The sequence below is a fragment of the Equus przewalskii genome, chromosome 12, assembly GCF_037783145.1.
Source record: "Equus przewalskii isolate Varuska chromosome 12, EquPr2, whole genome shotgun sequence".
Classification (NCBI taxonomy): domain Eukaryota; kingdom Metazoa; phylum Chordata; class Mammalia; order Perissodactyla; family Equidae; genus Equus; species Equus przewalskii.
The window spans coordinates 24876086-25119878 of NC_091842.1; the positions used below are offsets into that span (position 1 = coordinate 24876086).

The 243793-nt window shown below is 44.0% G+C and overlaps 3 protein-coding genes and 1 long non-coding RNA gene across 13 annotated transcripts; 1 reads left to right on the forward strand and 3 right to left on the reverse strand.

Moving 5' to 3' along the window:
• Positions 1–118126: 118126 nt before the first annotated feature.
• OTOA (otoancorin) lies at positions 118127–187531 on the reverse strand. 7 transcript variants are annotated; one of them, XM_070566535.1, is made up of 29 exons: positions 187229–187531; positions 179380–179474; positions 179003–179031; positions 178880–178910; positions 178736–178763; positions 177152–177239; positions 174481–174612; positions 171236–171471; positions 161018–161121; positions 158694–158794; positions 156717–156856; positions 154601–154724; positions 152965–153180; positions 150742–150909; positions 149871–150011; positions 146829–146887; positions 146518–146635; positions 143998–144071; positions 141041–141176; positions 139881–140071; positions 138249–138342; positions 135644–135773; positions 132646–132833; positions 130784–130939; positions 125307–125449; positions 124951–125087; positions 124367–124464; positions 121121–121316; positions 118127–118772 (listed from the first exon to the last, which is right to left on the reverse strand). In XM_070566535.1, exons 2-29 carry the CDS (start codon positions 179468–179470, stop codon positions 118702–118704), a joined length of 3420 nt encoding a protein of 1139 aa, XP_070422636.1. In that variant the 5' UTR covers positions 179471–179474; positions 187229–187531; the 3' UTR covers positions 118127–118701. The 7 variants fall into 7 exon arrangements, 6 of the variants coding, with proteins under 6 accessions (XP_070422636.1, XP_070422637.1, XP_070422639.1 ...); XM_070566539.1 differs by lacking the exon at positions 121121–121316 and having other exon boundaries at positions 118577–118772; XM_070566536.1 differs by lacking the exons at positions 143998–144071; positions 146518–146635.
• Positions 187532–192006: 4475 nt separating this feature from the next.
• Positions 192007–235887, reverse strand: METTL9 (methyltransferase 9, His-X-His N1(pi)-histidine). Of its 4 annotated transcripts, none has more exons than XM_008507583.2 (5): positions 235750–235887; positions 222015–222205; positions 217980–218189; positions 212307–212491; positions 192007–194224 (listed from the first exon to the last, which is right to left on the reverse strand). In XM_008507583.2, exons 1-5 carry the CDS (start codon positions 235792–235794, stop codon positions 194022–194024), a joined length of 834 nt encoding a protein of 277 aa, XP_008505805.1. In that variant the 5' UTR covers positions 235795–235887; the 3' UTR covers positions 192007–194021. The 4 variants fall into 4 exon arrangements, with proteins under 4 accessions (XP_008505805.1, XP_008505804.1, XP_070424472.1 ...); XM_008507582.2 differs by having other exon boundaries at positions 192007–194227; positions 235750–235844; XM_070568371.1 differs by lacking the exon at positions 235750–235887 and adding an exon at positions 233240–234015 and having other exon boundaries at positions 192007–194227.
• IGSF6 (immunoglobulin superfamily member 6) lies at positions 196087–204609 on the forward strand. Its single transcript, XM_008507581.2, has 6 exons — positions 196087–196322; positions 199444–199803; positions 201098–201204; positions 201876–201923; positions 202285–202365; positions 203549–204609. Exons 1-6 carry the CDS (start codon positions 196256–196258, stop codon positions 203603–203605), a joined length of 720 nt encoding a protein of 239 aa, XP_008505803.1. The 5' UTR covers positions 196087–196255; the 3' UTR covers positions 203606–204609.
• Positions 235888–239695: 3808 nt separating the features above from the next.
• On the reverse strand, positions 239696–242240 carry LOC139074902 (uncharacterized). The gene is made up of 2 exons (XR_011524835.1): positions 241667–242240; positions 239696–240578 (listed from the first exon to the last, which is right to left on the reverse strand). It is a non-coding gene; the product is annotated as an uncharacterized lncRNA (long non-coding RNA).
• Between the last annotated feature and the right edge of the window lie 1553 nt (positions 242241–243793).

Below are 243793 nucleotides of genomic sequence, written 5' to 3' on the forward strand. Positions count from 1 at the left end.
TCTTCAAGAACCACTCCTGTAGGGGACAGTCACACGGATCCATCAATTAATAGCCATTTTTCCTACTGATAGAATTTAATATTGTTAGAACAAATCGTGGATAAGCACGATCTATTTAACTTAGGGATAAGTAATATATACTGATTAATACTTAAACCCTCATAGCTTTACTCCCCTCCATGAGAAGAAAACCAACAAAAATCCATTCTCCCCTCCCAGCCCCCACGCCATAATAAGCTTCCCGGGAGCTCTCTGCGAGCCAGGTTTTCCTGATGAAGGGACTAGTAATTTACTTTCACTTGATTTCCTACCACAGGTGAAGCAAAATTCTGGGGAAAAACAAAGGCCTCCTCCCGCTAGAATTATTTAAAACTTCCCAGATTGTTCATATCAGTTAACTAAGCCGAAGTTTAGATTAGCCCACCATCTAAAGAGATGGCCGCCGTACTACCTGAAAACAGCGATTCATTATTTTACAGGACACCTTCTCAAAATGTTTGCCAGCTTTATTCTTAATACACTTCAGGCTTGGATCTTCTGTCCAACATCTTACCCCAGAAGCAACCAGGACTGAGTGTACCTTCTCTTCTACTGACCACCTTATGGGTTCTTTTGCCAAAGGAGAAACATCACATCATTGGCAGCTCTCCTTGGTCGTGGCTGCAGAATGATGCAAATGTAACATCTATCCATTCATTCCACGAGCTTTCGTGTGCAGGCCTGCACAGTGCCAGGGTCGTGGGAACAAAGATGGAAAAGCTTGGTCCCTGACTGCAGAAGAGTGATTTCCCAGACCAGGAGCACTTCTTAAAAACGTGGATTCCAGATTCTCACTTCAGCTTCCCAAGTGAGTCTGATTCTCTAGAGGTGGGGCCCCCAAAAGATGGTTTAACAAAGGTCCCAGTGGATTCTGACACAGCCAGGTTTAGTGATCACTACAATGGGAAAATTCATGTTAATCGGGATATAAGGAAAGAATCAGCTCAGGACAGTGGGGCTGATCCCATGGTAGCGCTCTGTGTGAGGTCCCATGAGAGCGCGTTTATCAGTCAGGGTCCAACCAGGAGACAGGAGCCACACCAGCCAATGCGCAGGAGGGATTGAGTATAAGGAATTGTTAACAAGGCATAAAGTTGATAACCAGGTCACTGAAAGAGGAAAAGATATCTCCCACATCTCACAGAGATAACGCCTGCAGGAAGCCCCCTACCACCACTCCAGCTGGGGCAAGAACGGAAAAGGTCGGAATTATTAAAACTCAGCAGCTCAGAGGAGAGGGCTGTGGGTCTGGAACCCAAATCTCTGAGGAGGGGCTGCCAGGCAGCTGGTGCGGGAGTTTTCAATGAAACCAGTCCTCTGAGTCTTGGAAAAACTACAGACTGAATCCAGGGCAGAGAAGTGTTGTTAAAGAGACGGTTACAGGAACAGGAAGCCAACAGGAAGCAGTCTTCTTCTGGGCCATCAGTCTCCCTCTAGCGCCCCCTACAGACAGAGCCTAACAGAGCCGCTGTCACTGCTCCAGAAATATAGTGTCAAGACCCACTCCCGGCATCACAAAGCGGAATAGAGAGGGTTGGGTTTGGAGCCGAGAGACAATAATGTAAGAACTGCACAGTGCATGAAAGAAGAGAGAGGAATTTACTAAGCAGGGGTCATGACACCTTACAAACGGAATTTGATTTAATCCTCACAATCCTATGAGGATGAAGCCCAAAGAGGTCAATTCACCTGTGAAAGATCACACAGCAAGTTAGTGGTGGAGCTGGATGAATCGGTACTTATTCCAAGAGTTGGCTTCACCCTCACAGAGGATTCAAATTAGGATGTTATCCTCCCTTTTCTAATTCTTTTCTCTGGAACTGGCTTCCATGCCACTTAACCCTCGAGAGGGACTGCATCCTAGCTGTAATTTAATTATATAAGAGGCAAATTTTCATTTTCTGATTTTCAGAATCCCATGTAACTGGGGTATCATTAACTGCTGTCCCAACTGGACAGATGAAGGGGCTGACCTAAAGCTGGGGAAGTCAAATAACCCCCGTCCAGAGCATAAGTGACGCAAGGCTTCCCCACCACCACTCTATTAGTATCCCAGTGCTCACCCCCCGGGGGGGCTCATCCTGGGCAGTTGTGAGGGGGTGGGTGGGACAATGTTCTCATGGCCTAATAAGACAGAGACAAAGGGAATTTGCAGTAAGATAGGCCATATTCCTGTTGGGGCATCAGGCAAGCTGCCAAGTGCTGATGCAGGAAAGCGAAAGCCAACAGGAGTAATGAGAATCTCGGGATTCGGCAGAGGGGACCTGCTCCAATGGAGGCTGGGCTAGTTCGTCCTTAGTTCGATCTCTTAGAATTAGATTTTCCACCCTACCAGCTCCTTTCACACGTTTCTCCCCTCTATAAACACGAATTTTAAAAACCCTTCCTTAACCCCATGCCCTCATCCAGGCTTTATATCATTCAGGATTCTTGAAAGAGTTGTCTGCCCTCACAGTCTCCACTTCCTCTCCTTTCATCAGCTCCGATCTGGCTTCTGCCCCTACTTCGCCATAGAAACAGATTCTCACTCAGGTGACAGATAGCCTACTTGCTCATAAATCCAATGGGCCTTTCTCAGTCCTTATGTCACTTCTAGCCACCACATGGCACTGTTGACCATGGCTTCCATTTTGAAACATTCTCTTCCATTGGCTTCCAAGACTCAGATGTAGAGAAAGCCCATTCTACCTTCCAGCTCTGCATCAGTGAGAGTCCTTTAGTCGCAAGCAACAAAAACCAACGTTAGGGAGTAAAATAAATTCATCAGGAGGTTTTGAACTAGCTCATGGCATTTCATTGATTCAATAATATTTCCAATTCTTCACCCCTCACTCTATCCACACTCTGTAATGTGGCTTTGTGACTCCTCCCACCTCTGTAACTTTCTTTGGCCAACGGGATGTTACCGGTTGTGACGGAAGCAGAGGCTTAGAAAAGCATTGGTTCTTCCCATTCTCTCTCTTGCTCCCACTCTCTCTCCTGCTCCTTTATCCTGAGAACATGCCCTGCAAACTTGCTGGAGGCTGAGACGTGTTAAACACAGCTGAGTCACCCCATTTGTCCCAGCCGAGGTCATCCTAGACCAGCCAACTCGCTCCCCAGCTGACCCCCTAGACATGTGAGAGTCCAGCCAAGACTCAGTCTAGCCAAGACTGAGACCAGAAGACCCACTTAGGTGATCCACAGATTTATGAGCTGAATAAATGCTTAATGTTTTAAGTCACTAAATTTTGGAATGGTTTATCTATTCGTTTGCTAGGGTTATAATAATAAAATATCACAGCTTGGGTGGCTTAAGCAACGGAAATCTATTGTCTCACAGTTCTGGAGGCTGGAGTCCAAGATCAAGGTTTTGGCAGGTGTGGTTTCTTCTGAGGCCGCTCTCCTGGGCTTGCAGATGGCTGCCTCGGTGCTGTGTCCTCACATGCTCTTCCCTCTGTGCGTGCGCATGCCTGTTGACTCCTCCTGTGTCCAAATTTCCTCTTCTTATAAGGACACCATTCCGATTGGATTAGAGCCCACTTTAATGACTTCATCTTAACTTAGTCACCTCTTTGAAGGCCCTATCTCCATATACAGTCACATTCTGAGGTCCTGGGGGTTAGAACTTTAATCTATGAATTTGGGGAAGACACAACTCAGCCCTTAGCATTTTGTTACACCATGTTCTTGTGTCAATAAATACCTGATATTTCAAAGCTGAAGAACCAGGTCCCGACAAGACAGGAAAAAGACAGCTCTAAGGATCCATAGATTAGGATCTAGTGACAATCTCTTCAAGCAGCTGCTCTCAGGACGAGCCAGTTCTGATTTTTTTTTCTTTTTCTTGGGTAGGAAGGGTTCCTTGTGTCCTTCTCTCAATAGTTAGGTTCCAGAGAAGGAATCTGATTGGCTCAGCTTGGGACCTGTACCCTCCTCCAGCCCCTTAACGGCCCCACCAAAGCTCCATGCCATGGGAGATGGATGGTTCCTTAAAGGAATATTAACAAGGAGTTGCCAAAAATGGGACATGAATTCTGGGTAGGCAGGACCAACGTAAGTCCACTACAAGCTCTGGCTCTTCCTCCTGGTTTTATAACATCCACTTTGTCCACAAGCCAGGATAATAGGAGCGCTGGCCTATGTTGGATGACAGACTGAGCATCCCAGAGATTCTTGAATAACCGGAATCACAGCACAAAGCTAACAGGATGAAATTAAACAGGGATTAATGTGAAGGCCTATGCTTGAGTCCAAAGGAAGTAACAGCTGGTAGAGGCAAGTTAGGAGTGTTGATGCTTAATGGTAGCTCATGAGGAAAAGACCACAAGCTTAGAATGAGCCAGTAGTGGGAGGAGATGGCCAAGGATGGTGGCCTGGCCATGGGCTAAAGAAAGAGCTAGGGAATAGTGTCCTCTTCCTGAGTACTGCTCCTAGTTCCGTGGGGCTCGCTTAGAATAATAATAACCCAAGACTATTGATTGAGTGCCTGCTACACACCAGGCGCTGTTCTAGGTGCTTTACCTGCATCATCTCAGTTAATCAACACAAGCACACAGTGTTGTTATTCCCATTTTACAGCTGAGGTAAGTGAGGCAAAGAGAGGCTAAGTAACTGGCTCAAGGTCACACAGCTTTGATGGAGCCAATTTTGGACCCAGGCAATCTGTGCCCATAGCCATTAGCTGGGCTGGCTCCTGGGAAGTGGGACAATGACACTCGGCTCTCATGTGGGGGGCAGGAGGGAAGAGCACCTACTGTGTGCTACAAGCGTGCTGGGAGCTTTCACTAACTTATTCCCTCCTAGAAGGTGAGTAGTACAGTCCTCATTCTCAACGTGAGGCTTGATGGGAAAAGAATTAGGATGTCTGGATGAGGAGCCGAAGGAACTGGTGCAGTCTCACCTGAAAGAAACATAGCTTAGGGTACATTCGGGAGTGGGGCGAATATTTGAGGGTTGTCAGGATTAAATTTATTCTGTTTACCTTCAAGAGGATGGAGTTAGGGCAATGGGTAGAATTTACAGCAGTATAATTTTGTCTCAAAGTTATAAAAGTCTTTTGCTATAGCTTATTAATACTTAGAATCATACTAAATATAATAGCATAAAGATTATACCACTCCCTAAGCATTTATTATGTGCTAAGAATTTCATGGTCATTATATATAATGGCATTTTCATAATAAAATCACAGTAATGGTTGTTAGCGGGCACTTACTCTATGTCAGGCACTGTGCCACAACTTTAAAAGGTAGGTGCTGTTATTATCCCCATTTTATAAATGATAAAGTGAGGCGCAGAGAGGTTAAGTAAGTGTACCCAAGGTCACACAGTTGAGAAGAGGTATGTGAATCCAACAGCCTGGCTCCAGGCCAAAGTTCCTAATAATCCTGCTGCACTGTCCTCCTGGAACAGCAGTGAGCAATCCTGGACTCATTGCTAGAAAACATTAGAATTCCAGCACCCAGTGTGGGGTTGTCCTGGCTGAAATCTAAGCCTCCCCTATCCTGGGAATCTGGAGACCAAGGGCATAGAGCTGGGTGAATGAGAGCAGGTAAACCCTACACGGAGGGGCTGTGCGGGGACCCGTCCCCCCGCCCCCCGGGGCCAGGCTGCAAGGGCAGGATGCTCAGTGCTCAACAGCTGCAGCCCCGCTGAGACCTGCGCGCCAGTGTTTTATTAAAAGGAAGTGTTTACCGGGCCTCCTCCTGGCAGGGTTGCGGTGGCAGTTTGTTAGGACTTCATTTGGAGTGTAAATTGTTGCTGGTTGATAAAAACGCTCTGCAGAGCAGCTCCACTGGGATGGCCCCAATCCACAGCGCGGGGCATGTGACGCTGTAACTAAACCATTGATTTCCCTCCGGAAGGAGCGGCCCAGATAGGAGCCACTCGTTTCGCTGCTTAGCTGCTGGCTTCTCGCACCTGGAGGGCAAAGGTGGCGAGACTCCTGCTTCCCTCCTGTCCCCATCCCTGTGCGCGCACACGCACGCACGACGACACGCGTGCAAACCACTCACTTCCCGGAGGGCCTGTACCATCCTGGCACGCTGGCCCAGGGCCAGCAAGGCTGAAGAGCGCCGGACTCTGAGGGCACCTGAGAGCTGCTGCTTTTTGATCCTGTGTTTCCGTGACTGTACGTGGTGGTGTTTGCAAGCTCCGTCTCTAAACGCACAGAATTGGGTCCAAATACCGGTTGGATGACCTTGAGCTTGGGTTGTCAGATCTAGTGAAGAAAAATATGCAGAACACACAGTTAAATTTGATTTCAGATAAACAATGAGTAAGTTTTGGGCATAAGCGTGGGGCATGCTTCTCTGAAATTTCGGTGGAACTGGGCGTCCTACCTTCGTTGTGGCAACGCTCCCTTGGGCAGGGGGCTGACCATCTTTAAGCCTTAGTTTCCTCATCTGTAAAATCTCACAATTCTTATGAGACTCATGCAAGGCCACGTCTGGACGGTGCTTAGCACAATGTCTAACGTCCTGTTAGTGCTCAGTAAATGGAATCTGCTATTTCATGACTGTTACTTTTACATTTTATAGGATCCAGTCTGCAGTCTGTTGTGGTCATTTGTTTACATGGTCACCTCCAGATTCACCAGAGGCCTGGTCCCTCCTAATCTTTGTATCTCCAGTGCCTGGAAAGTTCCTCCAACACAGTAGGTGCTAGTACTATATGCTAAATAATTTAATGGATTATCAGCTTAACAGTTGCAAAAAACCAAAAGCCAGTGAGTGAAAAATCAATGATCCTGGGTATATTTATACCAAAAGCAAGATTCCCAACTTTTAAAAACAAAGAGCACGATTGCCTATCTGTTGACACATTATTTATAGTGTCGCAGTTAAGACATTAAGGACACCTGAGACAGTCTGCCATGGTTCACATTCTGATTCCTCCTCTTCTCTGTGGGTCTCAGTTTTCTCATCTGTAAAATGGAGATAATAATGGTACCAGTTCAAAAAGTTCATGCAAGTTCATACATGTAAGATACTTATTACAGCACCGGAAACTTGGTGCTCAACGAATGGTAGCTATTATTTATGCCAGCCCTTGTCCTAGGTCACGGGGGAAATTGACAGACGGACAGCAGGGAGCACAGGAAGAGGAGGGTCCAGTGGAAGAGAGGGACGAGACGGGAGCTCCTGGCCCACAACCCACAGGCCAGAGCAGGGATGGCCCCACTGTGCCCCAGAGGAAAACAGATTTTTCCTCAAGGAGGCCTGGATAACTAACATGCAGACAGGGGAGGTCCATGACCCTCACCGACATCTGACATATTCGTGTAGTGTCTGTCTCCCCTACTAGAATGTAACTCAAGGAAAGCAGAAATTTTTTAATTTTTTGTTTACTGGAATGTCCTAGAAGAACACCTGGCACAGAGTAGGTGTATCTGCCAGTTGTCTGGGAAGGGCAACAAGGAAGTCAGAATGAGAGAGATTTGCATTTTAGTTTTCCTTCCTTTTCTCCCTTCTCCCCTCCTCCATCCCTCCCTCCCTTCTTTCCTTCCTTCTTTTTTTTTTTAGCTGAGGAAGATTGGCGCTGAGCTAACATCTGTACCAGTGTCCCTCTATTTTGTTTGTGGGTCACAACCACAGCACGGCCACCGATGACTGGTATAGGTGCATGCCTACGAACTGAACCCAGGCCACCAAATTGGAGCATGCTGAACTTAACCACTAGGCCATGGGTCCAGCCCCGCTTCTTTCCTTCTTTTGAGTGTGAAATGAGCATGTGCATAGATGCTAGAGGGAAAGGGTTGAGGAAGAAGTAGAGAGAGAAAATAAGGAGGAGACACGTCCTCCAGATGAGCAGGAGGGAGTGGAATCCTTTCTCACCGCCTAAGCACAAGGACTTTGTGTATGTCTACTGTGACGTTAGGAACGATCCTTCACCTCATCCACGCCCCCGTGGGCGAGTGTCCAACACAGCTTAGGTGCTCAGTGTGAAGTGGAGCTACATGTTGTGATTTAGAAAGTTCTCCAAGACACAATAAGCTGGAGGATGTTGAGGAGTGTCTAGAGAACGCTCTCACTTGTGTGTGTGTTTACGTTACAGAGAACATCCCCACAGGACGTAAAAGAAACTGCTCATAGTGGTTGCCTCTTAGGGAGAGAACTAGGGAAAAAGGAAGCTTCTGGAATGGGAAGGAGGTATGCCTTTCATTGTAGGCCATTTTTTTTCTATTGACTATTTTGCCATATACATTAATTACTGTTATAATTTTTAAAGTAGTGCTAAAAATATTTGGGGACCAACCAAAAATATTTTTAAATGCTTTGTTTTCTAATCATAAAATGATACATTCTTTAAAAAAATTCAGGGGCCGGCCCCGTGGCCTAGTGGTTAGGTTGGTGTGCTCCGCTTCGGCGGCCCAGGGTTTCGCTGGTTCAGATCCTGGGTGCGGACATAGCACTGCTCATCAGGCCACGCTGAGGCGGCGTGCCACACAGCACAACCAGAGGCACTCACAACTAGAATATAGAACTATGTACGGGGGCTCGGGGGAGAAGAAGAAGAAGAAAAAAATTCAAAATGATTTTTAAAAAAAGAGAAAGGAAAGAAAGGCACTTGTGATTCCATCATTCAGATGCAACCTTTGGTCACATTTTGGCAGATTTTCTAGTATTTTTTCCAATTTACATATACTTTTTTTCCCCCACAAATTACTAGTGTTCTGTATTCTGGGTTTTTTCAATATTTAACCATATATTGGGCACATTCTCACATCATTAAAATAGACTTCTGATCGCAGTGGCCAACCATTATAAATAATGCTGCAATAAACATCTCATAGATATATGCTATATTCCGTAGTGAAAATTCTTTGCTAGGGAATTGCTAAGTGACAAAAGGCTAGATATATCTATTTGAATCTATATTAACACAGAATATGCTATATTCAGAAGAAAGCAAGATATAAAATAGTATCGATCCATTCTTGCACATATATATGTGTGTACATGTGGTGTATCTGTATACACACATGCATAATATACACACAAATATCTGTATGATATAAAAGATTGAGAAGATACACATCAAAAAATTAACAGTCTTTTTCTTGGGTTTGTGGGATCTGGGGTAATTTTTATTTTCTTCATTTTGCTTCTGTCTTCTCAAATGTCTGCATAGTGACTACCACGGTGTGCACTCAGACCCCCGCTCCAGGACTGAGCCACTCCTGCCCCAGCTTCTGGGACTGTTGGCCGCCAACCGCTCTCAGCCGGGACGCTTTTCAGGAACTGTCCTCACCAGAGGGGGCGGCCTCACCCGGGGTCACACACATACTCTCTGGGGACGTCTGCCTCCAATGACTGGTGGGTGTTGGCATACAAATCCCTTGCCCTGGTCTCAGCTCCAGAGCTCCCAAGAGATCAGCTGAGGCCTTTGTGGCGACTACATCCCTGCCCGATGCCTCCCTCTGCCCCGTCCTGCTTTCCTCACTCCTGCTCCCTGAGGTAAACCCACCTACCCCATCTAAAACGAGCACTTAGTCATTTGGTGATGAGGAAAACTTTTTTTCTCTTCTTTTTTTTGGGGGGAAGATTAGCCCTGAGCTAACATCCGTGCCCGTCTTCCTCTACTTTATATATGGGACACCTGCCACAGCATGGCTTGCTAAGTGGTGCCATGTCCGCACCCAGGATCCGAACCAGCGAACCCCGGGCTGCCGAAGCGGAATGTGCAAACTTAACCACTGCGCCACTGGGCCAGCCCCTGAGAAAAAGTTTTAGTTAAAAAAAATTCCTTATAAAATGCCCTACTTTTTTTGTTCTGGATAATCTTCCACGATGAAAAATTGTCTGCTCTCCAAAGTGACCAATGAAATTTACTATGATATCTGTTCCCCAGGTCACACTGGGAAAGGCACTGAAGGCAATTAATCAATTAGTCTTTTTGTCTTCCAATAGATCCCCTTCCAGTGGTGCCTGTCCCTGGCCGGCTGATATTTCCATAACCCACTTGCCACCTTACGGGTGTTAAATGGCTTCTTATTGTCCTAAACTTGGAGATTTTAATCTCATCTATTAAGCCAGCAGGCCCAGTAATTCCCTGAATGCATTTGTATTGACTTTGTAAATCAGACTTCCTCACGTCAGGGACTGTGACCAGGAGAGAGGTGTTTGTCTGTGAAATTGGCTGGACACAGACCATTGACTGTGATGATAACCAGTGATTTGTGGGGCCAGATAGACAAGCCACATGCACTAAGCAGATTAAAATATAACAAAACAAAAAGGTTCCATTACCAGGAATACTGGCAAAGGGCAGCAGGATGTTTGTGATAAAAGATAGAAAACAAACTAATTCCAAATCTGGAAGGAAGCCCAAAATGGCGCTTTGCTCCTCTTCAGTGAGCCAAAGAGAAAGTGCGAGGCTGCTAAACACAGCTAAGTAAACCAATTTCTGAAAGCCCTTTAGCAAAAGTCAGAGAAAGCTTGGCTCTTGCCCCACCGGGGCTGTATTCACCATGTTGTACACGCTTCCTTGCCTCCTATGGCAGGAATAGCTGACAAAAGGTGCAGTGACAATTTTAAACGGCTTCAGAGAAGAACACTCTTCTGGTGGCCTCCTTCCCACGGAGGCTGAAATCTAAATGGTTTGGCCCCTGCCTGCTCTTCTGACTTTGTCCTTGTCACTCTCACCCTTGCCCACTCCTCTCCAGCTACATTGTCTTCTTGCTGTGACTCCAAAAACACTAGCACCTTCTGGCCTCAGGACATTTGCACTTGCTGTTCCTTCTGCCTGTGATGCTTTTACACCAGATATCTCCAAGTCTAGCTTATCCACTTCACTCAGGTCTCTGGACAGATGTCAACTTCTCAAAGAAGCTCCCTTGGTCACTCAATGGAAATGCACCCCCGTCACTCTCAATCTCTCCATTCTCTTTTATTTTTATTCATAGGATTTATGGTGAACTGAAATATTATTTACTACAGGCTCCTTTGTTTATTTTAAGCCTTGCTCCTCCAGAGAACAGGAATTTTGGTCTGTTTTGTGTACTGCTGTATCCCCAGTGCCTAGAACAAGAAGTGCTCAAGTATTTGTTGAATGAATGAATTATGTATTCCATCTCCTCATCTTTAATCTTCATGTAAATGGCCTAATTTATTCTTATATTTACTCAACAAATGTTTGTTGAAGACCTACAATAAGCCAGGCATTGTGCCGAGTGCTGGTTCTTAGAAGGATCGTATGACGATGCGTGTGAAATTCTAATGCACTATCAAAATCGAAGGGGCTACTTAGCAACGGTATCTCTACAGTCACTGGAAAGAATCGTCTGCGTGTTTCTCTTTTAGATGTGACTAATTTCTGGCTGTTGGGATGTGACCTTAAGTGATGTGTCCATTTTCCAGGAGTCTAGAGGAGCGCCATCCAATAGAAATATAACGTGAGCCACATATATAATTTTGAATGTTCTAGCAGGCATATTTTTAAAAAGTAAAAAGAAACAAGGTATATTAACTTTAATAATTAATATATTTTATTTAGCCCAATATATCCAAAATGTTATCATTTCAACATGCTATCAATATTAAAAAATTATTAATGAGATAATTTTACCTTCTTTCTTCCATTCTCAGTCTTAAGAATCTAGTGGGTATTTTACACATTTAGTACATCTCAGTAAAGATGCTAAATTTTCATCGGAAATAGTTGATCTGCCTCTGGGTTTCATAAAATTCACAGTTGAAAAAGTGTATTCATATATCCAAGTTGTTCCAAACATACTTATAATTTTTCCAATAACTGACTAGAGAATTGGCTTTTAATTTAAATCTAAACCAAGTAAAATTAAAATAAATACAAAATTCACTTCTTCAGTTTGACTAGCCACAAGTGTCCAATAGCCACGTGTGGCTGGTAGCTGCCATACTGGATCGCGTGAGTGTGGATCCTAAAACGATAGGGAGGCATCCTCCTGTGCTAGAATTCTCTCTTCCCTCGGGCTGGGAGGTGGGATCGACTGAAAGAGCTGGACCCAGAGATGGGAGCCATGTGTTGGGGTTGGCGAAACCACTCTATCCACCTCTAGACTGTCATGTGTCATTCTATTTACGCCTCTGTACTTTAGGTCCCCTTGTTGCAGCAGCTTAGCCTATGCCCTAACTAACATACCTCCCAGCTTAGCCTGTGTCCTAACTAACATACCTCCCAGCTTAGCCTGTGTCCTAACTAACATACCTCCCAGCTTAGCCTGTGTCCTAACTAACATACCTCCCAGCTTAGCCTGTGTCCTAACTAACATACCTCCCAGCTTAGCCTGTGTCCTAACTAATACATCCACTGCAGGCTTCCAGTACCTCCCAGTCCTGGCTTCACTTCTAAAAACATTAATTATTATTAACCATACCATCAGTACCAGTATGTCTCAGCTTACACTTTCCTTGAGGCATTACATCAACCACTCCTCAATACCCCAGCCTGTGATCCGCCGTGTCAGCACATTTTCCACTTTGGAGCCCAGGGGGTAGAGATTGCCTGGGTTTGGACTGGCGCTCCACCACTGCGATGGTTGATTTTGCATGTCAACTTGACCAGACTATAGGGTGCCCAGACATTTAGTCAAGCGTTACTCTAGGCGTGGCTGTGAGAGTGTTTGCTGGGTGAGACTGATGTTTGAATCAGTAGACTGAGTAAGACAGATCGCTCTACCCAGTATGGGTGAGCCGCATCCAATCAGTTGAAGTCCTGAATAGAACGAAAAGTCTGACCCTCCCCTGAATAAGAGGGGACTCCTCTTGCCTGACTGCTGAGCTGGGACATCAGTTCTTTCCCGCCCCTGAACTTGAACTGAAACAGTCTTACAGCTCTTTCTGGGTCTTGAGCCTGCCCGAATTCGAACTGGAACCACACCATCCGCTCTCCTGGGTCTCCTGCCTGCCGACTGCAGAGCTTGGGGCTTGTCACCGTCTATAATCCTGTGGTTCAAGTATTTGTTATAGTAAATCTCTCTCTCTCTGAGAGGCTTCCATTCCCTCCTGCCTCATCGGGAAGACGAGTCTCTTCATTGCTCTCTCTCCACTTCTTCCTCAACCTTTTCCCTCTAGCCGAGAAAGAGAGAGAGAGACAGAGAGAGAGCGAACTCCAGATAGATATCCTATTGGTTCTGTTTCTCAGGAGAACCCTGACTAATATGACCATTAATTGGCTGTGTAACCTCTCTGTGCCTCAGTCTCTTCATCTGTAAAATGGGGGAAATGATAATCCTCTACTAAATGTTAGTTATTATAGTTATTTTATTATTACGACACAAGGACTGTTGAGCATTGCTGGGGGAAAGAATAAACCATGCAAGCGTGTACAGGGGGCCACTTCAGATTCGAGGTCTCCAGCCTTGTCGGCCCCTCAGCACACAGGACGATGCTTTTGCACGCCCCGGGCCGTCTCCCCCTCCTGCTCCCCTGAGCAGCTGATATGCTGCAAACCCACATCTCCACCTCTTCTTGCCCCCAGGTTAGCCCGGTCCCCTTGGATTAGACCCACCTTCTAGTTCAGAGAGAAAACGATGGCTTCCAGGCATGAACCTGTTAATTAATTTTGTTTCATCCACACATGCTTTTGATCTTGTGCCCTGTCTCTCCTCAGGGACATTCTCTCCACATTAACTTTTCTCTCTTTCTTGGTTTCATAGCCTCTCCCTTTCCAACAGCTCCTTCTATTTTAACCAAAAATCATGCCTGGGGCCATCTTATTGTTGAAAGCTTCCCTCCATCCTGCCTCTTCCTAGTACCCTGCCGCCCTCCCTCCCCCGCTGCAGACCTCCTCAAAAAGTGGCCTGCCCCTAGCATTTCGTGCACTTATTACTCCCACTCCCTCTGGAGGAGCTCCGGAAAGGGAGCGAGTCTTGCAGATTGCTGGGGGAAGAATATTCCAGCAGAGGATCGAAGTGCATAGCCCCTGAGGTGGGAGTGTGCTTGGACTGGCTGAGGAACATCAAGGCCAGTGTGGAACAGAGTGAGCAAGGGGGTGAAGGACGGGCTGAAATCAGGGCAGGAGCTGTGGTCCAGGTGTGCTGGGGAGCTGGCTTTGACTCTGAATCACGTGGGGAGCCATCGAAGAGCTTTGAGCAGAGAAGTGCTGTGCTCCTACTTAAATTTGAAAAGGCTCCTTTGGCAGAGAAGCAAGAGCAGAAACAGGGAGCCCCATCAGAAGGCAGTGACAATAATCCAGGACGAGAAGATGGGGCTCGAGCAGCCTGGAGGCACCGGAAGCAGGGGAGACGCCGTCAAACTCCCTCGATGTTTTGAAGCCCGCACCAAGAGAATCTGCCGGTGCTTCGGTTGTGGGCTGTAAAAGAGAGGCTTGAAAGATGCCCCCAGAGCTTTGGCCTTCCTCACCTCCCATTCACTCCTCCCACGGCCGCTGACCAGGTTATCAGAGGCCTCACGTTTATAAAGCCCTCAAATTTAAAATTTTGGCCTAATTTGTTCCTAAAATTGCAAAGGTAAGTGCATGTAATAAGATAATTATAGCAGGAAGATGGGAGAGAGTGGAAGGGATGTAGTGAAAAATGAGTTAAATTGCTGTCCGGCGAGGCTGGCAGTGAATAGATAGCGTCTACAGTTGATAAACTAAGAAATAGCGCTTTTTGCATGTTATTTAGAGATATGGAGGAAAGCATTAGAAAAAATAGTTAAAAAGACTTAAAGTTACTTGCCCCTGAGAAGCAAGATTGAGAGTGGGAAGGGCAGGGCCCGAATATTGTTTTCCATTGAAAACTATTTTGTACTGTCTGTTTTCTTCCTTTCTTTGTTCCTTTCCTTTTTCTTTTTAAAATAATGAGCACGTATTATTTTCACTAAAAAATTTTTAAGAAGCTCTTCTTCCATCCTAGTAAATCTCTAGCACAAGAATTGCTCTATCCTCCTGTCTTCAACTGGTGGTTACGTTTTTTTCTTTCTTTGGGTTTTAAAAAATTCCCTTTATTGTCGTTATAATGTTGATCTTGCTATAAATCTTTTAAACAGCTTCAGCAAAACAGAAAGGCTTTAGCTCCCAAATGACACTGCCTGTAAACACCGTTTATAAGCTTGTTTCCTATAACATATTTTGAATGAAATAGCTGAGTGTTTCAGACCACATGAGCTGTTTGCATGGTTTGGCTTTTGGGTTTTTTTTTTTTTTACATAGATCATGGTACATCTGCGTGTGTTGTTTATAGCTGTTACATGGAGGTGATGACAGAGCTAACTGGCATTGTTTCCAATTATTAAGCCTCTTGTTAAATATCCATGCAAAACAAAACCAATCCTGGCTGACTCCGTGTTGCCTGAGGTCCGAAGTGTGGACTAAATGGCAATCTGGACCTAAAATCCTAAGTCACTTCCTACGACTCCCATTTCCCCAGGGCGCTCTCCCCCTCCGCTCCTGTGCACTCTCCACCGGGCCCTCTGGACAGCACGCATCTCCAACCTGTGGACCTCTGCCTAGGAGGTTCCTCTGCCGGGTGAGCTGTTCATCCAAGGACTGACTAAAACATCACCTGGTCTCCTGCTAAGCCACTGTCCCCAGCCCGGACTAGTTCCCTGAGCTTTTCTTCTATCAGGCTTTAGACTCCTGAAAACCTTCATCGTTGTCACCCACTCGCTCCATCCCTGAAGGCCGCTGGATGCCTGGGAACCTTTCTGCGCTGCTCCCGAAGGTAAGGCTTCACTCACTCACTCATCCTACAGATCTTCACGGAGCACCTCTGGGTTTCCAGCGCTGTGCTATGCATCAGGAACCCCATAGTGAGCAAGACATCAGAGACACGAACTCATGGGGAAGGTGGACAGCTAAACAAGACATGCCAACAGTGTCACGGGTACTTTAATAGAAGATGTACAACGTGCTGAGAGATATATAAATAGGAATGACTAATCGGGAGAGCAGAGAGAGTTGAAAGAAAGTGACATTTTAGCTGGAACCTCAACTGTGTGTAGGAGTTTGTGAGGCAAGAGGGGTGTGGGGAGGAAGAAGTGGGTCCCAGGAGAGAGAGCAGCACGAGCAGGAGTCCAGGATGGCTGGGGAGTGGATGGCTGGAGTGGCGCAGATAACAGCAGAGGACAGAGAGGTAGGCAAAGCCAGCCATCAAAAGCCTCGCAAGTCTGCTTAGGGAGTTTCGACTTTACTGGAAAGCAATAGGGAGCTATGGAAGGATTTTAAGCAGAGGAGTGACATGGTCAAAATGCTGCTTCCTCATTTTTTTTCTTTTAGCATTTTACTGTAATTACCGCATGAAAATAGTCAGGAAACAAGATATCAAATATAAAGATATTAAAGTTGTCAATTTTACAGAATGTTTACAGATGTATTTCCTGATCTATACGCTTTTTCTGACATTCTTGTGGGCAATCACGTTTATTAATAATTTTAATTACAAAGTAATGTAGATATTATAACAGAAGTTTTTATTAATTACAAAAATTTTATTACAACATTGTTATAGTTATTATATCAGAAAGTATAGAAAAGAATAATATAAAAATCATTCCAGGCTCACTGACAAGAGATAACCACCATCATTTCCTGTGCACAGACGCGTGGACCCGCTAACATGCTATCGACATAGACCCGATAACATGCTATTGACACAGACGCGATAACATGCTATTGACACAGACCCAATAACATGCTATCAACGTGGCATCATTCCACAGGGGACAAATTTCACAATCTACTTTTTTCACTTAACAAATATCATCATTTTCCACATTATTAAGCATGTTATTCAAAAACTTCGTATGGGAATGTTTGTATTGAATTATATTTATTGTGTGTTTTTTATTCCTCAAGTGATCATTCTTAATGCAGAAACCCCAGAAAAAAAGAAAAGCACAAAACAGAAGAAAATCAGTTGTAACCAGGTAAACATTTTAGCAAAGGCCTTGCAAGCTTTCATTTTCTATGCATCTGTTTATTTCCAAGAAAAACTCATTTTTTTAATAAATGGAAAGAAAAAGACATTTTTCTTAGAAATAAACATTGTACATATAGTTTCGTAGCCTGCTTTTCATTTAGCAACATGTTTTGAACATTTTTCCACGTTTGACAAATATTTCTGTGTGGAGCTGGAAGCCCCGTTGGACGTCTGCCCTCCCTTTCATTTTATTGAGCTCAGACTTACCAAACCTCTCTCCTTCTTAACTCGAGAGCTCTTACTGCTAAGAAAGGTGCTCTGCCTAGTTCTTAGGCCTCAACTAGGTAGAAAAAAATGCCTCTTTGTTTTAAGTGGCATCTTAAGAAGTCCAAGATGGATACCTTGTTCCCTCAGCCCTGCCCACTGTTAAGGATCTCTGTGAATCTCCTTGTGAAACCTTCATAATGCCCCTCCCAGAATAATCAGCTTCTCCCTCCACTACTCATCCATTTAGGTTCGTGCATTTCTCAATTCTACACTTATTATATTGCATGAAAGTTAGTTTTCTCTATTTCCTTAGTTAACACTAGGAAAAATATTTTTATTAACACCTTACTGTACACCACTGCTAAGACTACTGGGTAGGTTGATGTAAAATTAATCAAGTTATGGTCTCAACTCTCATAGCTTACAGACTCGTGGAGGATAGAGAGAAGCGCAGACAGATGTAATATTGGGTAATAAGCATTGCATTAGGTGCTGAATATGGGCTATTTTGACAGGACAGAGAGGAGCATCAACTCTCTGGGGGGCAGGCGGGATAGAGGTAGTCATGGAAAGCTTCCTGGAAGAAGGGACAGCTAAGGTAATTATTTTTATCCATTAAAGTTTAAAGTCAGATTTCTGCCCCCCTCTCTCTGTTGAGACTGCCGCTGCTCTTCTCAAAGTCACTAACAACTCTGTCATTGCCTCTCTTCAACCCGATGGCCTCTCTTCAGTCTTCATTCTACATGATTTCTCTGCAAGACTTGATACTGTTCACTGCCCACTGCTTCATTCATTCATTTATCCACCAAATATTTATTCCGTGCTGATGATGGGGATGCAGTGCTGGGTCCTTGCCTTTTGTGACAACGTCTCTCCTGACTCCACACGTCTGTCCATTCCTCCTCAGGCTCCCTCATGATTCACTTTCTCTTCCTCCATCAGCCCAGGGCCCTCTCTCCCATGCTCTCCCCAGCAACCTCAGTTACTCCAGTGACTTTGAGAAGTCACTGATGACTCACAGATCTCGACCTCTAGATCTAACTTTTCTTGCAACCTCCAAAATCATACTTCCAGTTGCTTCCTGGACATTTTATACAGAAAAAAACTTATTGTGTGTCTACTGTGTGCCAAGCGCTGCACTAATCTCTGGAACTAGAGGGACGGACAAAGCAAATTCCCTCCTCTCAGGAAGCTCACAGTCAGGTGGAAAAGTTAAATCCGAGTATCTTCAGATATACTAAGCGCACATCCAAACATGTATATCACTGTCCGTTCTGGAATATGTGATATCTGGTCTCTGACAGGGCTTATGTGATAACACTGCACAACCCCAGGAGGTACCATTCACATAGTCTACAAGGTGAATACGACCCTCTGCCATTGAACAGTGCACAACCTACACAACCTTACATGGCAGCTTCTACTGGACTCCATGTGGGGCTGAGAAAGTAACAGGCTGGAACTGACTGTCAGCCCTGATGTCTCCCTTGGTGGTTTCCCTGGTGGTCATTCACTACTGGGTTGATGGGTTGGACATGGATCGTGTTGGCCCACTTTGATCCTGGAGTCCTTTAGGAGCAGAGTTCTGAAAATACCAGTCTTGTCCCAATAAGAAAAGAGGATCAAAGCCCCACGGTTGTGGGACCTAATATTTAATCTTTCTTCTTTCTGTGAGCGTCCCAGGTTGATGTAAATTACTGAGATAAAAGAAGTTGTTCCCTTCACAATCTAGACTCAAGGTTGCAAACGGGGACCTATGTCATTTATGTCTTGTGTGACCTGCAGAGGTATTCTGAATTCAGCATGTAGAAATCCAGATGTTCAGCTTCTTTTGAAACAACTGGAAGACGGGGCACCACTGAGCCCACGTTCCCACTTTGCAACAGGCAGGTGGAGGGGAGTCACTGCGGCCCCTGGAGATGAGCAACTTGCCTCCCGGTTCTCCTCAGCCCCACCCGTGCCTGGTGCCTCCCAGACCTGGCTAGCCTCCGTCAGTCACCTGCCTGACCCCTGTAATCAGTCACATTAACTTCAATTTAAAAAATCATTTTCACCCAGAAATGATCTACTAATTATTTTATTGATTTGCAGAGTCCATTAATTTATTGAACTTCTAGTGATAACAAGTCTTGGCTATAGAATAAAAATTAAAAACCTACAACAGAACAGATTCCAAGAGCTATTTTTCTCATTGCACACAACCAATTAGTCCTGAGGAAGTCCCCTCCCTCGTGTCGCCAGCAAAAGCCACCCAGCGATGAATACATTTTCACAAATCATCTCTGATCTACCTTGAAATGAGCTCAGAGATCTCCCAGAGCCCATATAATTACTTGTATCTCCGAGGCAGGACTCCCCTGCAGGGGATCAGGCCATTTTTGAATTAACCCTTTGTGACCTGAACAGACATTGATGGAAGAGGAAACGCAGCTCACAAGTGAGTGCGCGGACAGACTAGCAATTTCAAGCAACAAAACACAGCATTTTCCTCCAAAAAGGTAGCAGATGTTTTAAAAAAGACCAGGTGAAGGAACAGAGCCAGCTCTGGTTTCTTGTTTTGGGCGGTGTAAACTGGTTTACCTTTGAGGAAAGGCTATTGAGAGGCATGTTTCAGCAGAAATATTTTTTGGTCCTAATTCTCGATGGTGGGAGCACAGCCTTGTAGCACCTCCACTCTCCAGTGGCTAATAGAAGACGCAGATAGGGTGTGATTGACCCATCAGGAGCTTCCAGGAACTTCCACCTGGTGCAGTGTGGACAGGACCCGACGAAAGGAGTTCCTGGAGGTGTAATTCAGGACTACCCTTCTTGGAGAGGTGGAATGCTGGGTAGAACCCCTCTCACTGCCATGTCCCCTAAGTCAGGGGGTGTGGGCTCCAGGCACCAGCAGGTGAAGAGTCTAGGTTCCTGTCCCCTTCCTGGAGGCCTCAGGAGGCCCTAGAAGAGCCCGCAGGACAGGCATCCTTGGCCATGACCAACCGAGTGGACTCAACCCATGGGATTGCGCCACGGGAGGTCATCCTCCCACACCCTATGAAGAAAGGGCAGATGAACAAGCCCAAATAAGGAACTGATTTGCCCCCTCTATCCCCACACATACTTGGGCAAACCCCCTTACATAAGTAGCTAGTTTTCACACAGGAAAAACGACAACAAAAATTAAAAAACACCACTCCCTTCAGCAGCGGGACCACCCTCAACTGAGCAGTGGGACCACCTCTCAGGTCTTGGCGGATCTTCCTGAACCTCCTCCCCCTCCCACCCTGCCTGCCACCCCCTCCCCAGCCCAGAGATTCTCTGTTTACAGAGTTACTTTTCCAAAAGGCAACTCTGATGGTGGCATCACTCCTTCCAACCCCACCCTTCAAAGCAAACTGTCCAGGCTCGTCTTGCTCTTAAGATGAAGCCTGGGCCCTTAACTCTGACGCGGGCAGCCCTTCTGACCTCATCTGGTACCGCTCCCCATGCCCCACCCTCTCCCGCTATCCCCCACCTTCACCTGCCCACACTCCCACCACAGGAGTGGTTTTTATTCAGATTGCTCAAATGGTTTAGGCTTCCTCCTACGGCAAAGCTTTGCACTCCCTCTGCCTGGCATGCTCGTCCGCCCTCACCCACTTTGGGCTGCTTAATCCCTATTCATCCTTCAGGTCACAGCTCAAACGCCACTTCCTCCAGGAAGCATCCCCTGACCTCCGTCCCCACTCCCAGCTACACGCTCTCCGTTTGCTTGCATTTATTAGTATGATTATTGGATTAATGTCTGACGACTATCCCATAGGTTATAAATCCCATGAGAGCAAAGACTTCATTTGTTTTCCTCACCATTGTAGCCCCAGCCCCCAGAGCAGTGTCATTGGACATATTTTCAAAGTATAACTCAAGGGAAGACGAAGCTTAGAACACAGACTCCCCAGTAACTGAGGCCGGGGTGGGATGGCAGATTTAAAAGCCCAAGCTCAGAGCTTCTTAGCCAAACCAACTCAGCTGGTGACTGACAGAATACACCCTCTCCTTGGAGGCCCGTGTTTAGTGACATCTTTTTAGTGGTGGCAACCCTCTGCCCTCCCTTACCCCCGGGTCATGCACATTGAACTTCTGGGTCTCAGGTGTGCCATGGAGAGACCCTGGGTTTTGTTCCAGTGTCTGTGACAAAGCCCCAAGCAGAGGCTCCCAGAGACTCGTCTCCTTCCATTATCCCTAAGTCCCCCCCACCCCACCCCACACACAAACTTCTAGATCCCTAAACTTGGCCACTGACTGGCAGCCTTTCAGTTTTCTTTCCTTTTTCTCTTCGAGTGTGAACCTGGAAGTCCCTCTTGTAAAAATCTGGGCAAATGTGAGAAGCAGCATGAGGCATCCACAAATAGTCTGCAATCAGAGGAGGGGAAGCTGTCTACAGAGTCGGGGAAATTAATTTACTGCCAAACAAAAAAGAAGAAAGAGGAGGAAGAGGAAAAGGAGGGAGGGAAGGAGAAAAACCTCGTTAAAATACGTGATCTGTGATCTCAACAAGATCTAAGAAGTCTTTTTAATCCATGAAACAAGAACGAGCGGTCAAAACAAGAAATTCATTTTGGATCAGGAAGGATTACCTAAACATGAAAAACAATAATCAAGTCAGAAGCCACTTTGGAGGAGGCCGCTCGGAGGACGGAATCGGCAAAGTGGAGATAAACTTAAGAAAACTCTCTCCCGTCTCCCACTAAACTCAGAGGAATTGGTAAAATGATAAAAATGAGAGGTAATGAAAACAAATAGTAGAAATCTCAAAAGGAGCAGAAACACTATCAAATAGTAGAAGAAAAATTTTGGATCTAAATAAAGATACTAGTTTAAAAATGGAGACTGGGGGGCTGGCCCCATGGCCAAGTGGTTAAGTTCACACGCTCCGCTGCAGGCGGCCCAGTGTTTCGTTGGTTCGAATCCTGGGCACGGACATGGCAACACTCATCGAGCCACACTGAGGCGGCGTCCCACATGCCACAACTAGAAGGACCCACAACTAAGATATACAACTATGTACCGGGGGGCTTTGGGGAGGAAAAGGAAAAAAAAATGGAGATTGGACTTTTGTTTAGGCAAATAAAATCCACACATAGAAATATTGGAGCAAGAAAAAAATTGTTTTAATTCCTTTAAATATCCAGGAGGATATATCACGCTGGCTTCAGACTTGCACTCTGTGACAAGAAATGGCAGAAAACACTGGAGCATCATTTACAAAGTGCTTAAGTAAAGAGTTGTAACCAAAGAATTCTGTATCCAGCCAAGTTGTCATTAAGGGGGAAATCACCAGAAAGATTTCCTCAAACATGCAAAGACCCATCCTGAATAAAATATTTGAAAACCTGTACCAGAAAAATGGAAGAGCAACCAGAGCTAAGATAGCAGCTAGCAAGGAGGCATTGTGTCTACTGAAGCCAGTTAAACAGACTAGAGATAAAAACTTTAAAATACTGCTTTAGTGTGGATACAAGGTTGATTGTCCCCCAAAGTTTTTTTTAATAATTAAAAAAGTGATGGAGAGCCAGCCCTGATGGCCTATAGTGGTTAAAGTTTGGCCCACTCCACTTACACAGCCTGGGTTCACTTCCTGTCTATCACACCACCTGTCTGTCAGTAGCCATGCTGTGGCAGCGGCTCACACAGAAGATCTAGAAGTACTTACAACTAGGATAGACAACTATACCCTGGGGCTTTGGGGAGGAAACAAAAATAAAGGGGAAGATTGGCAACAGATGTTAGCTCACGGTGAATCTTTTCCTGCAAAAAAAGTGATGGAGTTAAATTCGCAAAGTCTGGGGCTGGGAAAATTCCAAAATGAAATTTCTCATCTTCCACAAAAAAAGGAGCACCCCAAAACTGCAGTTCTGTAATCGATTTTGATAGCTTAATATAGATTTAAGAATTTTTAAAAAATCTTTAAGGTAACTATGAATCGAATTAAAATCAAGGTGCCTAACTTTCAAGTTTTTGCAAAGGGTGACTCAAATCAAAACAATTTGTAGAGGAGAAAATAAAACGAAAAAGAAAAATAGAAGAGACTTTAACAACAAGATGACAAAACCCAAGCAGGGTCACCAGTTGGAAAACTGCTACTGCAACAGACAGGAAGCGTCTGTGAGGCCTGCATGGGGGTGGTGGCAGGAAGGACGGGGCCAGGGCCATGTTAGGACTATTTAAGCATAGCACCTGATGACTTGATGGCCAGAGGGTGGGGACTGAAAGAGAGGGAAGAAATTAAGGCTTCCAGGTTCATAACCTGGTGACCAGAAGGACGGGTGACATCAGTTGAAAAAGAGGACTCAAAAAAAGTATCAGTCCAGCTTTGCGCATTTTAGTCTGATGTGCCTGAGACGTCTCGGCGGATCTGTTTAGATGTACGGCCTGGGCAACAGAATTTTCAGTGCAGTAGGAAGATGGAGTCCACCCTGCCAAGATTTTCACCGATTACTATACCTGGAGGGATTTTCCAGTTCAAGACTTTATGAAGACCACAAAAAGATTTATTTAGAATTATATAAACCCCACCAAGGAATGGGAACTATATACATTTCACTCCAAATGAAGGAAGAACTAGAAACCACAAAGTATGAATGATTTACACCTGCAGTTCTGATTTTAGTTTCTATAAAGGAATAGTAAGGACTCCGATGGCATACTCAGTCCCCAGGCTCATCTCAATTCTGGCTCTACCACTTATTAGCTACTGTGCCTCGGTTTCCTCATTGATACAATGGGGACATTACTATACCCATGTCACTGGGTTGCTATGAGGATTAATCCATGTTAAATGCTCGTACGGTGCCTCGCACTCAATATTACCTACTGTTGTTATTACTGAGGTCGAATCTAGATTCCAGTTGTTGCATCATCTTCGACTTCGCTGTTTAAGGTGGGTGCCACTTTTGTTTTTAATTCAGACCTTATTGCTGTTTGCAACACATTCTTGTTTATTGCCCATACACTTCTTAAAGGTCTGATTAAGTACCAAGGTTATTAATGGTATTGTAAGGAGGTGTCACCTCTCTCCAACAGGATCCCAGAAAGTTTCAACAAAATACTAAACGGACTTGATTTAAAAATGTGTGGGAGGGGCCGGCCCCGTGGCTGAGTGGTTAAGTTCGTGTGCTCTGCTGCGGAGGCCCAGGGTTTCGCTAGTTCGCATCCTGGGCGCGGACATGGCACCGCTCATCAAGCCACGCTGAAGCCGCATCCCACATGCCACAACTAAAAGGACCCACAACTAAAAATACACAACTATGTATCTGGGGGCTTTGGGAGAAAAAGGGAAAATAAAGTCTTAAAAAAAGAAAATGTGTGGGAGTATACAGACACACACACACACACACACACACACACACACACATATATAAATTTATGTTGTTTTCTATTTACTTCCCCCAAATTACTAGACTATTGAGTTGGAAACCTGACACCAGTAAGGCTACCCTCCAAGATATTCTATGCATTGCTACTGTCTGCTTTATCCCTTAATCTGCAAATGTCTCAACCAGGTAACAGCTTCAAGACCTCACTCCCGAGTCTGTAGATTGTGTTCTGGTAAACTCTTCTGCCACATATAAGCAATGTCCACAGATTTGGGATGGATGAGACACTTCTCAATGCAATCTGGGCTAACAATGAACCTCTCCCACTGGACATGACTGCTGACACCCACCCGGCTTACAGTGATGACGAACAGCAGGACAGAAGTAGAGCTGTGGTTTCATTATCTCTTGGTCCCTATAGGCCACTTTCAGTCACATCTGGAAGAGAGAGGATGGTCTTGTGCTTTGCCCGAGACATTCTCCCAAACACAAACCCAGAACGTCCCTGCAGTTCATGGCTCCAGCCTTTCCATGTACAGCCCCACTCTTGGTTCTCTCTGTAAGACTCTCCCTAGTTTCACTCCACTCCCTCTCTCAAGGCGAGGCAGGCAAGTCCACATTTGCCCCACTCAGTTAACATTGTCTTCATTGCTTACTGCCTGGCTGCCAGGAGTGGTGTCCACACAATTCCACATGACCTGAGCCTTCCACTCCACAGGGATGAACTCCAGCTGTGCTCTTGGTTCTCTTCACTCTTATGATCAGAAAGAAACCCTCCAGAATTACTGCTCTTTATCTGATTTGAGTCTTCAAGTATCTTTCCAATCAAGAGCTGTCCTCTCAAAGACACTAACTTGTTATACAGTCATGCATTGCTTAATGATGGGGATACGTTTGGAGAAATGCATCGTTAGGTGATTTCGTCATTGTGCGAACATCATCGAGTGCACCTACACAAACCTAGATGGTGTAGCCTACTACACACCTAGGCTATATGGTACTAATCTTATGGGGCCACCATTGTACTTGTGGTCCAGCGTTGACAGAAACATTGTTATGCAGTGCGTGACTGTACATTCCACTTCCCATATAATGAGCACAGCATTCCTAAATCGGCATAGCCAAATCAGCTGACCTTTACAAACCCTGCTGAAAGAAAAATGGTTTCTCTACTCACAACGCTTTTTTCATCAAATGTGTGAGTTTTCCATTCCAAGCAATTCTCCAGTTCTCAGTGGACACTAACTGGATGTCCTACAATTTAGTTCAGTTCTGACACTAACCACCTGGAGTTAGTGCACACCCCACAGGTTAAAGGCTCAGTCGCACAAGACCGCCCCGCATCAGATGCCAATCACAAATAGTGTGTCCCCAGGTTACTCACACTTCTCTCCAAGTTGGCTACAAATCGGGGGTTCCCATCATGCCCTCCTCAGGTTCAATAATTTGCTATAATGGCTCACAGACCCAAGGAAACTACTTACTATTTCCAGTTTCTTATAAAGGATATTATAAAGGATACAAAGGAGCAGCCAGATGAAGAGTTACACAGGACAAGGTCCAGGAGGATCCCAAGCACAGGAGTTCCTGTCCCCACAGAGTTTGGGTGTACCACCCTTCCGCCACGTGGGTGCATTCACCAACCTGGAAGCTCATGAAATCTTGCAAGAGTTTTTATAGATCTTAACTCCAGCTCCTCCCCCCACCCAACACGCTCCTCTTCCAGCAAGTGGAACTGAAAGTTCCAACCTTCTAATCACTTGGTCTTTCTGGTGACCAGCCCCATCTTGAGGCCATCCAGGGGCCCCACGCTAAGTCACTTCATTGGCATAAACTCAGGTGTGCTCAAAAAGGCTCCTTATGAATAACAAAAGACACTCCCATCATTCAGGAAATTGCAAGGGTTTCAGGAGCTCTGTGCCAGGAACCGAGGACAAAGACCAAATACATTTATTACACTGCACTTGTATAAATACTTTTTATACACATATTATTTATGCTAATACATTTCCCTCTTCTGATACTATGGATTTTCCTTCTGATGAATACTACACACCCACCGGGGCAGTCACGAGACTTCATGATGCTTCCTGCCAGACACTGTTACCATCCCCTCGGGCTACAGGACCTCTCGGGATTTCCTATTCCATCACCTTCCAGCAGCCTCTGCTTACTCCAATTCTATCTTCCCAGGTTGAAGATAAGATCCTGGATTTCTTTTTATCGGTTTTCTGTTTTAGCTAAAATTCATTGAGCAGTAACACAGAGCCAGACACTTGTACTTCTAGTGATCTAATCTTCGTGACAACCCAAGAGTTAGATACTACTATTAATCTCCATTTTCAAGCTGATGAAACTAAGGCATGGAGACGTTAAGCAACTTGTCCAAGATCACACAGCTGGTAATTAGTGGAGCCAGGATTCGAAGCCAGCTGGTCTGCTCCATCATCAATATCGGTATACTTACCCTCCAGCCGTCCCTGCCATCATATCTATAAATGCACCTCTAGATTTAAAAGGCCCTCCTCCATCTTGCTAAACAGGATCCACATCACACCCCTTACACAAGAAAAGCTGAAGGAACCCAAATGTACAGTCCGAGCTGTACAGGCTTCCGCTGACATCCTGCCTGGCTGCAGTCAGGCTCAGTGTACGTGGGTGTGTCTTACACACGTTTAGAAAGGTAGGCAATTTCTATTTACGGTTCCTCCAATCCTAAACCCCATTCTCTTAATAATTTCCATAATATTGGAGGTGTGGGTGAGTCCCAGACAAGGCTTGGTGTGAAGTTTGGGTTGAAGATTGTCTGGCAGGACACTGAGGATGAGTGGGGCCATGGGCACAGGTGTACACGCACCGGGAATGCATACGGGGGCACCTGGCTATGTGGCATGCCAAGGCTTATAGAGTCATTGAAGCAAAGTCGAGAGGGGCAGTGCAGGCAAGAGAGGATGCATCTTCTCGCCCATGCCACGAGCTCTGTTGGGAACCTCACTGTTTACTGATCACTGAACCAGAGGCCTTTGCTGTAACTCAGCTGACAAGGGGTTACCAAAAGGGCGTTGTTTGCCAAGCAGCAGTGTCGATCCCACAGTCCCCTCACACAGGACAGGGGCCCTTAGGCATTAGAATTAAAGCAAAGTTATTTTTTTTACTGTGCTCTTGGCTCTAACTGGGCATTGCATGACAGGGGCCCAGAGTGGCATCTTTAACAGATGACTCAAGCGCGCTATTTCAATCTGCTCCAAGTTCTGCAGTGACAGGCGATTTTTTAAGCCTTGTCATCCTTCAGAGCCATTAAGTCAGCAGGCGCAGTTGTCTGGCACCGAAACACAGCTACGACTTCACAAGGTTTAGCAGACGATCCATAAAAGGCATTTCTCTCTGCTTTGCACCCACCCACCTCCCACGCCCACTGCTTCACACACACAGAAAGAAAAAACGGTATTGCCACCCCAAAAATAAATAAATAAGAAGTGTGCCTCCGGTGCCCTGAATGTGGTTCTGCACAAGGAATCTGCAAAGACATCCAAGTTAGTCTTAGGGTCTCAATTCAAAGGAGGCAGAAGATGGTGAGGGTTCGGCATGTGCACGCTGGAGTCAAATTGCCTGGTCCGAGCCCCAACCCTGCCTCCTGTAAACACGGTGATCTCAGGAAGTTACCTGGCTCCTGTGAGCCTCAGTTTCCTCGTCCGTGACTTTCACGATGTCGACAGCACAGTCTCCGTAAATCTTCAGTTAAATGAGATGATGCATGGAGAGTGCCTGGCTTAGGGCAAGGACACAGCCGACATTAGCTGTCATTACGAAAAAGCAGAGCGAGAGATGAAGCGTCAGCCAAACTCCAAATTCTCAAAAGGAAGGAAAACAGAGTCAAGGCTAAGGATCCAGGAAAGAGTGCAGGGCGCAGCTTCTCACAGCTGGGTTCCCCAAGGCTGCTGGAAAGCTTTGGTCTAATTTCTGGCATGTTTAAAAAATAAAAATGAGAAAGGTAGTGGGTTTCCTGCCTACTTCACAGCAAGGCGAGAAGATCAAATTCCTTGCTGTTGAGTTGAGCGAGTTCTCTAGAGAAAGGTATTACCTAAACAGAAGTTATTTTTTAATCTTTTTATAGGCAGTGAAGGTAAAAGACTTTCTTTGAAATTAATTACAGAGTCAAAACTGGCCCTGTTTCCAAGTCCCTCTTTGGCCTCATAAAAATGGAAGTCAGATTTCCCAGCAGGGCGGGAGAAAGAAATGTTTTCTTTAGCAGGGGACTGAGAGCCATTTCTCATTCAGCCTCCTTTGGGCAAAAATCTCCGGTCCTCAGACCTCCATTTAGAAAGCCTCGATGGGGAGATCATAATAATATGTTCCTGTTCCTCCAAGATTTTCAAGTGTCACGCAGATATTAACTAATTAATTCTCCTAAGTCAGCAGAGAAAATTGCTTCCAAAGATTTCTGAGCACTCTTGAAATGCAAATGAAGTCTCAGCCCAGACGGTCCCTCCCATGCTTAGAGCATTCCAATGGCTATCTGTGCACCCGGAATGAAAGCAAAATCGACCTCCAAGATCCCGCTGCTGCCCACTCTCTTCTCATCACATTGGCTCCCAGCTCATTCCGCCTTGAGGTTTTGGCACTTGCTGTTCCCTCCGCCTGGAATTCGCTTCCCTGACCTTTACGGCTGCCTCTCCTCCCTCTCCCCGCCTCATCTCCGAGGCCACCTTCCTGGAGAGGCGTCCCTGGCCACTCTCTCAAGCACGCCGGCCCCGCCTCTCTCTCTTACTTTCCACATAACGTTTATGTTCGAGTTAAATTGCCTCGTATGTTTGTTTGTTCGTTTACCTGTTAATTGCCACCCCAGCTAGAAGTGAGCTCCGGGAGGCATTCCATTCGCTTCTGTATTTCCAGCTCCTTTCGCAGTGCATGGCGCATAGTTGTACTCAGTAATGTTTTGATGAACAAATAAATGAAGGTAAGAGCAACTTGATTCATTTACCCGTGCCCAAATTTCAAGGAGTAATGTGACATCTTGTGAGTAGAATGCCCATGTCTAAGACGCTTCAAACACTGACAGACATTGTCCCGGCGCTGATCCTGTCCCCAAGCCTTCTTCCTTTGGCTTGAGTGGACTCAGAATGTCCTCAGGATGTCAAATCCATGTCCTCTCAGGACAAACTGCTGTCCCCAAAGACCATATGTTCTCAACCTGGCTCCCGGGGCTCCGTCTGCTTTGGAGGTTGGCATTACGGCTCCATTGACAGCATGCCAAGTTGGGGACCGAGACGAGGGCTACGGGCTTTCAGAGCTGCTGCCTTTGAGGTCTAGTCTCAGTCCCTTGATGATGAGGAACCAAGGTCAAGAGTGGAAGGGACTCGTGGAAAGACAAGACCATGGTGAGCCAGGATTAGAGCCCAGGTCCCCCTTGTTCCATCGGACCAAGAGATTCCCCAGGAAAGGAGGCCTAACAGCTACTGATGACCTACTACGTGCAATGCAGGTAAGGGATTATTGTGCCCATTTCACAAGTCAATAGGCCAAGGCTCAGCCAGTTTAAGCCCATTTGTTCCGGGTCATCGAGATGGCGAGGGAAGAGACCATATTTGAACCCAAGTCTATCAAACCTCCAATACTCTGTTATTCCAACTCTCACACCTCCTCCCTCTCTGTGATAGGTTAACATTGGCTTAAAGGTGCTGTGGGCCAAAATTCCTGACGAAAGCTAACACATTTCCAACAATAATATTAAAGCAGCATATGATGACTTTGTGTGAGACCCTGTGCTGCTGCCTCAATTCATTCCCACAGCGGCACTCGGAGGCGGAGGCAGGCTGGAGCAAGGCTGCCCAATTTACACCACAGCTCCCACAAGCCGGTGAGCTTAGTCAGGCATTATCTTTCTGTGCCTCGGTTTCCTCGTCAGTAGAATAGGGGTGGCAACATCTACCTCCTAAAGGCATTGTAAGGATTAAATTAGTTATTACACGTAAAGTGCTTCCAGCCATGGCAGGCACAAGTAAGCATTCATAAACACCGTCTATCATTACTCCTCATCCTTCCACAGAGAATGAAACCGAGGCTCTGAGGGAGAACGCGGCATCTCCGTGTGCATGACCCGCAGGAACCTCAAGCTCAGGATGCTGAAATGGAGGCCTTCACCATCACGCCTCTCCCTCCCCGCCTGGATTCCGCACAGCTCCCTGAACTAGAAACCTCCCACCCCCTCTCTTCCTCCTCCCTCTCGCTCCTACATTCAAGTGGTCGCCTAGACTTGGGCATGTCCTTTGACCCCGCCCTGCCTCTCCATCTCCACTGCCTTTGCCTGAGTTCAGATTCTCATGGATCCTTTAGAACCCTGTGGTAGTTCCCTCATTGGCCTCCCTAACGCCAGCTCGCCCTTCCTCGACACAGCTGCTACTGCAGTCTTCCTAGAAAACAGAACTGATCCTGTGGCCAGTCCTGTCCTGTTGGCCCACAGATCCATTCTGGCCCTTCTCCTGCAAGCTGTTTCTCCTCAGGCTTCCTTACCAGCTGACTTCTGATCCGGTTTGGCCAAAGGGAGGCATTGGCGGAAGATCTAGGGTGGAAAAGAGAACAGTCAGCGCATTTCTCTCCAGCATCTCTGCCTCGGGCAGTGACCCCAACAGCTTCTGCATCTCTCCCGTGGCTTGAGCTCAGCTGGACAGCGCCCACCACGGATCTACTTCCTCCTGCACAGCCCCCGCTTCTGGATTCTAGTAACACTACCTTCTCCTCATGTGCCTCCAGCCCAAAGAGTGGTACCGGCTTCCTGTCATTGATAAGCTGTATGCTGCTATGCCATCTCTTCATTGGTTTCTTAGTTCTTCCCCATATTAAACTACTTCTGTTTGAAATGCTTAGAAAGGTTTATGTCTTTCTGGTTGGACCTTGACTGACTGATACTTCCTATCAATCTTTTGCTTAAATAACTGTCCAGAATCTTTTCTCCATGATAAAGTCCAAATACTTTGGTGTGTCCTTCAGGCCTTAAAAATTTGGGATCCAGGGGCTGGCCCCGTGGCCGAGTGGTTAAGTTCACGCGCTCCGCTGCAGGCGGCCCAGTGTTTCGTTGGTTCGAATCCTGGGCGCGGACATGGCACTGCTCATCAAACCACGCTGAGGCAGCGTCCCACATACCACAACTAGAAGGACCCACAACGAAGAATATACAACTATGTACTGGGGGCTTTGGGGAGAAAAAGGAAAAAAATAAAATCTTTAAAAAAAAAATTTTAAAAATAATAAAAAAAAAATCTGGGATCCAGTCACATTTGCAGATACATCCTCCTCCAAGCACACTAGGTTCCTGCCACCCTGAAATATTTCTGTTCCCCGAAATAAACTATGTTCATTCCCAACTCAGGACCTTTGGCTGTGACATTTCCTCCCTCTGAAATGCCCCCTCTGCCTGGTATATTCTGTTCACATTTCCAATCTTGTCCCTACAGCTCGTTTTCCATACAATGGTCTCTTCTGTTTATTTATTTTATTTTTCTTTTTTATTAAGATGTAACTAACAGATAACGCTGTATTTGTTTTAGGTGTACAACATAATGATTCGCTATATGGATATATTGTGAAACGATCACCACGACAAGTTTAGTTAACATCCATCACCGCACATGGCCACAAAAGTGTTTTTCTTGTGATGAGAACTTTTACCATCAACACTGTCAGCAACTTTCAAATACACAGTATTGTTCGCTAGAGTCACCATGCTGTACACGACACCCCCAGCGCTTGTTTGTCTTATAACTGGAAGTTTACACCTCTTGACCACCTTTACCAATTCCACCTTCCTTCCCCCACCCCCACCTCTGGCCACCACCAATCTGTTCTCTGTATCTGTGAGTTCAGGTTTTTGTTTGTGTTTTTGTTTTAGATTCTACATATAAGTAAGATCATACAGCATTTGTCTTTCTCTGTCTGATGTTTCAGTCGCATAATGCCCTTAAGCTCCATCCATCTTGTCACAAATGGCAGGATTTCCTTCTTTTTGAAGGCTGAATAACATTCCACAGTATACAGATAAACCATATTTTCCTTACACAGTCATCCGTCGATGGGCACTTCGGTTGTTTCCATGTCTTGCCTATTGTAAATAATGCTGCAGTGAACATGCAGGTGCAGGTATCTTTTTGAGACCCTGACTTCAGTCTCTTTGGATAAATACCCAGAAGTGGAATAGCTGGATCATATGATAGTTCTATTTTCAACTTTTTGAGGCAGCTCCATACTGTTTTCCATAGCCTGACTCTTTTAAAATCCATCATGTCATGCCCCTTCTTAAAACCCTCTAACACCTCCAAATAAGATCCAAACTCCTGGGGCCGGCTCTGTGGCCGAGTGGTTAAGTTCGTGCACTCTACTTTGGTGTCCCGCAGTTTGCTGGTTTGGATCCTGAGCACATACCTACACACCGTTCATCAAGCCAAGCTGTGGTGGCGTCCCACATAGAAGAGCTAGAATCACCTACAACTAGGATACACAACTATGTACTGGGGCTTTGGGGAGGAAAGAAAAAAAGAGGAAGATTGGCAACAGATGTTAGCTCAGGGCCAATCTTCCTCAACAAAAAGAAAAAAGAAAAAAAATTACTTAAAAAACGATCCAGACTCCTTGTCATGACTTAAAGGACCCTGTATGCTCTGACCTCCTCCCCTACTACTGCCCCCTCGCTCACTCTGCTCCAGCCACACTGGCCGCCCTGCTGTTCCCTGAGCAAACCAAGCTGCCATCCTCCTAAGGCCATTGCACCTGCAGTTCTCTCTGCTTGAGAGGCTCTTTCCCCAGATGCTCCCGGGGCTTCTTCCTTCGTGCCTTTCAGGTTTCAGCCCCCACGTCCCCTCCTCACAGTGGCCTTCTTCTGACCATACAGTCCAGTGTCGCCCCTCCAACATCACTTATTTGTTGATGAATCCTTCCAGATCTAGTTCAACGTCGACCCAGTGGTCTCCTCCTCAAAGTTGCCACAGAACACTGTATTTGTCATCATCCTTGCTAAGATTTATGGAGCATTGCACTTACTATGCATGAGACACTTTCTAGGAAATTTACATGTATTATCTCATTAAATTCTAACAACAACTCTATGACCAGTACTGTTATTATCTCCATTTCACAGAGTGGGAAACTGAGGCACAGAGAGGCAGGGGAAGAATCCATGGCCACTCAGCTGGTGATTAGCAAACCCACAGGATTGTGAACACCCCAAAGGTAGGAAATATGACCTCATTCTTTCCCTGCCAAGTATTTATTGAGCACCAATAGTGTACTCTGTGCTAAGCACTGGGGATACAGTGGCAAAAAAGACAGAATAGCCTCTGTTCACAAGGAACTTAGGCTCTCGGAGGGGATCAGACGGTAAGCCATGTCTACCTACATTACTTAATTACATTTGAGCTGCTTGCTGGGAAGGAGAAGGATAGGTTGCCAAGGGCGGGATGGGCATGGGTCCTGGAGACTCAGGAAGACTTTCCTGAGGAAGAGGCCTGGGTAGGGCGAGAGAAAGGATAGGTCTTTCAAGCAAAGGGAACCTCTCCATGCAAAGGCCTTGGGAGAAAGGATCCAGGTGCTTAGGAACTCGAAGGAGGCCAGTGTAGCCCCCGGGGGAAGGGGTGGGAGAGAGAAGGCTGGAGGGGAAAGTCATACAGGATTCTAGGCGTATCCAGAGCCCTGGGCTCAGACGTCTCTGTAACTCCAGCGTGGAGAACACAGTGGGCACTCCAGAGTGGTTCGTGTTGCTGTTTTTACCATTTTAAATGGACAAATGAACAATTGAAAGAATGAAGAAATGCTTCTGTGTGTTCTGGCTGCCATCAGCTACGCTCCCTACCAGTTTTCCAATTCAGAAATATTTCAAAGAGAAAAGACGGTTATCTTTAGACTTGGTGAAGAAAAGTTCCACCAGAGAGAAATTGGATTTTGAAACAAAAGGGACTAGTCTCTTTGCACTAGCAAGGGCTTATCCTTTCATGACTGGTGTTTGGGCAATGGTTATTAAAAGCAGAGGAAAGGCTCGCATGAATCCATAGCTATGAATTTTTTTCCTTTATTTTTACCTTTGACTGAACCTGAGCTCAAGAGACTGATGTTCATTACAAGCAGGAGACTATGGTTTGGGAAATCTTTTATTTATAGTTATCTGGTATTCGAAATAGGTTGTGTGATTTATGAGATATTGTTTAAGGAAATAACTGCATGGGTCCCATAGAACAGACCAAGTTAGTATAGTGTGGGACCCCAGAAACTGATGGGGATTAAATGTGACAGCATGATTCCCTGTATATGAAGCCCTATTTCTGGGCTGGAGAGGTAGGGCAGAGGCCCAGGTAGCCAGTGGACCCCGTCCCTGCTCCCCCCTGCCAGGAGGAACAGGGAAGGAACCTCCACACCAGCTACCAGCCAATTCCACTTGGCCACACATCTTGCTCGTTCCTACCATCTTCAGTGAAGCTACTGTAATCAGTACTCTCATCTACAGAAAGGAGAAGGAGCATAGATCCAAACATAATGTTAATAAAATAATAATAATAGCTAACATTTAGTGAATGTTTATCAGGGCCCTAAACTAGCCTAAGTTATCATCTTCACAACCATCCGTAGGCAAGTGCTCGTTATTACCCCCGTTGCATGTAGATGGGGAAATTGAGGCACCAGGAGGATAAGTATGTTGTCGAGAACACACAAGTGATACGTGGAAGATCTGAGATTCTGAAGCCAGGCAGTCTGGCTCCAGAACCCTGTTCTTAACCAGAGTCACCAAGTGAAAAGGAAACTTACATGAAATGGAGGACACATCCAGAAGTTGCAAAATCCATCTGGGAGGAGTTCCAGAGGGCAGAACAGAGAGAAGTGAAGGGAGGCAATAATGAAACATTAGAGAAGAAAATTCCCCAGACCTGAATTCAAACTGTGTCTTCAGATGGAAAGGGCCCACTGAGCAATCAACAGCATAAACTGTAAAAGTGAATTTCCAGAATATCTGAATACCACGGATAACCAGAAAAGGTAAAAGGACCGGGGAGTACAGTAGACAGAATAATGCCACCCCCTTACAAAGATGTCCACGTCCTGAGGCCCAGAGCCTGTGAATCTGTGTTACATGGCAAAGGGGAATTAAGGTTGCAGGTGCAAGTAAGGCCGCTAATCAGCTGACCTTACAATAAAGACATCATTCTGGATTATCCAAGTGGACCCAAAGTAATCACAAGCATCACTTTAAAGAAGCAGAAGCAGGTTTGACCAGAGAAGCAGAGGTTGGTACGATGCAGTGTAAGGAGGATTGACAGTGCTGGCTTTGAAGGAAGAGGATCATGAGCCAAGGAAGGTGGGCAGCCTCTAGAAGTTGTTGTGAAGATTAAATGAATTGATACATATAAAGTGCTTAGAGCAATGACGGGTACGGAACAGGCCCACATGCATACATGTTTGATATTATTACTTTTATGAGATGAGAATCATCTTATTATTTAAGTCTGGTAAAGAAAACAGAAGAAATGAAAGCAATGCACAAATTCACTTATAAATACAGCTACGTAATTTTAAATGAATTAGAAAATTAAATTCATCAGCTCATCGGAAGAATAATACACATATATTAGGAATGCAAGCATGACTTAATATCACCTATTACTACACTCCAGGAGACCCACCAATTCAAAGGGAAATTTCATGTTGCATGGTTACAGGATAAATCTACAAAAATCAAAAGGTTTTTTTTACTATACTAGTAATTATCAAGTATTACTTTTAATAATAATTAAATAAACCTAGCAAAGTGGGTTTGAGCAACATGATGGAATGCTAGTCCAATAAATCTGGTATTTATTAAATATACGGCAGCAAAAATTCAAACTGGAAAATAGCATAAATGGGTCTATTTTTGTGGAAATGTGTAGCAATGGAGATATTGTAGGCAGAGAGACACTTAGGAAATCATTGCAATAATCCAGTCAACCGGTAATGAGAAACTGAGCGTGAACAGGGGTCTTTCCAGAGGAATAACTGTTGGTAATATTTTGGAGAAATCAACAGAATTTAGTAACTAAAGTCCAGACTGGGTAGACAGTTATACGGCTAGGCTATGTAGTGAAGGATGACAGAAGTATTCCAGGAAAGACGGCACTGAGTTTAGTCATGCTGATTTTGAAACACCTCTGGAATACTCAAGTGGTAGGAAATACAGATCAGAAGCTTCAAATAAAAAGCAGGACCTAAAACATTAATAGAGAAATCATTCATGGAGAGAAGACAGTTGGAACTAAGCAAGTAAATGAGATCACCTAGGCAGAGTGTGTAGCCTGCAAGGAGGGCCAAGATGGAACTCTAGAAAATGCTGACATCCCTAAAGATGGGATGAGGACAAGAAGTCAGTAAGACGCTTGAGTAGCTGTTGGAGAGCCGGGAGTGGGCAGAGCCCCGTAAGCCAGGGAAGAGTTCCAAAAAGGATTAGGGCAGCCAGCATCTGGAACGCCAAAGAAGGGTCAAGAAGGAGGAGCATTCAGCAAGGCGGGCTCCAGGTCTTCGGGAAAAGAAAGGTCAGTGAAGAGTGGGGCTGAGTGGAAGCACCTTGCGGTCTACCAGTTAAGCAGAGATAAGGCGTTAAGGTGTTAAGTGGACTAAAGAATCTAAACTACTTTTCTTTTTTTTTTTTTTTTGAGGAAGATTAGCCCTGAGCTGACATCTGCTGCCAATCCTCCTCTTTTTGCTGAGGAAGACTGGCCCTGAGCTAACATCCGTGCCCATCTTCCTCTACTTTATACGTGGAACGCCTACCACAGCGTGACTTGCCAAGCGGTACCATGTCCACACCCGGGATCCCAACAGGCAAACCCCAGGTCGCCCAAGTGGAACGTGGGCACTTACACGCTGCGCCACCAGACCAGCCCCTAAACTCCCTTTCAATAACAGTGAGTAAGAGCTCAAACTGGGGGATCTGACTAACATGGATTCAAACTCCAGCTCTCTGAGTTTAACTTTCCTTACATGTAAAATAGGGGTGATACTCATACTGACTTTGTAGGAGTTGTGATAATTGAGATAATTGATTTCAGGGGCTTAAATGGTACCTAACCCATAGGTGGTCGATAAATGTTGGGTATTATTTCAATAAAATAGATGACGAGACCATCTGCCGAGAAAAGGCAGGAAGCAGGAGGAAAAAGCAGAAACAGCTGCTATGTGTATTTAAATAGATAACTTCCCAAAGCTTTGGAAAAAAAGAAAAGAAAAGAAAAAGATGACCAGGAGGCAGTAAGCAATCAGTTGAAGCAGGCTGAGATGAACTTGCAATGGACCCAACCAACGCTCAACCACTGAGCAGTGGGGTGGGGGTAGAATGAGTGAATAAGGAGAATTCTGGCTTGAGGAATGGCAAAGGTTAAAATAATCTGGTGTGACTGCCACCTCCAGAGAGACCTTGAGCGGGAGGCACTCAGCTAAGCCCCGGTCGGATTCCTGACCCACAGAAACTGAGAGATAATGTATGTTCATTGTTTTAAGCTGCTAAGTTTGGGGGTGATTTATTATGCTGCTGGATGCCTGACACTTCCTGGATGCTGGGAATACGGAACTACGTAAGACTCAGTCTCTGACATCTGGGCACTTCTGGGGGAAACAAGGATATGAACAAGTGATTCCAACAGATCATGGGCCAGCTATGGGGGTGGGTGGACCAGTGGTCAACTCAAATTGAGGGGAACCAGAAAACCTTTGCAGAGGAGGCGAAGCTTGATTTGAGTCTTGAAGGATGAATCAAAGTTAGCCAGTTGGACAGGGAGGGAATGGATGGTTTTATTCAGAGAAAACAGACATGTGCCAAAGTGCAGAAGATGAAATAGCATTTAAATCCCCACGGTTGAGTGTGGCTGGCGTTAGAGACAACCAAATAATGGAAAGTCTTGTGTGCTTTGCAAAAGCTTCCAAACATTCAAAAAACTGTCCTGGACAATACATATTTGACTTATTCAAGAACCTGGACTATTTTGAAGTCATTTTTAGGTCAGAGGTCACAAGTTGGCGTCCCATGGGGAATATGGCCTGCACACCTGCTTGTTTGACCCTCAAAGTTATTTTACTAGTTTGAATTAGTCGTTAACATTAACAAATAAGAGGTTTCAGATAAATATCCAGGTGCCCAGCTTTGATCAAAATATCAGCAGATCTGAAAACTGAGCTTACATTCCCATTTCACAACAACTGGCTGGAGTGAGGTGGCAGGCGCCCCCTTAGAGAATACACACTCCAGTTTACCACGGTTCCTAGCTCGCCCACTGAAGCATTCGAGTTTGCATCTCCTCTCTGGGAAGATAAACGTGTACTCAGTATGAACATCACAGCAGTCGCGGGATGTGTTGGTGAACTCCCATCACCGCATCAACTGGGCAACCGCTTGCAAGGATCAAGCAAAAAAGTATTGATTGAATGCAGTGATTCTTACACTTTAATGTGCATGCGAATAACCTGGGGTCTCGTTAAAATACAACTTCTGATTCAGTAGGTCTGTGGGAGGAGCCTGAGAATGTGCATGTCGAACAAGCTCCCAGGTGGTACTGATGCTGCTGGGCTGAAGACCACACTTTGAGTAGCGAGGGGCTGGGGGCCGTTGGCATTGCCCTCTAGCTTTGAGAGTCAGAGTTCTTCTGGGATTGGAACTTGTCCTTTCTGTTGAAACAGAGCCTCTTCTAACGGGAGTCAGCCCTGGATGTGGGCTGGGCTGGGGATGGAAACGGACTGAAAACAAGGTAATCAGTATGTTGAAAAGATTATTACTTCCAGAGTTTTGCAGAACTTGTGGAAAGTAAAGTGGCACTAATTGACATCTTCCATGTGCCCCAGGTTATCTCATTTAATCCTCTCCCAAAAAATCCCACAACAACAAATTATAAGTATAGGGCATAGGATAAAACGTGGGCTCCGGAACCAGTCTGCCTAGGTTCACATCCCACTTCCGCCACTTAGTAGCTGTGCTACTTTGGGCAAGTTACTTACCTCTCTGTACTTCAGTTTCCCATCAGTAAAACTGGGGATCCTAATAGTGCCCATCTCAGGAGATGCTGCGATGATTAAATAGGTGAATACATGGATTATGCTCAGGACAGTGCCTGGCATATAGTAAGTGGCCAACAAATATCTGCTATTATTAATATCCCTTCTTTATGGATGAGGAAAACAAGGCTAGGAGAAGTTATTGGCCCAGTTTTCTTTTCAATGACCTTAGGGAGTAAGGGAGGAGAAAAAGGCCTGGGTGAGTGAGACCTCGTCTGGAAAAAAAACAATCCATGCCCTCCCTCTAAGCCCTTTTCAATTTTATTTTGCAGCTCAGTCTTATCCAGGAGACACTGGCGCACGGCAATAATAGTAAGTAAAATTTATTGAATATGTACATCATCTCATTTAATCCTCACAATAATCTTACGATGTAGGTACCATGACATTGTTATTCCTCCACTTTGCAGATGGGTATGTTTGAAGACTTGCCCAAGCTCACACCCTTGGTAAGTTCTAGAACTAGGTAGGACTCAAACCAAGGGAGTCTGACTCTAGAACCTGGAGATCTATAGTGCCTGGAAGAAACTGGATACATAGATGGCTTCACTGATGAAGTCTATCAAATGTCTAAGGAATAAATAATGCCAATTCTGTATAAACTCTTCTAGAAAGTAGAAAAGGGAGGAATACTTCCCAAGTGATTCCGTAAAACCAACATTACCCCACTACTGAGATCAGACAAAGATATTATAAGAAAACTGCAGACCAATACCCCTCAGGATTAGACATGCAAAACTGCTAAATAAAATATTAGCCTATGGAATCTAACAATACATGAAAGGGATAACACACTATGACCAGCAGGGCTTATCCCAGGAATGTAAAGTTGGGTTAACATTCAAAACTAAATCAAATAATTCACCATATGAGCAAACTGAAAAAGAAAAAAACACATATACTCATCTCAATAGGTGCAAAAAAACTCATTTGTTAAAATCCAACAACATTTATTCCTAATAACAAATCTCAGCAATGTAGGACTAGGAGGGAACTTCTCCGACCTGATAAAGAGCATCTGCAAAAAACCTACAGCAAACATCTTGGGGAGAGAACAGATGCTTTTCCCTTAGGATAAGGAACAAGACAAGGACGTCCTCTCTTGCCACTTCTATTCAACACTGTACCAAAAGTACTAACTACTGCAGTAAGGCAAAAAAGGAAGGAAGGAAGAGAGAGAAAGGAAGAAAGCCAAGCATCCAGATAGGAAAGGAACAAGTAAAACCATCTTTATTTGCAGGTGGCATGATCATCTATGAAGAAAAGCCAATGGAATCAACAAGAAAGCTACTAGAACCAATGAGTGAGTTGCAGGATACAATCTCAATATAGAAAAATCAATTAGATGTCTATATAATAGTAACATGCAATCAGAAATTGAAATTAATAACATAATACATGCACAATAACATCTAAAATATGTAGTGCTTATGGATCAATCTGACAAAAGATGTGAAAGATTTATACACTGAAAATTACAAAACATTGCTAAGAGAAGTTTTAAAAAGACCTAAATAAATGGAGAGATATACTATGTTCAAGGGTTCATGGTGATTCAATATTGTTAAAATGATGTAAATTCTCCCAACTTGGTCTATAGATTTGGACCCACGCAATCTAAATAAAAATCCACAGCAGGCTTTGCTGTAGAAATTGACAAACTGATTCTAAGAGTATATGGAAACTCAAAGGACCCAAAAGAACCCAAATACCTTTGAAAAGAAAGAAGAGAGTACTAACACTGTCTGATTTCAAAACTTATTATAAAGCTATAGTAATTAAGACAGTGTGCTACCAGCATAAAGATAGAAAAATAGATCAATGAAACAGAACAGAGAGTCCACAAATAGACCTACATACATAAGAACAAGTGATTTTTAATGAAGGCACAGAGACAATTCAGTGGAGAAAGGACAGTCTTTTCAACAAATGGTACTGGAACAATTAGATATTCATATCCAAAAATAAAAGTGAACTTCTACCCGTATATCACATCATCTATAAAAATTAACTCAAAATGTATCATAGATCCAAATATAAAACTTAAAACTATAAAACATTGAGAACATATGAGGATACCTTTGTAACCTTGATCTCAGCAAAGATTTTTCAGATTCATCATCAAAAGTATGATTCATAAAAGAACAAACTGATAAACTGGACTTCATCAAATTTTAAAACCTCTGCTCTTCAAAAGACACTGTTGAAAGAATGAAAGACACGCTACAGACTGAGAGAATCATATATCTGATAAATCATATAGCTGAGAAAGGACTTGTACCTGAATATATTAAGAACTCTCAAAACTCAATAATAAGAAAACCAAACAAGGCAATAAAAAATGGTCAAAACATCTGAACAGTACTCCACGGAAGCAGAAATACAGATGGCAAATAAGCACATGACAAAAAGACTCAGTCATTAATCTTTAGAGAAATGTAAATTTAAATCACATGCTACTACTATACTTATTAGAAGGGTTAAAACTTAAAAGACTGACCATACCAAGTGTTGATGAGCATGTGGAGAAAAAAGAACTCTCATATACTGCTGGTGGGAATGTAAAATAGCACAATCACTTTGGAAAACAGTTTGTCAGTTTCTTAAAAGTTAAAAATGTACCTACTATATGAACCAGCCACGCTACTCCTGGGGATTGACCCAAGAACACATGAAACTATATGTCCATACAAAAATATGTACGTGAATGTTCGTAATAGCTTTACTTTTAATAGCCCAAAATTGTAAACAACCCAAATATCCATCAACAGTGAATTAAACATTGTATGCGTCCATACAATGGAAACTCAGCAACAAGAAAGAGTGAAATATTGATACACGCTACAACACAGATAAATCTCAAAATAATTACGCTCAGTGAAGGAAATTGGACCAAAAAGATGCATACTGTATTATTCCATTTTTATAAGTTGTAGGAAATGCAAACTAATGTATACTGACAGAAGACAGATCAGCGGTTATCTGGGAAGGTGGGTGGGCAGACCTAGAAAGGGGCACAGGAAACTTTTGAGAGTGAGGGACATGTTCACTATCTCGATTGTGGTGATGGTTTCATTGGTTTATACCTAGGTCAAAACTTATCAAATTGCACACTTTAAATACATGCAGTTGATTCTGTGTCGCTATACCTCAAAAAGGCTGTTTAAGCATAATAAAATTTTTTAACTTAATGGATAGATGAGTGGGTGGGTGGGTGGATGGGTGGATGGGTAGATGGATGAGTAGATGGATGAGTAGAGGAGGGCTAGACGGATGGATGGGTGGGCAGATGGATGGGTGGGTAGATGGATGGGTGGTGGGCAGATGGATGGGTGGGTAGATGGATGGATGGGTGGGTGGGCGGCTGGATGGAAGGATGGATGAGTAGATGGATAGGTGGGCAGATGGATGGAGGGATGGATGAACGGAGTAAGGGAGGGAAAAAGGGAGAGAGGGAGGGAGTCATCTTTCCTTCACTTGTGGCCTAAGAAACGGGACATTACCCCACTGGATTTTTTTCAACAAGCCTTTCCTGTCACCTTGGGGCTCATTTGTCTCCCTGTTCATACTGTTTTTTGTCTGTCCCAACTCCTGCCACCCCTAAGGACCAAACTCTTGATCACTAATTGCATTGTCATTAGGTTGGTCTCCCTCTGGGACTGTACAACCATTATTAGTTCAGAACTTATCATTTTCTTATCTCACCACATGCCCAACACCCACCTTAGCACACACAAAAAGGCACTCCGTAAAGATTTTTCTGGTTAATTGACTTACTGATTAATTAATTGGAAAAGCTATAAATTCTATAAAGTGTTGTTTTCAAAATCCAATAGGATTTAGGGAATTGGGTTTTTAATGAATTGTTTATCTTAAAAAAAGAAATATGGGATCTTTGATTTTCCAAATTTTCCATAATCGCCACATAATGCTTTTATAATCAGAAAACTGGCTCTAAAAATAACTAAATAAGTACACATACCACTTAAATTTTAAAAACAACAGCCCCATCAGAATCATTTGAGACTCTGGTCAGATTAGACTGAGTCTTTTCACTGTCTTGCTATGTCAGAGGTTGGCATCCCACCCTCCTCTCCCCTTTATGCTTAAAGTGGTTCTAGAAGATTCCAGTAGAAACCACAGAGTGAACTGAAACAATGGATTCATGGACCAGGGCAATCAGGAGAGGGAGCCCAGGCGCGCCCGAGTAGTCTGCTTAGACAAAAGCCCTGATCCAGCAAACTTCTCAGAAAGTTCCATCTATATTTACAGCTTTGGAAAGCGTTAGAGAACATGGAACACTCAGTTCAGTAGAATCCTGGCTCTGAGAGGTACTGGGAACAAAATGTTCCCTCCTGGCTTAGACAGCAAGAGAGCCGAGCCTGGGGTTTCTGAGTCTTTCAGCCCTCAGAGCAGACATTGGGCCTCTCTGTGCCTCTGTTTCTCCATTTGTTTAGTGGAATTTATTTTGTTCTCCTTGACTCACAGAGCATGCGATAATATCAGCCACCATTTACCTACTTACTACTTATTATGCTTGAGGCACTGGGCTGAGTCATTTCATGTTCACAAACAGCATTATTTTTTAATGCCCATTCTATAGATGGTGTTGATGTGGGCTTGGTGAGCCAAGGAGTCGAAAGAAAGATTTCTTGGACTCTCAAGCTCTGGTAGTAGTGCTCCTTTATTCAGAGAATAGCATGCAGTAGCATGGGGACAGGACCCATGGGCAGTGAAGAGCTGCAGTGGGTTGCAGGTAGGGCTAAATTTATAAGGCATAGGTATGTGAGTTATTTCTTTACAAGACAAAGGAAAGATCAGTGAAGGTGGGGTTGGTTACTGGGTGGTCGAATCTGGTCAGGACATCCTATGCTTCCCCAGGGATGACAGAGACACCTTGGGCTTCTCCCCCTGGGGCAGCCTTGATCCACATCAGTGTGACTGAGGTGCATGGAGATTAAGTAATTGCCCAAGGTTCACACTGCCAAGTAAGTGGTGGATCAAGGATTTGAACTTGTCTCCCTGGCTCTAGAGCTCTAGGTCTCAACCTCTAAACTGCTGTGGGGCTGATTCAATGTGACAAAGTATGAACAGAAGAGCAGAGGGAACAACCATTTATTAAGCTTCTATTGTGAGCCAAGAACCTTATAGGAGTCACGAATATGAATTGCTCTCACGTTAAAGGTGAAAGTAATATTGTGTTTCTTTATTTGTTTAACCAAATATAATCCAATTCAAACCCGACCCACTGCCAAGAAAACAGAGTTATCAAAAAGTTGAGTTAGCAGTCATTGACTCGGCCCTCCCCTCCATCATTTTTCAAGCCCCTCTTCCTGTTTCTGGGGTCCTGGGAAGACCAAGTCATATCAGTGGTTGGCCTCCCACCAAGCCTCCGGTGGCGCTATCTGCTCAGCTTCCCAGGTTGGTGTGGGGAAACCCTTGTCCCCTCCGCCCTCCCAGCCCCCGCCCACCCGAGCCTGGCCTCAGGTATCCTCCACGTGACTCCCCAGGCCCCCGCCCATCGTGCCTGGTCTTCAGAGACCCCCTCCCACGCACTGCTTTCGAGCAAGGCTCTCTGAGAAACCACACCGTCTCCCTTCCCAGACTCCTGAGATCTGACGGCCTAAGGCAGTCTGTTAACTCTTCCGTTGCAGCCAGTACGAACTCGAACTTCAATGACACAAAGATAGGCTTCTCCTGAGCAAGAGAAGACAAAGAACATCGCCTCCTTTTCTAATGAACCTCCAGCTGAGAAAATAAGATACAATTCATTCTTCAACAGGCTATTCTGCCATAGTGAACTCCTTAGGAAGGCTCTGCCCGCCCACATTATCTCATTTAACCCTCCCACCCACTCTGGGAGGGTTACTTGGCGGTTTGAGCCGGAGTGCGCGGCTTTCCCGCGCTCTATCCAAGAGGGCTCCTCCTCAGTGTGGGAAGGAAGGGCATCAGCTGGCGGCAGACACAGTTTTAAGAGGAAGATACATGCAAGAGAGAAGGAAGGAGAGTCTTCTCCAGCCAGCCATCCTGATCACCCTAACCCCCCAGGCTCTCGGGGGTGGTGAGAGGCATCATTTCCAGGTGGCAGCTATGGTCACTGTTAATATTTATCAAGTACCTAGTACACCCAGGTAATGTGTAAAACCCCTCGAGTACGTTGTTTTATTTCATCCCACAACCCCCAAGGAACGGAAGTGTTATTACCCCAGTTTTATAGGTGAGAAAACTAAAGCTTATAGAAATTCAGGGTTTTTCCCCAGGTCTCAGGGCCAGCATAGAGACAGGATCTGAACTGAGGCAGTCCCACTCCAGAGATTATACTGGCTCTCATTGCACCTTGACAGCCAAACCTATGGGGCCGCTGTTAGCGCCCTCTTTTCACAGCTGAGCTAGCGAGGGGTTCAAGAGGTGAAATAACTTGCTCAAATTACAGAGTAACAGAACCAGAATCCCCCCTCACCAAAACCAGCCTACTAGAAGATTTGCCCAAACTGAAGGAAAGCACTTTGAAAAGCTAAGGAGACCAAGCAAACCTAAACCTAATTTTTCTAAGGATTTTGAGTTTGTCCGCACTCTTAGAGGAAGATCAGTGCGTCTTTCCTTAGGCTGTTGGATCCTGGGGATCTGGGAAGGAAGAAAGGCTCATGGTTCCTCAGAGGGCTCCCCACAAACATACCGACCGTTTGATCTGTGCTAGAAAAATTTGTAAAAATCTAGAAAAAATAACAGCAAAGTTTTATATTGTGCTTACTATGTGCCCAGGCTCTGTTCAAAGCAAGTATAAACATGTTAACTATTTAATCCTCCAAACACCTTTATGAGGTCACTCCTAGTGGTGTCCTCTTACAAGTTTAGCTCTCGGCGGAACCTCTGCCCACGTCCCGGGGGTAAATACTCCCGCCACAGCCAATTTCAAGCTACGCGTGTGATGTCATGGACCTCAGAGCCAGTAACATTCGTCATATTATTGCCCCCATGCAGATACAATAGACATAAATAGCCTCAAGAGCTTAAATAATAGCAAAATGGAGCAAAATAATTAGGAATTGATGAGTTTTGACTACTTATTACGTTTGGTTTTAATATAATCTAAGTTCAAGTTAATAAAATTTAATATTTAATAATGGCTGTTTTTAACAACCAGCTCACCACATTGCTGATAATTTAACAGTTGACTTTCATGAGCTTACTCTGGCTTCAGCATGTAACTGGTCAATACTATTTTACAGAGGAGGAAACTGAGGCACAGAAAGGCTGGGTAATTTGCAGAAGGTCACACAGCTTGGGGATGACAAAGCCAGAATTCAAACCAGAACAGTCTGGCTCCAGGATCTGGGCTCTTAACCACCTCACCTATTGCTTTTCTTGCAATCCTGCTGTGTCTTTCTGTCCAGATTCACATAAGGGCTTTGGGTTTTAGTGAGGCCGCTTCTTCCCAGGACCTTGGGGAAGAGCTGAGGCCTCCAGCTGCCTCCGTGGCCAAGGGTCTCGCGCCCTACGATTGGCTGCGGACGACCACACCTGGCTGTGCTCCGCGTCTGGCCGGGCTGGGCCTGGCCCTCAAGGTCCGACTGCGCCTGCGTTCAACCGCACATCCATTATGGAAAGGAGGGTCCCTTAATGTAGCGCAAATTATAGCTGGAACACAAGCAAATTGCCGGCTTTTACTAGCACATAAACTGAGCGGAACCTTTGAGATAGATCCGCATTACCCTAAACGGCATCCATAATTCATACCTGCAGCAGAAATGCTTCCCTCTCCGAGGCTGGAGCCGATCTATTATTGATGGGCCCCTTAGAAGGCCACGGCAGAGTGTTTCTCATGCTCCAGCCATCTGCCGGCGTGGTCAATTCCTCAGGCGGCGGCAGCACATTTATTCATCAGAATCAACTCCCAATTAGTTTCCTAGCAGGACCCGGGGGGGATTTATTTGAGGAATCAAAGTGAGTGTTTCTAGAACAGTACCCCCATTCCGACCCCAGTGACGCTAATCAATACATACAGAACCAGCGAGCAGCAGGCAAGCGTTCGTTTTCACTCACAAATGCTGCTGCCTTTGGAAATCACGGGGAGCAAAGCTCAAAAGCAATACCCCTCCCCCCCCGCAGAGGGGTTGGCTGGCCGGGGGCTTCCATGGACAAGCCACTGCACTGTCAGAGCATAGACATCTGCGTGATTTTTCCATCACCCGGACTCATGAAGTGCCAATTATATCCTAGGCTCTTTCTAAAAGACCGTGTAAGAATTCTGTGAGATGGGTATTTATTATTCTCCCCCATTTTATAGATGGAGAAACTGAGGTTAAGGAGCTCCCCCAAAGTCACACAGCTAGTAAGGGGCAGCGCCAGGATTTGAGCCCAGAAAATCTGATTCCAAAATGCGTGGGCTTAACAGCGACTCCGTGCTGCCACCTGCAGGAAGAGGGAGGGGAATCCACAAGCTATTTCCAGTGGATCTCAAACCGTTAACAACACAACAGGTTGACAAAACGCAAACAAAAACCCCAACCCAATAGACAAGGAAGGAGGCAAACGCTGCTTTTTTAATGTTATTGCTGTTTCAAATTGTGATTTATTGTTTTATTGAATGCCTGACTAATTTTTAAATGACTAAATGAATTAATGGCTATTAATAAACACATATGATTTTAAATGACTAGCTCTTTTTAAGTGAGGATTTGGGAAACATGGAGGATGAATCATGAAAGGGACACCCAGAGGTTAAAAGGTCGAGATACACTGGACAAAGATAAAACCATTAGGGTTTAGAGCTGAAAGGAAACATTCATCAAACATTCATGTGCGCTAAACACCTTCCCGGGTACCAGGCTGTGTGCCTGGCTCTGGGGATACAAGAATCAATTAGATGTGGTTTCTGGTGTCCCCAAGAGACTAGTCAGGTAAAGAGACAGGTAAATATCTAACTCACCATGTGGCAGAGTAACTCAGGGCTGGATGTTAACAAGGCTTCCTGCAACTGTGCCTTCTCCTTCCCACCCCAGGGGAGGCTGAGCCCCGGTGGAAGAAATCGCACTGCGGTGTGGACCGGCGAGACTCTGCATGCAAGCCCTCCAAACTCTGCAGGGCTCTCACCCTCCTAGGCCACCCTCTTTAAGTGTCTCTGGTCAGCTTCCTCTTCCATGTTTTCAAGACCAGTTCCTTAGACCTCATGGCCTCCTCCTCCTAGAAACCTGTGGCCAACAGCAGGAAGAGCTTCAAGCTTTCACTATAGCACCAGCAAACTTCTCTGCACCTGTACCTCCCAACCTTTGTGTTTCATCTTCATCCTTCTTTACTGTGGGCAAAACCACAGAGATGGTCCAGTTGGTGTGAGGTCCATGATGGGCCCAAGACCATAGACCTACCATTGAACAGAAACGAAGATGGCGCGCAGAGCTGAGAGTGGAACAGGAAAGGGGAGAGTGTGAAGCCAAGGGGAAGGTTTGCATAACTAAGGGCAATCAACTGCAGGGTCCAAGTGAGTTGCCCAAATGATGAGGCAATCCAGCATATGGATCCAGGGATGGAAAACCCAAAGACAGGCGAGCAGGATAGTGGGTCCAGCAGGCAAGTGACTATTGAAGATACTTCAATGCCCCTATCCCCAATGACCCACAGGAGAAAGTCCAAAATGTGAAAGAGTATTATGAGAGTAAGAAGTTAGAGAATGTCATAAATATCCTAAGACCCCAAAAATATTTCCCCACTGCTTTTTTACTGCCAGACAGCTTATAAATAGCTGCAACTGCCAATGGGTGGGAGGCAGTGGGATGCTGCCATGTTGATGGTGTCTGGCCCGGCCTGCCCAAGAGGCCAACACCCCATCATTCCCCAATAAATCAGCAGGTCATTTTTCACTGAACCGAAGCTCAATATTCTCATCGTTTTCTCCCATAACCAGCCCCGAGATTGCTCTGTGCTCTTTATTACCTTTCAATGACTTAAGCCCCTGAACTGAATAACTTCATCAAGGTGTCAACCTAAACAGATTTTCCCCATAATGGCCCAACTCTCACAGGTTCTTAATGAAAAATATTGATTCCCAAGGATTAGTTGCAGATTTATGTGTTGGGATGCTGATCTCTCTGTCACCTGGCACCTCATCAGTGGATGAAAGGACCTAGTTTCCCTTCATAGTTTTCAAAAAGCAATCACTGGCTATGTCAAGGGGCAGCTTAGGTCCGGAAAAACAAATAAAATTCTGCGTCTGGATCCCATGGAATACTTAACAGATAGCAGTGGGAGGGTGTGGCGCCAAGACTCCTGTCTGTCTTTCCTCTTTAGCATCTCCCCTGGTTGGGTTCTTGGTGAGACCAGTCACAGAGATGCTGGGAGCAAATGTGACAAGCAGCCCTCCTGGCATGAGTGATCTCTGGGACACAGTCTGGAGAAAAGCATGCTGTGTACACCCTGTCTGGGGCAAGAGACACTGACTGGAAGGAATTCAACAGCTGCTGTCTCAAAGTGGCATTTAATCAACACCAGCCTAGGTTGGCTCTGCCAACTCGTTCTGTTAAATGTGATTCTCCAGGGATAATGTTGAGATTCTGGCGCCTAAAACCTTAACAAACTGCACAGCAGAATCTCTCCCATCAACCAGAGGCAGCTGGAATAGAATAAGATTCATTCTTTACCTATTTGATAAATATTTATTGAGGGCCTACTATGTGCCAGGCACTGGGGACACCATGGCACCATGGTGAGCAAAGTCAGATATGGGTCCCTCCTCTCATGGAAAAGGCGGACAAAAAAAAAAATACCACAAATAAATGTAGAATTGCAGCTATGACAAGACAAGATGCTGGGGTGGGGACAGGGCTGCGGGAGCCTGTGACCAGATTTCCCTAGTGAGGGAGGTCAAGAGAGATTTCTCTGGGGAAGTGGATGCTCAAGGTAACACCTGAAGATGCGAAGGAGTTCACTGGAAAAGCAGGAAGGGTGTGGGGAGCATTCAAGCAGAGTAGTGTGTGCAAAAGCCTGTTCTGGAGGGAGGGCGGCACCGCCTGTGTGGCCGGAGGGCAGAGAGAGGTGGGGAGCATGGTCGGAGAGGGCTCCTGAGAGGCAGGCAGAGGCTAGGCTGGATTTGGGTCGCTGCTCTAAGAACAATAGGAAGCCAGTGAAGGATTTTCAGCAGGAGGGTGAACTGATCATCTTCCCTTTGCAAAGATCACTTTAGCTGTTCTGTGGAGAACAGACGGAAAGAGCTTCGGAGTGAAGGCAGGAAGAAGGGGAGGCTTAGGAGGGGACTGCCGTGGTCCAGGCGAGAGAGGAAGCGATGATGCTGCTGGAGAGGGAGACATGGACAGAAGCAAGGAATGTTTTGGAGGAAAAATCAACAAGCATTGGTGTTGAATTGAATGTGGGGTGCAGCTTGGAGGAGGGAGAGGAGGGGACAGGGATGATTCTCAGACTTCTTGGCTCAGCTGCTCCTTCCCTGAAGTGATGGCCTCCTCACTCTGGGCCATGGAACCTTCCAGAGCAGAGGCTGAGAAGGTCTGCCCCAAAGGGCCAGATAGAAAGCCATCCCGTCTCTGTCTGGTACTCAGCTCTGCTGTTGTAAAGCAAAAGTAGCCACAGACAATAGGAAACAAATGCGTGTGGCTGTGTTTCAATAAAACTTTATTTACAAATACAAGTGGCCAACAGGACTGGCCCTGTTGGCTGTAGTTTGCAGACCCCTGCCCTAGAGAACTGGGAGGAACTGGAAAACTAGGCTGAACTCCCAGATTCCCCAGTCCTAACGAGTGGGCCTATTCCATTGAAATCTTGTGCTCATTCTCAGGCCTGGAAGCCAGAGACCTGCGCAGGGAAATGAAGTAGAGCACTGGTGGGGGGGGGGGGGGGGCGCGTAGAGGGGGGGCGGGGCAAAAAAGACCTAAGGTCAGCGGGAGACTCCCAGAGCTGGAGCCAGGCTGATAAAATAGATCTTCAGCTTCCCCATGCCTCCTTGGGGTCCCCAACACAATCTAGAGAGGATCCAGGACAAGTCCATCCTGTACATATTCCTCAGTACTTGTAACAGAACAAAATTTTTAGAAAAACAAACAGCAGAAAAGTTGCATGAGAAACAAATAAGTGCTTACCTACAGGCCCGGGAGTGGAAATGGGTAGGAATGAGACTTTCACATGTGTACATTTTTATATCATTTTGGTTTTTTTTTTTTTTCTTTTTCTCCCCAAAGCCCCCCGGTACATAGTTGTGTATTCTTCGTTGTGGCATGTGGGACGCTGCCTCAGCGTGGTCTGACGAGCAGTGCCATGTCCGCGCCCAGGATTCGAACCGACGAAACACTGGGCCGCCTGCAGCGGAGCGCGCGAACATAACCACTCGGCCACGGGGCCAGCCCCTATCATTTTGGTTTTTGAACCATAGGAATTATTACTCAAGTATTACCTACTTGAAAAAATTAGTAAATAAATTTCTTCACAAAACACACTGTTTCTGTATGAACAGAAATGTATCTAGTTGCCTACTATTCGATTTTTTTTTTTTAACTATTCAAAAAGACCTATATTTATCCTAAAATCACAACCTAAAATTAGGCATGGGGCAGATTTTAAGCGCAGCTGCATTGCATGAAGACCTGCAGATTGGGGGACGCAAAAGTAACAAAAGCACCCTTTTCTGGTTTGACTTGCCGGTCTGCTCTCTGTTACTCGAAGTCCGCTCTGGGCTTCTCCTGTTTTAGACAACTCCCTTTCTTCAGGTCACAGCACCCACTTTCTTTCTGCGGAACCTCCCCCGAGTAGGAGACAGTGCGGTGGAACTGCCAATCAAGAGGTTCCGCCCGCCTGGGTGTTGGTCATGTGACCCAGACTAAGCCAATCAGATTCTCTGTCCCTGGAAAGCGTCTGGCGGGAAACAAAAATAGTAGAGGTGCCTTGAAGAATCTTCTATTAGTTCCTGTTGCCTAGATCTTTGGGGCAGCTGTTTCACAGGTATGATTATTTGACCTTTGTTTCAATTTTAATTTTTTTTTTTGTTTTTTTTTGCCTAAGTTGGCCAGAATCCATTTTTGTGGCTTGATACTGATGAAGAGGTCCTGCTGAGAAATCTCCAACGTCTCTCTGAGGCCTGTAACACAAAGGGCAGGCAGCATCCACGAGTCCCGACAAGCTCTGGTTTGTGCTTCCCCACTCCGGGCACCCCCTGCTTCGATCCCAGGCAAACTTCTGCTCTTCCTCCTAATGTGCCAGTGTATTCCTCTGTGCTCTACTCCCGCTTTGTCACCTGAAAAAATCGCTACTGATCATGTGAGAGTGGATTGTGGCACATCGGAGTGCCAGTCCCCGTGGAGACAGGCCTGGCAGCCAGTGACTGCTTTTTTTTTTTCTTATTGAGGTCAGAATGGTTTATAACGTTGTGTAATCGATGATTGCTTTTTGATAAGCCCTGCTCTCCAAAGATGAGATTGCTCAGGCTCCTTTCCCTTGGGAAACACACCAGAGTCTCCCACAACTGTAGGACCAGTTCCAAGATGCAAGGTGCTAGTGTTGTGGATGTGACAGCGCTGAACTCAGGGTTTCCGCCGGTTGACCATGGGCAAGGTGTTTACTCCTTCTAGGCTGTGGTTTTCTCATCTGTAAAATGAGGATATGAATTGTACCTACGTCACAGGGAGGGTTTATTTATATTTTTAATACTATATTATCTGCATCTCGCAGATGAGGAAACTGAGGCACAGAGAGGTTAAGTTAGTTGTCCAAGGTTACAAAGCTAGTATGGAGATGAAATGAAAGATTGCATGGGAATTACTTAGCACAGGGCGCAGGAGATAATAAATGTTAAATAAAGTGGTAGGTATTTGTTATGGACTGACTCGTGTCCCCCTAAAATTAATATGTTGGAGCCTTAACCCCCAATGTCACTGTATTTAGAGATAGGGCCTTTAAAGGGGTAACAAAGGTTAAATGAGGTCATAAGGGCAGGGCCCTGATCCAATAGGACTGGTGTCCTTATAAGGAGAGAGAGACACCAGGGGTGCGCACACACAGAGGAAAGGCCATGGGAGGGCACAGCAAGAAGACAGCCATCTGCAAGCCAAGGAGAGAGGCCTCAGGAGAAACCAGACCTGCCAGCACCTTGATCTTGGACTTCAGCCTCCAGAACTGTGAGAAGTAAGTGTCTGCTCTTTGAGCCCCCAGGTGTGGCATTTCCTTATGGCAGCCCTATGGACTAATACACTATTGGAGGGGCCTCACTCTGCGGTGGAAATCACAGCTGCTTTTTAAATGTTCATCCGACAGCATCACCCCAGGATGTAATTTCCTTCAGCAATTCCCTGTCCCATTCAGGATAAAGTCAGACATCCTTTGCAAGATGTACGGCCCCCTCCAAAACACCTGTCCAAGTTTGTCTCCTGTCACCGCATCCACTCTCACCCTCAGTGCAACTGTAACAAACTTCACACATCCCTAAACTTGCCAGGCGTTTGTATGTACTGTTGCCACCTCTCATGTCCTCCTCTTGTGCCTTCACCCAAACCACTTCCCTGGTAAACTCCTATGCATCCTGCAAGAGCCAGCTGCAGTATTTCCTCTGAAGCTTTTGTTGAACTTCCCAGGCAGCATTGAATATTTTCTTCTCTGTGCCACTACCATACCTTGCACATAGTTCTGTTAAATTGCACTGCAATTATTTGACCTCATGTCTCTCTCTCTCTTATTAGAATTTTGAACTCCTTGAGGTCAGACTATGTGTCTAATTTACTTTGGCATCTCCAGCATAGTGCTAGAGTAGATTTTCAATAGATCTTTAATGATGTAATAAATGAAAGAACACCTGAATCCAGGTTAGTTTATTCTCCCTCCCATGAAAAACTCTGAAGTCTATCTTAATCTATCTCAAAGAAGTTAACTTCTGGGAAGGCTCTAAGAAATTCCGCCGGATTACAGAGTAGACATCTCGCTAAGGCGTTTAACTCACACTCGCTCTCAAGCTCTTTCTTCTCCTGGCTATCTTGGGTGCTATATCCTCTCCTAACTCTGGTTCCCACCCACAAGACTATCACTGTGGTATATACAACCCGGAAGAGAGCCCCCAGTGCCACTTGCCAGTATTCATGCCCTCATGACCTTCCCTTTGAGTGAGGGCTGGACTTACTGATTCACTTCTAACAAACAGAATGGTAGAAGTGGTGTGACATTACTCCTGAGATTAAGTTATTAAAAGTCTGAGGCTTCCATCTTGAGCAGTCCCTTTTGCTTCCCCTTGGATCACTCACCCTGGAAAAAGTCAGATGCCATGTCATGTAGCATTCTCTGGAAAAGTCCATGTGCCAAGGGACTGAGGCTTGCCAACAACCACGTAAGTGAGTTTGGAAGCAGATCCACATTCCCTCCCAATCTGGCATTCAGATGAGACCAAAGCCCCAGCCAACAGCTTGACTGCAGCCTCACAAGAGACCCTAGGCCAGAGGCAACAACCTGAGCTGCACACAGATTCCTGACCCACGGATGCTGTGAGATAAATTTTTGTTGTGTTAAGCTGATAAATTTTGGGATAATTTGTTGTATACCCATAGATAACTAATACGGCCACCAAATGGACCCTCCCACAAGGGCAGGTGCAAGTCAGACATCCTCTCTCTTCCTTTTCATCACTGGATTTGGATTTGTAGGCTTAGGGCTTGATAAGTCACAGATTTTTATATGTCACCATTATCCTCCTCATCATCACTATCTTCATTGTCGTCATCTCTAACATCTATTGATGTGCTGTGTGTTAGGCACTACTTTTAGTGTTTGACATGCATCATCTTAACTCCTTACAATGACCTTATAAATTGGGCTTATGAGACTATTTTGGTTTCAAGAAACAGAAACTGACTCCAGGTAACTTAAGCCCCAGGAAGTTTTCCTGGAAGGAAGTGGGGACCAGACCGTCTAAAGTGGGCCCTGGGCTACAGCCAGGCCTGAGAGCAGGCAGGGACCAAGGCACCTCTAAAGGCTAGGAAGGGATAAACACAACCAAGATAGGCTAGCCTAATGTTTAAATGCAGGGGCTCTGGAACCAGACTCCCTGGGTTCAAATCCTTGCCCTGCTACTTACTAGCTTTGAAGTTGGTTTTCCCATCTGTGAAATGAGGATAATAGTAGTATGTGTCTGAAGGCTTTGTTGTAAGTGTAACGTGTTTACATAATTAAAGTGTTTAGCACAGTGCTGGGCACTTAGTATGTACTATACAAGTGTTAACTATTATTTGAGAATCTTGCAAATAAGTCTGGGTAGGAAACCACCATTAGAACTAAATCTAACTCCACCCATTATCAGTCAGTTTGTCTCACTGCTCAGGGTTCAAATCCTAGGTAGAAAGCATCAGAGCACCCTAGCTTGGTTCCTGTGCCCACTCCTTGTCTAGGAGAAGATAAGGTCTTCAATTGCTGTTCCATGAACCTGCATCAAGTGGGAGAAAGGTTGTTCTCCAAAAGAAAACTAAGAGAGTCTAGAAATAAACCCACATATAAAGGGTCAAATGATTTTCAACAAGGGGCCAAGGTAATTCAATGAGGAAAGGATACTCTTTCAACAAATGGTACAAGAATAATTAAATATACTTACATTAAAAAATGAACTTAGACCCTTACCTCACACCACACACACAAAATGACTCAAAATGGATCATAACCTAAATACAAGAGCTAAACCTCATCGAGGAAAATGTAAGAGAAAACTTTTGTGACCTTGGGCTAGGGAAACATTTCTTAGATATGACATTAAAAGTACAATCCACAAAAGAAAAAATTGACAAATTGGACTTCATCAAAATTTAAAACTTTTGCTCTTTAAAAGAAGTATAAAAAGACAAGTCACAGACTGGAGGAAAATATTTGCAAAACACGAGTCCTGATAAAAGACCTGTATCTAAAATAATGAATGCTTACAACTCAATAATAAGAAGACAAACAACCCAATTTTTTTAATGGGCAAGAGATTTGAATAAACTCTTCACCAAAGAGGATATAGCAATGGTTAATAAGAATATCGAGCAATTGGAATCCTCATATTGATGGTGGGAATGTAAAATGGCACGGCCACTTTGGAAAATGATTTGGCAGTTTCTTAAAAAGTTACTTAGGGTGCTGGCCTAGTGGCGTAGTGGTTGAGTTCACCAACTCCACTTTGGTGGCCTGGGGTTCATGGGTTCAGATCCTTGGTGTGGACCTACATGCCGCTCGTCAAGCCATGCTATGGCAGCATCCCACATACAAAATAGAGGAAGATTGGCACAGATGTTAGCTCAGTGACAATCTTCCTCAAGAAAAAGAGGAAAGTTGGCAACAGATGTTAGCTTCGGGCTGATTTTTCTCACCAAAAAAACCACAACAGTTATTTAGCATACAACCCAGCAATTCCACTCCTACGTATCTACTCAATAGAAATGAAAATATGTGTCCACACAAAAACGTCTATGCAACTTCACATAGCAGTTCATAACAGCCCAAAACTGGGCAATTCAGAATTCCCTCAACTGGTGAGTGGGTGACGTGTGATATATCCATACAAGCAATAAAAGGAAACAAACTACCAATACGTGCAGCAACATAGATAGAGCTCAAAAACATTGTGCTAAGTGACTGCATGTACGATTCTATTTACATGAAATCTCTAGAAGAGGCAAATTGTAGAGATGGAGAACACACGAGTAGGTGCCTAGAGCTGGAGGCCAGAGCAGGGGTCGACTATAAATGGGAATGAGGAAACTTTAGGGAGTGATGGAAGTATTCTAAAACTGGATTGTGGAGATAATTGTGCAATTATATAAATTTGCTAAAAACTCATCGTGCTGTACATTTAAAATGGGTGAATTTTAATGTATGTAAATTGTACCTCTATAGGGCTTTTAAAAATAAATGATAAACTATGGGGGAAAGAAAGAAAAAAGAGAAAACCAATGCTATTAGGTGGAGGGGAAAGGACACTAGGCTGGGAAAGAGGAACACAGACGCGTTATCCCATTTTACCCATCAGGAAAATGAGAAACAATGACTTGCCCAGTGTCACACAGCTAGTAAGTGGCAGAACTCAGATGTGAATCTCAACTCTTTGACCCCAACCCCGTGCTCCTGACCCCTCCATTTATGGAGCTTTCTTCCTTACAGCACAGCCTGTCTCCAGTCAGCTCTGCTGTGTACGGGGCGATCATGAGGGACTCTGCTCACATCGCTCCGTGACCGGAATGCTCATCTGAATGACATGTAAGCAAGAGACACGTGAGGCCTGATGTCCTTGGACAGTTCATTTAAGTCGCGGTTGTTACTTTTCTTGAGCTTGGTGCGCTCGGGTTGATTTGGTGCTTTTTGTATATTGCTCATCTGGCAGAGAATTACTACTCTGCTCTACAAGTTGCCACAGATGGCTTTATTTTCCATTGCTATTAAATTGGTTTTGAACAAGACATAATTCTTCAAGTGCCTGGTGAGCTCTCTGGGTTTGCTCAGGCAAGATTCCATAAAAATGTAAATAATCGGAACACTTCTGGGATTATTTATCACAACTGACTTGCGGCTGTAAATTTATGTATTAATTTCAGCTATAAGCTTCAGAGGGGAAAAGATGAACAGTTGAAAATAGACTCTCTTACCTAACATCCTCTCTATGTCCCCATTTCCCCTTGGCTTGCACAGAACACACTGTAGGATGGCCCACACATCTGGGTTTGAAAGACATTGGACAGGATCGAAAAGAAATTGAGTGGCAAGCAGGAAAGATTCCTCCCTCCACAAGCCAGAGGCTCAGCTCTTCCCACACTCCCCCTTGCTCCTGGAGCTCTAGCCATGCCAGCCTTCTTTCAGTTCCTCCTGCTGATTCCTCCCTCAGGACTCTTGCACATACTCCTTTGGCTTATAATGTACTTTCCTCCTTTTCTTCCCGGTTCACTCTTACTCATCCTTCAGCTCTTGGCTCAGCGTCGCTTGTTCAGAGAAGCCTTCCGTGCCCACTCAGTCACCAGAACAAGGTTCACTCGGGTGATAGCGTGTCCTTCTCATCCACAGCACTAAACACAATGACAATTCCTTATTGTTGTAGGCTTGTTTAAACTTAATGTCTGTCTCCCCTACTCACCTGTAAACTTCATGAGAGCTGGGACCATGTCTTTGTCACCTGCATCGCCAGAGCCTGGCACGGAGTTGAAGAAGGATAAATGTGTCTTGAACGAACTGTTGAGCCCACCTGCAGCGGGAGAACACGGCTGGGCTCTTGGTGCTCTGTCCGCTCGCACTCAGATCCCCTCACCGTTGTCCGCACACCAGCACAGGTGTGCAGCTCCAGGTGTACTGTCACCCAGCCGCACCTGCATCTCACCGTCAGAGGACTGCTCTCACTTTGCCCATGTGCGCCAAGAGCTTGTAGTGCCCAGGAATTTATGTTCCCTTTAGAAGAAGCCCTTAACCAATTAGTGATGGGTACGGGCTTATAAACTCACCAGCTCTCTTGTCTTGATGGGACATCCGTGAGGGGTCACCTGTACTGTCCTCAAGCTCCCCTGTGGCGCTGAGCCACACTGACCCTCCATGGGATGGGTGGTGATACTGCACTCCTCTCGGCCTCTTGTGGTTCCCAGCCCCTCCCACACTCCTTGACGGTGTTCCCGGAGATCTCCTCCTAACAAGTCACTTTACACAAATCCTCATCTCGGGGTCTGCTTCTGGGGAACCCAACCTAAAACAGAGAGCCTTCTGCTGGAAAGGTCCTCGCTGAGCTGTGATTAATATTGTAAATTTTAGTGCTGAAAGCACTCAAACCAGGGAGACCATTTGCTGGTTCAGACAAGGATGGGTCCTGCCAATATCTCTCTAACCAGCAAGGGAGAGTCATGTCTATAAAGGAGGGAGAACTAAACTCTCCACGTTCGAACCTTCACCCCATGACCCTGTGCACCACGGGAAAGAGGTCAGGAGGCTGTGCTCTAGCATCCCAACCAAACTGGCCGTGGGAGCCTGTTGGCAAGATTGCCTTGAGGGTAAGCCAAGATCCTCTCTACCTGCTCCTTCTCCAAGATTTCCCCTGAGGCCAGGGTGGGGCAGGACTGGTTTATGGGTGGGGAGGGGGGCCCCTCTGGCTAGAGGATCTTAGGAGGATGAGGTGTAGGCTGGTAAGGTCAGTGTAGTAAGGATGCCTTCAGCTTTAGGGAGCAGAATTCCCAATTGAAAGAGGGTTAAATAATAGGGGCATATTTATTGAGGAATTTTCCATAAAGAAAAGTAACAGTGTTATAAGACAGAAAAATCAGGGGAAACTTACATAGATGGGGTTGGCAGAAAGGGCTCTCTGAGGGAGTACATTAAAGTCAAGGCCAGAGACGGAAAGTAATCAACTATATCAGGATGAGCCCTGCAATTGGCAGGTTACTGCCCCCCCCCCCACCCCCGGGAGATATCCACATCCTAATTCCCAGAACCTACAAATCTGTTAGCCTCTATGGCAGAAGGCACTTTTCAGATATGGTTAATTCAGGATTGTGAGGTGGGGAGATTGTCCCGTATTATTCAGCTGGGCCCACTGTAATCACAAGGGTCCTCATGAAGGAAAGAGGGAGGCAGGAGAATCAGAGGAGACATGACGGTGGAAGCAGAGGTCGGAGTGATGTGGCCATGAGCCAAGGAATACAGGCAGCCTCTACTTCTGGAAAAGACAGGGAACCAGATTCTCCCCCTTTGGCCTCCAGAAGGAACACACCTTGATTTTAGCCCAGTGAGACCCATGTTGGACTTGTGACCTCCAGAACTGTTAGATAAGAAGTATGGATTGTTTTAAGTCACTAAGTTTGTGGTAAGTTGTTGCAGCAGCAAGAGGAAACTAAAACAGGCGTTGTCACAGAGGGAACGCCTGTGCAAACTCCTGAGGCAGGAAGGCTTTTGGTGTATGTATTTGCGAAATATGAAGGTGACCAGTGTCTCTGGCACCTAGTGGGCCAGCCCTGTGACTAGGCGAGAGAGGTGGGCAGGGCCAGATCATGTGGGGCCTCGCAGACCACTGTCAGAAGCATAGATTTTATTCTAAGATTAGTGAGAAGCCATTAAAAAGTTTTGATATCATCTAATCTGCATTTCTCCAAGATCACTGTGGCTGCTACACTGAGAATTGGGTGGGGAGGCTGGGGACTGGCAAGAGCAGAGGCGAAGAGACCAGTCAGGAAGCTGGTCCAGGAATCCCGGAGTGAGTTGGTGATGGTCCCCATCAAAGCAGTGGGGAGGCAGGCAGGAGATGGCTGCAAGATGTATTTTGGACACTAATTTATTGGCTCTGAAAAAAATCAAATAAAATAATTTGGGCTTCTTAATGCCAGAGACCCTTTGATCAAGTAAGAGCCAGCCTTTCAGAGACTACATGTTGGCTCCTGACAGTGACAAAACAGTGTTGCCACAGAAGTAGTCCCCAGAGCACGGAATTGGGGATGTTCTGGCAGAGCAGAGAGAAATAGGAGGAAAATGTATGCCCTTTCCTAAATGTCCAGCAAGAAATGACAGCCTAGAGAGAGAGGAACTTAGCCAAAGTGCAGAAGAATGGTCTGACCACGCTGTGGACACTTGAGTATTCAGAATGTTATTTACAGGAACAATGACGTATTCTCCTAAACAACCATAAAGTCCTGACCTGTCTGCGTTCCGTGAAAACCTCTCTTTCAGCCTCTAATTTGAAGTTACAAAAATGAGCATGGATCCTCCAGGAATTCAGATGTGATGAGAAGTATATCTAAAGACCTGCCAACAGGTGTTACAGAGCTTTGAAAATGCTAAAGACTCATGCCTACAACAGAAGTGTTAGGTAGAATCGGTCATCTGATTTTGTTCTGATTTTATTTTTAAGCCAGGAGGCTGTTTGTCCTGGGGTGACCTTCCTGAGTGCCTTCTGTTCCTGACAAGAAACAATAATCGTCATGATGACATTAAGGACAAAGCTTACATTTCTTGAGCACTTACTATGTACAGCAATCCTATAGGCCTATTATTACCCCATGTTAGACGTGAGGGAACTGAATCTCAAGAAGCAAACGTCATACACGGGAGCTGTGGAGATGGGTCTAACTGCAAAATCAAGTTCTAAACCAGGGATCTGCAAACGATAGCCTGAAGGCAAAACCTCACCTGCCACTTGTTTTTGTAAATAAAGTTTTATTGGAAGACACCCACACCCATTTGTTTCCCTACCACACGTGGCTGCTTTTGCACTCTCAGGGCAGAGCTGTGTAGTTGAAACAGAGACCATATGGCTCACAGAGCTACAAATGTTTACTCTCTGGACCTTTACAGAAAAAGTTTGCCAATTCCTGTTCTAGATCATGCGTTACACTGGGAACATTTCCTCATAACTCATCCTCTTACCGTTTAATGCCACTTCCATACCATCCATCCCGCTCACGAGTTAGCATCTATTCCGGATCATTGAATGAGACATCCAGGATCTTTCCACTTCCCAGATGCCTTCCACTCCTGTAGTGAGTCTGGCAAGACCCCTGCCAACTTTCCTCCTTGGCCTGCTCTGTGGTTGAGAGGACGGGTCGGGTGAGGGTTGGACACAGAACGTAGGACCCCTGGGTGCCCTGTGCCTTTACAGCCAGTTCTACACCTGAGAGAATGAGCCAGAGACTCACTTCGGGAACCCCTACCCCAGGCATGATTTCTTGAGAAGCATCAATGTTATTTATGAGATGATTTACTTTTTTAGCCAACCATAATGTCCTCACCTCGGTGAGTTCTGTGAAACCCTCATCCCAAACATGGTTTCTATTACATGAAGCCCTTCCATTGGGGTGCCTCCTAGAAACTCTGCACAACTAGAGGGAGGGGAAATGAGGATGGGGTTATTCTGACCGTCTTGCAGCCCTGCCCCAAAGCCAACAAGAATGGATGCAACAAGAAGGTGGGGGTCAGAGTCAGGCACTGTAGATGCTCTAACCGGCTGGCAGCTGGACCCACAACCTGTTCTGGCTGGACCTGCTCTTCGTTGTTCCCTTCCTCCAGCTTCCACTCCTCTTTCATTTTTAAAAGATTACCTTTGCATCATTTGTTTTCCATTTACCACCTCTGCTGAGTGTTGAAGTAATATATGGTTAAGTTTCTGTTCCATTTATTTGGCTCTGAATTCTTGAGCCATGCCATCTTGGTTTTCTGTTTGTTCGTTTATTGCAGTACAGTTAACATACAATATTATGTTAGTTTCAGGTTAACAACATGGTGATCAGCATTTTTATACATTACAAAATGATCACCACAATAAGGCTAGTAACCATCCTGCCATCCTGTTTTAATTGTTAGAGCTTTGTAGTAAGTTATTATATCTGCTGTTTCAAGTCTCCCATTATGACTCCTAATGAACCATGGAATTATTTTATCAAGCTAGTAAAAAATGTAAATTCCATGTGTTAAGTCTGTAAGCTACTTTTGGAAGAATTTAACCTCTAAACTCTTTAGGTTCCCATTCAGGCAATTGATACATCCCTTTATTTATTTCAGCCATGTGTATTGCTCAGTAAATTTTTATGGTTTTCTTCTGGTACATCTCCTGTTACAGACAGTCTGGTTATTTTAATTTTTGTTGCTATTGAAAATAAGATGTTTAATAATAGTTTTCTTTTGGTTATGGATTTTTAGATGTTTATCTGCTGTTCAGCCGTGTTCCTGAACTTCCTATTGATGTTGTTATAGTTATGATACATCACTTACAAATGATAAATGAGTCTCTTTCTCATTGTTGTATGTCTTTTGTCTCTATTATGTCATATGGTCATTGTTCAAAAACGTCACAACACACTTATATGCTGTCAGTGTAGGTGAGTGTACTAGTTTGCCGGGACTGCCATAACACTACAGCCTGAGTAGCTTAAACAATATAAATTTATTTTCTCACAGTTGTGGAGGCTAGAAGTCCAAGATCAAGGTGTCAGTAGGGTTGGTTTCCTCCAAGGAATGAGAGGGAAGGATCTGTTCCAGACCTTTTTCCTTGGCTTGTGGGCAGATGTCTTCTCCTTGCGTCTTTACATAGTTGTCCCTCTGCACATGTCTGTGTCTTCATTTCCTCTTCTTATAAGGACATCAGTCATATTGGATTAGGGCCCATCCTAGTGAGCTCATTTTAACTTATTTACCTCTTTAAAGGCTGTGTCTCCAAATACAGTCACATGCTGAGGTACTGGGGGTTAGGACTTCAATGTTCGAATTTGGGGGAACACAATTCAGGCCATAACAGTGAGCGTTCTTATCTCCAATGGGAATGCATCTGATGTTTCATCAGGAAATCTGATGTGCACCTTGTTTCGAAGAGAGACGTTTATCAGGCTTCTCTTCCTAAATTTTCAACGAGCTTTTTCTCAGGAATGAATCTCAAATTCTATTGAGTGCATTTTTGGTATCTATTGACATATCATATGAGGTATTTTTTTGACCTATTTCTGCAATGTAATGTGTTAATAGGTTTCCTGTTATTAAATAGTTCTGGATCAGCATTTAGAATATATAAAGAAATCCTACAAATCAATAGGAAAAGGAGTTTTCAAATCTAGTCTAAATTAGACGAAGGATATAAACAAACAGTTCAGAGAAAAGGATACACTCCTGATCAATGAACATTGGAAAAATCTCCACCTCGCTAGTAATCAGGGAGATGCAAATTAAAACAGGATTAAAATCGCATCCCATACGAGAGTTAGCAAGGATGTGGAAGACAGAATTCTCACCCTACTGACAGGAGGGTAGACTGCACCAGCCGCATTCACACATGCGAGTAGGGAAACGTACACAATGTCTGTAGTAGCATTGCTTATAATAGCCGCCAAAAAAGGGGAAACGACCTAAATGTCCACGTATAAACAATAATAGATAAATAAAATATGGTGCATTTGTACAATGAATGACCTAGCTCTACTTATTTCAATATGGATAAATTTCAAGAACATAACACTGAGAGAACAGAGCAAGTTCCTGAGGGACACATTTACAATACAACTGGTTGTGAAATTCTAAGGACATCCAAAATAACATGCAGCTAAATATTTATGGACACTTATAAAAGTTGTAAAGATACGAAACGTAGATTAGGAGGATAAACTCCAACTTCAGAATAGTTGTCACTCTGGTTTTTGCAAGGGGTGAGGGATGGAAGGCGGGCGGGAGGGAATAGAATGCAGGAGGGTACAAAAAGGTGTCTCAATTAATCTATTATCTTTTATTTCTTTTTCAGGAAAATGATCTGAAAAACAAAAGTCTTTGCATTCCAGGGCTAAATTCTTCTTGGTCATGGTGAATGATTCTATTAATGTATTATTGAATTGTTTGCTATTATTTTATTTATAGTTTTTCATCTAGTGCCTTGATCTTCTGTTCTCTCTTTTTTTCCCCACTATATTCTTCAAGATTGGATTTCAGGGTTCTTCTATCCTCATAAAATGAATTAGAGAATTTTCCATGCTTTTCTAGAATCTGGAACTGTTAGCCAAGTATAGGAATAATCTGTTACTGGAAAATTTGGGGAAAAAAACACATTAGAAAAATCTCTCTTCCGGGAGGCTATTTTAGAGCTACCATTTAATGACACTTTAACTTTTTAATTTTCATGTGATTATTTTTCTCTTCAGACTTATTACTTTTTCATGAGTCAGTTTTTGTAATTCATACTTCACAAAAGCATCTGCATCACTTTTTCATTTCTTTACAGAGTCGTACATAGGAATATCTTAGCTTTTTAACCTACGTGCCTTTTAGAGTTCCTCATAATCTATAATTTTATTTGTTTTGTTTTTCCCCTCTTCAGTCAATTTGCCAGAGGTTTATTTATATTATCGGTTTTCTTCCAAGCCACCTCTCAGTTGCATTTATTACATCTCGAGCTTTTCTGTTTTCGAATCTATGGATTTCTCCTTTGTTCTTTAAAAGATTTATTTTTCTTGACTGCCTTAAAATTTTTTGCTAATTTTCATACTTCTTGATTTTAAAGCTAACTTCATTCATTTTTATTTTCAACAATAAAAAGCAATCTAAGGGCTTTGGCTATATTCCTATAAGTTTTCCTATGTATTATTCACATTCTCATTATTCTCTAAATGGTCTTTGTATATTTTATTTCTCGTTCGACTCAATAATTAGTTAGGAGATTGTTTCTTTTTTTCCCATTTCCATATAGTAATAGCTGTTCAGTATTAATGTGAAAAACACAGAGCAAGGCCAGTGATGTACCTCGCACAGTGCCCAACACTCCGTAAACATTTGCTAGATGGATGTCTTGACTGATCATGACGCAAACATAAAGCCTGGTAATCCTGAAGAACAATGTCACTCCCTCGTGGTCTCAGAAGTTGAAATAGTAATAACAACGAAAAGTGAAAATAAGCAGAGTTGAAAGTCGCCTGCCCTTTAGTCCATTGCACAGTTTCAATGTTAGGCCTCCACATATGATCCATAGATAACATGACCAACAATAGGAGCCTTCACACAATAAAACGAAACCATAAGACTCAGACCTAGTGAACAGCAAAGACTTTTTGGCAACCAGGACCCCACTTCATCCTCTCTCCATATGCGAGAGAACCTACCAAGGGCTGGCACAGCATAGGTCATATTTGCTGAAATGTAAGATGTATACCCCCCATCCATCCAACGTGTCCATTCTGCAGATGGAAGGTCCAGCACAACCAAGGTCAATGGATGACACCATCCCCTCATGGCAGCACAAACATCACAGCCAAGATGAGCCAATAGGAACTCTTATCAACTGTCCATGAACTAGACCTTTGACGGGACATGCAGATCCCTGTATGCTTACCCTAAGATTTAGGATGTCACCCCATACCTGCCCATTGTTGTAATTTGTTTCAGAGACACAGGTACACTTTGTCCTTTTTTATACATGCTCTCCTGAATTTTCCTTTCAAACTACAATACTCACATGGTCCCTTCCTTTCAAAGTAACTAAAGTCAACTATTTGGTATGAGTCTTTCCATGTTTTTCCTTGCCTCACTCAAACATTCATACATAAAAAGTCACAGGAATAGATTTCCTTTTTTTTTAATGAGATCATGTTATACAGATTTGGGGTTTATTTACTTAATAAGACATTATAAAAATATATATATAAACTGTTTTTTTCAATAGCTGCATAAAATTCCAGAATATGAAATAATATAATTTATTAAATAATTCCCAATTTTTGGACATTTGGACAGTTTCCAGATTTTTGAAAGTATCAGATATCTTGTAATAAATATTTTTATTTTGATCTGGTATTTTTATTTCTGTCTGCCCAAAGTGAAATGGCTGGGTCAAAGAGTATGCATATTTTAAATTTCAGTAGCTACTTCTAGATTCCTTTGTTTAATGGTTAAAGCAATTCTTACTTATTCCAGCAAAGTATGAGTCCTTATTTTTCCCACACAATCACAAGCCATGGATTATGAATCATTTCAATTTTGGCCAAACTGATGAATTTCTAACATGATCTTATTGTCCTTTTTATTTACATTTTCCTTCATCCATAAGCATGAGCATAATTTAATTTGCTTCTTGGCCATTTGCATTTCCTCTTCTGAAAATTGCTTACTCCTGTCTTTTGCCTCTTTCTTTATTGCACTTTTAAAATCTTTTCAATTTGCAGAAGTTTTTTGTAGATTAGGAAAATTAACCCTGGAGCCCTCCCAAGTACTTATCCTGAAACTGTTAAAAAAGAGGTACAGTCTTATTTCTGGAGTCATTGATATAAAAGCAATGGAAGCCTAGAGGTGCTGATGCTGTCTTGCCACTGTCTGAAAGAATGATGAAAAGAAAATCAACACAGACAAAACAAGTCAGAGTGGGGTGAGAGAAAAAGCTAATGACATCATTTGAATACCTTGATACAGCCATACTTGAAGCTGGAAGGGTTTAGCCATTGAATTTCTCAGTTAAGAGAGCCAATAGATTTCCCTTTTTGGTAGTGCTGAGTTTCTGTCACTTGCACCCAAAACATTCCTGACTGTAATGAGTGTGCACACACTAGGACCAAACCTTGATTCTGGAACAAGACCTTACCATCCAAAAGAACTGGGCATTCTAAATTCCGGATCCAGGTACTATTTAAACTGGTCTCATCATTGTTCCTGAATGTCGCTCAGGTTTCCTAGTATATGGCAACCTCTAAAAGTTTTCTGGCACAATAGAACAACAAGTCCATGGGAAGAGTTCACAGTGTGCACCTGTTTATTGATCACCAAAAGAATTCAAGTCTCTACAAATCATGTGGTTTACACCTCTACGTTGGCTGAACACACTTAAATGAAACCCAAGCTGGAAAATATGCAGAGGCTTAAGTTACAAATCACAAGTTACTCTTACAGCTGCTGGATACTTGTGAAAAAGGAGTCCTTGAGTCCACAGTTATGCCAGAAAACTATGCAAGCTGGGTCTCCAACTGCTCTTGAACAACACAATGCCTCCCTAAATGGGCTGCTGTCATCAGGTTGATCTTTGTGTTTCCTTAAACTCTGTGACTAGTATGGTATTATTAGACAGTGCTGGAAGGAGGAAGTACTGTGCCTTAGAAGACTTTGTCAACTCTGGAACCTCTTGAACCGAGGGGACTCGAGAGTGCCTGATGTGGGACTTCTAATTAGGTGGGATCACGTGATATTGAAATGCTAAGAGTTTAAATAAACTTTGAACATACTATCATGATATCACACATGGCGTCATTTAGCATAATATATAGGCACCCCCAACTACAAGAACAGTAATAGCAAGCACTAACACTTATTAAGTACTTGCTGCGTGCCAGACGTTGAGTGAAACACTTTTTGTGAATGACTTTATTTTTTTTCCTCATATAGCAATCCCTTGAGGTAGGTACCAAAGCATAGAAGAAATCAAAGCTTAGAGAAGTTCCATCAGGCAGGATAAGCTCTGTGATGCTGAAATAACAAAGACTTCAACATCTCCGTGACTTAACACAACAAAAGTTTACTTCTTGCTCATGCTCCATGACCAGTCTGGTCAGCAGGAAGGCCCCTGCCCATCTTACGCTAACGGGGGCCCTGTCTGAACCGTGTTTCCATGACTGTGTTTCCATGATTGCTGCAGCAGGAGGGCAAATTGCAGGCTACCTCTTAAAGCTTCCACAGGGAACTGATACCATCACTTTTTCTTGCATTTTATTGACCAAACCAATCTCACTCCCTTCTCCAGTGTCAAGGTGGGAAGGTGGGCAGTGCAACCTACTTGTGACCGAAAAGACAGAACTGGAAATACCTGAACGGGCCTGTATTGGTCTCACTGAGCACAACAACTGAGCACAGCTGGTCTGGCCTCAGCGTTCTCAGGTTCTGTCTCTGCATTTGCTCCAGCTTAACACTTTGATGTTAAAAGTCTCTTTGCCTCGACTACCCACAGCATGACCGTATCTCTATTGTTATGCTGTTCTCATAGCTAATGGCACTTAGATAATCTACACCCGGCCAGAATTTCAGAAGGAAAACTTTGGATGTGTTCCCACCAAGTATAATCATTCTGCCTCTGCAGGTCCTTTGCACCGCCACGGTGGGGGGGGCGGGGGGGGGGCCGAACTCCACAGATAGAGGTGGGAAAATGAATCATCTTTTACATTACCTGCTATCTGAGGGACTTCGGGAGCTGCAGCAAAATGTCTGTCTGTAACACAATGTTGCAACACGTGGCTATGTGTCCACATATCTTCAAAAGTGTGAAAATAGAAAATTCAAGTTTCTTGAAACTCCTCCCAGATGTCTGCTTTATTCACAGTTTGGGCTACTTCTCCCTGCCCTGACTACCACCATTTTCTGTCTATAACACCTTTCTAGAGGAACTCTCATCTTCTCACTTTATTTTAATGGAACTTTCAGCTCCTAGGCATAAAACTCTTTAAAGTGCGCATTTGGTTCAGAGGGGTGGTGTTTTTTTTCCAAAGGAAGTTTAGAAACCTTCATTTTGTATTCAGGAATAAATGAGAAGTGGTGTTATTTATAATTGGCTCCCGCTAATTCAGACTAAATGTAGATTAATCCTAATTGATAACACATAAAATTTAATTAAACCTTAATAAAGAACCTGAGAAAGAGTTCTCAATAGATGATATCAATGGTAATGTTGGATGCTGCATGCTGCAGTCCTTGAGATAAAACACAATTCATAGAAGTATTTTCAGGGCTTTGTGCGAGTCCAGATACAGGTCATTATCTCAGACACAACATTCATTAAAATTGTGGATAAATCTGAGAGATGGCGTTCTCCATACAGCTCACTGATAAGAAGTTTGGACCCAAAGAGCTTCCAATGACCACTTCAACTCTCCCTCTCCCCAGCCTGTTGGTCAGATGGTCACTCAGTTCCCTGACCATGAAGCCACCGTGGGTCATTGCCAAGAGCCACTGTCACAGCCCACATTTCATCAGATAAACCCCAACCCACTAAACATCTCCTTGTGGAATCCAATTAACAATGCAGCATAAACATTAGCCTTCTGATCGTTGTTCCCAGCACAGTAACATTTTCATTTCATGTATTCATGAATTTTCGTGTGTTCAGGAGTGATTGAGAACTGATCTTCTGTGGTCAATCACCCCAGTATCTAATTACTTAAAACATGAATAGAGAGCCCAGGCAGAGGGGAGACCCAGTCCACGGGAAAGGAACACCTGCCTTAGAAATGGGAGCACAGACACTCCAGCTATTAGCAAAGTTAATCAAAGAAGCAAACCCAGATGCCCCAGGGGCCAGGAAGTTAACCTAAGTGAGGAAAGCGGGTTGGGTTGGTACCACAGCTAACTGGAGAGGGTCACCCAGCTGAAAGGGGGTAGCCATCTCCACTCTGCCCATAGTTCCCATTAGGGAATGTGGTCCAATCTTACCAAACCATTTTATTCTTCATTAGAATCTTTAAATTTGGACTGTAATCTAAAAAACAAAACCAGATTTTTAAGTTGGTAGCAAATATTTTTAAATGTTTAAATGCTTTGCAGGCCTTGTGATTTCTCATTTATAAGTTGTCTCTAGATCTTTAAAGTTCCTTTGGTTCCTTCTTTGGTTTATTCCTTCCTTTGGTTTATTCTTTCCTTTAACAAACATTTAATGAATGCCTATTGTATGCCAGGCACTGTTCTAGGCACCGGAGCTAGAACAATGAACAAAACAAAGACCCCTGTCATTTTGGAGTTTATGTTTTGGGAAGAGGAGACTGACAATAAGCAATAGATATAATACTAAGTAAAGTATATCATATGTTAGCTGGGATAAGTGTTAAGAAAAGACAGAAAAAGCATAGCAGGGTAAGTGGAATTAGAAATTGCTGAGGGGCTGTCCTTAGATATTTAGACAGGTGATCGAGAAAGGCCTCATAGAGAAGGTGACATTTGACCAGAGACTTGAAGGAGGGGACAGAATGAGCAAATATGTAGGAGAAGAGCATTCCAGGAAGAAGGAACAGCCCATGCAAAGTACCCAAAATAGAAATATGCCCGGTGTGTTCAAGAAACAGCAAATAAACTAGTGTGGCTGGAATGGAATGGGTGAGGGGGAGAGTGATAGGGATGAGGAGAGAGAGGAACAGGGAAGGAGCAGATCACACAGGGAAAGACCTATGGGGCCTCAGGGATCATCGCAATGACTTGTGTTGACTCCAGGGAAGATGAGGACCCGCTGGAGGGGTTTGAGCGGAGAAGAGACGTGGACTGACTTGTGTTTTTCCAGGATCCCTCTGGCCGCTGTGTTGAGAAAAGACTGTGGGGACAAGAGCAGAAGCAGGGCCACCAGCTAGGGAGCTGTAGCCGTATCCAGGAGCGAGATGATGGTGGCTCAGAAAAAAGTGGGAGCTATGGAGGCATTAAGAAGTAGCTAGAAAAAAAAAACTTAAAGTAGCTAGATTCTAGCTATATTTTAAAGGTAGAGCCAACAGGAATACCTGATGGACTGGTTGTGGGGAATGAGAAAAACAGAAGATAGAAGGACAATTCCAAGCTTTCTAGCTTGAACAACTGGAAGGATACGTGTATATATATACCCCCCAATCCCAAATTTTCTCAGATAATTTCAAACAGCCAGGATATCCTGTTTATCATCCCCTGTTCAATAATCATAATGGTGTTAACAAGCATTATCTTTTTACTGAGCACTTACTATATGGCCACGCACTTGATATGCGTGAACGCATTTAATCCTACATCAAGTCTGTGAGTTAGACACTGCTATTTAGTGCCATTTTCCCCATGAGGACACTGAGGTTCAGGGAAGTTAAGTAAGTTGTCAAGTTCACAAAGCTAGTAAGTGACAGAGCCAAGATTGAAGCCCAGGGTTCATGACTGTCAGGCGCAGGACCATAACCACCATGACATACTGCCTCTTCAAATCTCTAATTTTATGACTACCTCCTATGTGTCAGGCATGGGCTGGGGCATTTTACATCTGTGATTTTACTTAATATTTACAACAATCCTTGAAGTTGGTATTCATGCTCCCATTTTCAAATGGAAGCTACCCAAGCCCTACTTTTCTTGTTCAGAAATCTTCGTTCTCCAGGAAAATATGATAGGGCAGGGGGCAACTACTCACCTGCCCCAATATTGGCTTGGATAGAACAAAAAATTGAGTAAATTAGGAGGATATAAAGAGGCATAAGTCACAGTCTCTGCATTTGGGGGTGTGACTCTCCCTGGGAAGATGACCAGTTACCCATGGCGAGCCAAATGCCATTATGTCTCAGTATGTGCATTCCTGAGGCCACCCACCAATGCATGGAGGGCTGTCTCCACGCCACATTCTGTACTAGGCATTGAGGATAGAAAGATGGACAAGAGGAAGCTCCTACGAAATCCATAAGCAATTAAGAATTTTGGAGGCATATGCATTTCTGTAAATGATTTTCAGGGCTTATTTAAATGCATCATAACTGCCACCGAGCCGAGTGTCTATTCCCACTTCTTTTCTTTAAATGTTAAAGACTAAAGACAGCACTTACCATCTGCTATAGCTTGAGATCTGCTCCTTCCCTCAAGGTCTCCTGACATGGCAGGCCCTGGCTGGCAGCCCCATCCAGCACAACTTACCAGCAACATGTAGGAGCGGTCAGAACATCTGCTGGCATTTCCTCTGCAATGTGCAGCTGTGTTGATTTGTAACCCTTGCCTCTCAGGTCACTGCAGCCTGTGGACAATCAGGAACTTGGGTCCTAGGGTATTCAGCTCAATTCTCATCTAGTCTGCGTCCTTGGACTCCTGGTTATTTATTCACAAATGTTTACTAAGCACCTGCTATGTGCCAGGCGTGGTCATGGATGACAGCATGATGGACAAGAAAGATGCAGGTTCTTCCCTCCTGAAACACAATCTAGAAGAGAAACAAACTTTGAGTAAGTTCACTGGATATCGGGGAGATGTGCAGAGTACTCCAGAAACACATAATAGGTAGGTCTAATCCAGCATGGAGTCTCCTGGAATAAGTGATATTGGAGCTAAGAAATGGAGCATGTGTTAGCTGGGTGAAGATGGGGATTGGTGAACCATTCCAGGCAGGGGGAACAGCGTGAGAAAAGGTCGTGAGTTAGGACAGAGATCCTTAGGATCTTAGATCCATAAGGCCGGATCATCTTAAGGAGTTCCTTTTCTCCCTGAAGGCCATTAAAGGGTTTAAGCAAATGAGTGGCCTTTTTAAAAAAAAAAAAAAAAATCATTCTGATGGCTATGTGGAAATTGATGGAAGGCAACAGGAGAAGAAGGAGGGCTGAGTTCCAGGCCATTGCAGTGGTCCAGGTGAGAGAGGGGGGCGCATGAGGCCATGATGGTGGCAGTGGAAATGAGGAGGAGGGTGTCTAGATACATTTTTGGAAGATGCAACAAAACGTGATGAGACGGCACGAGGCAGGCCAGAGAGAAGGTAGAGTCGAGGCTGATTCCACCATTTAGGGATGATGGTGTCATTTGTGAGATGGGGAAAGTGGAAGAGGGGCTAGTTTGACAAGTAAGGGGGATGAGTTCATTTCTAGACATTCTGAATTTGAGATGACTACATGACATTCAAGAGGGTTTAAAGGTCCATGGGGCCGGCCTGGTGGTGCAGCAGTTAAGTTCACACGTTCCACTTCGGCAGCCTGGGATTCACTGGTTCAGATCCTGGGTGCGGACATGGCACCACTCAGCAAGCCATGCTGTGGCAGGCATCCCACGTATAAAGTAGAGGAAGATGGGCACGGATGTTAGCTCAGGGCCAGTCTTTCTCAGCAAAAAGAGGAGGATTGGCGGCAGATGTTAGCTCAGGGCTAATCTTCCTCAAAAAAAAGAAAAAAGAAAGGTCAGAAAGAAAACTCAACCAGCCTCCTACACTGGTCAGTTATTTGTTCTGACTCTCTGTATTTAAAGATGACACAGCTAAAAAAGAAAGACTTCCATCCTGTGAGTCTGGCTTGGTTCATGCTGCTGCTGTTGCAGACGAAAACATACAAACTGGTACGTTACACAGCCCGTGATGTTTCAGCACCTATTGTGTAGCAACTTGGGTAGCACTCTGGCTGTCCTCTGCCCAAATCTAGGCTTAAACCATTCTCCTGGGCATCTTGCCTCCTATCCTGCCCAGTACTGCCCCACTGACCTCCTCTAACACGGCTTTGTGCATGTCATTGATCTTCTCCCCTTGCTTACAATTTGGAACCTAAACAACGCAATCTGGAATTTAAAGTCTTCCACCATCTGACTCTTGGGTGAGATGTCACAAGACTGACCTAAGGAAAAGTAGGAGTGGGGAGACCCATAAAGGCCTTTCTACATCTGACAGGGTGCAAAGGAAACAACACTAAGCCGGGGAAAGCATGAAGGGAGAGAGAGGTACAAGAGAACTGAGCAGTTATTGATACCCAGCGGATCCTTCCAAAGGCCGAAGTTCATGTAGGAGGTCAAGCCCAGAGTGAGCCCTGCAGGATGTGGAAGGAGAGAGGCTGGAAAAATGGCCAGGGGAGGTAATGGAAGAAGAGTAGCTGCAGGAGAGAAGTCTTGCTATGACTTCCAGCAACCCCAGAGAACAACGTACACTTAAAATGCTGCGGGAGTGGAAGGATGCAATTCGGTAGTGCGTAGAAACACTTCAATAATGGGATTGATTTACGTCTGCAACTTCTAATTAGGAGATAAAAGAAAAGGCAAGAGCATAGGTTATTCTTTGTGAGCGCACATAGCATAATGTTCACAAGGTACTCTTTTTTTGAGAGGGGAGAAAGGACAGCTTGTGGTACAGAATGCACTGTAGGATCTTGTTTATGTTTGCACAGAAAACTTATAAAAGTCTAGAAGGATATAAACTGTTAGCAGTAGCCATCTCTGAGAGGGGGGACCATAACGAGGTTCTACTTTGTCAGGAGTGTTTTCATTTTTTATGATGATTCTATACTGGGTCGATGTTTGGCCAGTATGCACAGGTGCGGCTATGTGGATTGTTAAAATAATGAAATACTTCTTTATTGGCTGGAAAAGCCACTCTCCCAAGCCCCCCAGGAACCCTCCCCATCTACCCATGGTCCAGCAGGTGAAGAGTTAACACCAAGTACAGCTGGGACCTTCCGTTCCCCTCTAAGGCCAGTGCCCATTCTGATTCGTCAGTTCGCAGGCTGCGCAAACTGTTAATTTTTAAAATATCTATTGTTTGCAAAAACAATGTATGCTCACTTTTTTTTCCAAAAAAGCATGATGTTGGCTCCAATCAGAACTGCATAATGACTGTCCTGCTGGAAGAATTTTAGAACACAGGTCTGCAGTTATTGTGGTCACTACTCACATGTCAATGACATCTTTATAAAAGACTCACTCTCATAGACTTACCCAAATTCCAAAACTCATTTTTAAATGTTTAAAGCAAGTGGTGCGTCAGAGACCTTGTTTATTCTTATTTGCGTTGTACCCAGATGTAAGCTACCGAGACGGGATTCCTACCCAGGACTCTGCCTGATGTCGTGCACACGCCCCAGTGTGGCCGCTCCTTCCTGAAGGCCTGTGTCAGCTCTCTTCTCACCACTCATTTTATACTGCTTGGCCTCTGTTCCTTAATATTTCTTATCATTACGTTCTGTCACCCTGACTGCTTTGTAAGCACTCTGAAGACATATAATTTGGCAGATCTTTTGTGTCCTTACTCTACGTAGCCTACTGCCTGGTTTGTGGAGCCTTTCAAGGATATTTATTGCTTTTGGTACTGAAACGTGTTATTTGCAAAGTGATCCTCTTGCCTGGTTACTGCCAGAACTGCCTCTGCAGGGTCAGTGCAGTGGAGGTTACAAAGCCTGTTATAGGAGGCTTAAACAGGACCAGGGTGGGAACAATTCTTCTCCCTTAGGGGCAGAAATCGTTTGTCTGCCTGGCTGTCCCAATGCATGTCGCTTTTACAGTCCTCTCTCATTCTTAGTATCTTTTTTCTACTCATATTATTATCTGGTAACAAATATCATTCTCTTTTCTCTTAGAATGGTTGTCACAGGACAAAAATTCTTTACCTACCCCAGATGTTCCCTGCTGGACATGAGGAGGGGTCATTGCTCTTAGCATCTCTGTGTCAGGAGGTCCAAGTGCCGTAAGCCAGGTGAAAATCTTCAGCACCCTGCTGCTCAGCCAGAGTATGGTTAATGAGGGTACTCCACACAGGTAAAATAAGCCAACACCCAAATTCCAGTGGTTTAGCATAACAAGAGCTTATCTCTCACTCACGTCAAAGCCCAGGGAAGGTGTTTCTGGTCAGCAGGCAACTTTCTTCCAGGCGGTGGTTCAGGTCCTCAGGCTCTTTCAATCTTATGATTCCAGTTCCCCCTAGGGCTTTAAAGTTATCTGCACTCGGATGGCAGAGAAGGAAAGAAAAATGGAAAAGGCATCCACTTCTTAAGAAACCCTGACCCAGAAGTGACACACATCACTTCTGCTCATGTTCCATTGGTAAGGACAAATCAGATGGCCACACAATGATGCAACGGGAGCTGGGTCATGTGGTCCCTGGCTGGGAAGTTGCCTCCCAGTGGAACTCCTTGCTATGGAAAGGGGATCGTGCGGTTTGAGTGGATAGTTAGCCATCTGCCATAGCAAATGAATTTCAAAGGCTTAGATCATCTAATGAGACTCTTAAGGAAAACCATCTCCAAATGGAGGCAAAGGAAGCATTTTCAGGTTTTCTCTTCCCAAGGCTCTTAATAACATTGCTGTTACTTATCACAGGATGTGGGGTTTTATGGTAAAAGAGGAAGGGTTTGAATTGGGAGGAGATTACACCATGTGACAAGGGTTCAACCCTATAAACCTTCCAGCTAGGCTTGTAGCATCGTATGGCCTTCTTCCATAAAGCTTGTGGGCATCAGGAAGCCAGTAAAACATCCTGTAATTCCTTGAGCTAAATTGGTCTCCATTCTCTACATTACCACTGCCCGCCAGAGCATCCTGGCACTGTATCCATCATACTTCCTATCTTCGAGGCAAGAATCAAGCCTGTGAGGAAGGCCCGAAGTCAACTCGCAGAACATGTGTCTGATAAAGCTGTTTCCTTTAAAAATATAAGCCACCGCTACTGGTCCATAATGAACATTTTTAGTTTTAAGCTATTTTCTTTCATCGGGAAGAAATGTAATTCATTCTTTTCCCCAAAATAATAAAGAAAATTGCTACTGGGAACAGTTTGGCATTTGAAACCTAGTGGGAGATTTCTCCAGCAGATGGTTTAGTGGCAAAAAGCTTTTAAGAATTTCTGACTGCTAGAGAAAAATATATGAGAGAGAGAGAAAGATTTGATGTGATAGAGAAAAGATGTATCCAAAGAAAGCAATCCTTATTCAAGATTTGATGACTCAAATGATCCATAGACTAGATCGTAGATTCCAGAATCTGGCTGTGCATCAGAATAGCATGGTAAGCTTGTTTAAAATACCCCTGGAATCAGAATATCTGTGGGTGGTGACCAGACATGCATATTTTTTAAAGCTCCATAGATGATTCTGTTGAAACCGTGGCCGAGTTGTTTTTTACTTCTGATGGTAGTTATGGAGCTAGGCAGCATTATTAGCTTAGCAAATACTCTGCATTCTTGCCCACTTGGCTATCATTTGCTATATGCTCAAGTCCACCAGCAACAGGCTTTTCCCGGTCCCTCATCTTGCCAAACACAAAGCATTTGGATGATGTTCTTAAGGACCCCATGGGTAAAGATGCCCACGCATCTGACTATTTTATTTGGAAGCAAGGAAGGCAGAGTTCACAGCCGATCCACCCAGCACTATCTGCAGAGAATCAGAGCATGTCACAGCCCATGGCTCTGCTGAATACCACTGGCCACATCCTCTGGGAAGGCAGGGTGGCATCCTGGCAGGAGCACAGGCTTCGGGAGATTCAGCTTTGACTCCCAGGGAAGCCACCTGCTAGTGGGGAGTCTGGGACAAGTCCCTCCAACCCAGTTTGTTTATTTGTAAAATAGGAATTGATAATACTAACCTCATTGTGTTATGAGTTGCAAATGGGAAAAATGTAAGAAAAGCATCTGGAAGAGAACCTGCCATAGAAAATGAACTTGATCAATGGTACTCTCCTTACCACATCTCTTTCAACCTCCTTGTCCCTGGAAAAAGGAGAACCAATTACCAAAGGCCCACAGAAGACATTCATGTTTTCCCAATCCTCCATGAATTGTCTACAGAAGGGTTATCCAGGATAGCATTGGGAGACAGGTGTCCCTGTCTATTATGTTTATGGAAGGTAGCTTCCATTGAATAATCTCTTACCCGTAGTCCCAGGTGTCACTCCAACCAGAAAGTATCTCCCATTACCTGAGGCCAGTGTTAGGAAATGCCAGATATGGTTTTTACAGCTGTAACTTGGGTTATAGGCATGATCTCTGTGAGTGCCACATGGTCAAATACTAAATGATATGGGATTCAAATTAATCACATAGACAGTCATAAAACACCAGGCTCTAAATATTATTTACCCAGCGCCAAGCAGATGTTTGTTTCCAAAGCTACAATCTCCTCTAATTGGCTGATGCTGTGCTGCATAAACTCCAATGCAAGCTTATGTTCTATAATGAATGACAAATACCGAGAAGAATCCTCTGTGAATTGGCAGCCACCCCCTCCAGCATGCAAAGTACGTCGACATTCTATCAGCCCACGCAGATAAGCTCATCTGCATGATTGGCAGACTAGTGGATAAATACACCCATGGATTCACTGTCCAAATTCAATTTGGTCTGTTCATCTTCATTTTTAGCGATCATTTACTTGTTAATTTATTCATTCAGCCATTTACTGAGCAGCTATTTCACCACTGGCACTGTCTTAGGCTTTAGGAATAAAAGATGAATGAAGATATGGTCTCTTCCTTCAAGAAGTCCACAATGAAGGAAGGGAGACAAGACTGGTAAAGAAATAAAATGAACAATGCTAGACGTGCAAAAATAGAGCTGTGGGCAAGCATCTGTGGTAACATAGAGAGGGAATCAACTCTACCTATGGCGGTTGAGGATGCTTCATGAGTTTTCGAGGCAAAACTTAGAGGGAGATTTTAGAGTCAGCTAGACAAACAAGATGTAGAAAGGGAGGTTCCAGTAAAGAGAACAGAAAGGACACATGACAAAACATGTCGTGCTCTAGAAAACACGAGCAGTTTGAACTTGCTGGGGCATAAAGTGCAAGCGTCTGCTCCATTTTGCTCCTTAAAAATGCACCCAGGTGGGAGTGCAAACTGCATGACCCCTTTGCAGGGTAACGTGGCTATAGGTATTGAAATTTAAAATTCACGTGTCTTGTTTGCAGTAGCAAAAGGTAGGGACAAAAGAGATCCTCCATAAGAGATTAGTCAAATAGACTATGGTACATCAACGTTAAGAAATACTATACAAACTGAATGCTATGTAAAAAGGCACGGGTATACACTCTAGATCCTTATATTTACTGTTGTGGGGAGCTAGCTGGAATATATTGTCAAGTTAAAAGAATAGTGAGACAAAGAAGAATACATATAATATATATATAGTATGCTACCTTTGTGTAAGAAAGAAGAGAAAATAGGAATACATATTCTTTTTTGCTTTATTTTCATGAACAAACCCTGGAAGGATATACAAGAGATGTATAAACAGGGCAGGTGGAGGGCAAAGTAGATTCAGAATGAGGTGGGGGTGAGACTTTCACAGTACACTTTGAATATCATTTTTGACTTTTGAATTATGAAATGCGTGGTCTATTCAAAAAGTGGGACTCTACAGTGTTCCGCCTCATGGCCCAGCCATTGCAGTCTTGGGATCAATCACAGAGAATCACTCACACATGGGCATAAGGAGGTGTATTTAAGGAAACTTGTAGCGTTGCGTATTGTAGCAAAAAAACAAAAAAGACTGGAAACGCTGAAAATGTCCTTTAATAGAATAGTGGGATAAACAGCAGTGTGTTCATACTTTGGGATATCACACAGCAGTTAACACAGTGAGGCAGATCTATGTCTACTAACATGGACAAATCTCCAAGACTCGTTGTTGCCTAAAACAAAGGTACAGAAGGATATGATACTAGTACTGTAACATAAACACACATCCCAAATAATACAGTGTACATAAGCTGAAAGAATTCACACCAAACAGGTAACAGCACTTACTTCCAGCGATATTCTAGAACAGTGTTCAGCACACCTCTTCTGTAAAGGGCCAGATAGTTAATATTTTAGGCTTTTCAGGCCTTGTGGTCTCTGTTGTGACATGTTACTTCTTCCATTGGAGTTCAAATGCAGCCAGAGACAATATATAAATGAGTGAACTGTGTTCTAACAAAACTTTATTTCAAAAACATCGTGAGCTGAATCAGGCCTCAGGGCTAGTGTTTGCCAACCTCTGGTCTAGCAAAACAAGATGGGAGGTGTTGGTTAAAGACTCTTTAATTTTTTGTTTTTTTTACAATGAGAGTGAAAGCATCTCTTACTTATATAATTAAAATTAATTAAAAACAATGTGGGTCCATTAGTCTGGTGGGGATCCATAGCAAAATACCACAGATCGGGGGGCTTAAACAACAAACATTTATTTTCTCATAGTTCTGGAGGCTAGAAGTCCAAGATCAAAGTGCCAGGGAAAGAATCCTTGGTTTCTGGTGAGGACTCCTCCTAGCTGGCAGACAGCTGCCTTCTTGCTGTGTGCTCACGTGGCCTTTCCTCTGTGCTCACACGGAGAGAGGGAGAGCTCTCTGGTGTCTCTTCCTCTTCTTATAAGGACATCAGTCCTACTGGATTAGGGCTCCACCCTTATGATCTCCTGTAACCTTAACTAGCTTCCTAAAGGCCCTACCTCCACATACAGTCTCATTGGGGCTTAGGCTTTCAACATACAAATTTTAAGGGGACAGAATTCAGTCTATAACAGTAGGTCAACACTTAAACCCTATCATAACAATACACGCAAGCTCCTCTTCCCAGAATCCAGGAGAATCAGTCAAGATATGACGGTTCTCAACATGAGGAGGTCCAGCCAGAGGTTATACCTTCCTCCCCTAGCACACTCCTCCTCCTCCCTGGCAGGAAGGTTTCTCCCTAAGAGAGTGCTGTTGTCCTGCTTGGGCAGGAAGTCTTCATCTCACCACTAACTCTCTCTCTCTCTCTGGATTCCTCTTCACCTGTCAGAAGTGCTAGAAAGGCATGTGTTGAGAGAAAACCACGGTAACAGATCCAGATCCCCTTTGGGACTCCATGGCGGTTCAGCTGGACCAGCACAAAGCAGCTCCCTATCTCCCTGCCTCAGAAGAAGGAAGGAGACACAGAGTCAGACTAAGACATGAAAGTCCCTTAGGCAGGATAATAATGTGAAGCCCTTCAAACTTTTATAGGTTAAGTATTTTTTCCACATTTATTTAGGGAGAGGCTGGGCCCACCACTATGGGAAGGCTACAGAGAAAGAGTGCCTGGTGACAGCACACAGGCTCTCCTACATATTCCAGCCAATTCCGTCCCCCAGTCAGCAAAGCAAAGCCCTGAAGTCAATAAGAGCCTTACGAGACCAATTAGCAGCCACCTTCTATTATAATAAGATCACGCCCCCTTTTGTGAAGGAAGGAATGTTTTTTGACCCCTGACCCAAACATCTGAGAGTTGGATTCTTTCCAACTGCATCTAGAAATCTCCCAGAAAGAAGTTCTGATGAATAAATGTTTTCCATCTCAATACAATCTGGGAATTTTTTAGCATCCTGGTCATATTTTAGTGTCTTTTATGAATCAGCATGGCAGGCAGCTGCCTGGGTGGCCCATTCCATAATCCAGCATTGAGAAGCACGTGGACTTGAAGGTGGAAGACGCAAAAGCTTTCTTGAAGTCTCTGAACTTGGCTAAGCTTCTGTACCTGGGGCTAACTGTGTCTGTTTGGGGCTCATCTTGTTGGTGAAAGACTGGATGGTATTCTTCAGAATGCCATCCATTCCCCACTTTAAGATGAGTCGCTTCTTTGGAGTAGTAATTCCCAAGTCTCATGGGCTTCTTGTTCTATGATTCAGCACATATTTTGTCTTCACTGTCACCCCTTATCTATAGCTACAAAATAGACTGACCTCCAGGTTCAGCTCTTCCAGTCAAGGAGCTGGGTCAGGCGTCATTATAGTGCTGCTTGGCCAAATGAGAAAGAGAGGAATCTAGAATAGCTTTGAGATTTCTGGGCTGAGTCTCATTACGCAGGATAGACAAACACCAGAGACCCTGTTTGGGGCAGGAGAAACCATGATGAGTTGTCTCACTGTAAATTTGAGGCACGTGTAGGATATCCAAGTAGAGTGTTGGACATTAAAATCTGGAGCTCAGTCCTAGAAAAAAGCTCAGATCGAAAAATCGGCAAAGGCTGTGATCAGTCAGTTGACAGAAAAGGATAAATAACAGTTGTTAAATACACAAAAACATGTTCAATTCAACCTCATGTGAGGAATGCAAACTGACTACCTGACTACCATTTCTCACCTATCAGATTGGAAAAAAAACAAAAGTCTGATAACACACTTCATTGATAAGGGCTATGGGGAAAGAGAAACTCTCCACTGCTGATGGTGAGGATGCCATTTTATATAATCACTATAGAGAGAAATTTGGCACTCTAACAAAATTACAACATACATACCCTTTGTCCCCAAAATTCCACTTTGGGGAATTTATTCTAAGGATATATATGCAATGTGTGAAGTTATATTTGCACACAGTTAATCCAACATTGTTTGTAATGCAAACGTATTAGTCGGGGTTCTCCAGAGAAACAGAACCAATTGGACATATATAGATATATAGATGTAGATATAGATATGCATATAGATACATAGATATGCATATAGATATATAGATCTATATAGTTATATAGTATATACAGAGAGGGAGATCTCTCTATCCAAATAGATATAGATCTCTCTCACTCTCTCTCTATATATTTGTCTATCTGTAGACATCTATCTCTGTATCTATCCATATTTATCTCTCTCTATATATAATAGAGTTATATAGATTCTTATAATCTTATAATAGATTATAAAGAATTGGCTTACATAATTATGGAGGCTGAGAAGTCCAGACCCAGGAGAGCCGATGGTCTCTAAGTTCCAGCCTAAGTCGGAGTCCAGAGGCAGGAGAAGACTCATGTTCCAGCTCGAAGGCAGTCAGGTAGAGAGAGAGAGAATTCTTTCGTAGCCTTTTATTCTCTTCAGGCCTTCAGTGGACTGGATGAGGCCCACCGCATTGGGGAGGGCGGTGCACTTTACTCAGTCTGCTGACTCGAATGTTCATCTCATCCAGAAACACCCTCACAGACTCACCCCGAAATAATGTTTCGCCAAATATCTGGCACCTCATGGCCCAGTTAAACTGACAGATAACATTAACCGTCACAGCAGGTGACTGGAAAGAACTCAAACGTCCATCAGCAGGGGACAGCCAGACAATGGAAGACTGCCCCATTGTGAATTTTAGAAAGAAAAAGAAAAGAGAATGAAGAAGTTCTCTACGTAGTGTCACGGGAAAGATCTATACCAAAAGCAAAGTGCAGAATATGAGTATAATATGGTACATTTGAGGAGAAAATGAGGAAAAATGAACACTTATACCTGTATTTTCTTACATATATGTAAAGAACCTCTGGAAGGAGTCATAAGAAATGAGCAATGATCTCCTATGAAGACAGGAACCAGACGGATGCAAGACAAAGAAGGGACGGAGAATTTTTACTGACTCTGTTTATACAGACTGGATTTTAAGTAAGAAACTGTAGCACCGATTCAAAAAGGTTTTAGGGGCCGGCTCCACAGTCCAGTGGTTAAGTTCACATGCTCCGCTGCAGCAGCCCAGGGTTCAGATCCTGGGCGCAAACATCGCACCACTCATCGGGTCAGTTGAGGCGGCATCCCACATCCCACAACTAGAAGGACCTGCAACTAGGATATACAACTATGTACGGCGAGGGGGTGGGGGGGCGGTGTTTGGGGAGATAAAGCAGAAAAAAAAAAGATTGGCAACAGTTGTTAGCTCAGGTGCCAATCTTTAAAAAAAAAAGGGGGGGTGGTTTAAATAACGGAGAAGGGAAAACAAGTGTCAGGCACCTAGGAAGGTACAATTTGGAAGCCATGGGTACACAGCCAGCCAGTAGTTACAGCCATGAAGAAGATGAGGTTGTCCAGGCAGATGTGGGGAGAGAAGGAAATAACGTGGAAGACAGACCCTGGGAACACCGACGTTCCGGGGTGGGTGAGGAAGAGGTGACGCAGGAGCAGTCAGAAAGGTAGAGAACAGGAGAGGCAGGTGGTCTCAGAGGGTATGTGATGGTCTCAGGCAAGAAATATAAAGTGCAGACTTAAGCATTCGGCAGCTGCATCGTTTCTGGGATGATATATTTAACCAGATAGTCTGTATTGTGTTTGTACTTGCCGTAGGAAATAGATCACATAGTTACATTTCTTCCCTGGAATTCCTTTTACTCCTGTCAGTGCAACCTGATTTGAGATGTAAATAAACTGCAGAGATAATGCCGGGATCTCGGCAGACTCTGAGTTCTGGACGAGAGCGATGATGGATGGTGCAAGGGGATGCTGCATAATCTCTTCTGTTTTAATACTCGATTATCATGTCCCTCATCTTCCCCGGAACCGAGACTCAACACATTAAAATCTCTTTGTTCCTTCCACAATGCCTGTATCTCCGTTGCATCTCCAGCCTCCTTTAATATTGTTCATTATTGAAATGAACACAGAAAACCAATTACCCAGGTGGCAGCAGGAGTTGGTCATGTGCCCACTGAGTCACACTGAGAGCCTGATTCCCTGTTGAGATAGACAAGAACTCCCAGCCCCTCGCCCATCCTTGGGCTCCTGGGAGACCCTGACGCAGCCTCGGGGCTTTAGCCATTCAAGTTCAGCGAATTCAGTGCGTGCTTATTGCCACCAGGTGCTGTGGGACGACCCGGCAGGTCTGAAGTGCCAGGCCAGGCAGTTCTGCAGGCACAGCAGTGGTTGACACAGTGGTGAAGAGCATAGATTCCCAGAACACCTGAGTTCAAATCCTGGCTCCACTAACAAAGCTGTGTGATGTTAGACAGATTCTTCCCCTCTCAGTACCCTGCATCCTTATCTGTGAAATAGAAATAATAATAGGACCTACCTGTTGTGGGTTGAATTGCGTCCTCCAAAGAGTTGAAGTTCTAACCCTGTGAATACCTGTGACTGCTGTGTGAATAACCCTGTAGTACCTGTGAACGCGCCTTATTTGGATATTAGGTCTTTGCAGATGTAATTAAGAGGAGGTCCTACTGAATGAGGGTGGCCTCTCAATGCAATGACTGGTGTCATTTGAGGAGAAGAGACTTGGAGGCACAGAGACAGACACAGGGAAGAATGCCATGTGATGACAGAGGCAGAAACTGGAGAGGTGCAGCTACAAGCCAAGGAACACTGGCAACCACCAGAAGTTAAGAAGCAAGGAAGGTTCTCCCCCAAAGCCTCAGAGGGAGCATGGCCCAGGCGACACCTTAATCTCAGGCTTCTGGCCTCCAGAGCTATGAGAGAAGAAATTTCTGTTGTTTTAAGCCAGCTGGCTTATGGCAATTTATTATGGGAAACTAGTCCGCTCCCTCAAAGGGTTGTTATGAGGATTAATTGATTATGCATGCAATTCATGCAAAGTGCTTAGGAGAGTATGTAACGCCCAGGGAATCATGTAAAAGTATAGCATAATTGTTGTTACTAGTTATTGTTATTATTATTCCTGTGGTTGCTTTGTCCCATAAGCAGGCAAGTGTCCATCATCACGCTGAGTAATAGCTGACAACTGGACAGATTGGGTGCCTCCCATCTTCACAGAACCCTGGAGCTTCTAGTTGGTAAGTCGGTCCTCAGTCCCCTTCTGGTGCTGGTGAAGAGACCAGGTTCTCCCAGCCACACCGCCTCCGTCGCTTTTGCAGGGTACGGAGGGAGGAAGGACATCAACGGCACTTGCATAGGTTGACAACTTTCTGAAGACTGTGCTGGTTACTGTTGCACTGAATCATCCTGAGGGGAAGAACCAATTCCTTAGTCAAGGTCCTTAAGGCCTGGGTAGCATGTGCTTAAGCACGTGGGTCTTGGAGTCAGTCTGGCTGGTTCAAATCCCACTCCCCCACCTTACAAGCTCTGTGACCTTCAGCAATTCTTTAACCTCTCTGAGCCTCATCTGTAAAATGGGCAAAGGCTAACATAATGTGTATAATAATGGATAGGCAAATAATCCAGAGAAGCTGGGAAGGGCAGTTTCTTCAGGACCAGCAGAGCCCCTCTCCCTCCTACACACACAGGTGCACACACACACACACAAGTCTGGTGGCACTTCTGAGGTCACTCTCGCAGCCTCCTGTAATTATCTGTTCTTTTGTCTGTCTCTCTGTGTAGACTAAGCTCCTTCAAGAGAGGGGAGGTGTGTTCCCCACTTTCTGGATGCACAGAGTAGCTGTGAAAAGGAACCCATATTGAACAAATGGCCAGCTTAAACCGAAGTTTCTCAATCTCTAGGCATTTACATTCCAGCTTTAGGATTTCAGCTATACCCACTTATTCCCTGAACTCTTGTTTTAATCATAATTTCCTTTAAATCAGGAGCTGGCCAACTACAGCCTACGAACCAAATCTGGCAGCGCCCATTCATGTACATAATGTCTGTGGCTGCTTTCGAGCTCCAAGAGCAGCACTGAGTTGGTGCAACAGAGACCATTTGGCCTGCAGAGCTGAAAATGTTTACTATTTGGTCTTTTACAGAAAAAGTTTGTCAACCCCTGCTTTCAAGCAACTCACTTTTAATTTAAATGCATTTTTCAATAGGAAACTTCACATAAGTAACGTAACGTAATAGGAAGCCAGTATTCCTTGCCATAGATAGACAGTAACAATCAAATATTTAACTATTAAAATAAACCACATACCAGCTAAAAGCACCTACCACGCCTCAGGAAGCCGGGTTGTAGTGGAGAAAGCAGAAGGTTAGGACAGGACGGAGGTGACGGATGGTGGAATCTTGCTAGCCAACTTCTCCACAGGAACAAATGTAGAGAGAGAAAAGGAGAGAGTTAGTACTGAATCTTGAAGGAGGTTCATGTATTAGCGTGGAAGGAGGAAGAACACCCCAGTAAACGAGTCAAAGAAGAAACACTCGGGGCAGTAGAAGAACCAGGATTTACAGGAGGAGGGCGTCAGAGGGAACACAAGCAAAGGAGCCCTGGGGAAAGATAGTGACAGCTCCTCAGGAATGAACAGAGTAAATAAAGTCGTAAAGGAAAAAGGACACGAGGAACAACTTTTCAGCAGCTGAAAGTAATAAGCATAATTTATAAACTAGATTAGAAAAGAACATCGCAGCACATTTATAATGAAAACAGCTGATGCTAATGAAAGCAATAACATTTAAATAGAAATCTGTTTACCTTTGGGAAATTCATGCATAACTTCAACGATGTACTGATTGATTTAAGGACCAGGGACTGGACTGATTAACCTTCTCGGGTTTTTTGTTTTTAAGGGGTACCTGGCTGGGGTACAAAGGCATGCTGGGAACTCAACAGCCCAACCCATGATTGGGAGTAATTGGAACCAGGTGGAACAGAGGTCGGAGCACCCAACCTGGCCATATGCTACAGTTCTTTTCTTTGTGAGCATCACAGACTTCTTCTAAAACCTAAAGAGAGCTATGCCCCTCCTTCCCAGAAGAATGCACAGAAATATATACACCAAAATGTTCACATTTAAATTTTTTCTACATTGGAAATGTATTCCAGCACATGAAGAGAAGTTAAAAGCAATCTTTTTAAAAAAAATCTTGGTCTCTCTTTTATAACTTATTTTAAGATTTGAGGTCTATTTGAGTGGTGTGGAATAGATCTAAAATTGCCCAGAAAGCAAAAATTTTCAATTTTTCTCAAAATCATATGTTAACGAGATTGCTGGGATTTCTTGGCTCAAATGGAAAGTTGGACTTGTGGAGGGGTCTTTGATATCAATACCAAGTCAATTTCAAATGTTTCCACTTAAATGGCACCAAGGGCCAAAAATTCTGAACCCCCCAAATGCATAGGAAAATAAAAAATTAACATTCCTATTATTCACTTTGCCAACTTAGAATGAGTTGTATCAGTAAAGACCAAATCCTCCAAAATTTTTTCAATTTTTGAATTCATGTCACTTGTTTTCTTTTGTCTGTAGGTTAATGAGGCTGGGTCAATGATGGAAGAACTTAGGGACCGTGTTTAAATTTGAAGATGGTCTGAGGAGGAGTAACCCTCAAGAGAATTCCTGTGATATTATGATTTATAGTAAATAGATATTTGGTCTTTGTCTCTTTCTGGCACAGAGTTCCTAAAATTCTCGGAATTTCCTAAGTGATGCCTTCTGTTATGTTAAAGAGGCCAGTCTTGGGAGGCAGGTAAGGATGGGACTTGTTGCCAGGGGAGCCAACTCTGTGATTAGAGAGTTGGAATTTTCAGTCCCACCCCCTGACCTCGGGGAAGGGAGAGGGACTGGAGGTTGAATCAGTCACCAGTGGCCAATGAGTTAACCAATCTTGCTTACGTAATGAAGCCTCCATAAAAACTCAAAAGGATGGGGTTCAGAGAGCTTCCAGGTTGGTGAACGTATGGAGGTGCTGAGAGAGTGGCGCTCTTGGAGAGGGCATGGAAGCTCGGCACCCTTTCCCCATACCCTGCCCTATGCATTTCTCCTGTCTGGCTTTTCTGAGTCCTCTCCTTTTATAATAGACCAATAATTTAGTAAGTAAAATGTTTCTCTGAGTTCTGTGAGCAGCTCTAGGAAATAAATTGAACCCAAGGAGGGAATCATGGGAACCTGTGATTTATAACCAGTTGGCTGGAAGCACAGGTAACAACCTGGGCTTGCAACTGGTGTCTGAAGTGGAGGCAGTCTTACAGGATTGAACCCTTAACCTGTGGAATCTGATGCCATCTCCGGGTAGATAGGGTCAGGATCAAGTTGAATCGTAGGACATCCAGCTGATGTCCTGAGAATTGCTTGTTGGTGTGGGGAATCCTTGCCCCACACTGGAATTGGTACCAGAACTTATTTAGATTCTCAGTGTTCCTAGTGATTTCAGATTTTGGCACACCAAGAAATGAATAAGGCTCTCTCATTCTCAACTCCAGTCTGCAGAAGTGTTTTCTTTCAGCCTCGTGAAGTTTGGAGAGTTGTCCACCTGCAGGGTAACTGTTTGGCCAGATGAGCTTATGGTTTTCCTGCAACATCCGTAATGGTAACCGAAGGACCTTGAATGGAAATATTTGCTACATTCAGATGACCGATAAAGCACTCCAAAGTAAGTCCGGTGGTGAAAAATTCACTGCCAAATTGTTCCGCAAGGGGACTTTTTCATTCCCTCATAAAGGTGAAAGTTCAGTCCAGTGTGTTTAATCAAGAGCTTGGGAATTCACTTTCTGGAAAGGCAACACACTTGTGTTTAAATGAGAAGAACATAATATTGTGCATCCATTTCATGACAAAAACCCTCCAGAAGTCCAGCTTTTATGGCACTAGACAAGACTCTTTTCAAGATTTTGGCTGAATCTTTGATGCCAGTGTAGACAGAGATGAAAATGTGCAACGTCGCCACCAAAGCAAGGAAGCCATATGTGTTGTCAAGCATGCCAGGCACTCCCTTCCATGCCCACACGTTTTTCCTAGTTAAAGTTGTACCTGAAAGAAATAAGCTTTTCAGCATGAATGTTTCCAAAGTGACCCACCAAAAGAAAACATTTCTCCTGATGGCACCAGAGTGCACATAACGGGTGAAGAGCTGTGGCTCCAGACTGAAAGGTGTAGGCAGTTTCATGCAGTGGCCGGCTGAAGGAAGGAGGAAGAGCTGTAATTCTTGCTTTAAAATATCAGGAGAAATATTCGTCTCTTCGAGTAGGTGAGGTGCCACTTTATTGGCGTCTCTGCTCTAAGTCATAAACGAGCTTGATCAAGGCTGGGGCATAGGTCTTCTGTAAGACATCCCTTATTGCACAAATGCTCTGTTGCTTGGCAGCGTGAGAGAGGAAGTTGTAGAATATTCCATGATATGGCTTTTGGGCGGGGACGAAGGCAAATTCAGGTGTTCCATCGTTTCCAATTCCAGTCCTCTTCTCAGGAAGCACACTTATACTGCAAGATGCTACATGGGGATGCTGAGAAGGGAGGAGCTCCTTCAGCTTTGTTTTATGCAACCACTGACAAGTAATTTGCATTCCAAGAACCACTGTGGCTTTAGTGACCCATTATGTTTAGTAATGGAAGTGAAACCACGGAGTACATAATTTGCTTTGTGCTTTTATTTCTTGATACTTCTCAAATTAGCTAAGCTTCAGATTTCCTTAAGCATATGTCAAGGTATACCTTTAATTTCTATCAATGAGAAATTAATCTAGGCATTGACACATGATAACCACAGACTTTGTATATTATCTCACTGAGCAAGCGCCCCATTCCACAGCACAATTGTTTGGAACGAAACACCTTAAATATATAATTTGATAATTTTTTTTTTCAGAGTTGATTTCTGTTACTTCAAAGCAACAGAAAGAAAACTGGAAGAAAAGCATTGTGTGTGTACGTGTCTGTTTGACTCCCAGAACACTTGACACTCATCCATAGGCCCCATATCTGCCCCTCCCCCTCCCCCCTGCCCCAGGTTAAGAAATTCTGCACTTGACATTGACTAGTCCACTAATCCTTGTACAGTCTATTGGAACAGGCTCTTCACGCGGGGAGAATCACATGGAATTGTAGTGAGCTGTTCTGGGCAACCAGACCAAGGGACAGAGATCTATAGTCAACATATATTTCAAGCCCCAATTGGCCTATATTTCCCACCCTTCCTCCCATTTTTACACTCTAATATTGTCCAACTCCCTATATGGATGGGGGCCTCCACTGATAGCTGATATTCCCTTTGTGCTATTTGAGGAGCCTGGATTATGAGAGCACGGACCCTTCACTTTCTTCTTGATACTCCAGGTCACCCAGTGGTCGAGTGGACAGGTTTGGAAGTCAGATGGGCCTGAGTTTGACTCCCAGATCCACTATTTATTTTCCTTCTTTAATAGCTATGTGTCCAATTTAATCCTTCTAAGGCTGTCACCTCATCTGTAAAATGGGATTAAAGGACATAATGTCTCTGTGATAATCTAACTCCATTTTTGATTTTTGACTGCCGAGAGCTTTCAAGCCCTACCCTTTCTCTTCCCCGTCCTCCCCACATCTGAACAAGCTGATAGGAAAGCCCAGGTCTTCCTTCCTTTGGTGATGGCAAGATGTTCAAACCACACAAGCCTTCGCATGTGGGCAAAACCCCTCACCCAACTCCTACCCCTAACTGCTATAAAAGCCAAGCCAGTGTTCTTTCCTTGCTCTCTCAAGACATTTTGGACCTGCTTGGGAAACCTGCCCTGGTCTCCCCAGAAAGCCTCATTGTGTGAGTAATAAACCTTGTCAAACCCTCTTGGTGTATGTGTGGCATATGAGCCAAATTTTGCTTGATGGGGTCCATCCCACTTCTTCACGGTGACCACAACAATTGGCGCTGTGAGCAGGATGTCTAGGCGATGACCACCATCACTGAGGGCCTATCTCCTCTTGCTTTGGCTTGTTAACTGGCTCTGCTGTCTGCTGGAGAGCATTCACCATGAGCTGCTGCTGGCTAGCATGCTCTGGGGTTGTGCTGCTGCCTGCTGGCTAGCTTTCACTTTGAGCTGAGCTGCTTTGCGCTGCATTTGCTGAATTCTTTCAAGCCTCTGTTATATTTAACCAACCTAAGTCAGAAGTTTCAATAATTGGCATTTAGGCACAGGAGTATAGAATTGGGGTTCTCCTTAAAGTAGCCCTGGGTCATGTGTCTCGGTCTGGACACATCTGCGTGTCTCAGATTGAATTGTGTATCTCAGTTCCAGCATAAGCCACAAATGCCACTAGGCTCAGAAGAATGACTGTTACCCTATGACCACTGTGTGCGTCTTGACCAGGCTTTAGCCCCTGGAGGGCTCAGGGAAAACACTGATACCCCATACAACATGCATGCCCTTTGGGGGGTCACTCGTATGGAAGAACATGCCGAGGGCATACGCCTAAAAGAAGATGACTCACTAAGACCCTCAAAATGCTTTTGCTGCTGCCCGTGCCTCTGTCACAACAAAATTTTTATCCTTGGGGCTATAGGAAAAAACACTCACAGCACCGGGATGGCACAGCCAAAGGGTTAATTCAAATACGACTTAAGTCATGGGTCCTAAAACCCAATAAAGCACCCATTCCATGGGGGAGGCCCCAATTCCTGACAATATTAATTTGAAGGTCTCCGGAGAAGGAAATTTCTAAATATGAGCTGGGTCGAAAGGATCCACTCCTCAGAGTGTATCTAATAACCACCACCAAACGATAATAATAATACTAATACCACCTAGATAGAGGAGGAAACAAAAACACTGAGGGACCACAATTTGGCCCAATTGGAAATCCAAAAGGTACCAAAAGAATTTATACAATAAACAGATAAATAAGCGCAGACTGCCTTTTACAGCCCCACAGCATAGGTTCTGAATTAACTTTAAAATCTACTGAGATGCACTAGTTGGCAAACCTTCACGGCTTTAATCAATACTGAGACTCAAATTATAGTTATACCTGGGGATCCCATTAAACTTAAACAAGGTATGCCATATAATCTTAGGGGAGTTACTGAACATTAAATAGAAGAGCAAAAAGGTGTGCCTCTCCTTACCTATCAGAAATTTTGCCTTGCTAAATTTCCCATCGTCAGATTGCCCATTGCCCTAAAATATCCCATAGTGGGCACAAGACGCTCTGATTCAAAGTGTGATAAATTAAAGTTCAATTAACTCTTTGGCACTTACAATCCGCTTAATAAATATGGGGCCTCATGGACCTCCCTGCCCCTGGTTAAAATATTTAATAAAATCCAATATAAATCAAAACTGGGCATTCAAGATAGAAACCCATTATGCAAGACCTATTTAGAGAAGGGGATGATTATCCCCACTACTGCTCCATTTAACAGCCCAATTTGGCCTGTTCTTAACCTTGGAAGGGATGAATCATGCCTCACCACGGATTCTGCAATCTGAATGTCATGGTCCCACCCATTGAGGCCCCCATACCCAGTATTATTTAGATGACTGACTTCATCCAATCGGCAACTGGTAGATACTTTGCAGTCATAGATTTGGCTAAATCTCTTCTATTCGGTGCCTCTTTTCACAGCCTCTCAGTCGCAGTTTGTCTTCATCATCAAAGCAACACAACAGAGCTTTACCTGGCTCCCCTGGGGAACCTCAACAGCCCTGCCGTTGCACACAATCTTTGCAGGCAAAATCGTAACCACATCCAACGTGACGGAACATGCTAAAAAACTGCTGCTTTCCATCCTTAACCAGAGCATCCCTGAAAAGGGATGGGACCTAAGGGTCGGCACAATTGGCTGAACTTCAGGAAGTTATCTTAGCACCGAATGCCCTGGCTAACAGTCACCCCATCTGCACACTTTTATAGACTCGTGGACCATTGCCAGTGTTCTGGCCATCTGATCTTGCTGATGACAGAAATAATTCCTTATCCAAGGTTGCCCCCTTTGGGGTAAAGAACTCTGTGAATCTCTGGCCTCACAGATCCCCAAAATAGAAATCAGGGCCACACATGTCTCTGTACATACTAAAGCCACAGAACAAGGCCTCGCCAAGACACTTCTTGTCTCCTTCAGAGTTTTGACCGAAGCATTCGTTTCACTTTTCAACCCACACAATGCTGGGCTCTCCATGTGTCATTCAAGGGAATTTTCTTCTCTCTTACTGATCTCAAGATACGGGCTCACAGAGAACCATAACAGCTTAACTCGACAAGTTCAAACTCAATTAAATGAAACGGCACATTTCAGTTATTAGCCAAACGTCAAGGGTGAATTGTAATAAAGAGTCTGCCTCAATTTTTGATGTTTGATTGCTGACATCTTCCAAATCCAGCCCTCCCTCTTCCCCTTCCGCCCCACACCTGAGCAAGCTGATAAGAAAGCCTGGGTGCCAGCAGGAAGCTCACAGCCTTAACCCTCGCACAAGATTCCTCACTGCAGGCCCACCACCATGAATGCTCAGCCAGTCTCCTTTCTCGGCTCTCTCAACCCATGTTTGGACTTGGGAGTCTACCCTGCTCTGCCTAGAGAGCCTCATTATGTGAGAAATAAACCTTTTTCTTACTCTCTTTGTATGTGTGTGGCATCAATAATCTTGACAATCTGAACTAAATTTGGGGGGTGGGGAGAGTCCATGTCGTCTTTGCAGTGTGTCCACACGTCATGAGTTTAATAAACACAAATGAGTGTTATTTTTTATTTCCCTGTTTAAATTGATGGATATGTGTGAACCTGATAGTTATCACATATGTGTTTGGTTATAAGAGAGGCAGTATTAATCTAAGGGATATCCTTGATGCCAAGGATGTCAGAGACTTCTTGTGCCAATGGCAGATCTCTCATGTCACAGGATGCTAATAACCCATAATAAAAAGGACTGATTGGGGCCAGCCCAGTGGCGTGGTGGTTAAGTTTGCATGCTCCACTTCAGCAGCCCAGGGTTTGTGAGTTTGGATCCCAGGCGCAGACCTACACACTGCTCATCAGCCATGCTGTGACAGCATCCCACTCACAAAAAATAGAAGAAGATTGGCACAGATGTTAGCTCAGGGCCAATCTTCCTCACCAAAAAAAAGAGCACTGAATCAAAACTTAGAAGATAAATATCTCCAGATTAAGAGAGAAGGATGCACATATTGGGTGTTCAATAAACATTTGTTAAATGAATGAATGGCCCCAGCACGTGGGATTTGAGAACTGACTAGATATAAGGCAGGGAAAAGTCAAAAGTCAAAAATAACTCGGAAATCAAGAAGGAGAAAGTTGCCCTGATGTGCTTCATCCTTGCACCTGGCAAACGTTAGTGATTAAGAAAATGATGCTTTTAAAAAACATTTCAGTGGTGAAACATTCAGGAAAACTAACAATAAAAGCAAGTCTGGTCCTTTTTAAGACCCTGTGTAGAAATAATTCCAAAAAGATTAAAATCCGTGCAGAAACCAAGGAACCATTTTTTCTATATTATATTGATCATCCCAAATGGAACGTTAGCTACGTCAGAACAATTGTTCGGAATTGCTTTTGCCTCTAACTCTGGACCTCTGTTCTTAAAGGATGGTTTCCTAAAGGGAAACATTCAACCAGAAAATTTTAGCACATCAGGCTCTCTCTAAAGATTAAGAAGTCTCTGTGAAGGACTGAGTGTCTAAATTGAAAACTTTTTGCCGTCACACTCAGGAATAAATGAACAGTTCTTCACATCCCCTTCCTTTCTGCCTGTGGTTCACCTATGTCAACTTTTCTCTCAGAAGTGAAATAAAATTAAAGCCCAGTGTCAGTCATGGACGGACACACCCTCAAGTTTGCCTTTGCTCAAGCATTGCCAGAGACACCGGTCTCACGCCAAGTCTCCACTCCACTTCTTTTCTACTCATTTTCACATAATCCAAGAGTCACATTTCAGGTGCACGGTTTCCACTGGGGCCTGGCCACCTCTTTAACTGTGTGAGAAATCTCCTATTTGAAAGATTTGTCCCCCTCCCCAGACTCTGTGGGTTGACTTTCTCCCCATCTGGGGTTGCTTGGAACAAAACAACTACCTCAACTCCTTGTCACTAAAGCCGAGGAGATGGCATTAGAGTCCTCAGAACAGGCTGGCATTAAGGATTTTCTTTGTTAGCCACATTTAAGACATTTGGGTGGCCCTCCCTCTGCTGACCTTGCTACAGTCTTCCCCGCTCTGGCATTTGACCTCCAGAGTGTACCAGAAGAGGGACTCAGAGACAGGCAACCTAATGATGATAGAACACAAGGCCGTGGGCCCCCAACTTTAGTGACTCCACAGGTTCTTTGTGCAGCTCTGCTTCTACATAACCAAGGGAAGGGCTTTCAAAATGGCGGCCAACGCACTCAATGGTTGGCGGATCTGCTATGTAAATCACATCCTCCAAGTCCAACAAAAAGTCAGCTGTTGGCTGGAACTCAGGTGCCGGAGAATGGCCAGGTTTGGCTGCTGCCTTGGGAAGCCTGGTAACATCACATGCGGACTTGGGAATATAAAGAGATACAGGAAGTTAGACTTCATGGCTTTTCTAATCTTCCCTCTATCTTGATTCTTCTTTGGAAACAAGGCAGTTTTCCTGCTTAAAGGGCTGTTTTTTTTTACGGTAGTGGGCAAGGTGGATATGCCTTAATTCAGTGCTTTCAAACTTTCATTACACACTACCTTCAGTATTTTAGCTCTGTACCATTTGTTCTGTTATTTGCTTAACATTGTTCTTTAAGTCAGCTCATGCATAATTTATTTTTTTAATCTTAAGTAATAACATCTAAGAACTAATGCATTTGGTATGTTAGTTATATATTTTCATATATAAATTCATATATAATTCTTTCATATATAAATTCTTTTCATAACACACACTATACTAAACAAATACCCATTTGCATATTTCTTAAATATTCAACTTGGTACCATTAGAATAATCTTGTACGCCATATGCAACAGTCAAGATTCAGCAGGACAGCAGAAACTGGGCAAGTTCATTTGATCAGCATTTTTTAAACAGTATGAGAAAAGTAAAAATGCAAGAAAAGAACTCAGAAAGGGTTAACACAGAAATAGTGATTGTATGAAGCAGTTACTATCCTGAAGGGACGGAGGGAAGGGTGTGGGGTTACTAGAACCTAGAAGCTTGGAAGAAGAACCCCTCAGAGCTGGGACTCAGACTTCCAAGGAGAAGATGATGCCAGGACGGTGCTGGTCCCCCTGAGGGGGCTCCTGAGGCTGGATCTGGGGGCTAGAATTCCTGCTGGTCTAATCATCTGCTCCTGCCACGGTATAGAATCATTGCTGGGGTGACGCTCACCAGAAGAGCAAGCGAAGAAGAAACAAGGTGTCCCTTTTCCTTCCTCCTTCCCTCCAGTCTCCCTGTTGACAGAACATCCAGCTGGTAAAGGAGAAAGGCGGTTCCTGGATCCCCGGCCCCAGCATCCCAGAGTAGAGTCTAGAAGGATGGGCTAATTGAGAGATAATTGCTTAACAACCAGCACAGCACACTTGGCAAAAGACTGTCCTAAAAGATGCTCAGAAGAGAAATGTCAGTTTGGGCAAATATGCTTGTGTGTTGTGAGAGAGAGAAGTTGGAACAGGCTTTCCAGACCCCCTCAAGGCCCAACAAACAAATTATAATTTAGACAAGTCTGGGATTCTTCGCAGCCCAGCTTGTGGTGAGGGTATTAGCTTCACAAATCCAAACAAGCTAAGCTGTCTGTACAAAACCCCCTCAACAGCACCTCACTGGGAAGCCTGCAAGAGCGGAGAATATAAAGCTTTCGATTCTTGTTTCCAGCCAAGGGGGTTGAGCTGGCAGATGGGCACTATGTCCAGTCCTGGCAAAGGATACCACAGACCTTGCATCCAAAGAGCTCACAACCAAGATGGCAAGGTAAGACTAGACTCTCAAAAGTTTCCACCACAGTGTAGCGCAAATCACCTTGGCCATGTGCCCTGTTACTGCTAGTTCCTGCTTAAAAATCTCCTTTGCCTTTCAATCACACAAATTCCTTGTGTGGTTGCAAAAATACCCTCAATTGTTCACCCCTCCCTGTATCCCACCTGTCGCAATGTGACTTTGCAGACCCTCCCATCAAGAGTTGGAGTCTGTATCCTCACCCCTTGACTGAGCTGGCTATGCAATGTGCTTTGGCCAATAGAATGTGGCAGAAATGATGGAGTGCCAGTTCTACGCATAAGTCTCAAGAGGCCTTGCCTGCTTTCACTTTCTCCTAGAACCCTCCCACAGGTGAACAAGCCTGCCTGAGCTAGCCTAGTGGAGGATGAGAGACCACACGTAGGAGAGCCGAGGTGCCCCAGCCAACAGCCAACCTACCCCCGGAAGCAGAGGCACCTGCTGATCCATAGCTGACTGCAGAGGCTAAAGGGAGCTCAGCCTAGGTCACAAAAGCCACCTAGCTGAATCCAGCCTAAAGTATCTGACTCAGCCTAAACTGATGAATCAAGAACTAATAAATTACTGCCATTTTAAGGCACTTCATTTTGGAGTAGTTGTTATGCAGCAATGGCTAACGGATACAAATGGCCTACAAAGCTGTGGGAGAATTTTCCCTGCAGAATTTTTCTCTCCAGCCACATATTTCCCTTCTCTCCCCATACTTCACTATTCTAATTCCTCCGCCTAAACCACCCTTTCCCCTCCCACATCCACCAGCTAAATCCAACACATTTATTTTTGAGGTCCCTGCTTACGTACTACTTTCTCCAAGACCTTGTCAATCTCAAATTAAAACTAGATCCATATCTCATACTCTTCCACAGAATACTCTCCTTTTTTCCTTCAAGGAATGCATCATAATTTGTGATTATATATCTAACTGTGGGGTTCCTTGTTTAATGTCTACATCCTTTCATCTCCTGGAAGCTCCATGAGGATGTCTGTGTACCCAGCACCCCAGCAATGTCTGGCATGTAGCAGGTGCACCCCAGCAATGTCTGGCATGTAGCAGGTGCTCCATTAATTATCTGTTGAATGACTGAATGGCTTCCAAGTTAGATAACTGGGCATCCTTGATATCAGATTCTTAAAGAAAGGAAAGAGGCCTATTTGAAAGATTAAAGAAGAAAGTGGCTCCACCTCCTCTTCCTCACTATTTTACCCGCTCCTGGCACCAGTTCAGGATGCTTGGAATAGATGTGACTGATGACAGAGGCAGAATTATTGTCTTTCCTGGGTCACGATTCTGCTGGGCTCTAAACCTGTGTGGCAGAGTGTAAGGCCGCAAGCCCAGCTGGGCTAGGGCAGTGGGGATTGTGCTAAGAGACCGAAGAAATGACCCAGAAACTGCAAACGAGACATATAGGTTTATCGGGACTGACTTACAGGGAGAATGTCCAGTGGCAGCCGGCTGGACATAGATTTGTGCACCACTCCCACCCCCTGAGAGAGGCTTGCTTAAGTAGGCAGAGGAAGGAAGCCTACATGCTTGCCAAGGGGCTGTCGTTGGTATGACCAGCATTCCCAGGAACAGTAGCTCACATGGAGGGGCTCTGTGTCCCTGTAAGACACAATATTCTTCACATGAGATAAGGGAGGATCCAGGCTGGGCAGGCTCAAACTGTTACAAATCCCAGAGCTGGGCAGCGTGCCCAGAAGGGAGCCAGAAGGACACACAGTTGCGATGGGCCTGGGGGTTTCTGCTGAGCAAGCAAGGCCCAGGCCCTACACAGAGATAGCTAATTGTACTCCCACATCGATCCACTCTTCTTCCCTTTAGAGTCCCAGATTGGGTTTTGGCAGGACACATGGCCACTCCACTGGAATCTCACTTGTCAGCTTCCCTTGCAACTAGGTATGGCCATATGACTAAATTCTCACCAGTGAAATGTGAGAGCAAGTATTGGCACCTTCATCACTTTCCTTAAAAGGGAATTGCTGGCCCTCAACTTCCTCTCTTTCACCCTTCCTGTGAGCTGGAACAAAGATGTGGTGCTGATGAGTCAGCTTCAATCATGAGAAGAAAAGCAAAACCCCAAGGATGCAAAAGCAATAAGACAGAAGGAACCCGAGACTCTGGATGAGTTCGTGGAACCAAGCTTCCTACCCTACCCTGGACCAACCTGGCCTGGAACATGAAAAAGAAATAGGCTCTAATCATGTTTTTGAGGCATTCTATCTTAGGGCTTATTTGTTACAGCAGCTCAGCCTGTAGTCTAATCCATATACCTCATCAAATCTTCTGTTCCTGGGGGAGTCGGGAAAGGAAACAAGTCCCAGAACATCATCCAAACTGAACAGATATAGAACATCAACTCTACCAGCCTTGGTCTGTGACCAGAGCTCAGACTCTTTCAATGTTCCTTCTCCACATCCCCCAACCTTGCTCCTGTCATCAGACAGTTCAAATTCCCCCTGGTCCTTTTCCCTCCCAGATGTTATTTTAGAAATGAGGGCGTGGTCTTCACTGCTTTGGGTCCTGCTAAGACTCACTCAGGAAAGTAGGACATGTGATCATTTCTGGCATAATGCTTTATCTTGCTGAGGCTGGCCAAGTTACACTATTGATAGGAATGAAAACATTCTAATCACCAACTCATGACAACTCACCAAAAAATTTATTTTAATTCACATACATTTTTTTTTTTTACTGAGGAAGATTCTCCTGAGCTAACATCCATTGGCCATCTTCCTCTTTTTGTATGTGAGCCGCTGCCATAGCACGGCCACTGACAGACAAGTGGTGTAGGTCTGTGCCTGGGAAGCAAACCCGGGCCATTGAAGTGGAGCATGCTGAACTTAACCATCAGGGCACCATGGCTGGCCCCGTTATACATTTTAAATTAAAACAAATTTAATGTCTTCACCCAAACAGATTCATTACTCAGGAAATTCCTTATACAGGTGGACACCTGCTCTCCTGAACTTCAAGAAAATCTCCCTTACATCAATGTGCAGGACTTCTCAAACTTTTCTCTCAGTTTCCTTAACAGCACAGGAAAGAGAATCTGCACTCAAAGATGTCTGGGGATTTAGCACAAAACAGCCCTCCACAAGCAGGGAATTTCTTTACGGTATTATATTTTACCTTTAAAATTCCAATGCAAATTGTTTACACACTCTGCTTGTTTTACTGTGAAATAGTGTTTTCATTTGCCATCATTTTTAAGCAGTTGAAAATATGTTCCACCTCACTCAATAAAAATAAACACAAATTAAAACTGCAATGACATCATATTTTTCACCTATAAAATTGGGAACATTTTTAAATGTGATCATACACCCTGTTGACAAGGGTGTGAGAAAACAGTTCTCTCCTCCCGCCCTGACTATAAATTGGTACAGCCTTGTGGGAGGAGAAGGTGGTTAGATAACGTGTATCAAAAGTTTAAATACAAAATTGAAACTGACCCACAATTTGACCTCCGGGAATTTATTCTCCAGATATTCTTGCACATGCATGCAAAGACGTATGCACAAGAATCTGCATCAGCGCCACCTGTAAGAGCAAAAGTAATCTCAGTGTCAAGCAATAGAAGGTTGGATAGACGAGATGGGGTATGTGCGTATGTGTTGGGTGGGTTCTCTAAGATGCAGAGGCCAAGAGAGAGTGCAAAAGGTTTTTTTAAGAAGTAATGCTACAGAGGCCGGGCCCATGGCCTAGTGATTAAGTTTGGCACACTCCCTTTCGGTAGCCGAAGTTCGCGGGTTCAGATCCCAGGCACGGGACCTACACCACTCATCAGGTATGCTCATCAGGTGGCAACCCACATATAAAGTAGAGGAAGATTGGCACGGATGTTAGGTCAGGGCTAATCTCCCCCAGCAAAAAAATAAAAAGAGAGAGAGAAGTAATGCTATGAAGGAAAAGGAGAGGAAATAGGGTTGGGTTGGGGGGATGTTAGAGAAATGACCAGGCCCTTGTACCACCACCTTGCCCAGTCATGGGCTTGGGGCCGCCCCGAGAAGAGCACAACCTCAACTCGACAGCTGAGGGGGACTGTAAAAGAGCTGCCAGCTTAAGGCTGTCAGCTCTCCATGCCTGGGCAGGGAGCTCTTTCTTAAAGGTAGGTCTGAGCAGCTCATCCTGGCTCTGGCACAAAGGTTACCCACAGGATAAAGAAGAAAGAGAGGAATGTGTAATTCCTAGTATGGAACATCTACAAGATACATTGTTAAGTGAAAAATAAATAAAGAGCAACAGAGAACACAATGTTTTGGAACTAGATCGAGGAAGAGGTTGCACAACAATGTGAATATACTAATTACCACCGAAATGTACACATTGAATGGTTAATTTCGTCGTGCGAAGTTCAGCTCAACTTTTTTTAAAAAACAGAGAGAACACAGTGTAGTACCATTGTGTTAATAAAAAAGAAAACACATTTATGAGCATGCATGCCCAGATAGGCGTGGAAAATCTCCAGAAGCAGCCACAAAACACTGATGCTGCGGTCATCACTGCGGCGAGAGACTTAATTTTCACTGAACACCCTTGGTCCTGCTTAAATTTTTACCATGTGCATGTAATTACACCACCTCTAAAAAGAACATCATTAAGGTTGTTTAATTGTTCTGATGAATGAATAAATTACTTGCCATCAGGAAAAACAAATGAAAAATTCCCTGCCGGATTATTGCACGTCACCGTTATATTGATCTTTCCATTTCTGGAAATTCAGCCTCTGCCAAGGCACACAGACATCTCATATCAGGTTCAGCTCTGTCCTTTCTCTCAGGGTCAGAGTACTTCCTGAGCACAGATGCAGTAAACTTCTAGAACCACATGACAAATACTGATAACTTGCTAGAAAAGGAGAAAAACTGTATCTTACTGAAAAGTCCTTCAGCAGCTGCTAGACCATTTGGCATTGAGCAAATTAGCATGCCTTCCTGGACTTCGTTATTTTAAAGATGGTAAAGTGGGCCAGTCACCGACGTTTCCCCTTCCATTGACAGGTAAAGGACCGGCTGCCCCTGGGTCTTTCCTCCAATTGCTCAAGTATGTCTCGTGACCCCATTTGATGGTGTCAGTCAATAAGGGCACCTTTTTCAACTTGGCTGCCTCTTTTTGACCCAAAATAATTTCAACCATCTCTACAGCTCCAGGCTCCACCAGGTTTTCCATTATTCCATGGACCTTTCACCGTGATCCTGAACTGACCTTGAAAAAAGAGACAAACAATTTCTTACCTATCTGTTTGATTGTACTTCTCATTGTTCTACTCCAAGCCAAGACTTTTCTTTTGAGTTGCAAAAAACACTAGCTCTTGGCCTCCAAAGTCACGCTAGTGGTTTCTTGACATCTCAGCAAGTGTTTTGTTTCATGCAATCAGCGCTCAGACTTTTCTCGATGGAGAGACATATGGTTTGGGCCCATTTTAGCAACTCCATAATAAAACCAATTATAAAAATAAGCATCTAAGAATATCTTATGCTTTTAGGATTGACACCACCGCTCACTCCTCAATTGCTAGTTGTGGCTGGCACTGCAGTCAGCGTCTTTGTGGTCGAGTTAACCGTGGCAAAGTCGGCAGCAAAGCCACATCACAGCTCGGGGCCTTTGGGTTGTATGGCATCCATTCATTGGGTGGCACCTGTCACTGACTTCAAGTTTTTGCTTCAAATTCTTCTGCCTTCTAGGCGGAAGTGTAACTTTAAACTTACTGCTCTTTAAGAAAGTGAATGAAAAATGATACTAAAATCCCAACAGCCAGAATTGTCAGCAATCTTATATGTATTCATTTATTCAACAAATATTTATCGGATGCCTATTTACATGCCAGGCACTGCGTGGGGGCCCTGGAAACGCGGTGGTGAGGAAAAGAACCAGTCCCTCCCACATGCTGCTTGAGCAAACAGGGAGCTAGAGATGTTAAATAAATCATCCAACAAACATATGACTCTACAATGTGAAGACTATTCTAAAGATACGCTACTCTCAATGAGTATAGGAGGCTTACTTTAATGCGGTCAGGTAGACAAGTTATATTTAAGGTGAGACTTGTCTTAGTCTGTTCAGGCTTCTGTAACAGAATGCAAGACTGGGTGGCTTATAAACAATGGGTATTTGTTTCTCATAGTTCTGGAGGCCTTGTGACTCTTAGAAGGCCACTAATCCAATTCATGAGGGCTCCACCCTCACGACCTCATCTAATTTTAATTGTCTCCCAAAGGCTCCACCTCCTACTACCAGCACTCTGGAGAGTAGGGATTTCACATGGGAATTTGGGGGAGACACAGACGTTCAGTCCACCACAGACCTGAAAGATAAGTGACCTCACTGGAGCAAAGTGGAAGGAAAAGTGTTTTAAGTAGAGGGAGCAACACAAGTGAAGACCACGGGGAAGGAAAGAGAGGATTTAGTCAAGGAAATGAAGGAAGGTCAGTGTGGCTGCGGCAAAATGATTGAGGACGGTGAAGAAGAGATGACCGGAGAAGTCGGCAGGGCCCAGACCATCCTGGGCTTTGTAGGCCACAAGGAGAGTTTTAAGGAGCCTTTGAAGGTTGTAATGAAGGGAATAGCTTTAGCAGACATGCATTTGTTTGAGGTTCTTCTGGCTTTTGTTGAAGGAGCAGACTAAGCAGGAGGCAAAAGAGGAAGTGGGGGGATCAGCTGTTCCCATAGACAGTTGAGACATCATGGTAGCCTGGAATGAGACAGAGGAGACGGAAACAAGGGGATGAATTAGAAGTGTGTTCTGAAGGTAAAATAGACGACACCTGGAAAGAGAATGGCTGTTTAGAGCAGAGGATTGAGAGAGGGAGAATGTCAAGAGTGTCCCCTCTGTGAAACCCAGTCCTCTCTGACCATCTCCAACGTCATACCAAGCCTCAGTTTCCTCCTCTGTGAAGTAAAACCATTACTTACTTTTTCAGGTCGTGCTGATTAAAGGGGATAATGCATGGAAAGCACCAATGGGCAATGCTCGAAAATAGCCCTTTTACGATTATCTTCTTTTTGCCCCATCTCTTTAACTCTGCCCTTTGTAATAATGCTATTCTTCAAGTGGGCTAGATTTTGTCCTCTCTTTACCTTCCACTCACCTCCACCCAAATTTCCTCTCTCTTCCTTGTGTGCAAGACTGAGGTTACCCCTTCTCAGTCCGTAAGTCTCCCAGTCACCAACTTTCTTGTCCAAGTCAATTCCTTCAGCAAACAGAGCAAAGAGCTGGGTCCTCTTCTCACATCAGTGGACCCTTTAGGCACGAGGGTCTATTTCACAGTCCTTCGTCTTTTGTTATTTTTGATGGCAAAGGGGTCCGATACAGGTTTTCCTGTTCCCCATCCTGTTTGCTAGGGCATTTGCTCAAACAGATGAAGAATAAAGTACCCTCCAACAAGGTATTCTGGATATGCTCATTGCCCACACACGCGGTTCTCAGGAAGAGTCACCACGATGAGGAAAATCACACTGGCCCCCTGACAACAAGGGGATGTCATCATGGGAATTTCTAAAGTGTGAGCTGTTGGCTGTTCTCACAGAGCCTAGCTGCAACTTCATGGGCCAGGAATTCCAAGGTTTTTGGTAGCTGGCTGCTTCTGAATAACTCCCCAATTAAATAAATTAAGGAATTAATAAATAAATAAAGCTTAAAAATCGATTGGGGGAGTATTATGCCAACATCAATTTCCTGGTTTTGACAATGTCAGAGGGTTATATAAGGATCATTGGAGAAGTTGGCTGATGGGAGACAGAAAAATCTGTGCTATTTTTGTAACTCATTTGTGTCAAACTATCTCAGAATAAGAGGTTATAATTTTTTAAATCAAAAGCACCTTAAAAAATTAATTCCGGCAATCCGGTTCAGAAACACTCTGTGATTGTACTGCTACACGCTCTGAGGACGGACAAAATGCTTCACAGTCCTCAAAGCTGCAAAAGCAGAATGTGAGTCGCATGAAAAGCCAGGTTGACACGACACTGTGAAAATACCTACAGTGACGGAGTCCGAGTTTCAGGCTGATTACCCCAGAAGCTTGAGTGGCAGCGGTAGTCCCCAGGACTTGTGACGAAGGTTATCTGCTATCCTGGGGCCTCAGGACCCCAATGCAAGAGTCTTCCACTAAGCCAGCCATCCCCAGAGCCCTCCCCGCCTTCCTCAGCCTAAATCCTGAAGAGTTCACCCGGCCAAAAGGTCAACCACACATTTATGCTCCCAGATGCCTTGGCACAAAGGTCTTCAAATACCCCCAGCAACTCACATACACTACTGAGAATGACGACAGCGGCTCACATTGACTGGACACGGCTAAGCCCTTTGCATCCATTCTCTCACTTAATTCTCACAACAAGACCAGGAGTTTGATACAGGAATCACTGTTAAACCAGCAATCCTAAACCAGTGACTCTCCACGCGGTCTCTGCTCCCCGGCAATCAGGGCCTGTCTCCTCCCCCACCTTAGTTTCTAACCCTTCTGGGCTCCTCTGCCCCCCGCTTCTCTGAGGTTGAAGGATTTACAAGTGAAAAACACCCCATTTTCTGAGGTGTGGAAGGAAGGGAGCAGCCACTCCTGCCTTCAACTGAGAGTGTGAAAAATAAGCTTAACTAAACCTGAGACAAATTTTTAAATGCCTTTGAAAAGACTTATAAATCAAACAGTATTTGTGTGTCTCTCTGCTCTTCAAAATTATCATGCGTGCACCTGAAGTTTAAGCAAAGAAATCCATTAAACAAAACTAACATCACAAAACCCAGATTTAGAGATTTATGCCCTCACTCTAATGAATGTCCAATTCAGAATACCATTTTGTCTTCAAAGAGCCCCGAAGGTTCTTATCTTTGTTATCTTTCTGTACTGTTAGCAGAAATATTACATCTTTGAAAAGAAGAAAAACATTATTCCCAGAGCTAAAACAGAGAAGGCTTTGAACTATTTAGGGATAAATCAACTCACAGTTACTATACACCAACACGAATAAAAGAGACTATTTCAAACTAAGTACAGTAGTCCCCCCTTATCCACAGATTCGGTTTCTAAGGTTTCAGTTAGCCGCGGTCAACTGTGGTCTGAAAATATTAAATGGAAAGTTCCAGAAATAAACAACTCATAAGTTTTAAATCGTGTGCCATTCTGGGTAGTGTGATGAAATCTCATGCTGTCCCTCTCTGAACTGCCCAGACGTGAATCATCCTTTGGTCCTGCGTATCTATGCTGTATATACTTCCCCCCTCCATTAGTCACTTAGTGGCCGTCTCAGTTATCAGATCCACTGTGTGGCATCACAGTGCTTGTGTTCAAGCAACCCTTACGTTACTTAATAACGGCCCCAAAGTGCAAGAGTAGTGATGCTGGCAGTTTATCACAGTACATTGTTATAATTGTTCTACTTTTTATTAGTTATTGTTGTTAATCTCTTACTGTGCCTAATTTATAAATTAAACTTTATCATAGGTATGTTTATATAGGAAAAAACAGAGTAGCTAGAGGGTTCGGTACTATCCGTGGTTTCAGCATCCACTGGGGGTCCTGGAACGTATCTCCCATGGATAAGGGGACACTACTGTAGGTAGGCCCCTCTTACATATATTCAAGTGTTCATTTCCACATCAGTCTTAGAATATACACCTAAATTTTCATATTATGCAGAAATGTCACACAAGCCCCCACTGAATCAGTTAAACCATTTAATTCTTTCTCTAAGGATGAATCAGGTTGTCAGATAAGCAAACCTCAAGTAAAACTTCTAGACCCTGATTCAGGTAGATTTTAATAGTTCCATATAACCTCTTTCATCAGGATGGCATTCCTTATAATTTATATACAAATTTATCTTAACTCCATTTAAATTTTAAAATGCTTCTCTTGGCTGTCTGAGTTGCTGAGCTTTGTAATAAGGAAGAATAGCAGGTACCCTCTGGTCCTTCAAGTACAGTTGGGCTGTGTGCGCACTGCACAAGGGCACCTGGCCAAGGTGATGAGTGGGGATGGAAATCCAGTCCATGTTCTGATCACTAATTAAGCCATCTGACCTGGTCCAAAGGGCTTCAGCCTAGAGGAAGGGATGCTTTTTGGTCAGTCGCCTGCCCTACCCAAAGCAGGCACTTTCTAAAATTCACCTGTGCAGGTGTGGTACCTCTTTGGACTTCACCTGAGGAACTGTAGGTGCCAGCTGTGGCTCTGAGCATCACCGCCCGTAGCCTGCCTCCCTAAAGTGATCCACACACCACTAGTAGGTAGAACGGGGCTCTTGTCTGCAGCCCTCCTAGGATCCAGGCCTTCCCTCCTGTTGTCTCTCAGGCTTCTTCCTTATTGTAAACTTTGGATTTCCAATCCCACATATTGCAAGTACAAGATCCATTCTCTCTGATTCTTATTTTACCTAGAATTAAAGTACTGACGTTTCCCAGAATACTCAACCCTTGACATACACAGATTGTTTTGTAAAATGCATAATACAATTTCAGAGCTGAAGAAAATGTTGCATTACAGACAAACACTCGAGACAGTCTGGTGCCCACATGAACACCAGGGAACCTCGGTATCAGTGAACTTAAAATTAAGTTTCTGTCTTACAGGACCACAAGAAAATGGCTGGGCGGATTGTCACCAAAGTTGAAGGGTACCTTTGCGCTGGGTTTGATTTTAAAATATAGGACACGTGGCACATGGGGGGCTGCTGGAGAATCTCAAAGAGGTGGATTGTCTCACTCTGGAGTTTTATGAGAGGCCTCTGTGATCAGGAGACACATGCCATATGCACCAAGATGCTGTCAACAGGGAAGTGTAGCAGTGCTGCAAATAGAAGCCCCCGTGTATCGGCTGAGCAGTCACTCTTTTTTGGGTTTTTTTCTTCTTTTTTCATAAAAATTTTCCAGCTTTATCGGGGTGTAAGTGACAAATTAACATTGTATATTTGTAAGGTGTGCCACAGGATGTTTTGATATACACATACCTTATGAAATGGTCACCACAATCAAGCTAATCAACACATCCATCTTCTCATATAGTTTACCTTTTTTTTGTTGAGGACACTTCAGATCTACTCTCCGAGCAAGTTTCAAATAACCTATACAATATTGTTAACTATCGTCATCATGCTGTGCCTGAGCTCTTGCAGACTTATTTATCTCGCATAACGGAAAGTTTATACCATTTGACCAACATCTCCCCATTTCCCTCAGCCCCCGCCCCTGACAAGCACTATTCTGCTCTCTGGTTCTATAGGTTCGACTTTTTCACATTCCTCATATGAGTGATCATACAACATTTGTCTTTCTGTGTCTGGTTGATTTCACTAAGCATAATGTGCTCCAGTTTCATCCACATCATCCCAATTGATAGGTTTTCCTTCTTTTTAAAGTTGAATAGCACCCCATTGTTTGTATATACCACATTTTCTTTATCCATTATTCATCAACAGACACTCAGGTTGTTTCCATGTCTTGGTAACTGTAAATAATGCTGCAACAGACATGGGGTGCAGATACCTCTGTAAGATAGTGACTTCATTTCCTTTGGCGATACACCCAGAAGTGGGATTGCCGATCATATGGTAGTTCTATTTTTACTTTCTTGAGAAACCTCCATGCTGTTTTCCATTGTGGCTGCACCAATTTGCATTCCCACCAGCAGTACACAAGGGTTCCCTTTCCTTCACATTCTTGCCAACGCTTGTTATCTTCGTCTTTTGAATAATAGCCATTCCAACAGTTGTGAAGTGATAGCTCATAGGGGTTTTGATTTGCATTTCTCTGATGATTAGCACCTTTTTGTGTACCTAGTGGTCATTTGTGTCTTCTCTGGAGAAATGTCTGTTGAGGTCCTTAGGACGGCCACTCTTACTTACAGGTGCTGACTTGGAATTGAGCTGCTTCCCACATGGGCAACTCTGTTTATCCTATTCCTGAGAAAAGCAGTGAAGATTCACTTAGTAAATGATGTTTAATGATTCTGCAGGCAATCGTCTGAGAGGTAGAGTGAAAAATAAGAGGAAAAATGTACAAATAAGGGGATGTTTTGCCCTTATTTGTATAAATTACCCTCAAGAGTCTGGATTTTAAAAAGAACACTTTAATCAATTTGGCAGCTTGCGTGGCATTTTTCTACACTATTTGTAGGATGTTGGTATCTCCTTAGTAGTTACTATTCTCCCATGATCATACAATGAGTTCTTGAACACGTGGTAGCTTTTCATTCATTCACTCACTTAACAAATGCTTATTGAGCACTTGCCATGTGCCAGACTCTGTTCTAGGCACTGAGGATACAGCAGTAAACAGACAGACAAAGATCCCTGCCTCACAGAGCTTACATTCCGGGATAGGGATGGGAGACAGGCAATAAACCAAAACAGAAGTAAACCATGTAACACGTCAGATGTGCCACAGAGGAAAATGAAGCAGGGAAGAAACACTGAAATGTCAGGAATGTGCTTTTATATGGGGTGGTCTGGGAGGTGACCAAGAGGTGACATTTGAGCAAAACCCTAAATGGGGCAAGGGAGTAAGCCTCAAGGGAATGTGGTGTAAGCGCCTTGCAGGCAGGAAGAGGGCAGCAGCAGGTCTGGGGTCCTGGGGACACTGGGAGGAAGCTGATGTGGCAGGAGGAAGGAGGGGGAAGCCCCGACAAGTAGGCGTGGAGACAGTGCTGAGCCTTGCAGGCAATTTGAAGAACATTAGTTTTGACTCTAACATGGAACACCGTTGGAAGGTTTTGAGCAGAGCTATGTCATGATCTGACTTTTTTTTTCCTTCGTCCTTGAAACAACACACTTCTTTGATCTCTCACCATTTCTATCTTTGGAAAGGCTATGATGTATTAGTGGGTGTTGAGAATTGTTTGCTTTTCAATGTGCAGTCCCCAAACTGAATTTATTCTTACTCTAGACTGCATAGGGACTGCAAACCCAGCGACTCTCCAGAATTTAAGTTTTTCCTATTTTTTTTTATAGGTGTAATTGCGATATAATTCGTACACCATACAATTTACCCATTTAAAGTACACAAGTCAATGGTTTTTTAGTATATTCACAGACTTCTGCAACCATCTGTACACTCAACTTTGGAACATTTCCACCACTCCAAAAAGAAACCCTGTGCCCATTAGCAGTCCCATTCTGCCCAGATCCTAGCGGTCACTAATCTGCTTTCCATCTCTGTGGATTGTAGACTTCCCGATAAATGGAATCATGCAACAGGTGAACTTCTGCGACTGACTTCTTTCACTTAAAATTTTCAAGGTGTCTCCATGTTATAGCACGTATCTGGGCCTCATTCCGTCATCTGGATAGACCACATTTTGTTTATCCCATTCATCAGTTGATGGACATTTGGGTTGTTTCCACCTTTTGACTGTTATGAATAGAGCTCTTACTTTATTTGAGGATCATTCGGGTTCTTGCATTGAAAATAGACGCTAAAGGGGTAAGTCGAAGACAGGGAGAACAGCTAGAAAGTTCTTGCAGGGATCCAGCGAGAGCTGTCGGTGGCTCACACTTTGGTGGAGAAGTCAGAAATGGCCACATTCTGGTGTACTTTTATATCACCTGCTCCTGAAGTGTGCCCTGCCTTTCCTTTTTTAACCATTACTATAATTACTTCACTGCGTTTTTGCCGACTTTGTGGATCCCTTGTTTAAAACCCTGATGTAAACACTTACATTGACATTTTTTGCTGGGTATGTGTGAGGTATTTAACAAAGTCTTAGCTCTCCCAGAGTTTGCCTGCACAGACCAAATCGAAATCAGCAAAACAGGAATCTTATAGTGTCTCTCCAGTTTCCCTGTAAAGATTTCTCAGCTTCAGCCTCTAGAATTATTTCATCAAGTTCAATGGATATGTACTCTTCAATTCTTTTCTAGCCCATATTTTTCCAACAATGTTGCTAACTACATCTCTGTAGCAGACTTCTTGTCTAAAATACTAGCTGAAATGTCAAAAAGTATAGGGTTTAAAAAGCTTTTCTCCAGTGGAATGTACTTCCCCCTCACATGTGACATGATAACTTGATCTCAAACAATGTCATAAGGACACTTTCTTTGTTAGATTAGAATTTTGTTTGCACGCATTTTCGAATAGCTTTAAGAGTTGAATAGCAATCTATGTAAGAAGAAGCTGAGAGACTTATGTAAGAGATATTCATATATCTATAACCTGCAATGCTCCCTAAGAAAGGTGGGCTGTGTGAGCAGAGAGGACTTTGTTACGCTGGACACCTGGAGAAGTTTGTCGGCAATTTTGGGAGTAGAAGTCAGAAAGAGCAAAACTTCTCTGCAAAGTGGACAGAGAAAGAATTGAAAACCCAGAGGAAGATAATAGACAATGAAGCTGGGCATTGCAAAACTGAAGAGTGCTGTCAAAAGAGAGCAAGAGCAAGAGAGAGGATCCCTCAGCGTTGAGAGCTGAGGACGCACAGAAACGCCTGCTGGGTTGCTGCTTAGTTCATTATTCGTTGTGAGATGTGCAATGCAAATCCCATTTTGGTCCCCCCATTGGACTCATCAGCAACGTCTAGACTGCTGCATTAGCTATCTAGGGCTACATAACAAATTACCCTGAAACTTAGGGGCTTAAAACAACATACATTTCTTATCTCACAGTTTCTGTGGGTTAGGAATTTGAGCATGAATTGCCATGACCTCTGCGTGAGGGTCTCTCACAGCTTGCCATCAAGGTGTCAGCCAGGTTGTGTCTCAAGGCTAGACTGGGGAAGGATCCGCTTCCAAACTCACTCGCGTGGTTGCCGGCAGGATTCAGTTCCTCATGAGCTGTTGACAGAGGCTGCCCTCAGATCCCGGCTATGTGGCTCTCTCCATAAGGCAGTTTGCAACACGGCAGCTTGATTTATCAGAGCGAGCAGGAGAGAGGGCAAGAGAGAGTGTCTGCCAGCAAGAAGGAAGTCCCAGTCTTTTGTAACTTTATCTCAGGGTGACATCCCACCACTTCCTCTGTCTTCTACTGATTAAAAACAAGTCAGAGGTCCCAGCCCACACTCAGGAGAAAGGGTTACACAGGGGTGTGAAGACCAGGAGGCAGGGATCATTGGAAGCCATCTGGGAAGCTGCCCTCCACAATCACCCACTACTGCTGTGGTGGGAATGAATTATTTGAGAAGAGTCACACCCTGGGGCAATGAGTTGCATAAACAGCATATAGTTAGGAGGACCCCAGAGGCAGCCATTCGCCAGGAACTCACAGAATCAAGGCGAGGCTCGGTTTCCCCTGGCTGTGGAATTGGGGGTTCCTCACAGGCTGGACAGACTCAGCTGACACCCAGATGAATTTCAGAGTTGTATCCATGGTCTTTAACTCCAGGTGCAGCGCCCAGCGAGCTATTCCTGAGCCAGAAGTAAAAAGTATGCATTCTCCTGACATCAATAACAAACTTGATCAGGGAAAATAGGGCAGCATTGATTGACATGAGTCAGGCCACACTGGAAGTGGACAACCACCTCGAATCAGAGAGACTTGGAGAAACTTCTCTGGGATTCTTCCTGTCAACTTTGGAGGGTGTGTTCTTGATATTGCATGGTCCACTGATGAATGGACCCATCAGGAAATGGATGGCATCCTCAAATGGGGTAATTGAGGACTGTTTAAGGAAGAGATTATCACAGAGGTGTGGGCAGGCCTAAGAGAAAACAAGCGGGTGAAGTACCCTGGAACTGTCAACAGTGGGGAGCCCTTGCCACCCAGGTCTCAAAGGGAAGGGGAGAGAGGCTTCTGGAACCCAGAGAGAGCTGTAACTGTAAGAAAGAGCCACCCAACAGGAAATGTGGCCTTCAAGGAGGAACACAGCCTCTGCCCCACCTCAGGCTGCCAGGAAGGGAGCCGGGGCCCGCCAATCTCCTGGGGGCCCCTTCGGCCAATCACAGCTGGAAATCAGAGGCCAAGGAGCCTCATCGGGCTGCAGGGCACTGTGGAGCGGAGAGAAGCGGAGAGTGGATCTGCAGGCACAAGCGGAAAGCACCCAAACATAAACCAAAAGCCAGGCAGCTTGATCTGAGCCTTTAAAAAGTTCAGAAGCCACTGACATTCTCCTGGGAATGAGAGGACAGCGCAGGCCTCAGAAGCCGGTATTCCACCCAGCATGGAGAACACGAAATCATTTTTAAAATACAGGTCTCCTCTGGAAGGGAAAAGGTATGCACGTCTGGCAGTCCGCTTGGGAGGATTAAAGAGCCCACCCTCAGCTCGACCCGGCTGCGGCCCCCAGAGAGGATCCCAGAGCCTGAACTAAGCCCACCTGGAGCCACTGGAAGACGCTATGATGACCCAAAACTAGAGGCGTTATTTGGAAGTGCAGTGCCCGGCCCTGGAGGGAAGGTTTTGGTTTCTTTGTTTGTTTTTTTCTTTTCCTTTTTTTTTTCTTTTGAGGAAGATTAGCCCTGAGCGAACTGCTGCCAATTCGCCTCTTTTTGCTGAGGAAGACTGGCCCTGAGCTCACACCTGTGCCCATCCTCCTCCACTTTCTATGTGGGACGCCTATCACAGCATGGTGTGCCAAGCGGTGCCATGTCCACACCCGGGATCCGGGCTGGCGAGCCCCTGGCCGCCGAGAAGCGGAACGTGCGCACTTGACCGCTGCACCACCGGGCTGGCCCCTGGAGGTAAGGTTTTTGAGCAGGCCACCAGGATGCTGCAAGAGTGCCAGGCCTTGGGAGGTGGTAGGGAGTGAAGAACCTTACAGCATGTTCACAGGCATCAGTACTGGGGGGCGGCTATTGCTGCATTATCATCTCCAAGCTTCCGTTCTTTCATTTCTGTAGCCAAGTACTTGATAAGACCAATGTGGCTGTCTGATAATGGGGACAGACACAGACTATACACCAACAGGGAGAAAAGCCCCCTGCATCTGTATGAAGACCAGGGAGGTCTTTACAAGAAGCTGTATGACAAGGCGCTGCTGGATGCTGCTTAGAATGTCAGACTTGATGACAACAGGTTGCTGTGCAAGCAAACCCAGATTCTACAGGAGAACTAAAGGGCCCTCCCCTGCACCCCAGAATTCTTGCCCTGTATGATGCTAAATCAGGAGGAAGAAAAGCAAGAGATGATATTGGCTGCCCTTGGGGACAGGAAGCATCAACCCAGTTGGACAAGCAGATCAGCATCCATACTTGGCTATCTGGAGTAAGTCAGGTATGATTCAGCCCCCTGAGGCCAAATTCCCAACAAGGAAGGCCCCTGGAGGGTGGGAGGAGCAAATCTCCTACCTGTGATGAAAGTCATCTCCAGAACAAGTCTAGGGGTCAAGGCAAAACCCTTGAACACTATTTTGCTATTTCATCATCTGTGTATAAAGACAGTTTTCAAAAACAGGGTCCCTGTAACCCAGCAAACACTGAGATGCATCTGGGCAAAATTCAGGGTAAAGCTTGCACTGTTGGGAGCCCTGTGAAGCCGAGATGCCCCTCCCCTGTTTGTTCTGGTTATGGAGAAAATGGCACTTTGTGATCAGTTACACCCACAATAAAAAACAATCTAGACACCCCGAAATTAAAAATAAGCAGGTAAGTGAAGTCATCCAAAACAGGTGTATCAGAAAATTCAACCCAAATTTGTTCATGTAACCGAATGGTCCAGGGCCAGATCTGCAGGTATGGTTTGATTCAGGCTCCAAAAGCTTTTACCAGAACCCAGTTTTTCCTCACACTATTTCTTAACTCCATTCTTCATTCACTTCTTAATTCCACTCCTTGGAACAGCTTCTCTTCTCATGATTTCAAGATGGCTGCCAGTTCCCATCCAGAAGGAAAGAGGGAGGCCTCTCGTTCTCTATGCCAACAGTTGAATAAAAATCCAGGGCCTGGCTCTCATTGGCCCATGCCTGAATCAATCACCATGGCCTGGGGAGCGGGATACACTGATTGGTTTAAGTGACTGAGAGCCCAGGCTGGAGCTGAAGGTGGGATTAATCCTGCCTAATCCACATGAGTGAGAGCCCCAGAGGGCTATATCCCCAAAGGAAATTCACAGTATTGCTGGGAAGGAGGAACCGATGCTAAGTCACTACAAATAACAAACGTACCACAAAGGCACATAGTGAAAGGCTTAGAAGTGTAATCCTAATAAAGGGGCTAATCTAAGGGTTCGGGAACAATTGTCTAGCCTACTCCACACAGGAACGTTCCAGAAGGTTTCAGAGACTGGAGGAAGTTCCTCAGGGCCAGAGTGCTCCTGTGAAATGACAGCCCCTCCCTCCAGATTTCATGAGCGTGTATCTAGTCTGGCTCATAAAAGGCCAAGATTGAGAGGAAGGCAAACAAGGCCTCCACCTGCCCGAGCGTGAGCTGCAGATCTCTCCAAGGATCTGACAAGCCCGGGTCCCTTTCTGAAACGGTCAGTCACTGGGGCAGTGAAGGCAGAGAGGGTAAAATGATGCTCCCGTGGTGGCTGAGTCCGAGGACTCAGTGGACGTCTGGATGGATTTACAGAGGGATTTATATACTCACTTCAAAACACATATTTTGTAGAAGTCCCACTTAGCCACTGTGTGGCCTGGCCATTCTGCAGTGCTTAGCTTGTTACTACATATATGTGTTATAGGGGGGCAATATAGATGTTTTTAAAGGTCCCCAGGAGGCAAGGATGGGCAAGAACTTTTAAGGACTAAGAAACACGTAATATTGAATATTAAGTTGTCTACTGCGTTGTCACTCTCTTCCATGACAGCATTTCTTCAGTAAAGCTAGGTAAACACACACACCTCCTCAAGACACAGCCACCTCTCCTCAGCACCACAGCCCATCCCCGCAGCTGTGGCTGCACCCCTGGGTACCAGGGCCAGAGAGAACAACTTAATTCTAAGTCCCACTGATGGTAGACAGAAGTTGCAGGAAGACTTCCGGCCCCCATCAAGCCCCGTGTCTGGAGTGGGCCTGGAGGTGGGGCTTCTGCAGAAGGATCTAGCTGGGGCGATATTCAAAATATTTAGTAAGTAGTATGGCACAGGTCCTGACCGATCAGAACCACGGCCAGCACGCTGTGACCCACATGCAAGTGACTGTGATTCCTGATCCAGCTGGGGGAGTTGTAGGAGGTGGAGGCGGGCAATCCAATGGCAAGGTTGACATTGAAAGGTGAATGGAAACAGCACCTACCAGTGTGACCTGCTGCTTTCCTGCGTGCAGAGGACGGCGCATTCAACCCGAGACTCCAGGGGTCCTGCAGGGCATAAGCTAGATTTGTCTTCCTGCCTGAGGCAATCACCAATTATATGTGCTGGGAGGCAAGCTGGCCTCCCGCCAGAGGGGGAGGTGCAGGGATTTACAGAATCTCTCTCTGATCTAACTTATCGGAGAAGTCAAAGGATACCCATCCAGGAGGCAGCCCAGTGTGGGATAAAAGGTCAGGATGCAAATCCTTTCTACCTGATTGGCCTCACACAAGAGTTCCTTAACTAACCTCTCTTGGGCTCAGTGCCCTCACCTGGAACATGGGAGTCATAACGGCATCCATCTGGCAGGGTTGTGATGACAATGACGTGAGCTAATGACACAGGTAGAGCCCTGAGAGCAGTGCCTGATGCAGAGCTGGCTTCCGGAACAGGAGCCATTATTGTCATCCCAGAAAGGAGGAATGATCCAGGAATTAAATCAAAAATAAAGGATCAGAAGGCAAGGCGAGACCCCAAGCCTCATGATGTTGGCAGCGTGAAGTCTGACTCAAAGAAAAGTGGTTGTTGTTGTTGCTCAGGATAATCCAAGGCTGGAAGAAAGCGGGAACCCTGAGTGAGTCCAAAGCCTTTCTGATGGGCTTCTGTGCAGACCCCTTCTCATCCAGCATCCGTCTCCAAGCCGTGGGGCCGGCCCCCCTGAACTGGGGGCTGGTGTTTTGTAATAAGATAAATGGTCCACACTTGAGAAGCAACATTAGCTGCCACCTCCCCTCCCTGCCAGGATGAAAGAAAACCAAATCAGACCCTAAATAACACCTGCAGGGCCACACCTTCCACGGAGCGGTCTTGTAATTTTCTATGATAACTGCAGGTGACATCTGAAAATACTCTAGTCTCTACCACACCTACCCACGCTGCTGTTGTAGACCCGTCACCTCTTAGGAAGCACCAGAGATGTCTGGAAACTCAAGCAGGCCTTTCCTCTCATCTCCAGATGAGAGGTCCACTGTGGAGGTGTGACCAGGAAGAAAACATGGGACGTGCTGGTGGCAGAACAGAAGTGTCCAAGATACCTCACTTGCCACTTAAGGGATGCCACGCAAAACAACTTTGCTGTCTTTGAGGAGGTATAACACCCACAAGGTGGCAAAGCACCGCTGCTGTCCCCTTCCTGAGCCAAAGGGCAAGGGCATCCTGTGAATCTCCAGAAGTCACTCCTTCCCAGCCTGTGGGCTGAGTTGGCTCCGCTGTGCCATAATCACATGGGTGACTAACCTGTACCATGCAGTTTCTTTTACTGCAACCCATCCCCAAAGCCCAGAGCAACTTAAAACAAGAAGAGCCACCACCGCCACCAAAAAAGGAATATTCTGCAAGCTTAACTGATGACTCCGCGGCCATCCATTCAGCCGACTCCCAAGGAAATGGAAGCATCTGGAAAATGTATTTAAAAATTGATTTAACGTTGAGCCATGTTAAATGTTTTAATTTCCAAGCAATGCGATGCCCACCGAAACATCAATTAGCCCCAGCAATCAGGCAGGAATATTGGCTTCTGATGAGGGAGCCATTTATTTCAGCCCTGCTAAGTACCTAAGAAGGAGAAATCCAATGTGGCCTACAGCTCCGAGGAAGGGAAATGAAGTCAGAGTGGAAAGCAGACCAGGCCCGGCTGCAACGTGCCTCCGCCTGCACCCACGGCTCCCTCTCCAGAAGGAGGGCAGTTCCTTGTACCTAAGGTCCTCATGCTGATGACAGAAACACCCTCCCCTCCCCACAGCTTCTCTGTCTCCCAGCTGGAAGACAAAAGGCTGAAATGGGGCAGAGAATGGCTGCCTGCTGAGGACGCAAGGCAGCTTAAGAATTTGCAAGGTCATTTTTAATAATTATTCCTTTTGGTGCTTTTTCAATCTCAAGGTCCCAGGATCTCTCTGTCCTCGTTGAGGTTCCAGGTCTGGGCAGGGGTCCCCCACAGACTGAAGCGCCTCTGTCTCCACGCACCTTGGCCAGCTGCTTGGGCGCTGAAGGGCCATGTGTGCCCGTGCTCACCACAGGACGTTGGGCGTCAGAAGCAGCAGGGGGCAGCCAAGCCAAAGCCCCCGGGCCACAGGAGCTCCTGCAAGGAAACAAGGTAAGAGCGTGGGTGAGGGGAGCAGCCCATGGAGGGAGCCGCATCGCACCCAGTGCCCCAGGCTCCCCATGGAACCACTCACTTGATCTCACTGTACCTTGGTTTGCTCATCTCTTAAATAGGAATAATGACCCCAAAGGAGGAGTGAGAATTAAATGAGATTGTGTGAATCAGCCACTTCCAGAGTTGACTTCAGCATAAGAGTCACCTGGAGAGATTGTTAAAAATGCGAACTCTAGTGGCCGGCCGGTGGCGCAGCTGCTAAGTGCGCACATTCTGCTTTGGCAGCCTAGGGTTAGCTGGTTAGGCTCCCGGGTGCCGACATGGTGCCGCTTGGCAAGCCGTGCTGTGGTAAGCATCCCAAATATAAAGTAGAGGAAAATGGCATGGATGTTAGCTCAGGGCCAGTCTTCCTCAGCAAAAAGAGGAAGAGTGGCAGCAGTTAGCTCAGGGCTAATGATCCTCAAAAAAATAATAATAATAATGCAAACTCTGGGATCATCCCCAGGAGTTTCTGCTTCAGCAAGTCCGGGACAAGGCCCAGGAGTCTGTATTTTGTGTGTGTGTGAGGAAGATTAGCCCTGAGCTAACATCCACCACCAATCCTTCTCCTTTTGCTGAGGAAGATTGGCCCTGAGCCAGAATCTGTACCTATCTTCCTCTACTTTATATGTGAGACACCACATATAAAGCCGTGCATAGGTCTGCACCTGGGATCCAAACCTGCAAACCCTGGGCCACGGAAGCAGGGCACGCGAACTTAACTGCTGTGCCACCGGGATGGCCCCAGGAATCTTTATTTTAAGCATCAGTCCCGGGGGGATTCGGACAATGAAGAAAGGTTAGGAAACAAGAGATTAAGAAACTGGCCCACAGGAAGGGTCCAGCCAAGGTCAGCCCCCACTCAGGCCTGGGGGGTGAGTGGAAGGAGAAGGCATCTAGGATCCTGCGTGGCTGAGGACACACAGGGACATCTTCTTAAAGTGCCCTCCTCACTTTCTGATGCTGCTGTTTCAAAGGAAAACTGATACTGCCCCTCTGCGGGGGATTTGGCAATTTCCATCAAAACTACAAACTCACACACCCCCTGCCCCAGTAATCCCATTTTGAAGACTTTATCCTGCAGACATACTTGCACAGAAGCAAAGTATGCAATGTTATTCACTACAGCATTGTTTGTAACGGTAGAAAAATAGGAACAACTAAATTGTCTGTCTGTAGAGATCTGGTTAAATATGGTTATGGCGTAGCCAGAAAACCACCAATTACACGGCTCCTGTGTGCAGATATGGAAGTGTCTCCAAGGGAAATTACCACAAGAGAAAGGCAGCACATTTCTCTCACAGCAGCCACCGTGCTGCCTCGTGGTCGCCTGGGTACTTGTGTCTTCCCTCACTCCCATGCTCCACTGAGGTAGGACAGAGGACACAACTGGCTTGTTCACAGCTGTCTCCCCAGAGCCTAGCACCATGCTTAGTCCTAAGATGGTGCTCACTAAATATGGAAGGAGTCACGCAAAAGTGGGAGCTGGGGGAAGGAGGGGAGGAGGAAGAAAGGCAAGAAGGAAGAAAGGGAGGGAAAGTCAGCTTAGCTCAGGCACCATCACCCCCCTCTGCTTCCTTCCTTCCCTGGTCTTATCAGATATGAAATCCTCTTGTTCGTTGACAAGAGAGCCTTACCTGCCTTGCTCGCCTCCATATTCCCACAACATAGGTGCCCGCTATATATAGGTTGGATTTATTAATTAATACTGGACAGTGAGAAGGAGGGAGCATGGAAAGGAACAACTGAAAGGATTTCAGTCCTGAGATTCTGATTCAATGGCTTCTGGGTGGGGTCCACGGAACCGGGGCTTTTAAAAGCTTGGGGCAGGGGGCTGGGGGATGGGCCCTGTAGTATAGTGGTTAATTTCAGGGGCCCAGGTTCGCAGGTTCAGATCCTGGGCGCAGTCCTACACCACTTGTCAGCCATACTGTGGTGGGAACCCACATACAAAACAGAGCAAGAGTGGCACAGATGTTAGCTCAGGGCAAATCTTCCTTAAGCAAAAAAGGAGGAAGATTGGCAACAGATGTTAGCTCAGGGCAAGTCTTCCTCAGAGGGAAAAAAAGCTCCCCCGGGTGACCGGGTGACTTCAAAGTGCAGCTGGAGTTGAGAATCATTTACACATAGCTTGCAGAGACTGGCTTTTTCTCTGAGTGCAGAATCTCCAATGACTGTCAGCGACCCCATCCTGAATCTTAGGAGGCTTCCCGCCCCAGCCCCAGCAAGGCAGACCAAGGGACAGAGAAGGGGACAGGGGTGGAGGATTGGCTGGGGGCTGTCCTGCTCACCTTGGGGAGAACGGGAGGCGAGGATGCGGGTGGGGCTGGCGCTCAGGGGCTCGTCCAGCCAGGAGCGAGTCTTGGCGCCATCTAGCGCCCGCTGGAGGCTCTGCAGCTGCGGCGCGCTGAGCTGCCCTCGCTGAGCCGGGGTCACGGCCGCGGCGTTCTCGGGGCCCAAGGAGGCGATCTGCTCCGCGGACAGCGCCTGCAGGGCGAGGGGGCAGCGCCCTCAGGGCCGCCCTCCGCGGGTTCCCCAGACCTCAGTCATCCGCCCAGGGACCGCACAACTTTGCTATAGCCGTGTACCATTCCTGCTCTTTAGGATTTCTCCTTAAAATCAGATCACTCTTTCACACTAAAATAATTTATTTTTAAAATGGAAAATTTTTAATGGAAATTTCCAAAAATGGAAAACTGAAATGACTTGCCATCAGTAATCATGAAAAATAAGCCAAAAGAAATAAAGCAACATTATTGAATTCTAGCTAGATTTGTTGGCCAACATCTGAATTTGAGGCCTTTTTTTTTTTTAAAAAAAAAGGGCATTTTAAAAGCGTTATAGAAATGCTAAAGACATTTTAGCTCCAAATTGAGACTTCCTCCTTGAAGTAATCAGTATTAAAGGAGAGTTGAAAGAGAGTCATGATTTTCTCACTGTGTGACTTAATGTTTAATGCAATACAAGCTACCTCCCCAATCCCTCAAGGCCCCCCCCTGAGAAACACCCGTGTGGAGGAGAAAACACAGGCCTAAAGGCCAGAGGCCTGAATCTGAGCCCCAGCTATGCCACATACTAGCTGTGTGACCTTGGGCAAGTTACCTAGCCTCTCTGGGCTTTTGGTCTAGATGTGGGTTAGCACAGAGAATTTATCTCCCATGCAGATTCTGATCGTTTAGTACGACTGCCTGAACACCATAGGGGTGAGTCCTGTTAGGGCTCAGAGGGGCAAAGGTGTAGTGATCTACTAGTGATGTCTGCCACGGACACCGGAAGCGGGAAATTTGCCGTGCACACTGTCTTTGAGGAGCCTGAGTAAGCTGTTTTCTGACGTTGCTTCCACCTTAGAGGACTTGGTGACTAGCTCCAGTGGGTCTGGAATGAGATGGGGGGGCAGGGGTCTCAGAGTCACCCTGCTTATTTTGTAAGAGCCCCAAAAATTCGGAGACAGAGGGTTATGCTCCCTCACCCCTTCCTCTTCTCTCCTTCACCCTCCCCTTCCTTCCTGTCTAGGCAGACACTTCCCTGGAATCATGTCATTCCCCGGCTTAGAAGCCTTCCCTGAGCCCCCTCCAGGACACAGTTCCAGCTCCTGAACTCGGCAGTGAGGCCTTCAAGCTTTGGGTCCTGCCCACCTCTCCAGCAGCCCCTCTCGGGCGCTCTTCACTCCAGGAGAATGAGCAACCATATTTGCAGCCCCCAGGGGGCAGCACCTTTGCCATGCTCTTCCTTCTGCTGGAATGCTCTTCCTCCCTCTGCACTAGCTAAGCTGCCCTGCAAGATTCAGCATCACCTCCTCCCTCCACCACACACACACACACGTGCACACACACGCACACACACAGCATAGGTGCTCTTCTGGCTTACATCTTACATCTACCGTTAACACAGAGTCTGTATTATAAAAATTATTTTTCCAATGCTGTTGACTTGTGACCCTCAAGCCAGGTTAAATCTCTAGGCCTACCGCACTGTGTTTCAACGGATCATTTCAAAATGGTTGCCAACATTTAATTATCAGGAGATTTCACATGAAAATGGAGACTTCTGGATTCTTCCCCAGCCCCCATCCCCCAAAAAAGATCCAGCAATACTGGCCCACATTGTCACACTGCAATAACGTGCCAGAGATGAGAAGCAGCCTCCACATTTAGACAGGGCTCTCCAGTTCACCTCGGTTCCTCTCCAGGCCGCTGCACTCCTTTCTGTCACCTTCCACGCTCCTGAAGGCACTGTGTTGTACCCCGTCACCAGGGCATCCCCAGGGGCACCTACGCTGGAGCCTAGAGCCCACCACCCAGGCTGGAGCCTACTGCAATGTAGGCGGGCAATAGGAATTTCTGGAATAAACAAATACTTGAACAAAGAAGCAGCCACAAAGTACACTCAAAAGAAGACCAGGAGAAAGCGTTCAGCATCCAGGACCAAGCTGCCTATCCCATGCAGAGCCCCCAGAGGGGAAGCCTGAGAGCCTTAAGGACTATTTATTTCCCCAAAACAGCCCTTGCTCCCGCTCTGTGCTGGGAACTGTCCTGGGTGCTGAAGGGGTCAAGGTTGGCCATCTGTCTTGAAAGCAAACAATGACATGGCATCACGGGAGTTTGTCTAGCCTCGTTTGTGTATCTTACCCAGTTGTGGTGGACAGAAGGTGTTCCCAAGTTACCCAGAAAGCAAGGTCACTCCTCATCAGAGCAGACTGTCCCCACCAAACACTCTCCTAATCTTGCACGTGGACGGGAAGCCAGGACCTCTCGCTGCACACCCTGCTTCCCTAACTTCAGTTGATCCAATTCCACCCTCTCGACTTTTTCCCTGGCAGTTTATCAGCTGTCCTGTTGTGGTTTTCTTCATGCTTTTTTAAAAAATCAACTAAACTATTTTTGCTTAAATTTGTTTTAAAAGGAAATGTTATCCAGGTCCACAATCCCTCACCAGCAATTCTGAAATCCAAAGAAGTCTGAAAACTGAAAGCTTTTTCCAAAGTTTTAGACAAACTTATTTGCCAGCAAAACCTGACCTGAACTGATGTGGGGCCATTTATAGTCTCTATTTATTCCAGTTTGTTTGACTTCTCACAGATTTCTTCACAGAAATATTAATGTGTTTGCTTAGAAGCTGCTTCCCCCAGACGCTGCTGGGGGTGTTAAGTTACATAATGTAGATGCACAGACTGATCTTTCTAAAACCTGGAAAATTCTGAATGCTGAAACATATCTGTCCCCAAAGGTTTTAGATAAGGAAATATGAACCCATCATAACATCATAAATAGAAAATCAGTACCACTTGCTATGAAGAGACAGCAACCATAAAAAAAAATGATTAAAATAGAAATTAAAATTTTCAGAAAAAAACTTTAAAGAAAAAAACCACCTAAAATTATCTCGTGCCCCATCCACTGTTGGTGTCTAGTTCTCCTCAGGCCCTCTCGGCAGAGGCCTGGCTGCAAGCCGCTGGACTCCAAGACCTGTCATCTGCTTCCCTGTGCGATTGGAAACGGGGTCAAGCCCCCACTCTCCTTGAGGAACTGAGTACCTACTCTGAATATCTCATCAGGAAGGCACTGGATTGCTGACGGCTGGAAATATGGCATCAAGTCCTCATCAAGCATTCGGAGCTCTTCCTTAGTTACTCCAGCTGGGGAGAAAAAGGAATCACAGGGTTTAGCTCAAGCCCTAGGAACTCCGCTTGTTTTATTAATGCTCTGCATAATGCACAGATCTGCGTGTCTAGGCAAGCGCCATTCCTTACAAAAGGCCCCCGAAATCACACTGGGGAAGCAAGTCCTTTAATCAACCCAGGAAAAAAAATGTGGGTCACATTAGCCCGGATTGGTCTCCTAGAAGGAAATGTGTGCCCAGAAGGAGCTTCACTTTACACAATTTCAGATTGTGTATAAATCTATTTAGGAGCCAATTAAACCACATTTTAAGCCACTTTCGTGTGTACAGGAATCACCAAGAGAGCTTGTCTAAAAAGCAAATTTGCAGACCCCACGCTCTGCAACTTCAAGTCATGAAATCTAGGTTCTACACATGGCCTAGGCTTCTTTTATTTTTTGGCTTTTGTCCCCAGTTTTAAGGTTGGAAAGGGAGAGAAAGGCATGCTCAAGGTGCCTCTTACCTGCAATGGTCCCGAGCTCCTGCAAGACAGAGCTGGACCACTCTGCGGGATTCCCAAACACAGCTTCTGCCTTCCTCTTAAACTCAGCCAAGACATGGATGCTGCAGAGCAGGGTTCCGATTCTGGCCGCCACCACTCTGGTTAAGAGGGAGGGATACAGTGCGAGCCTGGGAGACTCTCCGGCCAAAAAGATGTGCAGAAGGTAGGTAGGCTCAGCACTGAGAATGGATCCGGCTAAGCCACATGTCAGCCCAGAGAGGTGGCAAAGCATCAGGAAGCAGGGAACATTGTGCTGAATGAACTCATGGATCAATTAACCGATCAATTACCACTTCGCACGCTAGTATTTTGGTTACCTGAATTCTGAGATCCTTATAAGCGAGATTTCAGTGACGTTCATAGCACACAGGGTTGCACCAAGTCCTACTAAGTGGAAGCTCTTCAGATCCTGGATGCTGTAGCCTGAGTCCTCTAGGAACCCTTGCAGAATGGCCTTAGCCTATAAAAATGAGGAGGGATAGATGACATACCCAGGGATGATCAAGACCCCAAGGCCCGAGGGGATGACTGAGCTGTTGCAGTTGCCTGTTGGCTGCTCCTGCACCCTAGTCCTCTGGATGCACCCCGCATTCTAGCCATCACAGCCACTGCATCCAGGATAACGTCCCTAGGGTGCTACTTCTACTGAGAATGTCCCTGATCTGTGGAGGTGACTTTAGGCAGTGAAACTCTCATCTCCTTCACTAACATCCAAGGAACTGGATCCTGTGTCTGCTGGCTTGTTTCTTTCAGTCACTCATGGCCTTCAGTTTGTTTGGTCACTTAAGTTCTCCTGTATCAGGATCCAAGCTTTTCCAGCTGTTTCAACAACTTTCTGATAAAAACCTTGTCATTTTCTGCCCTTTCGCCTTTGTTTTAATCAGTCCCTCCATCTGAAATGCCCTTCCTGCATTCCCAACTGTTAAAATCCAACGAGCCTTTTATTTGGCGGGTTCAAGTCAAATGTCACCTTCTTCATGAAGTCTTTCCTATCTTAGCCAGAATGAATTTTTCTTTCCCTAAGGTCCTACTGAAATAGGTTTGTCCCTCACTCATCAAATACTTGGTGTTAAAAACCATAGAGGGATCTCTTGAACGAGCTTTGATCTAGGGGGCTGATGTGTAGGTCCCTGTAATTCTAGCATAGTGGCCATTCAGTAGGCATGACTGTCCCTGGACAGCCACCCCTCCCACACTCTTACTTCACAGGGTCCAGCTGGAGCTAACTACACTCTGAGTTCCACAGGAGACGCTATAGCCCAGTCCTGGCCAATCAGGTCATCTCTTAGCCTGGCTGCAGTGACTGGTTCTAGAGTTGGTATGTGATCTAGTGAAAACCAACCAGGACTTTGGTTGGAACAACCAGGAGGGAAGAGCTTTCTTTTCTCTGGACTGGACCTTGGAAGGATAAACGCTCAAATATGCAAGAACTCACCACGTGGAAAGAGCCTGCCTCTGAGTGAAGCCAACACAAAGGAAAGCAGGGTCAAAAGACCGTGAGAGACAGATTCTTGACAATAGTGTTGAAGCCCCTGGATCCAGCCATACCTGAACTCTACACCTGAACTTTTCAATAAATTCCTTTTCTTGCTTAAGCCACTGTGAGTTGGTTTTTCTGTCAACTGTAACCAAATGAACCCTGATTTGTTTGATCTACCTATGTTGGACCTGAGGAAGGATCCAAGTCAATCCCGTGGAGGTGAGTTGTATAATAAAGTCTGGATCCCTCAGTGCCCACAGGGGCATGGGCAAAAGATTACAAGAGGACAAGAGCTCACAAGGCAAAGTTGGGGAGGAGACATCCAAGGACAAACATCTCCTGACTAGGAGTGAGGGTCACAGGAATACAGACAATCTTCCCTTCTCCCTTTAATGTCAGTCCATCCGCGTCACACAATACAGATCATCCCAGGGTTGAGAGAAAGTGTTGGCAAAGAACATGAAATGCTGTAATGGGATTCTACTTTTCATGTGGCTGTTGCCTTCTCCTCCCTCGGGTCTGTTTAAATGCTACCTCCTCAGAAAAGACGCGTGGATTCCCCCATCTCACGTAACCTCCTTCCTCATGATTTCCATGAGCATCTTGTCCATTTTCAGCTTATCACTTATTACAATTTTTCAAATTTTTCACTTTTTAAATTTTCAACTTTTCACTCACTCACTTTTTTGTCTGCATCACCAAGTAGAATCCCCAAAGACAAGGACCACATCCAGTGAGTTCACTAGTCATCCCCAGCACCTGGCACAACGCCTGGCACACAGTGGGGTTCAGTAAGCACTTTCTGAGTGAATGAATGAATGAATGAAGGAAGGAAGGAACATCTCAGAGAATGACATATAGAAGTTGTAGGCAATATGTACTCCTTTGAAATGGCATCAGATTGCCACCTTCACGTGATGGATTGGCTCCCGGGAGATTTTCCATGTTTCTGGAAATCGGACTGGTCAGTGTCTCATGAAGTTGCCCTCAGTGATTACAAACCTCAAAGGTTCTATAAGGGAATTTCAGTAACACCATGCTCAGCCTTCAATGTCTTCGGCTGAATAGGAATGTGCATCAAAAATAATAACAGCTGATATTTATTGAATGCTTACTGTGTGCCAGCACTTTACATATGCCATCTCATACAATCCTCACAACAACTCTATAAAAAGAAGGGTTAATATTATCCCTATTTCACAGATGAGGAAACTGAGGCACAGAGAGGTTAACTAACTATGCCCAGGTTACACAGCTAGTAAATAATGGTCCTGGAATTAAAACCCAGGCAGTCGGACTCCAGAACCTGTGCCTCCTAGCCAGTGAAGACGTTTGGGTAAGGAGAAAAGATGGAGATTCAAGTTAGCTTTTGAACTTTTCTTATTAATTCTTCACAACCAGGTTCCGCTGGTTGATTCCTAGCAATTTTTGCTCCTCAACTCTCAGGCATGCCCATTTTCAAATGAAAGTGCGAAAATACAATTCAAATAAAATTACTCTGAAGATGTGATATTAAATTGTCCTTGCCACTGGAACCTGGAAAATGCAAGCTCAGCCTGCAAGGTGATAAGCCAAAATACATTTACTTGAATGACTAGACCACCGTATCTGTAATGATTCCAAGACAATTAATACCAACACTTTTCGGCAATATTAACTGCGGAAAAATGAAGAGCTGTAAGATTTCAATCTCTCTGTTCATCCCTCTGGCTTCTATAATAGTTTTTTTTTCCTTATATTGGTTTTTAAGCTGAACTATCTGTTAATGTAGTTCCGCCAGGTCTGACTATTAATCTAGAAACATGCATTTAAGGGTCTGATGGGGGCTAAAGTGGAGGAACCGACTGCAAATGATATATGCAAATGTTGGGTTTTCATATCCTCTTCAAACATATTGATAAGTCTCGCCACCATCCACAGGAATTAAAATTGGTATAAAGGGAAAGAGAGACTCTAGTTTCTAAGTTGGATGTATTTTTCTGTTTTCTCCCAGACTGTGAGTAGAATAATTTTAATATCAGAATGTGATGTGGCTCTTCTCAAACGTCAAGGCCAGTCTTAGAGTCGTGCAACCCCAGGATTACAGAATGTCAGACTGGAAGGAACCTCAGAGTGCTGGCTCTAACCCCTTCATCTTACAAATGAGGAAACTCTTAAACCAGCAGAGACAGGGAATGTGACAATGATGATGACAACGATGACGATGACGATGAAAACACACTAATTTTTATTGAATACTATGTCCCAAGCACTGTTCAAAATGTTTTACATCTATTAACTCATTTAATTCTCATGGCCAGAACCTCCATGGTGCCCAACTCCAGAGGGCACAATTCAGACTGTGTTCTATTTGAATGGTGCCACTCAGAGTTATGTGGCATGGCAATCCTGGTTCGAAAAACCTCACAAGAGTAGGGCACATGCATTAGTTCTGCCTGCCCAGCACCCATTCTCCCTTTGTTTGATAACCCCATGCTTTTCCTTTGGCAAGCCACGGTGTATTAGTTTTCTCTTGCTGCTCTAACAAATTACCATAGATTTACCGGCTTAAAACGGCATAAATTTATTCTCTTACAATTCTGGAAGTTCTAAGTCCTAAAATGGATCCGCAGGGTGTGTTCCTTTGGGAGGCTCTAGAGAGAATTCATTTCCTTGCCTTTTCTAGCTTCTGGAGGCTGCCTGCATTCCTTGACTCGTAGCTCCACCCTCCATCTGCAAAACCAGCAGCACAAGACCTTCAAATCTCTCTCTGTGTCCTTCTGCGTCCATTGCCACATCGCCTTCTGTGTCTGTGACCCTCTTGCCTCCTCCTTTTGAGATCTTTCATGATTACATTGGGCCATCCAGGATAGTCTCCTCATCTCAAGGTCCTTAACTTAATCCCATCTGCAGAGTCCCTTTGGCCACATAAGGTAACATATCCAGAGTTTCCAGGGGTTAGGACATGGACATCTTTGGGGACCTTTATGCAGCCTATACACACCCATCCCCGACTCTCAGTTCATATGGACATGGTGAGATGGACTCTACTCCCTGATGCATACCTGGCCAGCCAACATATTCTACCCATGACCAGATTGTTTATGGGTGAGCCATTACATGATTAGAGTCTATGCCAGAACTTTTTCAAACGTTAATGAGAAAGGGGCACTTTTCAATGGGGTTGCTAATTAGATAAAATGTAAGCCTAGTGCGGAAAATGAGAAAGAGCTGCCTAAGAATGAGGACAACACAGAGCAGCTAAGACTCCTCTCTCTAGAAATACAGTAGATTAACTTCCCTCCCAACTAAACAACTAAATTCTGGAGGGAACTTCTTCTTCAGTCCATGAAGGCTTCACTGACACAGAAATCACCCTCCCAGCGTAAACAATGAGAAAACCGAACAAATTCCATGAAACCACCGTATTCAGACATTGGCAAGAGTGAGCACAGAACTATAATCCTGAGAGAAGGGAAACAAATAAAGCGAATCCTAAAATCGCCCTCGCTTACTGTCCAGAAGCAGTCTCCAGGCCACTGAGCGGGAAAGGGAACCCAAACAAGCCCCATGGTCCAAGCGAGTGGAGGACACAGAGATCCTCCATCAGAGAGGACAGGGCACCTCTGATTTGTGGGGCAAAGTACTGAAGAGAGAGAAACTGCATAGAGAGAGCTCCAGAAACCTGCAGAGAAGCCTTCTCAAGCCTTTGGCTGAGTACTGATCTACACATGCAAGGAGTGAAACTAAATAAATATAAACATAAATATCAAAAGACCCAGAGGAAAGTGGTACATAAGCCAAACAATTTCCAGAGCTCACATGGAGTTGAAAAGAGTTCACTCCCACCAGCCAGAGTGGAGAGGTCTTGAAATACATGGAGCATCAGATAGAGTGCTCAGAAGACCCATGTCTCGGTAATGAGGACAAATTAACCACAGAATAACGGTCACTCTGGACCCGCCCTAACAAAGCTCAAAAGGAAGCGTCAACAAGATCAGACTGACTTTAAAGCAACTTAAACATACCCCAGAACAAAGCCCAATACTCTTCAAAGGACAACAACGAAATCAAACACTCAACAATGTAAAATTGACAATGCCCATCATCCAGTCAAAATTATTAGGCTTGCAAATAAGAAAATGTGACCCAAAAGTAGGAGAAAAATTAGACAATAGAAAGAGACTCAGAAATGACAGTGATGATGGAATTAGCAGCAAAACTTTTAAAGCAGCTATTATAAATACTATATGTATGTTCAAGGATATAAAGGAAAATATACGCACGTTTAAAACGGAAGTAGAATATTTTAAAGGTCCAGCAACATCTACCTACCTGTCCTGGGGTCCATTCTGTCTGCTGGCTTAGGGAAGCCACAGTGTCGATGGAGCTGAGATCCAGCTGCTCCAGCTCACTTTCATTAAGAGCCAGGGCAATGCGCCCGAGGGAAACAATATGATGTTCTCTCCAGTAAGAAGGCGTGTCCCAAACCTTCAGGTGAGAAAAGAAAAAGCCAGTTAAGACCAAACGTTAGTGACAGCATTTAAAACAGACATAGGTAAATCTCCTTAATATATAAAGTTCTCTTATAAATCAATAAGAAAAAATGACTACATTTGTTTAAAAAATAGACAAAAGATATAAACAAGAAATTCACAAAAGAAGAAATAAACATATGGAAAACGTTCAATCTCAGTCATAATTAAAGAAATGTACGTTAACAACAATCAAAGAATACCATGTTGGCTGATCTTAACAAGGAGTAAAAAGAATGATCATTTCTGTCGGTGGAAAGCTATGGGGTAAAGGATACCCTCATTTGTCGATGTTGAGAATATAAATTGGCACACTTTTTTTTTTTTTAAAGATTGGCACCTGAACTAACAACTGTTGCCAATCTTTTTTTTTTTCTGCTTTTTCTCCCCAAATCCCCCCAATACATAGTTGCGTATCTTAGTTGTGGGTCCTTCTAGTCGTGGCATGTGCGACACCACCTCAGCATGGCCTGAGGGTGGCACCATGTCCACACCCAGGATCCGAACTGGCGAAACGCTGGACCGCCCGAAGCAGAGCGTGCGAACTTAACCATTCGGCCACCAGACCAGCCCCAACACACATTTTAAGACGGCAATTTGGCTATATGTATCAAAAGCCTTTAAAATACCTATACCCTATGACCCAGAAATTCCAACTCCAGAAATTTAGCCTAAGTAAATAATCAGACAAGTGCCCAAAGAAATATGTACAAATATACAACTTGAGGCATTAAAAAATTTAATCTAAAAATCAAATAATTAGCTAAAATAATAAGAACCAGCCATACAATGAAATATTATATAGCTATTTAAATACTAATATAGATTTATACTTCTGATATGGAAAAACATGCATTGTACGCTGTTGGATGTGGACAGTAAGTTATTAAACAGTAGGTGCGTGTGATACTGTTTTCTGTAACATACATATGTGAGTATACATGAAATAAATGTATGAAATACACAAATATATTCTACACACATATACAGAAGTCTGGGAAGCTCTATATTTTGGTAAATATACCAAAATATTAACAGTGCTTATTTCTGGCTAAAAGATTATGACTGGGTTTCTTCTATTTTCTGAATTTTCTACAATAAACTTGGATTACTTATCTAAAAAAGAGTTATAAATATAATTTTAAGAAATTTAATGTCTTGACCTCACAAGGGCAACTAGATATTCCACACCATCCTAGCAGCTGAAACAAGCCACTCAAAGGGACCTTTATAAACACGGCAAACTACTTCTAGTCCTCTTTTCACTCCTTTCTGCTATGTTTTCTGATGAATTTGCAACAGATTCTGAGAAAACCTGCTGTGAGCAGCAGCTGGGGTTCTCCAAATGGAGAAAGAAAAGGCACAATTCCTGGAAACCGTCTCGGTCAGAGGCACCAGAACATCCACAGAATTTGATCTACTAAGCGTCCATTAGATGCCAAGACAGATCTCTTCTGTTCTCTGCTACAGCCCTAAGAGGGGGACACTAGAAATTTCTCAGATGCTGGAATCACAGCTCAGGCGCTCAGCTGGTGTAGTGAAATTTCTACAAGATACGGCACGTGAAAACTCCTGGAGGAGGCTTCCATGCACAGAAGCGCCGGGACCGTTAGGTTGGGTTTTTCCCTCCGTTGAATGCTTCCTTCCTGAGGCGCGCTTTACCTGGACTGCCTTCTCCTTCAGGGTCATCAGCTGAGGCCGGCTGAGGCCCCTGAGGGCCCCCAGAAGCTCCACGTTCCTGATGAACGTGTCTTCCTCCATGCAGAGCAGGTCCTCGGGGGCCCAGCAGGCATTGGCTTCGGCCAACTTAAAGATGTCCTCGGAAGAGGGAGCCGCGACTCCATGGCAACCTGAAGAATGGGGAGACACAGGAAAGAGAATTTTGGGAAATGTTAGTCTGTTTCTTTATTGAAATGGGTAATATCCTTCTCTGGTCGGATTTATTCATGGGATGCGGTGTAGCACAGAAATTGAGAGAAGGGACTCAGGGACCAGTTTGAATCCCACTTCTGCCATTTCTTGCTAATTACCTGGTAACCAAATTGCGGAAATGCCAACGTTTTGCACAGCCACATGCACACAGTAGGAGCTCTGTAACATTAAAACTGGACTACAAATGACCACGAGGGAGTCGGAGCTGATGGGGAACAGTTCTGGCTTTAGATTCAAATCTAAAGTTATTTAACCCCTCTGTGACTCAGTTTCTTCATCTATAAAATGACGATAAAATTACCTCATAGAATTTTTGTGAGGACTAAATGTGTTATTACATATAAAGCACTTAGAACATGCCAGGTATACAGTAAGCACTCAATACTCAATGTTAGCCATTTTTATTATTTATGTTCCCTGCCACCACCACCCCATGCATTTGAGTTTGCAACACAGAGTTAAGGCTTCCAGAATTATGAGGAAGGAGCACTCCTATCTAAGCATGGAAAGGCGGATAATATGCCCTCCATAAAAGTCTCAGTGGGGACTGTGGCCTCCCGCCCCAGGGGAGAGGAGAAATGGGCCTGCTGCATTGGCCTTGGCAGCAGGGGAAACCCATCCATTTCAGTCTTCGAATAAGTTGAACCTTACCTGGTCAAACCGGTTTCCCGTCACCAACACATAAATGAGATACTGTCTTTGCTGTGCCCAACCTGGGAGAAAACCCAGGCTCTTTGTCTTAAGAACAATCCTGGATTTCTTGTCTTAGCAGCTGACGAGCCTGATGCCACAGACCCACCAGCACTATTGGGCCCCAGCATTTCCCAAGCCCCGTGGCCACGCCTTTCTCACTGTATCTTCAGTGGCAATTCACCGGACTCCGGTCAAGAGGTGAAAGTGGACCAGGTCAAGGGCTCTATGTGTGGTCCTCAAACATCTTTATCACAACCCACTTGGAGGAGACAAAAGACCCCTCCCCGCTGGACCCCCCTCCACCCGATTTCCCAGTGAAATGAGGGTCCAGCGATCGCACAGAGTCAGAGAGGAGCAGAACGGTTAAACAGGGCAGCAGAGACCCGGTCTTATCACTGCTGTGTTCCCAGGCCCGGCATAGCAGGTGTTCAGCAAATATTTTTTGACTCAATCAACACACACATAAAAATTAGGTAAAATAAAACCAAGTAGTAATTCAGCTAATTCATTAACTACCGAAAGCACGGCAGCAATGAATACTCAGAACCAACTAAAGAAAACTACGCGCTGTAACCATGCAGCCTCCCCCGAGTGTGGAAAGTCCTACTGTCGCATATCCACATGCACAGCATCGGAGCTCTGCAGTGTGCCAAGTGGCCTGCTAGGCGGGGAGGGCGGGAGGAACTAAGGGCGAATGCCACCAGCTTTGGGGACAAGTCCAGGAGCTGCCTTTTACTACCCCTCTGACTTTGGCGAAGTCTGTTACTCTCTCTGAATCTCAGCTTCTTTTGTCAAGAAAATGGAAGAATCATGGTGCCACCTCATGGGACAGAGGTGAGGACGAGACAAGGCATGAAGAGATGATCACCCGAAGTAAACATAAGTCAGGTCGTGACCCTTTTTCGCTCCATGGTCCCCATGAAACCCCTACCCAGAGTAAAAGCCAAAGTCCTTAAGGTTTCCTTCATAAGGCCCGACATGACTGGCCTTGTCTCTCGCTCCACTCCAGCCACGCTGGCCTCTCATTTCCCCTTCCTCTCTCACTCCCGCCGCACTTCTTTCTGCCTGCGAGACTCTGACTCTCATTTTCCACGTGGCCCACTGTCCTGGGTCTTTACTCAAACGTCACCCTCCCAGTTTGCTGAGTAAATTGACCTTTACTCGACAGCACCTTCCTTGACCATTTTCTTTTCAAATTACAACCCCCACCCGACACTCCCTGACCCCTTCCCTTGCTTTATTTTCCTTCTCGCACTCACTGCACACAATGTACTTCACCAGCACGTGTATTACTGGCGTGTGTAATTATTGTCCGGCTGCCCCTGTTTGAAAGTCAGCTCTGTGAGCACGAGGATTTTTGTCTGTTTTGGTCACATAGTCGGTGCTCAAAAATTACTCGTTGCAGGAAAGAAAGCGATCACTGACTGTCAGTTATTACTCTTACAATTATTATTGGCTCTGATTAACTTTGTCTCCTCCTGCCTGGCACAAGTCTGTGCTTAGTAGGTGCACAACAATAATAAAAATGTCTAACACTCACTGAGTACTTCCTACACGCCAGGCGCTGTTGTGAGCATGTTTACTGGTGTAAATTCATTGATCCGCACAATCACCTAGTGAGGTAGGGACTTGCATTGTCCCCACTGTGCAGAGGACAAACACCGAGGCACAGAGAGGTTAAGGAGCTTATCCAAAGTGCCACAGCCAGTAAGCGGCAGACCCAGGGTTCAAACCCTGCCAGCCCGGCCCCAGCACTGCAATACATAGCCACTTAGCCATTTTGGCCTTTAAGTCGATCGTTTTGAAATGTTTGTCGCACATATTGACCCACTAAACCTACTAGCCTGGGCAAGGAGTGCAGGATGTGACTCTAAACCATGTTACAAAGACATAACTCTTTGGCCTGTGGATTTTGGCATTCTATGGCTTTGCAAACATTTCATCCAGTCCCCTGACAAGGAGGCCTCTTGACGCTAGGGACTCAGCCAGCACACGGCCGCCATAGCACGGTCTGGGATACCCCAGAAACACTCACCGGGGCTGGGGTCGGAGCTGGGCCTCCTCTCACTGCTGTTCCGAACAGACTCAAAGACAGCCCAGAGGAATTCTTTGGGAGGTGGAGTCCTGGCCATCTTGGAAGCTGCTTGTTGAAGGATGTCAGGAAACTGTGCGGGGTAGAGAAGACGAAAGAGGAGGAACACATAGTAATTAAAGCACATTAAACAGATTTAGATCCGAGTTTAAACGGTAACACCACCTCCCTGCCTCCGTTTTCTTTTTCTTTATAGCAGCATCTCACACAAATTTAAACCCTGGCCCGTTAACGTGGTCTCTACAAAGAATCCAATAAAATGTACCCAACCTCAATGACAATCCAATAAATGTTCAGTAACCTAAGCAAACATTGTTTTTCAGATTGTCAAAAACAGAATAGCGATAATACAAAATGCTGGCCAACATGCAGGAAACAGGCACACTTATTTTTCTGTGGGACTGTTAGATGGTGCAATCTGATAATTTCTATAAGAAATGCAGGTGTGCCTATCCTTTTTTGGTTTGGTGCTGTGTTAAACTTTGATTAAACTTCATCATAAAAAGCAGGAGGAGAGGGTTGTCTCTGGTGCTGGGGGAAGACTAGCATGAGGGGCTCCCGGGCGCCCTGGGGGAGTGCCATTTCTCACCTAGGACTGAAGCACTTTGTCAAGACTCAGGATATTTATTGGTAGACCTGTCAAGAGCCCAGGGAATTCATCAAACTGTTCCGCACAGCCGGGCGCCACTGTGTCCCGTTCTCCCACAGAGGACGCGCCTCGGCTTACACAATGCCCCTCTCTAGCCTGATCTTCAGAATCAGAGCCACAGCCTAAGTGAGTAGTTCCCAGCCCTGGCTGGAGGTGAGAATCACCTGGGAAACTAACCGACACCGGGCCCCACTCCAGAGATTCTGAGACCACTGGTCTGGGGCGGGGGCCGTGTATCTGCCCATTTTAGAATCTCCCCAGTGACTCTAAGGTCGCCAGCAACTGCCGTGAGATAAATCATTGACTTTTCAAAAGCAAGGTGCACAGCAGAGTGGATGGTACTTTTCATTTTGTATTTTTAAAAAGGAGAACAAGTATAGGCAGGAGGAGGAGTCTTCCGGAAAGGATGCAAAGGAAAGCGGGAGCAGCGATCGCCTCTGAGGATACAGGCTGGGGACCTAGAAATGCGGGCTGGGAGGAAGAGGCGTTTACATCCTACGGCCTCTGGAACAGATGCGCTTTTTTTAACGCGCAGCACGTATTACTTATTTTAGTAAACGTTTCAGGCACTGAAACAAAAAGTATAGAGAATAATACAACAAAACAGCCACATATTGACAACCCAACTTAAGAAAGAAAACATCACAAATATAATAGATAGGTCACACCCCAGCCTTTGGCCTCCCTCCTTCCCCAGAAGGAACTGTCACCCTGAATTTGATAACATTTGATAATTAACCATTCTCGCGTACTTTTATACTTCTCGTACATACAGAATTGTTTTGCATGTGCTTAAAATTAATTTAACTCGTATTTATTTATTTACATTCTTCTACTGTATGTCTTCTTCTGCAACTCACTTTTTTTTTAACTCTACATTGTGTCTCTGAGGTTTACCTGGGTTGATACAAGACTTTTTCAACTTCTAAAGTTGATTTTTTTAAAGATTAGATAAGTATATAAAATTTACGTCTCCACTGCTTAGGACTGCATGTTTGGACAGCCCGGAAGCTGACTTTACCACGACTGAACACTGGAACGCACGTGTGAGCCTGGCTGACGTGCTGTGCTTGGGCTCTGCTGAGCGAGGACCACGGCATCCATCTTGCGCGTGCAACTACAGGGATGGGCTTTGAGGTTGATCTGATTCTTGTTCAGCAAACATTTACCCCTCTTCACCCTCCACTCACGTGGAGGAGATGACTTCCTGCCCCGCTGAGGTTGGGCTTGGTCATGTGACTTGCTTTGGCCCATGGAAAGTGACAGTGTGCCATTTCCCATCTTGGGCCCTAAGGAGAATTGCACTTTGCACTCCCTCTTCTGGAATTTCAGACCTTCATGATGAGAAGAACACGCTCCAGGTAGCCTGGGCCCCAGAGGCAGACTCATGGGGCAGAGGTGTCCCTGTGACCCACAGAAATAAATGCTGTGGTTGCAAGCCAGTGAGACCGTGTAGCTGTGCGATGCAGCAAAAGATGATGGATTCGTGCTTGTCTGGCACGCCTCTTGGCCTAAACTCTCTAACTTTTGGATAGTTACTCCAGGTGGGGCACTATACCCAAACACACTGCTCAGTAAAGATTTGTGTCAGGATTAAATGTGTTTGCACATGTGATTGCACACACTGGACATACATGTACGTGTGTATGTGGCACTGGTGGGTGTAATACCTCAAATGAGCACGCGTGGGAAAGGCTGGAGTTTGTTCAGCCGCTGCCTCACTTCCTTTTCCTGAACCTTGGGCATCCTGGAGTGGAGCTGGAAACATCTGAGCCCTTTGAGGCAGGGAGGAAGTTTCCAGAAAAACAAACTGACAGCAAACCCAGTGGAGAATAATTGACCACACTTTCTCTCCCTTTAAAACTCCTTCAGACTTCTAAAGACAGAACACAGAAGTACCTTTGTGGCAATAGAGCTTAATTCTTCTCCTGAGAAAAGTACTAGAAAGGGTCCCAAGTCCTTTGTAGTCTCGGCTGTCCAGTTCTGGGGGAGGCTAAGAAGAGATAATAAGAAGGAAATTGAAAAATCATGCTGTTGTCCTTGTCCGCCGGCATTCTTTTCTTTCTGGAACAGACTCTCTTCATACCTGGAGAGGCTGTCAATCACATGGGCCCACTTCCCTGACCAAGAAAATGGGCATGTGATGCAGGCTGACCAATTAGAGTCATTCCTGGGAATTTTGATGGAACTGCTAGAGGAGCTTTCTCTCTTTCTTCTGGGTTCTCTAGCAGTAAAAGGAATATTGGAGGCCACTCCTATCACCAATTGGAGAAAATAAAGGCCACACCCAAGAACACAGAGCTGAGGGATGGGAGGAATACATTCCTGTTGACATCACTTGAGCCCCTGGATCCAGCCATGACTGAAGTCCACCCCTAGAGTTTTCCACTACATTTAATTTCTGAACTTAATAAATTCTCATTTTTTTGAGTTTAATTGAATTATTGAATTTCTGTCATTTGCATCACAGTAATTCCTTCCTCCCCTTCTTCAGTAGAACAATAATGATATATTTGTTTCTTTTAAATTACCATTTAAATAGTCTTCTCTTATAGCAAGATGAAATTTCCTCTTGAATTTGGCAGGATAATAACAGCACTGACCCAGAATCCACTGTTGTTCTCAAGTGTCCACAGTGAGTGCCTCACACTGTACTTGGTGGCATCTCTGAAGGAGGTCTGCCCAATGAGTAGTGATAATCCTCCTCTTAGGGCCAAGTCAAACCACTCCCCTTTATCTCTTGGATTAAAACATTATCCCACTAACTGTAAGCTCCATGAGGGCAGGAGCCACAGCTATCTTCCTAACCACTGTATCTTCAGTCCTAGGCGTACAGCAGGTGTCCCACACTCGGCACTGTGTGCCGGACTCTATTGGAAGCCCTTTGAGTGCATGAACTCATAATCATCACAACCACCCTGTGGGGACTGTTACTGTCCCCATTCTACAGACCTGGAAACAAAGTACAAGAACATTAAGTAGCTTTCCCCAGGTCACATAGACAGCAGATGATAGAAACAAAATTCGAACCGAAGGAGTCTGGCTCCTGAGTCCACAATCTCAAACCCTATATAACAGTACAACGCCTGAGTCATAGGAATGACACCAAAAAACATTTTTGTTGTCTGACCACTGGCTGATGGCTAGGCCCTACTCAAATATCGGGGCTAACTTCCGGAAACTCTTCATGGGGAATAAGAGTTTTTTTTTCCCCCAGGGAGTTCTCACTCATGCCCTGATTATTCACATTATTGTTGCTGTTGTTGTTTCATAACAAAAATAATAATACCAACTCCTTGTGTTTGCAAAGTGCTGTCTTTTCACAACTCTTTCCCTTTCCATTTGCTGAGATGTATTTTTACTTCACAGGGAGTCTGAGGCCAAAGAAGAAAGGTCACATTTCCAGAACAATCACAAGCACCTAACCTTGTCCTAAGCAAGAGACTCTCTGTTTGGAAGGCAGGAGAGCGAGGGTTGGGGACCCCTCCGCCAGCGCCCCCCCACCCCAGCGCTGAGCCCGGCCCTCCTTACCCGTGCTGCTCCAGGAGCCTGAGCCTCACCGCGGCCTTCTGCTCGGGGCTGAGGTCTGGGCAGTCTCTGAGGCCGTGCAGGGCGGTGGCCCAGGCCCTGGGGGACACCCCGCGGTGGAGGATGGCCGCCGGCAAGTGGCAGAGCAGGTTCCCCACGATGTCCACAGCGTACTCGTCAGCTATGGAGTTGTTCTGAAACCGACAAGTGGAGCTGATGGGAAGATCCAGCAGGGCTCAAGATCATGACCCCTTACAAACACTTCCCGACCCCAAACCCCGTAAAGCTTCTGGAATCTGATCACCTACCTGCCCTGGACTACCCGCACAGGGCCTGATTTTACCCCAGGGACGCAGACCTCGGAAGTGTGGGAGACCCCACCAGGGAGCGGGTTTGGACAGACTTGGCACACGATGAGCACTCGTAAATGAGGGCTGGGCCGCGTTGTCACAGCTCTGAGGCTACCCCCAAGGCAACAAGCATTATAATAATAGAACAACAATAAAAACAGCACCTCAGTTTGTACAGCACTTGAAAGCCTTCAAAATTCTTTCTCAAAATGACAAAAACAGCTAACATTTATTGAGTGCTCACCACAGGCCGGACACCATTCTAAGGATGTATGGGTCTTAATCCTTTCATCTTCAAAGTAACTATAAGAGGTAAGTACTGCTACCCTTGACCTTCAAAGTTGCAGACACTGCCAACTAGTGGCCAGGCGGGGATTCACACTCAGACCGTCTGCCCTTTGGGCTTTCCCGTTAAACAATAGATTACCTATTTCCTGCCCTCAGTAACTCTGTGAAGGAAGCGCTATTGCACCCATCTTACAGATGAGGAGGCTGAGGCTCAGGGAGTGGAAGTGACTTGCCCAAAGCCACATAACCAACCACTGGCAGAGATGTGTCTAGAACCCAGACTCTGTGTACTGTGTTCTTTCCAGTCCCCCAGAGCGGCCTCTCCTCATTCAGGCCCCAGAATGGCAGTTTCCAGAACCAATGGCCAAGACTGTCCCACCCAGTGGCTTCAGAGCCAGCTTTGAGACACACATGTCAGACTTCTAGTCATCAGAGCAGGCTTAAGATTCCAGCCAGATCCCCTGAGCCACAGACACCCGGTGGGGAAGGGAGACAGTAAAAGTGTCACCCAGGAAGTTTCCTCACCAGGCACTGCTGCACTTTCCTGAGGATGGAATTCTTTTTGTGGGAATCTAAAACCAAGGAGTCCAGCTGACTCTTGCCCAGGCTGATGAGAAAGGGCACACACCGGGAGGCGGGGACAGCAGCCAGGTAGCGAGCCCTGGAGAGAAATGGGAAGAACAAGGGAAGGTGAACAGTGGCTGCTCTGTATTTGCCCCTGACATCAGGGTCTGCGCACCCGAGAGCTTACTACACGGGTATCCTTTAAATGTTTGCCCTCCCCGATGATGGGGTGGCTCCCATGGGCAGGCAGCCAGCCTGCCAACCATCATGCTCCTCTTCTATGGGCAGGAAACTAACTTCCCATCATGCTCCTCTTCCATGGGCAGGAAACTAACTTCCCATCATGCTCCTCTTCCATGGGCAGGAAACTAACTTCCCATCATGCTCCTCTTCCATGGGCAGGAAACTAACTTCCCATCATGCTCCTCTTCCATGGGCAGGAAACTAACTTCCCATCATGCTCCTCTTCTATGGGCAGGAAACAAACTTCCCATCATGCTCCTCTTCTATAGGTGGGAAACAAACTTCCCATCATGCTCCTCCTCTATGCCCCAGCAGCATTGATCAGAGAATAGATCTCCATAAATATATGCTGACTGATGGACTGGTTGAGGGGAGATGAACAGAAAGGAAAAGAAAGAGCAGAAGAAAGAGACAAAGAGGAGAGCGAATAAAATAGAAAGTGAGGAAGAAAGACGAGAAGGAGTGGAGAGAATAAGAGAAATGATTCCCAGCTCAGTCATCTCCAACCCAGAACTCTTCCCTAAACCCTTGATCGTGTGTTCTCAGTCGGGGCAACAGCACCCTCAAGGGGCAGAAACTGGTTCAGGGGAAGGAGGGAGCAAAAAAAATCTTAGTTATGACAATGACTTGTGACCCACCAAAGCTCAACAAAATCTTATTCCTTGTAATCTCTCTCATTAGGGAGAAATAAATTTTTCTCCTTAGGGAGGCAACAATGAAATAAGGTTGAGAAAGACTAGTCACCACGTGGCCTAGTCATTAACGTCACCTGACTGCTCCAAAACCACATTCCACACGTTCTTCTTCTCTACACCATCCTAGACTCCTTTTTCCCTTTATCCTCAAATCTATCATTGCTATGTCCTTAATATTACCCCAATCTGTTCTTGCCTCTCCATTCCTAGTACCACTGTCTTATTCATTCATTCTTTCATTCATTCAGCAAATATCCAAGAGCATCTACTGCACGCCAGGCACTGTGCTGGGCACCAGTTACAACCATGAACAAGACATGAAGGGCAGGTCACTGCTCTCGGGATGCTTCTTTTGAGGAGGGGAAGAAACACAGAGACCAGTGAATAAATCAGGCCATTTCAGCTGGTGATCAATGTAAGGAGGAAACCAGAATGGCTCTGTCGAGGACAATGATGGTGGGATGGCCAGGAGAGCCCCTTCTAAGGCAGTACTATTTGAGCTGAGACGTGGATGAGTGGAAGGAGACAGCCATGCCAAGGTCAAGGTTACGGAAATAATCTTCCAGTGTGTCCCTCCTCCAGCCGGGTCCCCTGCATTCCATCCTCTATGTGGGTAGTGGTGATGATCTCCCTGAAACATTAATCTGAGGGCTGTGCCAGAATACAGGTGAAACACGAGCCCTCCTGATCTGACCATCCCTGTGTCCCTCCCAACTACCTTGCAGTGCACACCATGTGTCCCCCAGAGCGCTTCACTCCCCTCACCCACTGCTGGACCGAACAGCCCTTGTGCCCCAGCCTGGAGTGTCCATCTTGAACTCTCTAACCCGCTCATTCTTCAAGCTTTAGTTCACTCTCCTCCGACTCTCCAGTCTGAAGGAGATCTTCCTTCCTCCGCGTCTGGTGCCCCTTACCCCTTCCCATGGTAACAGCACATGGCTTTCTTGGAGAAGCACCCTGGCACTGTAAATCCTTGTGGTTAGGGGTGGAGCCCATTTCACCCCCAGCTCCAGGGGTGCAATACAGACCTAAGCCAGTCAAAGTAACCCATCCTCCCGACCCCAGTGACTGGTTCGTGGAGAGCAAATTGGCCCAATTTAAGTCAATGAGCGTCAAACTCAAGACTTTTACTGAGAAGGATGGGAAGAGAGTCTCTTTCTTTTCCCTGAATGTGAAACTAGAAGACATAATCTTGGATCTGCCCAGGGGCCACCACAGAGAAAGAACTTGTCTGACAGAGAAGCCTACAGAGGAAAGGTGCACCAGGAGATAGTTAGATGACATCATTTGAGCCCCTGGATCTAGCCATGCCCAAACTCCATCCCTGGACTTCCCAGTTATCTGAACTGAAAATTGCCTTTTATTGCCTAAGCCAGTCTGCATTGTTTCCGTCACTTTCAACGAAACCAACTTGACATAATTGGCTTCAGGCTTGTCTATTTTCCTCCCATGAAATTGTAAGCTCTTATAAGGGGAAAATTGAGTTATCTCTGAGAATTAGTACATAGTAAGCACTCAATAAATATTTTTTGAATGAATGAAGACAGGAAGTGTAAGAGAAGGGAGAGAGAAAGAGAGAAAAAGAGAAATAGTGTCCAGAGCACATTTAAAACTCAGGGCTGCCTCCCAGGCCTGAATGCCCAGACATCCCAAGAGAAGTCCTCAGAGCAGCCGGGGTTGGCCTGGAGCCTGGGTCCAGCCGTGCAGCCAGCGCAGATGGGACCTGCTTCCCTGGCACTCATTCAGGCTTGGGTTACTTTGGCATTGGTTTTTAAATAACAAAAAAAAGCAAGAGAGTCTGTCTGAAATACTGATGTGGGGCTCAGAGTCTAATCCTGGTTCTCAAGGGCTTAGCTGTCGAAGGCACTCTCCACGCCACCTCTGGTTCCTCACAAAACCCAGGCGGAGGGGAGCACTTTGGCTCAAGTGATTCCCACTGTCTTACTGCTGAGCCAGAAAGGGGGGCCAGTGCTCACTCACGGGAGCGCAGCCAAGAGGAAGGGCGGCATAGTGGACCTGGCGACGTCCCAGTATTTCCACGCCAAACAATTAACCTGAAAGATCAAAGCGGTTCGAGGAACGTAGTCCGACAATAAGAACAAACACAGATTGTGCTTTCGGTGTGTCGGGCGCTGTTCTGAGTGCTTTCTATATGTCTACTTATTTAATAGGACACCCTATGCCGTAGGTACCACTCCTGTGCCCAGTTTATGGATGAGAAAACTCAGGCAATAACATGACAAACACAAAAACTTGTCTCAGAATGCTCACCACAGGTTTGTTTATACCTGCAAGAAAGTCAGAGCTAAACTTAAGGTCCCTCAGTAGGAGATGGTTAAGCAAATTATGGTACATCCATACAATGGAATACAATGCAACTATTTTGTTTCCATATGGTAGATTTACATAGATTAACATGGAATGATGTCCATGCCCTATTTTACATATATACATATAAAGTTAAACAGAACAGTGTGCATAGTATGAGTTCATTTGTGTTTTGTAAATTACATGTAAATATGTTTTCTATATCCCAAAAAACTCTCAAAGTCAATAGCAAACTTTCCCCTGCAGTTACCTTCTGGAATAGGGATTCTCAGCCCCAGCGCTGTTGACATTGGGGCTGGATAACTCTGTGTCATGGGCTGCCCTGTGCATTGTGGGACATTAAGCAGCATCCCTGGCCTTGGCCCACTAGATGCCAGTAGCATCTCCTCCAGGTGTGACAACCAAAGTGTCTCCAGATATGGCCAAATGGTCCCCTGTTGAGAACCACTGCTGCCGGGGACATTTTACTTTCTTTCTATTGGGTTTTTTTAAAAATAATAATTGTGTGTTTTCAGCAAAGATATAAACAATAAAGGTAAATTTTCTAATGAACTGGTAGTTGAGGGTTCTGAGAACTGGGAGAGTCTAGGTAAGGAGCTTCGGGGGTCAACTCTTCCTGCTCGAACATGTAGGTCTTCCTCAAAGCGGGTCTGGCCTCCATCCATTGGATCAGTTATTGACTTCCCTCCCTATTTGGGCAAGGCTTTTAACATGGTTCAACGGTTCTCACCAGGGAACTGGTTAGAAAGGTAAATGACCAGGCTTCATCCCAGACCTACTAGAAGGGAAATTCTGCAAGTGGGGCTCTGCAATCTGTCTTTTTTAACAGTCTTAATAAGGTATAATTGATATGCAAAGAACCACACATATTTAATGTGTACAATTTGATAAGTCTGGACATACACAAAATCCGTGATACCATCACCACAATCAAGGCAAGAGACATATTTGACACTTCCCAAAGCTTCCTGTGTCCCTTTGTTTTTGCAGTAAGAGCATTTAATATGAAATCTACCCCCTTAACAAATTCTAAAGTGCACAGTACCATATTGTTTTGGGGTTTTTTTTGAGGAAGATTAGCCCCGAGCTAACTACTGCCAGTCCTCCTCTTTTTGCTGAGGAAGCCTGGCCCTGAGCTAACATCCATGCCTATCTTCCTCTGCTTTATACGTGGGACGCCTGCCATGGCATGGCGTGCCAAGTGGTGCCATGTCCGCACCCGGGATCCGAACCGGTGAACCCCGGGCCGCCGAGAAGCGGAACGTGCACACTTCACCACTGTACCACAGGCCGGCCCCCCATATTGTTAACTACAGGCACTGAGTTGTACAGCAGATCTCTAGAATTTACTCATGTAGCAAAACTGAAACTTTAACCCCACTGAACAACTCCAGCCTTCCAGGTACTGCTGAAGCAAGCTCATATTTGAGAACCACTGATAGAGTGGACCATCTGAGGGATGACAGAGCTTCGTTAAAATTGCACGTATTCCTCTAATGATCTCAAAGGATTATCTGCCAAGCTTTACGCTTCCCTGCTGTCAGGGAGAGAATTCACTGTTTGGAAACTTTTCATTCAGATCGGAAATGCACCGAGGCCAGCGGGGGGAAGCTGTCCTGTGTATGTACCTGCTCCCCCTCTCAGCACTCTGCACAGCTGGCAGTTTACATTCAAAGTCCAAATGCTGTTCCCAAGGCCCATTTTTAGTTGCGTAGATACTGTGAAGTCAGTTACTGCCTCTGGTCTCCCCAAAGGGTTAGAGTCTCCATAACCATTAGGAAATGGAAGTTTCAAAAAAACAGTGCAATGTTCTTAGAGGATTGTTCCCATTGCAGGCTACCCCCGGGAAGGACAGGCATGACGGATGAAGGAATGACCTTCTGTCTCAGGAGAGCATAATTATGGACGTGCAAAACGCTCCACCTTCCAGCTGTATTTACTGTTCCAATCTGAGCACAGGCTAACCTTTCGTTGAAACTCTGGCTGTGGAGACGTGGGTATTTGGAGCTTTTAAAAAAGAAATTGGAGAAGCCCTGGCTCAATATCTGACCCCACGTCATCACTTCCATCTGAATAATCCTGATATAAATATCTCAAGACGCCAGAGTCAATCCAGGCCCGGCAACCAGGGTCGGGAGAGAGAACGAGAAGCAGAAACTGCTTGCATGGTACCTGATACGGTGAAAGCAGGGAGAGGCTGTTCTCAAAATACTGGAAGTGGGCCAGAAAGGAGTCCGCACTCATGGCATCAATGTGAGAGCACATCACGCCTTTGACCAGCTGCCCTGCGCTAGAAAACAAAACAAGGGACCCAGGAGAAGAAAGGGGTGAGGAAGAGAGAGGAGAGAGGACATGAGAGAAAGCAGATCTGATGTGACACGGGCTACAGACGGGACAAGCCAACTCTCCTCCTGGGAAGTCAGGCTCCTTGGGAGAAGGCTCCAAAGGCCTCCTCAGCCCCCGGCCGGGTTATACTCTCCTACCTCAGGAGCTCCGCGGGCCTTCTGGTCGTCTGTGACAGAAGCTCATACAGGAACAAGGCCTGAGGGGAGAGAATGATGCCAGTGTCTATGGAGCACTCGCTCACCATGATGAGCCTGGGGGCCCTCTGGGGAAGGCACGCCTTGATCCCATTTTACAGGTGGAAGAGTGGAGGCTTAAGAGGCTATGTTACCTGGGACCACACAATTGCTAAGCGGCAGAGCTGGGATTTGAATGGTGACCAAGTAATTGCAGAGCCTGTGCCCTCCCACCTCAGGGACTCCCTATGCTCCAGGAGGCCAACAAGGAACAAAGCCATTGCGCAGCAAGGCTGGAGTTTCCTTCCTGGGCTTTATGAAGCCGCTGCCAGTCGAGGACCCTCTGTAGCCGCTATGTCCATGCCCACCTGCTAGTTCCTGAACACACAGCATCCCAGGAAGCAACTGCCAAAGAGACGGGTGAATAGACCAAGACGGGCTGGAAAGGATCCTCAGCGAAGTAACTCCTGCTGGCAGCACGCACTCCCCTCAAACCCTCCCAGATGGGCACTCCAGGAGAACAATAGCCAGGAGCCAGGGGAGTCGTTTGTTTTAAGGAATGTAATTTTACAGAACACCTAACTTGCAGACGCGATCAAGCATGACATTCGTCTATTTTATAGACTCTGAAACTTTGAACGTAATTCCCCAAACAGAATAAATTGTGAGCTGGCATTAGGCAGAGGCATCTGAGACGTGCAGCTAGGCCCAGGAGAAAGGAGCAGCAGGGAAGGTTGGTTCCCAACGCTCTGTGTGTGGCCCCAGAGATCTCCTTGGGCACAGGGTCGAGTTCTGGGACCCTCCCACAGTCTTCCCCAACTCAGGAACGGCAACTCCATTAACTCAGTTGCTGGGACAAAAATGTCTTGAAGGCATCGATGGCAGGGTGTGTTTTCCAAAGTGGCCACATATTTTCCATCTGATATGCGCTTCTAGAACCTTCCAGAACCACCACCCCATGATAAGGTGGAATCTGTGTCCCCTTCACTGGAAGCTGGGGGGCCTTCGTGACTGCCTCAACAGATAGAGTGCAGCAGAAGTGACACTATGTGACTTCCAAGGTGAGCTCATCAAAGGTGACAGAGCTTCTCCTGGCTCGCTCTGCCTCAGGACATAGGCCTTGGGAGCCCTCAACTGCCCACATAAGGCCAGCCACCCCAAAGCCACCATTCCAGACAGTGTTCAATTCCTAGGCCGCAGCAACAAATTACCACAAATCTGGTGGGTTAAAACAGTAGAATTTATTCTCCCACAGTTCTGGAGGCCAGAGGTCCACAATCAAGGTGTCGGCAGGGCAGGCTGCCCCTGAAAGCTGTAAGGGAGGAGGCTTCCCCATCTTTTTCCAGCTTCTGGTGGCTCCAGGCATTCCTTGGCTTGTGGCTGCATCACTCCAGTCTCTGCCTCTGTCTTCACGTGGCTTCTCCTCTGTGTGTTTCCAATCTCTTTTGTCTGTGTCTGCTGCCTGGGTCCTCTCCTCTTATTAGGACACTCGTCATTGGACTTAGGGCCCACTCAGATAACCGAGGATGATCTCATCTCGAGATCCTTAACTGAATTGAATCTGCAAAGACTCTTTTTTCCAAATAAGGTCACATTCCCACTCACAGGTTTTGGGTGGCATATCTTTTGGGGGGGCACCATTCAGCCCACTACATGGAAAGACCATATGCAGCTTAGAGAGAGACCCCCCCTTGCCCCAGGTGTTTGCATCTCCCCAGCGCAGGTGTCAGACACATGAGTGTCTCCAGGTGACTCCAGTCTCCACCTGAATCCAATTCATGAAAGACCCTGAGCACAAAGCCCCGAAACCATGCAAGTCAATAATAAAACGATTGCTACTGCGCTGAATTTGGAGGTGGTTTATTAGCCAGCAATAGATCATTGGACCATCAGCCTTGACGCCTCACTCTCTTTCATACCCACATCCAATCTGACAGCCAATCCGGTTGCCATTACCTTCAAAATGGATCCAGAATCTGACCATTGGTCTCCACCTGCATTGCCAGCACCTGGCCTGAGCCCCTGTTGTCTCTCATCTGAATCAGTCAATAGTCCCTAACTGATCCCTTCAGTCAATAGTCCCTAACTGATCCCTTTGCTTCCTCCCTGCTCTTCTCAATTCAGTGTCCATGCAGCAGCCAAGAGAGTCTTTGAAAACAAAAGTCAGATCACGTCTCTTCTCAGATGCTCCTCCAGCTCCTCTTCTCACCCAGAGTGGAGGCAGTCCTCACAGTACCCATGAGGTCCCACAGAGTGGCTCCCCCGTAACCTCTCTGAGCTCGGCGAGGTCGTCTCTGGCTACCTCCCCACCCTCCAAACCGCATTCCCCATTCCCTGATTTATTTCCTCCTTCGCGCTCATCATCACCTAACACACACTTGACTTACTAATCTTACGAACTGTCTGTCGCCCTCACGAGGATGGAAGCTCCCTGAGGGCAGCGACTCCTCTCTGTTTGGTTCACTTCTGCGTCCCCAGCACCAGCACCGTGAACAGCATCTGGCCCGTGGGGGGCAGGGGCTCCACCAACATTTGATGAGTGAATGAAACAAAGAGTGGGCTGAATGAAAAGGAAGGCAGGAAAGGTCCTGAGAAAGCGCACTGGCCTCCACACCACAATCATCCCCAAACCCCCGAGCAAGCAGCGTTTCACTTCACACATCATAACCGCTAATATTTATAGCACACTGCCCACGTGCCAGGTGGTATTTATACAGATGTCTCATCTCATTGATTCTTGTGAGAAATTATCCCCAGTTTTCGTGTGAAACTGAGGCCGAGTGAGGGGAAGTAGAGACCCCAAAGTTAATAAACGGCAACCCCCGAATTCATGCTCAGGTCTTGTCTAACTTCTTAACACTATGCTATTCTGCCTCCTGAGTTTAATCACACAGAAATAAGGATTTTTTTTTTTTTTTTTTTTACAAAATTAACGTGAAAACAGACTTTTCCCACAAGGCAGAGAGACAGAAGCCCAGGTGCCATCTGGGGGCCTCGTGTTCACACCTGACTCCTGCGAAGCTCCTTTTCCTTTAGGTCTGTAGCGTTGAATCTGGGTTCCCTCCGTAAATCGAAGAGAGACACTTCCTTAAAGAAAGCCCCTTGTATTTCCACAACACCGGAGGTGGCATCTCCTGCTTCGATCATCTGCCAAAGTGAGAAGAGACACAGTAAGAACGTTGTAGAAGGTGCACTGAGTTTGGGTAAGCTGGGCACTGTGGCAAGGGCTTCGCGGGCAACAAAACCCATCGGACCTGCTCAGCAGCCCAGTGATGTGAGGGCTATCCTTATCCCCATTTTATGGGTAAGAAAACTGAGGCTCAGTGAGCAATCCAGAAAGTCGGTAAGTCAGATTCGAGCTCGGGTCTGTCTTATCGGAAACCCACGCTCTTTAGTTTCGCCATCCATGCTGCTGCCCTCTGGAGGCAGATGCTGGCGTTGGTGTTTCAGGCCAAACCTCTTGTGTTTGGTTCCTTAGCAGATTTTGCAACTGCATACAGCAGGTCTGATAGAATAGGCTGCCCCAAAGACACCCCTGCCCAGTGAGAAAGAGGATACACACATGACTTTGCAACATGGAAGAGGCTTCCAGAAGCACTCTGGGAACTTCAGGGTTCATTTGTAAGCATTTCCAGATTAGACTGGCTAGAGAGAACAGGGTCTGGGAAGTAATGCAGCATGACCCAAGGGGCTCTTTCTGGAAAGGAGGGAAGCTGGGCATTGGGAGAAGACATTCTTCTGATCTGGACAAACCCATGCCAAAGGCAGAGCTAACCCCAGCCCAGAGCCGATGGCCCAAAGTCACAGCCTACTCCCCAGACCCAAAACCGCATGCTCTGCAAGCCCCGTGGCTGAGGACCACACGTCTTCCTCTCACCTTGCTGAGGACACCTTGCTGCTGGGCAGGCGACAAGTCAGACAGGTGCAGGGAGATGCTGCTTCTCAGGACCTGCAAGAGGTCCCTGCGGTCCATGCCATAGAAGGCCTGGGTGCCAACCCCAGCCAGAAGCACGCCCATCTGGCTGACACCGTAGAAGGACAGCACCTGTGTGAGGACCGGCCACAGGGAGGGTGAGGCTCTGCTCTGGCCTGTTACCTCTCAGACGCTTACCAGTCCCACACATGCTGGGTATCAGGATGGGCACTAGGGGCACCAAGGTGGGCAAGACACATGCCGCCCTCCCAGACCTTCCTTCCTTCCATCAGGAAAGAGAGGTAAATATCAAAACACGAGACTCGTGGTAACTACTCTGCTGGGGGAATTACTCTGCTATCCGAGGCCACATTACAAATACCAAAAAGCATGACCCATGTGCCACAGGGGCCAGGAAACGGGCTTTTGTGGTTTAATTTGAACTAGCTGACAGATTTAAAAACTGGAGGAATTGCCATAAAAATCCAGATTTGAGTTTCTGTTCTATAAAAAAAAAATCTGAACATGAGGCAATACTGGGGCTACACTGGCAACAATGGGCAAGAACTGGCTAGCAGCCACCCCTGCAGGTAGGTCACAGGGCTCTCAGTTTATCCAGCCGCACCCCTCTTACAGCGCCTTGAGACAGCCTGCTTCTCCCACTCTGTCAGCCCACGCTCGTCTATCTACCTGTAGAAGCTTTGAGTTGAAATAAACATTTAAAGATATAAGTCTGATATTTGATGACAAATATGATTGTAGCTGGCCACCCTATGAGAAATTCTACTTGTTTTTTTCCCTCCCTCTTTGGGAGTGAAGGTGCTAGATGGTTTTCCTTATAATCAGGGACATTCCTTGGTTCTACAAGAAGACAGTTGAGTGGTTTCCTTTAGTTATTCTCTTGGAAGGGATAGTCTCTTCCTGTCCCCAAAGAAGGCAAGACCTTTCGAGCTCTTGGCTTCTTAATAAAAGTCGCCTCACCCCTCTGTAGGGAGAGTTGGATACTAGGAAGAGACAAGCCACTTTGTCCCAGGCTGGGAGGGGACCAGAGAGTCTCCCTCAGCTCCCTAAAGTCAAATTCACAGAGAACAGTCCCGGTGGCCCATGAGGCCCCAGTCCAAACAGAAGGGCTGCAAAGCCTTAAGCTAAAGTCATCATGAGGCTAGAAGGGATGCGAAGAATGGCCTAGCCTTGGTCTTGAGTCAGAAAGTGAGAATGAGTGTGCAATGGTCATGGCGCCATGACGGAGGTAGTTTGCATGGAAGTTACTCAAGTAGGCTCTGGAGCCAGATGCCCTGGGTTCAATGCCAGCTGTGTCCCCTTTACGTGGCCCTGGCAATTCCCTTATGTGCTCTGTGCTGCCCATGAATGACCTGGAAAATGAAGGTTCTAACACTACTGGCCTCACAGAGTTGTTGGGAAGATTAAATGGTTAACTCACTTAGAATAGAAGAGGCACACAGTAAGTGCTTAATAAATGTTTGCTATTATTTCATATTGGTATTGGTTCCAATCCAATCCTCACGAGCCATTTGGCATCCTGGGAAGTGGATAGGAGTGTAAACTGAAAGAGCGGGACATCAAAACGCTTAGGGGTGAAGTCTCTGGAGCTCCTTCTACTGGGCCTGGCACAGGGACACTAATTCCCGAGAACAGTTCATTTCCCACCCCAAGAGCAGCCAGAGCAAGGACTAAGGCTCCTGTCCCCTCCAAACAGGACCTTCCGTGGGGATGATTCTCTCCCTCAGGCCAAGACTGGAAGAAAAGAGCATTATCTCTCATCCCAGGATGAGGGACACGTTCACAGCCTCAACAACAAGCAAGGAAATCCTGGGGTGGACACCACACATTGCTCAGCATCTCAAAGACAGCTACCCCTCCCTGAGTTCATACTCTAGGGCATGTGTTGTTCGAACCTCTTCCTGGGTACTGACTCACACAATCCTTGCAGCAATCCTGTGGAGTAGGTGCTACTGTTATCCTCATCTTACAAATAGGGAAACTGAGGCAAAGAGAAGTTAAGCCAGTTGTCCGCTGTCACACAGCTAGTAAGTGGCAGAGCAAGGATCTGAACCCCGGTAGTCCTCCTCGGCACTATCTTCTTACTGATTGGCTGCGTCCGCCATGTGCGGATAACTGGGCCTTGAGTCTCAGGGCACTAACAAAGAGTTCAAAGCTCCAACTGACCTTCTCATGGGCCAAGTACTTGGCAGACAAGATGATGACCTGGCTCTTGGCCCAGCTCGAGACCTGGGTGAGGGTAGAGATGGCGCCGTGCACAGCCTCAGGGGAGAGCGATTCCAGCTGATCGTGCGTCAAGCCCACAACCGCATCTGACAAAGAGCCCAGAGTCTCACTGAGGGTCTGGTTCTCTGTGGCAATGTCCAGGAGGTCGGCTTTGAGCTAAAAGGGACACAAGCTGGAATGAGCGTGGACAGCAAGCAGGACAGTGGTTCCCTCTGACTACACGCTGGGATGCAAGGACTCCACGACACCCTCGCCCCACCCTGCCCCATCCAACGGAGGGGGTCTCCTCCAAGCCCAGACAATGAAAACCCCTCTGAGAGTTCCACCTCCCCTGGCCTTGGCCTTGATATGCTGCAAGTTCACTGTGTGCTTCATTTAAATATTAATTCGCTATGAAATCAACCTTAAAGCATGGCAGAAAGAAACTTTGCTCACTTCACCCATAACTCCACCACAATCCCACAGCCTCTAGTTTCCTTTTGTGACCTTGAACTCTGTATCCATACATATGGCTGTTTTTCTTTCATAAAATATCCAGGGGGAGTTTCATGATAATATATAATCTGTGTAAATGTAACTCTCAACAGTAACAAGAAAGTAAAAGTCTCCTGAAAATCCTACCTCATAAAAATAACTAGGATTAGTAGCTGGGTGTGCATGTTTCCAAGATTTCTTATGCCTTTATAAACCCTATGGACTTTAGAAACCACAGTATGTAGTTTTTTCTTAGTTGTAATATGAATGGAAGTGCAAGTTTCTGCTCTATATTTTTCACTTAAAATTATATCTTACACGTTTTCACATTTCTGTGATCACCTGAATTATTTTATTATAATATGCCTGTCTAGTTAGAGTCATGTTTCCCAACTGGTTCCAGTAGAGAACATGATAAACTCACTTACTGTAACATGAACTCTGTACAAACAGTTGAGAAGAGTTCATGTTTTAACACCTGAATTTGTAGGAAGAATACATTCATTTTAGACGTGTGCACGCAGGCGTTCCTGGCAATACTGAAATGGCCACTGGGGGGCAGCAGAGAAAAGTGAAAGAAACGGCCGTCCCAACTCCCGGTTCTCCAAATTCAGGAACGGCCTCTCCCTTGCGCTCAGTTTCCGCTTCTGTAAATTGAAGGGGTGCCCTGGAGCAGTGCTTCTCACAGTGTGGTCCTTGACCAGCAGCAGCAGCATCTCTCCCGGAGCTTGTTAGAAATTCGGAGGCCCCGCCGCAGACCTCCTGAATCAAAGACTCTGGGCCAGGGGCTCTGTGAACTGTATTTAACAAGCCCTCTGGATGCTTCCGATGTACCCTCAGGTTTGAGAACTACCCACCTAGATGATCCCTAAGGGTTCTCTCACGTCTAATCGGATCTGACCTTCGTGGTCAGGGCTGCCACGGCTACTACCCCCGTGGCCGGAAAATACTCATCTAGTATTAGAAATACCATCTGCTGCAGCTGGACCTAGATTCAGGTTAACCCCACGCGTGGCCTCTCAAAGGCCAGGTGAGACTGTCATCCCCATTTCTCTGGAGTGAAACTGAGGCAGAACCCCGGGGCCTTGGGTCCCGTCTGCACCTTCTGAACGCCGGCCTGGAAGCCCCTCAGGCGGCTGCACTTGATCATCTGGTGAAGGCGGACTTGGGCCACGGCGGCGTCCAGCAACTCCAGGTCTTTGTAGAAACAAACCAGCAGCCCCAGCCTGTGTGAGAAGATAAGGGAGCTGGCGGAGGCCCCAGGGCTGGGGGCCGCGACCGCAGCCCCACCCTAGTGGGAACCAAGTGCCGTACCAGGTATCGTGCTGAGCCCTTTACCCAGATTCTCTCATCACAACAACCCTGGGAGGTAGGTGGACTGTTAGCCCCATTTCACAGAAGGGCAAACTGAGACTCAGTGATCTTGCCCAAGGCAAGCAGTGGAGCTGGGACTATGCCATCTCTCCCCCTGGGGCGGTAAAGAGCACAAGGAGACAATGGTGGTTAGCCACGCAAAACTCCCCATTTCCACATGGAGATAAGGGGTTTGTCCAGCCTGAGGGATTCGCTGAGGCAGAGATTTAGTTCCAGGATGCTTTATAACCTATACCCCCAAATGATGACTTCAAAGGAAAGAGGAAGACAGGAGGCAGAACAATGTAGGGACAGAGGTGGGATTTGAACCCTGGTCTAGCAGGGAGCACTATACCTAGTGGTTAAGAGCATAGCTTCAGGCCAACTGGAGTTTGAAGCCCAGCTCTGCTAGGTGTTTGACTTCCAGCAAGCTACTTAACTTCTCTGCAAAGTTGCTGCACACAGCTGTGCAGTGCACACTCTGTACTACTGTACAGGGTGGCCTTGCCTTTCTGAGCCTTTAATAAAGGGGGGGGGGTTGCTTTGTTCATCATAGCACATCATAATAAATATGATGACGGTAGGAATGTACAAGAGTTAAATGAGAAGAGGCACACCAACTGATTAACACACGTCCTGGCGGCCACTAAGCAAGCATTCATGAATGGATGCTCTTAGAGTTAGTATAAAATCTACTTGACTTAGTATGGCTGGACCACCTAGTTGACCATGCTCAACCTGGTTCCACCCTCTCAGAAAGACACTGACACGCCCAGGCGCATCCACAGGAGAGGAAACAGGTCAGGAAAAGCCTTTGAAAATGTGTCTGATGAGAAAAGAAGATGCAGGGGAAGTGAAGACTGAATATCAATAACTGCATTAAGAATCACGTCTCTTGAGCACTCACAGAATGTCAGGTGTGTGTAATCCTTACAAGGACCTTCATGAGGCAGAAGATTATCATCTCCCATTGTACGGACGGGGAAACGGAGGCAGAGAGAGGTGCACTCACACGGCCAAGATCACACAACTTGCAAGTGGCAGAGGCAGGATTAAACCCAGGAAGTCTGGCTCCAGGCCCATGTTCTTAACCACTAAGCTACTTTTTGTGTAATATAGAAAGATGGGACCCATGCTGATGGCTGAAAGTTACTAGAGATGGGGAAGAAGGTGTAATCGTTTTATATAAGAACATTCCCTACCAGTGACTCTATGAAAAAATGTAAGGTCATACGGTGATGTCAGAGGAAGCCCTGTGACAGCAAGTTCCCGGGAGATGGAGAGAAGATGGCCGAACAGTGCTCACCACCCCTCCCCATTCCATGCTCCCTCCCCCTGACATTCAAACCCTGTCTGGGATCACCCCTGCACAGCTCCTGGCCCTCCCCTGCTGGAAATGGGTCCAGGGGATCACGTTACAATCACTACATTCTAGAGCAGATCACATCCTGGGCTGCTCACCTGAAAGTCTGGATAACAAGGGGTTTGCAAATATAGGGACCCATCAGCTATTTCCAATACTCAACCCAACCTAATGGAAGTTACACATTTATCTTGGAATGGATGGAGTACTGAGTATTTAAAATGTTCCATTTCCACGCTCAGAGCTGGAATCTTAGCACCAAATGCCTGGCACAGAGGAGATGCTCTGAAAGCATTTGTCCCTCTCTGCCCACTTCATAAGTCCTTCGAAGGGTGTTTCTTTGGGGAAACACCTCCCCTCACATGCACAGAGACATGAGAATTCAAAGAGATGGATCAGCCACCTCCCTTCCCTCCCGGGGACTTTTGCTGCTCACAGGAAGCTGACGCTTAGATTGCATCTTGGGAAACAGCTCCGAGGGCCCAGAGCCCATGCCATTTACCTGTGGATGGTTGAGGTATTCCTCATGTCAAAGCTGGAGGAGCTGATCCTCTCCAGAAATGCCTGGGCCAGTTCAGGTGTGATGTCATAAATTGTGTCCAACTGCTTGGTAGCATTGTCATAGCTGATAAACAGCCCAATCTGGTGGACAAGGACAGAAAGATCAATGAGGAGAGCTGAGGTGGCCCCGTGCAGCCCCACCCTGGTGGTCTGTGCAGTGCCCCCTCCCAGAGTCCCACTTCTCATTGTCAGTGATTTCCTAATGGTCGGTAACTGATGCTTTGGTCTCCTCTTCAACCCAACTGTTACTTAGGAAGGTATTATTTTTTTAATATCCGACCAGGTGAATTTTTTTAAAGCTCATATTTGCACATTAATTTCTAGGTTTGTTATACTGCGGTCAGAGAATGTGCTCCACAAATTTTCTGCTCAGGGGAATCAGAGGTTTTTGTAATAGATGAGTCGGGTTGTAAATGGCCCCCGAGTGATGAAAAAGAGTGCGTTCTCTCTGTAAGATACAAGTATATTTATAGTCAGCTTTACTAACTACGCTAGTCAGAGTCTTTCCATTCTTGTTCACTTTTTGCCCATATGTCCAAGGGTGTCACATTGAAGTCTCCTGTATTTCAACCCACTACTATTCTGTGCCTACAGAACTCACAGTTGTCTCTCCCTCACGGATGTACTCTTTGTCCATATAAAATTTCCCCTTAGTCTTGGTGCTCTGTAGCTTCTCCTCCTTTCTCTACATTTTTAGGTGGTGAAGAAAAGTTGCAAGTGGGCTCTTGATCTTAGAAATTTCCCCTAGGGGCCCAGCTTCCTAAGAATTTAACCTCTGTCTACTTCCGGAAATTCACTAATGTTGGGAAAGTAAAATGGAGGTTTAATCCATTTTATAACTGAAGGTTATAACATTGAAAGACGTTTGAAATATTTCCAGCCACCTTAAGAGGAACCTAGTTCTGCCTCTGGTTTCATAATAACCACACAGAGTTGGGTCAACTGGTCCTTGAACAAGCCAGTCATTTGATGCAAACACTTCTCTTACTGGCCAGAAGAAAGCCAGGGCACACATGATAAAAACTGGAGGCAGGAGGGCCAGCTCCATGGTGTAGTGGTTAAGTTTGGCACGGTCCACTTTGGTAGCCTGAATTCGCGGGTTCAGATCCTAGGCACAGACCTACATCATTCTCAACCATGTTGTGGCAGTGACCCACATATAACATGGAGGAAGACTGGCACGGATGTTAGCTCAGCGCTAACCTTCCTCAAGCAAAAAACGAGGAAGATTGGCAATGGATGTTAGCTCAGGGCAAATCTTCCTCAGCAAAAAAAAAAAAAAAAAAAAAAAAATATTGAAGGCAAGTCCCAGACTTTATGAATGCTTCCCTTTTGGCAGCATTCTTTGGAGGCTGCATTCCAAAATCATGATGTCCAAGGGATTTTAGTGTCATTGTGTCCACATCAGGAGAAGGAGAGAGACAGGCTGCCCAGTGAGTTAAGTAAGCTTAAAACATGTGCATTTCTCCCTGTAAACTCGAGAGTTAGAATCCAATCATTGCTCATGCTCAAGTAGCTATCAATAGAAGAGGCTAATAATCCACGTTGCTTTTGATCTGGGTTCATGCTTCCAGAGACTGGAAACTTTACAGCTATTGTCCTTGGCCTTTCTTGAGTACAAAAATATGCTTAAATGATTTTTGGTTCAGAGCCAACACCCTTTATATCACATCTGCTCACATCAGAGCTATCTTAGTTGTCCACAGTTCTTTTTCTTTTCTTAGCTCTTCTATACTAGAACACAATCTGATGGGTGACATTCCAAAGTTTTCTTTAGAGGCTCAAGATATATTGGGCTGAGGCGGGTGTCCAATTTCCAGAGCACCGTGACTGACTGGCTGAACACGAAAGGTTTAGAATACGCCTGACTCCAGATGTATCAGTAATGGGGACATGCAAAGGTACTTCCCCAACTTACTTCTATAGGACTAATTTTCATAATTTCTTCAAATGATAGGTGCACCATATATCTGCCCAAAATCCATAAGTTTTCTGCACTGACCCATGAAACAGAGTTATCTGCAAAAAATAAATAAATAGATAAATAAGTAAATAAATAAATAAAAGCCTTTGTATGTGATAGTCAAAAGCATCTTTGATGTTGGGAGCTTCTTCTTGCACTCATTAGTTCATTAACTCGTTCGACAACCATTTTTGGGGAGCCTCCTACCTGTGAGATGCTATGCTACACACAGGTGACCACAGACACCCGCCACCTGAGGCAGGTTTGTTACTCAATAGTGTGGTCCCTGGACCAGCCCCATCAGCATCACTTGGAACTTGTTAGAAACACAGATTATGTTTTAAGACTTAAGACCACAAAATATAGTTCTATTTTTAGTTCACTTAGTTACTAACTTGAAATATGTTTGACTCTTTGATTACTACCAGTAACAACTATGATCATTCTTATCAATGATCATTGTCTTACTATACTTGAGCCAAACCAAACTACCTGTCCTTCCTCATAGGCACCTCAAATGTTCTCGAAATCCTCGCTTGCTTGGGCCCTTCACATCAGCTATCATGCCTTTCCCCTAACTCTTCTGCTTCCAAATTGTGTCTTCAAAATTAAGCTCATACGTTTCCTCTTCCTTAAAGCCTTCTCTTGTCTCCTTATCCGGCAGCAATTTCTACCTCCTCTGAATTCCCAGAGGACTCTCTCTGTCACTCTGTTCAAGCATTTGAAATTCCCCATCAGTGCGATGTCAGTGGGACTTTAAGAACAGTCGTGTCCAGGATCTAACTTCAGGTTTCACTGAGCTAGAATTGGCCACCCTGCCCCCAATCCTTCAATAAAGGACTTTTACATACAACAGCATTGCGTTGGTAGCATTTTCGGGAAATGAAAGCAGCAGGGGAGTGTTTACAGGGTGCAGGGAATCAGTCACCCAGAGCTGTTGCAGGAAGCTGTGGGCAATGGCTGACTGCCAGACGGGATGGAGAAGTCAGCTGCTGCATGCATGAGTCACAAGAACAAGGCGCCACCCCAACCCAGCAATCGGAGCTGTTGGGCTGAGCACAGGTAGATGGCCTATGATTCCCTAGATGGGGACTCTGGACATTTGACTGGCTTATTAGAAGAAAGGGTAGCCCCAGAAGGCCAGAGAATTTGTGGGGGAAAACCACTGAATTCACCAAGAACCAAGTTGAAATATTTACTCCGGCCCTTTACAGAAAACAGTTGCCACAGGCTGTTGTAGTCTAAGTGGCAACCCTCTCCATGGCGTTTATCCATTCGATTTTCTTCATAGCAGTACAAATATCTGAGTTCTCTCTCTCGCTCTCTTTTTTTTCATTTACTTTAAAATGTTTCTCCACCTACCTTCCCACAATAAAACAATAGCTCCCTGAGAGCCAAGACTTTGTCTTCTTTTCCTCTGTGTCCCCAGTGGCTGACATATACTCGGCTTTTTGGACAGGTTAAAAAAGTTTCTTCTGTTTACTTGACTGACATTAAACATTCAGTAAGTTGAAGCTGTCTGAGAAATTGTTTGCATTACTCATCTACATAGCCATCCTTTTCTATATTTCTCCTTTTTTCCCAATTGTAAAATACATGTAACATAAAATTTACCATTTTAGCCATTTCTAGGTGTGCAGTCAGCGGTATTAAGTACACTCACTTTATTGTGCAACTATCACACCATCCATTTCCAGAACATTTCTCATGTTGCAAAACTGAAACTCTGTGCTCATTAAACACTAACTCGCCATTCCACCCTCCTCCCAGACCTCGAAACCACCAGTCTACCTTCTGTCTCTAAGAGTCTGACTCCTCTAGGACATAGCAGGTTTTTAATAAACATCTATCAAATAAACAAATCCTTTGGTTGTCAGGAAGCTTAGCACTAAAATTCTGTGCTTTATTGCTTAGATTTTCTTTTAAAAAATGATTTTTTGCACTTTAATACAGATGTTTTAATACAGATTTTGAACTTGCAACCTCGTTCTAAAGGTTCTCATCGAATCTACGAAGGCATCATTATTTACGTTCCACTAAGAAACCAGGACGTGCCATCAACAATGAGATACAGATGCATCCTTATTTCGGAGAAGTAGGGCACTGATGAAATGGGATATGTGTTTTATTCCATAAGCCACATCAAACCCTTTTGGGAAGTTGGGGGGCAGGGAAAATGATAAGTGACATGAAATCAAATCCCTGTTTTCAGATATGAAGCACCTCTTTCGAGGATGAACTCCTCCTAGAACGTGGTCGCACTCAGAGTGCGGGCTCACCAGTGGCATTGGAGGATATCTGCAAAATCCCAGCCATCCAGGAGTAGAGAGCTCTCTGGGAGTGCGCCGAGGTCTGGTCATAGAGCTCTTTGAATACAGCAGATCTAAATGACACAAACGTGGGCATCAATTCAGGAACAAACAGGTCGGGGCTGCCTTGAGGCCGCGTCAGAAGGGTGAGCGTACCCGAAGCTGTCTTGTGTTAAAAACCTCCCCACTCCCTTGCTGTATGTACTTATTTTTCCATTTCTCCTCTTCCCCTCACAGCTAAATACTTTCCAGAGAGTGGTCTCCACTTCCTCACTTCTTGGTCATTTATTTTTTTTGCTAATAGCTTTATTCAGATATAATTCATATACCATACAATTCATCCCTCTAAAGTGTACCATTCCATGGTTTTCAGTATATCCACAGACTTGTGCAACCATCACCACAATCATCTTAGAACATTTTAAGCACCTCAAAAAGAAACCGTGTACCCTTTAGACATCACCCCTGAACCTCTAGTCACCCCAACTCCTAGAAACCACTAATCTACTTTCTGTCTCTATAGATTTGCCTCTTCTGGACATTTCAGATAAATGGAATCATACAATATGTCATCTTTGTGTCTGGCTTCTTTCTCTTGGCTTGATGTTTTCAAGGCTCCTCCAGGTTGTAGCACGTATCAGTCCTTCATTCCTTGTTATGGCCAAATTCTATTCCATTGTATGAATACACCACATTTTGTTTATCTGCTCAGCAGTTGATGGACATCTCAGTTGTTTTCATCTTTTGTCTAGTATGAATAATGCTGCTGTAAACATTCACATACAAACGTTTGTGTGGACATAGGTTTTCATTCCTTTGGGGTACATACCCAGGAGTGGGACTGCTGGGTCATATGGTAACTCTGTGTTTAGCCTTTTGAGGAACTTCCAGGCTATTTTCCAAAGTAGCTGCACCATTTTCCATTCTCACCAACAGTGTATGAGGCCTCCAGTTTCTCCACATCCTCACTGGCGCTTGTTATTATTATATATATATTATGTTATATGTTATATGTTATATAACATAATATGTATTGTGCTATATATTATATATTATATATGTCGCTTTGATTATAGACACCTGCTGGGTATGAAGTGTCATGGTCACCTTTTAAGCCACTGCAATCTGGTTTCCCCACCACTGTACCACTCCCTGTGGCCCAAGTCACCAATGACCTCCTTGTTGCCATATCCAGCAGTCCCATTTGGTCCAAACACAACTTGACCTTTCACAGCATTTGACCCTGGTCACCCTTCGTCCTGGAAGCCTTCCCTTACCCCCACCCACCACCGCTGAAAATCAATTCACCAAATGAACAATTCACCAACCTTCTCTAAGCTTAAAGTTTCTCTGCCACTCTCCCAGTCATTTCATACGTGAATAGGCAAACTTTCCCTTAAGTCCATTTTTTAATATCTTCTCTCTGTATTTTTCTTCTTCTTCCTTCTTTTCATTTTGTTTTTTCATGAGAGCAAAGTACATGAAAGGGACAAGAGATAGACAGAGTTCTGGAAAAAAGTAAACATCATTTAAGGGAAAGCTTGCCCATCTGCAAAAATGCTGGCTCTGTCATTCCCTAGGAGTCTGACCTGGGCAAGTTATTTAATCTCTCTGTGCCACAATTTCCTCATCTGAAGAATGGGGGTGGGATTACTGACATTATCCTCACGGAGAGCAGAGGGATGGTAGAGTACAGTAGGAAGAAGACAAAGCTAGGGTTCCGGAGACTTGCGTTGAGTTCAGATTAAGTTAAGCCCCATGGGGTCACCTGAGGGCCTCAGTTTCTTCATCTGTGAAAGAACGGGTTGGATTAGAAGATGCCCATTAGGAAGACTTCAGTAAAAGTGGGGACCATATTCTGGACTCCTCACTCAAGGACTGAGAACCTGGAGTCACATAATGTGATATCTGTATTATTCTGCTGTCTTTCTGTCTACAAGGCTCATAACCTTTCCCCCGGCTCTTATTCAAGGTCTGTATAAACTTTTCGTAGTGGATGTCTGCGGGCTTTGACTGCCCAGCATCAATTCCCTATTTTCTCATAACAACACCTCAATTTTTCTTGGAGAAATGACATTTCTCCCACTCTTGGTTCATGTCGTTTGGGTGGGACTGTGACCCACATCTAAGCCATTCACAATAGTAGATCCCATTGGCCACAGTGATGGGCTCAAGGATGGGCACATGACCCAGTGTGGACCAAGGACAGTAAAGTCTAGGACCATGGTTGGAACTTCTGGAAAGAGAGACTCTGCCTCCTCTGCATGGGGCACCCTGAGGAGGTTAGCCTGGAACTGCCAGTGCTCCCTCATGAAGAGAGCCTGCCTGAGAGCAAGGCCAACTCAGAGGACAGCAGAGCTGAGAGGTGAAGAGCCAAAGATGTTCCTGATAGCATAATTTCAGCTTCTGGATCCAACTGTGCCTGAACCAGCCATATACCTAAAACTATTCACTTACATGATCCAATAATTTCCTTTTTAAAATTGAGGTTATAATAGTTTACAACATTGTGAAATTTCAGTTGTACATCATTATTTGTCAGTCATCTTATAGATGTGCCCTTCACCCTTTGTGCCCCCCTACACCCCTTCCCCATGGTAACCACTAAATAGTTCTCTTTTTCCATGTGTTTGTTTATCTTCCACATATGAGTGGAATCATACAGTCTTTGCCTTTCTCTATCTGGCTTATTTCACTTAACGTAATACCCTCAAGGTCCATCAATGTGCTTGTGAATGGGACAATTTTGTCATTTTGTTATGGCTGAGTAGTATTCAATTGTATATATATACTGCATCTTCTTTATCCATTCACCAGTCGATGGGCACTTGGGTTGCTTCCACATCTTGGCTATTGTGAATAATGCTGCAATGAGCATAGGGGTGCATAAGTCTCTTTGAATTGCTGATTTCAAGTTCTTTGGATAGATACCCAGTAGTGGGATGGCTGGGTCATATAGTATTTCTATTTTTAGTTTTTTGAGAAATCTCCATAGTGTTTTCCATAGTGGCTGCACCAGTTTGCATTCCCACCAGCAGTGTATGAAGGTTCCCTTTTCTGCACAACCTCTCCAACATTTGTTTTGTTTTTTTTTTTTCTGTCTTGGTTATTATACCCATTCTAACAGGTGTAAAGTGATATCTCAGTCTAGTTTTGATTTGCATTTTCCTGATGATCAGTGATGTTGAGCATCTTTTCATGTGCCTGTTGGCCATCTATATATCTTCTTTGGAGAAATGTCTGTTCATATCCTCTGCCCATTTTTTGATAGGGTTGTTTGATTTTTGGTTGTTGAGTTGTGTGAGTTCTTTATATATTATGGAGATTAACTCTTTGTTGGATATATGATTTGCAAATATTTTTGCCCAGATGGTGAGTTGTCTTTTCATTTCAATCCTGTTTTTCCTTTGCCTTGTAGCAGCTGTCTAGTCTGATGAAGTCCCACTTGTTTATTCTTTCTTTTCTTTCCCTTGTCCAAGAAGACATGGTGTCCAAAAAGATCCTTTTAAGACCAGTGTCAAAGAGTATACTGCCTATATTTTCTTCTAGAAGTTTTATGGTTTCAGGTCTTACCTTCAAGTCTTTGATCCATTTTGAGTTTATTTTTGTGAATGGCATAAGAGAAGGGTCTACTTTCATTCTTTTACATTTGGCTGTCCAGTTTTCCCAACAGCATTTGTTGAAGAGACTTTCCTTTAATGTATGTTCTCAGTTCCTTTGTCAAAGATTAGTTGTCCGTAGATGTGCAGTTTTATTTCTGGGCTTTCAATTCTGTTCCATTGACCTGTGTGTCTGTTTTTGTACCAGTACCATGCTGTTTTGATGACTGTAGCTCTGTAGTATATTTTGAAGTCAGGGATTGTGATGCCTCCAGCTTTGTTCTTTTTTCTCAGGATTGCTTTAGCAATTCTGGGGTTTTTGTTGCCCTGTATGAATTTTAGGATTTTTTGTTCTATTTCTGTGAAGAATGTCATTGGGATTCTGATTGGGATTGCACTGAATCTGTAGATTGCTTTAGGTAATATGGATATTTTAACTATGTTTATTCTTCCAATCCATGTGCATGGAAAATGTTTCCATTTCTTTATGTCATCATCAATTTCTTTCAGAACAGTCTTGTAGTTTTCATGTATAGGTCTTTCACTTCCTTGGTTAAGTTTATTCCAAGATATTTTATTCTTTTTGTTGCGATTGTGAATGGGATTGTGTTCTTGAGTTCTCTTTCTGTTAGTTCATTATTAGTGTATAAAAATGCTACTGATTTATGTAAGTTGATTTTGTACCCTGCAACTTTGCTGTAATTGTTGATTATTTCTAGTCACTCCCCAATGGATTTTTTAGGGTTTTCTATATATAAAATCATGTCGTCTGCAAACATCAAGAGTTTCACTTCTTCATTGCCTATTTGAAATCCTTTTATTTATTTTTCTTGCCTAACTGCTCTGGCCAAAACCTGCAGTACTATGTTGGATAAGAGAGGTGAGAAGTGGGCACCCTTGTCTTGTTTCTGTTCTCAGAGGGATGGCTTTCAGTCCTTCCCCTTGAGTAGGATGTTGGCTGTGAGTTTGTCATACATGGCCTTTATTATGTTGAGGTACTTTCCTTCTATACCCATTTTATTGAGAGTTTTTATTGTAAATGGCTGTTGGATCTTGTCAAATGCTTTCTCTGTGTCTTTTGAGATGATCAGGTGGTTTTTGTTCCTCATTTTGTTAATGTGGTGTATCACATTGATTGATTTGCGAACGTTGAACCATCCCTGCATCCCTGCTGTAAATCCCACTTGATCAGGGTGCATGATCTTTTTAGTGTATTGCTGTATTGTTTGCCAATATTTTGTTGAGGATTTTTGTGTCTACGTTCATCAGCAATATTGGTCTGTAATTTTCCTTCTTTGTGTTATCCTTGTCTGGCTTTGGTATCAGGGTGATGTCGGCCTCATAGAGTGTGTTAGGAAGTGTTCCATCTTCCTCAATTTTCTGGAATAGTTTGAGAAGGATAGGTATTAAATCTGTGAATGTTTGGTAGAATTCTCCAGAGAAGCTGCCTGGTCCTGGACTTTTATTTATGGGGAGGTTTTTGATTACTGTTTCAATCTCTTTACTTGTTATTGGTCTATTCAGATTCTCTATTTCTTCTTGATTCAGTTTTGGGAGGTTGTAAGAGTCTAAAAAATTATCCATTTCTTCTAGGCTGTCCAATTTGTTGGCATATAGCTTTTCATTGTAGTCTCTTATAATCTCTTGTATTTCTCTTGTATCCATTGTAATTTCTCCTCTTTCATTTCTAATTTTATTGGAGTCTTCTCTCTTTTTTTCTTAGTGAGCCTGGCTAAGAGTTTGTCAACTTTGTTTATTTTCTCAAAGAACCAGCTCTTTGTTTCATTGATCCTTTCTACTGTCTTTTTTGTTTTGATTTCATTTATTTCTGCTCTAATTTTTATTATTTCCCTCCTTCTACTGACTTTGGGCTTTGTTTGTTCTCCTTTTTCTAATTCTGTTAGGTGTAGTTTGATAGCACTTATTTGAGATTTTTCTTGTTTGTTGAGGTGAGCCTGTATTGCAATGAATTTCCCTCTCACAACTACTTTTGCTGCATCCCAAATGAGTTGGTATGGTGTGTTTTCATTTTCACTTGTCTCCAGATAATATTTGATTTCTCCTTTGATTTTTCCAATGATCCATTGGTCGTTCAGTAATATGTTGTTTAATCTCCACATCTTTGCCCCTTTCCCAGCTTTTTTCTTGTAATTGATTTCTAGTTTCATAGCATTATGGTCAGAAAAGATGCTTGATATTATTTCAGTCCTCTTAAATTTATTGAGGCTTGCTTTGTTTCCCAACATATGGTCTATCCTTGAGAATGTTCTGTGCACACTTGAGGAGAGCGTGCAACCTGCTGTTTTTGGAGGGAGTGTTCTATATATATCTATTAAGTCCATCTGGTCTAGTTTTTCATTTAATTCTACAATTTTCTTGTTGACTTTCTGTCTGGATGATCTATCCATTGATGTAAGTGGGGTGTTGAGGTCCCCTACTAGTATTGTATTGTTGTTGATGTCTCCTTTTAGGTTTGTTAATAGTTGCTTTATGTACTTTGGTGCTCCTGCGTTGGGTACATATATATGTATTATGTCTTCTTGGAGGAGTGTCCCTTTTATCATTATATACTGCTCCTCTTTGTCTCTATCCGTTTTTACTTGAAGTCTACTTTGTCTGATAGAAGTATGGCAACACCTACTTTCTTTTGTTCACTATTAGCTTGGAGTATCATCTTCCATCCCTTCACTCTGTGTTTGTCTTTGGGGCTGAGATGTGTTTCCTGGAGGCAGCATATTGTTGGGTCTTGTTTTTTAATCCATCCTGCCACTCTGTGTCTTTTGATTGGAGAATTCAATCCATTTACACTTAGAGTGATTATTGACATGTGAGGGCCTAATGCTGCCATTTTATCGCTAGTTTTCTGGTTCTCCTGTGTTTCCTTTGTTTCTCATCCCAGATATTTCAGACTACCAATTCAGTTAGGTTATTTTCTATGCTGGTTTTCTTAATTATCTCTTTATTTATAATTTGTGTCTCTGTTCTAATTATTTGTTTAGTGGTTACCATGTGGCTCGTATAAAACATCCCATAGATGAGACAGTCACATCTTATTTCTTCTTGTGTTGTGAGTTTGTGGTTAAAATCACAAGATTATATTTATTCTTCATGTTTTCCTTCCCTTTATCTTTAATGTTATAATTAAGCATTTGCTAATCTGTTCTGATGGAGAGCTGCAATTTTCTGATTTTGTCTATCTACTCATCTTCTTGCTGAGAGTTTTGTAACCCCTTTTCTTTTGTGTTTTTTTTTCCAGGTTTGGGGGCCTTCCTGAGAATTTCTTATCGGGGGGGTGGTCTTGCGGCGATGAACTTCTTTAACTTTTGTTTATTTGGTAAAGTTTTTATTTCTCCATCATATTTGAAGGATATTTTTGCTGAGTAGAGTATTCTTGGCTGAAAGATTTTGTCTTTTAGAATTTTGAATATATCATTCACTCTCTCCTAGCCTGTAAGCTTCCTGATGAGAAGTCTGCTGACAGCCTGATAGGGGTTCCCTTGCAGGTTATTTTCTTCTGCCTTACTGCACTTAACATTTTTTCTTTGTCATTGACTTTTACCAGCTTTACTACTATATGCCTTGGAGTTGGTCTTTTTACAATGATAAAGTTTGGAGATCTACTGGCTTCTGTCACATGGATTTCCAGCTCCCTCCACAGGTTTGGGAAGTTCTCAGCTATTATTTCTTTCAACAAGCTTTCTGCTCCATTCTCTTTCTCTTCTCCCTCTGGGATACCTATAATCCTTATGTTGCATTTCCTAATTGAGTCAGATATTTCTTGGAGAGTTTCTTCATTTCTTTTTAGTTCTCTTTCCTCCTCTCTCTGAAGCATTTCTATAATTCCTGTCCTCCAGACTGCTAATTCTGTCCTCCATAATATCAGCCCTACTGTTTTGGAGTCCAGATTTTTCTTTATCTCAGCCATTGTGTTTTTCATCTCCAAGAGTTTTGACTGGTTTTTCTTTATAGTTTCAAGCTATTTTGTGATGTAGCTCCTAAACTCATTGAGTTTTTTAATGATAGCTATTTTGAATTCTTCATCATTTAGGCTATAGATTTCTGTGTCTTCAGGATTGTTTTCTGGGTACTTGTCATTTTCCTTCTGTTCTAGAGATTTCATATATTTTTTCATACTGCTTGATGGCGTGGATTTGTGCCTCTGCACAGAGATAGAATTTGGTTACCACTTCCACTTGCTGCCACTGAGGGGAGGGGGCAGGAGCTGTGTAATCTGTGCCCACCAGGATCCCCATCAGCTGTTCCTGACTGACCCTGGGCCACTCCTTGGGATCACCATGGCCCTGTGGGGTTTCCCACCAACTGTGGGAACAATCACATGGGGACTTCAGGTTGCTGCCGCCTGCTTCCTCAGGCCCACCTAGACACGCTCCCTGCTTAGGGACTGCAGCGTTGTTATGGGCTCTTGAGGCAGCCGGGAGCTTGTTCGCCCAGACTCACAACTCCACTGCCATCTGGTCCTAGGTTGTACCAGCTGTTGTGCTTGGGTTGGGGCCTTCCCACTGGGTCTGAGCCTGTGCTGCTCCCTGGTTCTGTGGTGGGATTGTGGACTCTCCCACTGGTTGAGAGAGTGATCACACAGGGGCTCAGGGCTGCTGACACCTGCTTCCACAATCCTGCCCATCGTACTGTCCCTTCAGGGCTGCTGTGCTACTGTGGACACCTGTAGTAGCTGGAGGCACTTTCGCCCAAGCTGCAGATATGGCACCATCTGTTCCTAGGTCACCACAGTCTTTGTGCTTGGTGGGCAGGGCCTCCCCACCAGGACAGAGCCTGAGTCCCTCCCTGGAGCCGCACTGGGACTGTGGATTTTCCCACTGGACCAAAGAGCAATCACAGGGGCTCAGGGCTGCGGTCACCTGTTTCCACAGTCTCACCAAGGTGCATGCCCACCCTCAGGGCCATGGCAGTGCTGTGAGTGCTTCATCCAGGAGAGCAGTCGCTCTCAGTTACTGGGCTGTCTGGAGGCCGAAGAGTTCTCACCTATCTCCACCTCCTCCCCACGGGTAGTCCATCCACCTTCCGATGTATAGCAGTGTGGGTCTCTCAGGCGTCCTGAGGTGCTGTATGAGTATCCTCCATTGATCAATGAATGTCCATTTAGTTGTAGTTCGAAGGGGGAGAGACAAAGGGAACTGCTCACTCTGCCATGTTGCTGATGTCATCCCCTCAGTAATTCCCTTTTTGAAACAGGAATTTCGAAAATGTTTGAATGGGTTTTCTGGCACTTGCAATCAGGTGAGCAGTAGCCAAATAAACTCCCTCTCCTAATTCTGTTCTCTCCACTTCCACTCCCACCCATATACAACCTGAGTGAATCAGAGGGAGGGGAGATGCTGAGTTAAGAGGGACTGTGTAACAGCATGCAAAACAAAGGGGTTTCACATGATATATGTCTTGGCCAAAAAATAGACATCCTGGAGACAGAATGAGGTCAGTATATTGTCTGTTTCCCCTACAGTCCTTTGGAGGAAAACACACAAAAAATAGGATCTTCCAAGTTGCCATCATCATATGGGTCTTTCCCTTCTTCTAAATCATTTTTAGACTTAGAAAGGGCCTTTTGGGACCATAAAGTGACATAATTAATAAAAGGGGGAGCTGGCAGTGGTCACAATGCCTAGGCTCTGTCAAGTCCTAGACACAATCCTCTAATTTGGTGTTCCCCACAGTGTAATTTCATATAGGGTAGCTGCTTACAGACATTAACTGGTGCAATATCTCAAAAGGAGAAAAGTGCTCCCTTTCCAGTGCTCAGTCAATCCTGCTGGCCCTCACGGAGAAAGTCTGTTCAGTGCTAATCAGTTCCAACACACACTCAGCTCCTTTGTTAACCAAGAGAACAGGCCCCAGTCCCCGAGCCTTGGAAAAGCAACATACCTAGGCAGGATGTACTGACACTGTTTGGTTTTTTCTTCATTGATTTTATTTTTATGATTACCTTTACTTAAGACAAATGATATTGGTTCCCTATTTACAGTAATTATGTCATATTTACTTTAAAAATAGATATTTTTAAGCAAAAGGAATGATTCATTATAAAGAAAAATGTGAAGTAAATAACAGTACAGGTGGTGTATAGATGTCTCAAAAAATTGTGAGGATGATACAAGAATGATTGAAATTTGAGAGACACTGTTTTAATCAAACGATCTCTAAACTCCACAGATTTTTTTTCTTTTTGAGGAAGATTAGCTCTGAGCTAACATCTGCTGCCAATCCTCCTCTTTTTGCTGAGGAAGATTGGCCCTGAGCTAACATCTGTGCCCATTTTCCTCTATTTTACATGTGGGATGCCTGCCACAGCATGGCTTGATAAGTGGTGTGTAGGTCTGTGCCTGGGATCCAAACCAGTGAATCCCAGGCCCCTGAAGCGGAGTGCATGAACTTAACCGCTGCACCACCAGGCCGAGAAGATTTTAAGCTTCTCTTCCAGACTTTGCACACCAGCCTGTCCTCCCACCCCCACCGTCCACCACCTTTCTCTCCTTTCTCATGTATTACCTCCTTGAATTCTCACAACAGCCTCTGTGGGGCAGGGAGGGAGTTAGCGGGTGGGGGGAGCACTCACAGGTTCTTGAAGGCATCCTCGCGCAGGTCCTGGGGGAGCCTCCCTGTGACGTCCGGCTGGAGAAAGCTGCCTGAGGATCCCCTCAGCAGCCTGCCCAGGATCTCTACACACTCGAGGGAGTTCAGCACCTGGAAACACCTCTCGAGCGTGATGAGAAACAGGCTGCGGTTCACACCCGGGCTCTGCAAGGCTTGTTCCCGAATCTCTCCCAAGTCAATAATGATGTCTTCCAGCTCCTAAAGGAATGACAGAAGCTGGGGCTGTCCTGAGAGCTGCCTCTTGATTTAGAAGCCCTAGGAGGGACCACACTTAGCAGCAGTGGGGAAATTCAGGACCACTGTTAAACACCATGCAGCTATGTCAAAACTTCTAGAAGTTTCCATCGGCTATGGAACAAAGTCAAGGCCTTCACCTGCTTCACCCATACTAGGCAACTTCTTGCTCTCCAGATACACCATGACTGTCACACCTCAGGGCCTTGCTTTACCTGGAATTCCCTCTCCACCTCCTTCTCCTAGCAAAATGCAGCTCATCCTTTAAGGCCAAGCTCAGTCATCACCTAACTGGCGAAGTCTTCTCTGAGGTCCTCTTACTTTGGTCAACCAAGTCTCCATCCACTACGTGCTCCCAAGAGCATCTCGAACCAAACTCTATGATGCATCAGAGATGCTTATGGGCCTGTCTTTCCTCCAGGCCAATGGTTCTCAATCCTGGTTGCACATCAAAATCACCTGGAAGGCGATCCCCTAGCACTGCCAAATAGAGTCTGATTTAGTTGGTCTGGGGTAGAGCCCTGGCATCTGATTTTATTGTGCAGCTGGGGTTGAACCAGGAAAGTCCTCGAGGCCCAAGCCAAGTGCCTAGTGGAATGCCTGGTACGCAGAAGGCAATGAGAAATGACCGGTTAGAAGGAATGAATCCTTTGCACCACAGAACCCAGGAATGCCGACACGGTTTAGTCACAATCCGACTAGTCCCTCTGTCCTTCACCCGACATACCCTCAAGAATAACAGCTGCCATTTACTGAGCAGTGACTACACACCAGGCACTGTGCCAAGCCGAGAGAATTATCATGTAATTACCTCATGTAATTCTCACAAGAGTCCTATGGTTAAGCCCCATAGGTCCGAGGGTCAGACATTCCTAGGTTCAGATCCCAGGCCTTATCCCAGGGATAATCTACTTATTATCTACTTATTATCTGCATGTCCTTGAGCAAATCACTTATCTTCTTTAAGCCTCAGTTTCCTCCTCTGTAAAATGAAGACACAATCCGTGCCTACCTCTCAGATTTGTATAGCAATTGAATGAGAGAAGGAATGAGGGTGCCTGGTTCCCACTCAACAAATGTTCGTGACCGAGTGGTCAAGTTCACGCGCTCTGCGGCAGCGGCCCAGGGTTTTGCCGGTTCGGATCCTGGGGGCAGACATGGCACCGCTCATCAGGCCACGTTGAGGCGGTGTCCCACATGCCACACCACAACTAGAAGGACCCACAACTAAAATATACAACTATGTACTGGGGGCTTTGAGAAGAAAAAGGAAAAAAAAAAAAGATTAAAAAATCTTTAAAAAAAGAATGCAACTTAGGAGTCCTTAGGCAGGGCTCTTTGGTAGAATTTAGGGCATCTGTGAACATTGGGGGAAACTGCATCCTCATTTTGACTGCCATAAAACTGACACCTGGCACCTCCTTCAGGGATGAACGTCTGCGACAAGCCACTGCGGCAGTAGCAAGACCTTTGATTTGTCATCAGCAGAAATCACGGACACTTCCATGGCACGTTATGGTTGTCACAGATGTCTTGAAATCCTGTTTACATGCAACACTTCCTCAAAGTTCCAGAAGCTATTAGACCCGCTGTTAAATCTTGTTATTGGATGTGTTCAAGCAGCACACAAATCACTCCAAATTTGTTTGTTTTACATATTTTGATAAATGTCTTTCAATAGCATCGGTTTCCTTCACAGCCCTTTGTACTTTATGTTATGGACTAACACGTTAGTCTGAGAAGGGCTCCACCAGACACCAGAAGAGCTCACAGCTGGAGTCGAGAGCCCAGGTTCCAACCTCAGATTTCCCACCTTCGAGCTGTGTAACCAGAGGTTTACTCAAGCTCTCCAAGCCTGTGTCCTCATCCACATACTGGAATGCTGAGATTCTAATTCTTCTCATGTCAGCAGGTTCTGGAGAGCATTCAACGGGCCCATGTACGTTAAACCCCTAGAATACTGTCGGCAAACAGGGCCCACTGGGCTAAATCTGGCCCACTGTCTGTTTTAGTGAGTAAAGTTCTATAGAACACACCCGCATTCCTTCCTTCACCCGCCACCTGTGCCTACTTTCACGCTACAACAGCAGGATCAAGTAGTTGTGACAAAGATCGTATGGCCTGCAGAGCCTAAAATATTTACTCTCGGGCCCTTTACAGAAACAGCTTGCTTGGCTATTCCCTTAGAATAGGACCTGACACGTAGCAAACCCTCAATAAACATTCATCGAGATCACTTTCATGGACCCCCCACCCTCATTTTCACCATACCTTTGCATTGTATTTACTATTCTTTACTTCATAGTTTTCCTTAAACTGACTCTTGTTTAAACTTATATCCATTTCAAAAGGAGACATTACAAAAGGAAAACTACATCACAGGTTCGATGTGTCCATCCTATTTTAACAACAGATATTAAAATAAATCTATGCATATTAAAATGTTTAAAGGGTTCAACTCCTTTTGGGAAACCCTGCTCCACGCTAAAGTTTCTCTGAAAAAGAAAACTCTAAATCTCACCTTTCTGGGTCCCGAGGATTTTCTGCGTCTCAGAGGCTTGCTTTGCTCTTATATCACCAACCCCCTTTTGTGGAAATTATCTGTTTCTGGTTTTTGTCTCCCCTCCGGACCGTAAGCTCCTTGAGGACAGGCTTTCATCTCTGGAGCCAGTGTCCACTGATGCACGGTAACTATCCATGGATGTTTACCAAGCCAAACTATTGGAAGCTCCTCGGTACCCCTCGTTTCTTAGTCCCCGTAGGAGATGAATTATAAAGCTCTCCATTTGAACTTTGGAGAAAGCGAGTGAGAAAACCTGGATCCCAAAGCTCCCAGGAAAGTTGCGGAGGGAGAAAAGGAGAGGAAGAGATAAAGAAGGGCCCAGGCCTGAATCAGGCTCAATTCACTTCAGCTCAACAAATACCAACTGGCCCTGGACTTCTCGTATTCCCAGGATGCCAAGAACGCCTCACCAGGGGGTCCTTCTTGTCTTCTAAGAGGCACTTCATGGCGGTGCGGAATTGCTGAGCATCTGTCTCCCTCAGGTCCTCCAGCAGCTTCTGGGGCCGGTACAAACGCTGCTCCAGGTGGTTTCCCATGACTGCCTAGAGATGGGGCGTTGGGAGAGTCAGTGAGGACAGGACAGGAGCATGTGATCAGCACCGTGGCCTGCAGCCCAGCAGGGCTACCCACTTCCCTGCAGAGACCAGAGCTGGCAGCCTGCACACACTTTTGGATTGGCTGGCTCCAAAATTTTTCATTAGCTGCCAACATTTAAAAGTCAGGGGATGCCTCACAAAAATTTAGATTTCCAATTTCTCTTGGAAAACACAAAGATTTGGCAATGCCAGGCATGCATCTCCTTCCTGGTGATAATCAGCAGGCTGAGGGGCAGCTGCTCGCTATAATTACTCTCCTGCTCACCACCCACCCAGCCAGCCAATTTCTCCATGGCCTGCCTGGTCCTTGTGGGTGACTGAGGTTTCAAGTTCAGAGCAGCTGGCTTCTGCCCAGAAAATTTACTACCCCCAACTGGGCACTGCTCAAACCCCATCCCATGACCCCAGCTACCAGTGCAGGACAAAAATTCAGGCAGCATGAACAAATTCCCCATGGCATCCCCCCCAGGGCGAGGAGCACAGGCCAGCAGTCTCCCCTAAAAGAGATTTCCTCTGCTATCTTGGGAATTATTTTCTCAATCTCCCTTAAACAGAGGTGCTCTAGAAAGGCAGCATAGCATTATGTCATGGGCAAAAGGTGGGCTCTAGAATCAGACAACCCATGTGCAAATCGCCACATTGCCACTTACTAGCTGCATGGCCTTGGGCACATTACTTAACTAGGGTTGCCAGGTAAAATACAGGATGCCCACTTAAATTTGACTCGCAGATAAACAACGAATAACTTTTTTAGCATAAGTATATCCCAAATTTTGCATGGGACATACTTATACTAAAAAAAATTATTCGTTGTTTATCTGCAAGTCAAATGGAACTGGGAATCCTCTCTTTCTATTTTCTAACCGAGCATAACCTGTGGGCCTCAGTTCTCTCAGCTGAAAAATAGAGACAATAGTAGGACTTACTATGTAGGGTTGTTATGAGGATTGAATCAGTGTGTGAAGTATTTTCAATAGTGCCTGACACACAGTAAGTGGTCAATATGTATCAGCCATTATTTTCTATTCTGAATGAGCTGAATAATTATTTACTCACTGTCTCTCCCCCTAGAATGAAAGGCCCACATGGGTAGTAACATGACTGCCTATTCTCTGAGTCTCCAGTGTCTAAAACTGTGCCTGTCAGAGAGTAGATGCTACATAAGTACATACTGAGTGAATAGATGTATATCTACATAGGAAGAGACATAGTGAGTATATCTACTAATCAGGTTAAAATATACACATCTCATGAGAAAGCTACTGCTAGAGAGAAAAGGAGCAGCATTACTTCTCTTTAGGATGCCACAGACTGATGAACAGGAGAAAGAAAGCAGAAGCCATGGGGTCAACAGCCACCTCCAGTTAGAGGGTGACCTGGTAAATGGTTAACAACCAGCTCTCTGAGTGTAGTTCTCATGTGAATGCTGTTTGATATTTTTGTTTTTATTAAGAAAGAAGTAAAAATTGAAACAAGAAGGATGTATGCCGTAACTTGATTTATCAATGATATGAATTCTTTGCCAAATCAGATAATAGTTCTTGAATGCTGAAAGAATATTTCCTCAATGTTCTTGGCTAGTCACAGTGTAATAGTAAAGACAGAATACACCACACTGGGCTAATGGTCATGTTAATGAGGCATGTGCTGTCCAGGTTGCCACAGTCCCCACCATGCCCTATCGCTTCCTAAGGCAATATCCATCGCCATCTGTTAACATGCTTGTGCTACTGGTTTTCTTATAGTAGAGTTAGAAGGGACGAAAAATATTTCTTGGACTTGTGATTGAGAGACTGATTATTATACCCAAAGATCCACTCCCCTGCTGTTCCTTTTATCAATAGAATCCCACAGGTCTTTGCTGGGTGCATGGCCTCTCAGAAAGGCCTCTCATCTTACTCCTCTGCAGGAAGACGTGACTATGGACTATGAGCCAATGGAGGGAAGCAGAAGGAAGTGTACAACTTGCAGGTCACATCCTTAAAAGAGAAGATGCTCACCCTTCACTTCCTCTTTCCTCCCCCCCCCCCCCCGCTTGGGTTGGAGAATGAATGTGCTCTTTCAACCATGCATGCAATAACTTCCTAGAGGATGAGAAAACAAGAAGAGAGAAGGAACCTGGGCCCCTGGGCCACCTTTTGAAATAGAGCTCCCTCTCCTCTCTGGATCTCCCATCCAGTTCTGGACGATTACATGAGATAGAAACAACTAAACTGTTTGAACTGCTGTCATTTTGGGTCTCTTTGTTACAGCAGCTCAACCTATACCCTAATACACCATGTCTCCATCAAAGGTGGAAAAATGAAAGGTAGAAGAGCTTGTATCACGTTTCAGGAAAAACTGGACAGAACACATTGTGTGTGTATGTGTGTGGAAGTGAAGACTAGCGCTATACCTAGCCCAGTCCCCCAACTTACCTGGCTCCTGAGTTTGCAATCCCTGAGCACTGAGAGAGGAACATATATGGATGATCTCAGGTACACACCTGCAAGCTGCGGATGGTGAAGGCAACATTCCGTGAATTCAGATAGGCCAGGACTCTGCGGGACAGGTCTGCCGTCCACACGTGGGAGCTTCAGTCCAAGACAGATGGGAGAAGGTCACGAAGACAGTTCCTCTATCATGAGTAGTTCCCCTACTAGCTGAGTGACGAGGGGACCGGCGTTCAGAGAGGATGGTGGGATTGGGCTGGGGATGCTAGAAACTTGGTGCTTGGAGGTAGGACATGTGTTAACCTGGCACAGTGGTGTGGAGTTTCCAATTCTAGGAATCTGCCTGGATCCCACTGTCTCAAAGACAATGATCAACCTCTGAGCTGCATGCAATGCAATATTCTCATTCTCATAAGAATCCACTACAATTAACTGCAATCCAAACAGATTGCCTTAGGACGATGTCCTAACTATATTAAGTTTTAAAAAAGATGCTGTGTATACCCTGAGAGGCTGGAACAGCATTGTTAAGAGTCTGGGCTTAAAATCTGGATTTCAATCTTGGCTCTACCACTTAACTGTGTGGCCTTAGGCAATTTACTAAATTTTCCTGTGCCTCAGTTTCCCTTTCTATGTAATATAGCTAACAGTTGTGAGGATTCAATTCGTTCACACGTGTAAAGTGTTTAAAACAGTGCCCAACACATAGAAAATGCACAGTTCAATTCATAACAGCCAAAAACTGGAAACAACTCAACTGTCCAACAATGGGTGAAAAGTTAAACAAATACAGCATAGCCATTCAATGGAACACCACTCATCAATAACAAAGGAACAAGCCGGACTTTTGCTTCCAGATATGATGGAATAATTGGCACTAGATTAACCCTCCTGCTGGAAGCAATTAGAAAATGTTTTATAATCCCATTTTTGTTATAAATAAATAGATGAATGAATAAATAAATAAATACGTTTTAACCGGAAAGAATATATCCAAAACTATCAACTGGAGTTACCTCAGGGAGAGGAGTGTCTGTGGGATCTTTCACTCTGGCATAATTGGGAGGCCCTGTCATGAGGCTCCAAGGCTCCCATTTTTCTCCTTCATGGTACTTATCATATTAGAATTATCTGCTAATATTTGTCTTTCCACAACACCGTCTAGCACCCTGCCCCATATCCCTGGTATCTAACACCAGCCCGTATACAGTAGGTAACATGACAGTGAGCGCAGTGGGCCCTGGAGCCAGGCTGCTGGACACATACCCCAGCTTCACCACTTCCCAGCTGCGTGACCTTGATTCCCCCTCCCTGTGCCTCAGTTCCATTATTCTGTTCAATAGCATAACCATCGCCCTGTCCCCAGAAATGCTTGTGAGGATTACACGTGCTTCTGTGCATCGAGCACTTAAAATAGTACCTGCCACACAGTAAGCACTCAATAAATGCTAGCTCCTGTGCTAGTGCAGAGAGAAACACAAGTTTGTGAAGCAAATGTGTCTACTTTAAAACACTTGTGCCTTGGTTGACAGTTTTTGCAATGAGTACATATTACTTTTTACAATTAAGAGACTTCCATTAAGAATTTTTTATAAGAATCTATTCCATCCCTTCCCCTCCCCTCTAGGGAGAGTTACCTTTGAAACTGTATGAGATCCAGTAATGCTACAATGGGAACAAAATGAAAAGACAACTTAAAAAGGAATCATTCCAGAAAGATCACAGTGCATTCTGTTTGAAATTCTTAGAAGCAGCAAGTGGGGACAGGGTGAGTACATTACCATTCAGATAGCTTCCATCTATTATTTCTTCCTAAAAGGCAAAGAGAGAACGTCGAGCATAACATCCAAAAATTGGCAGTTCCAGTAGAGGGGATTTTGATTAAAAGAAAATGGAATACTCACCGCCATTTTTTGCAACAATGGATGCAAATCTGCAAGAAAGCCATTGAATGTATAACTAGAATTGAATTGTGTGACTTTCAAAAATACAAACATAGGTTAGGAAAAGAGCCCCCAAAAAGGTCACTTGCGAAGGAAAATTTTAGTGAGTTTTAATTATACCTGTGCTTATATGTACCCAGCATGAAAAAACCTGTTTTGAAACACCTTTTTAGAATAATCCTGAAAATCCTACACATGTGTACACATATACGAATACACACATGCACACACACATCCCAAATCACTTTCCAGCATCATGAACCTAAATTGATCTGTCCCCACTCCGTTCCCTAAGATGTCTGGAAGCCATGACAGATGGTTCTTCCCTTGGGACTTACCCTGCCTGGAATCTGGAACGGCATGACTTGCCACTCCATGGCTGAGGAAAAGGAACAGGAAAAGGGAATATGTCCTGGTTTCCTGAGACATTCTCCTGTAGTTAATTCAAGCATAGAAGCGATTCAGGTTTGTAGTTTTTAATCCATTTAAGAACATTCAGAAGACAAAAGGGCAAGACAGACAGACACAGAATTCCTTGAAGTTTTTAAAAAATAATTTTAAAATTCCACCTACTTTGCTCCATCTAAACCCCTATCCTAGTCTAAGACACAATCATCTCTTTCCTGTTTAAATTCATACCCCTCCCCCCCAACACCGCCCCACTCCCCACCCCCACCCAGCAGAGGAGCAGTGGACTCCTCTGTTATAAGCATGGACTCTGTTATATCTACAAGGGATTTATATCCAGAATATAAAAAGAATTCTTACAATTCAGTAAGAAGAAGATAAATAAGCCAATGGGAAAGAATGGAGAAAAGATATGAACTTAAACTTCAATAAAAAATACAAATGGCCAAAAGCACATAAAAGATTATCAATATCACTAATTATCAGGAACATGGAAATTGAGTCCACAATGAGATACCACTACATACACACTAGAATGGCTAAAATGACCGCCAATACCAAGTGTTGGCAATGGTGTGGAGCGCCATAAGGTTAAATATACAATACTCTATCATCCAGGAATTCACCCCTAGGCATTTACCCAAGAGAAATTAAAACATATGTCCATACAAAGACTAGTACAGTTTAAATGATAATAGCCAAAAATTAGAAACAACTTAAATGTCCAACAATAGGTGAAAGGTTAAACAAATAAGATATAAATTCAATGGAACACCACTTATCAGTAATAAAGGAATGAGATGGACTTCTGCTTCCAGATATAATGGAGTAATTGGCAGGGGATAAAGCCTCCTGCCTTAAACAATTAGAAAACCAACCAAAATATATAAAACAAATAGAAAAAATATTTGAAGAAATAACGGCCAAAAATTTTTCAAGCTTGATAAAACTATAAACCCAGAGATCCAGGAAGCTCAACAAGCAGAAGAAACGTGAAGAAACCACACCAAGGCACATCGTAATCAAACTGCTAAAAACCAATGACAAAAAAAAATCCAACAAAGGAGTTGCATCTAGAATAAAGAATTCTCAAAACCGATCAGTAAAAAAAATAAATAAACGATTCAGTTAGAAAATAGGCAAAAGGTATGAGCAGACATCTCACCATACAGATGGCAAATAAGTACAGGAAAAGATATGAACATCATTAGCCATTAGGGAAATGAACATTAAAACCACAACACCACTATAGACCTATCAGATGGCAAAAATTTTTTTACAGTGATAAATGCTAAATGCTGGAAAGGACGCAAAGAAACTGAATCACTCATACATTGCTGGTAAGAAAATAAAATGGTAAAGCTACTCTGGAAAATAGTCGTTTCTTATAAAACTAAACGTGATTTAACATACAGCCTAGCAACTGCGCTCTTGGGCATTTGTCCCAGAGAAATGAAGACTTATCTTCACAGAAAAGCCTGCACATGAATGTTCATAGCAGCTTTATGCATAATAGCCAAAAACTGGGATCAATCCAAATGTCCTTCACCGGGTGAATGATTAAACAAACTAGTACATCCATGCCATGGAATACTACTCAGCAATAAAAGGAGCAAGCTATGGATATGCAGAAATTTTGACAGACCTCAACAGAATTATGCTGAGTGAAAACAGCCAACCGCAAAGGTTACATACTATGTGATTCCACTTACACAACATTCTTGAAATAAAATTATAGCGATGGAGAAGAGAATAGTGCTTGCAATGGGGAAAGGTGTGGGTACCAAGGGTAGCAGGAAGGAGCCTTTTGGTCATGGGACAGTTCTGCATCTTGAATGGGGTAGCTGTTACATAAATCTACACATGTGACAAAATTGAAAACTATATGCAAACACACACACAAAGTGCATGTAAAACTAGTGAAATCTGATTAAGCTCTACGGGTGGTACCTACGTTAATTTCCTGGTTTTGGTATTGTGCTATAGTGATGCGAGATGTAATCACTGGGGGAAGCAGGATGAAGACTGCATGGGAACTTGTCCTTTTTTCCTTTTTGCAACTTGCTGTGGATCTCTAATTATTTAGAAATAATAAAATTTTTAAAGCATCCAAAGGAAAAAAGGTACATTATGTGCACAGGAAAAGAAAGAAACTCATTTATGCAGCAACGTGGATGAACCTCAAAAACACTATGCCAAGCAAAAGAAGAAAATCACAAAGAGTATATATTGCATGATTCCATTTACATGAAACTATAGGATAGGCAAAATAATCTACAGTGACACAAAGCAAATCAGGAGTTGCCTGGGGCCCTACTGGGGTGCAGTGGTAGGAGTTTACTGCAAAAGGGCACAAAGGAGCTTTTTGGGGTGATGGAAATATATTTTGATTGTGGTAGTTGTTACACAGATACATACATTTATAAAATATCATTGAACTGTACACTTAAAACAGACACATTTTATTGCTATGTAAATTACACCCCACTAACATTGATTTAAAATAGAAAGGAAAAGCATGAACTATGGAGCTAGACGGCCTGGTTTGAATCTCACCTCTACCACTTATTAGCTGTGTGATGTTGTACAAATTACTTAATCTTTCTGTACTTCCATTTTCTCATCTGTAAGGTGGGGTCAATAATGGCATCCACATCATAGTGTCATATGAAGAGAAAATGAGGTAATAATAGAAAATCACTTAGAACAATGCTTGGCACAAAGAAAGCTCTATATATGGGTTTATTAAATAGGCAAATAAGCCAGACTGATGTTTTCAAAATTCAAATCAGGGGAAAGAATGTTCCAGAAAAAGGGAACCACAAGTGCAAAGGCCTTTGGTTATGAGGTTAGGAATGCAATTTGCATGTTCAGTAAGTCGCATGAGGATGAGAGTAATACGAGATGAGGTTAGGCCATTGTAAGCCCCAAGACTTTTGCTTGGATGGAGATGGGAACCACTGAAGGGGATATTAGCACTAGAGCAGGCTCTGAATTTTTAAAACTGGATCAATAACACTGATTGCCGTGTTAAGAATAGCCTGGAGGGGGGCAATGGCTGAAGCAGGGAGACTAGTCTAGGTTAGAGATGATAACAATGACTTAGTCACAGATCGCAGAGACGGTGGTGAAAAGTAATTGGATTCTGGAGGTATTCTGAAGCGGGAGCCAACACAGTGGATGTGGGGAATAAAAAAAAGAGAAAACTCATACATGACTCCAAAGATTTCAGCCTGAGCATCTAGAAAGATGGGAAATGGGGAAAACCATAGGAATAGCAGGTTCGAGTGAGAAGCCCTGGAACTCAGGTGTGGACATGCTAAGCTTGAGATGCCTGATCCATATCCGAGCGGAGATGGTAAGTAGGCAGTTTGGTATCTGAGTCTGCAGGTGAGGGAGAGTTCCAGAATGGAGCTGTCTATACAGAGCACTCGGCATACATGTGAACCCATAACACTGGATGAGATCACCCAGAAAGTAAGCATAGGGAGAAACTGGGTGAGGTTTAAGGGCTGAGACCCAGGGCGTCCTTTTGTTAAGATGTTGGGTAGACCAGGTGTAACCAGCAAAATCCAGACTCTGGGAAACTCCCCAGAACAAACAACTAGTTTCTTCAGCAAATGTATTGCTAAGAGAGAGACAGGAGAGGAAGGAACTAGGGATTAAAAAAAAAAAACCGAGATAAATCAATCACTTGTAGCACATGGACTTTATTTGGATCCTGATTCCAGCAAACCATAAAAAACAAAACTATGAGACAACTGGGGAAATCTAAGCCTGGACTGGATATTGGAAGATTTCAAAGAATTATTGTTCATATTTTTAAGTTTGATAATGGAATTGTGGTTTTATTTTTAAAGGAGTGCTTACTTTTTTAAAGGAGCCGTGTTGGTTCGCAAACTGGCCCCACTGCACGGAGGCCAAGGAGAGATGCAGGAAGGAGGCAGAGCCCTCCAGAGCTGCAGGCGGCAGCTCTAGTAAGGAACGCAGCTTACACAGGAGGCTTCTCTTGAGTGACCACAGAACACTAGATCTCTGTGTCTCCACCAGAATCTTAAGAGTTCATATAGCGGCCTTAACTGGGTTCAGTTACGTACACTGTCCAGATAGTTTTGACAACACCTTACTCTCTTAAGGCTACATCCTTGAAAACAGCTCCCACCTTGTGCAGAACATACATTCCAAGGACAGGGGAAGGGTGAGGAGCCTCCAATTGCCTGGGTCCAGCTCATGGGTCAACGGGCAGTCACATTCTCTCAATGACCTTCTGCAACAGGGGGTCAGCAAGCTACAACCCAAGGGCTGAATTCAAACGGATGCCTGGTTTTGTGTGGCTCACACGCTACAAACGGTTTTTACATTTTTAAATGGTTAAAAAAAATGAAAAGAACAAATATTTCTTGACATATGAAAATGTCATGTATGAAATGTAAATGTTAGTGTCCATAAATAAAGTTTTACTGGAATACAGCTACGCTCATTCATTCAAGTACTGTCTGTGGCTGCTTCATGCTATGACGGCAGAATTGAGAAGTTGCAACTGTGTGGTCTACAAAGCTGAAAATACTTGAGAAGTTTCAACTGCGTGGTCTACAAAGCCAAAAATATTTACTCTCCGTTCCTTTACTGAAAAGGTTTGCCAGCCCCCCTTCTAGAGCTATATCCTTACATATTTACAGGAGAAATGTCATGTTTGAGATGGCTTCAAAATGATACGGGATGGAGGAAATAGGTGGGAGGTAGGTATAGCTGAAACAAGGTTGGCTATGAGTTGACAGTTGAAGCTGGGAGATGGGTACATGAGGTTCATTATATTCTTGTGTGTACTTGTATATGTGTTAGAAATTTTCCACATAAATGACTTTTAAAAAGAAAAAGCAAAACAAAAGCGACTGCATGTTTTTAATAAAAGAGGGTAGACTGAAGAGAACAAACTAGGAAAGGAGGCTGCAAGGAGTGGTGCCAGGGCTAGAAGGAAAACAGGTGAGGATGGCGTCCTGGAGGTCAAGTGCAGAGAGGGGAGGAGGACCACTCGGGAGCTGCTCCTGGGTCCGGTCGGATGAGGACTGGGAATTGCACTTCGCTCCACCTGACTCTCGGGCAGCCCACACCCCAATTGCGGGATGCCGCCCTCTTACAGGAACTCGACAGGAACACTGTAAAGCACACCCACGGATCCTCGAGATATTTGATAGGTGCCCCAGAACTCTTTAATACAGATTTCCCTGGTATTGTCTGGCTTGTAATCCAAATGGATTCTTTTTTTTGCAAATGGATTCTTTATCCCCCAAAGGGACTTCCACAACCAGCTTTGGAAACAGTTATGCTCATTTTACTGCCCTGGGCAGAAACAAATGGAAACTTTTGAAACCTCCAGACGCGAAAAGCCAAGCCTTCTAACAGGTTTTGAGTCCCTGATCCCAAAGGACTTTGCAGATGCGTTCTGCCCCACCAGTCCCACCCTCAGGTGTGTGTTCAACTCTCATAATAACTCTCACTGGGTTTGGGGGGTTGGGGTTTGGGGAACCTTTGGCGGTTTTTCTCCCTGCCCTTTGGTCAGCTGCCCTGGGGCACTGGCCTCATTCACAATTCTCCAGTTTCCCAGACAATGAGGCTTCTTGTGCTCACGGCTCCAGCGTCCTGCTAACCCTGTGGAGAGGTTTACGTTACTGAAACAGATGCCGCGCTTTCTGCTGCACATAATGTCTGCGTTCCAACGAAACCCCAGCCCATCGCCAGCGCGGGATTTGATTTTAATTAAAAGCCCTCTAGGACACTCTCTTTCAGGAGGCTGGCCAAAAGGATTGAAAGGACTGTCCAGGGCAGTGGCGACTTGGGAGCTGCTAGCTTTCCCCGACGGGCCCCACCCCAGCCCCCAGAAAAGGCTCCCCCCAGTGCAGACCAGTGGAAATCAGGCAGGCAAGGACTGCAAGGACCAAAATGAAAACAGCAACAATAACCACAAACCTGAAATGAACACAGTGTCCTGAGAAACTGCCCGAGTTTGGATGAGCATGGAGACCAACCATCACGGTTTCCTGGGACTGAAGGGTTGAGTTTAAAAACTGGGAAAGTCCCAGGCAAACCAGGATGAGTTGGTCACCGTATGGATGAGAGACATTTCATCGTCTAGGAAACTTGCAAAGATGCCGGAAACTTGCAAAGACGTCGGCAGGTTCCCCCAGTGCTGGGACATCCCACCCCAAACACAAACCAACAGGTCACAATTACATGGAGTTTTACTGTCTGCAAAGCAGCTCCATTTAAGGTATGTATTCAGGATACATACATATGGACCTACAGATACTAACTTGGAGATTTTCCACAAAAAAAGAAACGTGAGACCATTTTCATTCCTATTAATGCACAATGGGCTAGGTCTTCTGGCTTGTAGAATACCAGGCTAATTAAGCTGGATTTGCATTTTATTTCAAACTTTGGTGTGGGAACGGCCCAGCTCGCAGGGGTTGCAGAAGTCAATGGAATGGGCACTTTCTGGACTGGAGGCATGGAGGCCTGAGCACTCGTCCTAGCTCTGCCCCAAGGATGAGACTACCCTTCCTCTCTTTTAGTCTCAGAGGAGCAACACGGAACACTTGGGATTCCGTGATGAAAAGAGGAGAGGGGAAGAAACTGGTCTCACTGAGCATCTTCCAGGCACCGGCATCGTGCCTGGCGCCCCCTTTCACTTCTTTCCATCGGCCCTGAAGGCTTACTTTATTTGGTTGCACAGATGAGTTCAGTGGACACACGGAGGTCACACAGCAAGCAAATGACAGAGAGGGGTCTTGATGCAGGGCTGCCTGACTCCCTAGTAATCACAATCCTAGCAACCATTGAAGGAGAGAGAACAAAATATATGCCTCTCTTTATACATTGTCTCACTTAATCCTTGCAGTCTTTGAGGCAAATATTATCATTATCTCTATTTTTCACACATGAGGAAACTAATTCTAAGAGTCAAGTGATCTGCTTAAGGTCACACAGTGCCAGGGCCGGGTCCCAAACCCAGAACTAAATGATTTCAAGCACTTACCAGCTTTGCTCTGCAGCCTCTCTGCTCAGCAGCCCTGACCCTAAAACTCCAGGTGGCTGGTGCCACCTCAAGGATAGGAGCCCCAGCTTTAATTTGGACCACCCGTCACTAGCTGTGCACTCTTGGGAAAATTCCTTAACCTTTCTGGGTTTGCATTTCCTCCGCTGTACAGTGGGGATGGCAATAGTACCTCCCTCCCAAAGACTGTGTAAATGTTTTTAAAGTTCACAAGCTTATCCAATGCGTAGTCGGTGCTATTTGCCTTACCTGCATTTTCCCATTTTTTTGCTCACAACAGCTATACGGTAATATGGGTAAAGAACTTTCCTTATATGTAAACTATGTAAAGAACTGAGCCCAGCATTGGTACACATGAGCACTCAACGAACAGTAGCTATTATTATTATTGATGCTTTTGTTTTGGCTGCTATTATTGCACAGTTTTTGTCATCATTGCTGTTCTTATTACTATTATTAAGTGAGTTCGGACCCCTTTCCTGGACGTTTCATCACCCACCCCCTATGAACCGGCCCCATGAGCGAGCCCTTAAAGCCGCTGCACCCGCACTTTGCCCCCTCTCCTCTCTCTCGGGCTCTCCGCGCCATGCACAGCTTGTGCCGCTTCCCTGGGGAGGCCCCACGGCGAGCCCCCAGCCCGCGCCCCAGCGCCCTGAGCTGCGCCCGCCCGCGTCCCCTGCGCCTGGCCCCGCGGGGCCTCCTCCCGGGCCCGCCGCGCGCCTCACCTGCGGAGCCCGGCTCGGCTGCTCTGCGTCCTGCGGGCGGGCGGCGCGGGGCGGGCCGCGGGACTCCTAGGGCGCGCCCACCGCCCGGCGGGGATGGGGCGCAGGCGGCGGGCAGCGCCAGCCTGCACAGCGCGACCTGCTCGCCGCTGTGGCCAAAGTGGAAACCGAGACACCGAGAGCCGCGGGGGTCACGGTCCCCTCCTGGGGCTTCCTCTCCAGACCCGAATCGCACAAGACGGAGACGAAACGCACTCCCTCTCGCCCCTCTCTGAGATTGCGGCTAGGGAGGAAGCGGAGGAGCGCGAAGGCCAGATCCACCAATTGCTGTGTAGAGACTTTACTGGGATCGGGATTCAAACAATTAAAAATTTATGAACCAAGTGGAGCAAAGTGGTCGCTGGATAGTTAATGGTTAGGTTTTTAAGGTGTGATAATGATACTGTGGCTCTCTCTCTCTCTCTCTCTCTTTTATTTTTTAGGAAGCTTAGCCCTGATCTAACATGTGCCGCCAATCCTCCTCTTTTTGCTGAGGAAGACTGGCCCTGAGCTAAACGGTGCCATGTCCGCACCCGGGATCCAAACCGGGCCAAATCGGAGCGTGCGCCCTTAACTGCTGCGCCACCGGGCCGGCCCCTGTGGCTCTCTTTTAAGAGTCATTCTTTGCAGATGTAGATTTACAAAACTGAAATATGATGTATGGGATTTGCGAGGAAATAATGGGGACCAAGGAGTACGGATGAAACAAGATTGGCCATGCGTCAATTGCTGCAGCCACGTGAGCAGGGGTCATTATTACCTCATTTTCTTCCTTATGTGCTTGGAATTTTCCATAATAGAAAGTTGTTTTAAATAAAAGAACTATAAAGGTGTTCGGACCCCTTGGTCAGTAAATGTGACTAAATTTATCTAAAGGGAAAAAAAACTCCTCAGAAATAAAAAAGGTTTGTGCACCAAAATATTTACTGCAGCAGCATTACATATATGTACAGAACAAGGGGGAAAGGGGGAAGAGATCCAACTTGTGTCCACCGATAAAGAAATGGTTACATAAACCACGATACCTCCACTCTATGGGTTATCCAGCCATTAATATGGGCATTAACAAAGACCATGTAATAGTAACACAAAGAAATGATTTTATATGCCCCAAAGCCAAATATTAAGTAATATGCATGTACACACTTTTATTAAACAGAAAATGCATGGAAGCATTAGGTTTGCCTGGTGGGATTATGCATAACTTTTCCCTTTAATGAAAATACAATTGTAAACTATAGAGATTCCTTTGCAATCCTTCACAAAATTCAATGAAACACATCTCAATACCTGAAAATGTTTAAAGTAATAACTGAAATGCCTAATGTTGACATTATTTTGTCAGTGGCACAATTAGACACTGTCTTCAGAAATGGCACATTGCGCTGGTCTACTGCTCAGCTGGTAGTTATTTTTATAATACTAGTGCTCAGCATCCTCAAAAACATTTTATCCCCAGCTCTTGGTTTCATCCCTTGACCAAGCAGTTTACTCTCAAGGCGTAAATGACAGAAAGTGTCTTCTAGCCTTTGTCAATTTTTTTTTTTAAAGATTGGCGCCTGAGCTAACATCTGTTGCCAACCTTCTTTTTCTCTTCCTTCTTCTTCTCCCCAAAGTCCCCCAGTACATAGTTGTATATTCTAATTGTAGGTCCTTCTGGCTCTGCTATGCTGGATGCCACCTCAGCATGGCCTGACAAGTGGTGCTAGGTCCACGCCCAGGATCCGAACCAGCGAAACCTTGGGCCACCGAAGCAGAGCACTCGAACTTAACCACTCAGCCATGGGGCCATCCCCTGTCAATTTTTGATTTAGAAAATGGCTGTCTATGAGTTTCACATGATTCATCTTGGAAAGATCAAAGTACCTGTTCATTTTTACTTTTTTTAATGTTAAATGCTTGTAAACGTGTATGTGTGGCTACATACATGCATAGAAGAAAGTCTGGAAGGCCATATACCCAAACATCAATAGTGCTGCTCTCAAGGTTATGGGATAGGTCAAGTTTATTTGTATTTTATTCTTTTCTCCTGTCTGTATTTTCTACTTTTCCTACAACAAACATGTGCTTATAATGCAAAAATCAGTAGGGCTTTATGATCGGTCATAGCCACCTTAAAAACAATAAGTAATAAAAACAAGGTGGCAAAATCAAGTGCAGGAAAGACTGTTTTGTTCTGCTGAGGATAAAAAGGACTGCCGATGTATTCCACGAACTCAACTCTACCATTTGAAAAGTGTTGACGTTTCAAAGGCATTTAAAACCAATGTCCTGTGCCTACTCCTGAACATGATATAAGAAAACAGCATCTGGGCATTCTATCTGTTCGTAATTATTTTCAAGAACTTAAGAAGTGTGAGTGTATAAGGCATTCCAATTTTACATAGTCATTTATTTTGGGGGAAAAATCTTTACTTGTATCATTTAAGAAGTATTCAAAGTTTTTAAATGGCCTTGTAACAAAAATATAGTATTTAATTCATGTGGATACAGCATATTGACTCTAAAATCCAGAGGGAAATCTTAAGCTCTCGTAATGTAATAATATCCTAATTCTCCCAAAGTATAAAATTTCATAGCTAAAAAGACATACTTTGGTATCAGTGAACACTGACTCCAATTCACCCCTATCGATATAGATAGCGAGCTAAAAAGCATAAATTACTAGTAAAGGAAACCCAATGCCATACAAGTTGTACTATGAGGATGTGGAGAAACTGGAACTCGTGTGCACTGTTGGTGGGACTGTGAAATGGTGCAGCTGCTGAGGAAAACAATCTGACAATTCCTCAAAAAATTAAACAGAGAATTACCATATGGTCCAGCAATTCCACTTCTGGGTATACACCCAAAAAAGTGAAAACAGAGACTCAGATATCTGTACAGCCATGTTCATTGAGGCATTATTCACAATAACTAAGAGATGGAAGTAACTCAAATGTTCATTGACGGACGAATGAATAAGCACAATGTGGTATATACATGCAATGGAATATTACACAGCTTAAAAAGGAAATTCTGACGCATGCTACAACATGAATGAACCTTGAGAAAATTATGTTAAGTGAGATAAGCCAGTCACAAAAAGACAAATATTGTATGATTCCACTTTTCTCATACAAAGTAGAATGGTGGTTGCCGGGGGCTGGGAGAAGAGAACAGGGAGTTAGTGTTTACTGGGTATAGAATTTCAGTTTTGCAAGATGAAAACAGTTCTAAAGACGCATGGTGATGATGGTTGCACAATATGAATATACCAAATACCACTGAACTGTACAGCTAAAAATGGTTGAGATGGTAAATTTTTTTAAGATGGTAAACTTTATGTGTATTTTACAATTAAAAAAAACTAAGATAAACGAATAACGGTACTGTCAGGAACACTAATAATTTTGAAAGTGAGCAACTAAATGTGCCGGTATCCTGAATTGGCTCCTAGAACAGAAAAAGGTCATTAATGGAAAAATGGGCAAAATCCCAATAGTTTGTAGTTTACCTAATAGTAATGTACTAGTGTTAATTTCTTAGTTTTGACACACCACGGCTACATAAGATAACATTAGGGAAACCAGGTAAAGGGCATATAGGAATTCTCTGTCCTATCTTTGCAAGATTTCTCTAAATCTAACATTATTTCAAAATAAAAGTTTATTTAAAGATAAAGTTTTAAAAAGCTAGTGATAACTAAAAAGTTAAAATCAATTCCTGCATAGAAGACAACACAATGCAAATATATTAGAATTGATAAAGCAAGCAGCGAAATATGAATGCCTATACAGATAGCTACAATAGATGTGAAATTCTTTTATTTTTATTGGGCTGTTCATGTTGCCTAGCTATTGTCTCATTACCTAATTGCAAAAAGGCAGGCTGTTGAATTTTACATTGTAGCAATATTTCCTTAATGATCCTGGGTGCATTTTTTCACTTAATCACAAACAAATGTTTCTCAGCATGGAAACAGTGTGAAATTCCCTCTGCTAATTCATGATTTTGTATTGTGATAAGTTGGGTGTAACTTTGAAAGCACCCTATTTCAAGTTCATATGAGCTCGTTTTTGTTCTGTGGACTACCAGCCAGTGCAACTCTGCAGGACAGCACTGACAGTGCACTGTCTTCAGACGGAATATGGGTGCGTTGGATACAAGCTTATTTGGGGGTACTCAGGCATCTATGCAAACACGGTAGTTCAGTTTAGTCACTGGAAGTCCATGCCGAAGGTGCTGTAGTTAGAGAAAAAGGATCATGAAACACTTCTATCAGTAACCAAGTGGTGGGAAGCAACTGATGAGAACATCTTGCTTCATCACGAGTCCGTTTAAATACTATGCTCAGAATTAACTGAAAACAAAGCTTTATAGTCAGAAAGACGACCTGAAACGACTAAGTTTTACTTTACTTCCCAGCCCAGCTTCTTTTCTGTTACATAAAGGTCAACTATGTAAGTTCTGATGACATAGAGAAGGGCAGAAAATACACTATCGCTTTTAACAACCCTGCACAAGGGAAAAATGACTGAGGCTATTGTAGCTCCTTGCCTTGCCTTCTCCGAAATCAGCAGTCTAGACACTCAGCGGGCTTACAGCTGCAGGTGCAGGGAGCTAGGACTCCCAGGTGCAGCTGGCATTTCCTTTCTCCACGACCTTTAAGGTCAACTGGTTAGTTGCTTTGACCACAAATAGAGCTCGTCTTAATTTCTCTAAAACGACCTTAACTTGGTATGAAGCACTTACACGAGGAATGGTGCAGACAAGAAGGCAGCTTTATTAGACTTTGGGGGGAAAAAACATGATTCCATTCAGGAAAAAAAAGCCATTGACACTCGGTAGGCAACACTGCCATCTAGCGGAACGGTAACACACCACCAAGGCTTTCAAGACCAGATAGGAAATGTGAGCGGATTTGCTGGTTTAAATTTTCACCATAAAATGAAGCTGTTAATATGCTGGTCTTCAGAGAACTTCAGATTTTGAGAAACTGTTTATCTGTGAAATGCACAAATGTCTGTGCTTTTCTCTTTTTTTGGGTAAAGAATGAGTTCTTTAAAAAAATAGACCATCAAATTCATTCTCAATTTCAAAATTGTGAAACACTTTTGGGCAACCTGCCTCTTTGAACATCCACCACTCTTACACTCTTTTTCGACAGTCTAAACAGCAACCCCTGATTACAACAGACAGTTTATAAAGAAGCAAAACACAACTGTACAAGAACTACATTAAGTTTACTCATTTCTTCTATTTTTACAATCTAGGGTGCTAAGTATTTGCACTTATTTGAATTCCTCGAAAAAAGCATTAGAACGCACCAATTACAATTTTGCATAAATCACATAACCCAACTCTTATTATGTCTACACAATAACAGTGGAAGATACTGGTTTGAGGATGTGGGAACGCTGCTCTTAATGAATAAAGTAATTCTTCTCAAGGCTTTAATTCTCCTTTATACCCTGGTGTTGCAGTAAATGTGTTGATTTGATGACTTTTATGAGCGTATAAATGAGAATATCTAATGCAACACCTGGGTGAAAAAAGAAAAAGTTGTGAGAATAACATATTATTAATAACCACAATCTCAAATCAGGATCTGTTATTACTGAGATTTTAGATTCTGTTAAGTGCTCTGCTCTTTGGAATATCCACAATGGTTACTAATCTTGCTAATGAGTTCCTCTACTGCAATGTTTCTGGGAATATGGTTGGAGGCACCCACAGATTCTAGAATGCATGAGTCTGACAGGGTCTTCAAACCATATTCTCTGCAAATAACTCAGTTAAGGACTTCAGGAAGAGCCAAGTTCTGGGAAAGAGGTATACAAGTGTAGAGTAAGAAGTAAAATTAAAACATTTTTTAGGTTGCGTTTGTCAGTAGACACAACTGAATGTTTCAATTCTGAGAACCTGAGACTGCCCAGAAAAACAAAATTCTGAGTGCAGGATGTAAGCTGTTACAAAGTCAGAACCCAGCATGTTGTGTTTCCCAAAGCAACGTGACCTGGGGAGTGGCGGGGAGTGGCAGGTGGTCTCTGAAGCATACCTGGATGAGGTTCTTTGGAGGGTTACTCTAGACTGCCTCAGTGTGTGCTGAAATCTGCAATAACCTCCCCCACCCCCACCCAGTCTGAAGCCTTCCTTTACTACATATTCAAGTTGACTGCATCTTTCACTTAATGCTATATTTGGGCACCCCTGAAGCCAAAGCAATAAAAGACAGTGGGGGAGCCTTTCATTAACTCAAACATGATGCCAAAGTCATCTCCAAAAAAGTTTATTAGCATGATTAAAAACATTTTCTTGAATAATGACAAAAAGAATTTCTAAACATGAAAGAGTATCAGTGGCTAATACTTTATAACCAATATTTGCAAGCGAATGGACAACTTTATTGCCAGTCTTCATTTTATTAAAAACAATCCATATCTATCGGTTCCACGTGAAGTCACGACTATTGCTTTGACTGGGAATGAGTTCCTACTGCAATGAAGTATAAAAAATATCTTCCTTAATTGGAGTGTGACCTGCATTACTGAGTCAAGAGTTGATAAAAATCCTCAAAGAGTTGGGTTTTTCTTTTTTAAAAACACTCCTTTTACAAACTACAAAGAAATAATTAGTATTTTGGCTTTTTAAATTCCTACATGATATTTAGAACGGCAGTCCCCAAAGGTCCTCCCTTCACATAATCACAAATGCAGCCCCTCCTCTGGAGTGTACATTCTTGGGGTGGACTCTGAAGACTTCGGCCTCCACGTGTTTATACTGGTTTGAGAACAAAGACAGCGTCGTCCAGAACGTAGTAGTCGTTATACATGTCGCCTTCGCACAGGTATGGCAGTCTGGTGAAAGCTTCGATAACAAACCCAGCTTTTCTGAAAACTTCAGGCAGACTATTCACTTGTTCTTCCCAATTCTGTCCCTTGATTTCCAAAATTTCTGATGGTTTCTCCCACTTGCCACCTACTAAAACGAATAAAAACATTCAGTTAAATCCTTGAACCAACAAGCTATTTAAAGAGACAAGCGGGAAGAGCAGTATCTGTCAAGGACTTGGTGTGTGCCAAGCACTGGGGGCCTTGATGAATCATCTCCTAGGGAGCCCCCGAGGCAGGAGGACAAACAGGTAAGTGCGGACTCAGAAGCGCTGAAGAACCTGCCCAAGCTTGCAAGGTTAACGAGCGTCAGGCAGAAACGTAATCCCAGGTTTATCTGGATCCAGAGCCCATCCTACAACCTTCTCGGAGAGTTTCGGATACCACCCTCCCTTAGACTGCCTGGGGTGTAATGGTTAATGGTTTGGGAAGACTGCTCATTAAATACTGTAATATTGAAGCAGACAGTAACATATAAAATTTGAAAGAGGGTTCTGGATAAATGCAAGAAAATATAGCACTTACAGTGTGAGCTTATACAATGTATTAACTAGAGAGGTTTATCAGGCGGAAAACAGGCTAATGAAGGATTTTAATTTATAAAAACAGATCATCAGTGTGTTTTTCAAAGGAAGTTGATCTACTCCCTAACTTTTCAGAACAATTTCATAAAAGTTAAGCTCCAGGACCAGAGAGAGGTAGAACCCTAGAACAGATGAATCAACCTAGCATTTCTTGGAAGAGCGACTGAAGTCACGTCAGTCATTTCTAAACCTATGAGCACCAAAGGCCTGAGGCGCTCAGGGGTTAGATAAGGTCTTTAAGTTCACATACACACGAAGCACTGACTGTAGACACATACACAGGGATAATGCTATATATTAACTTCAGGATGCTTCTAGGTACTATGATGATGTAAAAAATATATACGTATATTAAAAGTGTTACTAAATTCAGATTGAGGATAACTTTATATAAATGAGAAAATACATAATGAACAGGTACCCAGGGTACAAACAGAAAGAGGGTTCAGCACCTGCACCCTCTTCTCTGAGTCTTAGTGGGAGGCGAAGCCTGGGGAAGCAGCTTTCCAGCCCGAACGGCTAAGGCACAGGCTTGTGACCTAAACTCAGACACACTCACCTGGAAGGAAGAGCTCGTACCCAGAGAAGTGGGGACGTGGACTCTCTCTGGGGAGCGGAGCACTGGCTTGAGACCAAGCGGGTAGGGCAGCGCTGAGTGGTACTATCAACAGTGTGGCCCATACCACGGCATGTAGTGCTTGGCAGCAGCAGTATGCTTTTCAGACCAGTTTTATAGCACGATTTGGGGCATTTTTCTTGGCTGTGGACCCTAAACATGGTTCTCCAATTCTCCCACCGACTGTGTGAGCTACTCCCAAACCCTTCTGCTTAAGTCAGCCCCAGTCAGTTTCTCCTGCTTACAAAGAAGAACCTGACGACATCTCCCAGCGTGTTGGCGACGGGGCTGGGGGTCATGGGGGGATGACAGACACACAACTGAGGGCCCACACAGTTGTTTCACAGCACATTAAAAATGGGTTACACAAAACTGGGGTACAACTAGTTAAAGCCATACAACTTATTTCTTCATTGTACCATGATGTATTGGTTCACTAATTTCTCTTGTCTCTATGTGAAGACACCTCCTGCTGCTGCTTCTCGATTTCCAACAGCTACCGGTCCAGCACTGGGCACACAGGAGCTGCCCCAGGACCGGTGACAGAACCCCTCTGGAAACTTAAAGGACGAATTATTTGTCAAACAGTACTCCTTTGCATGAGCTACATGTAAATCAAAATCTCACTCAAAACATCGAAGACCTATGAGGATCTGTAAAATCCAAGAATTTATCATGGGAACATTTAGAAACATGCTCCAGGCTAAAATTGCAACTTTAAATCGTGACATTTGGTTACAAACAATCTTTACACAATTTCAGAAAGTTCCTGATGACAGTTCCTTAATAAGAGTTCCTCTCCTCAGTTCTTCCTGTCTAAAAAGAGAAAGAAAAAAAAAGCCAGCTCTCTTCAAATACACACTCTCCCACCACACACACCCACACCCACACCCACACCCACACACACACACACACGGACATGGAGACTGTGAACGGAGGCAAGATCATTCTCGGTCTGGAAATCAATCTGATTCTATTCTATGCGGGTAAGGTTCTTTTTCTTTTTTCTCCTCCATTCTATTTAAACCAATCGCTATTTTTCACCTAATGCATTTATATTTTAAGCACCTAGAGATTAATTTTTAAATGTATAAAATTATGGAACTTGTCTAACATGTTTCCTTTTTCCCCAGAGAAACAGGTAATAAAATAGCTGAGAAGTTTTATATTAACTTTGAAAATTCCTTCTGCTTTAGATAAGAGCCCCTCACCAAACGGTTGAAAATATCCTGAAAATCCCATGTGCTAGTCATCGACAATTTAGCTCCCACGCACTAAACAATACTTGAATATTTTCAAAGAACAGTATTTCTGAAAAGCTGAATTTCTATAAAGTACTTATCATTAAAAAAAAACAAAATGCAATGGCTCCTTACACAGAGAATGACCATCTCATAATATATCTTATTTTTTAAATTCTGCCTATATCTGTTTTTTCCTTATGGAAGATAGTGTTTCCTACATCACAGTTCTAATAATCTCAACATAGTTCTGATAAATCTAAGACTCTCCAATTTGCCCACAAAGTTTGAATCAGAGGGCAGGGAAGGGGGTAAAAGCTGTCAAAATTAATTTTTTTTCATCTGTACAGAAATATATCAAAATGTTAACAGTGGTTTTTTTTGGTGAAAGGCCTATGGGTGATTCCTTGCTTCTTTCAGTAATATTCTATTTTTTCCTAATAAGTATATATTACTCATAAACTATTTTAATTGGTGTTATTTTAAAGAAGAATCTGTAGGTTTTAAAAGTATATTCTGAAAGATGTGCAGACAAATATCTGGAATTCGTAACAGGTGAGAGTGAAGGAGCAGGTGGGAGAGAGAACGCAACAAGAGGGCGCCGAAGTCAGGAGGCGGCAGGGAGCTCGTGCGGCCAGCCAGCGACTTCCGCCAATGTTTGAATTTTCCATAATAAGCCTTTTTTTTAAGTATCAAAAATTACTTTTCTATTTATTTTCTAGGTTGCTTTTAAAAACAGGACAGTGATCTTTTTTATTCCTTCCACCAAGGAGACAAACTTTCAACCTTTTCAGAGAGTACTGTGTTTAAAAAAAAAAAAACCCTACAGAGAGTCCTACAAGAGAAACTGCTCACAGGAGTGGGCGGTGGTGTGACCCCTTCTCCCAACTTCCCCTTTTCGCTAATATGTTGCCTAACAGCTGAGGGGAGGGAGCAGCGGTTTCCTCATAAGTCTGCGCTCTCATAGGAAACTGCTGCAGCTGGTTTTCTCCCAACTCAGACTAACGGCAGAGAAAGCGAAAAATAAGCGGAGATAGGAAACTCCAAAGTTGCAAATAGTTATTTTATCCTGGGACATTAGTTCTCCAAGAAAAGTGTTAAAAGTCAGCTTCCCTTGTAAAAACCTATCTGACAGAGGACTTGAGATCGAGACACTGTTGGTTACCGTTGTTGCGGCTTGGCAGGCCCCATTCCATTTCAGATTTCCGACATACAATGATCATTATACATTGCAAAGTGTCTCTCTGTACTTCTAGGGAGGAGATGTGAGGTTCAGTCAGCTAAAGACTGTGAGAAACCGGCTGGTCTTCTCCAGGTGACTTGACCCTCTTGTCTAGCTTGCACTTATTAGGTCACTAAAAAGCTCCCAGCTCATCTCCCAAGTTTTACAAACACTAAAATTAAAACATGGTGAATAGATCTGCCTCACAAGACGACCTATAAGAAAAATGTTAAGTGAAAAAAGCCCGTCTGAACCTTAAGTGTCAGACCACGTGGATTACTTTTAAATTTCAATTTTCAATTACAGTAGCAAAAAGGACAAACTCAGACAAGTAAAATTATTTGGAAACATATAATAACCAGGCAGAAGTCAGTCTAAAAACTCGCAAAAAATTCCCATTTGTCTGAACCAATACTATTTTACATAGGGCCTTCCTTGCCCCAAAAAGAGTTTAGGGCAGGTCTCCCCATTTTAAAACACCTAAGTGGCTTTCCAGCTTCACATGCCTGGGATCTGAAGGCCAAGGTGGGGACCCAACCTGCGTAACCTGGGAAGCCGCACGACAGGGTGGAGAGAGCACTGGACTGGGTGTCTAGTCCCGGCCCTGCTAGCATCTTGCTGAGACCTCCACAATTGTCGCTAAAATGGGTGACTGAAACTGTGCGAACAGGAGTAGCGGCAGCAGCAGAAATAGCCACCTTTTATTAAATACTTATTATGGTTTAGGCAAGTAAATACTTCTTATGTGTTGATGGTCTCATTTAAACTTCGCACGAACCCCACGAGGTACCTAACACTATCCCCATTTTGCTAATGAGGAAACCGAGATGCACAGACCATAGAGCTAAGAACTGGCAGAGCTGGGATCCAAACTCCAGCCTATGCCCTTTATCCCAATAGTGTTCATCGAATAAGGTAAAAACTACAAAGCAGCGTACAAGCGCCAGGAAGAACTCAACTTCGCTTGGCCGTGGCATGGCAGCTCGACAGGCCTCTGCTCAGTAACAAAGACGGCACAGGTTAAGCCAGGGCTGCATTTCCCCAGGCGTCCGCCTGGCCTTTTATAACATTTCCCATAGGGACAACCGGGCTCACAAAGGAACAACTGGGACTGCCATGAATTCCTAGTGACCCCAACCCACAAGACAAAAACAATCCCTACTGCTCATGTCTCCATCATGGACAACAGTATTTGCACCCAGGGCTTTGATATCCGTTACCACGTTGAATACAACACTCCCGCGAGGCCAGGGTCCAGATGAGGAAACAAGCTCTGAGAGATTAAGTGATCTGCATGAGATCAAAGGAACGCTGGTAAGTGACAAGAGTGTACACGTGGACCCCAAACTTCTGACTCCAGATCTGCTGCCATCTCTGCTCACAACACGAATTCCACGGAACCTCTCTGGGACAATCTCCAAGGAACAAGACATCATGGCAAACCAGCAGGTTAAGATCAGGGAACATGGGGAGCAGAAGGGAGGACCACTGGTGTCTATTTTTACAGTTTTGTTCGTGTGGGAGTAAGATAAGAAAAAGAAAAGAATTTTGGGTCTTCTAGCCCCAAAATGCCAATAAAATAGAAACAGAGGCAAAGGGGGGTGAGAAACCCGCTCCACAGAGCCTGTCTGCTTCGTCCCACAGGTGCTGCGAGCGACTGTAAAGTCTCTGTGTCTCAACCGGGTCACCTCACAGTGGACTACACTCAAAAGGCCGTTACCTTGAAGTGTTCCTTCTCCACAGCGGGGTGCCCTGCAGAGCCCCCAATGAGCCTGTGGTTTCGCTATGGTGCTTACCAGCCTGAGAGCCTCTGCTTGGACGGATGCAGAAGTGAGGCGGACAAATTCGTAGTGAGGGAAGCCCTGGCAGAAAAGCAAGTTTCTCTCACTGTAAACAGACTGGCTTTCAATGACAGTGCAATCTACATCTGCGGAATAGCCTTTCCCAGTTCAAGGGACTCGAGAGCGAAGCGAACCGGAGAAGGGACCACGTTGGTGGTTAGAGGTCAGTCACTTGAGGCTTTATTCCAGAATGTTACATTTTGCTCAGCCCTTTAAATGCTTTACATTACTCATATACAGAAATTATGAGATAAATCTGTAAGGCATGACCTGAGCACAAACCAACAGAAAGTTTGGTTAAAGAACTACTCTGACTCCAGCTCCCAGCTTCCGAAGACACAAAGTCAGGGTTGTGTTGGGTGCTGTATTCTCTCTCAATGTCCAGATTTTACTAGTGAAGGTGGACCACCTATGTCCTCCTTTCTGTATATTACAGTGCTTGTGTAATGTACCAAGTCCAAAGGGAAACCTGCAAGGACTCACTATCAGGTTTCTTAGGAACCGGTCTGGTATTGCACCATCCAGAACAAAGCACTGAAGAAGCATAAACAATCAATAAACTGGACCTCCCAAAATATGCATTATGGAAAATAAACACAAATCTGGGGAGAATCCACTGGGGGATCCCTGACCCTCTCATTCTGCATGTATGTTGTCTAAATTGAGTTCACAGGATAAGCATCTATGGGATATTTAGTTGAAATGTACAGGTTATTCAGATAATAATTACAAATCGAATTGTATTTTATCCTTCAAATAATCAGGTACTTTAAGACATGGCACGTTACTCCATCCCTACCTAGAGCACAGGATACCTCCTGCAAGGAGGGAGAAATTCAGAATGTGAAAACGGATTCAACAATTCTACTTCCCAAACCTTGTTAGGAAGAAGGGGCAGATGTAACAATGCCTGTCTCTGAGTATGAGTGAGCACTAAGGTTCTCAGTGTACGGCCTTCTCAGTTCTTTACAGACCGCAGTATTCCGTTATGGATATGAAACAGCTCAAAGCTATAAATAGCAGCATTAACAAACACTTGGGAAAATATCTTAACTCCATAAACAGACTCTTGGTGACACTTCTACATCATTTCTACCAAAAGAAATGTTAAATGCCCTTGAACAAACTGTCTTAAAACGTTCATCTAACTTTAAAATGCTTTATATAAAAAGTGATTCCTAGCATCATGAGCAGTAATTAATTGAATTTAAAAAAATTTTTGGTTTTAAAAATGAGTAACATTTTTGGTATAATATATTTAAAAACTGATGAACTGGCTTTAATTATATCAAGCACTTGAGTGTCTTTTGAATCAAGAGACGCTGAATCAATGTTCAGGTGAAGAGCCAGCAGAGGCAGTTCATGTCCCCTCTGACAGGCAGCTGCAGTCAGACTTCAAACGTGTGTTTGCGATAACGTTTCAATCGTGACTGAGACTCTCTGTTTTTGTGACAAAGAAATTAAGGTTCTCAGTAAGGAAATGCAGAGTGTCCTGATAGCTCTCTTATCACTGCTCTCTATCTACGTCACTGGTGTCCTCGTGATCTTCATAGTTCTCTCCAAGGTAAGTCAAATTTCTTTGTCTCAGCTGTCCCAATAGCCTTGAATACTATCATAAGAAAATAACTCTCATCTCTCTACACGTGAGCCTCACAAATAGCTCACCTAATTAACATCTTCCTGTGCACCTGCAGGAGAGATCACCTGCAGGAGAGGTCTGCAGAAGAAAGCAGACATTTTCCTCACTGAAATTATTATTAACCAGAGTACACTATTTATAGTGTTTTCTCCTTAAAACCCAGTAATATGGGAATAGGAGACTCTCCTTTATAACCATCTGATATGCTATCTTTCTGCTGGGGGGAAGGCGGGTTAATGCTATCTATGAAAGGCCTAAGAATAGCTTTTAAGAGCAAAAAGGGGTTAACAAAGAGATCAGAAGCTGCCTTAAATTATTTTTTAAAGGCCTGAAGTTTTTAAGAAAGAATATCTTCTGGTTGTTTATAGGCTATAAGAGGGGGAACATATGTGTTATATTAGGATTACTATAAATCCTACAATCGACATCAGTTTGAGTTATTAGTAAAATCTCAGAAATGACATGAAAATTATTAAATCTTACTGCATATCATCTAAATATTATGTTAGTTGAATCTTATTATGGTATGAGATAGCTGCCATCATTGTTCTGAGTGCACAAAGTGTCTTATAAGACTTTCCTTTTCTTCTTGACAGTCGAAATCTAACACTCTAAGAAACAAAGAAACAGAGGACTCACAAAAGGTACAGACCAACGCTTGTAAAATATCTTCTAAATTGTGGCTGGTTCTAGTTATTTCAAATCTGAAATAATTTAAGAAACACAGAGAACACCAGGGTGACTTTCAACCTTGGATGCTGTGTCCTATTGCTGAGAAACTCAGTGAGAATCTCCAGTGGTAAACTGTCATTTAAATTTGATAGTTCGCAACCATAAATTCTACTTAATGTACTTAAAATACAAGAGTGAATGGCAGGTAGATGTGCTGGTTGGGGTGGTTTTGGAGACTGACGGCAGAAAAGAAGACAAAGCTCTGATGATGTACACCAAGCATCGCTTCTAGCCCTAAGGGAGAGAGACATTTTTTCTCTTTTGTATTTATAGAAGAAGAGCGCTCGGCGTATTTTTCGGGAAATTGCTCAAGAACTATATAGTAAGAGACACGTGGAGACAAGCCAAGAACCTGTAAGTGTGAAACAGCAAAAAGCTTTAATGCAGATATAAAGCAGGTTTGACTAAAAACACTAAGCTGCCAACAAGCCATCAATAATCATTAGAAAAGTCTGAAAGAGGACTTTCACATATAATGCATTTTCATATAGAACCTGTTTTGATAAATACATAACAAAGGACATCTGATATAATATTAACTAGAGACCAGGCTGGCATCTTAGTGACGTGGAATCTTTCAGAAACACACCAGATACAGGCAATGTTTTCAATATAGACAAGGCTGCTTTTGTGGATTAAAAGCTACTTTGTACAGTATCTAGCAGTGTAGTAGTAGGCATTAAGTAGATGTTGCAAACATTTGTCAAATTATATAGAAAACATTACTTGTTGCTAATAAAGCAGAAATAAACACATTAGAAAAGACTCAGCTAATGAAATAAAAATTCAGTATTTCTTCAGTCTTTGGCGTTGGAATGGTAGAAAGAATACATTATCTAGAATACATTCTGACAGTGTCTGGTTAAAGTCCTATATAAACAGGTTTTTCAAACAAGACGCTGTTTTAGAGCTGGTAGAGTAGATACTCGGCTTCCATGATGCATGATCAGACCACTCAAATTTAAATTAAAATGAATACAAAATAATGAACTTAAATACGACTAAGGATATTTTCCTCTTAAACAGCAGCCAGGAGGGCAAATGCAACAGGTTTCTGATATGAGGTGTGTTTTTTTAAATCCAACTTTTAAAAAGGATTTTCACCCAGGAAAGAATATTGTCTAAACAGTCATTTCATCCTTCAATTGAATATAGACAAATATGTAAAGAAATGGTCTAATTACCTAAGACACCACCCTGAATAATTAAAAATGCCTATTCATACTCTTTTCTTCTTGAGGCTGGGGCACCCTTTTCAGCAAAGAGGCAAAGTTAAGTGGCCTGAAGACGTGCCTGGAAGGAAGAACTGTCACACGTTCTAAGCCAGGGCTTTGACAATGGCATCTGAATAAGAAAATAAATTTTCAGTTCCCACATCTTACTCTAAATATAGGGAAAATGGTAGCTTGACCTTTAAGATTACTGGAAGAGTACTTATGTCCCAGAGTGAGAGATGGCACTGTGGTTTACATGTTGCTCGCAGTGTGGCATCGTTGGTTATCTAACCTTAAATATGGCTTGTTATTTACTATTGCAGGAGAAAGACAACACTTATGAAAACAGAAGAGTACTCTCCAACTATGAAAGACCATAGAAATATTTTAATTTTCATTTAAGTCACTGAAAATCCAACTCTACAAGTTATGCAGTATTAATGGACATACACCCAACAGGGTTTTAAAGAAACAACCAAAGGTCAATGGAAAAGACAATTGGCTACAAGGAAGGAAGCCAGAGTATAAGGAAACTGCAGCTCACAGTAATTACCAAAATACTAAAACCCACCGAAATGTAACTGAAAAATGCTGCCCTAATTTGCTAGGAGAATTCTAAGCAGTCTAACATTTTCACAAACTTCCATTTTTACAACATATATCCTCTATTTATTTCACTCAACCTACGAGGTGCGTGATGACTGCTACCCTGAAGGTCTGGAGCCACACCACGTGCCCTGAGCAGAAGAACCGCACCCGGGGGTGGGCGTGATGGGCCAGTCAGACTAAGCTGGGAGGGAAGGGGAAAGAGGCGAGGAGGAAAGAAGGTGCCCACATTTGAGTCAGCGAAAATCATCTTGAAAACTACCTTGGAGCAAACGATTCCTCTGGTATTGCCATGGGGCAATGGTATAGTGCACATTTTCCTGCCAGGGCATACAAAATCACTTACATCATGCCGCCAACGAAAAGCAAGACTGGAAGAGAAGAGAGTAAGAAAGCGATAGCTACAATATAGAAAATCCAAAGCAGAAGGTTAAACAAAGAAAACCTCAGAACAAATAAGCCACAACCGACTCTAGATGTCAGTGTTGTGCCAAATAGCACCAGGGTAGGAGTGGGCAAGGCACCGTCCTTGAGGGCGCCTCTGCAATACTGATTTTTAACCAGTTTAGGAGGGAAACATCAGATACCAGGCTGAGCACAGCAAAGATGTTTATGGAATTCATTACCATCTTACTAAGAAAACATGTTATGGATTGTTCTTTGAAAGCTACTTTGGCGTAAAAGAATCTATTTAAACTACCCACAAGTATGTGTTCGTTATTAAACATGAATTACAACTTATTATGTTTATTTCATTAAAGTGTTTCTTTTAAACTGATATTAAGTGAGGTGTACTCTTATTTTCAAAACCCAGACAGAATTTTAAGATATTTTAAGATCCATGGTTTAAATTAGTGATCTCTAACCTTTCTAATCACATGTGCCAAGAAAAATGGGGGAGCATATAACTCCATTTTATTTGTGTGTATGTATGTATATCTATGTGTGTGTGACTGCATATGTTGTGTATTTGTAAAGTGGATGCATATTTATGTATGTATGTCTGTATATTTGTGTATCTTATACACAAATATAGAAATTAAACAATTAGCATAAAAAGTGATATAAATAAAAATGCTAATATTTTCTTCCTATAGCCCCAAATAAATTGCCTTGCGTACTCCCTGGGGTACATAACCGCCACTTTGAGACCACTGGCTTGGATGAAATAAATGAACTTCTAAACCAGGTGGCAAAAAGGGTCAATGCTGACACCATGTAGGTGAATAGAAGAAGTGTTGGAATAGATCATTTACTTTTCATTTCATTACCTTTTAGTACTTCCGGGGCTGAAAATATACTGTTCTTTGTGTAACTAACAAGGAGACAAAATCCCTAAGATAAACTAGTACCTGACTCAGAATAAGCCTTTCCCAATGCAAACAAGGACTGTGTTTCAAAGAGTGATTTTTGAGCTGAAATTTGGAATACACTTTCCCAAGGAAAGCAGTTCCAGTCCCTCAGGTCAGATGTAAGAGTGCCTGATGTATATACAACATTCATTCTTTTATTCATCCATCGAGCCAACCACACTTACTGAGCGCTCTACTACTGCAGTCAAAGGCCTCTTTGCAGGCCATCCTTGGGTCACGCTGAACTTGTCCTTCCACAACCTCACTCTGTTCACACTTCATGCTTTTCACATGCTGTTCCCTCCACCTGGGAAAACACTTCACAGACACAAACACAGCTCATATGTCACCTCTTACATGAAACCTCCTGTAACTGACCCAGCAGTCAATATTGGGTCTTTCCTTCTCTAAATACATAGTGCTTTGTCATTTTTCTTATCTGACTATCCTGCCACGCCTGTTTACATCTGTCTTCTGGACTAGTCTGTAAGGATTTTAAGACTAGAAGAACGTTTTCATTTATCCCTGTATTTGCACTGCCTAGCACTACCTGGTACACAGTAGGCTCTCAAATGCCTTTATATGAATACAACTGAACAATCTTTCTATAGAAAAATATTTTTTCAGCATTTCAACTGAGATATGAAGCATACTTCACACTCTAGCCATCAACCTTCACTCTTCTCCATAAGGACTGTCTGTTGAATCCCTAACGGTATTAATTTTCCTACTATGTGAGCATCCCGAATTTTCGCTGAAAATGACTAAGCTATAGCTGTCTGTTTAGATTTGAATTTCCCATGACAATAAAAATATTGACAACAACTCAAAGATGGAAATGGACAGAGACGTAGTTCTAGTGTCTACGCACCGACCTTCCAGACAAGGGCATTTAAACCACATACCAACAGGATTTTCACAATGAGTAATTTCTTTTTCTCTACTATGGAAGACTGGAGAGAATCTGAACCCCTGGCTAACACATACAGTTAAGTCTCCGTGGGGTCAAGTCACACAGACCGACGGAGAAGGCACAGACTTCGAGGGAAGTTAAAACGCAGACATCAAATTATGATGCTTATTGTTAAAAGGGTTTCACAGGCAGATCTAAACCACATTGACAAACATTTCAAACTGTGAACAAATATGATAAATAAACTACAAATAACAAAGTAACAGAATAGAATGGAATGAAATAAATCTAACATGTATCAAATACCAACACTGAGACAGACATGGTTGGGCACTATCCTCTAAATTACATTATTTAATCCATACAACAAACTTCAAGATAGGTGTTAGCCCCATTTTTACAGATGAAATACTTAGCTTAATGAGAGGCCCAGGGAGAAGGGCTGACCCATGTTTCAAACACAGGTCAGCCCTCAAAGCCCAAGTTCCTCCACAAACAGTCCTGCCAGTCTTGCTTATTTCTATTTAGACCAACAGGAGCTTTAAGACTAGACATGTCTAATTTAACCAGAACAATGACCCTGGAAGAAAGTGACAAAGGTACCAAGGGCTACCTCTCAAAAAGCACAGGGCTAGCTGGTTTCACAGGAGAATTCTACCAAACTTTCAAAGACCAGATAACCACAATGGGATTTAAACTGTCCCAGAGCACAGAAGAAACAATTTCCAAATTCTTTTTTACAAAACCAGCAGAACATTGATACCAAAACATGACAAACATAATATCCTCCAAATAAATAAAAGATCAGATACAGACCAACTATCATTTAACAATATTAATGCTAATATTTTTATTTAGAATTTCTGTAAATCCACTCTAGTGATGCATTACAAGAAGACGACCCCATCGAAGCCTGGAGGTGCAAGGGTGGATGTGTATTAGAAAAGTATATATTGACTTAATAGGTCAAAGGAGAAAAAACAGGATGACTATCTCACAGATGTTGAAAACATAGGTGATAAAATTCAACATTGATTCCTGATTTTTTAAGCTCTTAATAAAACAGGATTTAAAAAAATATGTATCTCAAGTCAAACAGCAAGCTCAAGGCAAAAGACAGCACCATATTTAAAGTAGAAGTATTTCTTCATTAAAGTCAAAACCAAGACAAAAATGTCTACCATTTTGTTAACATTTTCTGGAATTAACTACCAATTCACTTTGAAAAAAAAAAAGTCTAAAAATAACAAGGAAGTAGCAAAACCATTTGCAGATGCCATAACTGTGTATCAAGAAAATCTAAGAGGATCAATGGTAGAAACAATTTGAAACACTAAGATAATCCAATAAGGCAAATGGTTAAAAAAATTGGTACACACACAAAAATAACTGCTTGTGTAAGTATGTGTAATATCCATTCTAAGATATGATAGAAAAGCCATCTGCTACAACATGGCTGAAGCTGGAAGATTTTATGCTCAGTGAAACAAGCCACACACAGAAAGACAAATACGGTATGATCTCACTCACATGTGGAACCTCAACAAGCCAAACTCGCAGAACCAGAGCAGACAACAGTGGCTGCCCAGGGGCTGGGAGTGGGGGAAACGGGAGGATGTGGGTCAAAGGATACACACTTTCAGTTGTAAGATGAGTAAGTTCTGGGGATCTAATGTACAGCATGGTGACTACAGTTAATAAAACTGAACTGTATACCTGAAATTTGCTAAAAGAATAAATCTTAAGTGTTCTCATCACACATACACAGAAAAAGGTAACTATGTGAGGTATTGGATATGTTATTAACTTGACTGTGGTAATCACTGCACAGTGTATACCTATACTAAATCATCACGTTATATACCTTGAATACACACAATTTTTATTTGTCAATTATATCTCAATAAAGCAGGAAATTTCTTTTAATTTTTGCAAAGTGTGATGGAAGAAAAATTCCTATTCACAATATCACACATACACACACACATCCCATTAGAATAAATCTAACAAAAATTGTGCAAGACCTTTAAGAAGAAAATTTTATGATACTAAAGAACAAGCAATAGAATAAATTGAAAGACACATCCTATTATTAGCTAGGAAGACTCAATACTCCCTAAACTAACTTATAAATTTAATATGGGGCAGTTAGACAAGCTAGTGCTAAAGCTGATCTGCTAAGTCAGTCAAGAAAAATCTAAAAGGAACTGATTGAGGGGGGACTAGTCCTGGGATATTAAAGTGTGTGATAAAGGTACAGTAATTAAAATAGTTTGGTGTTGGCACACACACAGATGGATTAAATCTTAACAGGACAGAACCAAACACATACAGGACTTTAGTCTCTGATAAAGGTGGCATTTCAAAGCATCGAGAAAGAGACGATTTATTCAGTAACTGGTGTTAGGATCACAGGCCAGCTATGGGGAAAACTTCACTCTTTAGGAAGCAGTTCCACTCCTGGAGATGCATCATACAGGTAACCTTAGATCTACTTCCTTCAGATCTTTTCTCTATGCCACCAGCTCAGTGAGGCCCTTCCCTGAGCGCTCTCTTTAAAATTACAGCCCCCAACCCAACTCCCAATTCCAGAGCCCCTTTCTTGCTTTTAGTGTTTACTTCTCTTCATAACACTTATGACCAACAACATGCCATTTGTTTACCGTCTGTCTCCCTCACTAGAACATAAGCTGCACGAGGGCAGGGATATTCATCTGTTTGCTGCTTACTTATCTCCAGCACCTAGGCACTCAGTAAACACTTTTTAAATGAATGAAGATACTCTGTGGCATGAGTATTCAGCAGCCAATTCCCTCCCACTTTCACTTCGAGCTCAGCTCCACAGTGTAAACAAATGTGCTCAGGGCAGATGACTCCCTCCACAGACCTGGAGAGTGCATCATGATGGTCCTGAATCCCTTGCCAGTTGCTGCCTGGGCAGGGACACATGCCCCCATCCTTGCCAACAGGACCTGCAACGCAGTGTGCTAGGGAGGTTTCTGGGAAACATTTCTCTCACTAAAAAAAACAGAGAGATGTACAGGAGAAAATGCCTCTTTCTTTTCAAGATTTTGTCATGCCTACACATGATGCTTGGTACGACATCAGCCATTTTGCAATTTTTTTTTTTTAAAAGATTTTCTTTTTTCTTTTTTCTCCCCAAATCCCCCCCTGGTACACAGTTGTATATTCTTCGTTGTGGGTCCTTCTAGTTGTGGCATGTGGGACGCTGCCTCAGCGTGGTCTGATGAGCAGTGCCATGTCCGCGCCCAGGATTCGAACCAACGAAACAGTGGGCCGCCTGCAGCGGAGCGCGCAAACTTAACCACTCGACCACGGGGCCAGCCCCAGCCATTTTGCAATTTTGAGGGGAATGTTGGCATACTGAAGATAAAGAAAAGCAAGCAAGCTCTGAACTTCAATGGAATAGTTTTATCACTGAATTAACCGACCTTGGAATCACTTTTCCAAAATAAAATCAATTTTTACAAGCTACTTTTAGTTGCTCCTTCTGTTTCCTAAAGCAGAAAGCATCCTGATACATAGTTACACATGTGTGCAAAGACTTGCCCAAGAGTGTTCGTTTCACTATTACTTATAAAGCAAACTGCTGGCATCTAAAATTACGTCAGCAGAGGTGTCCTTAGGTAAAAGCATCATATATCCAGTGGTGTGCTGGTAAATGTTTACCAACCAGCTTGGAGGAGGCTATTTGTAGCGTCTGCCAATTTCCATGCTGTAAGTATTCCCACCACAGTCAGTTTCAATAATGGCCATGTTTAACAACCAGCTCACTAAATTCCTGCCAATGTAACAATCAGCTCTCAAGAGCCAGTAAAACCAGCTCCAACATACCACTTGCTTACATCCAGACAGTGCAGATACATGTGCTGGCAGGAATCATTTCCTTGATAAACTTGGGTGGAAAAAGGCAATGAAAGTATTTACAGAGGGCTTTAATTATATAATCAATTTTTTCAGGTACAGACATACTTACATTTTGAAGAATATTCAAGAAACCTGAACAAGCTTGTGGAACTGGAGTGGATGAGAAACTTTTCATTATACACCCTCATGCAAGCTGCTTAAACTTTTTTTTACTATGAATTATCTTTTTATAAAAATTATAATTTTGAAAAATTAAACCTCCTTAAATTTTCATTTTTGCAATGTAATTCTCCTTTTCTCCATCACATACTTTTCCCCTTTTTGATGATTAAAACAATGCTCACTAGATTTAATAACCCCTAAACAAAACTGGGTCAGTAAACCAAACAAACTGAAATTAGATACCTTTGCACTTTTTTCCTCAAATTAACCTAAGTAACAAAATCACTGTGATTCAACTTCAATAAATCTCAAAAAAATTATGCAAGTAATCATTTCATCTACAATGCCTTTCTGTTAAAACATAAATTGAGCCAAGTATGCAAAGCACATTCAGATATCCTCAAAACAGCCCAAAATTCATGCACTCACAGAGCAAGCTCACTTTGCACCTCAGTCGTCACATAGTGTCACATGGAAATCATCGGGATCTAATTAGCGACTTAGAGAAAGGAAGCAATAACAGAGTGCTGCGGAACAGTCTGCAAAATTTATAGGTCACTAAAGGTCACCCACAGTAACAAGGCTTCTTGTCTCTGGTTTGCTACGTGTCACATGCCAGACTCCCTGGACCCAACAGGCAACTCTGTGAGTCCACAATCAAGGAGCTTGTTTTCAGCTCTTACTGGAGACTGCCCTCTTGTCCAGTTTGACTTCCTCTCAATTTTTAGCGTCAGAAACACAAGGAAATAAAATTCATGGCTAGACTGATGTTTCCTCCCCAGCTCTCCCACCTCCTGCTATGCCAGGAAGTAGCATTAAAGTTCTATCACGTGGTTGCCCAACAGGACACAGGAAGCCAGGACCTATAACCTGATGACTCAGGACTGTGATGCAAGGATGGAGCTGATACTTAACTACACTGGGAACAGCACTGAGACAAGGTCAGGTCGCTGTACTAACAAGAAGGACGTTTCTTAGGCTTTTCACTTACAACATATATATACGCTATCCGGGCACTCACACTTACAGCAGTTTTCTCTTTACCATGACAAACGATTTAACAAGAGGAATGGAATGATGGAGACGTTCGATGGGGGAGGGATATCTGTTCCATCTGTTCTCCTTCCCGCCCTCCTATGTCTAAACAGTTCTCCATTTTCCCCACCATCAACACAAATCTAAAACCACTGGATAAATGTTAAGACAAGCATTAAATCTGAAGGGACTAAGACCTGAGGGGGAAAAAATAAGGACGAGAAGAAATGAAGGAGCAAGTGAGTGGCAACGCAATCCATGGATATAAGCAAACATGAACATTATTCCTTAAGACAGATTTTCACAGATATTCGAATAACTACGACGCTTGCAAAATATTAACGGATCTCTTTGAAGAGTTTTTAAACCCAAGGCTGAACTAGGCTGTAAAATAGAAAAATTAAAGATTTTAAAACATTAACATGTATTACTTATACAATAATTTTTATTCGCTATACATTAACTTATGAAAATGAAAAAGAGAGGCTTAAAGTCATACCTTTCAGCATGACCTAAAATGCAAACCACATAAGCTAAAACTATGAATTAAACTAACAGCCAGAAGTCACAGTAAATATGAACGTAAAATCAAACCATTTCTTCTAAGATATTGTTCATTCAATATTGCTGAAGAGCAAAGACCAATCAATCAAAAAACCAAATGTTACACAAAGAAATGATATGTGCTGAAACACAAATGGTCTTTAAAAGGAAAAACCAGGTAAGAGCACTGATCATTTCTAGAGTCTGGGACAAGAGACGTAAAATATAAAATAGATATGACATTTGGCCAAGTATACACGGGTAGATTAAAAGGCATCATTTTTGGCTTGACTCAGCTTAGAAGCTAATAAATAAACAGTTCAAGCTCCATTTAAGAGCAGAAAATGCAAACACATTTTAAGCTTTCCATCTCAAGCATGCAGACCCAGCCAAGTATTAATTATTACCACTGCAAAGGGAGTATTAGAGTTCTATAAAATCCACATTAAGAAGAACATTAACCAAAGTGATATTTTACATGAGTTAACTGTATTCTTTTCAATTCCAGGCTATTCTAAGAAACAGAATCACAAATACCAATAAATATCTACGATAGCTAAGAGGCAGCCTGACCACACTCACCGTTTTCCACATAGGGATGAAAGGGTAAGACGAGGGCCAGGATGACCCGGCCTCTGGTTGGCTCCAAGACACTTCTGATATCTTTTAACAAAGTCAAGGGCTGATCACAGCGGTCCAGTAAATTCAGGCAGCTGATGACATCATATTGGAACCCTGTATTCTGCCATTCATTTATACCAAGCACTCTGGAAAAATCAGAAAGAACTAGATTGATACAAACCCCCTTAAAGACATCGTTAAAAATAATTGAGATGCCAGTAAAGGCTCTAACTTGTCTTCCAGATCAAAGTAAATTCAAAATCATCATTTATAATTCATGTTCGCAGTTATGGCCAGGCAAGAGGAAAACAGCAACCACATTTCTTTAAATTTAGCATTTCACCGATTTCCAAATCCCAAAACACACCATACATCTTCATATTAAACATATGATTAGTTCTCGTAAAAGGACATGTATGGTGATAAAAATGGTTATAAAACTAGGGCATCAAATTCTTCAACATCAGTGAATGAACAAAGGGTCCTACTTTCCACATTCAATGAAATTTAATCATAAAATATATCATACATTCCTGTTTTCTATTCCTAGGGTCCCTCCAATTTAAGAATGACTAGGGTTGGTATAAGATAATTCCCATTTACAAGCTATGACCTTTTGAGCACATCTCTGTTCCCAGGAGAGAGCTACTATTTCATACTCTAGAATCTTCATATCTGAATAACTACATAGGAAAAAATAAAGCACAGGACATTCTACTAAAACTGTAAGTGAAGAGTATAGTTAACACGTCACCCTCAGCCCTCAATATCACACACACTGACACACGCACACTCACTCTCTCTCTCAAAGATCATTTCTAGTCCTTCACAATGTTTTATCCACGGAAAGGGGGAGTTCTTGTATCAAATCTTTGTTAGCCACACCATTAAGGAAACCACTATAAAGTACTCACTCCTGCTGGCTTATACCAGTCAGAATGTGGTAGGTGAGATACATTAAGACAGACAGTGGGAAAAGAAAACAGGAAAAAGGAACTTTGGTAAACAGTCTTTGATAATGCCGAGCAAATACAGCAGAGATATGTTAGAAAATTCTAAAAGTGTAATGAAAAAGTATAACTCATTAGCATAATGATATTTTACAGCATTTTTGAATAGAATAAAAAGGAACACAAACCTCTCAGGTGCATCTTCTTTTCAATCTAGGTTTTTTTAAAACTAAAGCCTCCTGCAAAACCACACTCTAACGAACTTCAAGGGACTGGGTGTCACACTCCTTTGCTGCCTGAAGTAAGTGGAGCGTGAGGGCTTCACAAGCACTCTGTGGCACTGAAACTGGGACTGCAGTGATGACTTCAGAAACTGGGTTCAGCTCATTCAAACCTCAGGGAAGACTCTACTTTCAAGACAAAAAGTTCATCAATTCCCACCTCAAAAACCAAAACGAGCAATTAAAGAGAAAGGCTATTTGTAATTTAATAGTTTAGCCACAGAGCCAATTTAAATTCATAAATTGCAAAAAACAAATTACGTGCTTGATTTTAAAAAACAAAACAACAAATTTAGGCCTGTCTACAACGAAGCGGAAGCCAAATATCATCAGTATGTTTTAATCTAAAATAATCTTCCTAAATCCCTCTCAGAATGAGTCGCAGATAGTGAGTTTCCATGTCGATAATTTTGAAAGACAGAAATACACTCTCACAACAGAAAATTATGGCTTTAATGCTGGGACAGGTAAAAACTTTACCTACAGAAGTCCAACTTCATCTTTATTTCTGTTTTGTGATTTCTATGTGTAAACTTAGTTCAACTGACAAAGACAACTTTACTAGCCCAGGAATCCTAACAAGTTGTTAGAACTTTCCTCTTATGAGAAAAATGAAAGAAGTGCCTTGTCCAACGTCACACTGCAAATCACTGGCAGGGCAGAAATGACAACTTGGAGATTCTCCTAGTCTGTTATTCAGGTCAATGAACCTGCCTCTCCACGTAAAGTGAGAAAGAACCTGACCAACATCCTTTGAATAAATGCTGCTAGGGCAGTGGCTGAGTGGACGGCCATCTGCACTTCAGTCTCCAGTATCTTTTTGTTAAAAAAAGAAAATACAGAGGACATTAACATAAGAAATAGAATTCTCAACTATTTTCTTTTCAAGAAAGATCCCAAACTTACAGATAATGCATTAAAGTCAAGTCATTAAAGTCTTTCCAATTGACACTAAAATCTTTGTTCTCTGGTGTCAACAATGTATACACAATTCCTCTCTGATTACCTGGTGTGACGTGTCTGTGAAGTGGGGGCTTAAACCCAGCCCCACCCCCAACCCCACTCAGGGTCTCGCCGCGCGCTTCTTTCCTCCATCAGCCGCTAACCACCATTTGGATCACGGAAACTAATTTTAACATTAACTTTTGCTAAAGCAAACTGAGGAAGGTAAACATGCTGCCAAAATCTTTTCCTGCCAGAGAACGTTTCTATTTATTGCCATTTGAATTGTGGAACTGTAAGTTAGCACACACAACCAGAAATCAGTTGTCTAATCCTTTCCTATGTTTATGGCTTCTCTAAGACACCAGTGCTACCCCAAGAAGCAAGGCATCTGTTTAGGGATTATCTTCAAGAACATGAGATAAATAATAGTTTACCTTCTAGGAGAATTTAAAATAAATTTTTCTTAGAGAAGTGACAAAGAAGAGAATTTATTTTGATAAATTCTAAATAAAAAACAAAACTCCCCAACAGTATAAAGAAAAGTTATTGTTTTGTTTTAAAGAATCAAAGACACATCCTTGGGCTGGCCTGGTGGCACAGCGGTTAAGTGCGCACGTTCCACTTTGGCAGCCCAGGATTCACCAGTTTGGATCCCGGGTGTGGACATGGCACCACTTGTCAAGCCATGCTGTGGCAGGCACCCCACATAAAATAAAAGAAAGACAGGCGCAGATGTTAGCTCAGGGCCAGTCCTCCTCAGCAAAAAGAGGAGGATTGGTGGCACACATTAGCTCAGGGCTAATCTTCCTCAAAAAAAAGAAAAAATCAAAGGCACATCCTTAAATTTTACAACAGGGTTTTCTGGTATAAACAACGATATACTGGCAATACAGAGGAAAAATCTGGCCATTTTCTGTTCATTGATTTATTTCAAAAATGACATCTAGAACTGTCATTAAAAAGCCAGTTGTTCATGGGCCCAGATATTGAAGAGAAACAAAAAATAGCCACCTCCCCAAAAGAAGCCAAAAAAACAAGGAATTAAGCTAAAAATTGCCCCGCCATCATGGGTTGGGCAATCCCTCAACTTACTAAGGCATCATCACATCCTCATCAAAATCTGAAACTGCATCAAAAGCTGCCACTTTTGTGAATATGTTTTTATTTCATACTGATATTATGGAGAGAGTGTCAATCAGTATGAATTTCCTATTTAGGTCAAATTGCAAGCAGATTTTGGCATATGTGCTATATATAAGGAAAAAAATTAAACTAAGTATTTTTTATACGGTGGATAAGTTGATGAAGTTATGTGTAAACTCCAGATATACTGAATTACTAATTCAAACATCTGAAGCATCACTGAAAATCCCATTTAGGCATTTAGTCTCAAGAAGGGCTTTACTGGCAAACAAGCAAGGAAAGGGGCCGGGCAGGTGGGAGGGGAACGAAGACATGTTCCAATACCTTCCTCCCCAAATCCACTTTCAAAACACAGATTTTTTCTTTTAAATGGGGGCAGAGAATCAGATTAGGAATTCAGCATGATTTAAGCCATTGTCCTAACAAAGGTCAAAGCATTCCAAGTTTTGAAATGGTGAATTAACTTCTAATTGAAGGAATATGTTTCAATTTTCACCACACAGACCCACCAGGATCTAATCTGAGACAGATTGCTGGAGCTAAGGGAGACCTTATGAATCACTCAGTTCAACCTCACACAGATAGAATTCTCCTATAAGACAGCCCTAACAGCTATTGATCTGCCTGACATACCAGGGACTACACTTATTCCCTCCTTCCATATAACATCCCATTAAATATTTGTGCACAGTAATCTTCCCTTCCACCCCTTTCCTACTTGGTCTTCTCTTCCCCAGGCTAAAAGTTTCCAGGATTTGTCAATGTTCAACCCAGTCCTGGTCCAAAGAGCTATGCTGATGCTCTGTCTCTAGGGTTAGTGTGTCTAAGTACAAACTTAGGTGGATAGGAGAGTGAGTGCATAATTCTTTCTCCTTTCTTTCTAAGGCTAAGCCCACCTTCCAAAATATCAGAGAAGGAGGCAGGCTCTACCTCGACCTGCCCACTCTATACTCAGCATGTTCTCCCATCAAGAGAATCCATACTGAATAAGGAGCCTTCTTCCTAAGTCTCCCAAGCAGCAAAACCTCAAGCTTAAAACCAACATTTGACACTTCACACCCATTAGGATAGTTATTATCAAAAAAAACCAGAAAATAAGGGGCAGGCCTGGTGGCACAGTGGTTATGTTCCCACGCTCTGCTTCTGTGGCCCGGGGTTTGCGGGTTCAGATCCCAGGCATAGACCTAAACAGCACTCATCAAGCCATACTCTGGTGGCATCCCACACATGAATAGAGGAAGACTGGCACAGATATTAGCTCAGGGCCAATCTTCCTGACACACACAAAAAAAACCCCAGAAAATAAGTACTGATGAAGATGTGGAGAAACTAGAATCCTTGTGTATTGTTGATGGGATATAAAATGGTGCCACTGCTGTGGAAAACAGTACGGCAATTCCTCAAAAACTTAAACATAGACTTACCATCTGATCCAGCCATTCCACTTCTGGGCATATACCCAAAAAGAAGTGAAAGCAGCAACTCAAATAGATATTTGTACACTCGTGTTCACAGCAGCATTATTCACAATAGCTAAAAGGTGGAAGCAAGTCAAGTATCCGCTGACAGATGAATGGATAAACAAAAAATATGGTATATACATATAATGGAATATTATTCAGCCTTAAAAAGGAAGAAGATTTGACATACGCTGCAACATGGATGAACCTTGAGGACATTACATTAAGTAAAATAAGCCAGTGACAAAAGGACAAGTATTGTATGATTCCTTGTATTTGAGGTTCCTGGAGTAGTCAAATTCACAGAGACAAAAAGTAGAACAGTGGTTGCCAGGGACTGGTGGAGAGGGAAAATGGGGAGTTAGTGTCTAATGGGTAGAGTTTCAGAGGGGAAAATGAAAAAATTCTAGACACGGATGGTGTGATGGTTACACAACAATGTGAATGTACTTAATACCACTGAACTGTACAGGTAAAATGGTTAAACAGTAAATTCTATGTTATATCTTTTTACCACAATAAAATTTTCTTTTTAATTAAAAAAACAAAAACAAGACTTGAGAATGCCAGGTTGCAATTAGGGAACAAGTCCATACATTCGATCTCCTGCTTCCAAGCTGTCCCTCATCTGCCCTTTTCCCCCCTACCGTGCCAACTCCTCTAGTTCAAAAACACACTGCCAAGGGAGATGACTTCTCTCTCAACCTCCATTTAACTGTAGTATGGCAAGTTTTTAAAAAAAATTCCTAATCATGGAAAATTGTTTCTGATTCACATCCTTTAAATAAAATACTCTCAAGAAGAAATACATCTAAACCCAAGAAATATACCCGAAAACATGTCAAGAAACTATACCTGTATTTCTTCTTCTGAAGCTGCCATATCATAGTTTCAGACAGCTCAGTAGCATAAATTTCTTCAAAATGAGGGCTCATGATTTTTGTGACTTCTCCATCTCCAGCACCTAAATCAAGAAGTCTATGGGTTTTCCAGTCTGGATTAATCTTAAGCAGTCTCTGAAATTGATCTGGTGAAAACACAAACATTGAGCCTCTTCCTAGCAACCTGGAAGGAAAAGAACAAAAATGGAAGCGTCTGTACAGATCAAGCACCCTCCATACACACAGAAGGACACAGGGAGCCTTTGAACTTACAAAATGTTTATTTTATACGATTATATGATTAAAATGTGTATTATTTTATATGACTGAAAAACAAAGTTAGTAAAGTAAGAAAATACTTTCAGGTACCATTATCTGTCTCATTTGCAAATAACATCCCCCAAAAGAGTGGACAATGAGAGGAAGAAAATGTAGAAAAGAAAAAGTCGAGAGGGGAAGGGAAAAATAAATGAGTAAGAAATTAAAAGATGAATGTGAAGAACTTATGTCAAAATAGGAAGGAGAGATGGAAGGAATAACAGAAAATGTTCGTCAGTTAAACAGATGACAGACCAACAGAATCAGACCACAGCACTAGCCAGTAACACTAAGCCAAGACATCAACTAGGAAAATAACGCCATTAGGAAACTAAACAATGGGCGAGAAAAATAGCTTTAGGATAATAGATTTTTAACAGACACTTAATTTGCATGAGAAAAGCAGACAGTACTTGTGTCAGTTATATGTTATACAATTGGCTGGGTCTTATTATTTCCACAGATTCTAAAAAACACTCAAAAACCACAGTAATACTTTTGAAAAAAGAAAATTGAAAGAAGCGAAAATGGAGATCAAAGCGAACCCTCAGAATAGCAGCTACAGATCAAACTAAGTCTCCCTATTTCATTTCCATCTGGGGAAATAAAACACACTCCTATTTAGAACTTGCTTTCTAGCCCTCAAATCCCCGTTTGCCCAGGGCAGGGATTCTCAGACTCCTCCTCAGCAGCGGAACCCTCTCTCTAGACGAAGCTGAACTCAAAGACAATATAAAGCGGCAGAAGGAGAGCTGACGCTGAAATGAGGCTGACAGCCCTGGGCTTCGGCCAGCCCACTTCTAGGCCTTTCCCTGCCGCCTGAAGCAGCTCCAGAGGCACCTCCTCTCCAGACCCTGGAAAACAGTTTGAAAAAACCACTGTCTAGGAAGTGGCAAGAAAATCTGTACTGTACTGCTACTTTCTGGAAATAATCACAAGGCACACTATATTTGTTAGAGTGAGTGGAAAGATGCATGCAACTTGGTGCTCCTGGTGAGACCGGGTTCAGGAAAAAGTTCAAATTATGGAGGTCACATAACAAACGTCCCCTTCCCTCTTTCCATTAAGGCCTTAAGAGAGTTTAATCAAATCTAATAACGCATTTACAGTAAATCTTCTGCACCACAGAAATGCTTAGAAAAGGGCAGGAGGAGACCTCAGAGACTAACTGAGGCTATCCACTACAACTGTCTACCAGAGAAAACCGTATCTCCTAAAAGAAAAGTTGTTTTTAATCCTCAATTGTTCATAAATTCTAGCAGAAAAACAGGCTGCAGAAAGCAAATCTGAGAAAAGGAACTAAACTTACTAAAAGAGCTATACAAAATTTCCCACAGGAGCCAGAGGCCGAGCAAGAAGAGGGAGGTGATAGGCAGCACAGCTTGGGGGATGCATGTTTCAAATGTCGGCGCTGACTTGCCATAGGACCAAAAGTAAGCTGCAAAATAGTTATCTGGCTTAAACTTTCCCAGTTATAAAATAACATGCTTCTCTAGTCATCTCTTTGGCATGTAAGGAACCTTGACATGATAATCATAAAATTCTAGAGCTAGAGGTCATCTGACTCTGACTGGTCTACATCTAAAGGCACCAGAGAGAAGAACTGTCCTATTTCCAAAGATCATGAGCAACAGAGGCTCCACAAAAAGATTAAAACTGTCAAAAAATATAGCAAAATTCATCGAGCCCAGCGTTTCCCAACCAAGACCAACTTTGCCCTCTAGGGGGCACTGGGAGTAGGTGGGAGAGTTTCAGGTAGTCACAATGACTTGGGGGTGCTACTGTCATTTAGTGGGCAAGGTCAGAAAAGTTAGACTTTCTGCAAGGTGTGGGGCACTCCCACACAATGAAGAATTACCCCACGTAAAACGCCAAGACACTGATCTAGCTCAATACAAGGTTTCCAGCAAACACATACCATGGAGAGATACGGCTCTCTAATTTGTCCTTAACCTCCAAAGTTAGTGATGTCCATGTGTGGGGTTTTGTTTTGTTTTGTTTCAGTGTTTAGTAACCATCCTAGGTTCTCTAGCCTCCATCTAAATTCTCTCCAGAGTCTACAGAGGAGGCACACCTTCTTATAAACATCTTCCCACAAACTCTGAAAGCAGTTATTACGCCTCTCCTTACTTGGTCTTCCTCTTCCCAACACAGAGGAAGTCTGATAAGTATCTTATCTTCCTAATTCAAGAAGCTACCACAGTAATTACTTCTGTCTCTAAGAGATGGCCACTCATGGTAATAACGTACCCCTGCCATGACTCGAAAGTACCAAAGGGCTCAAAATTAAACTTTCAGCTGAGAATAGGACACAGGCCAAGAGATGTTTTGGAATTTGCAGGGTGGAGGTAGTGGAGATTAGGGTTAGGAAAAAAAAGCAGAAGAGCTGTACATAAGCGAAGCCAAAAGGGATTTACTAATTATGCTGCCTCTTTTTGACCGAACTGTGAAATTCCAAAGCAAAGATTTTAACCTGGGTCCAGTGAGGTAGAGGTAAGGGGAATTGGTTTAGGGTTTGAAATCTCTCAAAATCATACGTAAGGTGTTGAATGGAAATGCTATTTGAAGAGAGGATTTCAACTTCTTATTGCTTTCACAGAGGTCCTGTACCTCTTATCCATGAAGGATAAGAATCACTCTACAGTAACTTGCTTGCTTTCCGACGTAAAACAGAAATTCAGGGCAGCCAATTTAGAAACAAAATGTCAGACCAAGTTGTATAAAATCAACCACCAACACAAAAATAACAACTGTTTGCTGAAGCGAACTTTAGGAAATTTCATATAAACAATGACGAAAATCAAGTAAGAAAGCTTGAGAAATGACTTGTGGTGCCTGAAAACATCTTTAAAGGCCAGATGACAGACTGGGGATGCAGACATTTGGTCCAAGCTGGTTCCAAACCTCAAGGGAAAAAAAGTGGACCCAGCCAGCAGCTTCAAGTGGTCTCATAAGGCTTTTCAAGCACTGAGCCCCGCTGCTCTGCTCTTTGGCATTTCGGATTCTTGGGCCCTGGGGATGTTTAAAAATCCGGCCAAGAAAGGATGAAAATGCTCCAAAGCTTTTTCTGTGGATTTACACGAGAGAACCACTCTAGGGATAGACAACTCTGCAATAGGTTCACAAGATCCTGGTGAGCCTAGACATGAGGTAAGAAGAGGTGTAGGACCCTTCACTCAGAGCAAGCCTCCACCCACTGCTGGGCTGAACTAAACTCCCCAAAGAAACTTGCCCTGGGAAGTACACTTAAAGCAGAGATCTTACTCTTCAGCCTATCTACGTTAATGGCTTGGTTTCAAGTAGCTTGCTACGCTCTATGGTAGGGTACTAGCAACATCATGGGCATCACCTTGGAGCTTGTTAAAAATGCAGAATCTCGGGCCCCAGACCTACTGACTGAAAATCTGCACTGTAACCAGATGCCCAGGTGATTCCTGTGCACATCCAAGCTGAGAAGCACTGCTCTACGTAACTCCCACCACAGACATACAGACCAATGAGGCGATTTACCAAGCTACGGTGAATTTAAAAAGCATAACTGCAGAAGGCTGGGCCACTGGACCTACTGCCAAGGATACCGACTAGAAAAGTGTTGTAGCTGTAGAGGCGGCAATATCTTGAACACGGTAACATTCCTTTTTCATTTTTTTTTAAACCTAAAGATAAAGAAAAATATCCAAGATTCACTTACCCATTGATAGATGTTCTAGACATAAACAGGCTAAAAACAGATGACACAAAAGAGTGATATAATTGGATAAATAGCCAGCCCGATTTCTCAATGCTGTTGTTTAAGAAGATCTGTGTTCCTTGATCAAGATAACTCTGAACAAAGACAGCCTGGAGTGATTCGCATAATTTCTCTCTGTTGCACACATACCACTAAAAGAAAAAAAAAAAGAAGAATGAAAACACACAACTGAAGTGTCATCTAAGAAGTCCAAAGACAAAAACCAGAAGACTAAATCAAATCTAAGATTTCCAAACATTATAATCTCACGGCACTTTGAGGATAATCATCATCTCTTATATTCATATGACCTAGAAAGTACAAAATACTCTTCATACATAATTTCTCATTTAATTCTCATAAGCCTCCGAGTAGGCACAAAGAGCAGGGGAAGGCTGAAGAGGCTTGTGAGTCATGCAGCTCAGTAGATGGCGGAGCCAGGCCATAGTCCAGGCATTCTATCCTGGCCTAACAGTTCCCTCACTATACACCCGGGACCCCGAGATCTAGGAAAGCTCTGCTGGCCTCTCCTTCACTGAAATTCAACATCAGAAGACAATAACTAGCATTATTAGCCTTGTTTTTAGATTAAACAATAGTCATAATCCAATGATTTAACTCAAAACCACCAAACAAATTAATGGTAAAGTGAGCAGCAGAATTTAACACTCTAAGGACCAGAGTAAGCTGCCCTCCTTCTTGTAGGCTATATAGAGACCTTCAGAAATACTGAGGTATGCTTTATGAAGTCATATGACATTCTCACAGACAGGAGCAAAATGTGCTCGAGAGAGACTAAGAAGTCACTTAAGGTCACAGTGCAATCAATGAGAAGACAGAGTAATAACATGCTAAGAGCCAGACTTCCGGGACCAGGCTCTAACCAGAACGCACTTTTTAGAAAAAAATTCAAGAGCTTCAACTGTGGGTGAAATTTAATCTTCCATAATCAATGTTTTCCATTTTCATGTGGAGTTAGCGTTCCAGAGAAGGAGGGAAGCAGACTGTAGGGTGCCTAAGCTTTAGAGGCAGCCCGAGGACCAAGTCCTGGCTCTGCCATTCCTCTGTGAGCTTGGAGAAGTCACTGAATGGCTGAGCCTCTGTTCATTCATCTGTAGACTAGAGATGTCACTGGTATCTATCTATCCCAGTAGGAAACTGAGAGGATTAAACGAGATAATGCAGGCAAGTCCTCAATACAGTACCAGGCACACAGGAGAGTCCTGTAATAATAATAGCAAAGAGATTCCTCCAACGTGGCCTGACAAGCAAGAGTTAGCCCATCAAGTACAATGATGAAACTGCAGAGTAGACCATTATTATTAATCCATTATCTGCTAAGAAACAACCAATTTTTCCCAATAAGAAGTCCACTGGCCAAAAGCAACTTGCTTCCCCTTGACAAATATGACCATTTATCAGCAGTAGGTGTCCCGTAACTGCTTGCACAATTGTGGACCAATTTTACAGTCCCCTAAGCTTGCTAAATGTTGAATGAAATCTTGGGTAACATTCTCAACACTAACATCGAAAGGAACCAGTTAGAAACCAATACAAACAAGCAAACAGGCACAATAAAATTTTAAAGTTTGATTAATCTTCACAAATCCTGCACCCCAAACTGGATAAACCAAATCTTTCCAACTGTTGACTGATGTGTGTTAACTTACCATTTAAACATTGTTACCAAAACTGCTTGGACTCGAAAAATATTTTTATTTTTCCCACCCTATATGATAAGCTATGAAGCTTCTTACATTCACTGCCTACATTTAACTTGGTCTGAAAATGTTCTCGCTTAATCATTAACCAATTCTTAATACTCATTGTGCCTCAAGTTATGCCCCAGTGCAGGTCATAAACCATTTTTTATTACACTTGTGAACTCCTAGTGCACATTCTGAACTCTCTAATACTGAGGCCACTCTGACTTTTATTTATTTTTTTATTCTTTGAAATAACTAATCAAGATGAAAGCCATCACCTTGGTAATAGGCAATCAGGTGCATTCTATTAATGTGGACAAGAAATCATTCAAGTGAAACAGAGGAGCTAAGAATTCCTCGGCATCCACTTGTAAATGGACAATCAGAACAACAATGGACTCTGACTTCCAGAACTAAGCAAGAATTGGTACCATTAACTGCAAATATTGCTTTCAAGTGCCAAAAGGAAAACTCAAGTTTTTAACAGCATTTCTCTCAATTCAACATTAACACATGTGGTTGAACCTTTCCTATCACATAAGTCTTTCAGAAAAGAAACTGCTTACTGAACGGAATGTGCTACAGAATAAAAAGGAGTAAAGCCCTTCTTTTTAAAGATAAAGGTTGAAATCCATGTTCCTCCTCACCATATAGGATACAAATGTCAACTCCATAGCATCATTATTCATAATCACCAAAAAGTGGAAACAACCCATCAAGTGATGAATGGATAAACAAGATATGCTTCATCCATACAATATGGATAAACTTTGAAAACATTATGTTAAGTGGAGTAAGTCACAAAGGGCCACAAATTATATGATTTTATTTACATGAATTGTGTAGAGTAGGAAGATCCAGAGACAAAGTAGATTGTGGTTGCCAAGGACTCGGGGAGTGTCTGCTAACAGATATTGGGGCTTCTTTTTGGAGTGATGAAAATGTTCTCAAATTAGAGAATGGCGATGGTTGTACAATTCTGCGAACAAACTAAAAACCACTGAATTGTACACTTTAAAAGGATGAATCTACGGTACGTGAATTGTATCTCAATAAAGCCGTCATCTGTTAAAAAGACAGACACACACATCTAAGTGTAGGTGGCATTTTGATCTTCTAGAAGTTAAAAAGTAGGTTGAAAATTTAAGAGACCAAGCAAACCTCTTTAAAAATGTAAATCTTTAAATGCAAATCAGATCATGTCACTGCCCTGCTTCACAGAAGCCTTAGGATAATATCCAAAATGCTTAATATGGCTCACAAAGCCCTAAACGATTTGTCCATTCTCTGTCCCCAGCTTCACCTCATGACACTCCCTAACTAACAATACCTGGCCACTCCCTCTGTCAAACACTGTACCCTTTTTTCTTTTTCTGGAAGGCTCCTTTCCCATGGCTGTCTCACATGGTATTTGCTCTGTCCCCTACATTTCCTACCACCCCAACCCGCCTCCCCGTCGCCTAGTTAATTCGACCAAAGCCTAAACATTTCTTCAAATATGTTTCCCTTGAACGTCCAGACTGGGTCAGATCCCTCTCTTCTAATTCCCTCTCTTACATCCCATAAATCTCCCCGGTCACATTTATGACCACTGAAGTGAATAACTATACATAGTCGCATGTTCAGTGTCTATCTTCCCAGGTAGACGGAAAGCTTCCTAAAGGTAGGAACAATGACTGACTTCAGTGCCTGGACTGACACAGATGAACAATAAGTGTTCATCAAATGAATTACTGTTTAAAGTCACAAGCAGTATAAGAGGCAGAATTTGGAGTTTCTAGCAAAATCCTGGAGGGAACATAAGGATAACCACAGAGACAGCAGTCACTGGGTTTCTGTCAATTCCTTCAACTCTGAGGTTTATGCAAGGCCCTTTAGGCAAGGCCTTGCTTAAACCTAATTCTGCAAACAGTGGTTAAAGCTACCCACCCACCACAAAATTGCTTTAGCAAAAGCAAGCAAAGAAGGAAGACACTGCCTGGGCACCTGCCCTCACCAGGCACCTGGCCAAGAGCTTCCCATCTCACTTAGCACCTACTAACTTCTGAATCCCGGGAAGCCTAGGGGTTCTCAGCACTTCCAGCTGATTCAAGTTCCTGCTGTAGATGCATGTTGTTGTATAAAAGTTTCTTTCAAAGAAGCCTCTCTCACTTCACTCTACCCAGTGTGTCTGTCTGAGATTCACTGTTCTAAAAGAAGGCAGGACTATTCGGCCCAATTAACTGGACTGGTTGTGTTCAGAGAAAAGATCATCTGATCCAGAAGTAACTAAATTTCGATAGGCCAGGGTTTCTCAACTCAGCACTATCGACATTTCGGGCCAGATAATCCTTTTCAGACTAGGAAGAAGGACCTGGCCACCCACTTCCACAAAACTGTCCACGAAAACCCTGTGAACAGCAGTGGAGCACTGTCTCACACGGAGCAGGAAGGCGAGAGGACGGCGCAGAAAGACTGGGCAGGGGGCTCTAGAAGTTGGAATCCAAAAGAAGGCACTAACATCAAATCCTTCGCAGGGGGGCCGTCTTGTGCATTGTAGAATGTTTAACAACCCATCAGATGCCAGTAGCACTGCCCCCTAGTCATGACCAGCCAAAATGTCCCAGACATTGCCAAATGTCCCCCAGGGGACAAAACTGGCACGCTTGCGAAGCACTACATGGACTTACCCAGAAAACTTCACTGCTCTGACTGCAGTAGTGTTTCCTAACTACCCTAGCTTAACAGTGGTCTAGGGAAAATTAAAAGATGGACTCACTGGCCTCCGGGAACTCATACTCCAGAGGGGAGAAAAAAATCAGAAACCAAGACAAATAAGTAACGGGATTATGATCTTGGTCAGGACCTTCAGCTCCTTAAATGAGCAGTCGCCCTGCCCTTAAAGGCAAGACACTGACTACAGAGAATAATCAAGGCAGGACCTTCTGCAACCATTTGGCAGTCCCCCCGGAGTTACCTCTCTCCAGACACCCCAGCTTACATGAAAAGCTGTAATGAGCTCACAGCACTGGTGGCCCGTCTGCAGGCACCGGGCACTTTCAAGCAGGTGAGTTCTTTGAATATGTGCTCCTCAAAAGACTACAGAGACAAAGGTGCCCAGGCAAGAACAAAGGATTGTGCCTGTGAAGTGTTCCCACTGGAAGGACTATGTGCCAGCTCTGCTGTAGGGCTGGACGCAGTGTCTGAAAAACCGTCCTCTTAGCATCTTCCTTTAAGGTTCACTCAAATTTCATTCAATCTAACTAAGTAAGGAAATCTTTTAAATATTTTAAATAACAAACTCTAATCAAACAAAAGTTGTGCCATCCAGTCACCTGCTGATGCAAAGTATAAAGATGTGATAACTAAACATAACATCTTCTAAAAACAACAGTAAATGGCAATGTTCTCCCTATTTGTAACAAGACTATAAAGATACGAATAGTTAGCCAAATAAACAGCCAAATCAGGTAGACATGAGTTCAAAATGTGTATTTGACAGTATTAGCTAAACAAAATAAGGAAGTATTAGGTCATGTCTTAAAGATTTCATTAAGCCCACAAACATCTCCTGATCTTTACATAACGTTAGTAGATGAATTGTTCCTTCACAGTAGAAATGCAATTTCCATGTAAAATTACATTTGCTTATCAGACTGAGGGATAGAGTGAAAAGTTTTTCTGAAATTATTTTTTAGAGTTCCCCAACTAGTCAAACATGTGCCATTTTTCCAAAATACAAAGAATTTGAGCACATCAGTAGAATGAGAAAGTTATTTTGAAAAACCCACTTCCTGCTTTTAGGTAATGTGGTAAAATAAAAAATAAACATTTGGTTTTTATTCCAGGTTCCTGGCACAGAGCTCCTACAACCCTTGGGGAATCTCTACAGTGCTAATTTTTGTATGCTAATAAATGAGGGAAGTGGGGTGGGGAGGGTGTTGGAACTTTCGGCCCCACCCCTCCAACCTCCAGGGAGGAGAGAGGGGCTGGAGATTGAATTCAGTCACCAATGGCCAGCGAGTTCATCAATCGTGCCTACCTAACAAAGCTTCCATAAAACCCCGACTCCACAGGGTTGTGGGAGCCCGCAGGTTACTGAACACACTGATGTGGGGGGAGGGTGGCTCACCTGAGAGGGCATGGAAGCTCTGTGCAAACCCTCACCCTGCATACCTTGCCCTATGCATCTCTTCCATTTGGCTGTTCCTGAGTTGTACCCTTTATAATTAACCAGTAACCCTAAAGTGTCTTCCTGAGTTCTGTGAGTCATTCTACCAAATTATCTAACCCGGGGTGGGGGGGGGGGAGTTTGGGAACCCCAGAATTTGCCACTAGGTCCAACAGAAGCATGCGTAGTCTGTGGACCCCAACTTGTGGCTGGCACGTGAAGTGAGGGCAGTCTTGAGGACTGAGCCCTTAAACCTGTGGACTGATGCAAACTGCAGGCAGTTAATGTCAGAACAGACAGAACCGAACTGTAGGACACTCGGTGTCAGAAGAAAATGTCACAGGTAAGAAATGGGTTCTCTCTTTCAATGTTAAACTTGATAAAACTGGATAAAGGCCAGCACTTCAAGAAGCTGTCCCATCCTTGTCTAACTGACAAACTGTCAGAACTTCAACTACTATTTTGCACACAGCTCCATAACTTCAATGTCTACACTGAGGCCCACTGGAGCAGGGCCTTTCCTATGAAGCAGACAGCCTATCTTCACAGCCCTTCAGACAACACAAGGTTTCCCAGGAGGGACATTATGAAGCAACGGGAAAAGCCTGGGCCTTGAAACCAGAAAGAACCGGGTTCAAAACCCAACTCTGCCATCTATAAACTGCACTTTTGAGCAAGTTTCATCTCTCTTAGTCTCAATCTTCTGTCTGTAAAATGGGGATATACCACCTACCTCCCAGAGTTGTTATGAGGATTAGAAGGAATAACATATTTAAGTGCCTAGCACACAATAGAAGCCCAATAACTATGAATTTCCTTCCCCTTCCTGTCCAAGGTCAACAAAAACCAGTCAGAGGAGAACTCAAGTTCAAGGAAATGCCTAAAAACCGCACTGTAGGTCTGGGCACCCAGCCATTCCCAAAAGAAATGAGTAACCAAAGACCTAAGGGAGGCATTTAGTGCCACTAAAAACAATCGGATAGGCTCCACTGATCAGGGTCCATGAACAGAGAACCTCTTCTACTACAGGGGGTGGTCAGATCAAGCCTGACAATATTGACCTCGACAGCTAAGGATTCAAAAATCACATTCTAAGTTTCTGAATGCAATCAAATCAGCCCAGACATTTCACCACTGACACCTTCTTGCATCTAAGCACAGCACAGGAGTGAACCAAACCATTCATTACGATTTCTACTAATGATACAAACCTAAACCAACGCCCTCTTTGTGTGAGATTTCAACATGTAGAGTGACAAGGCATCCTCATGTCCACGCAGGGAAACAATTTACACGGATTTGATGGAGCCTCAGCTCTGATTCCATAAATAAACTATTGGCAATCTTCATTTCAAATACTCACTCCCTGTCAGTATTTTATAACTCTCAGATTTTAATAAAGCTTCAGAGGGTCTAAACAGCAGTTTCTTACTGGAAGTTACCAGGGTCCCCTAGGTCACCTTCCCGGTACATCCTGCAGAAGAGAGAGATCCTAGTGTTCCATGAAACGGAAGCAAATACTTGTTTAGGGTTTCAACACAGGTTATAAGGAAGGAAACAAAGCCTTTTAAAAGTCTATTTGGTATTCAGCTGCAAAGGCCTCCAGACTCTCGAAAGCAGTTCACAGGAGGACAGGGTGGAATCCATCAGCGTCCGTCTGGCTAGCTGGCTGACTGCCCTGAGCGCTGTGAGCTCCTGCCTGACGTCCGTCCGCCTCCACACGGTAAACGGGCAGTGAAGGTACAGGAGACCGAAATCTGTCCTTCAGCACAACCTACCACCTCTGACTGTGATGTCCAAGTATTTTTTCCTTTGGAAAAAAACTCCAAATCATTTTAATTCTATCTTGAATCCATCATCACCTGTGGCATAGCACAGTTTTGAGCTTTTAGAAGAAGGTAAAAAAATAAGTCAAACATACACATACTTGTAATTTTAAGTTACACCTTAATAATTCTGGATACTGTTATCTGTGCTTTTAAAAAACCTTGCAGTACGTCACCTGGAGAAATTGTCCTGGCTTGGTTCCACGGAGTTCTGTAACAATTCTTTTTTAGCTCCATCTATTGAGAAGCTGCTGAATGACTGTTATTACCAAGAACCTAGTTAGTGCGGCCTGAGGATCCTTCCAAGTTTCAACAGCTCTAAAATAGTTGCATTATCTTTAAGCACAAGGCGCAACGCATCGGAAAAACTACATCTAAAGTTTTTGTGGTTGTTTACATTTTTAAGTTCCGAGTCTGCCGATACTGAAAAGTGACAATATCTAGTCTCTCACTGCATGGCTCTATTTCTTCCCAATGAGTCAAACTACCCGTCTGGCAACCTGTGATTAGAATGTGCTGATTAGGAAGCTGGAAATTTTCTCTTGGGAAAAAAAGATCAGTAAATATTTCAGGCCTTCGGGTCACACAGTCACAACTGCTCAACTCTGCCACTGCAGCGGAAGCACTCAGAGACCAGAGGTGAATGAATGGGGGGGGCTCTGCTCCAACTAAACTTTGTGGACACCAAAATACGAATTTCAGCTAAGAAATTTTCACGTTACAAAAAATGTTGGCAACCATTTAAAAACATAAAACTATTCTTACTTCACAGGCTGTACAAAAAAGTCAGAGTCCAATTTGGCCTGCAAGCCATATTCCTGCTCCAAGTGAAGCCCTTGCCTCCTGCTCGCCCAAAGTGAAACATAATCCCGGTTCTGAAGCCAGCACACTGAACCAAGTTATTAACATGGTGCTGCTACGATAGTTTTAGAGCTGCTTTAGCTCCAAGGAGCCTTGTATCTCCAGGCTATAGTAACTAAATAGTAATTTTTAATGAATAAACATTGCCCAAGATCTCTCTTTTAACCATGAAATCCTCCACCATAATTTCTTAATAAAATAACCATAAGGAAAACTTGTGCTGAGTATGGTTCAATCAAATCCATAAACCTACTTTTATGTAACTCCAAAAGAACCAGATGTGGCTGCCTATGGAACCCACACACCCAAATGAACACCAGAAGACCTTGTATAGAACTATTAATTTGAAGGAAGAAAAACCATCAGAGTTAAGCTACTTCACAAGCAACAGGGTTTATAAGGCAAACCCAGGATCCTGGAATACAAAGCAAATAAATCACCAACTCAACCACGTTGCAGAGGGTTACAAAAAATTTTATGCAAATTTATGATTCCCTTTAAAAACAGAAAAAGGGCAACTATAAATATTTGCTAAATAAATGCTACTTTTCTGAATGAACTCTATATTTCACTTTATCTCACTGGGGTTTCTATACACATTTTTCTTTTGTTCACTTTCATCTTTATTCATAGACAATATTTTCATAATGTGAATGGATCATCCCCAAATAATGTCTGGATTGATTATTCTAAGGAAAAGAGCCATTCTCCCCCTAAACATTCAGAAAGCCCCAGATTAGTCTCCACCTTGGAGAAACTGGCTGCCAAACTGTTAGTGCAACTGGTTAACACACACACGCACATGCGCACACACAGGTGGGTATCTTCAAGGCATAACGAAGTAAATGAGGTATCTGAAACCAATATTAGTTTTCCTTAGAAGCTGCTTTAAAAAGGTACCCAGAAAGTATCCTCTGTTAGGAGATATTCTGAAACTCTGTCTACAGCTATAATTCTACCTAGGCTCCATAAAATCAAATTATTTAAACAGTTTTTCAATTTTTAAAAGATGCCCAATTCTTTTTTGAGCACTGAAATCATCTCAGGTGTGCTGCAGTAGAGGCGACCACAAGTGTTCAAATACCTGCAGCTAAGACTCAACCATAATTCCACATCAATGGAAATAAGCCTCCTTTTTATCCCACCCAGAACCTCATCACTACCACCTGTCAAAAAGGACATTTCTAACTCACTGTTTTACACCATTATCCATGCTCCGTAGAGATATGCGACATGTTGGTAACTGCACATTATGATTATGGTACTTTAGAGTTGTTTCTCTAAGAATCACTAGTGTAAGTAATTCATAGCAAAGAATGTGATTTTACACTTTAGGATCACCTACTAACTTTACGTGCAGTCCTAGTACCATCACAGGAGTAATTACCTAACGAACTGCTATAGCTGTAGGGTTACAAAAAATTTTATGCAAATTTATGATTCCCTTTAAAAACAGAAAAAGGGCAACTATAAATATTTGCTAAATAAATGCTACTTTTCTGAATGAACTGCTTCTTTATTTTCATTAAAACACATGAAATCAACCCGAGGGTAACACCAGGCATAATAAGTAACACAGGAAAGTGAGAAATCCAAAAAAGTGGTAAGACACAAGATGGGGGATAATTAGTTACTGCTCTCTGGAAAGGCAGAATGTACTATAAATACCAACTACTATAAGCCAACACTCTTGCAGAGTTCAAAAGCCTCTTTTCAATGAGTGTAATGTTGACTGCAAACTACATTATGGTCAAATATGAAATAGCTCACTCTTAATTCTACAGTCGACCTGCACATACTTCAAGTGGCACAAAACTAAGCTAACGAAAAGACTACCTGGCCGGTCATACCACACTGGTCAAGATTCACAACTACAACTCTTACAAGAATTCAGTCCGGCCCACTTCTGTTTTAAAAACCCTTCCAGCAAAAGCTTGCATCACCTTCCTTCTTATCATATCTCCCCGATCAGACACCAACATGGAAGTTTAAAGGCTCTCTCTCCTAGAGAGGAGGGAAGGCTCCGTGGGATGGGCGTGAGGACCTGTCAAACACATTTTCTAAGTGCTTAGAGAAAATGTCACCTGAAGGAGCCTGGAGAGTTAAACGGCTCACGACGCCCGGTTAAATCGCTTTATGACCCTTTGTATGTTCACAGATTCAACTAAACAAAAAGAGGGACGGGGCTCTCATTTTGATTCTCGGGGGTTAGCAAGGTTGTCGGGGTAACGGGTTTGGTCCGCTCTTTTGCCCCTCACGCCCCGGTGCCAGCGCGGCCCCCGTCGCCACGCGCCGGCCCACCCCAACCCCCACCCCGAGCCCCGGTGGCCGCCGGGAGCGGACGCCGCGGGGGCCGAGCGTCTGCAGTCAGCGCCCGGGCGGGGAACAATGCGGGGCTCCGGGCGCCCACGCTCGGCCCGCGGAGGGGGAGGCAGCCGTTCTCCGCCCGCGCCGCGGAACAAAAGGGGCCGGGCGCCCCGAGGTCGCGGAGCCGGCGCCCGGCAGGGAAAACTTTCGGAGGGGCCGGGGCGGCGGCGCGAGGGGCCGGGGCCCCCTCGCCGCGGCGCCCCGCACAATAGCCGGGCCGCGCACGGGAAGCCCGGGCGCCACGCCCCCGCCCGCCGCCCCGCGCTGCCCGCGTACCTGGTGGTTCTCCTTCCTGCCGCCCGCGGCCGCCGCCGGCCCGCTCGGGCCGCTCGTCATGTTCACGTACAGGGAGCGGGTGAGCGGGCTCCGCAGCGTCCACATCCTCCGCGCCAGCCACACGGACGCCAGGCTCAGGCACAGCCAGCCCGCCAACAGTCTCATCGGGGGCCGCGGCCGCTCGCTCCGATCACCGCCGGCGCCGCGGCGAGGAGGAGGAGGGGCCGCCGCCTCCGGTCGCCGCCGCCGCCGCCCGGGCTCGAGCCATCGCGCCCGACTTGCCCATCCAGCCCCTGCAGGGCCGAGGCGGGGGTGGGGAGGAGCGGAGCGGGCGGTGCACAGCTTCCCACCGCCTACTTCCGGTCCGCCCGCGGAACGCCGCCGCCGGCCGCGCCAGTTTCCACCCGGAGCACGGACGAGCGGCCGGGGCGCGTTCTCGCCGGGACGCGCTCCCTCCGCCCAACGAGCAGGCCGGCCGGGAGGCGGGACAAAGGGAGCGCGCGTTCGCCTGGCGCGCGCCCGGTCCCGTCTAGACCGCGGCGCCGTATCCCGGCGGAGATGATTTTAATTGCTTTCCTTCCGAAGACTGTAACTGAAGCCTCCCGCTCCCTCCGGGGTGGTGCCCGCTGGGCTTCTGGCCTTTCCCCGCCTTACCCTTTGCTTCTGAGGTCCTCCTCCCGCCCCCCGACGGGACCTCCACCTGATCGTGCAGATAGCCCAGGGCGAGGAGGGGCCTCATCCCTTTCGCCCGTCGGGACACTTCAGACCAAGTTCTTGCCAGAGACGACGCTGCAGGTTCTTAACTGTCATTGGCTCAGCTGCATAGCTGCCTATCCTCATTTAGAGTCAAGGAGCCCGACCCCCACCCCAAGGGCCTCCGGCAAAGCAAATGGGAATGAGGGGGAAGGGAAACCACCATCCGCCTCCCCACCTCTCCCCCTCCCCGCCAGGTGCCCCAGGTTTGGGGAACCTGGCAAGCTGCCGGCTGGACGTTTCTAAGAGGCCTCGGTGAAACCTCTGCCTGTGTTGGCAGCTTCTGCAGCTGGGGCACCTGCAAGAAATGCTTATTGTTTTTTGCTAAGGAAGATTCTCCCTGAGCTAACATCTGTGCCAGTCTTCCTCTCTTTTGTATGTGGGACGCTGCCACAGCCTGGCTTGATGAGCAGTGTGTACGTGGCACCCGGGATCCAAACCGCAAACCCGGCCCCAGAAGCAGAGCGTGGGAACTTAACCACTACCCACCCGGCAAGTAACGTTTTGATGTACTCATGACCCTGTCCAAGAATGGGACCCCAAATTAGAATCCCTGGTTGCTTGTTTCCTTAACCTAACACAGAAGTTGTACCCAACATTCTTAAAGTGAACTAAGCTCTAGGAGCCCTGTTTACCCAGGTGTTTCTTTGATCATTTATAGCATAGAGAGACCTAGCAATGTTTCAAAACTATAGGGTTACACTGTGTTCCTGTGTCTGAAGTCCTTCCTGCTGCTACCCAAGCTACAACTAAGGCGTAACATACAGTATTTCATGGGTCCTCTAGCTTTAACACCTTCCTAGGTTTGTTTAGAAAATGCTTTTTAATTTAACTGCACTAGAAGTAATGTGAATACATTTTATTTTAGTTCAGAAAAAATAAACCTTTCCGTTAACTCCAATATTGCACTTGAGAGATTGTCATTTATGAAAAGGTGATGTGGTGATCCACTGATAAAGAACGAAATTGTTCCTTACAAAACATTTTTATTAGCTTCTAAGAATCTCAGCTTGGCACCCTTCCCTAAGAGGGACATCCTGTTGCCTAAGGTGACTTAGGCTATAACAAAACAAAACAAAAAAACGGTGGGGCTGGCAAAAGAAGAGGGTACTTTGTGTGCTTTCTTCCCAGTATGCTCCCTGACTGCTTCCTGCCAAAACCCCAAGGAGCCTGTGCTTTACTATATCTAGTTCAAACCTCTAGTGGTCCAGGCCCGAATCATCAAAAAGAAACTGGAGTAGCAAGTCCAAATAAGTCAATTTGCTTACCATGTCACCCTTCCCTCCTGTCTCTTGGGATCAGTATCACAGATAAAGCAGCTCTGTGCCAAAGGAAGCCATCTTTTTAGAGGGGGTGGGATGGGGAAGGGGGTAAAAACAGCAAGAGTATATAAAATGACATATTTCATTTCTGAAAACAAAGGAGACGAAAAGGTATGCCCTCCAACTATAAGCCTGATGAGCTGCAGCTCAGAGACTGCAAAATGTGTCAGATGAACAAGATACAACCAGATGGCTGATAGTCTGAAGAACTGGGGGTCAGGTGACTGCCACGAAGCCTAGCATCTCAAAGGAGCGGGTTTTCACTTTAGACTTGAGCAACCAGCCTGGAAAAATAAACCACTCACACATTTTACACACTCTATAGTAATCACAAAATACACATGTTCTTTACGCTTAGCAAGCACAGGAAGAGACCAAAGCACAGCGTGATCAAATGATTTGCCTAAAGGTAGCAGAGCAAAGGCAGTAGCAGACCTTTTCATAGAACCTGGTGTCCCAGCTCGCAGTCTTTCGATCCATCTAAGAGGCCTCGCGCGCTCTCTCTTCTCAGAGAGCCTCTTGAATTACAAATGAGGAAGAAGGAAAACAACAAGAGCAAATATACTAAGCAGAAGTTCAGATTGCCCTCAGGCACTGCCCCCTTCCTTCATCTACTAGAATGTCACTACTGTATATTAAAACCTCGATTATCCATAATGGAGAGGGGAAGAGGCACAGATAACACAGAAAGCCAAATATGAGCCAATCTCCTTTCTAAGGGGCTTTGAAATGCAGTCAGTGATATTCAAGAGACACAAAAATGACAGCCTCAGTGCTGAGCTCTGCTCACTGCCTCCTGACCAGCTCAGGGTCTAGCTTGGGTCACAGCTCTGTGCACAGGCCCGAAATCCTGACTGGATCACTTTCCTGTCTAGAACTCTAGGAAAGGGCACTTCTTGATATATGTAATTGTTCTTATCAGCTACAAGTTACGGCATTTTCTTGTTCTGGTTTCAATTACAAAGTATAATGTAAAGAGAACCCCGTAGGGAGAGGCACTTGGGTTTGCAAAGGGCACAAAATGTGCCAGTCACTGTCGGACACTGTCGTCTCCTTGAAGAGAAAATAGTCTAAAAAGAACTCATATAGTCACGTTCTCTTTATGCTTCTTATAGATTTCTTTATGCTTCTTAACAACATTTTGGACTGTCAGAGAAAGGTACAAGTTTTCCCCAATAGATTCAGTAGGTGTGCCCTGTGGTTATTAAGCAATGAGCACCTCTTAAAAATAAAATTAGTAAATGTATCCAACAATTTTTTTAAATTAGTAAATGTAAGGGATTTTGGTCTGAATGTGGCTGATATTTCAGTAATATGCAATGCCATCGCTACCGTCTCTGATAAATTCTAAGCTAAGGTGAAACTGCAAACAGGTTAAACAAGAATTGGCAACAAAGTAGCAAAATTGGAGGAGGAGCCAGAAGACCTATAGAAGCAAGCACAAAAAACGCAGTGCACTCTGGGAGATCTCCCACTGTGCTCATTAGCATAGTGGTGTGTCCTCTGCACTCTTGAGACGGACTACCTGGGTTTGAAGCCTGGTTCTATGCTTCTTGGTTAGGCAATTTGAGGCGAATAACTTCACCTTTCTAGGTCTCAGTCTCCTCATCTGTAAAATGGTAATAATAATAATGGTTACCTATCTCACAGAGATGTGGTGAGGATTAAATTATTCTAAATATAAAAAGCTTAGTGTAGTGCCTCAACACATAGTAAGCTCTCAAAAAAATTGTTAATTTGCTCTTGTTTTCACTATAACTGGATAAATCAACCCTTCTGAGCCTCCCGTTCCTCATCTGTAAACTGAGGGCCATGATCCTGAGCGGCCTACTTCACAATACATCTATGAGAATCAGAGGATCTGAAAGTTTCTACCAAGGTTATCATGATAAGGATGCTTCGTCCTAATGTGACTGGGGTCTCTGCAAAGCTACTCTCCATGAAACCTTCCCTCAGAGCCCCTGATGGGAGCTGCTCCTCATAAAGTGTCTATTCCCAGACCCCTTCCTGAGACTCTGAACTAAGGAAGTGAGGATGGAAGCGGGGAAAGGAATATAAAACACAAAACTGTAAAACATTCACACCTCAAATCACAAAGTCAGGCAGCAAACTCAAGTCATCTACTTGGCGGGGATGCCTGTCTTCTTAGTAGGAAAGCCTTGCCCGCTCTGATACACAGAACTCTTCCCAGCTGGCTCATCTGTACACTGCTGTGCCATTTCACCTGCCTAGAACCTTCCAAACCCACGGCTTCCCTCCACGGCAATCTTATACCTGTTTCAGTTTATGTGAGGGGTAACATCAGAAAGACAAAGAAATACCAAGAAAATAACTATTTATTGAGGGCATGCAATACTCCAGGCACTGGACTAAATGGAATAGAAAGCAAAATAAACACAATGCCTCCCCCTCATAGACCTTACTGTCTAGTGGGGAGGCATATCCAAGTAATCACAAAATGAAGATACAATCACAAACTGCTGAGTGCTAGAAAAGAATTGTATGTTGTTGGGAGAACTTGTAACAGAGAGACCTGGCTTAACTGGGGTGGGAGGGGGGAGTGTTCAGGGAAAGCTGCCCTGAGGAAATATGGCTTTGTGGCCCTCGTTTTGACATCTTCTTGCTAAGCTCGAGTTTCCGAGTTGCCCAAGTTCCTCTGGACCATAGGTGCACCCAGCAATTGTGAGAAAAGAAATGGGATACCCCTCCGAGCCTTCTGGGAGGTGAAGACTCACGGTGGGCCACCTAACGTACTTACATTGTGCATATACACAACTGCGCCTAGGGTCCTTCAAAGAAATTTGCACATAAAATAACTTAAGCCACTTAAAAGAATATATGTAGTTTTTTAAAAATATGTGTTTCAACTCAGCAAGGTCCTTCTAGCAGCAGGTTTGAGTCAGAGCTCTGATAAAAGAGTGAAGGCAGTTGTTTTCATTCACTTTCCAGGGCATTTTCAAAGGTCCAAAGATCTTCTTTCATCTTGTTTTGAGTATATTTTCAAAACATCCCTGTCCTTGGCCTCTTTATTGCTGTCTCCTGCATGTTTGTGGGTTTGGTCTCATGAATAGTTGCTTCCTCTCCACCCAGCATACCATGTAACTTCATGCCACTGTGTTTTCATATACTTATTTTGAAACTATAAAGCCTTCTTATTTTGTGACTATAAAGCATTCAAACTTGTGATTTATATGAAACACATGAAAAAATTGCATGGTACAATGAGAAAGCTTTTAAAACTTAAAATCTAAATATTTCATAGTAGACAAAATATGTACATACGTACATAAACATAAGTGATCTTGAAGAGTTTGTGTAACATACCACAGAACCACATCTCTGCTGGCATGAAAGAGGACCACTATCTCATTTTTGCACAACCAGAAACTGGTCTGAAAATGAGGAAGAATGCATTTATGAAAGAGGATACTTGAGCAATCAACCAACCTGAAAAATCAGACAGATCTCCCTTCTCTGGCGAAAACTGTGATTGATTTTTTTAATAGCCACAACTAACGTGAGTTGTTTTAAAACTGAGCCTAGCATCGTCCTTAAACTTATTGTGTGCACAAATCATTAAATCCAGAGGAAAGGCATTTGGTTATTAGAGAACCAAACCCTCAGCAGAGTGAGACGCCCACGGCTGCTTTTCTCCGATCACGATTTCCCCTTACCAAACATCCTTTGTGCCATACAGTTTCCTAAAACTGACAAAGTCAACCCTGGAAGCAGCTATTAAGCTATTCTACGATAGAAACTTTATTTCTAACTTCATTAGCTTTCTATGCTCAAGTCTTTCCAAAAAAAGTTTTAGATATGTCAGGGCCACGTGGGCATCAGAGGCCAGCAGCTTTTCCGCCACCAAGAAGACTCTTTTCTTCAGCCAGCAGAACTCAGATTCCACTTTCCTCCTGCCTCTCACCCCAGCCCCGGGGGCGAGGGTGGGAATGGGGGAAGCCAGCTTTGCTTAGGAACCCCACTAACGTGTAGTTTGGTGTTTGTGGATATAAAACAGGCTATTCTCCCACCAGGAAAAGTCAATTTTATAACAAAACTATAAATGAATGTTAAACAGACATCTCACAATTTTAAATAAACGCATTAGTTTGTTAAATGCACTTTTTTTTTGCTTTCATCAGGAGACATGTTTACAGCTAAGTTTCACCACATCTACAATGCTCATCATGATTATTCAAAGGAATAAGTCTTCAGGAAAAAAATCCAAGTTACTCCTGTAGGGTTTGATAGTACAATGGACTCATTTTTAGAATCTCCAACGCCCTTTTTGATTCATAACCTGGAGTTTCTCCATTATTGTGCTGTAAATAGCAGTATATTCATGGATGTATTTCCATCTTGGCACATAGTAAATCACATCATATTTGAGGACATCTAACATTTATTAGCTCTTTTACCCCGTTTAGAACTTATATCTATTTGGACACAACTATCAGGAACACATTATATTTTTGACGTATATGTTTAAGGACGTTTCAAGGAAAAAAATTTGAGTCAGGTCTTTCTGAAATGGTAGGCAGTACATGGAGTCAGTCATAAAGTTGCCCTGAAAAAAATTCTGGAAATGAGGAAATATATAAAATTTCTATCTGAGAATCACACTTGTAAAAAGCATGCATATAATAGATTAAAGAGATGCAAAGACACCTTTAAAAAAGGCAGGTCCCCAAGCCAAGACTCCGCTGCAAATTGACTGCAGGAAGGTAATAACATATTTATAGAAATAACAGCTCATTGTGGGAAGGAGTTGAGTCAAGTTTGAAAACACAGGAAATGGAAAGTCAGGCTGATTTGGCAGCCGATCTATATCACCAGCCCCGGACACAGTACCCCAGGCCACTCTGCTCAGTGCACCAGGTGTCTGTGTGGATGGAGATGCGTGCATCCATCTTATCAAGGCTCCATGACATATCCATTAAAATCATCCTAAATCACAATGTCCTTCCTTCCATGCTCAGCATCCTTATATAGGGTGGGAATGTGCTGATGGGAGAATGTAGTGCCTGTCTCATTGATGGTTAAGTTTCTCAGTATAAGTTAGTAAATAGCTTTATTTGGCATTGTTCTGAGTCTGGTCCATGCTAATGTGCCTGTGAGAGATGATTCCATTCTCAATGTACCCGCATGTCAGGTTTCTATACCAATAAAACCTCAGACAATGATGATTTACCCACATGATGCTCCTTATGGAAACTGAAGATGACCAGCGAGCCTTCCTTCACCGAACAGACATCAGACCTCACTCACTGAAAAGTACAATGGACAGGAATGAGAGCTTTCCCAGATCCTTCAAGTATGCTTGTGGTTCTCCTTCAAGGTCTGTTTTGTCCCACCACACACTCCCAGTTCCTGACCCCCATGTCAATTTATCCAGCTCAAAAACATGCAGAAAACTCAAATTCTAGTTATATCTCTAATATTTTCCATGTGACCTTGGAATATCACTAACCCCAACTATTTTGTTGTAAAAATGGTAATTAATAAAGACCACCTGTATATAAAGTTATGGACCTGGATCAGAGACTTGTAAAGTCCCTTCCAGTTACAAGATCTGTTCGTTCACCTGCTTACTGTCTTTCATGAATTATGAGTTTTGTTCATTTTTTCTGAAATGCTAATATAAACATATCTGTACTTACATAGTACACAAGAGAAGTGGTATAATTTTCTGCATTTTTCCGCACACTTTAAAAATAAATCTCACAAACTCAAAGTTCCATTACACTGCATAAAATAGGACATAATTCACTACAAATAGTACATACCTGTGACAAAGTTTCTAAGTGAAGACATCTTTTGCTTTTAGAGTTGTGTGCTTGACAAATTGTCAGTTCCTTATGACCCCAAACCAAAATCCTTGCATTTCTTCTCCTCCATGTTCTTCACCCTCTCCCTTAGCCTGACATGCTGTTTCATAGTACAAGGCTTGCCCAGTCCCCTGGGAGGAAAAGTACCCCAGAAATGAAAATAGATGTATTTCTACCCCATGAAATTCTAGATCTGGGCTACAGCCTCACTCTTTATGAAAAAGAGCCCCCTACAACAGCGCTGCAAGAGTACCACACATGCCACCAACAACAACGACTGCACATAGTAGGCGCCAGACATGGTGCTGTGTCCTAAATATGTTCTCTCTTAATTCTCATTGCAATCTAATGAGGCTGATATTATTATTACCACCTTTTTTTTTTTTTTTTTTACAGAAGAATCTAAGGCACAGACAGCTTCCATTGCACAGCAAATGAGTGACTGAAGTAGGATTTTAAAGTAGACAGTCTGATCGCAGAACACACATTCTTCCCACAATGCTCTGCTGCCTCCTAGCGTTGCTTACCAGTCCTCAGCGCACAGGCATCAGAAGCCCCAGGGGTGCGAGCAGGTTCCGGTGCCGTCCCAGGTGTAGTGATTCCGAATCTTCCTGTAAATGGGGAGTCTTCAACATGACTCACGAGGGAGAAGACAGAGAAGAGGTCCTTAGCAGAAGCAATATGTACTTTAAAGTATTTAAAAGTCATGAAATTATTTTTAATAAGGTAATTATTTTTAGTGTTGAGATACCCTAAAAAAAAAATGACATTTGTAAATAGCAAGTCAAATAGCAGTTTGTGTAATCACTTCAGGAAAACCTTCCAAAATAAAATAAAAACAATTTCTATGATCTGTAAATTTAAGTCAGGCAATTCACCCTCTGTAGTGTACAATTTATAAGTTTTGACAAATGCACACAACTGTATAACCAACACCACAATCAAAATAGAGAATATTTCCATTACCTAAAAAAACTCCCTGTGTCCCTTCGTAGTCAACCCCTCTGCCCACCTTCAGGTCCTGGCAACCACTAATGTGTTTGCTACCCCGCTAGTTTTGCCTTTTCCAGAATTTCATATAAATAAAATCATACAGCATATAATCTTTTGAGTCTGGCTTCTTTCACTTAGCGTAATGCATGTGGCATTCCTTCATGTTGTGTCTATCAGTAGATCAGTCTTTTTTACTGACGTGTAGCATTCCACAGTGTAGATAAACCACAATTTTTTTACCTATTACCCAGTTGAAGGACATTGAGTTGTTTCCAGTTTTTTTGGTGATTATGAAGAAAGCTGCCATAAACAATTGTGTACGTGTTTTGTGTGAATGTAAGTTTTTGTTTCTCTTGGGCAAACAGCTAGCAGTGGGATTTCTGGATCATACGTCAAGCTCATATTTAACTTTATAAGAAGCTGCTGAACTATTTTCCAAAGCAGCTGTACCATTTTAATTCTTACCAGGAATGTATGAGAGTTCTGGGTACTCCATAACCTTGTCAGCATGTGGGATTGTCAGTTTTTATTTTAGTCATTCTAATAGTTATGTATCTCATTGTGGTTTTAATTTGGATTTTCCTAATGACCAGTAATGTTAAACATTTTTTTCATGTATTTATTTTCCATCTGTATATCTTCTTTGGTGGAATGTCTGTTCAAATATTTGCCCACTTTTTATTGGGTTGTCATCTTTTAATTGATTTTGAGAGTTATTTATGTAATCCACATGCGAGTCCTTTATCAAGCAGGAATTTTGCAAATATTTTCTCCCAGTCTGTGGCTTACATTATTATTTTCTTAACAATGTCTTTCAAAGATCAGAAGTTTTTAATTTTTTTCAGATTTATTGAGGTATGATTGACAAAAATTGCATATATATTTTTAAGACATACAACATTATTAGTAACAGTATTTTTTGGTGAGGAAGACTCGCCCTGAGCTAACATCTGTTGCCAATCTTCCTCTTTTTGTGCTTGAGGAAGATTAGCCCTGAGCTAACATCTTGTGCCAATCTTCCTCCACTTTATATGTGGAGGCTGACAGTAGTGTAGTTCCACACCTGGGATCCAAACCTGTGAACAGTGGGCTGCCAAAGTGGAGCACGCCGAACTTAACCACTGTGCCACAGGGCTGGCCCCTCCAACACTATTTTTTAAAGGTGTACAACAGGATGATTTAATACACATTGCAAAATAATTAGCAACCAAATTAATTAACGCATCCATCACCTCTCATAGTTACCTTTTTTGTGTGTGGTGAGAACACTCTGTGAGACCTACTCTCTTAGCAAATTTCAAGTATACAATACAGTGTTGTTAACTATAGTCACATTATACATTAGATCCCCAGAACTTAGTAGTCTTGGAGTTGGAAGTTTGTCCTCTCGGACCAACATCTCCCCATTTCCCCCACCCCTATCCCCTGGCAACCACTGTTCTGCTCTCTGCTTCTATGAGTTTGACATTTTGAGATTCCACCTATGAGATCATACAGTATTTATCTTTCTGTGTGCGGCTTACTTCACTGAGCATAATGTCCATGTTGTTGCAAATGGCAGGATTTCCTTCTTTTTTATGGCTGAATAATAGTCCATTGTATATATATACCACAACTTCTTTATCCATTCATTCGTCAGTAAATACTTAGGTTGTTTCCAT

What these genes read in the sequence shown, in the direction of transcription:
- OTOA (XM_070566535.1), bottom strand. Translation starts at nt 179,470, where the DNA reads ATGTCTCAGGAAACCAGGACATATTCCCTTTTCCTGTTCCTTTTCCTC. An exon ending in TCACCATCCGCAGCTTGCAG is followed by an intron (nt 174,613 to 177,151) that starts GTGTGTACCTGA and finishes CCCCATCTCTAG; the next exon opens with GCAGTCATGGGAAACCACCT. An exon ending in TAAGCTCTATTGCCACAAAG is followed by an intron (nt 135,774 to 138,248) that starts GTACTTCTGTGT and finishes TACCCCGCACAG; the next exon opens with TTTCCTGACATCCTTCAACA.
- IGSF6 (XM_008507581.2), top strand. Translation starts at nt 196,256, where the DNA reads ATGGAGACTGTGAACGGAGGCAAGATCATTCTCGGTCTGGAAATCAAT. An exon ending in TCTGATTCTATTCTATGCGG is followed by an intron (nt 196,323 to 199,443) that starts GTAAGGTTCTTT and finishes TTCGTCCCACAG; the next exon opens with GTGCTGCGAGCGACTGTAAA. An exon ending in TCTTCATAGTTCTCTCCAAG is followed by an intron (nt 201,205 to 201,875) that starts GTAAGTCAAATT and finishes TCTTCTTGACAG; the next exon opens with TCGAAATCTAACACTCTAAG.
- METTL9 (XM_070568371.1), bottom strand. Translation starts at nt 233,404, where the DNA reads ATGAGACTGTTGGCGGGCTGGCTGTGCCTGAGCCTGGCGTCCGTGTGG. An exon ending in GCAGGAAGGAGAACCACCAG is followed by an intron (nt 222,206 to 233,239) that starts GTACGCGGGCAG and finishes TTTTTCTTTTAG; the next exon opens with TGGTATGTGTGCAACAGAGA. An exon ending in CTTCAGAAGAAGAAATACAG is followed by an intron (nt 212,492 to 217,979) that starts GTATAGTTTCTT and finishes TGATTTTTCCAG; the next exon opens with AGTGCTTGGTATAAATGAAT.